A 245411-nucleotide genomic window follows, 5' to 3' on the forward strand; every position below is an offset into this window, starting at 1 on the left:
TTACCCTGAAAAATTATTTGTTTATTAACAACTTAAATTTAATTGGGTATCTTGTATTTTTATTTGTTAAATCTGACAACCCTACTTGATATAATAAAAAATTTTTAATAGTTTAACATAGTATAATATAGTGTATAGTACATATAGTTTAAAATGGTTAATGTAATTTAATAAGTTGAACTTGAATCTAATTAAGCCTTTAGAACCAACTTCCAATCTAAGGGAAACAAGATATAGAAGAATAAATTAAATGATACAATGAGTAAATAGATATCCAGAAGCTGAGAATTTGACCTGGTTTTTAAACATGTCAATGAAATGAACAAAATGAGGTGCGGGGAGATGGTGGAATTCTTTAGACCAACGATGCTCAAAGGAGGATGATTTTCCCCCAGGGGATATTGGGCAATATTTAGAGACATTTTTGGTTTTCTCCAATATAGTGGGGGCAAGGAGAGGATGCTTCTGGCATCTAGTAGGTACAGGCCAGGGATGCTGCTAAACATCTTGTAACACACGGTATGACCTCCCCTCTTCAACCCTTTCTCCACGTCCATACACACAACAAAGAATTATCAGCCCCAAAAGGTTAACAGTGCCACTGTTGAGAAACCCTGGTCTAGACTGAAAGAGGCTTTAAAGACTTAACAACCAAACGCAAATTCAAACAAACCATACTGTAATATAGAGCATTCCTTTTAAAGAAGGCAAGACAGCTATTTAAAAATAACAATGTAGAAAAATGTTTATTGATATGGGAAAGGTTTACAATACATTGCTAAGAGAAAAAACAAACTGGTATAAAGAAGTTTGTATAGCATGATTTCATATTATTAAAAATAGAAAAGCCTACAAAAATAATCATCATCCCATTTTTCCCACAAACATATGTGTGTACAGATACACATATATGAATGTGTGGAAAAAAATTAGAAAACGGGTCGCCAAACTGTTAATAGTGTTGATACTTCTAAGTTGGAAATCATAAGTGACTTACGTTATTTTTCCTTTTCTGTGATTTCTATAATAAGCATGTATTACTTTTTTTTAATCAGAGGGAAAATAGAATAATTTTAGAAAGAAAATTCTTAGTCTGGGTTGAAGATCCTTATGGCAATCCCTTTTACATGGTAGAGCTGAAACGGCTCCTCAAACATCTCCCATGGGTACAGAGACCATCCTGATGGAGAGGGCCGTGCTGAGCCAGAAACTAAACTTATTGGAGTAGAGATCTGCTGTTTCATTCTCTCTCCAGCAAGATCAGAGAATGAACCAAAAGGAACACACAGAATGGGCTTGACAGTATCTTCTGCCGTTTTCAAGCATAAGAGAGGGATCTCCCTAAATGGGAGATTTAGGCTGAGATGTTTGTCCAGTGAGACTTAAGGAAATTGGATATAGGCTGAAGCTGGACAAGAGAAGTCCTGGCCCCTATAACCTTCTGCTTGCCCTGATCTGATTTGAATAAGTTTCAGGAACCTGGCTGCTCTCCAACCCTGAGAAACTAAAATTTAGGGTTTTCTCTTTGTAAGTTTATTCAATATTCATATGGTTTACTTGATCAAAACTCAGTGTAGTATTAGTTTCTGAAACCCCAACGATCCCCAACAGTAAATAAACAAATGAAGCCATCTCCCTCATCTGCTACCCAAATTCCTAATGAAGCCCTTGAGACAGCTCTAGGAAGCTCAAGGGTTCTCTCTTCCCTACCTCTTATTACCCTGGAGGGATTTTCAACGGCGTGGTTCCAGGAGACTTGGGGCAGAGAGATTTACTCCTGTTGGGAAAAATAAATATCGAAGCCTCCTGAAATCTGGAGTTTAAGAGACTCCAGTTTTTCCCAGGCCACTTCCGAAGCCAAAGGAACCAAGGCCCCCAGCCTCAAGGAATATAGTGATAATTTGAGGTTCTCTCTAATACTAGAGAGAGTTGAATTTTCCTTGCTTTGTGGGTTTTAGCTTCCTTTGTAAATACCTCTTGAACACAAGGTGTTTTCATCTGCTTCCTCTGAATAGGCTTAGCCCCTTCAATGCCTTTTAAAGATCACTATCTGGAAAGTGACTCCTTCTCCTTCCTATTACCAAGGTCAGAAGCAGTGAGTGGCTGTTGGCAGAAGTAAATAAAAATGAAATGCCTTGTGTATTTTCCAAAATCTTACTATTTTCCTGCTGTGGTTTTCAGTATTTCTTTGGTTGTATTAATTCTCATGCCCATTAATATTGTATTTCTTTATGCTCATCTTGCTGTGGTAATGGATTCAAGGTCATGAAACTCAGCAGAGACATGATAATGATTTTCAACTGTTTTAAATACACTCAGGTTGAAAAGGAAATAGAAGATGGGATAATGTGGAGGATGGCAAGTTGCAGGGAGACAGATATTGAGTCAACGGAAAATAAATTTTTCTAAGAATTAAGGCTATTCAAAAATAGAATTGATGATGGTGTATCTATATGGATCTATATAATGGGATAGTATGCACCACTGGAAATGAAAAGAGTGAGCTAGCTCTACAGTACTGTTATGGAAAGTATTCAAGATATAATATTAAATGAAAAAGGCTAGCTGTGAATTGATATGTACAGTCTAATTCTATTTGTGTAAAATTGAAATGATGGAAATATGCATAATTGCACATAGAAAATTCCTAGACAGAAGTAAACAAATTAAAAAAAAAAACATGAATCATGTTTACCTCTGGACTAGAGAATGCAAAATAGATAATGAGAAAACTAACTTTTCCATTTATACCCTTCCGTACAAATGACTTTTTTTCCCCTTAAGCATTTTTATTACTTGAAAAGCCTAGTTTTTTTTTTTTTTTTTTTAAGTAAACTTAGTATCTTAAAACAGAAGAGGGGATGCTAACTTGTAAGATAATGAATGTCCAATGATTGGAAGCACTGAAGCAGAATTTGGGGGACTATTTGTGAGGAATGCTGTGCTTTTAAAATTACCTCCTAACTCTAAGGTCCTATGATTCAGTTATATTTAAAGGACTTAGAGCTACCAAGCACGTGAGTTTTACCAGCTTTCTTCTAGCTGGAAAGACTTGAATAATGAAATGGATAAGATTAACCTCTTGCTCAGGATTGTCAAGTCTTAGGCAGAAAATGATTTTTCTAGAAGAAATTTTTTTTACTTTCTTAGGGTGGAAAGATATTTTTGGCTAAAGATCCAGAATCTAAGGGAACAGAAAGTGTTGCTTTTCTCAATGACATAGATTCCACAGAAAGTGGAAGATACCCATTTCATAATTCCGAAGAAATTAGAAAAAGAATTCAGAGTCTAGTAGTGAGTCAGACTACTTGTGAAAATTCACGTCTAAGCCCAAGCTAGAAAACACACAGAAATACACACGTCCATGAGACCTAGTTAAGGAGCAACACTTAGAAATTGAACTACACTATGGAGGCCTTGGATTGCTAAATTATATTTAGCCCTGAGGAGAAGACTTTCTGAGTAAGAGGAGACTTGAGTTAAGTATTGAAGGAAGAGAGGAACATGTCTTGTTAAAAAACAATGGGACTAGCAGTCAGGTTTGAAGCTATTGAATATTTGTGGAAGGGTTCATGAACAGTGCAGACAAATGGAACAGGGAGAAAGCAAACACTGACATCTTGTCAGAGCGGAGAGCACTGTCTTGCTTGGCCATTTAGAAGGGATGATCTTTAAGAAGATGATCAAAATCGTGGCTTAAACAAAGTGGGAGAGGTTGGCAAATTTATTTTAGGTAAACAAAAATCTGAAATGGTAATCCATGAGAAAATTCTTTTCAAACTTAACTATGCATTTTCTATTTCTTTAACTTCAGTTTTCCTTTAACACCTATATTCTAACTCACCAGGAAACTTTTTCCAAACTTGCCCCCAACGTCCTTCCTTCTATCTTCTCCCACCCCTATTTATTCTTCTGTAGCTTTATACATAAATCTCCGCACATGAAATTGTTTCCTGATTGTGTTTTTCTATCTTTTACCTATAGGTGAACGGTAGTCCTCATTGACCTGGCATCCATCCAGGAGCAGATCTTTATTATCTCCTTGTCCTCGAGTTCTCCTGCTCAAAGCATTGGACACTGAGTTATTCTGACTGATTGGCCTGAGCCTCCGCCTTTGAGACCTGGAATTTATCAATGAAGAGAGAGAACCACACAGTGGTGGATGAGTTTGTCTTCCAGGGTTTCTCCAGCTTTCATGAACACAAGCTGACACTCTTTGTGGTATTTCTTACCTTGTACCTTTTAACCCTGGCTGGCAATGTCATCATTGTGACAATTATCAGCATTGATCGTCACCTTCATACCCCCATGTACTTCTTTCTTAGGATGCTTTCCACTTCAGAGATCGTGTACACATTGGTCATTGTACCACGGATGCTCTTCAGCCTTCTAGGTCTAAGCCAATCGATCTCCTTGGCTGGCTGTGCCACCCAGATGTTCTTTTTTACCACTTTGGCCATCAACAATTGCTTTCTGCTCACAGCAATGGGGTATGACCGCTATGTAGCTATCTGCAACCCCTTGAGGTACACGGTCATCATGAACAACAGGGTATGTACCCAGCTGGTATGGGTGGCCTGCAGCATTGGGCTGCTTGTGGCCATAATTCAGACTTCCTCTGTGTTCAGGCTGCCTTTTTGTCACAGAGAGGTGACTCATTATTTCTGTGACATCCGCCCAGTTATGAAACTCTCCTGTGCTGACACCACTCTCCATGACATTATTAATTTTATCGTCAGCTCACTCGTTATCATGGTGCCCATGGGTTTGGTCTTCATCTCCTACATCCTCATCATCTCCACCATCCTCAAGATCGCTTCTGCTGAGGGCCGGAAGAAGGCTTTTGCAACTTGTGCCTCCCACCTCACTGTGGTCATTGTCCATTATGGCTGTGCCTCCATTGCCTACCTCAAGCCTAAGTCGGAAAACATGAGGGATCAGGATCAGCTAATTTCAGTGACTTACACTGTTTTCACCCCTCTCCTTAATCCCGTGTTGTACACTCTGAGAAACAAGGAGGTCAAGGATGCCCTTCACCGTGCTATTGGCAAAAAACCTCTTGCTTAGGATCTTTCATAGTTTGACATATAGCCTATCATACTCTGGGTATTTTTATAATCTCAAAAAAATTTGATCCTATCTTTCATTTTCTACCCACAGAGAGTTGCAAAATTTGGTGGTAAGCCTGCATTAATGCATCAAGAGTTTCCCTGACTTGAATTTTGTTTTTACCGTCATTCTCCTATACCTTCTACTAATCTCATAGGTTACCACCAGGGGAATGGTTAGATGCTGCTCACAGGTGAAAAGCTGGTAGAAAATAATAAGAAAGAGGGTAGCTGGTTATTATCAGTTTGTCGATGGCAGAAAAGTGGGCTGCATAACACCTATTTGAAGTGATGGGTTGAAAGATCAACCTAAATGTCAGGTAGATATTGAGCTCTAAAACTTCAAAGAGAGCACGGTTGGTGTACAGGATGTGTCAAAAATACAGTCAAAACCACCTTTCCCACTTATCATCACTTTCTCCTTTGGGTAGTGGTAGGAGTAACAGACCCTGACATTCCAGAAGAAGTATTATCAGCTTTAAACATTCTCATTTGCCTTGGGGACCATGAAAATTTTTTCCAATTTTGTTGAAGCTCACCTTAGAACTGATTCCTTGGTGTCGTGTATTCACATGTTAGGGAGTAACTTGTCATATCCAGCAACTGAATTTCACTGCAGTTATATATGCTTTCTATGGGGCAATGCATATGCTATCCTGTATTCACACATGTAGGGATAGCTGAAGATGTTTTTTGAAATTAAATTTATTAATCCCACCTTCCAACTAACTCTGGCTGTCTCAGATCTGGAAATTATCCCATGATTTTCCTTCTTCTCTCTGCGGAGCCTGAGCTGATACCCAAGTCTTACCTTTACTCTCTCCATTTCTACATTATGAACTCATTTTCTGTGAACAGTTGGGTGCCAAGTTTAAACTCTAAGTTTAAACACATGTTTAAACAAGAGTCTGGGAGTCTTCCAATTCCTATAGTTTTTGCCTTCTAAAGGGGAAAATTGTATTGATTTGTGAGAAAGGTTTAAGACTTTAGGATTATTTGGCCTGGAGTAAAAAAGAGGCAGAATTTGTCAAATGTCTTTCAATCTATAAAGGGCTGATGTTAAAAAAAAAATAATAATAATCTTTATCTCCAAACCACCATACTTTTCCTACTTAGGGACAGTCCCAGTGTCCCCATTGAAGATGCATTGAAAGTGCGTGTCAAACAAAAGATTTGGGAATCCCTGATGGTAGAAGGGCCAAGAAGAGAAATCTTCATGTTTATGGAGCATTACCTGAAAGAATAAAAGCTTTCCCTCCTGAGAGCAGCTACCTCCAAGAGACAACATGAGAGTGAGTGTGAAGAGGGCAGTTTATCTTTGCCTTTATCTGGGTTCCCTGAGAACTCCTCTGAATCCTTTCTTGGCTATGTTTAAGGGAAACACTCTCACAACACTGCTTCTGAGAAAGCCCCATTTGAGATTCTCTCTTTGGGAGTCCTGCTCACTCTAGTAGCCCATTCCTGAAAGCCTCTCCCAGCAGTCATGCCATTTATATAAATTGCTTAATTTTTGCATATGGAACCACCATAGGACCTACCACAGCTGTATAGGACTCTATAAAATTGACACCCATACTAAAAGCAGTGTGTTCCCCTGAGTTCCTAAAGTTTGATACTGCAGAAAATTGTGGTGCAATTCACCCAAAGTGATGTTTGCAACAATAAAGAATGTATATTAAAGGCCTACCTATCCCTTGTATTTATTTATTTATTTATTTTTGTGAGGAAGATCGGCCCTGAACTAACATCTGCCAATCCTCCTCTTTTTGCTGAGGAAGACTGGCCCTGGGCTAACATCCATGCCCATCTTCTTCCACTTTATATGGGATGCCGCCGCAGCATGGCTTGCCAAGCAGTGTGTCGGTGCGTACTCAGGATCTGAACCGGCGAAACCCGGGCTGCCGCAATGGAGAGCATGCGCTTTAACCGCTTGCGCCACCGGGCTGGCCCCCCTTGTATTTTTTTAAATGTAGTTTACACCATCTTAACAGAGCCAGAAAAAAATTAAATTATTTTTTAATTTCAAAGAGAATGTGTGAGTGATTATCACTAATCACAAATCATAGCTGAAGAGAGTGAGGGTTACGCCCATACCTTGGGCTTAGTCACCACATAGCCATTACTTTCATAAGTCAGGGACTGCCAATTCAGGAGGTTGCCGCTGTAACATGAGGCACACATCTCCTTTCGGGAGAGCACGTGATCCCACAAGGACACATCCCATATCTCCCCAACCAAGGATTGTTTTGCATCAAAACGTCCCCCAAAGGAATCCTGCTCTTGTCCTAGGATAATCTTTGCCTCTGCCTCCACGGAGTACCCCTTTCTCACACCCTTCCTCCCCACGGGCTTCCCATCCACCCAGAGTTCAGCAATCCCAGAGTCAGACTCCCAGCTGGCACAGACATGGATTGGGGCAAAAGAAGACGGGGGGGCCTTGAAAGTGACCCCAGTGTTCCCAATGTACAGTATGTACTCTCCTACTTTCTTCACAAAGAGAAGCAGCTCATTGTCCTTGACCTTAGTGCTGTAGGAGAAGAGGCTGTAAGTGCGGGTGAGGTCTGTGAAGGCTTTCAGGCACAGTGTGAAGTTCCTCAGAGGCTTCCTCACCCTGGGGATCAGGGACACATAGGCTGTGGCTGATTCTTCAGGGAAAATAAACACGTTCCCTCTCATGTCTGTGGAGAAAAGACAATGTGACAAAAATGCTGTTCATTCTCTTGTTTAATTCACTCTCGTTATGGACCATAGGCTGCCTCCTGACAGAGTATGTAGCACACTGGAATTTACAAGGCGCCTGTAAGCGCATTATCTCACGGACTGTATAAACAACATGTTAGTGTTAAAGGGTAGGTTTTGGTTCAGCTGTCCTGTTAGAAAGAGCAATTAAAGATGTCCTATATCAGCTCCCACTCCCATCTTCTTTGCAGATTTCATCCAGATAGAACAGCAAACACCAGTCAGAAAATGAAACACAGCTGACTCATTGAGTGTAATAGATAAAGTATGTAGCACTCCATATTCTCCCACCACTGATCATATTCTGAGATGTCTCCAATGGGGCACTTGTGACTGGTGTTAGACGTAACTATAATGGCTTTTCTTGAACCACGGCTTGGCTATGCTAGACCAACACTCATAGTTAGTGCCAGGTCTGAGAAATGGAATAGTGTGCAAACCATACGGCCCTTTATAAGGTCCTCACCTTCCCCTCCACTCCCTTTTTGCAGCTCTTATGTGCCAGTTCAGAACCCCTTTCCCACTGCTTATTTCCCCATGGCTGCAACATCAGGATCATGGAATTACTTATCATTGACTTATTTCCTCTAAAGACCCACGAGAGAGGAGGACTTAATCATTACAAAATCAACTGTTTTTTTCTTGCTTGGGAAAGCAAATTTAACAAATATTATGGTCTGGAAATAAATTAGAGAATAATGGCTAACTGAATCAAGGGAGACATAGCCTAGATGCACTAAAAAGTCCTGAATTGAGTTAGTTTTGCTTTATAGCAGGAAATGGAAAAACAGCATGAATTCTTCTTTCCTTATATATAAGGGTTCCTTAGGAAATGATCATCCTGGACAAAGAATAGGAACAGAGCATTCGGGGAGCTAAGAAGATTACAGACTTCAATATTGAGAGAGAAAGAGAGAGAACTTCAGCCAGTACAACAGGAATTAGAAGGACGGGAAAGTAAACCATGAATTTATACCCTGTGATCTAATTATCTCCCTGTGTGTGATTCATGACTTCGTCAGTATACAAACCTGGAGCAAAACAGCATGATTAGCCAGAGTGGTGTTTTGAATAACTTATTGCTGATAGTCATATTATAGAGAAGTGGGTATCTCAAACTTGAGAAGATGAGGTTGTGTTTAGTGGCAGTAATAGAAAGGGAAAAAACAAAGTGTGCCAGAATGTTTACTGCTAGTAAAAGCTTTTTGTAACATTTACACATCACAAATTACATTTTGCTGTTAACTGATCTCACTCAATCTTCATCACAACTTTTTGCAAAATTGATGCCACTTTTATCCCCATTTCATAGATGAAGAAACTGAGGATCAGAGTTCAGCAACTTCACAAAGGCAATTCAATTACTTTGGGAGAAACTGGTTCTCTGACTTAAAGTCCAAGATCCTTCTAAGATTTCATATTCCCTCTCATGTGACCCAGACTAAAGGATTGAGAAAGATCAGAGAGCAAACACCCCAACCCCTGAAATAACCTCTTTTTCTAATAAAAGCTGCAACTTCCTTCTTATTCTCTCAGGTGATAAATATTGGTGTTCCCGTGTAGTACGCAAAGCCAGCTCTGCTTTCTCTAGCCCTGGAGCTTCCCTATGCCAGGCATACACTTACTCATCAGCATCTGTGGTGGTTTTAAAAATACATACAAAAATAATTCTCCTCTCCTTGATTGTAGGCTAATTTGCTGCTAATGAATAGAATACAGTGGAACTGAGGCGTGTGACTTCTAAGATTAGATTATGAAAAGACTGTGACTTTTGTGCTGGGCACTTTCTGTCTCTACCTGGATCACTCACTATTGGAGAAGCTAGCTGCCATGCTGTGGGCTGCTCTATAGAAAGACTCAAGTGGAAAGGAACTAAGAGAAGCCTCAGACCAATAGCCAATGAGGAACTGAGGTCCTCAACCCAACAGTCTGTAAAGAACTGAATCCTGATGATAATCATGTGAGTGAGTTTGGAAGCAGACCCTCCCCTAGTCAAGCCTTCAGGTGAGAGGACAGTCCTGGTTGATTGACTGCAACCTCGTAAGTTATCTCGAGTCAGAATCATCCAGCTAAGCTACACCCTGATTCCTGCCTCACAGAAAGAATGAGATAACAAATGTTTGTCGTTTTAAGTGGGTAAATTATGAGGTTATTTGTCTTAGAGCAATAGATAACTTATATACCATCCTGCATTCACATCTTCCTCAAAACAGCAGCAGCAACAATGACGACAAAAGTGCTGTCCCCAGTTCCACTGGGACTTGGAGAAAACTTTTTTCCAAGAAGGTTCAGTAACTACCTGACTGTGTCGCACCCTCTGAGAGAACGATGAGGAGCAGGGTACCCAGAAGAAGCTTCTCCATGGCGCTCTCCTTGGGTCTTCAGTAGTAGTGGGAGGGATAGCAGCAGGTGTAGCAATGGAGAGATGCTCACTGTTTGGCTTCTTATATTGTGCTTTTTGGGGCAAAGCCTTTGTTCCAGCTACAGAAGGCAAAGTTATAAATGGTAAACATTAACTGAACCAGGACATAATCTAGAAACAAATTTGTTTACTTTTTGGTGTATTGTTTCAGTGGTAGGGGCTTTCCCTTCTCTTTTAACTGTTCTATTTCCTGCTGAGCTGTCCTGTTCATGTCCTCCCACCAATTCCTCCTTTTTTGTTCATCACACATTATAAGACTTTACAATCCAAGAACATATGGGTCATATATATTTTTACCCATAGTTTAATCTTTAGCATCCATCACTGTGATTAATTTATCATATGAGCCCTAAAACTACTTATGGAATGAACTAATCTGAGTATGTCCAGGTTGAGGAGAAGAACCAAAGGAAGTTGTCAGGGTTAAGGTTCTCATTTGCAAACAACAAAAGCCACTGTGGTTAGTTGTGGCAGTCTATTTCTACTTAATTATTCTGTGCAACACACCACCTCAAAAGTCAGTTTTTAAAACAATAAACATTTATTTAGTTCATGAGTCTGTGGGTTGGTGATCTGGGCTTAGTGGTTCTTTTGGCCACAACTGGATGATTAACAGTAAGTCAGCAATTTGTTGGACAATAATATCATATGAGTCAGAAATGCATTGATGGGAATGAAAGCATTTCAAGATCCCAGTCTTATTTGTATGATTTTAGATTAGTCTACATCAATCTTAATTTCTCTCCCTCTTTTAATTCTAAAACTACATTCAAAGTAACTTATAACATAGAACATCAAGATTTCTCTAAGGACGTTTTAAAATCACTTTTTTCACAGTATATTTTTGCATAATACAAAATAAATAAGCTATTTTCCATAAAATACGTTACTTTAGATCAATACAGTATTACAAAGGTTACATTATAAGTTAATTTTATTAAAGTCTTTAATAATTGCCATAATATATATCTAAAAAAACAAATGTGACATTCACATTTAATAAGTGTTCCACATTATTGATTTAACTTTAAATTAACTTTGAAAGAGCATAATTTATGGAGAGATCAAAAATGATGTTTTCTATATCACATTTCATTCAGGGATAAAACATATGCAATTAAATGAAGATTGAAATTTAACTACTTTTTGCTATATCAGAAATATGCAAAAGTTTTTGATGATTTTGATGTGTCTTTCTGACATTTAGAGCCTAAAAAGAAAACAACTTCTTAAAAAAAAATATTTGTACTTAGTTTCCAATTACTTACTTTCCAAAAGTTTAATTAAGTGCTAAGGACATCTTGATGTGCTATAGAATATTTATTAGCTTAGGATCTTTTTGACAATCAATATAGATAAGTTTCAAAAATAGAATACATCTGTAAATTTAAAATAATGCCATGTATTTATTAATACAAACATGTACTGATGTATAAAAATGCAAAGGAATAATACACACACACTCAGTAGAGTGGTTACCTCTGAGGATAGAGGAAGTAAGGAAGGGGAAAGGATGGGGGTGAGTTTCTGATTGTATCTGTAAATGTTATTACCTTAAAAAAAGAGATAAGAAACTATTATGACAAATATGGCATGGCAAATATATAATATACATGATATTTGATATAAAATTTTATAACTTTTCTCTACTTTTTTGTGAATTAAAAATTTTCACCATTATTATTTCTTTTACTTTTATTATTTATTTATTTATTTTTGTGAGGAGATCAGTCCTGAGCTAACATCTGCCAATCCTCCTCTTTTTGCCGAGGAAGATTGGCCCTGGACTAACATCCGTGCCCATCTTCCTCCACTTTATATGGGACGCCGCCACAGCATGGCTTGACAAGTGGTGCATAGGTGCGTGCCCGGGATCCGAACCGGCGAATCCCGGGCCACCACAGCAGAGCACACGCACCTAACTGCTTGCGCCACCGGGCCCACCCCTATTTTTTATTTTTAAAGATAATCTTCAGGTGAATTTTCTGAGTGATCATTTTTATGCTCCTCATTAATATGTATATTTCAACATGAATATTCCCTATGATCCATAACTTTAACCAATGATGACTTATGGATATAAGTGAAACAAATGTATGACTAAGAAAAAAAACCATGCAAAATGGTATAACAGTCAAAACCACCAACCCATCTTGTAGTGATAAACTCTCAGAGTGGTTGAGTCATGAGCAGGCGCTTCTAATCTCCACTAACTGCCAGACCTGCTCCGTTGGTTTCCACTGGGAGGTCTTCAGTAGGTTCCATTTTAAAGGAACAAGGTCAAGAAATGGAGAACCTTCCCCCTGGCTTCCATTTCAAAGCCCACAGCTGATGTACATAGTGAACGATATCAGTTTTCTGATGAGAGACCAGTCTTTCATATTTCTACATTGTCCCAAGACCTGGAAACACAGACAATAAATGTTAGTGAGGCTGTACCCTCATGAAGACATTGAGCCTGTTTCCTTCTCTGACATGCTCAGGCTTCCTCAGGAGATACAAGAAATGGGAAGCTACAGGAGATGGGGCAATCACAACACCTGAAAGAAGTGATGAAGGAGAAAACATGCATTTCTCTTCATTTCTACTGATATTTATCATCTAAACTTAACCCCAGTCAGCTAGAAAAAAGACTTCGTCCTTGAAAGAAGGGTATAAGAAGCCAGGTGGTGAGTGTCTCCCCTTGCTAGGACTGCTGCAGTCTCTGAGTGTCCTCTCAGCTCTCAGTATTCACTTAGGAGGCAGGCACAGTCAGGTAGGTACTAAATCCGGTTGGGTGAAAGCTGTCAACCTAGAAAAACAAGGAGAGACCAGAAGGGTTTTTTATGCAGGGAAAGAGTTGGAGTGGAGCCAGGAAGAGGTTGCAGAAAAATGTGAGAAATGATTTTTTGAGCACCAGGGATCTCCAGGGCCAGAGAAAGGAGAGTTGGCTTGGCTCCTAGATGAGAGCACTGTTACCTTTAGTTCAAGAGAATGAGAAACAGTCTGGGGCCTATTTACCAGAAGGAGAGAAGAGGCTGCAGGGGAATCAGCCTTGACTCTCCTCAAGGCCCTGGTTTAGGTTACTCCCATGTGAAAAGCGCTACATCGTGGAAAGAACACCAGCTTTAGTTCAGAGTTCCAGTTCCCCTTCTTCGTGTGACCTTCAGGAAGTTGAACACTTCTTGTGCCTCAGTTTCTTCATTTATAAAATAGGAATTAAAAAAAAGAACAGCTCCCTCATACAGTTGTTGTGAAGATTGAATGAGATTAGTTACGTGATTAGACATTTAAAATGTTATAGAAATATTAGTACCTAAAAAAAATAAAAGCTTTCTCCTGTCTCATAGTAAGTTTTCCAAAACAACCAGGTTTTCTGGTTTCCCTTCAAATGTGAGTTCTGACTAGAGCACAAACTCTATAGAGAAACAATTGCTAACACAGAAGAATAATTAGGATATTCTGAAAATTCCCTTCATGATGATCTGGTCTTGGGAGATAGGGAAGAGGAGCTGGTTTCATCTTTATGTGAGGAATGTCCTTAAAAATCTTGTTATGATGATCTCATCTTAGGGAAGGGATAAGCAAAAATCTCACTGGATATGCTTTGTTTGAAAAGTAACATTTTGGTTTAGTAAATTGTAGATAAATGTATACTGTCATTCATGCCTGGCCGGAAGAAGGTTTATTCCTTATATTCCTCTACAAAAAAATAAAGCAGATAAGTGTATAATGACTAAACTCTCATCTCTGTCTTAAAAGGAGGTAAGTTCAGAAAACTCAAATCTCAGCATCTGAGACTGACAGCTTTATGGACATTGAACCAGTGGAGATCTGGCCCTTTTCTTATGAATAGGTGACTGGAGATTGGGAAGAATGTGACACAAAAAGTGATATTTACATCAATCAATTCAAGTTTTCTACTTCTTACCCAAAGAGTATGATAGAGACTCAGGGAAACCAAGTCATAGTCCAACAGAAATAATTAACACCACATTTATGTATCATCAGCTACATTCAACTCTACATGGAAAATTTTCTGACTGATGGTGAACCACCCAGAGACGAGGTATGAGAGAAAAAGGCGTAGGTAGGGTTCCACAATCTCTGTTCATTGTACCCAATAAATGAACCTTTTTTTCTATTTCTCTGGAATTGAGTTGACAGAACGAAATGAGTAAGTTAGGGGAAACAATACCTTGTAAGATCTTTAATTCCTCTATCAGATATAAATAGTACAACATGTATTTGCAAGTCCTATGTAAACTCCAATATGCAATAAGCTCTACGTGGAGAGAGAACATATGGTAAACATAAGTCAATATGAAGTTGGTAGGATAATTTTTATCTTATCTCTTATCTACAGACAATGCTTACTGATTCTAGTGAAATTCTACACACCCACCTCACCTGTGGCTAAAGCCTCTTGTTCTACAGCACCCAGACCAACGCAAAAAGCTTTTCCTATACCTACATAAAATTGAGAAGCACAGGCTATCTATTGGGCATAGAGAAGGCATTGTCAAGCCATTCTAAGACCATCTTGCCTCAATCCATTTGTGCCAACTGGAGTCAACTTCTGGCGTCATAGAACTCCCAGGTAGAAGAAAAGCCCTAGGTGAGAAAGACACGCTCAATTGGACAGAAGGAATGATCACTCTGGGGCAGGAGCAGGATTCCTTTGGGGGCAAATTTGATAGAACCAGTCCTTTGATAAGAAGATTTGGAATTAGTCCTATAGGATTGTGTGCTCTTCTCAAAGGAGATGTGTACCACCTGTTGTGATATCCTCCTAAACTGGGAGATTCTGAGGTTTTATTTTTATTCTTATAACTTTTTATTTTGACATAATTTTGGACTTATAAAAAAGTTGTAGAAATAGTACAAAAAATTTCCATATACTTAAAATATTTTTATTGTGATAAAATATACATAATATAAAATTTGCATTAACTATTTTTAAGTGTACATCAGTGGTATTAAGTATATTCACAATGTTGTCTAATCATCACCACTATGCGTTTCCAGAATTTTTTCATCATTCCAAACAGAAACTCTGTACCCATTAAACAATAACTCTTCATTTCCCCCTTCCCTCAGCCCTTAGTAACCTCTATTTACTTTCTATCTCTATAAATTTTCCTAGACTAGTTACCTCAGATAAGTGGAATCATATAATATTTGCCCTTTTGTGTCTGGCTTACTTTACTTAGCACAATGTTTTTAAGGTTTATCCATGTCGTAGCATGTATTGGAATTTCATTTCTTTTTTAAGGATGAATAATATTCCATTGTATGTATGTACCACATTTTGTTTATCCATTCATCTGTTGATCAACATTTGGATTGTTTCCACCTTTTGGCTATTGTGAATATGCTGTGAACATTTGTGTACAAGGATCTGTTTGTTTGAGGCCCTATTTTCAATTCTTTTGGGAATATGCCTAAGAGTAGAATTGCTGGATCATACAATAATTCTATGTTTAACTTTTTGAGAAACCACCAAATTGTTTTCTACAGTTGCCAGACTATTTTACATTCCCACCAGAAATAAACAAATGTTACAATTTCTCCATATCCTCATCAATACTTGTTACTTTCCATTTTTTTAAATACATAATAATCATACTAATGAGTGTGAACTTGTATCTCATTGTGGCTTTGATTTACGTTTCCCTGATGGCTAGCTAGTAATGTTGAATATCTTTTCATGTGCTTATGTTGGCCATTTGTTTATCTTCTTTGGAGAAATATCTGTTCAAATTATTTGCCCATTTTTGAATTGCCTTTCTTTTTAGTTGTAGTTCTTTTTATATTCTGGATATCAATACCCTATCAGATATAGCATTTACAAATATTTTCTGGGCTGTCTTTTCACACTTTTGGTAGTGTCCTTGGATGCACAAAAGTTTTTAATGTTGATGAAGTCCAATTTATCTATTTTCTCTTTTGTTGCCTGTGTTTATGGTGCACATCCAAGAAATCATTGCCAAATCCAATGTCATAAAGATTTTCTCTATGTCTTTTAAGAGGTTTATAGTTTTAGCTCTTACATTTAGGTCTTTAATTCATTTTGAGTTAACTTTTGCATATGGTGTAAAGTAAGGGTCTAACTTCATTCTTTTGTATGTGGATATAGAGTTTTGCCAACACAATTTGTTGAAAAGACTGTCTTTTCCCCATTGAATGATCTTGGCACCTTTATTGAAAATCAATTAACCATATGTGCAAGGGTTTATTTCTGGGCTCTCCATTCTATTCCAATGATCTGTATGTTGATCCTTATGCCCCATATATTTTTCACTTGGATTTCCCAAATGTTAACATTTTACCATGTTTGGTTTATAGTCCCCATCCATACACACACACACACACATGCATGCACACACATGCATATATGTACCCATATTTTTTACCTACATCTTTTTTTTGTTTTTTAACTGCTGAGAGTCAGTTGCAGACATGGTGCTCCTTTACCCCTAAACACTTTAGTGTGTATTTCTGAAAAGCAAGGATATTCTCTTACGTAATGTATTCTCAGTAGGGGTGATATCACCCTTGAGGGGGTAAAAATTGATTCTATGGGTGAAAAAATCTGAGATATTACAAATGACCTGTGGCCCTCCAAAGTTCAACCCTACCCAACAAAATCTTATTTCTCAGTATTTAATCTCTCTTATTAGGGAGAAATTAATTTAATATAAAAAACACAATTTAATTTTCTCCCTTGGGGGTACAGTAATAAAAAAAAAGTTGAGAAACATTAACCTACTTAATCACATAATTATCAAAATCAGCAAATTAACATTGATACAATAATCTAATCTACAGATTTTGTTTTGTTTTTACATTTTGCCAGTTAGTCTATTAATATCTCTTAAGGCAAAAGAAAATCCCAGATCATCCATTGCATGTCGCTGCCATGTCTCTTTAGTCATTTTTTTATTCAGAACAGTTCTTCAGTCTTTCCTTGTATTTCATGACATTGACATTTTGAAGAGTATAAGCCAATTATTTTGTAAAATGTCCCTGGGCTTAGGTTTATCTGGTGAGTCCTTATGATCAGATTCAGGTCGTGTCTTTTTGTCAAGAACAGCACAGAAGTGATATTGTGTTCTCTGCACACATTATGTTCTTTTCAGTCTTCCCTCTCTCAGAATGAAGCACTATTCTAGGCACTGAGAACACAACAGAGAACAAGATAAGATCTTTGCCCTCATGGTGCTGACCTTCCAGGGAGGAGTTTACAAAGCATTAAGAAAAGATTGCCGGTAGGAGAAAAGACTTAGCGGTAACGCCGGAAAAGGGCTAGCCTTGTTCTCTATAGCTGCATTTGTTTGAACAAAGTCTATTGGAAAACAGATTTAATCCCAATGTAAAGAATGCTCTCTCTCACACAGAGTGCTAGAGATGAAGTGGGTTTCTCAGGGAGATGCTGAGTTTCCTGTCACTCAAAGGACAGTGTTGTGTAATGGTCAACATTTGATCTCTGCCATAATGGAGCCTTTTGTTTGGGAATTGACCTAGTCTCTATGCCCTTGGAAAAGTAAAACCTCTATCAGCCTCAATATTCTTATCTGTAAAATGGAGAATACAAATAGTGCATACTTCAAAGAGTTATAAAGATTAAATGCAGTAATTCATGAAAAGCTTTTAGCTCAGCGACTAACATTTACTAAGAGCTTAATAATTATTGCTTATCATTATAACTTTTTTAAAAAAGACTATTTACTTAAGTTATTATTTTTCAAGAAGATTGTTCACTAAACAAGGCTTTTAAAAGCAAGGCCAGTATGGAGAAGAGGCTTGCGCTAACATTAATAAGTTGTATTTCAACTACGTCAATTTTCTATTTTTATTTTTAATTAATGGATGTCAAGGTTGCATACACAATAGTTTTCTATATGTACAATAGAGCATCTAGGTGCCCTGAGTTAAGCCAGTTTGGAGGAAGTCTTATTTCTATTATAGTTAAGTTTATGCACCTGGCTGAGCTCTAGATGAATGGGGAAAGGGGTATAGCATTAAGGTTCTGTTTAGGCTCAGAAGTGTATTTACTGAGAAACTAATGAAACTTAAGCTTCTCCCTCATTTGCACAAACCTCTTATAAGAAACCATCTTTTCTCATTCAAATAAATATTAATTTTCCTGTATTCAGAGCCTGAATCTTCTGCTTGTTAGATGCCTGTATAGAGAACTGAGGTCAAGTCCTGACCATTTGTTTTATCTGATGGGAAAAATCCTGGTTTTAGGATCTCATCTCAGACTCTTTTCTTAGAATTTCATGGTGTGACATATAGCAAATAAAACATAATAGCATTAAAAAAATGCCATTTAAAGTAATTTCTTTGTTCAGCCACGTGTCCCTTCTCTCTTGAGGGGAGTGTCTTTTTAATAACAAAATGCCTTTTGAGGCCACTTGTGTCACAATGTTGAGTTCCCACTTTCTCTTCGTTCCTGGACAACCCAGGTCATTGTTTGGTAAGGGACAAATAAGCAAAGAGATTTAAAGCTGCTATGCATAAGAAATGACCTGAATTTTGGTGGCCCTCTGGAAACAGAGAATAGAGGAGAAGATGTGGAGAAAGATTGAGCAATATGGCATAGATGATGACCTATAAAGAAATGTGGTACAGGGTCCAGCCAGGTGGTGCAAGTGGTTAAGTGTGCATACTCCGCTTCGGTGGCCCGGGGTTCACAGGTCCGGATCCTGGGTGCACACCAACACACTGCTTGTCAGGCCATGCTGTGGCAGCGTCTCATATAAAGTGGAGGAAATGGGCACGGATGTTAGCTCAGGGCCAATCTTCCTCACCAAAAAAAAAAAAAAAAAAAAAAAGAGTCCCTTTTGGGGACGGCCCTGTGGCGTAGCGGTTAAGTGCATACACTCCGCTGCTTGCGGCCCGGGTTCAGATCCCGGGCGTGCACCGAGGCACCGCTTGTCAGGCTATGCTGTGGCAGCGTCCCACATAAAGTGGAAGAAGATGGGCATGGATGTTAGCTCAGGGCCAGTCTTCCTCAGCAAAAGGGGAAGATTGGCATGGATGTTAGCTCAGGGCTGATCTTCCTCACAAAAAAACAAAAAAAAAAGAAATGTGGTACAATGAGAGATTGTAATAACTGGAGATTATTGAAGAATTTTGAGAAGAATTATCAGATATTAACATGGAAACAGTTTGGAGTGTGGTGCTATAATTTAACCTTTCTCCATCCCCTCCTGCTCTTAGTTCTGCTATAAAAACAAGCATCAGGCTGACTGCTACTTTGTGGTAAATAAGAGAAATGAGCTGGATTCCTCTTCTATGTTGGTGTGGGATCAAGAAAAGACAATAGCCACAGGAAGTAAGGGCAAGGGAGATCAAGAAATCAGAATTAGGAGCAAGCATAAAAATAAAAATGCTAGTGAATTTACAGAAATTACAAGAGGTTTTTGGACTTCCCATCAGACGAAGAATGGTAGATGTGAATCAATTTTAAGCAATTACATGTGTGTGTCAAAGGACAAGTTGACCCTAACTGACGTCCGGGATAACTATGTGTGGGAAAGCATCAGCAAACATTTGACAACCAGAATACATTTAGTAAATATTGAGATTATTTTACCTGGGGTACTAGGGGAGAACCAATGGCCATTTGAAGGAGGAAAAGTTTGTAATCCTTAATCCATGTGTGCCTCCAATTTGTTTTCCTTTTGGGAAAGACAGAAATAGACCTACGGCATGGGCAAATAGAATGGGCAGTGGAAGGAATGCTTAGAGCTGGGGGGACTTTTGTTCAAGTGCCGGCTCTTCAATGAATTCTCTGTGACTCTGGGCGAGCAGTTCACATTTTAGTTTCTTTACACACGAACCATTCAAACCACTATCTCTGAAATGCTGGCCAGCCCCTTAGGACTGAATTTTTCCATTTCTCTTTCTTATAGGATGCTTGTTTTCGTTTTGTTTTATTTTGCTTTGGGCAGGTGGTCTATTATCTCAGTCATCACCAGGTGCTTTTGATCATAGCTGTGGTTTACTGACTATGCATAATACACTGGTTTCCATTGTCATTCATGAAGTATTGCCTTTTTTTCTTCCCCTAAAGAATTCTCCTTGATTACCTTCAATATGACCTTCTCCTCTATTCAGACAGAATAATCACTCTTCAGGGTCTTCCTGATTCTTCATCCTAATTAAGTTCTAATCAATGATGCCTGTTGCCACCAACTCTCATTGGCAGAGAGGCAAACCTAACTTTAGAGATAACTACTTCTCTCAAAAATCCAGAAACTCCAACTCAATTTTTTGTTTCAAATGAATTCATTGGCTTTAGGGTGAGTGATAAGGATCAGGAACTATTCAAAAGGAGGTTGCTGTGGACTGGCAAACACGCTGATGATGGCTTCCCATCTGTTAGAACAAAATTCATAGGCATTGCCGATTAAACAAATATTTTCCCATTTGGGTTGGCAGTTAAGATGAAACGGCTCCAATTGCGTGAAGTGGCTGGTTTTATTTTAGTGGGAGTTCCCTTCTGTTTGTTTATATGGATAAGAAAAGTTAGATGTTAAGTGCTGGTAGTATAATAAATACAGCATGCTGATCAGAAGAACATAATATCGATAGCAAGCTTATCAGATTAGGATCTTAAATTTATTTCCTTTAGAAAGGGCCCTTTTTATTATTTCCTCCTGGAATTGTATATTTTTAAAGCTTTTGATTTCTTGCCAAATGAATTGTTTCTTAAATAACTCACATCCTCACTTTGAAAAAGGAAATCAAAGGCTTCTGAACAAACACTACCAAACTTAAGTGAAGTAATTCTAAGCAAAAGCAATGAAAGTTGACATGTGGTTAACCTATATTACCTTACAGAGGTAAAAACGCAATCTCTTTTAGGACATTTGAGATATAGCAAATAATGTATTGGTCTTCACCAGGCAAAACCTCTGGATACTAGGTTAGAGCCAGAACTTACAATGATTACTATAGTGGGTTGAATGGTGCTCACCCAAAAGATATATCACATCCATCCAGAACCTCAGAATGTGCCTTATGTGGAAATGAGAGTTTTTGTGGATATAATTAACGTAAGGATCTCAAAATGAGATTTATCTTGCATTAAGGTGGGCTCTAAATCTAAAGACAATTGTCCTTACAAGGGACAGGAAAAAAGATATAAACACAGGAGAAGAAGGCTATATGAAGACAAAAGTAGAGATTAGAGTTACGCTTTCACATATCAGGGAATATCGGGAGCCACCAGGAGCAGAGGCAAAGAAGGAGCCCAGAAGCCTCCAGAGCCTTCTGTGTGAATATGGTATTGAAAGCACCTTGATTTCAGATTTTTAGCCCCCACAACAGTGAAAGAATATATTTTTGTAGTTTTAAGCCACTAAGATTGTGATGATTTGTTACAACTGATTTAGGAAACTAATATAATTACCTTGCTGGAATATTCTAGCAAAAGCTTCACAGGGTAGGAAATGGAGAAAAATATGACTAATGGATTCAGAATTTCATTGATGAGCTGTAGTTGGCTGACAGTGATTCCAAACACAAAGGTTTAGGTGAGAGTTTCCTCTTGTTTATGGGATGCATATCAGGCTGGCAAGGTGGGCTGAGACAATTATTCTCTGGTCATGATTCTTCCCATACTTTTCTCAGCATAGTTGAGAGACACCAGCCAAACTTAAAGGGTTCCATGCAGAGATTTCTGAGAAAATCAGGGCCACAATATTAACAATTATGAGATTTTCTATGAGATAGATATTTCCAGAGAAACTTGCCTAAGATGGACCTCAAATAGCTTGATCTTATCCCCAGATTCAACTGCCTAGATTCTTGATTTTCCCACTTACCAACAAGAATGCCAAGCCCTGAACCCTGGTGACAACCAGAAATTTCTCAGTGATAGGCACACCATAAAGTTAATCCTATTGAATGAATATCACAGTGAATTTCACCCTAATGAACTCCAATATCCCAACGTCAAAGTCACCCTGGGTCTTCTTATTTTTTTTCAATAATTTAAAATTTTTAAAACAGTTTTACATTTACAGAAAAGTTGGAAAGATAGTACAAAGAGTTTCCATATACCCCAAACCCAGTTTCCTCTATTAATAGCAGCTTACCTTAATTTGGTACATTTGTCACAATTAATGAACCAATATTGATACACTATTATTAACAAAGGCCATACTTCATTCAGATTTCCTTGGTTTTCACCTGTCATTTTTCTTTTCCAGGATCCCATACAGGACACCTCATTATATTTAGTTGTTGTGTCTCCTTAGTCTCCTCTTGACTATGACATTTTCTCAGACGTTATTGCTTTTGATGACCTTGACTGTCATGAGGAGTATTGGTCAGGCATTTTGCAAACTGTCTCTCAATTTGGATTTGTCTGATGTTTTCTCATGTTTAGACTGGGGTTACGAGTTTTGGAGAGGAAGACCACAGAGGAAAAGTGCCATTCTCATCACATTATATCAAGGGTACCACCATTACTATTGATGTTGACCTTGATCACCTGGATGAGGTAGTGTTTGTCAAGTTTCTTCACTGTAAAGGTCCCTTTTCTCCTCTCTTTGCGTATTCTAGTCTTTGGAAGGAAGTCACCATGCATGCCTACACTTAAGGGGAAGGGGAGTTATGTTCCACATCCTTTGGTGAAGGATATGTTCAGATATTTTTTTCCATTTTGTAATTGGGGTGTTTGTTTTCTTGTTATTGAGTTTTAAGGATTGTTTTTGTATTTTGCATATAATTTCTTTATTAGATATGTGCTTCGAAATATATACCAGTATATGACTTTTCCCCCACATTCTCTTAATAATGTCTTTCAAATAGCAGTTTTTAATTTTAATAAAGTCCAACTTATCAATATTTTCTTTCAAGAATTGTGCTTTTGGTGTTATTTCTATAAACTCATCACCAAACCCAAGATCATGCTGATTTTCTCCTGTTTCCTTCTAGAAGTTTTATAGCTTTGCATTTTACATTTAGGTCATGATCCATTTTGAGTTAATTTTTGTGAAAGATGTAAGGTCTTGGTCTAGGTTCATTTTTTCATTATGAACATCTAATATCTCCAGCACCATTTGTTGAAAAGACTATCCTTGCTCCTTTGACTTGCCTTTGCCCCTTGGTCAAAGATCAGTTTGCTACCAAATAACTTGCTGGGATTTTGATTGGAGTTGAGATGAATCTATAGAGCAAGGTGGGAAGAATTGATATTTTACCAATATTGAAAGACAATCTCTGTCTTTTCATTGATGTGTTTAGACCACTCACAATTAAAGAAATTATTGATAAATTTGGGTTCATATCTACCATGTTTGTATCTGTTTTCTATTCATTGCATTTGTTTTATTTCTATTTTTTTCCCTATACTTATACCTTCTTTGGTTTTAATTGAGCGTTATATATGATTCCATTTTATCTCTTCTTTCAGTAGATTAGTTATGTTTCTTTCAAAAAATCTTTTAGTGGTTGCCAATAGTTTGCAATATCCATTTTTACTTACTCTAAGTCCACCAGCAAATAACACTATACTGCTTCATGTGTCATACAGTACTTTGTAACTGAGTATTCTTAATTTCTCATTCCCATCTCTTATGATTTTGGTTCATTTATTTCAGTTCTCCACATTCTATAATCACTCAATACATTGTTACTACTGTTACTTTAAACAAACAGTTATATTTTAGATAATTTAAAAATTAGAAAAATAAAATATTTTACCTTTACTTAGTCCTTCTCTGATGCTCTTCCTTTCTTTATGTAGATTCTAATTGCTGACCAATACCATTTTCCTCATGCCTGAAAATCTTCTCTTAAAATTCTTCCAAGGCCAATCTCTTGACGATGAATTCCTTCAGATTTCATTTGTTTGAAAAAATCTTTCTATTTCTCCTTAATCTTTGAAGTATATTTTTGCTGGATGAAGAATTCTAGGTAGGTGACTTTTTTCTCTCAAAGCTTTAAATACGGTCAGGTGTCACTTAATGATGGGGATACATTCTGAGAAATGCATCCTTAGGTGATTTTGTCATTGTGTGAACATCATAGAGTGTGGTGAACGGGAACAAAATTTGCCACCCCAAAATGTGTCTCTTTAACATGAGGATTATTTTAGGCTGATTATTTTTAAGAAACAAAAGACTCAGAAAGTTTTTCTTGTTACCTCCCCTTTAACTGCCTAAAAGAATTCAGATAAAAAAATCCATCTCAGGAAGAAAGCTATCACCTTAGCAGAACATGAACTAGGTGGTAGATAGGGAGGAACCTAGAAAAACCTGTTTGTTGGGCTCCCCTGTGTGTTCTGTTTCTGTGTAGCCAAACAAACACTTGTTTTCCGAATGTTTGCTCCTTTTCAGTTACCTGTGAATTGTTTTCCTTCCATCTGAAGTCCCTGACTCACCCCACCCCCAACATCCTCTTTTGTCTTTAGCTAAGGATGGTATTTAAGGTGACAGCTTCAGCTATTTTGGTGAGTGACTCAGTTTTCCTGGGTTTCTCCCATGTATACATGTTATTAAACTTTTGTTTGTTTTCCTCCTGTTAGTCTGTCTCATGTCAATTTATTTCTTAGACCAGCCAGACAAACCTAGAAGGGTAGAGGAAAATTTCTTCCTCCCTACAATACTTACACAAATCTAGATGATATAGCCTACAAACCACCTAGGCTATATGCTACTAATCTTTTGGGACCACTGTCTTATATGCGGTCTGTCATTAATCAAAATGTCGTTATGCCTCATATGACTACTTCACTCTTTTTGCTTGCATGGTTTCTAGTGAGAAGTCTGCTTTAATTCTTATCTGCGTTCCCCAATAGATAAGGTGTTTTTTTTCCTATCTGTCTAGCTTTGTTCAAGACTTTGTCTTTGGTTTTCTGGAGTTTGAATGATATGCCTGACTATAGATGTTTTGGTATTTATTATGTTTGATGTTTACTGAGCTTAATGAATCTGTGGTTTGTTGTCAGTCATGAATTTTGGAAAATTCTCTCCATTCCTACTTCACATATTTCTTCTGCTCTGTCTCTTTCTTATCCTTCTGGTATTCCAATTACACATATGTTACACTTTTGAATTGTTCCATAGTTCTTGGATGTTCTGTTCTGTTTTTCGGTTTTCCATTTTCATTCTTTTCTCTCTTTGCACTTGAGTTTAGGAAGTTACTACTGACCTATCTTCAAGCTCACTGATTCTTTCCTTACTTATGACTAGTCCACTGTTAAGACTATCAAAGGCATTCTGTATCTATGTTACAGAGTTTTTGATCTCTAGGATTTCCTATTGATTGTTTCCTAGAGTTTCCATCTCTGTTAACATTACTCATCTGTCTTGCATGTTATCTACTTTTTCCATTAAACCTTTTAACACATTAATTGTGGTTATTTTAAATTCTCTTTCAGATAAATCCAAAGACTGTGTCATATGTGAATCTCCTTGTGATTCTTGCTCTGTCTTTTCACACCGTTCTTTTTTCTTGCCTGTTAGCATACTTTGTATTTTTTGCTGAAAGCTGGACATGATGTATTAGAATAGAAACTGATGTGAATAGGCATTTAAGGTGAGGTTTTATGTTAATCTGACAAGGAGTTGGACTATGTTTATTGTTTACTGTATCTGTAGGTACCAGAGACATCAAATTCCTCTAGTGTTTTTGTTTTTGTCTCCTCTATTGACTTTGGGATTCTCTAAGTATTCTCCCCAGAGAGATTCTAAATCTTGTAACTCTTTTAACTGTAACTCACTGGTATTATACTGGAGCCCTGTTGATCCAGTGGTAAGGTATGGGGCAGGTGGAGCGTTCTGTAGTTTTAAGATTAAACCTCAGTCTTTTAATAGGCCTGAGTCCCTGGGATGTCACTTTCATGAGTGTACCTTATCTTCCTTCCCCACTCCGAGGTGAGATAGCTATGCTAGAGGGGGCCGGAGTGAGACAAATGCTCTTTCCCCAGGTGGGATAAGGCTCCGGTAAATCTTTACCCCTTGAGAGTAGGTCTTGTTATGGAAAATACTCACATTGTACTTCAGTTACTGTACATTGAACAACTGTTACTGTTCCCCTCTCTCTACCAGAGCTGTGAGGGTTTGTTTCTCAGTTCTTCACCACAAGAATCGTGTATGATGTCTGGAGGTGGAACTCACAAAAGTGTGAGGGAACCCTTCGACGACAGCCCACAGGAACTTCTCATTCTCAGGATAGTCCACACTCAGCCTATAGCAATTCATCAAAATCATTATTTAGGTGTTCCAGTCTATGGCTCCAGCAGCTTCTCCAGCAGTAAGCAGATCTGTCTCTGGCTCTCTGGATTTACCTGTGTTTCCAGCTTGGTGATGGCAGTTTTCCCTGCAACTTCAATTTTCTGATGCTTCCCTGAAAATTTATTGATTTTATTTGTTTACCTTTTTTTAATTGTTGTTGTAAGAAAGGGAGCAACAACTTCCATGTTCTTTACATGTTGGAACTGAAAAGCATATAAACTAATTTTAAAAACTAGATTTTTTTTTTTTACCATTTTTTAAAAAGGGGAAACCGTCTGCGGGTCAGTACAGCCTGGCTTATTCTCAGACTGATCTCCAAACTATCAGGTCTATACAGATAATGGAGTTATTTCACAGTTTCTCTTAATATCACTTCTTTCTTGAAACTTTCTTTGAAGCCTTTATCTTATACTGAGCTCACCTTCATCTGAGTCTCAGTCCTTTTTCTTTGGTCTTTTTTGTTAATTTGCACTTAATTGACTGCTACTTAGTAATACTTGATTTTGGATGGATAAACTGCCTCTTCAACTATTAGCTCTTTTATGGGAGGGACAATCTTTTATACAACTATTATATCCCTGATTATGCTGTCATAAGTGTATATTAGGCATATAGGAAATATTGAATTAAATGTTTAGGATAGTCCAGGGACTGCATTACTTTTCTTTGATTTTGTTGTTAGTGAGGCTCCATCAGACTTTCACAACAGAGATATGCTCAGGTCACCACAGTTAATAGAGGCTTATTGTAAGGATAGATGGAAAGGTAAGGAGAAGAGGATAAAGCAGCCAAACAGCCAGACCCTATAAATGGCTGGCACATCTTCATTACTAGTTCAAGATACAACAATAAATGCATTCATTTCTAAGCAGGTGCAATGAACCAACAGCAGTTCTGCAAGTCTTCCGTGTGGATGACTCAACTCCTGCATCTCTGCTTCTCCCCACTATACCTACTTTCTGTTTGACTACCCTTTCTCTTACTCTCTCCATATGTTTCATTGATTGATTGATTGAATGAAGATTTGCCTCTGTGTGCGAGGCACTCTGCAAGGCTTTGGAGATAAAAAGAAGAAAGATACAGTTCCTGTGCACAGAATTTACAACCCAGAAAGAAAGACAAGTAAATTGGTAATCACAGCATCATGTGATGAATGCTATGATGGGGGAAACTAAGGATATAATGGGAACACATAGAAGAACTATTTAATCCAGTCTAGGGGCTCATAGAAATCTTCTTGTAGGAAGTAACACCCAAAATGAAAAGTAAATGAAGAAGATGAATTTATCAACAGAGTGATTGTGGTGAGTCCTTGTAACAAGCAAAGGGGACAGTATGCATGAAGGCCTAGAGAGATACCATAGTGTTTGGGAAGCAGACAGTACTTAACTAGAGCATAGAGTATAGGATGGTGAGCAGGGAGAGGATGTGGTGAAAATATAAAGAGATAATGCCTTAAAGATAAGCAGGGTCCAGATTATTGAGACACTTTAATCATGTCAATAACTATGAACTTTATCCTAAATGCCCCTGGAGGGAAGACACTGGAAACTTTCAACTGTGAAAATGACATGATCCGATTGGCATTTTGGAAGTACCATTCTGTTGACAGAATTGGAGCAAGACTTGACACAAAGAGGCTAGTTATTGAGCTTTTCCAATAATCCAAATATGAAATGATGGGTGTGATGAGAAAGAAGTAAACAGAGGGAGGGAGAAATATTCAGAAAGTAGAACGGCTGGGCTCAGAAATTCTTGTATATGAAGTTTGACAGGTAACTGGCCAGCCTTTTGATGCTGCATTTGCATCAGCACCACCCTCCTTTCCCTTGCCCAATCAGTTGTGATCAGGGCAGTAGAGTCATGAGGCCCCAAACATAGTGGCATTCTGAGCTCTTGCATGGACTGCTGAATAGTCCCTGACTTCTGGTTCCTGAGGGTGGGAAAGAATCAGGAGATTGAATGAAAAAACATCTGCAGAAGCTTCTCCACCAAGAACAAGGGAGGATTTTAATACAAGGGCAAGTGCGAGTCCTATGAAGGATGGAAGGGGTAGCAGGAAGCTAAAGTAGCTTGCCTTTTCCAAAGATGTTATGGATGAGTGGGGAAGATCTTCTGTTTCCCAAGATGCTCTTGTCCGCCAGTAGGCAAGTGTTCCTTCATGGACAGCCACTTGGTAAACTGAGGCAATTAGCTTTCCCTTCACCCAAGTCCTAATCTCTAGCACTTCCCTGGGAGGAAATGAGAGTCACTCTACTCTCTCCAGACCAGGGCATCCTAGCACTTGAGTAAGCACCCCTCCTCTTGGTGGCTGTTCTCCATTTGGATTGGCCCATGAGAGTTGTTTTTCAGATCTGCAATAATACCTCCGTTTTAACTTTGTTCATTCTTCTGTGCAAGGAGGTTTCTCTTAAAGTAAAGCTATGCTATCAGTGTAATTATTGTGATTCTGAATGAATACAACACCCACCAGCAGCAGCATGCTGTTATGCTTATGTCCTGATGGGTTACAGGCCTATATTCTGGTGCTATTATGAAACTATTTCTGATGAAACTGAAAAAAAAATTACTGCTATCTAAAACAACAGCTCCCTTCTAAGGGGGAAGAGGATAGATTTTGTTAAAAATAATCTCAGGGACTCTGCTGGCCTTTTGTGCCACTAAAGTAGTAGATGTGCCAAACACCATAATAGGTTTTGGTATAGCCAATGTGAGTCTGGAACTAAGTTTAAGAGTAAAGATTAGAGAGAGCTTTGTTCTGCATTATAGTATAAAAAGAAGTCAGAGTTCATAGGAGGGGGAGGGTTGATATGGGAGAGAAATGGGTGAGGGAAAGATGGGAAGAAATATGGGAGGGAAAAAGAGTAAATAAGGTGGTGAGAAGCTTGTCAATCCATATAGGTGCCATGAACTAGAGCACATGTCATGGGAGTCTGACTAAAATAACTTTTAGGGCAGGGATGACCAACATTCACATGTGCATTTCTGCGATGACTTCTGTATGCTAGAGCCCTCCCCATCATCATGATCTTTTAGTAAGGTCTGATACACACCATATGTGAGAAGTCTTAATCAGAAGAAAAGAGGATTCCACACCAAGGTGAACGTATGAATGGGGCAGTATGTTTTAGATGTGAAGCCATCTATAAACTGAACTAATGCAGCAGGAACTAGAGGTAAGTAGAATACAAACCTCTAAGAATTCAAAGAAATCAGGGGGCAGGCATTGGACTTTCCATAAACTATGAAAAGCGGGTTCAGAAAACTTTCTTAGGGTCGGCGCCATGGCTTAGCGGTTAAGCGCGCGCGCTCGGCTGCTGGCAGCCCGGGTTCGGATCCCGCACCAACGCACCGCTTCTCCGACCATGCTGAGGCCGCATCCCACATACAGCAACTAGAAGGATGTGCAGCTATGACATACAACTATCTACTGGGGCTTTGGGGGAAAAATAAATAAATAAAATTAAAAAGAAAAAAAAGAAAGATTTCTTAAAGCAAGGGTTACTCCAGCTAACAACTTGGTTATGCTAGCCGTGACTGCTCCTAACATGTGTGAGTTGTGAAAAAAGACAAACGAAAGCCCACATATATCTAAATACACATATAGATAAAATATATATAATATATAAATATTAAATATAATATTTAGTAGTAAATATATATATAATAAAGTGAAAAAAATTGGTAAATAAATGTTTTAAAATCTTACCTAGACAAGTATATCTTCATACTGTCAAAAATAAAAAACATATATGAAGTTATGATTTTGACGTGACTAAAAGTTGGCAAAACATCAAAGATGCCTGAAGTTATCTATTGTTGCATATGTCTGGGTGTTCAATTTATGGACTAGCTATGTTTGGATAAGAAATGAAGTAGACACGGAATTCATAAAATATACATTTATTTCAGGAAATTTATTTTTCTTGCCTTCATTTCAGAAAAAATCACTAAGTATGCTCTTTTATTGATATTTTCATGTAATATTTGTCTTATTGAAAGCAATTTCAAATTTGATAATTTCCTTGAATTATTGTGGTTCTTAGATAGTTTTTATTAATTTCAATTTGTAGAAAATTTGCTTTTCTGAAGCAGTAGCAAGTGGAACTGACAAAAATGTTTAAAGCAATATTTAACTGGAAATGAACTGTAGATTTTACATATTATGTTCAAACATTGTAGTGGGGTCAAATATAATAACTTATCCTTATGACAGAGTATGTTACAAAATATTTAGATTTCATCATATAAATTACTTTCACTTAAATTATAATTTTTTGCTATCTTTTAAAGCAATATCTAGATCTGTACAGTATTACTTAAGTTCTTTTATACATTTCGATGATGGAATATTATAAAGAAAGCCAAAAATGGCAAAATGTAGTTATTTCTCTTCAATTGAGCCTATACCATTATTACTAATGGACTTAAAATAGTCTGTATAAAAATTAATTTTTTAATACATGTATCTTTTCCTTCAGAGTTACATAAATGCTTTTGTTCCTTTTTTCTAATTTCTTCTGTGTTGTTGACATATCACTTCTGTTGCACATTTCTCATGCAGTTTCTTTTGACTTAGAAAAAACATTTTCTCTAAAATTTTGAGAAATATTTCTTTACACTTTAAATTGTTTGATGTTGGTGGTAGTGTTTATAACCTTCTGCTAACATTATTAATAGCAAGCAACATTTCTTAACAAATAACTATGTATAAGACAAATTTAATTTAATTTTATTTTCTGCTGAAGATCATGATTCACTATTTTAGGATCTTCTCTAGTTTCATTTAATTCTTCTAGTACCTTACCTTGTTTAACCTAAATTTAATTGTTTTAATGACAATTAGTAACATTCCAATCATGTGTCCAACAGTGGTTGTAAGGTTAATTTGATAGGCATTTCATCAAGATATTTCATCTTTGGTAGATACAGAAAATATTGTATGTAATCTTTGATTTGTTCCAACTAATGTCATTTCTATTGGCATAGTTGAGGATATGTCTTTTAGTGACAAATTTAAACTATGCAATGTATATGTCACCAAAGAAATCTCCTGAATTTTTGGCTAAAATTCTATCATAAACACATTAACTTGAATTGAATTCTATTTTGCTTAAAATATTCATATGATGTCAAAAGGATGTGATGGCCATATTCTAAGATCTTCATCTAATAAAGTGCAAGAGGTTTCGTCTTCCTCAGCCATGAAATTTGCCAATTTCATGAATGTAATTTTCTTTATCTTCCAATAAGCAAGTCAAAATTACATTTGATATTTTCAAATTGTAAGTTTGATTTGAATAATTCTCTTTTTCATTCTTATTGTTTGTATTAGTAATTAGGTTTTTATTTAGTAAGGAATATGAAGGATGAAGGTGTAGGCATTTCATTTCATCTGTTCAAGGTGCAGTTTTGATGAGAATAGTTTTCTTGCTCATGTGCATTGTTTTCATAAATAATTAAATCTCTAATTAAAAAATTGTAATATCATAATCACAAATTTTATATTGGTCATTCATGTCAGAAAAGTATTCACTGCCATTGTTTACAGTTCTAAATAGTTCATCCTCTTTTTTTCCTTTTTAGCTTTTTTCTTTTATGAGCTCAAATTTCTTTTTTTCCCTCTACCTTTATTGAGATATAGACATGTATCACTGTGTAAGTTTAAGGCATTCAACATCTTGATCTGATACATTTATTTATTGCAAAATGATTACCACCATAGCATTAGCTAACACTTCCATCCTGTCACATAATTACCATTTTTTTGTGTGTTGTGGTGAGAACACTTAAAGTCTACTCTCTTAGCAACTTTCAAATATTTCAAATATTTCAAATAATGCAATGTTTAACATTGCAGTATTATTAGCTATAATCATTATGCTGTATGTTAGATTCCCAGAACTTATTCATCTTATAACTAGAAGTTTGTACTCTTTGACCAATATTTCTCCATTTTCCCCACCCCCAACCCCTGGCAACCACCAATCTGTTCTCTGTTTCTATAAGTTCGTTTTTTTTGTATTCCACATATAAGTGATATCACACAGTATTTGTCTTTCTCTGTCCGATTTATTCCACTTAGCATAATGCCCTCAAGTTTTAACTAAGTTGTTGCAAATGGCAAGATTCCCTTCTTTCTCATGGCTGAATAACATTCCATTGTGTGTGTGTGTGAGTGCATGTGTTAGTGAGTGTGTGGGTGTATGGATACAGAGGATGTGATATATAACCATTCATCCATGGACCAACACTTTCAAATGTCTTAATTTTTGTTTTCAAGTAAGTCATTTTTCTTCTAAAATATTTAAACGTTACAAAATTAAAAGGCAAATATGAATTATAATTAATCAATATAAAAAATTTAGTGAAAAATTACTTTTAGCTGAAAATTTAAATTAATATTTGAAACTTTATTTATCATTGAATATCTTTATAAAAATATAGATAAATAAAGATATTTACAATTCTAGAGTTTAACATGTTTACTTGCCAATGTAAAGAATCAGTGCCATGCTTTTTGAATATTATGCATATTATGATGGCTGTAAATATCTAAACTTAAAAGTAATGTGAATTGTTTAACATTGCAAAGTATTTCTTATCTGCCATGTGCAACCTGTGCTAGTCAGTGAGTCTCTGTGGAACTACAAATTGGAATGCAAAGAGAAGCAAGAAAATGGACAATGGGCACTACTGGGAAATGATAATCTTTTGTACAAGAACTTGCTGCATTCATGTTATCAGAGAGGACAAATTTGACAAGTTAATTAATTTGTTTTTTTCTGTCCTAAGCGTTTCTGCCATTCAAACCTCTTCTCATGCTAAGCAGTACCCATCGTATAGTGCTACAACCCACCAACTTAATGGTATTTGGACACAATTGCTTTTTCTTTTGAGGACAAAGGACAAGAGCTGTGGAGGAGCATTTCTCTGGGGGAGTGAAAGGTGTTAGTTATAAGAGCAGATGGTAGGGTCGTGTGTCCTTAGGCCATCACTGGACACTGATTCTCTAGGTCAGAAGCACCATTGTGTTTTTTAATAAATACATTTTTGGCTGTGTTTATGATATGAGTCCCTATAAAATGTGGGACCTAGGGCAGGATCCTCTTGCCAGAATCAAAAAGTGTTACTGACACTAGGGATTGTCTTAAATATTTAGTTTAGCTTATTAGCATGGGTGTAGGTGATGAGAAGCCATTTTTGCCTTTACCTCATCAACAGCCTTATTATATATCTTGAATTTTAATCTCCTTTCCAGTTTTTTTTTTTTTTTTTTAATCTCTTTCTCCTCCTTTGGTAATAAAATTTGGCTTTTCTTGGAACCACACCTCCCCAACTCTGGGCTGTGTTCAGGGGGATGGAATTTTCTGATTGGACAACCTGGATTATCTGCCCAAGGCAGTCTTCAGAGACATGGGATCCCACAACCGTAAGGGGCATGTGATCCACGTTGGTCCATCAGAGTTGCCTTCCCCATTGCAGACACGATTAGTTCAGAAATAGGCACATGGCCCTCACGGGGACAGGGTTTTTCAGAGACTGATACGATCTCTGAGATTTATCTGCTTCAAAATTGTAAGCACAAAGAACCATGTAAGCTGAGAGATGCCACCAGCTATTTTTGCTACAAGCTAGAGAATGCCTACTTGTGAAAAAACCAACACAGAAGAATAAAAGCCAAGAGATTAAGAGAAAGACACTTGACAATGTCATTTGAGCCCCTGGATCCAGCCTCACCTATTGTGGATTTTTGAGTTATGTGAACAATTACATTCTTTTATTCTTGTCTCTTTTTTTTCTTATCTAGTTCAGGTTAAATTTCTGTCATTTATAGCCAAAATATTTCAAATAATATACAACCTTCCTCCCACTTAGCTTCTGGTCTTGTTCTTTTATGTACTTCACTTTAGCATTTTCAACATGACTTCCCCAGTCAAGTCTCTGTGACATTGAATAAAAGAGTGAATGAAGCTAACAATGACTTACTGTTTTTTTTCCCCACACATGGAAGTATTTATCACATCCTCCATTGTTTAATTAACTCCTTTGAGATGTGTATTATTATCCTCATGATTACAAGTGAAGAAATATCTGCTCACTAAGTTTAAGTATCTTGCCCAAGATCACACAGCTAGTGGGTAACTGAAGCAGGATTCGGAGCCTGGAAGGACTGACTCCAAAACCTAAACTTTCCATCGTCTTCCATACAGCATTTGTTTGTTTTAGATGCCTTAGATCCAGTTATTTCTCAATCCCCTTTTTCTTCATGGTTCCATGATTCTCTTTGCCCACCATTTCTCACTATTTATTTCTCTCAAAGAGATCATTGATCTTTCCCTAGTATCTGAAAACCAGTTAGTTTAATAATTAATAGTTCTCAGGTTTGTCCTTCATACTTCTTAGTACTTTTAGGGTTCTTTTTAGTATCCCCAGAACCAAGCCTAGTCCCTGGCATGTGGTAGGTGCCCTTGTCTACAGGCCTGTGGACACAGGTTGGGGAGTTGTTTGAGCCGTTCGTTACTTGCTTCCCCATAAAATAGCTCCTTCATCATATAAAAATAACTACTATTTTCTCCTTGAGTCTTCTCTTTCCTAGAGTAACCTTCCTTAGTTTTTTCAGTTCTTGCTGATTAACATGTTCGGGTTGAGGAGGGGTTAGGCTATTTTAGTTTTATAAGTATGAAGATCAAGTTCCTTAGAAAGATTAATTTCGTATTCATTTATAGGATGGCTAAGAGGGGAAAGACGCAAAAAGACCAGGCAGGGTTCTGCTCTGCTTTTCACAGGGTTGCTAGGAGTCAGAACTGACTTGATGGCACTAACAGCAACAAAGAGGAGAAAGAGGTAGGAAACAAAAGGACCAGTGATGTTCTATCACAAGAACAAGTCGTGAGCGTATCATGACCATTATCGTATTATACGGCATGTATTCATTTGTTTATCTGCACAATTAGACTGTAAACTCCATGAAAGTGGAAATACTGTCTTGTTCATTAATTTTTTTAATGGCCAGAACAAAGCACATGACCTTGTACCTGGTATTAAGCACATACATATGCTTTAAAGTTAGACTACTGGGTTCAAATCCTGGGTAAACCACATACAGCCTCTATGACTTTGGCAAGCCACCTAATTTCCACAACTGTTGATTTTCTTATCTTGAAATGGAGATAATAGCCATTCCTATCTCATATAGTCACTGTGAAGATCAAATTAGACCTTCCATAGCAAGTGTTTATCATTGTGACTGGCATACATTAAGCACCTATACGGTTATAATTATAATTAATTATATGGTTCCAGACCCTCACTATTCCTGTCCCTTACTTCTCCATAAATATCAATTTCATAATGCTCCCTGTGTTTAACCAATATTTCAGACAAGATGTGACCGATGAAATGTCATGAAAATTGGCCGTGTCCCTTTTGCATGGTTATCTTTCTCATCTAAACAGGAGTTAACTCATATTGTGTTTGCCAGACCCCTTGAACTTTCTCAAACATGTGCCATTTATTAACTTTTCCAAGTTAATCCTGGGGTAGAAATGATGGACTCATTGGGTTGAAATCTAGCAGTTACAGTGATAGCTTTGGCTTCAAAATGAGGTGTGGACCTGAGGGCAGGATAGAAAGGACATTGTCTCCTCAGTGACCCAGGGAAGCAAAGACAATAACTCTGGAATTGGGATTGGATAGGGGGAGAGAACAAAAGTTAAAACTAGGAAGCAGGATGGAGATGACAATAAAGACTTGCTTTATGTGTCAGCAAATGCCAAGCTAAAGTAATAAAACTGTGCTTATAATTATTCACCCAGATATAGTTTGTATCCTGAGAGCTTTGCACATTGCAATAAAGTGTCTTTGCACTCTGAAACAGCTGTAGGGGAGGGGTACAGCAGGAGACGTGAAGGGGAAAGGATGTCGGTTCCGGGGCATGATTTTTGGAGGAGCGAATCCCTCTCGCCTTATATGGTGGCAGTGGAAATGTGCTTCGCAGCAAAAGCGGCCAGAGAGCCTGCTGTTTGGGTGCCGCCCTGGGTGCATGCTTTATCGCATGTACACAGAAGGTCATGTGCTTTCACCAGCCCAGATGGACGCCACATGTTTCTGTGCCAACATCCTGAACTTGCGGGCACTGAGCAGTAGCCAAAGGGTTATGTCCTGATGAAATTGTAGCTGTGAGCCTGAGCCTTGTGATTGGACTAAAAGCATTTCTCCATGCCCTTGATTCTACTCTGTGTGGTGAGGGGCCCACAGCCCAGGCACTCATGGGCAAAAACCAATACCTTCCTGCTCTGAGGTATATCTGGGCCTGAGCCATGACAGTCTCTGGTCTAGAAAAGGGGCTTGGTCTTCTTTTGAATAAATTCTTCCCAGAGCCTGGTATCTTGAAAATGCATATTAATATTTGTTTAAATAGTCGATTCATTGATTAACTAATTAACTAAAAAATTGCTTCTAAACTTAATTTTTGGCTTCTGTAAGAAAAACTTAGACCTAAGTTTACTCTGGCCCATTGAAAGATAAAGTTTTCTTGTCTCCCAAACTCAAAACTCCTTGAGAAAATAGAGTATACTAGGCATAAATCTTGGAGGCTTATGTGACCCAGTCTTATCTCAAGGTTGCATATAAAGACACTCTAAAAACAGAAAAAAATAATTCAAGTAAGTCTCATCTTTACTTCACTCTCTAAATGTTCTCCTAAAAGAACATTTAAGGAAATCCCAACCAGAATCCACATCTCTGGCACAGATCAAGCTTTCCATAAACAGCAGTTTTGCTTATATTTTTATTATTATTTTCATTTATCTTTGTTTTATTTTACAACTCCCTCCCCAGGTTCCCACCCCTACTGGGATTCTGTCCTGAACCCTAATTTCCTTTTGTGAAAGCTCTTGTTGAAGCACATATCTTATCTTAATCACACAGAAAGCCATTATCAGCCAGGAGCACAGCTTAATTTATCAGATTGGCTTCAACCAACTAACAGAGACCAAAGTAGCAGGACCTTGGAACCCAGTCAGTAAAAGAGAGGTTTCCTGGCCCCCAAAGTGAAGAGCATTCAAGGGGTGCTTGTCAGAGGCTGAAATTCCCTAGTTTCAAAAAAAGACAAATCCATTGAATGACTGTAGCAGAAACAACGACCCACTCATAAGAAGTTTCTTCTTAAACACTTCGAGGAAGTAGCCACCTTTAAATGTTGTGAACGTAAAAGAAGAGAAATTTGTAGATGTTCTATGTCATTAGGCAAGTGATATAATGTAAATAAAGCGATAACGTTCTACTTTAAGTTATCTTCTACAAGAAGCATTACATATGAAGAGTGTATGTCTCTAGCATTGACTTCCCGAAGCAGTTCAATTTTTCCATTATTGAGAAATATACCTTGACAGATCAATTTACAAATCAACAGAAACTTTATAACATTAGCTTTTAAGAACATCCCACTCTTTTATTTCTAAATTCGACAATCATGAAATAGTTTTGTTCTCTACTTTGCCAACTTTATGACTTTAGTCAAGTCACTTAAACTTCTGGGAATATCTTTAAATGTTCAATGAAAAGGCTGGGCTAGATAATCACGTGACTTTTAAGTGCTAAGAGTTTGTGTAAGTTAATATCATTTGTGATTTTATCTCCTAAGCAGAGCAATTCACAAATAAGCTAGTATAAGAGAACTAGGAGTCCCAATTCTTAAGATTTATGTAACATGCAGCTTTGCTTATTTCACTATGTTGCTACCTCTATTTATTTTTAGTCTGGACTAATTAGCCTACTTCATTAGCACAATATTATCATCCACATCGAATATCCTATTGCAATGTGCAAAGTGCTGTCATGCTAGAAGAGAGGCAACAGGGCAAAATGATCAAAGGGTGTAGACTCAGGAGCCATACTGCCTGGGTTTGATACCTTCTCCACTACTTCCTAGTTGCGTGAACTTAGGACAGTTACTGGTACCTCAGTGGTGTTAACCATGCAAAAGGGAATACAAGAGCACCTCCTTTGTAGGGTTACTGTAAGGATTAAATGAATTAATACATTAAAGTGCTTTGGACAGTTGCACAGCCCATAGCAAGCACTCAGTGTCCATTAGTTACAACGTTAATTACTATCATCATGTCCACTGAACTTCACAAGGCTGAACTGGCATTTCCAGTGACCTGTCAGATTAAGAAACTAGAGGATAAGACAAGTTGGACTGGTTGCCAAAGGTCACCCAATTCAGAAGTGTCTAGTGATGAGAGTGGACCCCAAGTATTCTATGTCCAGTCTAGTGATCTCTCTACACACTGGGCTTCCCCTGTGAAACCAAGGGCTGGAGTTTGGCCATTGGCTGGTCTGATGAGCTTCACTCCAGCAGAATCTGCTCCCTAGGTTGTTTGGCCCCAGTGCCCCACCAACCATCTCAAAGTTCTCAGCTTGAGAACCTGCAAGCAGGGCTAACAGCCATACCATTTCCTTGTGGGGCACAAATCAGTATAGTACCTCTCAAAGTTCCCAAAAGATAGCTCCCAAAGACAGCTGCCTTTACTCTCTTTTCACTGGAAGTAATTATTCTCTTCTTTTAATGACCACATCACTTTATCTGTACATCTTCCTTATAGCATCATTCACTTCCCAGCACACATTATGGAGTCTTGCACACCTATTTTGTCTGCTCTGCTATACTGCTCACTCCTTGAGTAAAGTGTTGCTGTCTTACTTTTTCTTCACTTGATTATGTACTCTATAAGTACTTGTTGATTAAATGGATGAATGAATTAATGAATGAATGAATAAATGCATACTTGAAGTATTGAAGTATCTGGGATCAGAATCAAGCCCCTGCAGAGAGACACAATTCAATTCAGCTCAAGTATATTTTGAGTGGTGAAAATGTACCTGGCACTGCACCAAATATTATACAGGATCCAAAACATATGTCATAGTCTCTTAAAAATTTTTGGACAGACAAGACTTATATTCATGAAGAAATTATACCTGAGGGGGAGAAAAGGAAATGATATAAGAGAGTACTGGCAGTCCTTAAATTAGAAGGCTCTTCCAAAAATTCATTTAAAGTTAGTTGTTTGAAATCTGGAATACATTTACCTATGGAAATATTGTCATAACTTATGGTCTGTTTCCAATATTGGTCCACAATATTTTGCCAGAAAAGTCAAAGACGGAAAAGATTTCAGAACTTATGTGGTCAAACCCTCTCATTTTATAGCACATAGAGTGTGACTTTCTCAAGATCACACAGTGAGTGAACTGAGAATAGAATCTGAATCTCTTGACTTCCCATGAAGTGGTCATTTTAGTAACACTCAGTACTAATGATAGAAAAAACAACCATCATGACAGTAAACTGTATTTATATAAATATTTATCAAATATCGATTATGTGGCAGACACTGTGCAAGTGCCTTTTCACCCTGGCTGCAGACCCAGGCGTCATCCTTGTCCACTCCGTCTTCTTCCTCTGCCCCCCTTCCTATCATGTCCTGCTGATTTTGCTATCTAAAGATTCCTCAGATCCATCCCTTTCTCCCCATCCCTACCATCACTTTCTTAGTTCAGGCCATCTTATCTCTTATTTGGCCGATTATAGCAGCTTCTTATACGACCCCCAAAGTGATTTATTTACAATATCTAAAAAACAAACCAGATTATCTCATTTCTCTGCTTAAAATCTTTCTATAACTCTACACTGCCTACTGGATAAAATGCATGGTCCCAGGGCCGGCTGGTGGCATAGCAGTTAAGTTTGCGTGTTCTGCTTCAGCGGCCTGGGGTTGGCAGGTTTGGATCCCCTGCACAGACCTACGCACCGCTTATCAAGCCATGCTGTGGTGGCATCCCATATAAAGTAGAGGAAGATGGGCATGGATGTTAACCCAGGGCCAATCTTCCTCAGCAAAAAGAGGAGGATTGGCAACAGATGTTAGCTCAGGAATAATCTTCCTCATAAAAATAAAATAAAATAAAATGCATGCTCCCTAACTTGTTCTACAAAGTTCTCCATGACCTAACTCCTCTCTACCTCTCCTGTCACTCCCTGTTTCCCATTTTGTGCTACAGCAATAGACACCTGCTCGTCCTTCTCTGCTTAGACCGAGATATCGTTCCTCCCAGTGCGGGCTCACATTCTCCCATCTGCCTGAGGTCCTCACCTCCCCTCTCCTCTCACCTTGCTAGTCCCTATGTGTTCTTTGGTAACAGAGGTATCTATTTCACTCTGTCTCCAGGTCACTTCAATCCATCCCCTGAGTACAAGTTCTTGAGCTCCTTATGCAATGGATGACAGAAGAAAATTCAAAACAATTCTTCCGCCACCTTGTTAGGTGACCAGAGAGTTTATAAAAATTTGAAGTGTCCACGGGCATAGATTGGGTGAGTCAAATCAGGGAATCCATGATATTGCTGGATCCATGGCATTGAGTGAAGGATTGTGGATGACATATCTGTGGCAGAGACCAGATTGTATGCAGTGATTCTGAGTCCACAGAGAACAAGAACAGTCAGGGTTCCAGATATGGACCAGCCAGCTTCCCTTCTGGGAGGATTGTTCCCAGCAGACATTGCTGGAATGGTCCTCTGGTATAGGCGCTACTCTTGGGCAGACAGCTGTCCTGTCTACCAACCCTGGCCGTTCCCGGCCCAGTATCCAGCTCTATAAACTGCTTTCTCAGGAACTCAGGACCCTGACACTTCTCTCTCCTGTGTCTCCAGGTTCTCTCACCTCTTCTCTCAGATCTTCTCCAGCAAGGGCTGATTCCACTCTCCTTACATAATAGGGATGTTGGCCTGTCAGGGCCCAGCCATTTCCCAAAAGCCTATTTAGGAGGTTATGGTCTGGACCATGCACAGCTGCATCCAAGACAGTTTCTGCTGTCCACTCTTCAAACCCAAAGATTGACCATTTTCCCAATTAGGGGAAGAAGGGGTTTATTTTGTGCCACAATGTTACTCTCTAATTAAAAAGAAATTGATGACCTTCATTTACAGCAGGGCATTATGCTAAGCTTTAGGACTTAGTTCAGCATCATCGTGGACCGGAAGCCACCCTGACGAGCAGTATTTCCCCCACACCCCTCTGGCTGTGCTGGGTGCCTCTCCACTGTGTCCTGTAATAGGCAGAGCAATATCTCTCCCACTGCACTCACCGCACTGTGTTGCAATAATCTGTTTATACGCCTAGCTCCACCATGCCTATGAGTTGCTGAGGGCAGGGGCTGCGTCTTATTCCTCTTTGTGTTCTTTAGCCCAACAACAGTACCCGACACATAGTAGATGCTCAATACATGATAGTTGTTGTCTTACTGCATTTCACTGACCCCCTGTGACATCTGGAGTAAATCAGAGAGAGGACTCCTGACCTCACGGAACTTATATCCACTTTAACTTCGATTATTACTAATATGAATAGCAATCTTTTCCTGATGTGAAGGATAGATGAGACATCAAGAATTACTCTGAAGATGGAAGACACATAGAAATATATTTAGAGAACCAACAACCAATAGCTCAGATCAGCTGAATGGCCAGCTGTGATGATACAGCATCAATCAGAGGCCTATGACAAGAAGGCTGCCGGATGCCCAGGTATTTTACATTCTCTCTGGGGTTCTGGATGAGATATACACTTTGTGGAGGGGTGGTAAGTACTCTGACCCACAGAGCACGGAGTCAGATACCAAAGGGGTGTTTAACAGATACTTCTTTCAAAGCAGCTCCATGTTGAATAAAAAATCCTAAAGTCTAGAAAAGAGTTGATATATAAAAAAAAAAATAAACCAGGGCAGGACCAGTGGCATAGCGCTTAAGTGTGCGCACTCTGCTTAGGTGGCCTGGGGTTCGCAGGTTCGGATCCCCGGCGTGGACGGATGCACCACTTGTCACGCCATGCTGTGGTGGCATCCCATATAAAGTAGAGGAAGATGGGCACAGATGTTAGCCAAGGGCCAACTTTCCTCAGCAAAAAGAGGAGGATTGCCATCGGATGTTAGCTCAGGGCTAATCTTCCTCACACAAAACAAATAAAAATAAAAAATAAACCTAGCAGAGTCTTAGTAATGCATGAAAGGTGTTTAGAATAGGGAGTATTCCAGGAACTTTCATTCTTACAGAGGAGATGAGGCAGGCACATATGCGATAGGCATATAGATATCTCTCTAATTTCTTTTCTCTGAATTGCAAAAATTGGCAGAGAGGCAAGATCTAGTGGTGATGAGGGACTTCAACTAGCAGGACATCTGCTGGAAGTCTCATGCAGAACATCTGATGAATTCTTGCCTTGCCTTGCTGATAACTTAATCTCTCAGTAGGTAGAAAAAGCAATGAAGGGGAACTGCTACTCAGGACTTAATTATGACCAGTAAGGAAGACCAGGATAATGATGTGTATGTTATAGGAAACTGAGAAAAAAGTGGCTATGGCATTTTGGAAACTAATAATAAATGAAAGGGTGGCCTCTTATTATAATAAAATATGACAATCATCTCAATTCCTTTTGGGAAACAGACAATGTATGAATAAATTCATTAAAATATTCCAATCAGTGTACCCCAGATACCAGGAGAGCAGATTTCTAAAAGTTCGGAGCAGAGGATTATGATCTTGTGATCTGTGATGCAAGATAGTAATGGAGCTCCACTCTTTAATGGGATGGGCACTTCTAAGAAATGAAATTCAACTAAAATAATTATGAGTCATACTGATAAAAAAAGAAGGTAGCTAACAAAACCCATGGGGCTTCATAAAGAGCTCTTTGATGAGCTCAGGTTGAATAAAGACCTGCACAAAAGGTACAAGGAGGAAAGCATAACTCATAACAAACCCAAAAGTCCACATGGTCTTATAGGGGCAGTAATAGTATTAATGCCCAATATCTACTGAATATTGACTGTGTGCCAGGTTCTGTTCTCAGCACTTTACATACATTAACTCATTGATTCCTCGGAAGAATGTTATGAAGCAGGTGTAACATTTATCTTGTTTTTACAGGTGAAGAATCTAAGAAACACGGTGATTAAGTTACCGACCCACGGTCAAGAAACCAAGAAGTAGCAGAGCTGGGATTTGAACCCAAGCAAGCTGGCTCCAGAGCACTTTTAATCTCCACACTCTGATTCCACCTACTTTACAACACATCAACACATTGCATGGCAGGTTAAAGAGCAGAATGCATAGGTTTTTGGCAAAATAACAATTCCATATGGCTTTTAAAGGGGATATTCCACGTAATAGGAAGAAGAAGGAAATAATGGGCTTAACAGAAACAGATGTCAAAAGAAAGGTGGTCCTGTTAAATGCTTATTTTGTTGCCATATTCTCCAAAGAAAAGATTTTTAAGCAGGAAGGGTAGAGTAAACATTGTTGTAATATTGAAGCCAGAAACAAAAGGAAAAGCTTCTAGTTGTTCCAAAATAATAGCTGTCTTAGGATTCTGGGGATTTTAGCTGGCCAGAAAGGAAATAAGACCCATTTGTGCTGTCATTGCAGCATAAAAGTGCCCAGGTCAGGAGGGATAAAGGAGTGATAGTCATGGAACTCAAGACCCTGAAAATCATCCAGGCTGGCTCTTTGTCTCATTTTACTCCATATAGTTGACTAGATGAGGCTCAGATCTGGGGGTAACATTTTGTGGGAAGCATTCCCCAGTGCTTCTATTCCATCCATGTCCAGAGGAGTAAAAGCTGCTGCTGAAGAGTGGACGCTGTGCTGTATGAAGATCTCCTGATGGAAACGGGGCTCTCCTGAGTTAAGAAGTGACATTTGCACGGCACTTCACCATTTACAAAGTGCTTTCACATGCATTATCTTCCTTGATCCCCACAATATTCTTCAGTATAGATGCTCCTAGCCTATTTAACAGAAGTTTAAAGGAGGAAGCCAACACGCTCACAGAACTGCAACTGAGTTTAAAGTGAAAGCTCTGCCCACTATACCAGCCTCCCTCATGGTTGATGTCTTCAATGATCTGAAGGGCAATTGTGTAGAAGAGGGCTTAGATGTGTTAGTTGGTTCTATCTGGGCTCTAAAGGGGAAGGAATTTCCCAGCAGAGACAGCACTCTGCCCCCGGAAGTGTCAAGAGGAGCTGAGAGATTGGTATGTAAGATTACTCCATTGGTTGGAGATTGGTCTGATAAAGCAGCCATCCTCAGACTTAAATTTCATGAACAAAACAACAACAACAATAGTAATAAATGGAAGGCTGACATAGGATTAACAATCTTACCATCTGCCTTTTATCAGCTCATTAAAAAAAGGAAACTGATCACCAAAGAAAGAATAGTCTACTGCTACATTGCCCTTGTGTTTTTATGTTTTGCTGCAGACTGGTAAAAAATTTTTCACAAACTGGTAAAGATCCACAGACCATTATTTGGGAAACGTTGGATTAGAGGATTTTTAAGGTTCTTGCTGATTCTGAAAATTATACAACTCTAAATCATTTTGGTACCTAATTATGCCTCTCTAGTATTTTAGCTAACATCTTGGAAGCTTACTCAGTGCCAAGCAATGTGTTAAGTTCTTCACATGTCAGCCAATTTAGGCCACGAAATAACTCTATGTAATAGGTACTTGCTGGTGCACTTTCAGTGGAAACTGAGACTCAGAGAATCTCTGTGACTTGTCCCAGGTCACGGAGCTAGGGATTCAACTTTGGTCTTGACTTCAATGACTTTTCTCTCAACAACTCTATGATTAAACACTAATCAAATATTTCAAGTATCTTTGTGGACTCAGTTCCTAGATGACAGAGTCTGTACGTTTTTAATTTCTGAATCCCACAATTGCAATTAGTACAGTTCTTCTACTACATTCAACAAAATGAGCATGTATTTTTTTTTTTTTTCTGAGGAAGATCAGCCCTCAGTTAACATCCATGCCAATCCTCCTCTTTTTGCTGAGGAAGACTGGCCCTGAGCTAACATCCGTGCTGATCTTCCTCCATTTTGTGTGGGACGCTGCCACAGCATGGCCTGACAAGCGGTGCCTCAATGTGCGCCCGGGATCCGCCCCGGCCGCCAGCAGCGGAGCACGCGCACTTAACCGCTATGCCAGGGGGCCGGCCCCCAGAGCAAGTATTTATTGAATGCCTACTATAGTTCAGCTAGTAAGCTGACAGCTTACTGAGGCACACAGAAGGTATTTGTTGATTAGTTGATCAGCAGAATCATATAGGAGAATGTTAAATCTATGAAATTAGTATACATTTAATTTATATGCTATCTGAGTATTCAAACTCACAGGGATCGTCAGCAAGGAGAGTCTTTTCTCTGACTTAACAACCCCAAAAAAGAAAAGTGCTGATGTTCTATTGCTTCTCAGACTCTCCTCTCAGTACAGGGAGAACAGTAAATACCCTGTCCTTTATTTCCTGTGTTCTCCAACCACTTTGCCATGCCTGCCAAATAGGCTCCCCTCTGGGTCTTTTTGAGCCACTGCACTATTAAAAGGCTGTTGGGAAGAACCCACTGTGAGCCAAATAGTAAGAAAAGCTGGTTCTATGAGAAAAGGTGAGAGGATTTGGAGTAATATGGTCAAGTGGAAAAGATTGTAAAGCAACTGAGAGCCTGGTGTTTGACTTCACAGTTTTTATTCACATAATGTTCATCGTGTGCCCACTGTCCTGTGTACAGAAGGGGTTTTATTGTATTGCACTGCCACCTTAGCAGTGAAAGAGTGTGTAACTTGCCAAGAACATCCAATCAGTGTAGTTGTTATCTTACGATGAGCACAGCAGATGTGTCCGAGCAGCCTCCACTGGCGTGTTTTGAGGAGAGGGGCTCAGCGAAGCCACTGGAGCTGCCCTTGCTGCCCCTCACTCTGCCACCGTGCCAGCCCTGGTGCTCCCGTACCCGTGTAGGCACTGCCCTTCCCACAACACTCCCACACACTCATCCAGTGTGGGGCTCAGGGACTGTGGGCGGGTGAGAAGGAAAGTGAGAAGAGCAAAGTCTATCCATGACAACCTGAAGGTGGCAATAATCACATTTGCTTGAAAATTGCCTGAGAATGAACTACATGTTCTTGTGTGGATATGCAAACATATGCAAATGTATGTAAATGTGTGACCCTCTTAATGATTTTCTCCATCTGGATGTGGCCCTTTGTGGTGAGGCCAGAAGGAGGTGGGCTCTAAGTGATGGATTCTGTCCAGTTCTCCCTTTGGGCTGAGGGGGTGGCTGGAGAAGCATATTTTTCCCTCCCAGGCCACCTTTCTCCCATAGCTGGGGTTTGGGGAGGGGGCTACAGCACCTGGGTAGGCTCCTGGTCAATAAATTTATATTGCTTTGATTTGGTTTGATCTGATCAAGAGAAGATGGACTTTCTGCTCCCTGTCCCCTTCCTCATCCCCAGCCCCTCCCATCCTACCTTGGCCCTGACCATGATGTGATACCATGACAAAATTACCTCGTTGCTCTGGGGATCACAATAAATGGGGAAGCTTCCACACCCCTGAGGCTCAGCCACCAGCTGGAAAATAAGAAAGATGAACTGATTCACTTTCAGGTCCCTCCCAGAAGGTCAGATCTGAATGTCTGGAATCTATGATGGAAAATATAGCAACAGGGCTGTGCTATCATGACTCACCACCAGTTGGATGTAAGAGAGGAAGGAGAAAGGTCTTTAAAGTTGTTCTAGAACACAGACCTGGGTTCAAATCTTAAATTTTTCTGGTTCCTAACAATTTATACTTAGACAAGTCACGTAATTTTTGATTGGAGCGCCCCATGTTTCCCATCTGTTAAAAGATTACATTAGCTCCCAAAGGTTTTGGTACTTAACCTCTGTCCTCCATATATGCATCGATATACACAACAGACATTTAAAGTGCATTCTTTGTGTCCAGCACTGGGCTAGGTTCTAGAAATTGAAAAATGAGGAAGCCATCGACTCTGTCCTTAAGACACCTAGCCTAGTGGGAGCAACACACAAAGACAGAGGTTAAATAACACAGGGTGATAACAATCATGTGCAAGATGCTTTGGGAGCACAGAGCAGGTGCACCTAACTCACCAACCCAGCCTGTGGGGATGCAGAGAATGATTGCAGTTATGGGGATATCTGAGCTGAGTCTTGAAGGACAAGTAGGCATTGGCCAGGCAAAGGGGAGGTGTGCAGAGTTTCCAGTCCACTGGAGAAGCCCTGTCCTAAGACACTGAGAGAAGGTGGCTTGCTTTTGGGGAGCAGTCTTACATCATGTTTGGATCTCAGCATGATTGGCGAGGCTGGAGAGGCAGGATTGGGGGAGGTTAGGGAGGACCGCAAGGGCCGTTCTAAGGCTTGGCTTTACTCTAGGACAATGGGAAGCCAGTGATACTGTGAGGCGTAATGTGGACAGACTGGCAAGTTTTCAGAATCTCTCTGGCTGCAGGTGGAGTTGTTTTGGGGATAGGCCAGGCTGGAGCCTTAAAGGCCCATCAGAAGGCTGGAAATGCTAGTTACTCCTCTTGCCCCAGGAAAGCTGGGACTGTACAAACTTAGCCAACATCCTGCAGTGTGGACCAGAGCTGCTCCTCGGCACAATTGTGAGGCAGGGAATATCTTTGGGCTCCCCCCTCTCTGCTCCTCCTTCCATTTTTCTCTTTGTTCCTCCTCAGCTGCCTGATTTTCCCTTGTTGCCCTTGACCCTCCTTGCAGCAACATTTCTGATAAATTAACTTGCACTTAGCGTCCGTTATTTAATTCATTGCCCCTCTTAGAGGAATTTCTATGTTAAAAGAGAAACATAGGGCGAGGGCAATGTTTACCAATGAGAGAGAGATCTCTAATAGCAGTCATTTCAGGAATCAGCGGAGTGTGGATGGGTAGCGGGGATTAGACCATGAGGGCTTCCCACCCCCCAACACAGATCACATGGTGGAGGCTGACTCCTGCTGCTCTGAGACAGCCTGCTGGGATTAGGTCTCTGCCACCAAATGCAGACAAGGTCTGGCCAGTGGGAATGGGACAGCCTGACCTCTGCCTAAAGGACGCGGTGCTCACTCACAAGGTCTAGAAGCAGGAGACTGTGTGTGGCTGTACACACATGCACGTGTAAGCATGCTTGCCTGCCTCTGTGTCTGGTGGTGAGAGACCCTGTGTACAGTGTGACCCTGTGTGGTCTCTCCGCTACCTGGAGGGAGTGATACTTTTTCATCCTGTGGCTTGTGGCCAGCTCCTCGACAACCCCTCGACACTCAGTCACTTCCAATCATGCTCTTATCTCACACCTGATTTATGACAGTTTCCCATAGTCACCCTTCCTAGAGAGCCCTCTCACCCAGAGCAAGAGAAGGAAAGAAAGGTAGAAAGGTTGTGTCCCCATTGCCTCATAACCCTCAGACCTGTGCCATTGGGGGAAGATTTGAGGAAGGCCTATACTTCTGGGGCAGAGGGAGCCTGGGAAGGAATGGGGATGTGGATTGTCCTCACTTTGACTAAAACATGGGAACTAAGCATCTGCAGGGCCTGTCCCCAATGCCTAGTAATTCCTGAATTTTGAAGTGGAGTCTGGAAGGCAGGGGGACTGGAGAAGTGAAAGGTTCAGAAAGCCAGGGCCTTCCATCTGCTGTGGGTGGGGTGAGTGAAGGGGGTCCCTGATGAACACAGAGCCCAGGCGGAATATCCCACAAAGTGTTGAGTGATTCTCAAGCTTCAGTGTGCAAGCGAAGCACCTGGGATCTTGTGACAACGCAGATTCTGATGCAGCAGCAGGTCTGGGGTGGGGCCTGAGAGTCTGCATTTCCTACAAGCTCCCACATCTTGCCAATATTGTGAGACACAGCCCGTACTTTGAGTGGCAAGGGTGTAGACTGTACGGCATTAATCTATTTTCAAAGATTTAGAGGATGCTCAGGGGCTGCTGAGCAGACAAGTTCTTCCCACTACTCCATCTTCCCACAACAAGGAACCTCCAAAGGATGCCATATTCCAAGGGATGGAAACCACAGGAGAGAACCTGTAAGAAGAGCTGGAAATGTGGTCATTTCCAAAGAGCAACGTTAGGTATAATCAACGGCATTGCAGAAGTACCACTACTTTTGGCAATCCAAGAACATTTTATGCTCTGCTTTAAATAATACTGGAATGCAGCAAAAGCCAGTCCAAATGCCAGCAAAATGCCTGCCAACAGATCCCATTATCATGACTACCATCACCCCCACCGGGTCGGCATCTCTTTTAAAGAAGCGTTTCCTGTGAGCTTCCTACTAAACTGTCTTGGGCAGATTCTGTTAGCCCTATGGTCATAGGGCTGTGGAGACACAAGGACAGAGGTGGAGGAGTAACTCCTAGCAGTTCAGCTCCTTCCAGTATGCTATTGCCTTTGTAAGAATTTACGTTTGGGTGGAATGGTCCAGAAGGCAATGGACATTTTCCCAATTGCTTGTAGGGCAAAGTTTTCTTTAACACTAACTGCAGTGTTTTTCCTCCCAGCTCTAACTCATTGTACAGCTTCCATATCTGTCAGCTCCTTTAATCTTTGTGCCAGATCTGTGAGCTGGGCAGGGCAGATGTCATTACCTGCTTTTTCTCAAGTGAGAAAACTAAAGCTCAGAAAGCTGGCGTCTCAGAATGCCATGACCGTGTCTCCCAACTCAACCCAATGCTTTGGCCAAACACCAGTTCTCACACATTTTGTATTTTCCCAGGGTGGAAATGACCCTTGGAATCCCAGACAGGCGGCCGGGTATCCTGGGTCATTGTCTATTCTGGTTTGTAAAAGTTATCTAAATCAAGATCATCCAAGACATGGAAGCAAGGGGGAAGGAAATTTGGCAGCAATCCCCAGTTCTACCATCTCTATTTATTAACGTTAATTCTAGCAAAGAACTTCATAAAATATGTATTTATGTTGCTCTGCTTTCTTTTCATAGGGTCCCTGCATTGTCTTAGAGCCAGTATCAGCAAAGAATTCCCTGGCCAAATCTGGGTCTGGAGAGCAGTGGAGCTGAAGTGACAACTTATGACCACTAGAGGGACCCCAGGCACCAGCTACAATTTTTTGGCAGCAATTGGTGTCTGGAATGGTACCCATCTCTTGGAAAAATTCAGGTCAGGTGCATATCTGGCTAAAAATCCCTTCATTGTTCTACAAAACAGGTTGAGAAGAGACCAAAGTATCCAAGCTCTGAACCAGAGGACTTGAATTTGAGAATCCCAGCAAAGAGATTAAAATCATCACAAGTGGGACCCAGGCACCAGAATCAAAGAATATGCATTTTAGCCTAGCTTTTTCATTTAACATGTTATAAGGTTTTCAGAGTCTTCTAGTCTAAACTATTCTGATTCAGAATATCCTGAATTGAGTCAAGGACTATTGGATATCTGTCCACAGGCGATTCTGATGCACTGCCAATTTGGGAAAAAGCTGCTGGACTGGTCCTGGCTCTATCCCAATGCATGGAATGTCCTTCTACTACATTCTGACGATTTATTACCATCCAGCCTCAGCTTGAGTCCTTTCTGTAACTATGAACTCACGGCTCAAATTAGTTCTATCCTCTCATGCTCCTTCCATGGCACCAGTTCTTTTCTCTTATAACAGCATTTGTAATTTATTGTGTTCAGTGTCTAATCTCTGCCTCTCATATTTGTCTCTAAACAAGGGCAACACTGTCATCTGACATGTTCACCACTGTAAAACAAGAACACAGAGCAGTGTAGAACCCGTAGTGTGTGTGTGTGTTTGCATTAACAGCAATGCTACAGCCCATCCCTGCCGTCTGTAATCTGATTGTGGGAAGCCTTTCCTAACATTGAGTCAAGATCAATCTGTTAATTCTTTCCATCTGGTGTTTCTAGTTCTAAAGCTACAGCTACCTACATGTCTAATGCTCCTTTCATAGGACAACTCTTCAGTTATATAAAGAGAGCTGTATATTTTCTACATTTTTCTAGCGTCAGTGTCTCACTTCCACTCCTGTAGCCCCTCCTTATAGAAGGAGCATGGTCTCTAGATTTTCATCATTTTGACCATCCTCTTCTAAGAGCTCTAATTTGTTAGTGGCCCTTTCAACTTGTGGCTCCCAGAGCTGAGCCCCCTATTCCAAAAATGGCCTGTCTAGGCAGGAGAGAGTGGTGTAGTGCCCTCCCTTGTCCTGTACACTGTGTCTCTTAATGCAGCTTGAGTCTGCATTAGCTTTTTGGCTGCCACACACACCACTGAATCATCTTTAGCCTGTGGCCAAGTGAAACCTCTAAGTCGTTTTTTTTTAATAAGAACTTCTGTTGAGCCAGGTCTCTTCCATCCTGTTTTTGTGCAATTGATTTTTTAAAACACAGGTTTTGCCTTAATCTCTATTAAAGTTTATTTAATTTCTGCATTTTTACTATCCCAGTGACCTTCCCTCCAATTTTCTCCTTTCACACTCCCAGAGCTTTCCATGGAGCTCCCTCTGTCAATCAACCAAGAATATGAAGTGAGCAGCCCTGTTTTGGGGCTTGAAGGAGGGGACGTGGAGGAGGAGAAACACAGTCATGTTTTTGGAAGCTTCCAGGCTGATGGCAGAGACAGGACACTTCTTCCTCACCTCTTTCTCGGGTCACAGACAGAAAGGGGCCAACTAATTTGTAAAGAGCTTTCTTCTCCAATGTTCCACACCCATTCCCTTTCCTCTGGGTAATTGGCCTTCAATGTATTTGCTTCCGGAATCCAACACACTGACCTTGTAAGAGTGTATAAGGGAAAATGCCCTTCATTCTTGTATCTTCTCTGCATTTGTACATAAAGAATATTCCTGGATGTGACAAGGAGGCAAGACCAGCCACTGACTAGTGGCTTTGTGATTCGCTGAGGAGCTTTAGCTGTGAAATAGAGGCCTGGACTGAGAAGTCTAGGTGATTGAAGGCCTTGTGGATTTTCTGTGTGTCCAGGGATCCAAATATGTTCAGGGTTATTCAGGAAATCCTGAGAACCAAGGAAGGAAGGGAACCAGATGGGTCCAGGGAGATGCTGATGTCTGGAATTGTGTCTGATTCATTTCTGTGTCTTCGGGTACTTCTCACAGTGTCTTGAACTTGGTAGGCACTCAATACATCCTTTAAATGAAATGAGTTATACACGTCTATGTCCCTTAAAGGGTTAACCTGACCAAATGCCCAGAACTACAAAGAGATAAATGCCTCTGTAGTGGGGCTACAGAGGCCAGAAAGTGAAAGAACGAAGCAGAGTTTAGAAGCTGGGAAGGGCTAAGGGGCACTAAATGGGACCTAAAGAAGGGGGGAGGGGAAACTGATGAGAAAAAATAATCAACAGGGAGACAGAAATGACTTTTAGGTCCAAGAAGGGTGTGGCTTTCTCCCTGAGTGTGATGAAATCTGTGGAGGTAGCTGGACTCCGAATTTGATTCTGAGCCGATGGAAGACTGTGTCCTAGAATTCTGGGCAAGTCTCCTGGGACTCACTTTTCCTCAAGCAAAGATGAAAAATGACAGCCCTTCCCAGCTCTCTCCTTCTGTCCAAAGCCCGCAGTGTCCCAGAGGAAAGAAAGCATTGCTCCTCCGATGGGCAGCTCACAAACTGAGCTGAAGGCCCCCAGCTCCAGTCGGCTAAAGGTTGAGCCAGAAAACAGGTTCACAGGCCAAAAATCATGTATTGACAGTCCTCCTGTCTCCTCAGCCCCTAGAGGACTGCATGGCGTGGGAGAGATACCCAGGAGGACTAAGGGAGAGAAGGTACATTCTCTGGAGGGTATTCTGCACTAATTCTTTGCTTACCTGTTACTCTTCCCCACGAGACTGTAAACCCTCCAAGGTGGGGCACCCACTTTATTCATACAAAATTAATTAATTCACATATTTAGCACATGTTTACTGAGCTCTGACTATGTTCCAGTCACAAAAGAGAAAAAGTTCCTGCTCTCTTGGCAATTTGTTTTCTAGTGGTGGGAAGAGGTTAGATGAGCAATGAACTGGTAAGCAAACAGATGAAGAAACAAGACAATGTTGGGGCAGGCCCCATGGCATAGAGGTTAAGTTTTGCCTGCTCCACTTTGGAGGTCCAGGTTCCTGGGTTTGGATCCCAGCTGTGGACTTACACCACTTGTCAGCTATGCTGTGGTGGGGACCCACATACAAAACACAGGAAGATTGGCACAGACTTTAGCTCAGAGTTAGTCTTCCTCAATCAAAAAAAAAAAAAAAAAAGAGGAAGATTGGCAACAGATGTTAGCTCAGGGCTAATCTTCCTCAGCAAAAAAAGAAAAAAGAAAAGAAATAAGACAATTGTCATTGTGTGATAAGTCCTACACTGGAGACATCCCAGGTGAATTGCTGGAGAATTATTTGGTGCATAGGGTGGCCGGGGGCTACATCCTCTTGCATGTCAGGGAAGGTCAGACTTGGAGGAGGTGATATTTGCATTGAGATCCCAAGTATGGGAAGAGCCAGTCATGGAAAGAGCATTCCAGTCAGAAGAGATGTCAAGGACGAAGACTCTTAGAGTGGAAATGGGATTTGCCCATTCAAAGAATGGAAAATTCTTTAGGCCACAGTGCCTCAAGCTTAGTGAGCAAGGGGCAGACAAAGCCACCATCTGATTGTAGAAGTCTTGTTAGGCAGAGTGAAAGCATTTAACTCCAAGTGCAGTCAGGAAGAACTAAATGCCAAAGTTGGAGTGTAATATTATATTTTCCTAAAGGGACACTTCATAACTTTCATCAGATTTTCCAGGAGATTTATGATCCCCACTACCCCAAAGGTTAACAATACCCGGTTTGGAGGGAGAAGACAGGGCCCAGGCCCAGGAGCCACACACAGTGTATTCTTCCAGGACACAGAGAACCACTCAGGAAAAATGTACAAACAATAATCCCTGAGAAGGAAGGGACATTATCTGCGAAATCTTAGGAAGGAGGCAACTTTAAGAGCCTCTCAAACGTGGTAGGAACATAAACAGAAAGGTGGGCAGAAATGTCACGATGGGGAAGTTGGGGTTCTCATGCTGGAAACCAAGTCGGCAAACAACCGGACGATGAATTAGAGATGTTTGAGAATAACAAGGGCTTCTTCCTTTCATTTACACAAGTGTGTCTAAGCAGTTTCCTAAATTTGTGTGAAATAAAGATGTCTGAAATCCCCTAAAGCTATGCCTCCAAATTCCCCTAAACCAATTTTTCAAGGGACTCTCTTTCCTGGAAATTCCTCCCTCCCTACACAATAGCTACAGGAAAGAAGAAAGATAACACGCATTTTTGCTGAACTGATTTCTAAATTCCCCGCACCTCCTGCCTACCCCACATCTCTCCTTCCCAATCCACCTAGAAGATATGTGGAGATGATTTGGAAGGACTTGGACTTGTTAATTAACCTAAACAGTCACATTCATCTGCAAGGTGCATTATTGTTAATTAAAACTGCTATTCTCCTTGTGCCCAGACGGCGGGCTGCTGTTGTCAGAATAATTAGATAGCATACGATGGTTTTCATGCAAATCCCTGGCAATTAGAGTTGGCGATGAACTGGGTTTGAAATCCCAGTGAAGTTCTCAATCAGAATTCCTCTGAGGGTGGCTTCTGGAGGAAGGTGATGATGGGGTAGGGGTGGGGAGATAGGGAAATAGGGTGGATAAAAGGGTCTGAGGACCAGGTATTTGTTTGCTAAGTCCTCTGGGAGAGGCCCCAGCCTGAAATAAATGAACCATGGACATCAATGTGATCTTCAATCTTCCCTTAAGATGTAAGTCTCTCTCCTTAAAGAAGCAATGCAGACTGACCTTCCCCAGGGTGTTCTGTGCTCCCTGGAGCTTGCCTCCCTGGCTCTCATCTTTCTGAGAGGATTTTTTCTTTAGCCAGGAGACCCAATAACTCATACACAGTAAAGTCCCTGCCAACCCTAGGATTAAATTCTTAAGGGTTCTAAGGAAACAAGATTTGTATTCCTGAAAGGTTGCAGAAAAGATGCTAGATTCAGATGAATTTTGGAGTGGATGGAGGCATGTAGTGGGTCAAATGGACTAGGGTAACAGGATCCCAAGGAAAGCCTTAAAGAAATGGCTGAGGTCAGGGTTAGACTTACAGAAGAACTTACAGATAACACGGGAAAGGCAGGCCATTGAAGGAACTGGGGCAAAGCGGCAAGGATGGAATGGGAGGAGATAACGGTGGGGAGGTGTCTCCAACCCACTCTGACCTCTTATCAGCTGCTGCCTCTGCCTTTCCTTTGTGAGAGATGTGCTAGCTGTGGAGATTTCTGGGGATCTCTCCAACTAGACTGAGCAAGGAGGGATTTCTATCTAGAGGCACACGTTGGGGGGTAGATAAGACAACCCCAGTAGTCTTAAATTAAGCCTTCCTTGCATCAGGTTGCCACTGGAAGATTCAGGAAGTGGAATACACCCTCTCATCCCCCACAACCAGGTCAGCCTCCGAATCCAGTACCTTGTAAGGGAGTTGGGTAATGCCTGGTCGGACTGAAAGAGTGGTCAGGGGCTGGAGCGGGAAGTATGAGAGGAGGCTGAAAAGAGAATAAGAGAAAAAGAAAACACTGGGACGCATTCATGAACTGTGTTTGGAGACCTTAGCATAATTTAGGTTCACAAATTGTCTCTTTTTTCTTCATTTTTTCTCCCTTCCTTTCTGTTTCACAATGTCTCCCGCATCTCAATCGGTCCCTAAATCCTGTCTTTCACTTTAGGATGCACCAATCAGCAGCTAACCTGGTGGTTGCTAGGAGACAAGAGGTGGGGGATTTCGAGGCTTTGTCACCGGGCCCACCCAGGAAAATTCCTGGAGACTTTCACACTGCCTGCCTAGGATGCTCTAACCCATCTCTGCTCCTCTCCTGCACTCTCCTATTTATCTCCAAGCCCAAAGAGTCAAGCAGAAACAGTATAGGGGAGAGACCAGGGAAAGCACATCTTTGAAGAATGGAAAGACCATATCTGGATTCAGGCAGGTGTAAAGTACCCTCTCAAGTTTCCCCAACTTTGGATTGAGTTGGACAGAGGAACTCACTTTTTTGTGTGTGGCATCTTGGGTAGAGGGTAAATTCGTTGGTGGCATAGAAGTTGTTCTCCTTATGAAGAGGGGCTTCTTCATTGTCCTTCCAATCATCACCTAAACTTGGATGTGCGGGGTTGAGAAAAAGCCTCCAAGATCATGATTAAGCAGCCAGAAAATCAGGGGGAAGAGGTACCCGGGGCATAGGGGTATAGCGTGGAAGGTGGAAGGAAAGATTTGTGTGGGAAAGAACGGTTTATTTCAAGAGCTGAAAGGGCTTTGAAAGGGAAAGTTGGGGGATTCTAAGCAGAAGATGAATCAGATCAGGCCCCTTCCTTTTAAGTTTCTCACACTTCACAACTTTTGATTTTTAGTTCTCTCTACACATCCTACACAGAAAAATCTAGGCACAAAGACTGGGGTAAAGAAAACTCATTCGGGTAAGGAGTGAGTCATAAATCCTGATTCCATATCCCCGAGAACAAGGATGGAGAGCAAAATGAAGTGGAGGGAGGGGCCTGAGAGAGGTCAGAGCACATGCACAGGTGTGTGCAGTTCAGACACTGACGGAGAGGCAAGCACACATAGACATATGTTATTATATGCTTGCGTCTAACGTGGATATGGTTCCAACAGATGGAGACAGACAGATGTACACGCGCATGCGCACTCACACACACACACACACACACACACACACACACACCCCCACAGGGATTAGGGTCATGCTCAGCAATAAACCTTGGAGAGATGACTCCTAGGAAGTGGCTTTTAGAATTATCTTGGTATGTTCCCTGGACTAAGTAAGTTCTCCCGGGATGCTTCTCTCCACCTTCCCCACTACCCTCCTGATCTCTAAACAGACCCAACAAGTGTCAGGGAGATAGAAGGCAGAGAAGAAGGCTGGACAGGCCCGACACGGAGGGGGAGTCATGCTCTGTGCTCATCTTCACTCTTCTCTGTTTTTCTCTCTCCAGTTTCTATTCGTATTTCATTTGCTCTCTGCAGCAGATTCTCGTCTTCTCTACCTGCTAAGCCATCTCTTCTAGTTTTTTTAGGCTTCGCTGCTCACCTCATACTCTGGTCTTCTTTCTTTTCTCCCTTGAGATGGCAGTAATCCCACACCTCAAGAGAACATCTGTGTGCCCTGAGGATGTTTGTAGGTCATTCACATTCTCCCCAGGCCAGCTAGAGAAACAGACGCTGGCAGGAAAGTCTGGTGTGAAATCTCTCTCTCTATTCCCCTTCCTCTCTTCTACATCCCTAGACAAAATAAGAAACCACCAGCTTCATAAAAGCAGTGTAGACTTTAATTCAGGTTGACAGGCGGGAGGAGAGCAAGGATTTGTCTCTAAGGTTGTCCGGATGAGAAGACTGTCTTGCCGAGAGAGGCAGGGAGGGTGAGGCAGTGCGAGTGGCCTGGTAGCAGAACAGGGCTAGGAGCAGGGGTGTGGCCACACAGTGTAATATTGCCAGGGCATCTGTCAGTTGCAGCAGCAGGTCCATGGCCTGCTGGGCCAGACATGTTGACAGTTTCAAGGACTTGGACCTCACCAGGAAGTCTAATCCCAGAAATAGCCCATGGGGCCACCAGAAAATGAACCAGACCCACAGGACATCAACCCAGGGACATGGTCCCCTGCCCAATGCCTTCTTCAGCCCCTTAGCTCCCAACAAACCCAGTGGCAACAAGAAGAAGATGGCAAAACAGGCTGCAGTGTGTATGGCCAGCAAAACCCCCTGGCCCCTGCTGAATGTCAGAGTGCAGAGTCCTTGGGGAAGTTCATGGTCTAGGACAGGCAGCCCCAATAGGACAGACACTCCCCAGACACCCACAGTGAGCCCCAGGGTGAGGCCTGGGACTTGGCCTGCACTCAGTTTGGGGCCCAGACAGGCACGGCACGCGATCAGCAGAGCCAGGGCAAAGGCTGAGCCATACCAGACCAAGTGGGCCAGGTGGCACAGGTGGATGCTGTAGACCCCTGTTAGCCCTGGTGCCACAATGGGCACCATGAGGCTGAAGAGGGCACTGCCCACAGCCAGCTGTACCAGGATAGGCCGGTCAGGGCAGAGCTGCCAGCGGAAGAGAGGTTTGAGAAGTGCGAAGAGGACAGCTGCACTGGTTAGGATGCCCAGGACACTGGCGAGGATGAAGAAGGGCAGCGAGGAGTCGTCGAGCAGGTTACAGGAGTGGCAGGGGGCTGCTGCTTCCATGTCGGTGCTGTTATAGTCCATATCATACGACTCATTAAACTCACTCCATAACTCGTCTCCCAAGTCCGACATACTAAAGTTCTCATCAGGCACCAGCTGGACACCCTGAGAGGGGCAATCAGAGCATCTAGTTACCCCATTGAAGAGTCTCCCGGGAACTGAGGGCAAGCAGCGGGGGAGAAGGACAGAGGGAAAGCGGGAGCTGGAGGAGTTGGATGCAGTGGGGATGGTGGAAAGGACAATGCAGGGAGACTCAGGGGCCTGTGGAGGAAGAAAGAGCCATGGAGAAGCAAGTGCAGGGGTAGTGGGGTAGTGGACAGGACTGGAGAGCAGGGAAAGTCCGGGGAGGTGACAAGGATATGGATGGAACTGACTGAAAGGCAAATGAGGAGGAAAATAATGGGGGACCTCAGAGACTGGGATAAGAGGGAGAGAAAGGAAAAACAAGGGAAAGGATGAGAGACGAGGAGAGAAGGAAAGGTGTCTAAAAACCCGAGGGGCAGACCGAGGGGCTAAAATGTTGGGGCTGTGGGCTCCGTCCCAGACTCACCCGGTGCACACAGTTCCCCATGGCACTGCTGGGCGCAGGGCAGGCAGAGAAGGGCAGGGACCGTTCTGTCAGTGGCTGTGGTTCCAAGATAAGTGCTGTGGACTAATGAAGGCCAACAATTCTGGGCAGGGCCAAGGGCAGGCGGTGGGGCCATTCAGGAAGCCTCTACCCTACGCCCACTGCCTGCCCAAGCCTCAGGCCCACAGGGGTCACTGGCAGGCTTCCTGTTTTGTTTGGATTCCTCTGGTGGGGACCTGCACTCGAAAAAGGAAGAAGGTGGCGACTAGATAGTGGGTATTTTCCCGAAGATGGAAAGGGAGTCTGAGAAACCAGAGGATTTCCCAGCAAGAAAGGATTCTTCAAGCACAAGGAAGGAAGAGGGGGCCAGGGGTGAAGTGTGAAACAGAGATAAGAGACATGCTAGGAAAGTGAAGGGAACGGGCAGCTGATGACTCTCGCTGCTGTTCCTCCATTACCTTGAACTTGATCCAAGGAAAGATGGTTCAAAAGTGATGTGTTTGTGGGATGGGGTGTCAGTGGTGGTCGTGGTTGGATCCAAGTGATAATGACAACCTGAGTCGTGTGTGTGTGGGCGGGGCTTTTTGTGTGTGGGTCTGTGTATACGAATGGACTTATCTGTGTTTGTGGCTGTGTTGTGTATCGTGTGCACATATCTGAGTGCTAGGCATTAGGCAGGTGTCTGGGTATGTGTCCTGCTAGCTCCAGTTCAGGGTGTTTCAGTGTGAGAGGAGGGAGGGTTGGGGGCCCGCTGTCAAGGCTGCGTAATGAAGCTCCTTCAGGGAGCGATTGGGCATTTGTCTAGCCACCTATGGGCGCAGTGAACGCAGCTTCCATACCAAGCAGAACACATGGTCTGACAAATTAAAGTAGGCTCTCAGGGACAATGCGACAGCATATTTTAAAATGGGACTGTTGTCTATGGAGTAATCCTTATTCATATTTCTGTTGGGGGACATAAAGGCTCCAGAACTGCTACATTGGCCTGGCATGTTAGCAATATGTAAAGTTTCGTATGAGGGGGAGAGCTTCTATTTCTCTCCATCCTGCAGAGAGAAGGGGCTTCTACCCTGCAGGCGGATCCCCCTAAGCCGACACCTCTGCTCTTCAGTAGCCCCTTCTCCACCCCACCCACCCCCACTGCTTTCGCATGATCTCTCCTGTTTCATCCCCACCCCTGCATCTTGTTTCCTCTGTTGGGGCAACAGCCTGGACATTGGGAGGAGTGAGTCATGGAGTGTCCAAGTCAGAATGATGAGATAGAGATGGCTGCTTAGGTGACACTATTTCATTTCTCCAAGAAAGCATGGGATGTTTTAACTCCAATTCTGCCAAGTAGCTCTTTCCCATCACACAGGGGCACCTGGAGGTAGAGCAGGAAGCAAAGATGCAAAAGGATGGGTACCTTACAGAGACTGTCTGCTTTTTTTTTCCAGGACACTAGCTCCAGTGTCAAGTTCAACATGAAGGGGGTTAGAAAGTGACTTTGGGGAGGGTCCTGTGAAGCTGTCCTGGAGTGGTGTTGGCTGTGTCTCCAGCTTCATCTGCATTCTCTCCAGCGCTGCCTGACAGAGGGCAGTGGGGAGTAATAAGATGTCCTCCCACCCCCAAACACTCTGGAAAGCAAGAACCCAGCCAAAGGGGGTGAACACACTTCTCTCCCTTTGAGAACTGTATTGTTTCCATACAGAGATGCCCTTGGGAGAGCGGCATGGCAAGGCACACATCGTCCCTGGAGGTACCAGGCACAGGGGAGACCAGCAGAGCAGCCCTTACACACACACGTCCCAACAGGAGCAAGAGCGGCAAGAAGGAGGCAGCCGAGCGACACGGATAATCCAGATATATTGAGGGTGGCCCCTCTGAGATTAGCACAGGAGAGTTAGAAAGATTATAAAGATACACGATCCCCTCCCTGCTCCCTTCCCTCCCCCACAGACAGACACACACAGCACAACAGGCCCTCTCCCCCCGCCCCCCGTACAAATATGGCTTCTGTGTAATATGGACAGAGTGGTTCAGCTCAAAGAGGAAAAGTCATTTTCCCAAAAGCGGGTGCTGGGAGATGGAGCTGACAGGCCTGAGGCCCTAGGCTGCCTTACTTTTATAAGAGGAGGGGGCCCTGGCTTAGGTGAGGGGCTGCCTGTGGTGCCCAGGGCCCTAACCATCGGCTGGAAGATTCAAAACGGTATTACCTGAACTGAAGGGGTGGGCAGACCTGCTGGATGCAGCTGCCCCCATTTTGCACGCCCCTGGGTTGTCAGAGCAGGAAGGACATGCTGGAGGAGGGGGAGAGCGGTGCCAAGGGGCATCTGGGTCTGAGGCAGGGCGGCCGGCTGGGACAGGGAGGGTGAGCAACCTCATCTCCACGGAAACCAGCTTGGCCATGAAGGAAGACAGAAAATCAAAAGCAGGAGTGGAGATGGGAAGGAGACTGGAGGTTTCACCCCCAGCTCTCAAAGCACTCGGTACAGACTATGGGAAAAAGAAGTGACAGTGGTCATTCCAGGGTCAGTGCCAGGGAGAGGCCTGAGGGGTGCATAGCAAAGGCTGTGGCACTGACTCCATGGCTCCGAGAAGGGAAATGGAAGCAGGGGTTGAATGCTCTGTGTTTTAGGGAGAGACAAGATGGACAACTGAACAAAAACACATCCTGGGACTGTTTTCTCCACGACAGATGGGTATTGTGGGGGGGGGCATGGAAAATACCAGGATGGAGCAAGATCCCAGGTGAGGTGCAAAGCCTGACCAGGAATCCTCCGCTCCCAAAGCCCTTCTTTACGTGTCCCACAGCCCACCCACCTGCCCAGGACCCCCTCTCTGTCTCTCACTCGCACACACATAGCCACACAGACACACAGACACACACACAGACACACACATCCACATGCTCACGGAGTTCACATTATTCCCTTCGTTTGGGCAGGAAACAGCTCAGTGCAGTGAAGCTCCTTTTAGTATTTTTGTTGTTATGTCTGCCTGGCTGCTGAGGGAGGGAGGAAGGACTAAGGCTTAGGGAACAGGAAGGGGCACAGGAGGGCACAAGACGAGGAGGGGTAGTTGCTGAGCAATGCCATAGGAGGAATGGTTGCCGTGCAACAGTCCAAGGTTTGGGCGAGAGTGAGCGGCCCCTCAGCAGGGGGAAGCAGATGCAGTTCAGGCCCCCCTGAGCAGCGCCTCTCCCACAGCTGCTGGAGCAAGGAGGGGCAGCCTTGCTCTGCTATCCCCCAAGGGCGGTTCCTGGAAAACAGCCTGGCTTCACTCATTGGGGTGGGGCAGGGGGTACACGGGGCCATCTCTGCCATCCTTCCTCTCCAAATCTACCCCTCCCTGCAGGGACCCGTGTCCTCCCCATGTTGCAGCCCCGGGGCCCTGCGTGGTGCACGCCATCTGCAGGTCACATCTCTTAGAGGACCCCCATTCACTCCTTTCCCATTGTGTGGAACAGAGGTGTCAGGGTGGCACTCGCTTCTCTGTCCATAGCTTGAGGTGTGTGACTAGCAGAGGAAAAGCCACCTCCAGCGCCTGCTCACAACCTCCCCATTCCTGGAGAAGTTGGGGAGCCCTCTGTTGTAGAGAATGGAGGGCTGGTGAGGGGCCCCCTACCAAACCAGCCCTGCTCCTTTCCTGTCTTCACCCCTCCACCTTCATCCTCCTCCCAACACTCCAGGTTTTTTGCTTTTCTCACCCCCGTGCCCCTGCCCCTCCAGCCTGGAGACAGATTTGATTTGGGATTGTTACAAAAATAATAGTAACCCAAACGTAGAGAAGCCACGGAAAGGGCTGAGGGCAACCCTCCCTCCCCCCCGCCCTCCTCCCTCCCCATTCCAAACCGAGTACAAAACCGCACCCAAAGCAGACATTCTGTACAGGGGGTGGGGGGGCTGGGGAGCAAGCAGGAGGGGCGGCCCTGGGGTCGCTCTGTACAAGTCCGGGTTGGTGATGGCCCCAGCAGTCCCCATGGGGCCCCTAGGGGGCGCAGGAGGTGAGTGGGCACCCCTAGATGAAATATTCCTTCTTGTCGTCCCCACCCGACTGCCCGCCTTCTGCATTGATGATGGCCGTGTCTGCGTCTGGGGCGTCATCAGAGCCTTTCGCCTCGTGCGTCAGGTAGGTTCCTGGGGAGAGATAGAGGCTGCTTCTTTCAGGAGCAGTTTCCAATCCTCTGAAGCCTCCTCTGCCCACTTTCTTACCCACCCCACCCACCCACATCTTGTTCCTGCAATTTTTCTCCTGCCTTGAGCCTTCTTCCTCCCCTCCTGACCTAATTTGTGTCTTGCTGCCAACATCCCTCACCTGACCACACCCCAATGAGTTAATGAATCTTGCCTTTAACCAGAATCTCATCTATAATACAGGCCAAAAAAATGGTGTGTGTGTATGGGTATGTATGTGTGTATGTATGCATGCATGTATCTGTATTGCTTACGTGTGTATGTACGTGTACGTGTATGTGTATTTATGTATGTATGTGTGTGTGTGTGCATGTGTGCGTGTAAGGCGGTGATAGGGAAACCGCTATGTCAGCTTCATGAGAGATGCATGAGCAAATGAAGATCTGGCTAGCATTTGATGGGTCCATGGGGTCTGGCTGCTGGCTAGAAGTAATAACAGAGGGGAGAGTCTGAGAGGCAGCAATGTGAGGAGAGGGTAGAGAGATGGCATGGATATGGGAGAGGAGAGAAAAGAAAAGAGATGGTGTGGGGACAAGGGGTGGATGAGGAGATCAAAGGACAAGGAAAATGCGGCTAAACAGAAAGGAAGAAAGTGCAGGAAGAAACGGGGGGGAGAAGCAGAGTTTGGGCAGTTACACCCTGGAGGCAGAGCAGCCTGGGAGCAGCAGCTGACTGAGTGGGAAGGTTTGCTTTTACTTAGATGATCACCAGCGATCAGGCTCCACTGCGGGGCTTGTGGTGCTCAGTTATCACAGGGTTGTCTGCATTCTTTCTTCTGCAAACGCACCAAGGGGCCGACTGAGTCTCTGGAGGCCCTTCCTGCAGCCGGCTCCTTCCTGCCTGCCCCTGATTGATCTCCCTACCCACTCCCAAGTTCTCCTGATGCTTTCCTCACGCCTCTGACCTTTGTGCCGGATCAAGTAGTGGCCGAGGAAGATGAGTAGGATGAGCAGCAGGAAGACGATGAAAGCCACGATCCCGCCAATGATGGCGTGGTAGGTGCTGGAGGATGAGGGTACCGGACTGGGGTCTGGAGGGGAATGGGGAATGCACAGTTAGATCTGGGAGGAACCCTGATCTTACAGCATTTCTGACCTGGCCATGGGTAATCTTACACAGCAGAGAACATGGACTAACATCAGGAGAATGGAATGGCATCATTCGGCAAAATAGTTATGCCTTATTTTGTACACTAGTTTCTTGTAAAGTGTCTGGAACACAGCAATTATTTAAAAAAAAATTGATGTAGGGGCCAGCCCTGGTGGTGCAAGCAGTTAAGTGCGTGCGCTCCGCTGCGGCGGCCCGAGGTTTGCCGGTTTGGATCCTGGCTGCGCACTGACACGCTGCTTCTCAAGCCATGCTGTGGCAGCGTTCCATATAAAGTGGAGGAAGATGGGCATGGGTGTTAGCCCAGGGCCACTCTTCCTCAGCAAAAAGAGGAGGATTGGCAGATGCTGGCTCAGGGCCGATCTTCCTCACCAAAAAAAATCAAAAACAAAAAAAACTGATGTATTCATGAAAAAATAGATAAATCTGCTCACACTCAACCCTTTAAGGTAAGTTAATGGCATTGAAGCTTGACCTCGGTCAAAGATCACGGCTTTAATGTCTAAGCTTCAAACGTCTATCTACCTGAGATCAGATAGAGAAGGAGCAGTGAAAAACCGATCGAGCGATGAATTAGGCACTTTGACAGCACCTTCTGAAAGATGAGAGGCTGTGACCCCCGTATAAGGAACAGTGTTCCGTCTTGGCAGGGAGTTTAGAGTCCCAGCAAAACCCCAATCCTCTAGCATGTGTCATCAGGGAGGTCTGGGACTCCGTCTTCACTTCCTCAAAAGGTTTGTGGGAACGACAAAGATTGAACTCCTTCCTCCCATGATGGCTGATGTCTCTGCCATGAGATACAGAGAATCTGTCCTCCACAGTAGCATTTACAGAGGATAGATACCCCTAGCAGACTGGGCGATGCATGCCAAGGATGGCACCAGCCATAGGCAGAGTCCCAAATATCTGAGGAGACAGTGCACCAGCCCAGGACACAGTTCTGATGTGTCCAAAATTACACTAGCCGCAGATACGACTCTCCCACCCATGGGAGAGCTACTGTTTTTCCACAGACTCAGTTTGAGTCTTGATGCCTCATTGACTCCTTATATATCTTGTCTTTCGTACCTTATGTCTCCTCAGGCTTGACTAGGCCAGCTTTTTAGTTCCTTGCCTGTCTATGCCTTATTTGAAAAGAAAACACTTATGCTCTGGTTTTTATGCTCTGCTTTGGATGGAGGGAGAGGATGGGGCCGGCGGCTCCATGATATGATGGGGTGGGTGCGATGGTGTAAGTTGGAGGAAGCAGAGTGAGTCTACCCCACTATCTTTCTCCCATGGAGTATGTGAGACACAGTCTACATTAAAAACCAATCCTGGATAATTATTCCAGAGGCTATGGAAATGGAAATTCCTTAGAAAAGCAGAGGTTTCCATAGCCAAAATGACCTCTGGGGTCATCAGTTACAGGTTCCTATCTCTAGGTAGAACTCCACTTAATTTCATTCCAGGCTGGTGGGGGTCAGGACTGCTGAGGATATTTCTGGAAGAAGATGCAGTAACTCATTCTACCACCAGGTGTCAGCACTGGAAGCAGATGCAGTCAAACAGGACTTGGCTTTCTAGCACAGGACAGGGGGGATCAGGAAGAGACCACCCACAAGGGCACAAGACCTTTCTCTCACTGCCAGTCATCATCAGAGTTGGTCTGGAGAGATCTGGGGGCAGACACGGGACTTCAGTGCATTGTCCTGGCTCCTGGCATCCTACAATAGCTTTGTTTGTTGTGCTGAGGCAGCTCCCACATGCTGAGGTCTGCCCTTGGAGTTGGAATCAGCCCATCCAGACACTCTGGTTCTAAGATCTCAGGTCTCTTATCCCTGAGAGGCCTGACTGCTATCCCCTCCCTGCTTTAATGGACTTTCCAAGTAAGGGAGCCTCTTATGTTCCCCTGACAATGCGTTTTCCTATTCTGAGGAAAGGCTTATACGACTTTCAGGCAGGACCCCACTGCTGTTGGGGTCTTCAAAATATCTCCTGCCAACTCTCCATAAAGGGGCCTCTGTGCCAGCCTGTCACTTATCCTGAAGCCGGGTTTTGTGGTCACAGCTTTGGGAAGAACTTCAGAGAAGGAACATCACCTTCTAGAAGATATGGCATCTGAGAAATGATTCTGACTGTCAGCATAGTGCAAGTGTATCTCTATTTTCTGCCTGGATCCAGTATAGTGTGTCCAAGGTCTGCAGAAAAGGAGATGATAGCAGTAGCATGCAAGCCATAGTAGTCACAGGAGAAGTAACTCTGAGAAGAGCCAGTTGCAAAGGGAAATGCCTCTACGGCCACACTTGAGAGGCTCTGGCCTCTGCACACAGAGCTATTATTCTTGTTTCCAGGTGAGTGCAGGGGTTGGGAGATGGTGTCACTTGGGTCACCACTACTAGACACAGGCAGATGAGAACCCACCATTCTCTTGATTTTTCCTTATTACACATTCCAGAGTGCACCTAGAGCCTAAGTCCTCAGGCCCTCCAATGGCGGGCTGCTGTCTCATTAGTCCACTCTCAGGTACAGTCTGGGATGCTCTTAGGAGATAGAAAGACGAGGGTATAAGATGGACAGAGAAGGGGAGCAGGGGGATGCTGGAGGAGGCCAGAGGAGGGCTCACCATGCACATTGAGAATGTAGTAGGCCTTGTAGCTGCCCATGTTGCTGGTGGCTGTGCAGCCATAGGTGCCGCTGTCACTCTTGTTGAGGAAGGGAAAGATCAGGGCACTCTCCTGGGTCATCTTTAGGGGTGGCACACTACCCTCCTTCTCCCATAGGTACTGCTGGGGGCTGTGGAGGCAGAGAAATCAGAAGTGTTCAGGAGAGAGTAGGTCAGGGAGCTAAAGGGAGACAAAAATAACTGGGAGCAGGGAAGTCAAAGAATGTTTGATGAAGGCTCGAGAAGTTATAGGGGCCAGAAACACTGAGCTGCTCAGAGATAGGGGGAGGGTGCTCTCTTGGGGATCGATCTGGGGATGAGGGAGATTTCCTAACTTGTATCTTACTGTAACTTGGTTCCTTATGGGAACCTCAGGTGCCCAGCCAGAGAGTGGCCCCTCCCCACTTCCATTGCTTTGCGGAGAAACCATCAGAGGATCGACGTTGTTAGACAGCGTCAGGGAAAATGAGAGGCTCGGACAGTAGAAAAGGAGATGGGAAGACTCTAGGTGAAGATCACAGTCTGAGAGTATGGAGGGGTTATCAGAGACCAGGAAATGGATCTTCTTACACGGGATTGCCACGGCCCTCACAGTGTAGCAACAGCTTCTGGCCCTCGCGGGGTTTCGGAGGGTCTGGCCTAATCTCCGCTGTCGGTGTGTCTGTGGAGAAGGAAATGGCATCGATGAAAACTCTCACACTGTTTAGGAGATTGTCTCAATCCCAAAACCAGCCAGCTACGCACTACAGCTTCTACCCCTAAATGCCTCAGAAGCCCAAGAGGCTGTGAACAAGACCTTCGTCCCCACCTTTGTGAGCAAAGATCGCTATTGCCACTGAATGTGTGATGGACTTGTTCTGCAACCTCGTGGAGGGAGGATTCCAGAAGTTCTGTCCTTGGTGGAGACCCAAAGGATGTCTTAGAGAGCTGAGAAGGGGGTCACTGGTTCCTCTGTGCCTAGCACACTGCCTAGCACATAAATGGGACTTCATACATATTTTTGACAGAACGGATAAACTTGAACTTGACCATTTATGAGCTCACAACCTCTCAATCCTCTCTGCTCTGCAAGGGAGTGTAAACTGGAAGCACTGCTTGATTGCAATGCTTTGGTGGTCAGACCAAAAATGAAGTGAGAGCTTTGAAACAGCAAGAGATGGGGGCCATATTTTGGCTGCAAAAAGGCACTGACACAATATAGATAGGCCCTGCGAAGGAAGAATGGCATCTGCCACTGACGCCAAAGGGCTGCTTAGGAGGCTGGGTCCAGATGGCCGGGTAGAACAATACAACCAGATGCTGGTTTAGAACAACAGATAAAGAGGCCAAGCTTCCCCTAAGGATAGAGCCAACCTTAACAACCAGTTAATGAACATGTTTCAGTCAAATCAAACAGGACAAAGAGAATCAGGCCAGGTGAGAGAATGGGTGTTCTGGGGCCCCACAGCCATAAAAACCTCTAGCACGGTGCCTGGAGAATAGCATTTGTTGACTGACTGCCGATCACAGTTGGGCCAAAAGGGCCCTGGAGAGTAATTGCCAGATGGTCTGGTACCTAACAGAGAAGTCTTTGAGACTCAGATGGGAGTGCCTTCTTTAGCTCTGGCCAGGGACCGGGCCCAGGGGAAGGAGCCCAGGCCAGGGCCTCACACTCGTAACTAATAATCAGAGAAACACCTTATAGCAATATAGAACTTTGAAGCTTACAAAGTTCTTTCATACATATTGTTTCATTTATCCTCACAAAAATTCAGTGAAGTAAGCAGGAGCCACTAAGAGACGGAATGCTTTGGTGAAAGTTAACATAGTCCGTAAGCAGCGGCACTTGAGCTGGAATTCAGGTTGTCTGCTTCCAGATGGAGAGTCTGCTAAATGGAAAGTGAAGCCACCCCAAACCTACCTCACGTTTAAGTTTCTGCGATGTGTCTAGCAATTGATTTAAATAGCACTGAGGTCAGGCCTGGATCTTCCGTAAGAAAGAGATTAAGTGTTTTAGTTATTTTAGAAGAACACCAGCCTGTAGATAAGTTAGGACAAGAAATGCATTATTTTATCACTCATTATCTTCTACCTTTGTACTTTATTTTCTTTTTCCCTTGGTTTCTCCACTCCGAAAAATTCTTTTTTGAAAATTTCCAAATTTCCTCAGGTGAGGAGGGAAGTTTCCTGTCCGTACTCAAGGCAGATTCCATAGAGGGACGAGGATCCTTGGAAAAGTTAGGAGTAGTGATCATGACAGTGACCATTTCAGGTTAGAATCTCAAGAAAAATCATAGGGCTGGGGCAGATAGGGGAGTACTGTAGAGAAGGATCTGGGAATAACGACGCCAGAGAGGTTGTGTTTTCCTACCACCTATTTTTTCTTGAAATCGCAGTATGTTAGACCCGGAAGAAGCCTTAGTGATCCCCATGTTCATCTTCTCATTTAGCAAATAATCAAGCTCAGTGGGATAAAGTAATTTTCTTAACAACACACAGCTAATAAGTGGTGGAGGGCAGACTAGAACCTGCATCTTCTGACTTCTGATTTGCTACAGTTACGACTACAATTTACAATCTAGGTGCAAAACACTGGCCTAGCCCAGGAGTTGGTACACTTACTTGCTGGGCTGAATCCTGCCAGCTACACGTTTCTGTAAATAAAGTTTTATCAGAACATGGCCATGTTCATTTGTTTACATATTGTCTATGGCTACTTTTCTGCAGCAACAGCAGAGTTAAGTAGTTGAGAGACCATAGGGTCCTCAAAGCCTAAAATGTTTGCTGTTGGACCCTTTACAGACAAAAATTGCTCACCCTGGGCCTAGTCCTGTCACCTCTTGTCTTGTTTTTTTAACCTATTCACTTATCTGTGCCTGTTGTTTCATATACAGTCACTGGCACTTTCCTTTTCCCCACTCCCCATCTCATACCTGATCCTTCTTCACCCACAAGCCCAGGACATACATAATACTTCGATGCGTTGAGAGGTGGATCTGTCAGCTCCCTTTAGAGATTCATGGTTCACAGAGCATATGATGTCTGCCCCGTCATCCTCCCGGGTAACCTGGAATGTCACTGAGCTGCTCACGGTGAAAGTTTTACCGTTGGGATCTTCCTGTATTCGGGTTGGTTCCCCTAGAGTGCAGAAACAGACACATGCACATACACATAGACACAGAGTGAGCTCTAACATACAGATATTGTGTGGGCCCCACTGTAGACATACAGATGGTGAGTCTCAACTTAGACAAACTTAGAAAGTTGTGAAATGGATATGTACACACAAGGAGAATGTAGGCCTTAACACAGATATACACACACACACGTAAGTGTACACAGAATATCTGTCATTTCCCCTTTCTCCTTTTACACCATGCCTTATGTGCATATACAAAGACGTATGGACACGTACCCCTCTGTCTCCCTCTCTCCTCCTTGACCCAGTACCACCTCCTCCCTTTACCCCAAGGTAGGAGGAACTTACCATGGAGGTCTTGGTCACCCTTCCTCCAGGTGAGCTGAGCTGCAGGTTTGCTCCCAGAAGACTGACAGTTCAGGGTGGTTGTCTCCTTTTCCCGTAATGATGACTTGTAGCCACTGATTACGGGTTTCTGTGGGATTCCTGCCATGGAAAGGGGATGGCCAGGATAGGAAGGAGAGGCACCATGAGGTCACACCTCAGCTCTCCCTGCTGAGATGACCTCTCTGGGGTGAGGATACCCAGTTTTATGATGGGTAGAAGACTAGGGAAATCATCTTTCTCTTGGGTCTCCTCCCTGAGGACCAGGAGGGAAGACCTGGGGAAAGGAGGTATGGTAGTGGGAGCTATACCCTACCTGAGACACTATACCCTACAGCACAAATGAGTGGCTACAGAAGTAGTGTGAGGCTCAGGGAAGCAAAAAAGGAAATTGAAATATAGGATCAAGATGAGAGCATGTAAGCAATTGGGATACTCATCTTGGAAATGGTAATCATACATTGCATGCACTTCTCATGTTTCCATCTTACAATCTTGGGAGGTAGGTGGAATAGACATTATCATCCTTCTGTCACAGGTTAGGAAATTCAGGCTCAAAGAGAGTAAGAGATTTGTCCCAGAGCAAACAGTAAGTAGAGAATAAAGGATTAGAATCCAGTATTCTTTGCATTTCATTCCATTACAAAGGAAATACAGGCTGAACTTTCCAAAATGTTTGGAGACTTGCCTGGCTTTAGGGTGCTTCAGGGGCCCACCTAGGGAGATTTGTTAGCAAGGAAGCATGCTGCGGAGACACTGGGGTTTGGGAGCCTCACCAAGCACAGTGACGAGGGACTTGGCTGTTCTCACGGGCATAGTGAAGATGGAGCAGGTGTACTCGCCCTCGTCCGCCAGGGCCACGTTGCTGATGCTGATGCTGAGCTCATGGGGAGTAGATTTAACCAGCTGAATTCGATTATCTCGAAGGGCTGGGGAAATCGGGAGAATCAGAAGCAAAGCTTTTACTGGAACCTTTCATGTTTTATCTTCCAATCCCAGGCCAACTTCTTTGGGAGAAGGGGTCTAGTGTGGTTTGGGGTGGGGGAAAAAACTGCTCCTGGGTTTGAGCAGTCTTTAGGTTATTCAGTCACTTTCCTGGGCCATTGGGCACAGTAGCCTCGGAGAAACTCGGAAAAGTAGGTTTTGGATCTTGTGGGCTTCCTTGTGAGATATATGAGGCAATGCTGACATCAGCTATCTCTTAGGGCTCCTTTGAGGTGAATCACTCCAGGACCCTATAAGACCATGTGTGGCCTAGGTCTTACTGAAGCCATGTAATACTGAAGTTTCTCTTGAATGAGTTGAGAAGCCCATGGCTTGTTGCTTCCTCAAATAGCATACCTTCACATATCTCAGCCTCTGGACTACAGGGACATTTCCCCTCAGGCTCTTCAGTCCCCTTCCTAAGCCCATGGTTCCTAAGGACAGAGATAACTCATGGAACACTACCTCTCTTCTCCCCAAAGTAGAGAGTCTGCTGGGCAGGGTTGGACCACTGCAGGGATGAGTCCTCATGGTCTTTCACTTGGCACTTGAGCACCACGGTGCCACCAGCCACCACTGTCTCGTCCGATGTCCAGGGCTGACTGTCTGCAGGAGTAGAACAGGGTTAATTTCCTGAGGAAGCCCTGGCTCCTCCACCCATTTCTGGGCCAAAGTCCACCTCACCTAATTCAGACCATCCAAGGCCCAAGTGTCTGTCTCGTGGGGGAAGGAATAGAGGTGGTGGAGGGGGAAGGGAAGGGGGGGGCAGACCTTATTTCCTCTTGCTTTGAAAACACAGAAAAACAGTCACTTGCTGAATGAACTGACAGGGCCACAAACATTTAGAGGAATAAAGGCACCCCAAATCTCCACAGACCACTCCACATGTATCTTTTCTGATGAGTTCTACCATTCAGCTTTGAAAACACACATACGCATCTGTGGTTCTAAGTTTCGCCTTCCTGACACCACCTGTGCAGAAGAGCAAGAACAGGAGAAGTGGTTGTGACTAATAATCCTGCAACTAAAAGTGAGGGAAAGGCTGAGTGAGCCCTCGGGTTGTACATTCATTTACACAAGAGGTAGCTATACAACTGCAAAACAAACAAAAAAGATAAAAAGTAAAACTTGAAACATTTTGACATAAACTTTTCAATTCCTCCAACAATAACTTCCCTTCAGTCATCAATTCCCTTAACATATTCCTTTTGGGATTAGTACTACCCGCCTCCCATCACCCAAACCCAAATCACCATCCTGATGTTATTTTAAAGAGTAAAGGATTAAAGTTTTCCCTTCAGTGTGATGGAAATATGTTTTCTAACTCCTCTCCCTAGTCAAGTTACACAAACAAACAAAAAGGAGTAATAAGGTGTCATATGGATGAGCCATTTGAATCCCAAATATGCCTTCCAGTTAGGCCTAGCTGTGAGCCCCTCAGACTGTGTCATTCTTGCTTCCTCCACCCTATATTGGTCCATGTTCCCACAGCATGGATTCTGATTCCCAGTATTGATTCCCTCATCTTCAGGACTGACTTTCTGTGACCCAATAGCACTTACTTCCACAGAACTAAAATAAACAACATCTTCCAGCTCTGAGTCTGAAACTTCCATAAATTTCTTCTATGGTGCTAAATTACTTAACCAGCATTGTTTATCTCTGAATAGGACACCAAGAAACTTATTTCTTACATTCCCTAACTGAGTAATTTAAAACAATCCCCATGCTCCCTACAGCACTGAACTTACCCCTGCCCTGTCTTCTTATTCTTTTCTTTCTTGGTCACCAGAGCTCCATTTTCAAGAAACATACAATGAGCGCTCCTAGCAGAGAAGGGGCCCGGAAGAGGGAAGGTAGTATGTGCTGGAGTTGACACCAAGCACCAGTGCTTCAGGATGGCTGCCTCTGAATTGGAGCACAAAGCCTGGCTGCTAGTTTTAGTGTTTAGAATCACAAAAATTAGACGTGAGGGGGATCTTAGCGATCATGGAATCCAATTCCCTCGATTTACAGATGTAGACAATGAGGCAATGGAGGTGAAGTGATTGCCTAAGATCATTCTACTAATCAGTGATTCTAGTTAGGACTAGAACTCCTTTCTTCTGACTCTCAATGAAGTGTCCTTCTCATTGGAATGCTCCTCAAGTAATCATCTAACTTGAGAATTGGAACTATGATTTTGAGATTAGTGAGCCAGAGACTAAGCTGGCTGAGTAAATTTGGAAGCGATATATTCTGTATATATCTCAACAAAAGACTCGGGAAACCTTTTATTTACTGCTAGGCACATACCAATTTTTGACTTGTAATCCCGTTGTCCCGGTTCCTTTTGAAGAATTCTACCTCGATTGTGTCTTTCCAGAACCTCTTTATTCTGAGTAATACACTCCTCCTGGAATCATTTTATTTTTGGAAAAAGATGTAGGGGATACAGAGGTCTGTGTACTGGAGTAAGGGAAGAAGAAGTAGGTGCCAGAGAAGTTTGTGTGGAACTAAGAACTACAACGTCGGATGGAAGGAGAAAGAGTGCGTGGTAATGAGGGGAGTGAGAACATGGGGTGGAGGTGACATGAGTGGGAGATGATGTGAGGATGGTTGAGGGAACTGAGGGACATTGAGATGAGGGGCCTGGATTCTCACCTTGACTGGCCAGCATGTCAGGGCTGCTCCAGACTGTGGAGCTGATGGCCTCGTCGAGTGGAGCCAGAGTTCCCAGCTCCAAATCCTGCTCCTGCCAGTAGCCTGGGGAGAGAATCTCCATCAAGGATGAGCCCTGCATACATGCTGCTTCAGTTTGGGATCTATACTTTCATTGTTGGGGATGGGGGAGAAGCTAGGCCCCTATGAAAAGCAGGCTCACCAGGATACCTGAGAGAAGGTGGGTTTCTCACAAAGGGGAGAGATTAACCATAGTCCTGAAAAAGGAAGTGAGCTCCTCCTCCGAAAGGGTGAATTAAAGGAGGATGCTAAGTTTATCAGTAGATCATATGTTAGAGCCAAAAGAGATCTTAGAGATCATCCGGTCCAGTTCTCCCACTTCACAGATGGGGACAGTGAAGCCCACAAAGGTTAAAAGTGACTTGATGAAAGTCACTACAGAAAAATGAAAGATAACCAGAATTTTCACTACTTATCCAGGATTCTTTCCGCTACACTGTATTATCTACTAAAATAACAACAGGTTTAATAATTAGAAATTTCACACTTAATCCTTTTAATAAACCTATTAAGTACGCTGGTATTATCACTTCCACTTTGCAGAGTGGAAACAGAATGAAGTGACTTGCCCAAAGTCATACAAAAAGAAGAGCACAGACTGGAAATTAAATGCCCGATTTCAATTCCAATGTTTTATTTATTTCAAGTTAAGACCCCTACCATTGAAGACACAGACAGCAGTTAGGGTTGAAAGTTGCCCCACGTCTTCCCAGATTGTTGCCTTCTATTGGGGGCTTAAATTCTCAAGTTTTCCTCTCCACCCTCAGTCCCACCGCCCACTTGATAGCACTGACTCTACCCCCTCCTCTGGCACAACAAACCCCCAATGCCTGAGTCACTGCCTCCTTCCTAGCAGGTAGCCCCTGAACTCTTTTGTGAATTGCTGGAGAGTGTCAATGGCCTATTTCTCCAACTCAACCTGAAGAGGCGGAGGGACAAAGAAACCGGCCCGCGAATCTTTTCAGGGTCTCCCGCCGTAAGCCCAGAAGTAGCCAATCACGTGCGCAAAACTCAGTGAGGTCATCGGCTGCTGAGCAGAGTCCGGAGCTGCTACACGTCCGCCCCAGAGTCCCGGCAGAACTTGGTCACTCGTCCCAGCGCGCTTGCTGGAGAGCCAGCGCGGATAGGCGAGTAGGAGAGGAAAGAACGAGCAGGGGGCGCTGGGACCGAGGGCCAGGGGAGGAGAGGGGTGCGAGACTAAAAAGAGAAGTGGGACATGGGTTTAGAGTCCGTGGAGAAGAACGGGGACAGGACGAGAGAGAATTACCAAATCAGAAGAAAAGGGGAGAAGGGAGAGGGGAGAGGGAAGGAGAGAGAGGGAGGAAGGAGGGGGAGTCAGAGAGCCCCAGCGTCGTCGGGATACGGCTCTAAGAGATAGCTTCAGAGGTTCACCGGCCTCCATGGAGACGCCTCTCCTCCCCTCTTCCTCATAGACAACTTCCAGGAGATTTGAGAAATTACTCTGTTCTCAAACAGGAGAAGCGCTAATGCCCAAAGGGGAGAGGGAGTAAAGCAGAGAAAACAGGAACTCTGTAACAGGTAAAGAGAAGTAGGCAGGAAAGGGGACAAGGAAAGTGTTGAAAAGAGGCTAGAAAGATCTGGATGGGAGAAGGAAAGGGGGCCAGGGAGAGGACAAGGGCTCTCAAATCCAGCAGAGACTCTCCCTGGGGGCCAGGCCCTCACCCTGCTGCCTTCTGTGGATGTCAAGGATGGAGGCAACCTGAAGTTGGTGAGTGTTTCCCATTATTTCCCAGGTTGTGTGTTTGTGGGTGCTTCAACACACAATAGCATGCCAGATTGGTTGTGCTAAAGCTTGGAAGGGTGGAGGGACAGGGAGAAGCCAGAGAGGGGTCAGTGCTCAGTCCCACAGTACTGGTACCCAGTGCACAAAGTAAGCTCTATAGGCCTTTGCTCAAATGAATGGAGAAATTAGCCATCTCATACCTTGCCATAGAACTCTCAGTTTGCAGAATGGATTTTCAACCTGACTTCATTTAATGTCAAAACAAGCCTGAGAGGTAGGCAGCCAGATGGAATCGCTTCCTAGAGACGAGGTTTAGAGGTTCCAGTGACTTTCCTAAAGGCACACAAATAGCACACCTCTCAAGAATCCTCTTTCTGTCTCTGGTGGTGCTCTCAAGGCTTTTTCAATGGCTCCTATTTCCTATAGCATTTCAGCCCATTTGTGTTGCAATTTATTTTGTTTAGTTATCAGTTTCCTCATCTAAACTTGGAGTTGGTTAAGAGCAGGGGTCTTACCTTATTCATCTTTGTATCTTTAGCACTTGGCCCATAGTGGGCTCTCAGTACATTTAATTGGCTCTGGCAATTCATTCAGTCACAATTGGCACTGTGCTATGTCTATTCTTAATCAGGCAGAGCAGGCATTCTGTCCAACAGGATGAATTCAGTCTTCACTCTCCTGCTCCTTCTTTCATCTGTGCTTTTCTCTGCATTCTCCTCAGTTGCTTTTCTCCTGGCTTATATTCCTTTCATCCCTCCCTTCCTCCTGCATTTTGCTGGCATTTTTTTTTTCTGTATAGGATGAATAAGTGAAATGATGATGTAGGTCATTCAAACCAAACTGAATTGTTCAGACAAGGGGGCTGATAAGTAAACAAATAATCTCCAATAAATGGCATATTTGGGATATACTTGATACATCGTCTCTGTCGGTTTACAGGGAACTCACTCTGGATTGTAGTGTTTTAAGAAACTGATGAAGAGGTAGCTGGGTTTTTTTTTTTTTTCCACTGGGGGTGACAGTTCTCCCTCTAATTCTGGAAAGTACTTATGATCTCATGTGCCCTCTTGAGAGCTATCTGTTAATATGCCTGAAAGTTTTCTTGCTGTTTTTACAAAATTGTACACCTGTAATGATAAATTCTGAATGGCTACTCCCCTGAGAGTGAATGAGTGATGATAATGCTATCCACAGAAATATGGATAAGTCGCAGAAATTAAAACCTGGGTGGTGAAAGGCTTGTGCCTTCTTTGGATTTAGATTGTGCCAATCATTTATGACGTCAGCATAAATCCCCTCAATGGATTCAGACTGGAAAATAAAACTTAAAGAGTTCTCAGAAAGGGTGGCTTGGACTCTGAAGTGGATGGAAATCTGGTAAACTTTGCTTAGGCAGGGTCTTTGGAGGGAAATGCAGACATTTGGACTACAAGACCATTAGTGAAGGGAGGCCCAGGCTGCTCACATAGAAAAACAGATGAAGAGAGCTCTGGCCATATGGGTCATATTGTTTCCCTGCTTAGAAACCTTCGCTGACTTCCCATTGTCTGCAGATAATATCCGGATTTGTTAGCCTGGCCTTCAGGATCCTGTACCGTCTGATGCTAATTTGCTTTGTCTTTTCTTTACTTCACTCACTCCATCTCCCAGATGCATGATGCTATTTTGGAATTCTTTCTATAAACCCTTTGCTTCCCTGCATACATTCCTTTTCCTACAATAACTCTGTTGATAACGTCCTTCACCCATCTTCACACATCTAAGCCCTATCCATCCATAAAGCCTATTTTTTGTGGCATCTCCTTCAAGAAGTCTTCCCTGATTGCCCCAAATGGAAAGAATTTCTCATTTCTCTGAGTTACAACACTTTATTTGCTTTTCTTAAATTACACATCACTCTGTACTTTGTACTGCAAGTTTGGCTTCCCTCCTAAATTATAAAGAGTCCTTGGTAAGGTTGATATCTGATTCATCTTTGTATCCAGTCTGGCCCTAATACAACATATTACACATACAAGGTGCTTAATAAATATTTATTTAATAAATGAATCAAAGATGCTGAGCATCTTCTATTGTGAGAACGAGGCCCAGCATCTGCCAGTGAAGAGGAAATAGCAAACTAAACAGGATAAGAAGATAGCCCAAGGAAGAGTGTAGACCAACCAGAGGCTGAAGCTCTATAAGTCTGCAAGATGGTGGGAATCGATATTTATCAATCACCGTCTGTGTGTCAAGAAGTTAGGTGCTCTATACTCATTATTCCAGAACTACCCCTTTAATAGGTATTATTATGCACACGTTAAGGATGAGTTAACTAAGACTCAGAGAAGTTAAGTAACTCGCCTGTATGATGGATCCAATAAGTGTTGGGATGAGACAGCCTTTAAATTTAGATATCCCTGACCACAAAGCCCAGACTTTCTGCATGTCCTCACTACACTGCCTTCTTCTGCAGAAGCGTGTTTTTCGTGTGTGGGGTGGTGGAGCAGGAGTTATAATGAGAAAGGTTTGCTTTTGCATTGCTGGCCAGAGGTGGTTCACCTAAACAATATTCACAACACTCATCTGCAATATGATAAAAGAAATAACAGTGTAGCAAGTTGGAAATGGGTGCTTGTGATAGTGATGGTGGTGGGATTTGTACCCACTGGATTACATTTTTAGTTGGATTTCTTAATATGTCTTCATCTGTACCTTTGGGGGCTATTTCACATACCCCTAAGAGCCTTACAATGTGAGACTCTTCAGTTAACCAAGCAACAGACATGTCCAGTTAAAACTAGTGGAATCCCCTCATGTTTTCACAGCACTCTAGCACTAGGCTAACAACTAAAAGATTATCTTCTTGTTTGCCCTCAACTGCCTCGGGGGTTTCTTAATTCTTGGTTTATTTACGCATAGGTTCCAGTATCTTTAGGATTCCCAGCATTTTAAAGGACAAAGTGGCCCTTTTACTCACTGATTTCCTTCTGATTGATTGTTCATATTAAGAGTAGCAGAGGTGGGAATTGGAGACTTCCTAATGTCCTCTATAAAGCATATGCTGGCACCTGTGATTCAGTTTTTCACTCATAGCACGGGACCTCACACATAGTAAGTGCTCAATAAATATTTATTGAATAAATAAACGAGTGACTCAAACTAATAAAAATGTATTACATCTCCAATTTAAGTGACACTAGTAGGGAAGTCTATAAGAATGTGCCAGTATAAGCCCTGATGGCTTGATTTATGTATCTTCCCTGCCTTGTCTGTTTTGGGAATCTACAATGCATTGGCCTTAGGGCCGTGAACAGGGTCACAGGTGCACATTTGGGATGGTGTCACAAGGGGACGGTGCTCTCCCGCATGACCGCTGCTGGCCTTGCCAGTGCTTGGGTCCAGAGCCCCACTTCCAAGACTACAGAGAAAATCAGCTCCCTGAGTAGGAGTCGATGGTGATGGTGATGGTGATGGTGATGATGATGATTCAGCATTTCTCTAACGCCAGAGTTAAAAATACTCTTCATCCCAGCCTACTTGTTATTCCTCACGACTACCATGACAGGTGGGTGGAGGAGTGTTATCTCCAAGGGAAAAACACTGGGGGCTGTGGCCCAGAATACTGAAGGGACCCACTTCTAGGATGGTTTACTCACACCCATTGCTAGGCCCCCTGGCCAGGTGATCTCCCTCTAATTCCTCCCTGACCTTGACTACATAGTGAATTCTGTGTGTATTGGGATCACACTCAGAAGAGAATGGCCATGGCAAAATCAGATTAGAACTTAGCCCCTGGAGCTTTTCTTTGCCCATAGCCCCATTTTTCTTTAACAGTGAATGTCTGATTCCGCATTTGGAGGAAAATGGACCAATCCCATCTGAGTCCTGATTTAGGCAAGATTTTGGGGAGTCACTTTGACCTGAGAGACTTAAGAGCACAACACCCTGATCAAAAAGGACTCTGTTTATACTAGACTCTCTACAGTTGCTCTTGGGCTGCCAGGAATTATGCTGTTTCTATTGAGGTCACTGTGTCATTTCCTAGTGTAAGACTTTAGGGCCTGAATGTCAAAATGTTCTCTTACTGGGGCCAGCCCAGGCGTAGTGCTTAAGTTCGCGTGCTCTGCTTCGGCAGCCTGGGGTTTGCAGATTTGGATTCCAGGCGTGGACCTACACACCACTCATCCAGCCATGTTGCGGAGGCATCCCACGTAGAAAATAGAGGAAGATTGGCACAGATGTTAGCCCAGCGACAATCTTCCCCAAGCAAAAAGAGAAAGGTTGGCAACAGATGTTAGCTCAGGGCCAACCTTCCTCACCAAAAACAAACAACAAAAAAAGTTCTCTTACTTTCTGCCCTCCAGTCTGCTCTAACTTTGTCCAGTCTCCCCTAAGTTCCCAATTCCCTAATAATCCTGATAGTACAGTGCAGCCAGACAAAAGCTGGAGCCATAAGAGGTGGTCATTATTCTGTCCTCTGGGACTGTCTGTCTTTTCAGGTGTGCTTCCGCTCTTCCTTTGCTCCTCAGGGAGAGGCCTCTGTTTCTCACAGGCAGCAGGATCTCCTAAAGGATCTCCTTGCTTAGGACAGATTGCTCTAGCTCACATTCACTTCAGAACTTCAGAGCTCAGTCACACTTCAGCTGCTGCCTCCCTGATCTAGGCCCTCTCTCCAGCTCGCTGACCCCTCCACCCTCTTTCTGGCAGGGCTGCTGAGACCTTGCTCCTCCTTGTTCCCTCCCTCCGTTATTTCTGTTGCTGTCTGATTTTTCTTCCTGGAGTCTTGTTTATCTACTTTCCTTCTGGCTCCCAGCAGCCTCTTGGGCCCAATGTCACTATTCTCCCGGCTTGGCTTTACTCTCCCAGGAGGCATCAGGATATAAATGAAAATAGATGGTAAATAGGGGTGGAGAACAGAACCTTCACTCTAAGAAGTGCTTGCTCTGCTGACTTGCCCTGTAGCTTGGTAAAGCGTGGCCAAGAAGCCCGGATTTATAGAACCAGGGATCCTGCACTGTCAGGGTTTAGGTTTGGAAGGGACTGTTCTGGGCTCAAACAGGTTTATTATTGTACGTCAGCAGACACCTTTTAGTTCCAGCCTAAGCAGGCTTTTGTTTCCTGGGCTTGGAATGGTGTGTGGCTAAGCTTTTCCAGGCTGAATGCGGAGGAGGGAATCTTTGGGGGAGTTGGCTAGTTTGCCTGTGGTGAGCGAGAGGGTGAGGTTAAAACAAAAAGCTTATCTCGGTGTTAACTCTCTTTTCACTGAAAAAAAAATCCACTTATTCCAAATGTTTTCTCATATCCAAATATTTTTAAAAAAATTATCAAACTTCAATATGTCATGAGTAAATATATTTTATACATTTTCTAACATCGTGCAATCAATTTGCATGTCTGGTCATTTTCTACTGACCTCTAATGGCCAGAGAAGGTTATTCCTCAGATCTTTTTGATTCTACCAGAGGATGGAACTGATGTCCTTTCTGACCCCTATTACCGAAGTTCAGTTATTCCTCTCCTCTTTCTGTTACATGTGATTCTTCCAAAAATATTTGCTCATCTATGATTCTTAGAAGCATAGACTTTTAGAGTTGACAAGAAGCCTAAGTAGCCTCTAGTGCAAACCTCTCATTTTTTAAAAAATTTTTTAATTAATTAATTTATTTTTCCCCCCAAAAGCCCCAGTAGATAGTTGTATGTCATAGCTGCACATCCTTCTAGTTGCTGCATATGGGACGCGGCCTCAGCATGGCCAGAGAAGCGGTGCGTCAGTGTGCGCCCAGGATCCGAACCCGGGCCGCCAGCAGTGAGCGCGTGCACTTAACCGGCAAGCCACGGGGCCGGCCCCAAACCTCTCATTTTAAAGATGAAAAACCAAGGCTCAGAGAGGTTCAGGAACTTGGACATGGTCACACAGGCAGCTAGTGGGAGCTGTAGTTATAATGCTGCCTCCTGTACTCATTGTCATTTGGTAGCGGCCCTGGGGACTACCTAATTCTGAGGTTAAGTTGCCATTTAGTGTGATGCTTCCTGCTCCCCATCTCCCTATGTATTGTAGTGAGGAACCCCAGGACCCTAGGCCTCAAGGGAATTAACTCCACTGCATGCTGGGCAGGTTAGAGAGTTGGGGTGAGATGAGGAGGTGGTCCCCGACGATAGGAAGAATGGCATCTTCACAATCCTCAGGGCTTTATTGGCATATTCCAGTTCTCAGAAAAGAGGAGGCCAAGGAGCAGAAGCCACTTCCATGCCCTTAGGAGTTAAAAAGGGTAATTATGAGGACAGGCCACATGTGTATGTGCACTAGCATCTGCATGGTGAAGCGCTGGGGAAATGCTAACCTGATTGTGAAGTGGGAGACAGACTAGAAGAGAGAAAAAAGCAGAGGAACATGTCCTATTCTTGAGCTAGAGGGGGAAAAAATCTGGAGGCAGAAGTGGGTTTGTGGTAGGCTGAGGGGGGGCCCTCAGAGACTTAGTTAAAATTCCGAGGAGCAGAGACTGGGAAGTGGGTGGCAGAGAAGGAGGTGGGGACAGCTGTTGCTTTGATTTGCTATTGAGTCAGTGTTCTCTGTGCATTAGCACTGGGAGGGAGCCCTGGGCTGGCCCCCAACAAAAACAAGCCCCTCTGTAGCCAATACTGCCTTGTAGCAAGAACTGCAATTGGGAGACAAAAAAGAAGGGGATCTGATTCCCAAAGAGGCCCGTCCTAGCCTTAGCTCCTTCCTTCTAGGACTGGGCTGTGTGCACTAGACAGGTGTCTAGGCTTCTGTACAAGGAGGCTGGGAGGGGGGATGAGACAGAGCCAGGGGGATGGCTCAGTAAGAGCTTCTGGGAGAACGGCTTCTGTGCAGGGGTCTGACTCTTATCAGTTGTTTCTCAGGTAAGCCCCTAAGGCCAGGCAAAAATCACTCCAGCTGATGACAGCCCTGAGACATTTTAGGAGTGTTCCTTTATCTCCATCTCCTCATTCCCTTCCCACCACGCTCACATACTCAGAAATCAGGATGGGTGCAACCTGTGTGGGATCTGCATTCCAATGCAGTAGAGAGTCAGGAGGCCAGACTTTGTCTGAACTCTTAGATGTCCCTTGAACCAAGTTCAGGAACTTTATACCCTTTCCTTAAATTTTTCTTGCTGTTTTCAAACGTATGCAGTAGAACTGGGAAAAAATCCCCCATCTTAGGAAAGTACTTGGGAAAAGAAACATAAAAGAGTCAGTGTGGAGTAAATGAAAGCAGAATTCAGTTTAGCTCATTGGAAAACATGTTTAGCTGTGAGAAACCAGGGACTGGGAATGGGCAAGAAAGCCCAGGGACATGGGGGAGAAAGAGAGAATAGATTCCCGGAGGATGAAAAATGTGAGCCCAAGTTCCAGAGCCTTGCTCCCGCACTCCAGAGCCTCAATACCTATTTGAGTGCAGGGACGAATTCCCTTCCTCAACAGGCTCTGTGTTATTCTCCTTTGCTCTTTATGTTGTACTTTAGATATTTCAGGCTGGTGGCTTAGTGTAATGCAATAACAATGCTGTGAAAAAGTTTAAGTTGATGGAAGTCAGGCAAGAAAGCATTCATCTCTGCTGGTTCTGATTTTACTGACTTGGTCAACTGTTTCCCTTCACTAGGTGACCAGAGTCAGGGTGTGGGTGACAGGCTCAGGGCAGAGGTTAGGAGCAGTACATGCAGAAAAATGTGTTCTGCTCCAGACACCCAACACTTCTCCAGCTTCCCCTCTCCCCAATCCTAACTGAGATCTAGTCTCTTCCCTTGTCTTTTCTCCCTTAAAAAATGTATTTGTCATAGAGTGGCACATTGTTCAATTAGCCTTACTTTGTGCCCTTCTGGGAATTTAATTCTTCTATGAAACAGACACATTCCTCTAAGTCTACAAACATCACAGTTCCCAAAATGGCAAATAATACTGTCCTATCCCAAAGATGTCCTCTTCTCTTCTTAAACCATCATTGAGGGTCTCTCCTGTGATGCAGGTGTACACTCGTTTTTTGTTTCCCAAGATGCGTATATATTCCAGCCTGGTTACCCTCTTTCTCTGCTTCAGCGTGTATCCCTCCACACAACCACACACACGACATACTACAGTTTTCACTATTCATTTGCCTGTTTTAATTTTTTCGGACATAAACGCATAGCTTTTGTTATGACCCAGATACAGAGCCCATTTCACAATTCCATTATTAATCAGAACTCCTTACTTCCAGAAAACCATATGGCTTAAATTCAGAGATTCTCCCCAAACCAGAATTCAGGCTCTCTCTTCTGCTCATACTCCCCAGGAGAGGGCCAGAATCCTCTCCTCCCCAGGGCTGAGGCTCAGTCCATCTGTCACTGCCATCGGACTCCAGGGCTTGGAAACCAGAAAAGAGTTGGCATAAAGCAGCAGTTGAGGATAAATGAGAATATGTGAGGCCCAGAGGCTTAGTGATGGTGGTTTTTATATTTGTTTGAGATTATAGAATAGAGATTCAGGGAGGAAACATATAATATGTGTTTTGAACGATTTAATCCCCAAGAACTAGAGTAAGAACAAGGAAAAATGAGTGAGTACAGTTGTCCCACTGTCATTTCTGCATTTGCTGGGGGACAAATGGTTAGCAGCAGATGGTAAAACTGGCCCCTCATTTTATAATAAGGAAAGAACTTGGCCCCGGTCTCTTCAAAGGCTGACTTAGGCTATGCTAAGTCTCAAGTTACTTGTCTTCGATGTATTTATTAGAGTCTTGCTGGATTTCCAAGAAGTGCCAGGTATTTAAGTCTGAGACTCCATAAACCAGTTCACCTTCTGGAGCTTTTTACCCTGTCTGAGGCTTTGGCTGGAATTCTAGAATCAGAATTGGAAGCAAAGAGCCAGGGCATAGAAGAAGAAAACTAAGCGTATGAAGCCAGGATCTGCAGATTCTCAGTGGAACCTGGAATTGGAAGTACTAGTTCTCCATTCTACCTTGCCAGTACCTGGGACTGTATGAAGAAAGGGGAGAGCTAAGTCATAGTTAGCTTAGACATGAATGGCTGAGATATCAGCCTTCATTTCTTTTTCTTTTTTTCCCTAGGGAAAGGTGATGCATCTGACCTTCCTGACCCTGAACTGAAAGTAAATGAGCCAAAGGTGCTTATAATTAGCAATCAATACACAATTAGTGTAGGTCTAACTAGGGCAAGGAGAAATAAATTCGTAGAGAGGACAACATTTTAGTTCTTTCTATTATTTAGCTTTCTTCTCATTCTCCTGGAGACCTCTAGGAGAAAGATGGAGAGAGATGAGATGGTTAAAGAATCCCAGAGGTAAGAGCTCACATAGAAGAATGATACACATAGTAAAAAAAAATGTTGGGATCTCTGCATTAGCATCCTTTCTGAAACATGTCTGCTCTTCATGAGAACAGGAGGTTCAAGGAGATGAATAGGTGGGAGATACTCCAGCTGTTACTGTAACCCTAATTCTGTCTTCCTGAAGGCTCGCTCATGGAGATAAATCACTTCCATTACCTGTCCTTGAGGAATGAAGTTTCTCCTTGTTTCAAATGAGGAAATGGAAGAGAGGTCCTCGACATTCATTCTGGAAGCCTGCCTCCCCAAATGGACTCTGCCATAGGTCATTCATAAGTGTTTACTATTATATGAACTATTACGCAGAAAGTGACATGGAGAAATCAGCATTTAGGGGAAGAGAAGCTTGTGTAGTTCTGATATGATGAGAGGAACAGGCTGTCTAGTCTCAGACTGGCAGGGGCTGAGCATTCTCAGCTCCTTGCCTCACTTGACATCATCAGTTTATTGGCAGATACCCCAAAAGAGTATCAGAGTCCAGTTTAAAGATGCATCTCCTGAGATCTGGCCAAGGACTTGGACTCTGGGATGGGATGATTATATGTAAGGTCATTTAGTTCTGTACAAGATGGTTTTAAAGATGGGGGACATGAATCAGGGTTTTGATATATTTCTCTATGCCTCTCATATATTGAATTCCTCCATTATCTATTCTTATAACCCATCACTATGTATTGTCTTTGCATTTACTGCTAACATTGAGGGGAAAGGGAAAATAAGCACAGGTCAATTAGTTGGTCATCAGGCTCAGAGTGGTGTTAAGAGTTGCATGCTTATAAACTGCGTAGGACTCATTTTGCATTCCACATTTATGTGTATATGAGGTCATCATATATGAGCAATACTTTCTCAATCTAAAACATGACAATTTGTAGTTCTGTTTTAAATCTGTAAATCCATATATGGCAAAACATCCAGTTCTTTTGAGGCCATTTGAGGTCACTCTAGGCCCTAGTCTCCTGAGCATTTCAAACAACACTTCTTTTCAACTTCAGAATTACTTGGTCTTTCTGTACTCTTCCTACAGTTGATTAGATGCTTGTGAGGACTCTCCAGATCTATATCTCAGGTTTTATTCCCTTCTTCCTGGTGGGGCAGGTTAGGGATCATAGCCAAGATCATGTATACCTTTGTGGTGGGGGGAGGGAGATTCCAACCCTGTTCTGAGGGCTGTGCTGTGGAGAGTAAAGAGATTATGAAGCGTGCAGGGAGAGCAGGACCATGGAGAGCAGCAAGAAGAGCCTGGAGTGTCACCATCAGGGGCTAGCACCATGGAGAGCTCAAAGCACAGGTAGTTGGTTCTACAAAGAACAGCAGAACCAGGATCATGGGTTAAGGCAGCCAGATCTCAAGCAATCAAACTGAAAGAACAGACATCAGGGTTTCTGTTAGGATCATGGTACACCCATCACTTGCTCTAAAAGGCCTTCTGAAGTACTTTGTTATAACCCATCACATACACACCCAAGAGTATATAAAAAGTGAGGACCACACCAGACTGAGCCTTGGTAATTATGACAATTACCTAAGTATTAGTGGTGGTGGAGGGGGGGTTTAATTTGCTACAACCAATTATGAATAAAATTACGATTATCTTCTAATGAGGGAAACAGTGCCACAGAGACACTAGGGCATGAGGAAGCCGAACTCTGTATTCCTGTCAGATGGAGTATGAGATGTATCAGAGTCACAGTGCTCTAAGGCACCTCAAATAGCTGTGAATAGTTCAGTCTTGATCAAACTTGGAAAAGAGGAATGGATGATGCCTCTTAAGAAGGGTCTTGTGCTCAGGACTTAGAAGTCTCTGCGTTAATTGGAACATTTGGTCACTCTCTTTAGGCTTGGGAAATTTGGGTAAAGAGACAAATAGTTCTGTCTTCAGTACTTGTTGCTTCAGTGAAGAATATGTAGCTTTACTGAGCTTCTATTTTTCAAAAATCTCAACAGCTTCCTGTGTTCAAGACTCTTGCCAGCTTGGCTTCCCAGTGCCAGAAGGGATGGATCTCCTTGTTATAACAGGATAGGATTGGGTTTTCCTTGGGTTATAGGAACCCTGAGTATCAGCTCGTTCTGACCTTGTAAAGAATCATCACTACTGCAGATCCTAGAGGAAGAGGCAGGTCTTTGGCCCCAGACTTGTTCTTCTCCATTTTTCAATTACATGGAGTGTTTATTCTTAATTTGACTGAGATCTTAAAGATCTGAATCTTTTTCTGATGGCTTGCTTCTCTAGGCTCTTTTTCTGATGGTTTGTTTCTCTGTATCTCTTATAAGCATTCCCATGGGGATTGCTATTCTCAGAGTTTATGGATGGCCTTCTAGGACATGACCTCATCCAGGAAACAAAATGTTCCAGTATATGGGCCTCTAGTCAATGGTTAAATATGAAATAGTAAATTTTAACATGAAAAATGAAAAGAGATATAATTCCCAAAACAATTTCTAATACCCTGGATTTTTCATTTAGTAGTCAGTAAGGAGCTGGTCCAGTCCACAGCTTGCTTTCATGGAGAATCTGGAACCAGCCTTAGGTGAAATTCCATTACCAAGAATTAGACGACAAAAAAGGGCTTGTTGAGCCAGTATACAGTTCTACTGGAATAGGAAACAACAAAAACTGTGACTAGTCATAGCCCCAGGGGTGTTAGCTCTCTGGTGATGACTGTGAAGATTTTTTTCCTAGCATGTGACTTAAGGACAAGCAGCTTTTGATTCCATTCTACATTATTATTTGGACTGCAAGTAAGTAGTAACAGCAAGGAATACCAAAATCAAAGCTAGAGGTTTACAAAGCAATGGCACAACTACCCAATCTGCTGTTTCAAAATGACCAGAACACCAAAAAGATGCCATCTGTGGAATTTTATGGCTGCAGAATTATGAGTCACTCTCCAAGTGAATAGTGAATGTCTCCAACAAGGCACTCTTGAAATGAGATTTGGACCTCCTTTCTTCCTCAGTTGGAAGAGGAAGGGGAGAGAGAGAGAGTCCAAAGGTAGTGAGCTGGCTCATTTACTGTCAGTGTGGGGCAGAGGATGTCAAACTGCATGTCGCAGAACCCCAGATTGTGCCTTAAGGATTGTGGGGTGTGTGGGGAAGCCGAGAAGAAGTGTGAAAGGGCTACAGGTCTTCTCTGTTTCAACAAGAGTACTTCTCCTTTGATCTGTTTTATTTATTTGATAAAGAAGTTTCACATCTTTAAAAGAAAGTGTGAAAGCCACTGCCCTAGAGGAAACCACTAAAACCAACAGTGCTGCCTAGCCCTAGAGAGAGCTTAGGATAGCATCTTTGCTATAACTCCTGGATAGGCAGTTAACATGCCGCAGCTTGAGCCCCACATCGGACAGACAGGTTCTGCATGGAATTAACTAAACTCTGCTATACCAGTGTCTCTCTGATGGTCTCAACTTCTCTGTGCCAGAAAGTGCACATGTCTGAAAGGAGAGCATATCCTTCCCAAGGGTTACAGCTGCAGCTAGGAAGAGAACAGGAACAGAAACAGAACAGCACAGTTACAGCTGCAACTAGGAACAGAAACTGGATGGAGTAGGTCTGCCAAGCAGATCCGTGGGCAGCTCTAGAGTGAATGCCTGCTGGACTTCTCCGGCACATTGGGCATGATCTCTACACTGGGCACCTGGCCAGGGGGCTGCAGAATGGACAGCAGTGGGCAGAAGGTCACTGGAAAGGGAAAGACATTCCTGTGTGGGTCAGTGCAATACAAGGTTAAATTGCTATAACATGGTATTAAGCAAAGCGTCTAGTTTCTATGCTAGATCAACTCACAGAGTGCTGGAAATAACTTGAGAAGGAAGAATCCAAGGAAGGCTGGTCGCAGGTTGAATGTCGAGCTGCTCATCAGAGAGATAACCACAGGGCACCTTAAGTTCACAGGGCTTGTATCCCCCAAACCTGGAATTTCCAACTTCTGCCAGTACTATTGGAGAAATGTGAAAAGGAAGGGGCAGATGGCACACTCTGAATGTCTAAACCATTCCTGGGTTTCTAGCTACAGCACTAGTGGCCAGGTTCAGGTATCACTTGGTTGTCCTTCTCCAGTCTCTTAATCCCTATTCAGCCTTATGAAGCCTAGAAAATGTATGCTGTACCCAGGGAGCTATGTACCCCAGCAGCACATGAAATTTGTTTTCCTTATTCTAAATGGAAATAGCTGCTCTACTACATACCCTTGATCACTCAAACATCAGTCTATTAGGGTATCTTGTCCTTAAAACTTTCACACACATCTCTCCTTGTGTTGGTCAAACATCACCAGGTAAGCTGTGCACTGCCTAGCTCCCTGCCCAGGGGCCCCAGGACAACTCAGGGGCACTAGACACACCTTCTGCAGGATCCTGGTCAGAATGGCCTTCAGGATCACCATCAATGAGCATTAAATCTATGCAGCTACCTCCCACTATCAGAGCTGGCTTTCTTAGATCCAGGAACTAAGAGGTAAAACTAATTTAAATAGAAGATCGTACGTGGTTGTGTTTCTAGTACATCAGTGCATCCTAAGACATTGCACCCCAGACATATGTCCACCATCTGGGAAGATGATGCTCTACAAGGAAAACGATGCTTGATTTGACTCTTCCTAGGGAACAGACCTCCCTCCCCATCCCCAACTTCCCAACTGCTCCTCTAGAAATTCTCCATTAAGAAGTTAGTTCCTTCCACTCTTTCCCTCAAGCCACTATTCTGAGACATGTTTATAAATATGAGGATAGAACATTTCTCTTCCTCTCAACCTTAAGCCTGAGTAGGGGCTGTGCCCTCAGGTTGAGGATCAAGAAAGAATAGTGAAGTTGGTGAAGAAAGACTTAGCTAGTACATAGATTTACTCTATTCTTGAGTGTTTACATCCTAGAGTTGAAGAGCTCACAGCTTTCTGGGATGACTTCTTTATGTTTAGGTCCCAGCCTGGTGCCATCAGTTCCCATGGCCAAACAGGTACAGTTTGGGTCACACTTGTCTCTCTTTAATGCAGCTAGCAGGATGGGAAGACCAGGGGCTGTAGTTGAAAGTCAAAGCCTAGTAGAGGGTTGTCATTGAGGCACAAACACTCAGCGCCTCTCCTTGCCTTGCACTTAGCCTGCCCTCCCTCAGGACCCTCCTCACCTCCTCAGTGAGTAGGGTCTTGAGTACAGTCCTCTAGGGAAGGGGGATTCCACATAGGGGAGAGGAGGGACTGCTGTCTCTGTGGTGACTCCAGCAGGAACTCCCTTTGGGGAGCGTTGATAGGTACTGAGTGGAAGGAGTCAGCCAGCCAGCTGTGGGGAGGGGATCCCCAGTGTCCCCATACCTGCAGAGGCTCTTTTATGATTATGGAGACAGGGCTGGGGAGGGAGGTCAGGTGAGATGGAGCGATTATTCCTCCAGCATCCTGCTCTTTGCCTGTTTTCTTCAAATGAAATTCTCTACATCATCTTCCCAGTTTCAACCCCTCCCCTCTCCACCCCCGCCCCGCCCTGTGCCCATCCCTGCTGGCCACTGGGTCCATCGCCCAGGAGCCGCCTCCCCTTTCTCCTCCCCTGCGGTTCTTTCTATTTTTCCTTGGCATCTGGCCGGGCATAGCCACCTCCCTCCCCCTCACTCTCCCCACATCCCTCTGCTCCGCAGAGGTCCTGTTTCCTCTCCCCACTTCCCCAGCCCAGCCCTCCTCTGACAGGGGCGGAGGAGACTGGAGGATGAATTCCTTTAGTCCCTTCGTAGCCCGCCCTCCCTCCTCCAGGGACCTGAGGCTCTGAGCTGTGGCTTCCTTCCTGGTCTCCCTGCAAACTGCCCCCTGCCACCCCATTAACCATCAGCAGCCTTTAAGAAAGCTTAGGTGCCCCTTACAGCGCTGACCTACATAGCCCGGTACAGGGCGGGAGGGGCTCTTCCCCAGTCCCCTCACCCCTGGCCCCGCCTCCTTTTTCCCCCTACTCTTCCTTCATCTCTCTACCGTTACAAACCAAAGAAGGTTTGAGTTCCAGACAGGTCTAGGCAAGCTACCCTACCCCAAATTTGGGAAAACCAGTGCTTAGCCCAGGAAAGCTTTGGGTTTTCCGTGCATCCTCCTCCCCAAATACCTTGATGCTTCCTTCTGCCCAGCCTCCCCCCACCTCCTCCACTCCTGTCTGGGTTTCTTTCCCCAGCTTCTGCCACCGCTAGGGATATTGCCATCCCGGGGCCCCCTCCGCCCTGTGTTGTTGTTTTGCTCCAAGGAGAAGCCCCCCCCGTTCCTTGCCCACGCCCCCCTCCACAGCCTCACCCAGGCCCCCTTCCCTGCCCACTCCGAGCCCCGCCGCGGGTCGGGAGACGGGCGGGGGAGCAGAAATGTTTGCATACAGCAGTTTGGGGGATTGCACTGGCTACCCAACCCCTCCAGACATACATACACAAACACTCGACACACGCCCTGACTGAAACAGCGACAAATCTCACTCCGCCCCCAACACACACCGACACAGACATACACACAGATACTGACACAGAAAAGCAGAACCAGACACCAACACAGACGCGCACACCCAGACACACACACACGGACATCAACACATCCAGATCCCGGGTTGCTTATAATAGACCCAAACAGCGGGTGCACACGCAGACACACTCGACAGTGTACAAGGAGGGTGCACACCCGGCACACCCCACGATCCACAGAGACACGGATGCTCAGAGACAGACACCGGGGTATTAGCAGCGCCTGACGACTTTAACCCCTGGTTCCAAACAAAGCCCACAGGCTCCCTCCGCCCCCAGTGCCCATCGGAACCCCCGCCCCGGTCACTCCCCACCTCCCCTGGCGCCGCCCCCTCCCTCACTCACCGTCCTGGGAGAGGTTGGCCGCGCCGGGCGCCCAGCAGCAGGCGAAAAGCAGGAGCAGGGGCAGGGCGGAAGGGGCCCCCATCGCGCTTCCCGGCCGGCTCCCTTGCTGGGCGCTGGCGAACCTGGGTCCCCAGGGGCTGGGGCTGGGGAGGGGATAGACTACGACGCGACGGAAAGGGCGCCCCTGAGCCGCTTCGGAGCCCGGGGCCGAGGCGGGGACCGGGAGGGAGCCGGCGCTGCTGCAGTCGCGGGGATTAAATAGGGCGCTCGGAGCAAACCATTTGGTTGGAGGTGGAGGGGAGGTGACGGGGGGCTGGGCTGGTCGCGGGGGGGCCAGGCTGCCGCATTCCCCACTCCCCCTGCCTCCCACACCCCCTCCGCGCCATCGTGGTGCCTTCCACCTTCTCCCTCGGGAGCTCCGCCAGCCGTGCTCGGGTGTGGAGCAGAGGGAGGGAGCTAGCTCAGCGGTGGGACACGGCGAGCACCCCTCTTAGGCTTTGGGTGGCGAGAGGGGAGTCGGACAGGGCCGTGGGCCAGCTGGCGAGAGCGGCCACTGCAGGCCTGGGCAAGGGCGTGCCCACTAGCCCGAGATCCTCCAGTCCCGCCCTCCCTCCTTTGGCAGTTGGGGATCCCCATGAGCCCTAGGGTCCCCCTATCAACAGTGTGCCCAGGGACATCTCCCCAGTGGATAACCAGTAATCCTGACCATTTTCCTAAACGCTAACTTGTTCCGTAGACCCAAGAGCCCCTAGTTATCAGTCCAGCAACAATTTGTGGCCCCAGGCAATTTCCCTTGAAAGGCATCTTCTAGCAAACCTCCAGGCCACTGGAGTCAACATTTCCCTTAACCCCTTGTCCAAGAAATTACTCCCCCTCTGAAAACAATGATTTCACTTAAGACTTTTGCCCAACCAAGCAGCGTACAGAGCAACTCTTAATCCTTATTCCCAGCCTTTACTCCCAGCCCTTCCCCCCAATAATTTTTCTTCTTTCTTACTCTTTTAGAAGATCTTGTTTTTGTTTCTCAAGTTTTAGGGAGTAGATACCTAGGTGAATGGTCTGATCTCCAGACCCTCAGGAAGCTGTCCTCTTAAGGACCAGTGAATATGTGACTAATGTGGTTCTTGTCCCTGAGGCCAGATAGAAGATGGATGAGAGAGGTAGGGTGTCTGTATTTGCTCTTGGCTCAAGAGTCCCAAGTCCCTGGGGTTTGCTGTTCTTTGTGATTGAGTATCTGGAAGAGTCTTGGTACATCTCAGAAAAGGATCCTTCTGAGTCAATTTGCTCAAACTTAGCTTTTCGGAATAAATTTCTAAATTTTAGAACCTTTGAATCAAAGAATTTTACATATATAAGGATTCTTAGAAGAGATATGGTCCAACTACTTATTATACAGGTGGAGTTGGGGTCTAAATGGTATTAACTGACCTACCCAAAGTTATTTTTGTTGTTAGTGGCCTCAAATCGATTCTGACTCCTAGCAACCCTGTGTACGGCACAGCAGAACCCTGCCTGGTCTTTTTGCGCCATCCTTTCACCTTGCAGTGCTCTATCAGACAGTGTTCCACTGCTATTCATAGGGTTTTCAAGGCCAATTTTTTTTAGAAGTGGGTGGCCAAGTTTTTCTTCCTAGTCTCTTTTAGTCTGGAAGCTCTGTTGAAACCCGTCCACCATGGGTGACCCTGCTGGTATTTGAAATACTGATGGCATAGCTTTCAGCATCATAGCAACATGCAGCTGCCACAGTAGGGCAACCAACAGACAGGTGGTGGGGCTCCCTGACTGGAAAAAGGACCTGGGCCACGACAGCGAGAGCACCGAATCTTCACCAGTAGACCACCAGAGCTATCCAAGGTTATAGTGACAGTTAATAGTAGAAAACGTAAGTGTTTGCTAGGACGTGGAACAACATGATTTTTAAACTGGCTTCCAATCCTGTGAGGCCATATTTTGCCCCTAGATGAGGGATTTGGGTGTATGTCTTCTAACTCGTGGACCAGTCCCCCCTCTGCCTCACTGTGCTAATCCTTAATGTTTGGAGAGTCTTTCCCCCTCTCAGATAGGCTTTTTCGGCTCTCTGTGATGGACTGAATGTCTCTGTCACCTAGTAACTCAAGGACAAGGACATGGAGAGTACTTTGTAATCAGTAAAGCTCTATGTAAATGTTAGTCACTGATGGAGAAGCCAAGAGAATATTGTCTGGGAAGATCCTTCAGGATGGTCAGAATGCTGCCCCATTGTTTTTCTCTCACTGTTTCTAGAGTTTATCTCTGGTTTCTGGGAGAAGAGCTCTGCCTGCCTCTTGAACATCTCCTGAGTGTCTGGGTAGTTATTAAGAATTATTTGCAGGACGGTTTTTGACCACTTTGGGTTGCCTGACTTGCCTGCCTTGACATATCTCAGTGACTGCAAACCATTCTGCTTCCCTGGGGTTCTCTGACATCTTGAAATCTCTGAGAGGCAAAGATGGAGGGAGTAGTGTGGTTGAAGGATGTGAAGACCTGGATGTGAGAGAGACGAGAGGCTGGACTTTGGGCTTGGAGAGGAGGGGAGATAAAGGGAAGATTGGACTTACTGACAGAGGTGAGAAAAGGCTGGCATGAGTTTAGTCATGCAGAGAAAAGGAAGGAGTGGGTGTGTTTTCAAAGAGAGAGTAGACCTTCAGACGGGAAGGATCAGGCTAGCCTAGTTAAGAGTCTTGATGGATAAAGAGTATTATCTTTGGAGCTGGGAGAAGCCTTAGAGATCATCTAAGTGGGCTTAAGAGTGGACAGGTTAGTGATGGGGGGGTGGGTGGGGAGTGGGAGTGGGCATGGGTGGGACAGGGACGGCAGGATATGGGATTAGGTCCCAAGCTCCTCTAAAGAATCCTCTTCCATCTGCTGCTCTGCAGTGATCCCCTTCTGCCTATCCTCTCTGAATTCCCTAGTGACTCTGCCCCACCCTCTACTGTAACTGTGTGGGACGAGAACCAAGGGTGGCAGGAGAGGAAGAGAGCTCTTTTGGAGAGAGTATTAAGAGCTAGCAAATGAGACTCTGGAATGCTCTTTTCCTACTGGCTCCTTTTCCCTTTTCTGTATCATCAGCATCAGTTTGGCAGCACTTTAGGCCGTGGGAATAGGAAGCAGTCATTGGCTTTTAAAATTATAGAATAGAAGTATATTAGAATTATAAGGGACCTTCAAGATGACCTAATTAATACCCCTTCTTGAACAGATGAGGAAAATGAAACTCAGAGAAGTTAAGTGCCTTTCTACGTTCACAGAGCTTTATAGTGAAAGGGTAAGCTGTTGGATAGGGGAGGTAGAGAGCACCCTTAGGGGCAGGAGGAATAAGGAGAATTATTCCCAATGCTCCTCAGCAGTGTCCAGTTTGAGGAACACCTCACTCCTGTGTATCTCAGAGTGAAAGGGTGGTTCCTCCTACAGATGTGGATGTCTCTATTTGGAATACCTCCTTGCCTATAATCATTCTAATGCCCTTTGTACATGTGCACCCAGCATCTTACAGGCACCCTATTCACTAGGAATGAGTTTTACAAAGAAAGATTGACCTACAAGGATTATCTCCATCATGAAAATAGGTAAAATAAAAGCATCCATGTTGGTTGTGATCTCTATGGTTACTTTCCACTTTGAAATGCTCTGACATACAATATGCGTTTCCCGGAGACTTGCACAAAGTGTGGAGTAGGTTGTCTGTGGGATTAAAGAACTGGTAGCTACAGTGAAAACTGGGGGGAGCAGAGAAGGGGAGAGGAGAGGAGAGAAGGCGGGTCTTGGCTCCTAGATGTCCCTGTCCACTCAGCAACAGCCTGGGTAGCTGGGGGTGTGGAATGTCGTGCTGGCACTGGTGCTGGGCTAGACGCAGCTGTGTGGGCCCTGGGCATTCCTTGCCCCACGCTGCTCCTCTTGGGAGAGGAGAAGGAGGGAACTCAGCCTGGGTGGGTGAATACTACATATTCATCTGGAAGGAAGATGACAGTACCTGTAGGAAAAATCTCAGAAGACTTGGCTCAGTTCTGCTTTGCACTCCTAACCCTTCTTCTCTGTATGGCTTTTTCTTTATCAGTAAATTCTACACAGGTTTCCACATTGTTTTCCTCTTCAATTTTCCACCCAACTAAACCAGTACTCCTTGTACTGCTTCTGACTTCTATTATCCAGTTTTATTTAACCCTATCCTTAATAATATTCTCTGTATGCATTTTAATTCTAACCTTAATTGAATTCTAATTTTAATCCTAACCCTAATCTGTTACAGACTCTAACCCCTAATCCTAATACCGACTCCAATTTTATTGTCAATCTTAACCAGCATCTTAATTCTAACCTGTTATAAGCCAGTAACCAGGACAGCAACCTGCATATAATAAAAATGATCAGAAGTACCATTTACTGAGAACCTATTTATGCCAGAATTTGTGCTGGGTACTTTACATACATATCTCATTTAAGTGCCCTAAGGCACCTAACTAGCTGCCTTACAAATATGAGGAAGCAAAGGCTTAATGAGATTATGTAATTTGTAAATAGTGGATTTGGATCCACTACTTAAGGTCTGCTTGACCTTGAAGCCTGTGATGATTGCTCTTTCTGCCAACAAATACTTTTGATTGACCTTTTCCTAAAGTCCTAACTAGTTCTTACTAGAATTACCGCTAACATACTGAATTTCTTGAAAGTATATTATTAGGCTATTTTTTTTTTAAATACATAGTAGTGCAAAATAGAAACTAAACAAACAAACCAACAAAAAAGCCCAGATCTCCCTGCCCAGAAACTCCATTGACTCTTTAAAACATTAATATTTTTATAAAGTTAAAATAATCAAACTACAGAAATAAACAAACTTAAAGGAAAAGCCTCCTTCTCCTTCCCAGACTCGCCATATTGTGCCACCCCTGGGGGCATCATTTGCATTGCAGTTCTGCAACACAGCAGCCTTGCCCCCCACAGCACATTAGAAAGGCAGATAAAGTCAAGGTAAATATCTACCAATGATATCACCCTATACATGTGTGTGGTGTAGGCATGAGAATCACTAGACAATTTGAATTTATGATTAACAATAACTATTAAAGGCCAATGATGTGCCAGGTTCGAGACTAAGTTCCTTACAATTATTATACCTTTTAATATTCATGAGCTCTCTTTGCAGTATGCATTACCCCTATTTTACAGAAGACCACAAGGCCTGGAGAAGTCAAATGACTGGTACAAGAGCACAAAGATGGTGAATGAGAGACCCAGGTTACAAAGAAAGATTTGTGTTACTCCAAAGCCTAAATTTTTAACCACTAGCTTTAGCCAGGAAGGCTTCTTAGAGAAGAGGTCATTTGAGCTTGATTCTGAAGCAGAGAAGGGGAGTTGCTTGTTATTAGAAAGGAGGATGACCTATAAGGCTGTGGATGGACTCAGATCGATGTGGGAGGAGACCATACAAGGGGAAAAGGAGCAAGATAACTAGAGTACAGAGGGAGAGGAGAAAAAGGTGGGAGAGTAATAGGGGAATAGAACAAATACGAGCAGAGACTGGGGAAATTTTTTGTGATAAATTCAGGCAAAAATAAAATCATGTAGTAAATATGTGTGCCACTTTTGCAAACAAGCTGATTGATGTATTTTGGAAAGACAGTAGGCGCACATAATCATCTGCAAACAGAAATACACATTTTCAGTTACAGGGGTATCTGTAGCCTCTCCAGCAAAGTATCTCTGCATTCCTCCCCCTGCATTCCGTGCTCCAGCAATATCAAATAGCTTGTAATTTCCCAAACATGCTATGTTGTTTCATGCCTCAGTGTCTTTGCACATACTATTGCCTATACCTGGATTGCCCATCTCATTAAGCCTGATGAAACTTGTACTTGTGTTTATCCATCCAAACTGTGATTAGGTGTTGCCGCCTCTGTGAAGCCTTCTACCCAGAAATAATCACTCCTTGCTAGCTGCTACTGCGATATTGTATAGATAGTTCCACTCTTACACAACTTTCACTGTGTTGTGATGGTTTGTCTACATGTTTTGCATCTCTGACTGTGAGCTCTTTGAGGGCAGGAATGATATCGTGAATCTCGTTATTCTCAGTGCTTAGCGTAGAAATAGAAAAATAGTAGATTCTTAGTTAATTCTACTGAATTAAGCTGAAATGATATGTTTATAATCACATAGGCTTGATAAACCGTTTATTTGCAGAAGTACATCCATGTATATAACCACATTTCATTAGCATACTCCCTACAGGTATGTACACATTCGTATAGATACAATGTGTCCAAAATAAGATGAATGAGTCTAATACACATGTACACATATTTTCATCCACTTATTCAAGATACATTTTGTAATTCTTGAAATTAACTTTAGATTTTGCCACATCCTTTTGCATGTATTCAATTGTGGAAAATTTTCATCCTTTGAGGTTGGCTTTTAATTTTGAAAATAGCCAAATGTCTTTGGGATCCAAGCCTTATGGATAAGTGGCAGTTCATATTGGGTAATATGAAAACAAGATTTGGCTGTAAAGTAATAGTAAATGGCTTATAGGCTGACTAATACATTGGTTCTTAAGGCAGTACCCAAAGGGGAGTTCTAGAAAATTTCTGAGCAGTGACATTCTGGTTTATTTCTTAATACAAATAAAAACAAACAAGAGTTTGTCATTTTATAGTCACACCTGGTGAATGTACATGCTTTCGTAAAAGAACACAAAAAATTGTATGTCTGGACTAGAACTCCCTGATCATTCATTCATTCATTCATTCATTCATTATAGTTTGTGGAGCTTTTATGTGCAATGCACAATGCTAGTGGAAATTGGATATTTTGACCCAGCTGTTCTATTTCAGTCTATTAAAAAAACCTATAAACCCCCAGTTTTTATTTTTTTTATTACAAAACAGAATGATCAGTGGATGCTCTTACTCCATCCCCAATTCCCATTTTTCAGCCTCATTTTATCTGTCAGGAATAATGCAAGGGTCAGGGAGAGAGTAATATTCAGAGTTGTGAAATACTTGATAATTAAGACCAATCTGACAGTAACAATAAGGTTTGCTTTTTAGAATCATAAAATAGGAGTGAATGTTAAAAAATGCTACAACAAAGTGTCAGTGTCTGGTGCTGGGGTCTTGAGAATACAAAGATGAGTAAGTCATGAAACTTACCTTCAAGGAACTCGTAGTCTGGTAGGGAAGATGGGCAAACACACAATTACTACACCGTGTGATAAATGATACAATGCAATTATATATAAAGCACTGTAGAATCAGAGAAGAGGCAGAGGTTAAATTTGTGGAAAACCTTAGGGAATGACTAGGAGTTGGCCAGGTGTAAAAAGGATGAAAGGCATTACAAAAGAGGGAACAGCATGTGCAAAAGCGGGAAAGCAGGAAACAATATAGTCAGTTGTGGCTGGATTGTGGAGGGAATTTATGCTAGAGATTGCTTTTTATTCTGCAGACAAGGAGTCATTGAAGGGTTTTAAGCAGGGAAATGTCAGGGCCAGATTTGCCTTTTAGAACGATAACTCTGGCAGTGGTGGATGGATGGACTGGAAGATACACATCTTTGATTCAGAAGCCTGACCCTTCTGGGGATCACAAATTGAGTACCATGAGATTGAATAGGACCCACTGAATGTGGTCTTGTCTGATCCTATGGGTAAGGTGACGATAACACCCAGAACACTGTTGTAGGACCCACCCACACCTAGACATAGTGTGGACAATGCTGTGGAGCACACAGGTGCAGACGGTGGTGCACAGCAACATAAAATTGTGTAGAGTAAGGGGTTAGGTACGATGACCAACTGTCCTGGCTTGCCGAGGACTGAGGCAGTTTCCAGGACTTTCAGTGCTAAAATTGAGAAAGTCCTGGACAAATTGGGGTGCTTGGTCACCTTGGACTGTTCTTGGAAGAAACAGCCTGCACTCAGTGGCACCTGTTACTCATCTCCCTGGCAACCAGCTGGGGGTCATCTTCAGGGCAGTGGGAGGGGGAGGAAAGCTGAGTGAGTTATTTCATGGTTTAGGGGAGGGTAGCAGTGGCAAGGGGTAGGGGGTCGTGGTGAGTCAGAATAGCTAGGCCAGTTGAATGGGAGGAGAGAGAAGAAGAAGCTTAAGTAGGAAACAGGGTGGAGCTTGGTTTCAGAAGGTCCGGGATCCTACCTCCACTCTCTGAGATCCTGGGCTCTCTGCTGGTGGTAAGGAATATTGCGGATTCAAAACAGCCAGCATTGCAAAGAGTGAGTGTATATATTTAGCTTTTCATTCATGCATAGGTTTCATATATTCATGCATATATTTATTCATTCAGCATTCATGGAGTGCCTACTATGTGCCTGGCACTTTGCGTCTGCTATATCATTTAGTCTTCACTCATGGCCCTGTGACTTGTAGGTAGTATTATTCCCATTCTACAGATGAGGAAAATGAGGCTTGGGAAATGTGGTAACTTCCTATAAGTCACACATTAACTGGTGGAGCTGAAATCCTAATTTAGGTGTGTCTCCAAAGTCCCTGGTCATTCCAGAAAACAGTATATCCGTCTGTGCCTGATCATAAGAGTTACATGAGGGCACCTATTAAAAACAATACAGGTACCCAGGATATTCTGGTTCTGTAGATTAATAATGATTCCCGGCCTTACTGTTAACAAGAGCTCCCAGATGCCGGCTCCCTGGCTTAGCGGTTAAGTGTGCGCGCTCTGATGCTGGCGGCCCGGGTTCGGATCCCGGGAGCGCCCCGAGGCACCACTTCTCCATCCAACGTGAGGCCGAGTCCCACGTACAGCAACTAGAAGGATGTGAACCTATGACATACAACTATCTACTGGGGCTTTGGGGGGAAAAAACTGAATAAATAAAATCTTTAAAAAAAAAAAAAAAAGAGCTCCCAGATGATTCCACGGCCCTGACAATCCTGAGAAACAACAGACCATAGCCTGCGTCTCCTCACGAAGAGCTCACTGACTCTTGAGAGAACCAAGTGTAAATAGTTCACTAGAACACAGTTGTGTGAAGTTTTAAAAACAAAAAATATCAATGAGCCTTTCAACAAATAGTTTTCTTGACTCTTTCTCTCCAGTGATTGCTAACCTTGTTTGTAAAACCCTACGCAATCTGGCCTCTCTCTGACCTCGTGTAACCTCATGGCCACACCATCCCTCCCACACTATCCCTCCTTTTGCGTCTCTAACACACCAAGCTCATGCCCACCCTAAACCTTTGCACTGGCTGGTCCTCCTGAACTGGAACCTTCCCTCTCTGCTCTATGCAAATTGCTCTTGCTTGCACATCTCAGCTTAAATGTAACCTCTTCAGAGAGGCCTTCCCATTCCCTTGCAATCACTTGTCATTTTCTGCTATTTTCTTAATAATTTATCTTTTCTATTTTTTTAAAATTGTTGTGTATACCACTTCTCCAAGTAGATGTAAACTTCCTGAGAAAAGAAACCTTGTCAATTTTGAGCAAAGTTGGGTTGCCAGAAACTGAAAGAATGTTGCACACAGCAATGCCTGGCACATAATATGAAATATTGTTTGAATGAATGCATGAAAGAGAACACTCTCACTCATCACATTTGGAGAAGAGTGTCCACATTCTGAGTTCACACTTTGATTTTACAATCGAGAACTTTTTTTCTTACGCCCTAAGTAAAGCCTCCCCCTGCCATTTAAGGCTTTTCCTCTGGTTCACGAAAGAAGACATCTCTTTCTCTTTACTAGCTTCTGTATCATGTCCCTCTAGAGGCTTTAAGACTGTTATTAAATTGCCCCTCAACCTCCTGTGTATCAGGTGAAGTGTCCTAATTCTTAACCTTCTGCTAGTTCTTTTATCATTTCAGAACCTCTTCTCTGCTCCTTTTCTCTTAGATAGTTGGGTTCAGAACAGGTCCTGCTAGGTGAGTAAGGCCATGGCTGATTTTTATGAGTTGAATGTGACATGTTATTCCAGGCTCTCTTGTATGTTTTTCTGTTGTTCTTGATTTTTAAACTGTCTTCTTTGGCTCACTCATGGTTGCTTGTGGTCCATTTTGGTCCTAAGATCTTTTTAAGCCCTAAAATTCCAGAGTTTGCTGCCGCTGGAGTAGTATTCCCTTGCCAGGTGACACCTGATGAGATTTGCCACAGACCTTCCAGTCCCAGGGCTTCTTTGTGGACTAGTGTCCCCCTGTACGCATACCTGTCAGGCTGGCCATTGTTGCTGCCGTTCCTGTGGCTAAGCCAGAAACAGAGGCAGACATATTTAGGATATTCTCGCTACATTCCTATGAAGCTGTGGCTACGGTTGGTGTGACTGTGAAGGTCCGGGAATGACTGTGTGTCCTGCTGTAAGAAAGTTAAACAGGTTCTGGGTCCGGCTGTGAGGAGTCATTTCTGATTCATGGAAGAGACAGCGCAGGAGAGTGAGAAAGCATGAATGTTGAAGTTGGACTCACCTGGGCTTGAATACCGCTGTGCCACTTCCTTTATTTCAGATTGGTCTTTTCACTTGCTAAACATTAGACATTCTTACTGTCTGTCTTGTAGACTTGTTGTGACCATTAACTGAGAACATTTATGCACATCTAGCTAAGAACTCAATACATGTTAGTTACCTTTCTCTGTGTCCCCTTCACCATGGAGCAGATGTGTGAGAGATCTTTCTCTCTTCTTCCTGGGTGCACCTTAGAATCATGCTTTGTGTCCATTGTCTGAATATAAAGTACTACTTGGATCTAGATTTTCAGTTCTAATTCCTTGTTCATCCTACTCAGGTCTCTCCTGTTTAGCTTGCTCTCTGCTACCCTCGTGTGGCCACCCTGACCCCTTGCCATTCCTGATCCTCTGCTCCCTCGGTGTGGTTGCTTTGCTGTAATGCAGCCTTGTCCCAGCTTCTTGGCCAAACTAGCTCCCGACTCCTGAGTTTGGAAAGTGTACACAAAACATTTTTCAGTTTAATTTCAGTCTTCTCTACTCAGGTAGTATTATCTCAGTTCTTCTGACTGTTCTTCATTCCTTTCTAATATTTCTCTCATCTGTACATTCTTTAGGAAATATATCCTCCATGTTGAGAGTTTGGATGCCAGTAAGGTCTCTTCAAGTTTCAAATCCCATTATCTGCTGCCCTGTTCAACACCAAGTTCTCTGTCTTATGAATGCGGAAAGAACAGTATGTTGCCATATATTATTTAATCATAGAAATCCCCTCTTTTTGCCATCGAATTCAGATCTCTTTAAGTCAGTAAGGGGAAATACACCTATTCTTACCTTGCCAATGGGCAATAGTGGGCCTTGGATAGACCCCGAATGCCAGTGCTTCAGAATGAAGATGTGTGGACAAAGGATATATCTGCTTTCTCCCTCTAATTGCATAGCATTTTTAGCAAGGAGAATGAAGGATTATTTAGTGTATAGCGAGAACATTAGTTTCTTCAGAAAACTTTCTGGATGAGAATAAAGGAAAGTGAATTTGGTGAGGTGGCTTTAAACCAAATTTGAGAGGGTAAGACTTGAAAACCCTCTACTGAAGAGTTTTATCTTTATGCTAGTGGGAAAATTTTTGTCGCGGGATGTTATGTGATTGAATTGGTATTTATAGATTGATCTTCAGATTCAGCGTGGTAAAAATGTTAATAATTCTTTCTTCCTGTTAATCTGTAAATTCAGTGCAATCCCGTGCTAAATCCCAACATTTTATTTTGCAGAACTTGACCAGTTGATTCTAACATTCTCTTGGAAAATAAAGTCAAGAACAGCCACGATTTTTTTTAAACACATAGGGTTGAGGGTGTGGGGAGAGGGTTTTCCAGCTATTCTAGGTTACTTTTAAATTATAGCAATGAAAACATTGAAATATTGCACAGGAATATACAAATAATTCCACGGAGCAGGAGAAAGAGCATAGTCACCAGCTGATTTTGGAATTTAGCGTATGAAGAATCCTACATCTGATACTGCACTTCTGCTTAGTGACTAAGGGTTGGACCGTTTATTGACTTGGTATTAGAATAATTGATTATCTGTCTGCCAATTGGAACGGGGTAGGTCGAGCCTTCCTCCATGCCATATACCAAAATAAATTTCAGATGGACTGAAGTGCTAAATTTTATAAACAAACAAAACTAACAGAAATTCTTAAACACTGTAGAAAAATATGTTTAATCTCAGAGTGGGAAAGACCATCCTAAGAAAGACACAAAACTCAGAATCCATAAAGGAAAGGACTGACAAGTTTTACTGCATGATTTTTTAAAATTAATATAATTGTAGACACCGTAGACAAAGTTTAAAAGTAAGTTACAGACTGGGAAAATTTTCTTTACAACATATAGAAGAAAGTATTAAATTGATAATATGCAAAATATCCAATAAATACACAAAAAAAGACAAAAAATCCAACAGAAAATTGGACAAAGGATATGTTTAGGAATTCTGAGACAGAATATAGTTGTCCAATAAACATCTAAAAAGATGATCAACTGCATTTGAATTTTGAGAAATACAAGTTAAAGGAACAAAGAGAGCCTAGATTGTTAAAAAGGATCGAAGAGACCCAACAGATTGTTAAAAATTAAAATGATGGATAGTATCCAGTATTGGCAAGCGTTTGGGGAAACAGGCACCTTCATTTATTGTTAGTGAGAATGAAAATCTCTGCAGCCATTTTGGAGGTATTTTGGCAGTATCTATCAAAATTAAAAATGGAAATACCAGCAGTGCTATTTACACAAATCTGTGCTATATATCTAGTCACACATGAGCGCTATGATTTATGAACATAGATGTGAATCACATCATTGTTTCCAGGAGTGAAAAATGGAGAACAACCTAAATATCCATCAGTAGTGAATTGGTTAAATAAATTATGTTATATCCATACTTTGTAATAACACATAACAGTTAAAAAGAATGAGGTAAATATATATATACCAACATGGAAAGGTAACCCAGATGTATTGAGTGAAAATACAAAGAAAATGCACGTACCATTATCCCCTTTGTGTAAAATAGGAAAAAAGCTCAAAACAATATATGTATGTTACATTTTACATACCCGTAAATGTGTGTTTAAGTAAATGAATAGCTACTTACTGGCTGTGTGACCTTGGGCAAGATGCTTAACCTCTCAGTATTTTCCTTGTATGGAAAATAAAGAAAATAATAGTATATATGCCCTAAGATTGTATAATGTGATGCTTAAATAAATTAATCTATTTCAAATGCTTTGAATAGTGCCTTGCGTATAGCAGGCACTTGAGTGCTCCTATTGTTCATATACATATTAAACTTGGAAAATTATTATTTCTGGTGTGGGAAAGCATAAGGGGGGGCTATGATTGTTTATATTATATACTTAATTTTTTTACAGTGATCATGTGCTTATGTGTTGAGTGACTACAAAATTAATTTTAAAAGCTTATTCTAAGGAGATCTGTTAAAAGATGGCTATCGAAATCCGGGAGCAAAGTGAAAGTGTCCTGAGCTAGGGTGGTGGCATCGGGAATGGCAAGGAGGCACCACATTCGGTGTTGGTTATGGGAAGCAGGAGAATGGGGGAAGACAGAGGCGGCTCTCAGTTTGGGGGTCTGTGATTGACTTGGAAAATGCTGAACCACAGAAAGAAACAGTGGAATCAGGAGAATCTTTTTGTGGGGTGTAGTATTTTGGGATGGAGGAAGATTAATTTTGTTTAAACTGTGTTGAGTTTAAACTTATGGGAACCCATCTTATAGGAAATATTCAGTAGACTGGATGTAAAAACTAGAGCTCTAGAGAAAGTTGAATGTTTCTGCTCTCACTTTGAGGCAGAGCAGCAGAAAATGTCTCCAGTTCTCAGGTCTCATTTTAAGAGTTCCCATCAGATATTTCCATTATAAAAATAAATAATCGTGGTATTCTGGAACAATCTCTGGGTTAGGGGGACAGAGACAATTCTAGTCAATTTGTTTCTTTATTCTTTTTTTTTTTTTCCAGAAATCATGTACTGAGCACATAGTAATGTGCCAGGCACTGCTCAGACTGACAAGGGTAGAAGGACTCAGGTTGCTCACCGTCTGGTAGGAGACAGACATGCGCAAAACTGATTGCGGTACAGTGTGCTCAGTGCTCCGGGAGCCAGATGCACAAGGCGCAGTCATGGTGTGAAAATGGGTGTGATCCAATCTGCTTAGGGTTGTGGTGGATGTCAGGGAAGATATTACAGAAAATGAGGTGACTGAGCTGAATCTTCAAGGAGGAGGAGCAGTCTTCCAGGCAGATGTGGGGGTGGGGAGAAGAGAAGGGCATTACAGAAAGAGGAAACATCGCACATCAAGGCATGTTAGTGTGCAACCATAACTTTTTAAATTTTTTTTTATCAGAGAACTGTCAGTACTTTGACATTGCACAACATAAGGCCAGGGGTGGGGATGGGGAATAATAGTAAAGGAAGTTGAAAAGAGGAACAGAAATCAGATCATAGATGGCCTTGAGGCTCTTCTCTAGGCAATAGAGAAAGATTGAGGGGTTTTGCCTTCCAGAAAAATCACAATTGCTCTGTTGGTGGTGTGGCAGATGGGTGGAAGGGGAGCAGGGATGGCTGCAGATGGACAAGTGAGGGGTTATTAAAATATTCAAAGAGTTTCAGGTCTTATATTCAAGTCTTTAATCCATTTTGAGTTAATTTTTGTGTATGGTGTAAGGTGATGATTGACTTTTTTTTTTTTTTTTTTTATTTTGTGAGGAGGATCAGCCCTGAGCTAACATCTGATGCCAATCCTCCTCTTTTTTTCTGAGGAGGATTGGCCCTGAGCTAACATCCGTGCCCATCTTCCTCTACTTTATATGGGACGCCGCCACAGCATGGCTCGACAAACGGTGCCTTGATGTGCGCACGGGATCCCAACGGGCGAACCCCCGGCTGCCGCAGCGGAGCGCATGCACTTAACCACTTGAGCCCCTGGGCCGGCCCCGACTTTAATTTTTTTTTGTATGTAGCTGTCCAGTTTTTCCAACACCATTTATCAAAGAGACTTTCCTTTCTCCATTGTATGTTAAATTCGAAATATTATGATGTACAACTGAAATTTATATAATATTATAAACCAGTGTTACTTCAATAAGAAAAAAAATTTTTTTAAATATTCAAGCAGCCCTCGTTACAAAGGATGAACAATCTGGACTAAGCCAAAAGCAACGAGAATGAACAGGGAAGGATAGATTTGAGAGCTAGTAAAGAGGCAGCATTGATAGAACTCAGTAGCTGATTAAATTTGGAGGATAAAAGTGAGGGAAGGAGTCTTGACAGACTCCAGGTTTCTAGATTTCTAGCTTAAGTGACTGGATGACCAGTTCTGTTTTCCCAATATTGTTTTTATCAAATTAATCTTCTCCTTTCAATTTCCTATTGTTTAGCCAGTTCTATTCCTGGGGTCCAGATCTCCCTTATAATTGACCTTGACGACTGCAGAAGCCCCCTCACTGTGTCCTCTTGAAATTACCCACCATACAGCAACCAGAATGATCTATCTAAAATGCAAGTCAAATCACAGTTCTCCTTTACTTAAAACCCTTGACTGCCTCTGCATCTCCTGCAGGGTTAAAATCGAAGGCCTTTAACACAACATATGAAGGTCTCCATGGTCTGGTCTTTCCAGCCACATTCTTTGTCACTCCCTGCCTGGAACTTTGGACCTCAGCATCCCCTCATTTCTTGTAGTTTCTTACACAGACAAAATGGTTTTTGGCTGTATCTTTGCTCATGCTGTCCCCACTTCTTAGAGTGCCTTTCTTCCTCAGTTTCCCCAACACACACACGCACGCACACACACACATGCACACCCTTTGCACCCTAACCTCTTTTTTGCTCAGGTTCACAACTGTTCTTCCTTTAAACCTCAGCTTAGGTCTGTAGCTCCAGAAAACCTCCTTAGACCCCCCCAGAGTGTGTTAGTTTGCCCATATTCTTTGATTCTGTAGCATGCTGGATGTATCTCTACAGTTGGGCAACTTTGTTTTATGATTCTGTTTATTTTCTGCTTCTGACTGTGACTTTATCGAGGGCAGATATGGCGTCTTCATTATCTTTGTGTCTCCAATGCCTAGCACATTTCTTGATATAGTGTGTGTTTATGGGTATGAGAAATAAATACATTAATAAATGAGTAGGTGGTTGGTGCTACTGTTAACTAAACTAGTGGATTACGAAGAGCGGAAGATTTATGGTGAAATGTAAGTTCAGATTTGTACATTTTACAATTGAGAGGCCTGTGAGTCATATAGGGATGGTTATCTAAAGGCATCTGAAATACCAAACTGGCTTTCAGGTGAGATGTCTAGTTTTAAGATATGGATATGGGAGTTTTCAGCTCATAGTTGGTAGTATGTGCTATGGTGCTATTTAAGATCCTTCAGGGAGAAAATATAAGAGAAGAGAGCCAAGCACAATTGAGAGCAATGTTTTTGACCACAACCCACAAAAGAAATTCATTAATTTTTTATTATGACCTAGAACACACATGTGCACACAAATATATGTACATGTAACTGAAAAAAAATTCATGAACCAACACATGGTCTAATTAGAGGGTGATGCCTTCTGCTATTTTCTTTTTTATCCTGTTCTGCAGTATCCTATCCCATCAGTTCTCTTCTCTTCTATTTAATAATATAAAAATGCTGCTAACATCGGACTGGCAGTCTGATAAATGCTGCTCTTTGGAACACTGTTATTTAAGAAGGAAGAGGAGGGGCTGGTGAAGGAGACTGAAAGGAGGGGCTGAGAAATAGGAGGCAAGTTAGAAGAGAGTCCTGTGTCACAGAAACCAGAGGAGTGAACGTTTTCAAGAACGAAGGTGTGGTCACTAGTGAAATGCTGCAGGAAAGTGAAGTGAGATATTGAATTTTATGATTGGGAGGCCGTTAGTGACTTTAGCGAGGACATTTTAGCATTAAGTAAGCTAAAGTCAGCTGAGGAATGAGGGGAGTAAGAGAAGACAGACTGAGCATAACCTATTCTCTGTGAAAAGAGAGACTGCCAGGCACTAGTCTACTAAGGATTTTCTCTTCCTTTATCTCATTTATTCCTTATAATGACCTTACAAGGTAGGCATTATTACTTGAGTGAATCTTTAAAATCAGATGAGTAATTTGAGCCTCAAAGATTCATGTAGGTGCCCTTAGGTGCCCATCATCACATGGTACGTTGTGGAGCTGGGATTCAAACCTTGGTCAATCCTGACTTTAAAGTCTGTAGTTTTCCAATTGGACCGTAATGGTTAGTCTATTTTTGTAATATTGGATAAGTAATTTAATTCCTATGGGCATGAGTTTACTAATCTGTGTAATTACAGATGGAGAGGGTTGACAAAAATTATAGACTACAGAAATATAGAAAATAAAGAGCAAACATTCACTCACTTAGCATTATCAACTTAATCTTCAAACTAATTTTTTAAAATTTCTAAAAGTAATAAAAGCATGTGGTAAAGATTCAACTGATGCACAAAGGTAAAAATGCGACAATTATCTTAAAATCATTTTCCATTTTGAGCAGTCACTGATTCCAGGAAGGGAAGAGTTATTTGATTCTTTTAATTTTCTGATTTGTCAGTTAAGACAGAATACTAAGCGTTTTGCTCTCTCCCTCCCTCTCCTTCCCCACACTCTGTGGAGAGACTATATTGGGGATTCAGGAGTGATTTGGCGATACTATGGTGGAGTAAAAGAGCACTAAAGTAGGAGTCAGAAAACCTGGAATTGAGTACCAGCTTTGTGAATGAGTAGCCGTCATTTTATTTGTCTGGACCTGTTTCTTATATTTTAACTTGAGGTAACTGAAAGAAGGAACCACTGAAGTGCAGACCATAGAGAGCTCCCTTACCAAATGCTGCTCTTTCTGTCTTCTAAAAACCATAGCTTTTTACTCCACCTGTGGCCCTTCCCATACCTGCCTGGCCCTCCTGTCCTATCCCTGGGGCACCACCCTACAATTGCAAAGGCAGAGAAGAGACTTGTGGGGAAAGGTCTTAGTATCTCACTTCCTGGGACAAATCTTAATGGGGATCCTGTGCCACTCAGCAGGAACCTTCCGTGGAGGCCTGCCTGGAGCGGTGACAGAGGTTAGAACACTGCACCAATGGCTCTCCTCCGCCCCCCTACTTCCGAGTTGAGTGACTGGGCAAGCCACTTAATGTCTTTGATCAAGGTTTTTCTTTGTAAAAGGAGGGTAATGATAATCATTCTTTCCACCATCTAGCATAGTTCTGATGATAAAATGAGATAAAGAATTCAAAATACTTTTATCATCATTATGACTACTGTTAATACTGTTTCTTAGAATCATAGACAGATAGTGTGAGGAAGGACCTTGGAAATTCAGCTACCAGCTTTTAAAGGAGGAGAATCTGAGCCTGCAGGAGATTAACTGGATTACTCAAGGTAAAGTGCTTCCCCTTGACCCTATTTTCAGTGTGGGGACTGAATGCTCTTTACGACAGGCTTTAGTAGGGCCAGTCCTGTTTAGGCAATGACCGACTATTGTGTAAGGATAAACTATGTATAGACCTTGCTATGATTTGTCAGACAGAAGGTCCCCGTGTAAGGACAACTTTAGTTCCTGTGATTGAAACTTTCATGGTCACTTTTTTGTTTAATTAAACTGTTGCATTGTAAAAGATAAACATCTTTCTTCTCTTGCCATTTTGGAGTCTGCTTTCCTATGTTCATCTCAAGGTTCCTGCCAGACTGAATGGGAAGTGGAGCTGAGGTAGGAGAAAGATGAAGAAAGCCCAGTTTACTCCTAATATTAGGCAAAACCAAGGTTCTTGAATCCCTTGGCCAATGACCATAGAATCATTGACCCTTTAAGGATCCATCTTCTAATTTTTTGGCCTCTGGCCTAGAGTATCTGGCCCTTTAAGGACCAGAGGCCCCGTGGACACTGTGAAGGTTAAGGAGCCTGGTTGCCAGCCCATCCCCATGGTAACTCAATGCCATGGGGATTAGCAGGGCCCTTTTCAGGGCCTCCCAGTTGTAAAGCCGGTGGTGCATAGAGTCCCAGGCAAAGAAGTAAAACAGACACAAGTGTATTGTAGAGCAGGATGTCTGGAGGTGAACATGGGGAAGAAGGGAAGGAGCAAGTCATTCTGGACAACCCTCAGGAATCTGGTGCCCTATGGACCGGGTGGAAGGAGATTCAGCAGAACAGGTACTATAGATTGAAGATTTAAGAAGGAGGAGAGATCTGGACTAAAAGGATGGGGGGAAAGTAAAGAGGTGTGGAGAATGAAATCTGGAGAAAGGAAAAAAAGGGCGTGAGGATGAAGGAATGACAATACCAAGACTCTGGAGCCAAATGACAGAGTATAATGATCGAGGGTGATGCTAGAGGAGCTTGGAGGCCTGGGAAACTCAGAGAGCCTTAAGGATGATGGCCAAGGGGGCCAGAGACAGAGAGGAGCAGTGGACTGAATCTAGGGGAGACCAGGAACAGTGAGTTTGGGCAATACTGTTTGGAATAGATAGATCCTAGATGAGAACAAATGGAGATATGGCTAAGAAATTGAGCATTGCAGAGGATAGGGACTGGATGGGAAAGGATTAGGGAATGCCAACTGCAGAACGTGGAGAGAAGTGAAATGAATGTGAATGAGGAGAGGTGCGCACAGAGGGAGAAGGGGCATTTTATTTTAGTTTATTTATTAATTTTTTTTTGTTAGGCGATCAGCCCTGTGCTAACATCTGCCAGTCCTCCTCTTTTTTTTGCTGAGGAAGACTGGCCCTGGGCTAACATCCGTGCCCATCTTCCTCCACTTTATATGGGACGCCGCCACAGCATGGCTTGCCAAGCAGTGCGTCGGTACGCACCCGGGATCCAAACTGGCAAACCCTGGGCCGCCGCAGCGGGAGAAGGAGCATTTTAAATCAGGACATGACTAAGGGTAATGTACCTGGAGGAAGAAGGAGTAATTGATAGAAATGACAAGAAGAAACAGTAACGAGACAGGACTGGGGAGTTAGTACTGAACACACAAGAGGGTGATGGCTTGGGGTTAGCACTGGAGGTCTAGAGAGCCCAGATTCTAAAGAGGGGAAAGGGAGTTGAACTAGAGAGGTAACATGAGAAATTAATTCATTTTTTTGAGAACCTAGGTGAAGCAGAGAAAATGTTTCCCTACAAATTCCCAGAAAGATCTGGTAGGACATGACGGCCCACTTCCTCTCCTTTTGTTAAACACTGCTAGCTTCCTCATCCTTCTTGACCAAACAGAGAAACCATATCCTTGGAGACACACTCTCTAGAATTCTCGAGACAGTTACTTAGAGAAAGCTGAGAGAGGTGGGAGATAGAGGCAGAAAGGAAAGGGAGAGTCTGTCTCCAGATTCTTCACCATTCCTAAGACTCCCTTAGGGGCTTGACCTCTGAATGGACTCCATTGTGACCTTGACTAGCCAATTGTTGAAATAGATTGGTTCTACATCTACTTGTGGGGAGGCTTGAGAGGCCTGGGTAACTCAGTTGGACTGGGCTAGACCTGGAATGGTTTCTGAAAGTTAGATGTGATGATTAAAGCAAAATTTGCTCTGTATTTGTCCTCCTTTGGCTTAATTCTCAGGCTCAATTGTTACCTGAATTATCTCAATTCTTCCTGCTTAAAGGATAGGAAAGAAGATGGGGAGGGAATAAGCAATCTGTAGTCTGGGTCATTGGCTAAGGAAGGAAGGAAACAGAGGCTTTAGGAACACAAATGCTTCATTATGATGGGTTAGAAAAATGCATGAGAGGAATAGAAAAATGAGCATGGGGCAAGACCCCACAAGGATGAAATATCTGGAAAAGAATTGAAGGGCCTTTGCCTTATAGGTGTGTTCATGTTGCCCTTCTTTAAGAGGTAGGGAGTTAAGAGCTGAACATCTATTAGTTTTGCAGAGTGGGTCTAGCACCATAGGCCTAACTTTGCAAAACATCTTTTTCAACCTCCCTGGGAGGTGCTGACAGGAGGAATGTGGTGGGCTGATTGCTAAGGGGTGAAATAGTAAGAAGGAGCTGATAATAATTAGGGACACTAGAAGACAGTCCATGGAAACCACTTCTAGAGGATATGTCCACAACAGATGTGAATTAATAAGGTTTAGGACATTGTAGGGACTGAGAGATGAAAGTATAGTGGATAAAGTCTGTGTTATCCAAATGACTATTTCACTGTCTTACTCCATCTAATATCCGTTAGCATTTAAAACATGGACTAGTTGGTAAAGATGCCTTTAGGGAAGCTAAAGATAAGTAGGACCTTAGTGAGTAGGACCACAGTAGGACGTGGAATTTATTGTATTTGTTTCTGGGACAATGGGGAAATTTTTTGGCGTTTATCATACATATCCCAGCAACGCTTTATGAATGAAATAATGTATGAGCATCACCAGTTTGACTGTGGGGTCAAAGAGTGGTATTCAATTAGAGGCATGAGTAATGTTTGAGTCACAAATCTTTGGAGAATTAGATCAGTACGGAAATTTTTTTAGAAGGGGAATGTACTTATCTTCTTAAGGGTTTACATAAACACGAATGACGTATATCTAGTTTAAAAGACAAAAATGATGTACTGTCTTCAATCTTTTTGAATGGCTCAACCTCATCTTTCCTGCCCTTTAAAACTGTCACTTTCTTTGACTGTTTCCCTCGTTATTTTTAAATTAAACACCTAGTGTAGAGATATTATTCACACTTATCAAGAAGCTTTACCTGATTTGTGGATAATAAAGTGAAATGGGAGATGTCAGAGAGACATCTCTGATTTGAAAAAAGCCCTTAGACAAAGTCCAGAGTATTTTTGTTGATATAGATTATAAGTGTAAGAGGTCCTGGAAAGACTCTTGTTGAGTGAGAGGTGTTTTCTGCTAGAATGGCAAGATTTCTGTGGGGGTGAGGGGAAGATAAAGGGAAGGTACTCAAGAGGAAGGAGGCCACCCAGGCAATAGAGTCAAGAAATGTGACTCATAAAACAGGGGAAGGAAGGGACAATGCCTTGCACCGTGAAGTCTCAGTTAATCTTTATCAAGAGCGTTTATCATTGCCCCCAGTTTATAATGAGGAAAAGGAGGATTGAGAAGTTAAGTAATTTTCTCAGGGTTTTGAAGAAAGTAAGCTGCATAGCTTGCTGTTGACTTTGTATTTTTCTGCTTCCAGCTTATGGTCTTTGCGTGAACTTGGAAAATGGACTGATTATTTGGTGGGCAATAAGATTGATTCCTTCTTGTCTTCCATATGTCTTATAGAGTAGTTCCTACACTGGAACTTGCCCACAGGATCCTTGAGGGTGGCACCGTGTCATTCTTGGTCTCTCATCTTTGTATCCCCAGTGCCAAGTGAGAACATTGCGGTGAACGAAGCTTCTGGAGGGAGTTGGAGAGCTGAGACTCTTCATTCAGATTGTGGAGAACCATGATCTCTTAAGAGGCAGAGAAGCTTTGGGCAAAACTTGGGTATAGGACAATATCCTTATGAAAAGCAGAGGGTATGCGTCTGTGTCTAAGAGCACATTGACTGAGCCTGGTGGGAAGTGTCCTGAGAACCTAGGCTCTTCTTTTCCTTATACCCAAGTGGTTCATGGCTGGCCTGTGGGGTTGAACTTCCCTTTACAGACACGTGGACCTCCTGACTAGTTCCTTGACTAGCACCTTGTTACCAGCCACTGAAAGTAAAACAGTCTCTGGCCAGCATCGAGTTCTCTGTGTCAGATTCTTGGAGTAGTCTAAGATAAATGTGTTAAGAAAGGCCTATGCTGTGCCCCCTTACTTTAGGTTTATTACATAAACCATCAGTTTCACTTTTCTGAGCTCCTAACGCTAGGTCCTAGAGGGCAGGCAAGCTTGGTTGGAGTGGCTGCTTTTGCCTAGGTGTTAGTCTTCTCCTTATATTCCAACCTGACTGAATCATCCTGGGCCCATTCTCTCCCACATCTCATTCTTGGGGCTATATGAAGGGTAGGGAAGTATGAGATATTGCAACTATCTCAGAGTTAGAAGGGCCCTTAAAGATCTTCCAGTCTAAGCACTTCATATTGTCATATTGCTCTTCACTTGGCCATCACCTGGTCTCACAGGTTGCAAAGAACTATCTTGAGTTATGATCGGAGTCAGTTGGTAGTGTCAAGAGCTGGGGGCTGTAGAAGCACATGCTGAGGGAGGAGGAGGGAGTCTGAGCCAGCTTTGCTTTTATTATAACCTTTTGAGTGGGAGTGGCCTGGTGAACGCTGAATCACAGTCTTTAAATCAATGGACTATCATTGGGAGCATAGAGGCCAATTGTCCCCTGATGTGTCTAGGAATCAAATGGGAGAAAATGAGCTGAAGGTGAGGTAGGAAGGACTTAGGTTAGACATTCAGAAGAACTGGCATAGTGGAAACTACAACTAACAGTGATTATGGAATTGTCTTCTCTAGGAGGCTTTTGAAAATAGGGGCTGTTTTCTTGGATCTTGGCTGGGTATGGAAGCCTTTATATATGGTTATGGAGGGCTGGTCAGTTTGCTTGTCCTAGGATGCCTCTAGCAAGCCCACACAGCTGAGAAATCCTCATGCTTTAAATTAGGCAGCCCTGGGAGGAAAGAATGGCAGAGATTTAGAGCTAGGGAAGGTCGGGGGAAGGGAAGCAGGTATTCACAAGGGCTGTCTGAGGACCATCTGTAATTCATTAGGGAGCTGACGTTCTCACTCTCCTCCCTATATGTACACACACACACTCTCTCTTTCTCTTTCTCACACACGCATGCACACACACACACACACACACACACACACACTCACCACTGCTCTATCTCCTCCCCCATCCTTAATTCTAGTGAAGATGCTGAAGGAACATCACATCAGACTCCCGGGATCTCTTTCCTAGGCTTGACAGATAACAGCTTTCAAAGCTGAGAGGTGGACCAGTCTCCCCGGAGCCCAGCTTCCCTCCGGGTCTCTGCCGCGGATCACACTGTTTTCTTACAGAAGCAGCTCCTTTGTCTCCGGGATCGAGGGTTTTCCTGAATCCTCAAGCTTTGCCCAGCCCCTGTCTGAGAATAGCGGGACTGGGATGAAACCACAGTAAGGGAGAGGGGGTGGAGGTAGAGATGGCTTCTGTTTTCTCTACTGGGCTGGGTGCACTCTGCTTAATTAGCATGAGAATGGAGAGAGAGACTTTTTCCGTATCCTCCCTTAGGGATAGAGAGGAAAGAAGAGCAAAGGCTCTAGCTCTGTCCTACTCCATAAGAGATTCTGGGACTAGGAAAATGACCACTGTCACATTCCTCCGGTCCTCTGAGGACCCCCGGACCCACAGTATTGAGAAAAGCTTTGATGGAGCCGGCTGGTGGATCTCCACTCCAGATTTTCCAGCTGTCCCTGTCCCCCCACCGCTCAGAGAGCAGGATGCTGAGATGGCTCGGTGATGCAGAAGGTATGTGCTTTTTCAGTTCTGGTGCTGATGCTGTGTGTGTGGTGAGGTCTCTGTGGCGCAATGGACGAGCGCGCTGGACTTCTAATCCAGAGGTTCCGGGTTCGAGTCCCGGCAGAGATGGTCACCTGGCAGGTGCCTCTTTTATTTTGTATGCTGTCATGCTAGGTTGATAATTATATTTATCCCTCCCTGGAGACTCTGGGGAAGAGAAATGAAACCTCTTTCCTTGGGAATCCCGGACCTCCTCTCCTTTTCCCTTCCCTCCCTCTTCAATCTTTCTCTGTTCCTCCCTTACTGATTTTCATTGTCTAGCAAAGGCTCAGATATCTGCTGCATCTCTCTGCTCAGCCCTACTGACACAGCCTTTGAATTCTTTGCTTCATAGGGAAATCATTGGCACATAGTGACCGAGATGCCGGGCCACAGGTTCTGGGACCACTGTGGTTCCCTCCTTTTACCTCTGAGAACACAAAAAGGCAGACTGTCCCATATGCTGATGAGGAAATGTCCAGTTGTCCTCCAAGGTAACACCCACCTTGACCAAGGTGGGTCAGGAGATGGAATGGGGCATGAGAGGGTGATTTCTTGCACTGTCTTTGTCAGCTATACTTTCACATTCCTGTCTGGGCTTTTTGTGTTAAAGCTCATCACTCACTTCCTCATCTACAAGGAGAGATGTAATCATTGCTCTTTGTCTCAGTAGAATAAACTACACAGCAGCATACTAACTACCAGTGGTGGATGAAACTTGTCCCCAGAAACTCAAAGTTCTTATACTTAAATGCTCTTTACTGTGAAAAATTTGTAGCCTTTCCTGCTTGCAGGACAAGGTTTCAGGGTTGTATCTGAATGATATATTGATAATTCCCAGTTTCCAGCAAGCTCTCTTCTTACCACCTCTCTCATCCTGCATTCGCTTCTGCTCTCTCTCCCTGTCTCATCTAATGGGCCACATTCAGTAAGATTGGGAGCTTGGTCCGATTGGGAGGTAGCTTGGGTTTCTATTTTGGGCTGGTCTGGCTCTGTCTCCCTTGCCTATTGCGGCCTCTGGCCTATTAGCTAGAGGGAGCCACCCATGCCAGGAACTGACCTCCACCTCAGGTGAACCCACGAAACCTGAGAAGACACACCTCTCCTCCGGCTGCTGGGGAGTCAGCATCTCTCCCAGGTGGGGCTCTGGAGGGGCGACCAGAGGACACAGCCAGCCATGCACTTGCTCTCTAAGGAAGCTGGTGTGTGGTGAGGGGAGAGAATCCACACAAGGTTTAACCAAACCGTGCCAAGAGGTGGGATTTGATAGGGCAAAAAGGAGGACTCTAGGGGGAGACTGATGTTTTTTGCCTTTAGGACATGTGCACATTTGTAGCAAATTGAAACTCTGGAAATTCTTTGAAGTAGTACAGTACTTTAAAGGGACTTAAAATTCTTGCAGTAAGAGACAACATAACCTTCGCTTTCTGAGTTACCTTGGTGGAACGTCAATTCAGATATTAACTATCCTCTGCCAGCCCCATGAATATGCTCTTTGGAGGATACTGGTGTGGACTAGAAATTCTTGAGCAGACCCTTCGGGAGCCTTTCTTTTATTGTTAGCTCAGCCTCTCCTAGATATTTTTGCTTTAGGCTCTGGCCTGAAAGGAAGAGTTGGTGCGTGTGTGTGGGGTGGGGAGGATGGTGGTTGTTTAGGGAAGGGGCATAACACAGTTTTCAAACGTATCCAGAATACTACATCTTTCTAGTTCCCCCTGCATCATTCTATTGCAGTGAGGCCATTCAGTAGTAACAGTTCTTAGAAGTAAGGAGGTTGTCCCTCTATCACTGTTAAAAGTCGGGGCAAGGGTATAGGTTCGTTATGCGCCCACTCTAAGGTTTGCTCAATTCTAGAAGCTTTCTAGGAATAAAGTCTTCATGAAGTTGTGGGGGCCGGGACTCTGGAGTGGGAACTGGGAGAGGATGTGTGCCCAAGTGGACATTGAACTGAGATTTGTTCAAATGTTCGATCAGGGTGCAATGTAGCCAGCTCCTTAGGTGAAATTCTATACCAGAGAATTAAAACACAAATAATCCCCCAAATCTGATTTTAGCCAGTCATTTCCATTTTCTAACTTGGAATCAGAAGACCTTGATTTACGTTGCAGTTTTGCCGAGTTGCTAAACCTCTCTGAACTTTAATTTATTTATTTATAAAAACCAGGTTGTATTATCTATCCTCCAAAAGTGAAAATGAATGAGAAAGTCCATTGTACAGTTCTGTACAAATATATAGGCTATGTTAGCATTTGAGTTGCTTTCGTCCATTTCCTCAGCATGTGGGAAAGGTGCCTGACAACAAAGTGGGGAAATGAAAGGTCTGAATGGTCAGCCCCTGTCTGGAACATCCAGGGTGGCCATACGCCATCGGCTGGGGCTGATGCTGGCTTGTGCTGCCCTAAGAAAGAGGATAGATTGGACTTTTCTAGCTGGTGGAGTCCTTCTGAGGTCTGTTGGTTCCTCTGTGCCTTAGCTGGGGGCTTCATCTCAGCCAGGTACCTCGAGGTCCTTGCTGGCTACACCACTTAAGGGAACTAGAAGCTTCCACTTATGCAAACATCACCCAGCCTTCAGCTCCCTCAGTGTCTGAGGGGTGGTGTTTTGGGGACTTGAAGAAGTTACATTACCAGGACTGGGGCAAGATTTTCCACATTGGTAAAAATTCCTCTATATGTGATAACAGCTTTCTTCTTAATATATGAGTGATAACTCCAATTTATGAATATCATAATTACTGCATTTTAAATATATGCAGAAAATAAAATCGAAATAGGTGGTGTTTTTATAATTCACTTCACTGTGGGGCTCAAATGTTTCAGAGGTGCTGGAGGTGATCATTAATTACACAGTATGGGGGCAGCATATGTCTTATTTATTATTGTGTTCTCAGTGCCTGAAATATGGTAGGCATTTGATAGATATATCTGAAAGAATTAATGCTGACTTAGAGTGGCTATAAATTATGTAGACAGGAAAGAGAAACATAGCTCCTGGGGATCAGGAACACAGGCAATATCTCCATGCATTAATTCATTCCCTTTACAAATATTCATCAAGTGCCCACTTTGTGCCACTTTCCATGTTCCAGGCACTGGGATCCAAAATAGCATTGCTCACCTCTGTCATGGAGTGCATATTCCCATGGCAGAGATAAAGCATAGATAGGTAAATAATAATTATAACAGAATTGTAGGTAGAGATATATACTGGAGGAACTTAACTGATGATAAGAGGCAGAGCAATGTGAAGCATGGTGGTCACAGAAGACTTTCTCAAGAGGTGACATTTGTGTGAAGAATGAATGAAGCAAGAGAGATCAATGAGATCTAGAAGATGGGCATTTCAAACAGAGAAATAGCAAGAGCAGAGACCCTGAGGTGGGCATGAGCTTGGTGGTTTTGAGGGAAAGTGCAAAGGTCACTGTGGTCAGAGTGGAAGGAGTGATGGAGACAGTTAGGTTCAGAGATTAATATAAGCATGTCATATAGGACAATGTTCTCAGCACTGTCGTTCAACTCTGCTTTGTGTAATGAGTCTAGTATTGTCTCACTTCTCCTTTACTATTCTTTAATGAAATTCATAGGTAATATAACCTTCCCACACACATGATTAAAGCAAATCAATATAATATCCTAGTTGTAATATGAGAGAAATAAAAGGAAATACAGTTGTAATAAATAATATACATTTTAATACATAATACTGGCAGTCTTATATCTATATGAAGAATCACCTTCAATGCAACAGCTGTGTATGCAGACCAATGTAGGTGTGCTGCATGGCTGACTTAAATATCATGAGGGATGTCATTTACCAGCAGTGTTGTGATTTTCCAAACTGGTGAACACTTCTTGATAAATTTATGGTTAAAATACATTAAATCTTCTTGCGAAGTATGCAGTATTTTGCATTCATGAAAATTTTAGGAAGTTGTATACCATGTAGAAAACTCTCTGTATTTATATGTAAAAACGAGTTAGACTCTTGGCTCAGATATCAACAACTAGGTTTTCCATAGGTCATTCAAGAGAAGCGCACAACAGGGGACAAGTCTTCTTTGTGTGAGATGCACCTACACTTTGCAGCACAAACGAATCTCAAGTACCCTTCCTCTCTGCAGCTTGTAATGGTCCCCAGTCATTATAAAAACAAAAATTACTCCATCAAATTTTCAAACCACTTCCTAGGGGCAATTCCAGACCCACTGGTAAGCGCTGACATAAGGCTCATAGGTCAGGCTTTCCTTCATGTTAATGAAAACCATTGGTGGGTTTGAGCAGAGGAGTGAAGGAATCTGATTTATGTATTAAAGGCTAATTTTGGCTATTGGTAGAGAATAGACAGGGATGAAGTCAGGGGCACATTTGCATGTCTGCTGGACCCAAAGCCGTTTAGAAGCAGCAGAGTGTGGCACTGTGGTTCCCACGTGATGGTGCTGGTACCACCAGAAGTGGAGGGTTTTATAACAATGTCCACCTACAAAAGTGGTTTATCATCTCTGGAGAGCTGACCTGGCATGGATGATTTATATTTTGTCTGGAAACTAGTTATTTTTACTTATTGTCATTACAGTGGTTGTCACCTACTATCGAAAATGTTCATTTTGTTTGTATTTAAATGCCATAGCAAATGAAACTTACTACCCCAAACGCTATTGCAGTGTTTATGTCCTTAGTAGTTTCTGTGATTATAATGGAACAGAATATCTTTAAACTTCTCTGGGTCCTCCATGGAAGTTGGATCATTTTGCTTCTGTAATGGTAGTGTTGTTCTGTGATAGTTCCATCCAGAGAATGGATGGTGAGACATGGAGTGTTATGATGAGAGAAGTTGAAAACATGAGCACAGTGGAGGAAGCAACTGCATGGGAATGACACAGAAGTCATTCCCATGACATGGAGATCATCCTGTGTTAGAATTGGCAGGCCTGCTGTTGACTTATTGTATGGTGTTGTGCATGCGCCAGGTCTCTTGAGCCTTGATTTCCTTATCTAGAAAATGAACCAAATACCTAGAATTAAATAAGGTAAAATGTAAACGTGTCTGGATAGTTAGATACATAGTAGGTGCAAAAGCAAATGCTAGCTTCCTTTGTTTATGGACAGTTTTTTCAACCAGTCTTCTTCAGACTGCTTGCATCAAGCTAGTTTCTTGGAGATCATGTGTGGGGATTGGAGACTTAGCCATGGACCACCTGTTTCTGTCCCTTAAAAATGCTTGGGCATAGTGAAGTGCCAGGGAAAGTAAGAAATGCATAATATATCTTCAATAGTAGTTACTCTCCAGGGGTACTTTCTCTCCCCTGTGGTCATTGTGGGAGCCCTGAATTTCTCTCTGGGGCTATGAGCATAGAAGCCTTGCAGGAATCTTTAGTCCAGTATTGGGAACAAGGTTGCACAGGCCCTGTGGAGAGGGTCATGTGAAACCTTTTCTGCTAGGAGCAATGCAGGGCTTTAAAACCCAGATGAGGGCAAGTGTGTCTATCTAGAGAAGGTGGGATGAGACTAAAGACAAGCTCCTGGGGAGCTTAGAGGAGAGAGGAGACCAGAGCTTGGCTTCTGTGTTCCTGGCCTGGGCCTTTTATGGGAGTATTCCCTGCAGTGGACCCAGCTCAGTCCTGCATCTCAGAGGAGCATCATCTGTGAATCACCAACAACCCGTAATCTTTTCTTCCTTTTGCTACATCTATAGGCCACTTTTGAAGAGGGAAATGATACCATCTAAAATAGCAGATAATTTAGAACCAGTTATGTTTATTTTGAAAGAATATGAAACTTTTTTCTTTTCTAATCATGCACAAATTTCTAACAGTGCTTTTTAATTTTTGTACTTAAGTGTGCCCCTAACAGCTGAGGAGAGTGGCTGCTTACCCCCAGGTGACAGGAAGCAGAGCTAAAGTGGCCTTTGCCAAATACAATATTTCTTTGAAGTCTTATACTTTATGCTACATTCTAGTACAAATTTGGGTTCTGTTTCATTATATCTGCATTTTTTAAGTACAAAAATAATTATCCACCCCAGATCGTATAGTAAAAGTGATGCCTGGCAAGCCCCACTTATGGGTGCCTGGCATAGCCTAGTTATAAAAGCACAAATATATATAAAAATGAATTTGTGACCACTGAGTATCCACTTAGAGATGAAGGGGGAGATAGTCTAGAGACAGCTTAAGTAGATAGAAACCTAACGGAGAATAAGCATTAATTCATTTACTCATTCAACAAGTGTTTATTTAGTACCCACTATGTGCTAAGCATTGAACTAGGTACTGGGGTACAGTGATGAGCAAAAAGAGACAGATTATCACACAACAACGTGTGAAATTGCAACTGTGAATGGAGGAGAGATCGATGGAGGAAAGAAAGTTTATGGCAGGGGGAGCTGACCTCTTCAGAAAGGCCAAGAAAGCTGCTTCCAGGAAGAGTCTCTTGACTTGAGTCTGTAAGAGCAGTAGGAAATAATGAAGCAAAGAATGAAAGAAAGAGCTTTCCAGACAGAGAAACAGGGGGCAGAAAGGTCTGCGGGAGAGAGAACAAAGGACTGAAAAGCGAATGTGGTTTGACCACAGAGAGCAAAGCCGAAGGTGGCGTGAAATGAAATTGGAGAGAAAATCAGGAGGCTGACCCCATAGGGCCTTGTAGTAACTGTAGGGGGCTTTGTCCTTATGTGAAAAACAAGAGGAAACCAGTGAAGGGTTTTAAGCCAGAGAATAACATGATTAGATTTGCATTTTAGAAAGATTACTCCAGCTGCTGCTCAGAGAACAGAGTGGAAGGGTGCCAGGGATAGAGGCTGGAGCTGAATTAGCAGTTACTACCCATAGTTGTTGTGAGAAGTGATGTTCACTTGGATAAGGGGGATGATGGTGGTGGTGGTGGTGGTAATGGTAGGGATAGAGAGAAGAAGATGGGTTTCAGAGATATCTGTAGGCTGAAATCTGCAGGATTTGGTGGTGGATTAGAAGTGGTTCAAAGAGGAAGGAGTTGTCAAGAGTGGCTCCAAGATTTCTGGCTTGCATACCATTGACCAAGATAGGAAACACTGGAAGAAGACCAGGTTCGAGGGAGAAAATTGTGAGTTCAGCTTTGAGCTTCTAATTTTGAGGTGATTTTGGGATTTCCAAGAGGAGACATCAAGTATGTCTGAAGTTGAGAGCTGGATAAGAGTCTGAACTGGTGGTTTGATTTTGGGAGTCATCTGCATGTTCATGGAATTTGAAATCAAAAGTATGAATGAGATCACCTAGGAGAAAGTGTAGAGTCAGAAGAGCCTAAGAATGAACTAAAGGAACTCCAACGTTTAATAGCACAATATATGTATAGAGAGAAGTAGTGGCAAGAGAGGAAGTAGGAAAATCAGAATATTACACTTCCGAAGCCAAGGGAAGGGAGTGTTCAAGAAGGGACTTGATGGAGCACCACATGCTTCTGAGAAGTCATGAACGATTATAATTAAAACTATCCTTTAGATTAAGTGACATCGAAGTCAATGGTGGGAGTTTTGGTTTCTATAGTGTATCAGGACAAGAAACCAGATTGGAGTGGACTGCAGAGGGAATGGGAGGTGAGGACATTGAGGGAATACATACAGGCAAATCTGACAAGTTTGGCTGAGAAGGGGTGAGGAGAGGGTGGTGAGCTGGAAGGCAGGAGGAGCCAAACAAGAAAATCTTTTTTGTTTTTCTTATTTTAAAACTTTTAACTATGGAAAATTTCAAACATAAATAAATTAGAATAGTATTATGAACCCTCATGTACCCAGCACTCAGTTTCAACAATGATCAACTCATGGCCAACTTGTTTCTATACCTCCACCATTTTATTTGTTTTTCAGTGGGAGAGACTTGACCTATTTGAAACCCTGTGGGAAGGAAATCATTGAGAAGAGGAGTTTGGATATTCAAGAGAGAGAGGGAAAAAGCATAAATGACTGCCAAGGTTTCTGAGAAGGTGGGAGGGAAATAGGATATAGAGTGCTGGTGAAGAGATTAACTTTGGGAAGCTGGAGGACCACTCCTCTATTGCTATAGGAGGGAAAGAGGGTGAGATGGTAGGATGTGTGCAGATGTAGATTTGCACGTTTGGCATCTGGAAGAAACGAAAATTTCATCTGATGGAGGTAGCACTTCTTCCTCTCCTCCCCACCCTCCTCCTCCTCCTTCTTTTCAATTAAGTTGTTATGTCATCTTCAGAGAATAACTGGGAAAAAGAGGATGTTGGATGTTTGAAAAGAGCATAGAAAGTTGGATTAGTTGTTGTGGAGAGAGAGAGAATGATAATATAGCAGAGAAATGTGGAATATTTACTAGACGGTGTTAAAGACCCATTTGGAGGAGACGGATTGGCCCTGAGAAACAGATTCAATTCACGTACATATGTATGTATATTTGTACACCGGCTTGTTAATGTGCACCTTTTTAATATAGTGTTGTTGCTCTATTCCCTAGTGGAGGAATGTGTCTATGTGCACGTACATGTGTATTTCACAGAGGCGTGGATTCCACAGTCTCCTGAGTGTGTGATTAGAATACATATATCTCAAAAGGGAGGTGATTTTAATTCTTAAAATGTAGATGTGGCTATTCTAGCAGTACTTTGTGGCTTGTGTTTCTCATTAATTGGTTCAGGGCGCCACCTGCTGGAAAACTTGCTCCACATCTCCAGCCAGGTTTTTCCAATGCAAAATCAAAAACCTTTCTTCTCTGAAAAGTCAGTGTTTTGCATACAGCATTTCCTCCGTGATATGTGAGTTTCATTTTTTAGATTCTCTTTTACTCTCTTTATTTGTGTATCAAATCAGGAACATTAAAATGTGCTCTTTTCTGACTTGATTTTGGTCAAAGACCACTATCTATCTCATTTTAATGCATTTGTTGTCTGTAAACCTCACCCACGATCCATATGCGAAAGAAAAGAATAAAATTTCAGATTTATCTGAAATGGCACGAATAAGAAATAGATTGTTGGTTAAAGACGTAGAACATATACATGATACAGAGACCAACTTTGTCCAAAGTAAGAGATGTCTTATTTAGCAATCCCTCAAATTTGGATTTTGTTGTCCACCCGCTTCCTATCCCAAATCCTTCTCCTTTAGATTCTTTGACTAAAACATGTGTTTCTTTATAGTTTCCAAGCTGACCCTTAAGGAAACTAGTCTGCTATAAATGATTTTTTTTTAATATAGTCTATCTTAACCTGAGGACAGTGTCCATTAAAACTTTTTCTCCAAGGTCTCTCAGTCACACCACTAAACTTCTCCCAGTTTCTAAGTTTTCATTAAATAACTCCTTTCCTCCAAATTAACTTACTCTTTGGGAGAGTTCAGGGATAAATCGCTCTAATTGCTTCCTCTCCTTTAATTCAGTCAATAACTCTTAATTATGGTCATTTCACATATACAAATTCAGTCATGATTCGTATGAAACTTAGAGAAATGCCAATTTAAAGTACTGAGTCGTTCACAAGAAAAGCAGCATTCTTCCCTTTACTCAACCAGTCTTCATTAAGTGCCTACTGTGTGTCAGGAGCTTTGAGAAGCCCTGGGCATATATGGAGAACAAGACGGGTGTGATTCTGGTTCTTACAGAGCTGGCCATGTAGTGTGGAAAACAGACATTGATTAGGTCATCCCAACAAGTTCTGGTGAGTTCTCTGCTAGGGGAAGTACACAGAACGTCAGGGAATATCTGGAAGCTAAGGAGTTGTGGAGGTCCTCCTGGAAGAAGTGGTATTAAGCCACGAAGAAAGGACAGAACAAAAAGACACCAGGCAAGATATGGGACAGAAGCCTAATGTTGAGAACCCGAATGTGCAGGGGCTGATAAACCTTTTTAAGGTGTTTGGGATTTTTTTTTTTTTTTTTTTTTTTACAATAAGTCTAGTTAACATCTGTCACCAGACATAGTTACAATTTTTATTTTCTTGTGATAAGAACTTTCAAGATACACTCTCTTAGCAACTTTCAAATATACAATACAGTATTATTAACTATAGTCACCATGCTGTACATTACATCCCCAGGACTTATTTATTTTATAACTGGAAGTTTGTGCCTTTGGACCACCTTTCCCCATTTTGCCCACCTCCTAACCCCCGCCTATGGATTTTATTGTAAGAACAAATACCAGCCAATGAAATATTCTAAGTGTGTGTATGTTGGGAGGAGAGGTGACTACACTTAGATTTACATTTTGGAAAGATTATTCTAGCTGAAATTTGGAGAAGGGCTGGAGGGAAGCCAGAATGGACATTAGTTTGAAGGTATGTGCATTGTGGCATTGGCTTATATTAGGGCAGTAGAGAAGGAGAGAAGTGAATGAATCTGAGAGATATGATGTTGAATGGATAAGACTTGTTGGAAATTGATTGTCAGAGGTAAAGGAGAGAGAAGACTCCAGGATGACTCCTAGCTTTCTGTCTTGAGCAAAGGGGTGAATTGAGGTGCCATTTAGTGAGACGGGGAATACTGGACAAGAAGTAGATTCTCATAATGGCCAGGGAAGATGAGTATTTCCCCTGTAGACATGCTGCATTTGAGATGTCTAAGATGTATAGGTAGATATGAATAGTGATCAGTTAGATATGTGAGCCTGGAACTCTGAAGAGAAATCTGGGCCAGAGATACAAGTCAGGAATGATCAGTTTGTTGGGAGTAAATTGATATTTTGGGAGTGGTTGGTGTCTTATAGAATGTGGAGTGAGAGAAGAAGAATGGCTAAGAAGGAGCCCTGAGGAACCCATCATTTATAGAATCGTTAGAGGGGGGAGAAGCCAGCAAATGAGACCAGTCAGAGAGGCAGGAAGAAAACCAGGAGAGCGGGTGCCAGAGCCAATGAAAAGAAGTTTCTCGAAAAGGGCACATATGCAACAGTGTCAAATGTTTCTGATAGGGAGTGATGTTGTCTTTATAATTTAATAAAATGTGGCCTTGTCAAGTGCAGCTCCAGTGGAGGGACACAGTCGATTTCAAGGAGTTCACAGGTGAGTAGGGGTGAGGAAGTGGAGGCAGTGAGTGCATAAAATTAGAATATTTGCTTTGAAATGGAGTTTAGGGATGGAGTGGGAGCTGGAGGGAGAGGTATGATTAAGGGATTGATATTGCTGTTTTATTTTTTGGAAAGGGAATGGTTGAGAATGTTTAAATGCTCATGGAAATTATTCCATAAGAAAGAAAGGCTGAAGGATCAAGAGAGGGAGTAGTCAACAGACAGTTTAATCCCTAAGAAGGCAGCCAGACATAATAGAAAAATAATAGTTTATTGTGCCCTGCTTTGTGCAGGAACTGTCCTAAGAGCATTATCTCATTTAACTCTTACACAGTCTCTCTGAGAGAGGTGCTATTGTTATCATCCCATTTTTTTGAAATGAAGAAACTGAAGCACAGATAGCTACTGTGAGTAACCAAGGCCACACAGTAAGTGGACGAGCTGGGATTCACACCCAGGCATCTGCTTTGTGACTTGTACCATTAATCACAAGGCCCTATTGTGAGATCCACAACGTAGCTGAAGGCTCAAATAGGAGGTGTCCGCCCTTGCTGCTGTAACTGAAGAGAAGTGGGTTGGGGAAGGTATGGATGCAGGTAAGTGTCAGCTTGGTTAGCGTTGTTAGTTTCCTAGGAATGCCATAACAAATTATCACAAATTGGGTGGGTTAAAAACAACAAAAATTTCTTTGACAGTTTTGGAAGCCATAAGTTTAAAATTAAGGTGTCATCAAGGTCTCACTCCCTCTGAAGGGGTTCCTTGGCTTGGGGATGCGTACCACCAATCTCTCCCTGTCTTCACATGGCTGGTTTCTCTGTGTCTCAGATATCTCTCTGCCTTGCTCTTATAAGGATACCTGCCCTTAGATTATGGCTCACCCTAAATCTAAGATGATCTCATCCTGAGATCCTTAACTTAATTACATCTGCGAAGATCCTTTTTCCAAATAAGCTCACATTCACAGGTTTTAAGACCTGGACATATCTTTTTGGGGCCACTGTTCAACCCACTGGTTAGAAAGTTGAAGGAGTTCCTGTCCAATGGATTCCATATCTTCTATAAAGCAGGAAAATGAATAGTTTTCTGAGAGTGAACTCAGATGTAGAGGGATCAAATATCTGAGGAGGATGAAGAAATCTTGAAGTAATTACCATTGAAATTTAGAGTCAGCCGAGTAGGAAACGTTGTATGTTTGTGGAGCAGTGTGGAGAATGCAGATAACGTCTATTATCATTGATTTATAGTTGTGTGATTTTCTTTAGCAACGATTAGCAGCCTGGGTACAAACATGGAGAAAGATGACAGTTGAAGTGACTGGAGTTACAGTCTGGGGGGAGGGGGCAGGGATGTAAAGGAAGGACAGAGGTTTAGGATACTGGCAAGTGGTGGTTTTCTATAGAAGGCCATAGAAGTGAAGCTAAAAATGCATGGAAGCGAAGTCAGAAGGGGGGCTAACGGATGGGTCAAAAAGCAGGCAAAACACTGGGAGTAATTTAGTGAACTAGCTGCAATGGTACAAGGTTATTCTTGGAGTGTGGAATGTTGGATTGTACTATTTTACTTGAAGAAGAGAATCTGGTTGCAGTAGAGACAAAGGGAAGATTAATGGAGATGGAAAAGTCAAAGAAAAGAGAAGACAGGATTCTAGACAGGCCTCCCATTTGGACACAGAGTCACACAGGAAAATGGCGGGATCTGGGTGGCAAATGCTGCTAATGGTGTGGTGTTTGAGCTGGAGCTCTAGGACTGTTAGCGTTGGAGGAGGCTGTGGGGGCAGGGTGCAGTGGTTCTCTTGGGGTGACGTTCAACACGTATTCGTTAAGATTCTCCAGAGAAACAGAACCAGTAGGGTGTGTGTGTGTGTGTATGTGTGTGTGTGCAGAGAAAGAGAGAAAGAGAGAGAGAAAGAAAGGTAAATATTTATTATAAGGAATTGGCTCACGCAATTATGGAGTCGGAAAAGTTCAGACCCAGGAGAGCTGATGCTATAGTTCCAGATTGAGTCCCAGGGTCTGAGAATCAGGAGAGTCGATAGTGTAAGTTCCAATCCAAGTCTAAATTTGAAAGGCAGGAAAAGACCATATCCCAGCTCAAAAACAGTCAGGCAGAGAGAAAGGATTCTTTCTTACTCAGCATTTTGTTCTCCTCAGGCCTTCAATGGATTGGATGAGGCCCACTCACATTGGGAGGGGTGTGATCTGTTTTATTCATTCTACCCATTCATATGTTAATCTCATCCAGAAATACCCTCTCGGACACACCTAGAATAGTGTTTGACTAAATATCTGGGCACCCTGTGGCCCAATCAAGCTGACACATAAAATTAACCATCACAAACACCTTGATTACATGTATGGTCTTGATATATTGGTCTTCAGTCTCCTCCATTATAAAATGAAGGATGAACAAGATTATTTCTTAAGGTCCTTCTAATTATAATTTTTGTGTTTTAAAGAAGAATTCCAAGTCCTTAGGGTGGAAAGAAACGTCGTATTAAAGTTCTTAACTGAGCATAACTCGGAAAACACACATGTAAATCCACAGGTCTGACACTTAGAAACTGATGATTATGCTCAGATTCTGGTTATTACTCTCTACTTACCTGCTTTTTTTTCCCCTAACCATAAAGGTTTTGATAGAACAACTTTAACAATACAGCCTCAGAACCTTCTCTGTCACTAATACACAGTTCCAAAATGTTCCTGGACAACAGGTCCTGGGTTGTTGAAGTTCTACCTTTGCTGAATGTGGAGTAAGTGGTATTGTGACACAGCAGCAATCATCTTTGAGGTGAGTTTCTCATTCAGGTTAATGTGGCAAACTTGTACTCAGAGAATGTATTCCAACTTATCACTTTTGCTTGAAATCTGTGCATTTTACAGGTGGATTGGATATGTCTTTTTAAGTAGGTGTGCCCGAGATAAAGATGGTATTTCCTGGAGGCAGAGAGTTGGGATGAGATGACATTTTGGAGTGTGGCACATGTGTCTAGTTTGGGGTTAAGGAAAGGAGAGAGTATCTAGAACAGCAAGTAGAGCCCTGGTTTAAACCCTTCCAGCTGGAGGAGTTCGATGGAGAAGAGTCAGGAAAGTCAGTGTCTTCTCAGATTGGTACACTTTCTCTTTACTCCACTTGGAATGCCCTTCCTCCATATCTTCACTTGATGACTTAAAACATCCTCTGAAATATCAAACTCCTCTGTGTAGCCTTTTGTAACTTACCTCCCCCCACTCTAGATCAGGTGCCCCACTTTGTCTGCCTGTCACATCCTGTGTGCACCTCTGTCTGGTGTTCACCATGCTGTATTTACTTGTCTTTTATTTCTGTCTCCACAACACAATGGCTGACACATAAGAGGCGATAAATTAATTTATTCTGGAGTCATTTTATTGTGGACTTTTAATGAATTTGTCATTATCTTGCTTCTGTCACCATATCTAGTAACTATTTTATGCCAGTCATTGTACCGGTAACTAGGAGAATAATGATAAACAAGACGTATGAGGTCCTGACCCTCGTGAAGCATGTATTCAAGTAGAAGAAACTGACAGAAAGGGAAGCAGCAGAAAAAAATAGATAAAGCAGCTACCATTTGTAATTAGTTTGTTACGAAGGGAATAAATAAGAGACTGAGATAGAGATTGATAGGCATAACTACTTTGGTTAAGATAAATAAGAAGTCTTTCTCAGTTGGTGACGTGGGAGAGAATTAGGGAGATGAATATTCCAGGCAGAGGAAATGGCAACATACAGGCTGTGAGTTAAATATGAGTGGAATAGAATGAGCTGAACAGTCTGGAGAGACACTCCACAGCCTGGAGAGAGGAATGAGATTATACAGAGATGTTGCCCATAGTTAGGAGTTCAGAAGAGAGAGCTGGGGAGACCAGTAAGGAGGCCCTGCAGTAACATCATGAGTGAAGGAGATATTATTGTCTTAGAGGGATAATGTAATGGCAGTAAAGACAGAAGAGTGTAGGTTTGAGATTATGTTTTAAAGATAAAAACTGATCAGATTTGTTGATGACTGGATGTGTATAATGAAGGAAAGAAAGGAATCAAGAATGTCTCTGTTTTAAGTAATTGATTGCCATGTACTGACTTGGGCAGATTTGGAAGTGGGAGAAAGAAACAGGCACAAGAGAAAGTTAAAAGCTTCATTTCCATTTGGGATATGTGTAAGTTATCCAAGAGTAGGTCCCAGCTGGTAAGTTTGATATGAGTTTTAAGCTCAGAGGAGCTCAGAGGCTTCACATATAAATTTAAGAGGCCTCCACATAAAGATGGTACACAGATCTATGGGAATCGATGAGGTCATTTAGGGAAAGAATGTAGGGAGAAGAGCAAAGAGAGCTCAGGACAAGCTCTTTGGATCTCTAAGGTTTGGAATTTTAGGTAAAAGAGGAGGAACCCTTAAGAAAACTGAGGAGAAACAGCCAGTAAGAGAGTGGTTTTGGTAAGAAAAAAAGAGGAGGGTTTCAAAGAAGAGGAAGTACTGTTGCTGAGTTTAGTAAGATGAGGACTGAGAAGTGTTCACTGAACTTTGCAGAGCATGGAGGCCAATGGGTGCTTTGTCAAGAACAGTTTCAGTGACTGGTGAAGTCAGAAGCTGAATTACAGTAGGATAGGAGTGAATGAGAGTTCAGGAAGTAGAGACAGCGTGTGTAAAGAGCCGTTTCAAGAAGTTTGGTTATAAGAGAGAGCAGAGAAGTGGACCAGTAGTTGTGGAGAGGTGTGGGTCAATGAATAATTACTGTTGGTGTTATATTCTTAAGGAGAGAGCAGATTATTTTTTTGTTTTTAATTTAATTTTTAAATTTTATTATTATTTTTATTGAGGTAACATTGGTTTATAACATTATATAGATTTCAGGTGTACATCATTATAATTTGACTTCTGTATACACTATTTCATGTTCACCATCAAAATTCTAGCTTCCATCCTTTACCATGCAAATGACCCCCTTTACTCATTTAGCCCCCCCGCCCCTTCCCCTCTGGTAACCACCACTCTGTTCTCTGTATCTATGTTTGTTTGTCGTTTATTATTATTTTTTTTAATCTGCCACATATGAGTGAAATCATACGATATTTGTCTTTTCCATCTGACTTATATCACTTAGCATAATACCCTCAAGGTCCATCCATGTTGTCGCAGATGGCAAGATTTCATCTCTTTTTTGGGCTGAATCGTATTCCATTGTATATTATACCACATCTTCTTTATCCATTGGTCCGTCGATGGCCATTTAGATTGTCTCCATGTCTTGGCCATTATAAATAATGCTGCAATGAACATAATAGTGCTGCATATATCTTTTTGAATTAGTGTTTTGATATTCTTTGGATAAATACCCAGAAGTGGAATAGCTGGATCATATGGTAGTTCTATTCTTAATTTATTGAGAAATCTCCATACTGTTTTCCATAGTGGCTGCACCAATTTACATTCCTACCAGCAGTGTATGAGGGTTCCCTCTTTTCCACATCTTCTCCAACACTTGTTATTTCTTGTTTTTTTACTAATAGCCATTCTGACGGGCATGAGGTGATATCTCATTGTGGTTTTGATTTGCATTTCACTAATAATTAGTAAGGTTGAACATCTTTTCATGTGCCTATTGGCCATCTATATATCTTCTTTGGACAAATGTCTGTTCAGATCCTTTGCGCATTTTTTAATCAGGTTATTTGCTTTTTTGTTGTTGAGTTGTGTGAGTTCTTTATGTATTTTGGATATTAACCCCTTATCAGATGTATGATTTGCAAATACCTTCTCCCAATCATTAGGTTGTCTTTTCATTTTGTTCATGGTTTCCTTTGCTGTGCAGAAGCTTTTTAATTTCACATAGTCCCATCTGTGTATTTTTGCTTTTGTTTCCCTTGCCTGAGGAGACATATTCAAAATGATATTGCTAAGGCTGATGTCAAAGTGTGAATTGCCTATGTTTTCTTCTAGGAGTTTCATGGTTTCAGGTCTTACATTCAAGTCTTTAATCCATTCTGAGTTAATTTTTGCATATGGTGTAATATAATGGTCTACTTTCATTTTTTGCATGTGGCTGTCCAGTTTTCCCAGCACCATTTATTGAAGAGACTTTCCTTTCTCCATTGTATGTTCTTGTCTCTTTTGTTGAAGATTAGCTGTCCATATATGTGTGGGTATATTTCTGGGCTCTCAATTCTGTCCCATTGATCTGTGTGTCTCTTTTTCTGCCAATACCATCCTGTTTTGATTACTATAGCTTTGTAGTATATTTTGAAATCACGAGTATGATACCCCCAGCCTTGTTTTGCTCAGGATTGCTTTGGCTATTTGGGGTCTTTTGTTGTTTCAGACAAACTTTAGGATTCTTTGTTCTATTTCCATGAAAAATGTCATTGGTATTTTGATAGGGATTATATTGAATCTGTAGATTGCTTTAGGTAATATGGACATTTTAATTGTTAATTCTTCCAATTAATGAGCACAGGGTATCTTTTCATTTCTTTGTGTCTTCTTCAATTTCTTTCAGCTATGTCTTAGGGTTTTCCATGTACAGATCTTTCACTTCTTGGTTAAATTTATTCATAGGTGTTTTATTCCTTTTGTTGTAAATGAGATTGTTTTCTTTATTTCTCTTTTTGCTAGTTTGTTCTTAGTGTACAGAAATGCAACTGATTTTTATATGTTGATTTTTTACCCTGCAACTTTACTGTGTTTGTTTATTATTTATAATAGTTTTTTGCTGGATTCTTTAGGGTTCTCTATATATAATATTATAATATGATGTCATCTGCAAATAGAGACAGTTTTACTTCTTCCTTTCCAATTTGGATGCCTTTTATTTCTTTTTCTTGTCTAATTGCTCTGGCCAGGACTTCCAATACTATGTTGAATAAGAGTAGTGAGAGTGGGCATCCTTGTCTTGTTCCTATTCTTAGAGGGATAGCTTTCAGATTTTCTTCATTGAGTATGATGTTAGCTGTGGGTTTGTCTTATATGGACTTTATTGTATTGAGGTACTTTCCTTCTATAGCCATTTTTATTGAGAGTTTTTTTAATCATAAATGGATTCTTAGTCTTGTCAAATGCTTCTATTGAGGATGATCACATGATTTTTATTCTTCATTTTGTTAATGTGGTGTATCATGTTGATTGATTGATGGATGTTGAACCATCCTTTCATCCCTGAAATAAATCTCACTTGATCATGGTGTATGATGCTTTTAATTTGTTGTTGTATTTGCATTGCTAATATTTTGTTGAGGATTTTTGCATCTATGTTCATCAGCGATATTGGCCTGTAATTTTCTTTTTTTGTGTTGTCCTTGTCTTGTTTTGGTATCAGGGTAATGTCGGACTCATAAAATGAGTTAAGAAGCATCCCCTTCTCTTCAATTTGTTACATGAGGACTTAGTACTGCCATTTTATCTTTTGTTTTCTGGTTGCTCTATATTTCCATTGTTGCTTTTTCCGTGTGTCTCTGTCTGCCGTTTCACTTTGGTTGTTTTCTGTGATGTTTTTCTCAGTTTCTTCTTTTTTCATGTTTCATATCTTTGCTGTGAATTTCTGTTTTGTGGTTACCATGAGATTTGTATAAAAGGTCTCATAGATAAGATAGTCCTTTTCCTGTTGATAGTATCTTTTCTGATTTGCCTATCTGATTCCATCCTTTTCCTCTTCCCTTTCTATTTTTTTGGTTATTGCAAATTATCCCTTTTCGTGTTGAGTTCATTACCAAATTGAGTTGGTTATAGTTTTTTTAATGCTTCCTTTCCCTTTAACCTTTATGTTATAATTGTTAACCAATCTATTCTAATATAGAGTTGCAATTTTCTGATTCTGTCTATTTATCACCTTGCTCAAATTTTGTGTACCTTTGCCTTTTTGTTTCAGGTGGGAGAGCTCCTTTCAACAGTTTTTGTAAGGCAAGTCTAGTGATGATGAACTCCCTCAGCTTTTGTTTGGGACAGCCATTATTTCTCCTTCATATCTGATGAATATCTTTACTGGATATTCTTGGCTGGCAGTTTTTATCTTTCAATGTCTTGAATATATCATTCACTGTCTCCTGGCCTGCAGAGTTTCTGCTGAAAATCTACTGATAGCCTAATTCCTAGTTCCTTGTAGATTATTGTTCTTTTTTCCTGGCTGCCTTTAATATTCTTTCTTTATCATTGACTTTTGACAGTTTTGTTATAACTTGTCTAGAGAACGTCTTTTTGTGCTAAGATAGTTGGATATTCTAGCTTCATGGATTTTTATATCCAGTTCCTACCACAGGTTTGGGAAGTTCTCAGCTTTTATTTCTTTAAATAAACTCTCTTCTCCCTTCTTTCTCTCTTCTCCTTCTGGGGTACCCATTATCCTTTATGCTGTCCTTTCTAATGGAGTTGGATAATTCTCATAGAATTTCTACATTTTTTAAAATCTTAGTTCTCTCTCTTCTTCTACCTGCATCAGTCTAGATTTCTATCTTTGAGCTTGCTAATTCTCTATTTCATATGGTCTGCTCTATTTCCAATGCTTTCTAATGCATTCTTCATCTCATTTATTGAGTTCTTCAGCTCCAGAATTTCTGTTTGGTTCTTTTTTAGAGTTTCAATCTCTTTGGTAAAATATTCCTTCTGTTCATTAATTTTACTTCTGTACATTAATTCAAGCTCATTGAACTGCCTTTCTGAGTTTTCTTGTATCTCACTGCCTTTCTTCATGACAGCTGTTTTGAATTATTTGTCAGTTAAATCACAGTCTTCCATGACTTTATGTTTAGTTTCTTGAGAATTGTTGTTTTCTTTTTGTGATGCAGTGTTACTGTGGCTTTTTGTGGTACGTGATGAGTTATTCCTCTGCCGGCGTATTTGTTGTTCAAACCCTTTTCTTATTTAGGCATAACTTTGTTTGTTTTGATTCTATTGAACTGGTTCACTTTTAGAGGCCTTTCTTTTGTTTTTCAGTAGGCGGCGCTAGAGTACCAGTTTTTGCTTTCTCTTACTTGAGCTGCCTCTGGATATAGTGGGGACTGGCACTTTCCACCTTCCACTGCCTCTACTAGGGGCATCACTGAGACCCTTGTCATCACCACCTGTGCCTCCAGGGGTCACCGATGTCTTGCTGTTGCTGGTGTTGCTGTGGTCACTGGCTTCACTGCTGGGGGCATAGGGATGGTGGATGCCTCCACTGCATCTGGGATCACCTGGCTAGCAAGCATTGCTGCCTGGTGGGAGGAGGGGCAGGAGGAGAATGGTGAGGGAACCAGGTTCTCAGGGCCCTGCCTCCACTGTTTCCTGATTCCTTGTGGCTGCAGGTGCTGTTGCACTAGGAAAGCCACAGTTGTGTACACGCCTCCACTGCTGCTACCAGGTTCTGAGCCTCCACCAGGGGGTTGGGATCACAGGGCTCCACCTCCACCATTGCCTGGCTCCCTGTGGCCACAGGTGCCGCTGTGGTCAGGAATCCGGAGTCATGTGCATGCCTCCACTGCTCCTACTGGGCTCTGAGCCATGGCCCGGGGTTGGGATCACAGGGCTCCATCTCCGTTGTTGCTCTGTTCCCTGTGGCTGCAGATGCGGCTTTGGCTGTGAGGCCAGAGTTGTGTGCACACCTTTGCTGCTGCTACTGGGTTCTCTGGGACTGAGGGTGGCCGGCTTACTTGCAGTGGCTGGGGGCCAGGATTGAGGGTACCACCTCTGCTGTTACCCTGTTTCACCTTTTCTGTATGCTCCAGCCCACCCATCTTCATGTGTACTGATGTGTGGATCTCTCCAGCATCCTGGGGTGTTGGCCAGTGTAGCCTTGGTTGAGTTATGGATATTTTACTTGCTGTAGATTGAAGAGGAGAGACCAAGGAAGCACCTCATGCCACCATGATCATGACATCGCTCTCCTGGAAAAAGGGAGAAGCTGGAGGTTCAGAAGAGGAAAAGGGATAATGTAAGGCTTGAGGTCCTCTAGAATTTAAGAAAAGATGGAGTCCAGAACCCAAGGGAAAGGAGGAGCTTTGATGGGAGGAGTTACCCCTTCCCTGTTGTAACAGAGAGAAGAAGGATATGATGAGGGAACATGAGTAGGGGGGTTTGTAGGTAAGAAGATCTGGGGCTTCACATCCAGTGGCTTCTATTTTCTCACTGAAAAGTGAGATGAAGCCATTAACTAAGAATGAGTGAACAAGTCATTGCACCTATTCTGCTCCTAATGACAGTGAAGCTAATTTTGCTCATTACTGAGATAGGCAACACGTCTCTCATTTGTCAGTACTCCTTGGATTTTTATTCCTTTTTGGCACAGATGGATTCCTATTCATCTGTTTTTTTTTTTTTTTTTCTGAAAGTAGTTTGTTATGGTAGTCAGTAGTTTTTTGATGAGATTCAAAATTCTGTATGAATAAATGCCTTCAAATCATGCGTTGGGGACAAGAGCTGACCAGGTTGGTTGACTGCGTGAGGTGGGAAGAATTGATAGTTGTAGTTTATAGAGCAGCTTCTTAAAGATTTCGGAGGAGACAGATATATGGGAAAGAGCATTTGTAAAGCAATGTAGAAAAAAAGAAAGAATGGAGATGATTAAAGGGAAAGTTTTAGTTTTGCCGTGTGCTGCACAATATATAACACTCATTTCCATCTTCGGCAAAACTTTTAATAAAATTTATGTTCCTAGTCAAGGCTGACACTGGTGCTCTGACTGGGCTCAAGATAGTGTAGAGTGATGCAGAGGCTACCCAAAGGGCCCTGTGCATATTTGGGTTACATTAATGTTTTTATTGTGAAATAAATTATTCACACCCAAGGGTGTGTGTAATATATATGAACAGTTTAAAAAGCATAATTGTAATCATAAAATAAGCACTCAAGTTCCAACCAGCCAGCTTAAAACGAGAATGTTGCCAGTTCCTTTGAAGACTCTTGGGTGAACTTCCTCAATTGCAACCCCCTCCGAGCCCCCAGAGGTAACCAATCATCCCTTTGGCTTTCTTTATAGTTTTATCTCACATATAGCTGTCTCTAAATAATGTTACCTAATTTTGCCTGTTTTTAAACTTTATATAAATAGAAACATATTCTCTTGTGTTTCTTTTGTTTCCTCATCATATTTTTTGAGATTTATCCATGTTCTTAGATGTACAGCAGTTCATTTATGTTCATTGATGTATAGTGCTCCATGGTGTGAATATGCCACAGTTTATTAATACATCCTGCCCTTGATTGACATGTGGTTTGTTTCTAGTGTTTTTTTTTTTCTGTTATAAACAACGTTGCTAGAATATTCTTGTATATCATAGTGCAACAATTTTCAGATTATGTACGTGGGAGTAAGATTGCTAAATCATAGATTATATGCCTATTCAACTTCACCAGGGTATACCATATTCTTTCTAAAGTGATTCTACCAATTTTAGGTTATGTTTTCATTACTGATAATACCAGAGACTTTGCAAACTTGGAGGCAGAGATATTACCTGGTCACCTTTATAGAGATAGCCACAGTGCAGGAAATGGGTGGTGACTTTCAGGCCAGTGCAATTTTGGTTGTGCATTTCCTCTTTGGTTCATTTCTTCTTTCCTTGGCCCCCATTCTCAGACAAGAATATCTCTTACCACGTGAATGTGTTGAGAAGGCTCCAGGAGGCTGAGAATGTCAGAAAAGAAGAGATTCAAAGTTAGAGGCAGAAAAGGAAGGGGACATTGCTTCACGCACACAGTTTTGAGGGTCTAGAATGCCCATCGAGCAATAGAGGGGAGAGGGTTGACTTGCAAATGTTTTGCTCAGAATTCCTGGCCCCAGAGTTGAAATGCTTTTTGTAGCTAGGAATTCCCATAGTCACTGGAGGACTGATTGTAAGAACTATGTTTTCTAATCTTTTATCCTCAAGGGACGTGGAAATGTGGATATAACTGCCTGAAATTCTGGTGTCCTGATGCTCAGGCCTCTGTGCCCCTGTGCTTCCTGTAATGAGAGTGCCTGGTACCTACACACCTTCCCTTCTCTGTGTCTTCCTTTCCTCTAGAGGGTCAGCCATGAGCCAATCACATTAGAAAAATAACCTCTAATCCTCAGAAGATCCCTGAGAAGTAGATATTGTTCCAACTTTAGAGTTGAGAAAATTGAGGCTCAGAGAGTTGAATAACTTGCCCCAAACTAGACAGCTGCCAGGAGGCAGATTTGAGAATCAGAGTCACAGATGTTTACTTTTATCTCTGGTATCTCTCCTTGTGCTTCTGTTCTTTGTCTTGTCCTTGATAACCATGTGACCCTGAACAAGTGTCTTCTCCTGTCGGAGCTTTAGATTGTAAAGTAACAGTTCACATAGGCTTAATAAACATTTATTAAAAAATGAAAATCACTATATGGACTTCTTACATTCTAGGAGTAATGACGTTCCGGGCCAGCAAAAGGTCTTTCTCCCTTGACATTATTATTGTTGTTGTTGTTTTTATATTTGTCTCCTAAATCTACTCTCACAGCCTTTGGCTAAACATGTGAATTTAGCCTGTTCTACAGCTAGTAGGTGCCTACACTTAAGTAGGTCTTGGCTATAAAGCTTGCTTTGGTGTATTGTTGGTAATCTGTTATTCTGCTTTCATCCCATTTTGCTGGCAGAGAGCATATTTCCCCTCATGACGGTCAGGATTTTTAGTGGAGGCTTTCCCAGGATGTGCTGTTACAAACTCACACACACCCTGGCTCTGATATTTGTCTCAGAGAAGCAGCCAGGCATGGCAGCACACCAGCATGCCATTATCCTGGTCTCTGGGGACAGTGCTATTGTGGCCTCCCAGGCTCTTTACTTCTCCAGTCACACCTCACTCTGCCAGTAGGGGCGTCCGAAGCAGAGTGAGAAGGCCTCATTCAAATGTGTCATTCAAATATTAAAATCTGTCTCTGTCTTGGTGTGGCTTCAGGAGATTCAGTTGCCACCACCTGGGATTCACAGGGAGGATAAATTATTCAGACCTTTCTCCTGCATAACCTTCCTGCTTCCTCTCATGCCAGTGCCACCTCACCTATTTCTCTCTTACTTTCCTGGGCTGGAGAGAAGGGCGTATTGGTTCTCCAGTGGGTCCCCTGATTCATTGGGAATGTGAAGGCCATGATCTGAGTTGTTCTCTATGACCAAAAATACTCTACCCCCAAAACAAGAAATTGAAATAAAAAGAAATCCTAAACTCTTCTCATAATGGTCATGCCACATAAAGAAAAAGATAAGGGCCTTCAGTTCTAGTGCCTTTTTGCAGCTGGTTGTCCTGTAATCCTGTATTCTCTGCTTTAAACTGGGGAGAGAATCTCAAAGAATAACAAAGATGACTGAGGATGGCAATAGGCAAGAGACCAGAAGTTTTTTATAGTCTGGAACAGATGCTGGCAAACTTTTTCTGTAAACGGACAGACAGTAAATATTTTAGGCTTTGTGGGCCCTTCTGTCTCTGTGGAACCTTTATTTCAATTTACAATCCTTTAAAAATGTAAAAACCCTTCTTAGTTTGGGATCCTTACAAAGATGGACCACAGGTGGAATTTGGCCTGTAGTTTGCCAACTCCAGTTCTATAAATTCATCCTCAATTTTAGAGCAACAAACTATCATAGAAAGAACTTCTAGAGACATGATATGGTAAATTTTGAGAGGAAGCAATAAGCAGGAACGTCAGGATCAAGCATGAATATTAGGAAAGAATTTCTGGAAAACAAAATGAGCAAAGACAATGAAAGGAAAGGAAGGACAGAGATTGCGAGAAAATTATTTAAGGGAGTTAGAGATGTGAGAAAGAGGCAGGGAGATGGGATGAGGATTGAACAGAGTATCTGGAACAAAGTAGAGAATCTGAGAAAATGGAGTAAATGAGGTATATTTTCTCCTAAGTATTGTTATTGGCAAATACACGCAAGCCCTGCTGTGTGACAGACCAGATTTGCGTGGGCATTTGGGAAGGAAGTAACTCCCATCTTGTGGTTTTAACTACAGTCTGCTTTTAACCGTATGTGTCAGGTTAGAGGCCCTTACTTGCTTTCCTGTCACGTTGCAATGCTCTTGGTTTACTGCATGTTCAATCAGCTTTCGTGATTTAAAAAAAAAGGAGGGAAAGAATGAATCACTGCCCTGGGGTGCAAGTTGGCAAGGGTGAGTGGGAAGCAAAGCAATAATTGTCAAAAGCTTTCTATGGATTGAGAAATAAATGCAGTGATATCAGTGATGTAACTCTAATCAAAATATGAACGTTTCTTCCCCCAGATAATTGACCATCCGAAAATATTCAAGATGGAGAAAAAGGAAAATCAGAACATGAACTGAGAGCTAATACATGTGTCAAAGAGAAAATAAGGAAATGAATCTTAAATGTAAGACCGGGTTGGAAACCAGTTAAACCAGGCTACTTTTTTACTAGAAGATAATTTGGAAGACAGAGACTTCTAAAAGCCCTAGAAATACTGGACATCACAGGAAAGGGCCCATTTTCCCAGAATTATGAAAGAGCACTAAACGAGGAGTCAAACTATCTTGGCTTTAGTCTTTAGTCTGTTCCTTTCTAGCCTTGTGACTTCAGGAAAGTAACTTAGCTTATCTAAGTCTCAGTTTCCTCATTAGTAAAGTGGAGATAATATGTTTTTCCTATTTAATACTGTTGATTTGATTTGTACATGGATATTAAAGGGCTTTGTAAAGTATTAAGAACCATGGTAACGACAGAGATATTATTAGTTTGGTATTTTATTATTATTTATTAGTATTTTATTAGTGGGTTGACTTTACTTGTACATGGAAGGTTGTGTGCTATGATTGAGGGATTTCTAAAGGACGAGCTGCCTATCAAATTTCTCCTAAATTGGACTGTGGTAACATGATTAAATCATTCCATGAGATTCTATGTTTCTACAGTCCCTAGGTTATAAAAATCAGAAATATTAAAGTGCAAATGTATCAAAGACAAGACCCAATTCAGCTGTGGCCATCTTAGCTCTTGATCAGCTGGTCACCTAGTAATGTCTTGGGAGAACAGAGCAGAATTGCCACTAGAGGTGTCCAAAGAGCTTGGAGTCACCATGAAAGCACTAAATGCCTGTCAATAGAACTCCAGAGGGGAGCAAGGCATTAAGAAAGAGAGCAAAGGTCTTCTGCAAATGGCTTCACAATTGTGACCTAGGCCAATTTGTTCTGCCTGGAGCTAGGGTTTTTGAGAGATGGCAGCCTGTGACTTTTTTTCTTTGAATTGCTTCCCAGTGCCTTTTTTACCTAAACAAGTATTCTCACGACAGGATTCTGACAAACCCTCCTGGAGCTATTATGACTTTCCACCAAAAAGTCATGCTTCCCACCAGGAAACCATCTTTCCAGACTGGTTTGTATCCGGATGGGGCATGTGAGTGGATGTGATGTGTGCACAGGCCGAGGTGGTTAACAAGCAAATACACTTTCTCCACTCTCTTTTTTCTTGTCTTCTCACAGGATATTGATGCCAGTGGCGATGCTGGAAACCAAGTCTTGAAGATGGAACGGCCACAAAAAGGAAGGATCTGAACCCAGGCCACCAGTAGCAGAGCGCGCGCACTTAACCGCTAAGCCCTGGGGCCGGCCGGAGCGAGTTTATTTTTTACTTTCACTACCTGTCAGTCTTGGGTTAGCAGGTGTTCTGCTAACTCACTTGCTATCCTCACTTAGGAATGCAAAGTGATGGTGACTCAATAATTTAGAATTTCGCTGGTCTCTGTGGCAGTGGAAAGGAGGTGCTGGAAAATACACCACGTGTCTGCTCATATTTCACTGACCCAAGCAAATTATATGGCCATGTCCAAATTTAGGAGGATGGAAAGTTCAATCCAGCTATGGCAGATTGTGTAGTTGTTTTAGGAAATAATTTTCTCTTGTTCTCTGCCCCAGGAACAGAGTAAACTTTCCGCCATCCTGATTTTGTAACTTGCTTTGGCTGATGCAATGTGGGCGGAAGTGATAGCATCCTGTTCCCAGGCAGAGGCTATAAAAGGAGTCTCATGTTTTCACCCTCTCTTTTGCACTCTACCATACAGCAATGGAAGGGCAGGCTCCCAGGATCCATTAGTTCTTCGTTCAGGCTCCCGGTTTGAGAGACGTGTGACGCTGATCTAGAGCCTGGAGCAAAGCCCAGCGGAACCACTGCTGAGCCAAGACAAATCACAGAACGGTGAGCAAGAAATGTTTGTTGTTATAAGCTGCTAAGATTTCAGATTGTTTGTAACTGGAGCAAAAGCTAATACGCTCCATCATGTACTCAGAAGGAAGAAAAAGCCAGAATATTGGTGACTATTCCAGATGACTACCATCTTGCCTTTTAACTGTTGTGAATATTGCAGAAGATAGCCAGCTAATAAATATAGAAGGAGCGATACTGCTAGAAATCACTATTTTCTTATCCTGAACTAATTGATTCACGCAAAAATTATCAATGAATTTTGAAACCATTAGGTGAAAGTTTGTTTGTTAGGAAATAGAATATTTGGATGAGGCCTAAGTATCACCCGACAGATTACTTGCTCTTTGCAAAAGATTAAATGCACCTTTAAAATAGACAGAACTGTTCTCATCAAACCCTGCCTCACTGATAGTGGACAGCTTGACATGTGTGCCTCCTGGTGTAATACAATATGAAGTAGCAGCACTGCCTTTGAAATACCCTTGCCTAAAATGTTTCATCTGTGTTTAATCAAGACTTCTCTAGTCTAGAGTTCCAGTGTATAGGGAATACAGGACACATAGAAGCATGGTAAATACTCTAGGAGAAATAACTCATCGGGAATGTGGTAATTTTATAAGGTGATCATTTTAGACTCTTCAAAATGCTGATGTCATGGGGATAACAAAGCATTGCGTGTGTGTGTATGTGTGTGTGTGGCTGTTCTGGTTTAAAAGTAACAAAAGATATAAAACAAAGGTAGTGCATAAGCCATGATTAGATTCTAGTTTGAAAGAACTAACTTAACTATAAAAGCATCTGTTGGGCTGGCCCCATGGCTTAGTGGTTAAGTGCGCGTGCTCTGCTACTGGCGGCCCAGGTTCGGATCCCTGGCGCGCACTGACGCACTGCTTCTCTGGCCATGCTGAGGCCGCGTCCCACATACAGCAACTAGAAGGATGTGCAACTATGACATAGAACTATCTGCTGGGGCTTTGGGGGAAAAAAGGAGGAGGATTGGCAATAGATGTTAGCTCAGAGCCGGTCTTTCTCAGCAAAAGGAGGATTAGCATGGATGTTAGCTTAGGGCTGATCTTCCTCGCAAAAAAATAAACTGAAATAAAAAAAATAAAAGCATCTGTTGTTTGCTTTGGGAAATTTGACTGTGGCTTGGATATGGGATAACAGGTTTTTTTTTTTTTTTTTTTTTTTTAAGCTGAGGAAGATTCACTCTGAGCTAACATCTGTTGCCAATCTTCCTCTTTTTTTTTGGCTTGAGCAGGATTTGCCCTGAGCTAACATCTGTGCAAATCTTCCTCCATTTTGCATGTGGGTCGCCACCACAGCATGGCTGCTGATGAGTGGTGTAGGTCCGTGTCTGGGAACCAGACCTGTGCCGCTGAAGTGGAGCGTGCTGAACCCAGCCACTAGGCCACAGGGCCAGTCCCAATAACAGGCTATTTTTGATAATATTCTGAGGTGTGATAAAGGTATTGAGGCTGTTTCGATTTTTTTTTCTTATTATAGGAGATGTATGCTGAAGTATTTTTTTTTTTTTTTAAAGATTTTATTTATTTTATTTTTTCCCCCCAAAGCCCCAGTGGATAGTTGTATGTCGTAGCTGCACATCCTTCTAGTTGCTGTATGTGGGACTCGGCCCCAGGATGAACGGAGAAGTGGTGCCTCGATGCGCACCCGGGATCCGAACCCGGGCCACCAGCATCGCAGCGCGCGCACTTAACCACCAAGCCACAGGGCCGGCCCTATGCTGAAGTATTTAGTGGCTAAATATCATAGTATCTAACCTAGTTTCAAATGGTTCAGCAATAAATTTGTATAGATAAACACATACCCTTATAATATTTGTAATTCAGGCAAAATGTTAACATTTCTTGAATCTAAGTGATGGGTATGCAAGTGTTCATTATCTTATGCTTTCAAATTTATATTTGAATTTTTTCATAATAAAAATTCTGGAAACAAAACAAAGCAAGGCATTGGGAGTAAAATTCAAATTTGTACTCAAAATTTGTACTTTTGTCATCCTGATCCAGAGGTCTAGCAAGGTAAATGTGGCCTCAATTTTCTTTTCTTTTCCTTGTTTCTGAGCCATTTTATTTCAGGGATTCTGAGCCTGAATGGTTGCTCTTATCTCCTGCATCCTCCATCTTTTTCCCTTATACAAAGAACCATCCATTAATTTAGGGAAGGAGATCAATAATTACAGTTTACTTGACTTACAGCCCACCTGGAGAAACCATATCTTACTGGATAGCCTGGTGTGTCTCAGTTTTAGGAGGAACTTTATATATCAAAATGCATGTGCTTGAACTTGCTGTGTTATTATTTTTCCTATATTGCCACCTCTTCTGCCTCATAAGATGAGGCATTTCTCTTCTTCTTTAAGAAGAGCAATTAAGAAATTAACCTTCTTTAAGGTTAATTTCACCTTTGCTCCAGAGCACATCCTTTCCTGAGGCCTTCAGGATCCTGATCTGATCTTCTGTTACCCTCACTCTTCACATAATGTTTTTTGACTTTTGGCCTTCAGCTTCACACACACACACACACACACACACTCTCACACACATCTGTCACCTCCATTTAAAAAATAATTCATTTTTCTGCCACGTAACAAGCCTTCCAGGATGTATTGACCTATCTCTGTTCTTCCTTGACTGCAGAATGTCTAACTACAATCTATATGAGCTATTACCATTTTCTAGCCACTTATACAATATTATCATTTATTTCTGCAACAACTCTTGCTAAAGTCACGAAAAAAGCAGCTTGATAGTCAAATCCAATTTTCTATTTTCTGTACTCATCTATATTTCTCTTTCTGCAGCTTTAAAAAGAAATATTCAGTACCTCTTCTATTTTAAGTTTTTTTCTGTAGTGTCCAGAGGGCCTTACTATTGTTTCAGAAGAACAGTTATTGCCAAATGACTATAGAAGACCTGAGGTGCACAGACCTTTTCAGAGCAAGACTGGTCACTTTATTGGACCCTTTCCTACCAAACCCAAGGCCACAGGGGTTCTATTAACTCAGACTACTGTCTTCTTCCAGGCTCAATTTCCCTCTCTCCACTTTAAACCCTTTGTGCTCCTCTGTGTTTTTCTCTTGTCTCCGTTCTGTGGCCTTATACCTGGACTCCTTCTCAGCATGGTCTTTCATACTGACTCTCTGTTTGGGATGTTCTTTTATCTTTGACTGGAGTTCCTCACATTGTACTGTCTCTTGGATCTCTGTCTCAGATTCATGCACAGCATCCTGAGGTCCATAGGTGTTTCACCCTTGCATTGTATTCAGGTTCCCAGGACACTGCACCTCTGACAGGACCAAGTATAATGGACACCACCATCATACACAACAGTGGTTTTGCCTAATAAATGTAGTTCTTAGGGCTTCTGTGCCTTGCCCGTGGCCTCTATGGCTAAGACAGAGGTCAAGCATAGAGTTGCTTATCTTGTGCCTGCAGGCCCAACTTCTACAATTCTATGGAGAGGGCATGACTCCTAATTCAGCTTTGAACGTCAATGAAGATACAGGCTCTGACATTTTGAGGAGAGGTTTAAAAGCGGCATTTATTTTGCCCTACCTGAAAGATGAGACTGAAAAGTACGTTATACCCTGCACCAGAAGCTAGATAAAAAAGGCAAACTATGCAGAATCCCTGGCTGCCTCATGTGGACTTTATGAAGCCACTTTCCCAGTCAGAGCAAAACCTCTCTCTCTCAGGGTCCACTGGAAGAGAATGATCAAGCATCTGGTGTGGCATAGTTTTTTTTGTCTGTTCTAAGATTTGATATTAAATTATGTTTCCCCTCAAAAAAATCTGAAAAAATAGGGTCAGGAGCCATGCAGATCAAATATTGTAAGCTGTGAAGATCATCTTTGTCCCATCCACCTAGATTCATGATAATCTTCAAGGCCACACTTCCCAGCTCCCAGACAATTTCACCTGGGCCCCTGCCAGGGACAACTACAGAGGAAGGGAACAGGGAATCATTGCAAGTTGTGGAAAAGTGGAGAAGGAATTTCCCTTGGAAACTAGTAGCCTCAGTCCTAGAGTCTGTGCCCCTGGAGAGCCATAAAGCACATTCCAAGTAAGAAACACTCTGCCCGTGAGAAGTAATGAGATAAATGGTCATATTCAGACATATGCATCCCTCCTTCCCAACCTTCCTAAGACCATGGGTTTTAGATACTAGTTCTTAACTACAGATCTGTGTAAAGTTGGATTTCAAGCCATTGGAAACACTATATATCTGGCTTGTTCAGTGGACCCAGACATCTACTGAGCCCATGCAAACCCTACAGGGATCATCTTTATGAGATCACATCTGTGACACTCTGTGGGGATGAGCTTTTGCCTACCATATGGCTTCCTACTGCACTTAGTCATTCTGACGGAATTCTTTGCTGCAATAATCCCCTAGCATACCATGATCCTTCGCTTCACCTAATTATACCCTCACCAGTGCTACCTACTTTTTTCACCTGTATCTGGGTGTTAATAAATTATATGGTCCATTAGGGCAAGGTCTTCTCACAACAGGATGTAGTGTTACCCTCACATTGGAATGTGACTATGCCTTTCATTATGCACACTATTTATACTTGGAACCAGAAGAACAGCTCCTCTGGGACTATATAGATAAAATTTTCCATCTAAATAAAAGTTTGTTTGCCTCAAACTATCCTGTTTAGATCTTTGCTGTCCTCATGTAGAAGGATGGAAATTTAAACTGTGACTGTATAGTTATGACAATATGTGCCTAATATCCATTCTCACTCATCATTAAGTTGTATTCAGCTGTGAGGCTGAAGTATTCATGAAACTCAACCTTGTGGGGAAAAACAACCAATCAAAAGCAGGAGACTGGTGAGTAGGTAAAGCCTTGCAGACATTCTTAGGAAAACTGAAATATTAAGTAATGCTTTTCTTTTCGGAATATAACTTTAGTATCTCAGCGGTTAATAAGTGTGATTCTTCATAATCCAGTGGGCTGAGAGTGACTGCTATCCAGAAAATCTATCAAAAACTCACCATCCTGTATGTCACTTCACACAGTCCTTGGTTTGTTGGGGGCTGGGCTAATTAGGGCAGCACTAAATCTACACAAATCCTGGTGAATACATGTATGAGAGCTCAGAAGTCTAATTTGTGGGTGATATGTTCTCCAAACAGGGTTATTTGCATGAGGTGAGACAAGAAAGTAAGCCCCAAAGACTGAAAGTAATATAACCATTTTTGGGTTTGAGGGCACTATTGGAAGATCATACTCCGTTAACCACTTCATTGTCCATTGACTAATCTCCTTAAGAAAGATCAACTTTACCTGAAACTTGGCTATAGCATCAGCTTTATTTTGTCCCCCAAGAAATCTTCTTTTGCCCAGATCTTAGCCTATCCCTGATTCCAGAGTTGGTGTAGGGGGAGTTCCTAGGAGAACCAAGCTATTAACTTTATTTGCTCCCAGCCCTGGAACTGGGAAATTATCTAGATTTCCTAGTAGACCTGCCCATGCCTGCTCTAAGGGTCTCATTGTGGTCCTAATGTGATCATATTTTTTACCAATATCTCTTCTAGCCACTTCCACTGCCATGTTTTTTCTGGCAGGATTTCCCAGCTCACTCGCCTGAACCTCATCCAAGGCTACAGGAATTTGTTGACTCACATGGCAGACAGTTAGACAGGAATGCTCTGAACTATGGTTTTCAAACTTCACTATACATCAGAATCACCCTGGAGAGCTTGTTAAAACAGCTTGCTGGTGCCATTCCCATAGGTTTGGATTTATTAGGTCTAGGGTAGGGCCCAATAATTTGCATTTCTTTTTTTTTTTTTCCCCAAGGCCCCAGTAGATAGTTGTATGTCATAGTTGCACATCCTTCTAGTTGCTGTATAATTTGCATTTCTAACAAGCTTCCTGGGGATGTTGATGTTGCTAGTCCAGGGGCCACACTTTGAAAAACACTAAGTGTAAACACCCTTGAAATTTGACAAACAAAATAAAGGAAGAGTTCTTTGCTTTCATTTCCCTATTGCTAAAATATCTTTGACTTAGTTCTCAAGTTAAAAGGAGAAAAACTGTTCAGCCTTGCGTGAAAATGGAAACAGAAAGCTAAGAACTTTGATGGGAGGAGCCTTAAAATCCTCTGTTAATTTTACCCCTTTCCTTCCCAAAATTTAGCAGCCAGTTGAACAGCAAGAGCTAGTCAAGTGTCCAAGTGACACTAGCCAGTGACACTCTTTCCTTATTATCTTTCAAAACCTCTTCTGTCCCATCATTAATAAATGAAGAGCTTTACCTGATATATTTTTCCACCTTCACAAGACAAATAGTCAACCTTGAAGCTTTGACTCAAGGAGTAGTCTGCTGTGGAAAGATTTCAGTGAGGTAAGACCTGTGGGAAGTTTTCTAGAAAAGCTCTGGGGAACCAGTTGCTAATCAGAAAATTAGTTATGGGTTTCTGTGGTGAGAAAAAGGTCTAGTATTGACTATATTCCAGAAGAGGAAAAGCCATCGGTTATCTGATTCTAAACCATCAGTTGACTGAGGGAATAGAAGTCACCTCTTATTTCACCACAACTGAGACCTTAACAAAAGGAAATGCATTTGGCTGCGGCAGGAGTTAGAATATATTGTCCAAGGGTTTGACCCAGACTGAGTCTAAAAAGAATTCTGATTTTCTGGGTGTAATGGTCTGCAGGCGTCTTATTGACATGAGTTTATATTTGGAGGCTTTTGATTTCTGGCTGAAGGAGGGAGAAATTTAAGGGCTGGGCTGCAGTTCCTAGGAAAAAGATGACAACAATGGCATGACAAAATGTCTATGATGTAATATTAGGTTAAAAACATCAGAGTCCAAAACTATATTATACATTATTCTTACAGTTGAAAAAATACCTAGCAGCTAAACTCTCACTCCACAAACTCAGAAAGGCAAGAAGTATGGCTTTTTAAAATTTTTCTGTTACACCTTTTAATTTCTATTTCTTATAGTCTATTCAACAGCAGAAAATTTATTTCAGTTCATTTAAGATTGGACCCCATTTTTCCTACAGTCACAGCTAAATTCCTAGAGTTTGAGGAACCAATTAGGTTCTATTCTAGTGATAACTATTCTATAAAATTTGTTGAGAGAGCTTTCATAGCCCTATTAAATATATAATAAATATTTCTAAAGGTTCCATCAAATGAAAGCTGCTAATTGTGTTATTCAACTCTTCTATATTTTTGCTGAATTTTTTTGGCTGCCTGAACAATAATAATAATTGAAAGGAATGTAATCTCCCACTATCATGGTGATTTGTCAATTTATTCCTGCAGGTCTATCAATTTTTGTTTATATCTATTGAGTCTATTTAATAATATGCATACATGTTTAGAATTATTGTATTGCTTTGGTGACTTTAACCTTTAATCATTGTATAGAAACTCTGTCCTTAATGGTGCTATTTGTCTTAAAGTCTTCTTTGACTGATATTGATATAGCTATACTGGCTGTCTTTTGGTTAATATTCAGCTGATGTATCTCTTCCCATTCTTTCCTTTTGAACGTTTCAGTATTTTCATGCTTTAGGTATGTCTTTTGTAAATAGCATGGGAGCTGGATCGTGTTGTAATCCACTCAGACATTCTCTTTTAAGTGTCAGGTTTAATTTATATGTATTGGGATAATTGATGTATTTGGATTTGATGTTATCTTATTTTCATATTATACTTCTTTTTCTGTGTTTGCTTTCTCTTTTTAAAAAATCTTTTTTAGGATCAGTGTTTATATATTTCCCTTGATCCTTGTTTCATAAGTCTTATGTCATGAATTCTGTGGGGATGAGTCACTTTCTTAAAGTCCAAGTAAGCTGCTTCCAGATGTAGCCTTTATGTCTAAATATTTAGCAGAAAGGTCTCTTTCTCTTTTTTTAATTGGGGTGAAATTCACATAACATAAAATGAAGTGTTTAAAAATGAACAATTCTGCAGCATTTAGTACATTCATAATGTTGGACAAGCACCATCTCTGTCTAGTTCCAAAATATAACAAGGTCTCTTCTGCTTTGTTCTGTAATGTATTTTATTAGGCCTCATGCCAGATTGTTTTAATTTTCTTGACAAAAGAGAGCTCTACACATACCCAGCATCTTCCAAAGGAGATGTGGCCTGCCCTTGGCCTCATTCCTTGTCCACTTTGCAATTAGAATAATCACCAGTCTAATCTGAGGTCAAAGAATGGATGAAGATGCCTAGTCCTACCTGACCTCGCTGCGGTTGCTGTTGCGAGCTAGTGTTTAGTGTGGCTTCTTCTAACTGAGATGAGTCTTGTCCTATGGGTGGATTATGTTTTTTTGCCTTTTTAAATTGAGATATAATTGACATATAACATTATATTAGTTTCAGGTGTACTGACTGTTTCTTGTAGATGCTGAACGCTAGATTACAAGAAAACCACAGTCCCCAGTAAAGGTTGAGCTCTACCTGACTCTACCTCACATTCTAGTGAGGATGTATAATTCCCTGACTGCTAATCGAATGGAATGTTGCTAGGATCCAGCACCCTCACCTCAAACTTTTCCCTGATGCTTTCTAAACAATGTAATTTCTGAATGTATGTGGAAAGAACAAGAGTGTGAACAGATGACACTTTGGGCACTAAAATATCCATATGCATGCAGTGAAAAGTTTGATCTCAGTTTTCTGCTGACAGAAACGGCGCAGACCCCGTTTCTCTAATCTAGAGGGACAGGAATTGGGGGAGGAACAAAATGTCTTCCAAACTTTTCGATTTTAGGAGGACAAGTTTTGGGTAGTAAAGTATATTAAGGTTACTGATTTCTCTTATCAAGTCATTTCCATCAGCTGCTCACACTCTGGCAATAGGTTGACTGATGGTGTAAGATTTTTTTTGCAAATCTGTGTGTTTGTCTTTGCCTTCATAGATAATTTGCTGGAAAGTTAGGAACAGAAATTATGCACCAGGACATCTGCATAGATTTTTTTTCAATGACATTTTGGGGTCCGTAGACCATGGTACACCAAGTGCACAGTGAGAGGATCTGAAGGAACATAGAATTTGGGCCTTTTGTGCATAAATGGTGCCCAGAAGTTTGTTAACAGCTCAGATTCTTGTTCTCAGAGCCTCCATTGAATAAGATGTGGTAGGATGACTCCTGAGGCAGGTTTTATGTGGAATTAGGGCCATGTTCTTGGTCTCAGTCACCTGCCCAGAGATCAGGGCGGAGGCTGAAGGGAGAACCCCAGTCACTGCCTCGGCCTCTGTCCTGTGGTCTAGTCACTGAACAGCTATCTCCATGGCTCAGCAAAGTCACCTGCCCTCCTGGGAGGACAGACGCCTTGGAGTCCTGAAATTATCTCTTCTTCACAGCTTCTGCACTACAGTTTCCTTCCTTTTTCTCCATGGGGGAATTTAGAGTATCAGATCTCTGTGAATTTCCTGGATCTTTGGAGATCTATTTGAGGCAAGTCGGTAAAGCACTGAGAAGAGCATTGGTTCAAATGACCTGAGTTTAATTTCTGTCTCCATCATTTAGAAGCTCAGTCATTTTACTTTACTTCATTTATGTTTTTATTGATCTGATCACCACCTGACACATATTTTTGTTTATCCCACTGTAATATTGGCCCCATTCAGGCATGGGATTTGTTTGCGTTTTATGAACTGTATCTGAACAGTTCATAACTGTTCAGTTATGAGCAGTTAACTGAACTGCCCAGTACATAGCCTGGCACGTTGTCATTAGTATTTATTGCATTAGGTTTGCTTCCTTTTTATACTTTATTTTTATTATTCTAAGTCACTCTGAAGTGAACACCTTCAGGTTCTCATTATACATAACTCTGATGTGGACATCTTCTTTTGAGTTATTTCGTAAGATACATCACGTGAGTGCAATTGTTAGGTCAAAGGTGTAACTATTTTTTGACTGCTAATATGTATTAACAAATTGCTTTCCAGAATGTCCTGAAGGTTGTCAGAGTCTCCATAAATGTATTTGTGGTTTTTACTTTGCTGATTTAATAGTCATAACATGATAGCAATAAATTAATTTCAATTTCTTTGATAATATTTTAATAGTTCCTCTATGTACCCTTAATCTATCATGGAGGAGGAAGAATAGCTTTACTTCCATTTCTCTATACTTAATTACTCCATAAGTATTAAGTATTATGAGCCTTTATATCTAGAAGATATTTGGCTGTTAGAGAAAAATTGTTCACGGGCATCAAAGGGAAAAAATAAAATGGGAACCAATTAATGCCATTTCTCATTTTTCTGTGTTATCGTTCATGTATATCATCTTTATTCTGAAGGCTAAATGAAATTACCACTCAGGTCTGAGTGTGAAGAAAATTTTGCTGTTTTTTCTTTTCACCATAAAAATCATACCTCTCTTTAGGTTCCTAACTAGTTGTAGAGGACTTAAATTTTTCCAGAAAGAAAAGGGCTGAGGTTTGGAGGTAAAGCAGCTATGCATACTGGTGTGTGTATGCATGTGGGGGTGAGGGTGGGGATGCTGGTGAGAAGCTAGGCTGAAGGGAACCTGAGGCAGTTATGATTTGTATTCAATTTAAAGTAACAGAGACTGGAATGCACAAAAACAAAAAATGTTGGCTTAAACAGACATTTAATGAAATGTTTTATTTTTTTAATATCTGTTATAAACTACCCGGGACTGGTATAGCAGCTTTGCAAAGCCACCTGGGACCCAGGATACTTCTTTGCACTTAGTCATACTTAGGGTGTGCTTGTCACCTCATGGTTACTACATGGCAGTCTCAATTCCATCTTAGTGTCCTATCTGAGGCAGTAGAAGTGGGAGGGCAGAGGGCAAAGGGCCAAAGGCTTGTCTTTACCTCCACTCTCACCCGTTCACAAGCTCCTCTGTAAGGCCCTTCTCACAACTTTTGCTTGGTTAGCACTGTGTCACATGGCTCTCCCTATGTATCAGGAAGTCTGGGAAAGGTAGGAGCTGTTTTGTTGTGTTTTTCTCTCTTTCCTTGCTTGTAAACTGGGCACGTTGAGACCATGCAGGATGCTTTTAGAAAGGAAGAGTGAAGATTTAACATTGAGTAGTGTTCAGTAACATTGAGCTGCCACAGAAGAGTGAGTTTGTCAGTCACATTGTCTTCATCACCCTGGAGGTTTGAGTGAGAGGTAAGGCAGGGATTAGAATAAACATTAAAAAGCAACAAGAGTTCAAGATGATAAAAAAGTTTTGAGTTGATATCATTGTGAGTGTATTTAATGCCACTGAATTATAGACTTAGAAATAGCTAAAATGATAAATGTTATGTTATACATATTTTACCACAATAAGAAAAGAAAGCAACAGGAGTGATAGGCATTAGACTGAGGGAGAATTCTAAACTTCTCTGGGAAGAACGGAAGTGGAGGAGCTAAAACGTAATGAGATGGTTCTGAGGTGGATTGTCTGAGGTGGATTAACTGTAGCAGTAGTGATAGAACTCTTTGACGGAGCTTAAACAAACGTTTCCTATGTCTATCCATTGTCCCCCTCCTGTTCCTCTTCTAAAGGATTGAAGAGTATGTCTTCTTAGATGCTGACTGTAGCCTGCAGGGTCACCCCTCCTGCTCTGATGATCCATCTTGCTAAATGTGTCAAGCAGAGTCTTCCCCACCCACATCTCAAGGAAACCTGACTCATTTGTGCTTTGTATTGGAAGGAAAAGTAGAGGCTTTTGGAGTTGGGATTGGCTGAAGCATTAAGTTTTTAAACACTTTTAAGAAAAATCTAAATTCTACCCAGTTTCAACCCCTGGGCACATTGCTTTCTTGCATATACTGCTTTCTTGAGGACTTTTCTGTCTGACCACTTGGTACAGTTTCTGAATACAGGTTGAAATTGCTCTAGATGTGACTTCCCATTTGCTTCAGAGTAAGGCCAGAGGCTGGACTATGGCTTATCAGTAGGGCCACGAAACGTCATGATTTGCCTGGTTTATGACTATTGTCCCAGTGTAATTCTTAGTAACACCTCTTTTACTCTTAAATGGGTTCCAGTTTGGAATAAATTATATGGCCCTTCTACCTCTAAGGCCCTACATGATCTGTCCACCCCCCTCCCAAGGTACTTCTCTGACCTCATCTCCTATTATTCCCCTCCTTCTTGCTCTGCTGTGACCACACGGCTCCCCACTGTTCCTTGAACTCATGGGTGTGCTCCTGTCCTAGAGCCTTCACATGAGTTGTTTTCTCTTTCTAGAATGCTCTTTCCCAGATATCTGCATAATCAACTGCTTCAAGTCTTTGCTTAAATTTTACCTACCCGATGAGACATAGACTGACTACCCAATTTAAAATTGCATCACTCAATCCCCCTGCATCCCTGATCCCCCTTATCCTGTTCCAGTGTTTCCTATTTCAGTAACATACTATATCACTTACCTATATATCATGTTTGTTGTTCCTCTCCAGCTAGAATATGAGCTTCTCGGGGGCAGAGACTTTGTCTTTTTTGTTCCTCAATGTAGCGGAAGTGCCCAAATGCCTCACACGTAGTAGGCACTCAGTATATATTTGTTGAATGAATGAGTCAAAGAATGAGTGGAAACATATAGGATCTATGGCCCATTTCTTCAAAGACTTGCCCAATAACTGGCTAGCTGTAAAGAGCCACGGTGTTAATAGCTGATGGTGACTTACTAGTTTATCCCTAAACTGGATATCTTTTGCATTTTTATTTCCCAAAGGAGTATTGGAACTTTTACAGCATAAGTTTTGACCATTTTATCACAGATGAGTTTTGGGGAAATTTGGAAGATAGCTAGGTCTTCAGGATCTCTAGAAATAATCCCACAGAGGCAGCTGTCTATTTGATCTAAGAGAAAGGCTAATCCTGCAATAATGGTTCTAAAAGTATTGGCACAATACTATGTAGTTTATAGAGCTCTCTCAATTCCACTATCTTATTTAATCCTCACAACAGCGTTTTTTATTATCCCTATTTAATTTATGAGGAAACAGAGCCCAGAGAAACTAATGACTTTCTGAAAGATGTATCATTAGTTAAGTGACAGAGTGGTTAAGTGGCATGGCACCTTCACACTCCTGTGTCAGCACCACATTTTTCTTAATATCCATTTCTAAATTATATCAGGACATGCTTTCATTAATTGCGTCTTTTGCAGTCTTGTGGGAAAGTATGCAAGAAACAGGGAATGTTCTGACCCACAGCATGTGAGAGGATGTCATTGGGGTCTAGTAGGCAACTGGACACTGTGGGAGCAAGGCCAAGGGCATTTTTCACCCAGATCCAAATGACATTTTATACAACGCTTTCACAAGAAAGAGAAAAAAATCTTTCTTTCTTTATGACATTTCACAGTCCCCTCCAGTTTCCTTCTGCTCTCGCAACCGTGACAACTGTAAGCATAATAATAGTAGTAATAATTATGATATATTAAGCTCAAATGTGCCTCATGAACTATTCAAAGTGCATTATATGTATTAATTCACTTATATCCCACGTCAATTCTATGTAGTAGGTACTGTTATTGGCCCATTTATCATAAAAAGTCCAGAAAGTGCATTTGATCACATTTCAAAGCATAGAAATGGGATTTGAACCCATGTAGTCCATTCCAGAAAAGTGTCGTTCAATAGAAATATGAGCCTCATGTGAATTTTAAATTTTCTAGCAGTTAAATCAAAAAAGTAAATAGAGGGACTGGCCTGGTGGAGTAGTGGTTAAGTTTGCACGCTCCGCTTCGGTGGCCTGGGGTTCGCATGTTCGGATCCTGGGCGCGGACCTACACACCGCTCATCAGGCCGTGCTGTGGTGGCATCCCACATACAAAATAGAGGAAGATTGCCACAGATGTTGGCTCAGAGCCAATCATCCTCAGCAAAAAGAGGAAAATTGGCAACAGATGTTAGCTCAGGGCCAATCTTCCTCACCAGAAAAAAAAAAAGATAAAAAGAAACAAATGAAGTCAATTTTAATAATGTGCTTGGTTTAACCTAATATATTAAAAATAGTAATACTTCAACATACTTTGACTATAAAAATTATTAATATGATATTTTACATTTTCGATACTAAATCTTCTAAATATGGTGTGTAATTTACTCTTATAGCACATCTCAACTTGGGTGCTAAATTTTAATCAGAAATACTTAATCTGTCTTGAGATTTCATAAAATTTATAGTTGAAAAAGTAGATTTACATATCCAAGTTATTTCAATTGTACTTAAGTCTTCCAATAACTGAACTGAATCTGAGTTTTTAAATGAAAATTAAATACAACGTAAAATTCCGTTCCTCTGTTGCACATTTTGAATGCTCCATAGCCACCTGTGGCTTGTGGCTGCTGTTTTGGTCAGAGTGGCTCTAAAGTCCATGCTCATAACCACAACGTCACATTGCTTCGATTGCCAGGGGAGAAGCCCTCCTGTCACTGTGGCTCTGCCCCAATTGCCCCATCCCTGAGTAGTCTCTTTCCATCTTCTCCTGGTGAGCTTTTCAGATCCTCTCACATTAGCCCATAATCTTCATCTTCATATTCAGCATTAACATTCAAATGCCCTGAATTACACAGATCCTACATCCTACTTGGGGGAAGGTGAAAAACTGTGAAACAAAAAGAACATGTAGGTTTTCCCTGTTAGCTCTGCTTAATATATAAGAAAATTCAGGATGCAATAGGGCTATGTTGTACCAATCCTGGGGGAAAATAATAGCCAGAATAGATTTCATGTCAGACCCATTGCTTAGTGAGGTTCCAAAATAGCTCCTTCAATTATGATTGAAACCCCCTTCACATCCTCTTTGTGTTGGTGTGGGCAAATTTGGGAGAGGGAGATGATTTGTAAGGAATTGAAAAGTGAAATAAATGTTTCAGATTTCATCATCAAGGAGGAAGTTCTTGCTCCTCTCTAGCCAAGAGGATGTTGAAGTGAAAAGAAGAAAGGAGAGATCTATAAGACGACTGAAAGGGGGAGCGTTCAGGACTGAGTTCATCTTCGCTTGCATTTCAGTCAGTGGTAAGCGCTGACTTAAAATTCTAGGAAATGATTAGTTCGGTCACTGTACTCATGCATGCTGGGCCCAGAACCACAAAGTAATGAATTGAGGACTAAGAAAACCTGCCTCCATCTTCTCCCCTCCAACTGCTCCCTTGGTGAGGTGGAGAGAGGAGATGACTCTCTCTGAAGACTGACCTAGAGGAAGCTTGGCTGCTGTGACTGATGGTCTCCCTGAGATGAACACTAAGCTGAGGATTATTGTAAGGCCAGGCTGACGTAATAGACTAAGAAAATAAAGCATGGTAATTGTGAAAACTATGAGTGTATGTGATATCATCCAACTAATGTAGGATGAAAACAAGTATATTCCCTGTCCTGTGTGTAGGCGGGACAGCCTACGACAGCTAGAGTACACCTCGGCCTGGGGGAGGGTAGACCTGGAAGCCAAGTGGAGATTGATCCACTGCCAGTAATCTCAGCCATGTGTGGTGCCCTTTGGATTTTACAAACATTTTCACTTCAGGTACCTCATTTGAGCCTCCAAAAAAGGCCATAGAGAAGATATTATTAGCCTGGCGTTACAGATGAGGACTCTGAGATTCAGAAGGATTAGGGAGCCATTTAGGGCCACACAGCCAAGAACCAGGTCCTCGACTTCAGCCTCTTCTCCACTGAGGCCCGCTGCCTCCTCTATGGGTAAGACGTATGACAAAGAGCGTATGTATCCTGACTCGTTGTAGAGGAACACTGTGGACTCTCTAGGGCTTAGAGATAAATACAAACTTAGGTTCACGAAGGGTTTTATAGTCACATTTCTTCTTATTTCTGCTTCCCCCTTTGTAATAGGAATGTCTAGGATTTCATCTAGTTCTCTCTAGCCTGACCCATTGGCGCTCTCCTTCTTAATTCATGTGGTCCTTCTTTCCTTCCTCTCTCTTTCCCTTTTCTTCTTTCCTCCCTCAGACATTCATTAAGTGTATTCTATGTATTGAGCATTACAACGAACATCAGGCAAACAAAGATGAATAAAAGATTGTCTTTGTTTCAAGAAATGCATAGTTTATAAGGGAGACAGATTAAAAAACAAGTTGCAGTAGAGACAGACAGTGGTGGCCCAGAGAGAGCATTTTATGGGCAAGGTGGAGGAAGGTTGGGAAAGCCTTCAGTAACACGGAGGGTCAGATGTCTGGAGGGGATGACTAGGAGTATGTCAGACATTGTAAGGTAGAGAAAAGACACTCTATGTTCTGCGAAGAGTCTACCTATAGTGATGCATGCTGAGTTTTGCTAGGTTTTATCTACCAGTTCACTTTTTACCTATTGTGGGCATGCTGTAAGGGTACCTAGTTTGATTGCAGACCGTGGAGCCCTGGCTGAATCATAAGCAATTTCCATGGTAGAAGCTAAAATGAAAGGTTAGGACTAGGAGTAAGAATTACATTCTGCTCTCAGTTTTTAAGCCCCAAGAAGGCAATTATTAAGGCCAATGTGCGAGTGTAAACACTGATGGGAAGATAACTTGAGGCCAGGGTGCTTCCTTGTTGCTGCTTCAATCAGTTTCCCTTGGTTCAACGTGATCTTGTTTCTAGAGTTGGGCTTCCCTGCTGCCAGATTAGAATTCTACATTCAGCATAGGCAGGCCTGAAGGCTGAGATGAAGTGATACTCTGGCTTTTCTGGGGAATGTGGGAGGAGCCCAGAGCTGTAAGAAGCCCTTTGCCAACGAAAGTCAGTGTAGCACGTTCCAGGGAGGAAATGTGGGTGCTTGGTTGCTAATCTGAGCAGACAGCAGCGTACCAGGCAGGTGTGGTTGTGCTCCTGCTCTCGATTCAAGCAGGTGATTTGAAAAGAGACAAGTGGTTCCCAGAATCAGACACAGAGTAACATGATATGTGGAATAGTCTTTGAGAGGAAAAGAAATACAGCAGGTCTAGACAACCCTGTGGATTGTGGTCCTGAGTTATACATGATAGAGATGAGTCAGAGTCTCAGATCCTAAGTATTTCACCTACATCACCTTTCACCTCTAGTCCATGGTATCCACCTGGTCCTGTGGCCAGTCTCAGGAAGTTTTTTTCTCTGAACAATAAAATTTAAACATTTTCCTCTCTGACCATACATATCTTATCTGTTTCTCTGACTATCCTTCCAATTCTGTCATCCCATTCTCCCTGGACGTTGTCTCCTTCTGCCTCACCCACATCTGCAGTTTCTGACCTGTTTTCTCAGAGTGTGTTTTCCCCACCTTCTTCCCTGCTTTTTCTATTAAACTTGGATTCCGTGGTCCAGAACTTCAATAACTCTTCCCGTTATCCTTAATTCTATTGTTCAACCATCCTTTTGGTGCAAGACCCCAACTGTCTGCCTTTTTTGAACTTACTCTGGGGTACTGAGCACTGATGGAAAAAATCACACAACCGTGAAGCTGGTGCCACTATATATTTAAGATTCTCAAACTCAGCTGGGTCCTCACTTGCCAGCATCATGAAATGTCCTCTCCTCATCATCCTGTTTTTTTTTTTCCTGCATAACATTTGTCACAAACAGAAATGATCTTGGGAGTGTGTCTGGTTATTGATCATCTTCCTCCACTGAGGTTCCGTGAGGAACAGCCTCTGTTTATAGTACTGTCGCCTCCATCCCCAGCACATGGTACATGGTAGATGTTTGTTAATCAAATAGACAAGTCTCAGTTAGATGTCACTATATCTAGGAAGAGTTCTGGAATCCTGTCTCCTATCAAGTCTGAGTTAGGGATTTTTTCTTAGCATCCTGGGTTTATCCATCACGGCATTTTTCACACATTATTCTCATTACCTATTTATTTACTATTATCTTTTTCTAGATCAGCACCGTCAGATAGAACTTTTCACAAAGCTGGAAATATTCTATATCTATGCTGTCCAATACAGGAGCCACTAGGCACATGTGACTGCCAAACACTTGAAATGTGGCTAGTGTGAGTGAGGGAAAGACATTTTTACTTTTATTTAATTTTAATTAATTTTAAATTTAGATAGCCATATATGGTTAGTGGCAACCATATTGGAGAGCACACACAACTCTAGATTTTAAGCTCTATGAGGTAAGGGGCTGTTTCTGTCTAGTTTTCTATTGTATGTCGCAGGGCCAGCACAGTGCCTGGCATACCATAGGCATCCAGTAAAAAGAAAGTTGGGCATATAATCTGTAGATTGGGTGTCTCTTAGAGGTTGATCCTCTCTGTGGTGAGATGGAGGTTGAATGTGAGAAAATTCTATTTCAAAAGGACTTGGATATCTGTGCCGATGAGTTTAAGAAATTTAAGTTATTATCGTGTGTGTGGAAGATCTGCAAATGTGAGCTAGCAATAGCCGCTAGGCTTAAGGTAGCTGAAGTTCTGATAGAAAATTCTTATTCTGCCTCAGCTCTGAACTATACCATAGAGAGTTTTGAAGTATATTTTCATAAATTGTCTGAAGACCTACAAAATAAGAAAAATGAAGGAGGTACCTCTTGGGAATGAAACATTACCTCAGAATGGAGTGGGTATCTCTTTTATTTCTATTTCGTGGCTGAGTGGTTGTAGTGCCTGCAATTCTTGAGTTACAAAATTGATTTTCCAATTTAGTGATGTGAGGTAACACTTAGAGTTCGTGCCATATAACAAGCACTAATCTAAGTGCTTTATATGCATTAATTTCTGTGATCCTCAAGTACTACTGTTATCTCTATTTTGCAGATAAGTGACTTGCCCAATGTTATTCAGCTAAGTGGGGAAACAAGGATTTGAACCCAGGCATTCTGGTTCCAAAGTCCACTCTCCCTTGTGTTGCCTCTTGTGTAATCAATTGAGCTGTCTCTCTATACTTATCATAACTCTAAACAGGTTTGCTGTGGCTGTGAAGTTGTGTGTGTATATGTGTGGTGAGAGTTTCCTTATGATGGTGGTTCTGCATTGCAGCCGAGAAGGTGAGGGGACTGGAATGAATAAGGAGTGGGATGATGTAACTATGGTCCAGTGGAAAAGAATTCACCTTGGAATTAGAAGCCTCTGTTTTCTCACTTAGGGAGTTTTGGAAAATATTACTTACCTCATTTGGTTATTAAAATTACATAAAGTATGTATGTGAAAGGGTTTATAAAGTATAAAGGGCTTCATTAGGATGGGTGCCTGAGAATCTAAACTACTGGCACAGTAGCCCTTAAGGAATGCCAGGTCTCAGAGGTTACACAGTTACAGGACTTAGGGTTGGCCTAAGATCTGGGGAGAATTCTGACTTTTCTGTATCCTGCAGTTCAAGGATTCATTCTCTTGTAGAGTGAAAGAGATGCCTAAGGGCTTTCTTGCAATTCCAGATTTTCTGTGTCTTGGAGTTGCCTCAATCCCAGAGCAACCCAATGTCTAGGAAATCACCCAAATTACAAGCAGAAAAGAGATTTAAGGATGAAGGGAGCACCTTTTTTTTTTTTTTTTTGTCACTAAAGGTCAATGCAGTCCCTCACAGCCCCTCCAGAAGACGAAAGTCACTTGTAAGCTTTGAAGCAGCCAGTTTACATATACCTCTGCTCTGATGGCTGCTAACACCTACGAATAGTTACATGCGTCTTCTTGGCTGGTTCCAGCTCTGACTCTGTAGTGAGCAGCACTCTGTCACCATGGTGGGTCTGCCTGAGAGTACCGCTTGCTGTTCTGGCTGTGATCATACTTCATGGGAGAGCTAGTAGGCCACAGAAATTATGAAAAGTTGGGAGCATTACAAAGTTATTGCTGCCTTATGAAGCAATTATTTTATTATTATTATTTTTTTTGGTGAGGAAGTTCAGCCCTGAGCTAATGTCCCATGCCGATCCTCCTCTTTTTTGCCGAGGAAGATTGGCCCTGAGCTAGCATCCGTGCCCATCTTCCTCTACTTTGTATGGGATGCTGCCACAGCATGGCGTTATAAGCAGTGCATCGGTGCGTGCCTGAGATCCGAACCTGCAAACCCTGGGCCGCTGAAGCAGAGCGTGCGCACTTAACCGCTTGCACCACCGGGCCAGCCCGAAGCAATTGTTTTAGAATGTCTCGTAAAGCTGGGAAAAGAGATTGTGGGATAAGTACCATCAAAATCCATAAAAAATTTTTAAGTGAAAATAAATGGCAATTTATTTATTAAATCCTGGATTATGATTCCCTTGGTATACATGGGACAACCAACATTTATTAAGCTCATACTGTGAGCTACCCACTGTGCTAGGCGATATTGACACATCATCCTATGTCTCCTCACAGCATTCCTGCAAAGTAGACATTGTATCTTTATTTTACAGATGAGACTCATAGAGGCTAAGTAACATGTCCAAGGCTAATAGCTGGTGAATGCAAGAACCAGGATTTGAAGATGTGTTAAGAAAAAGTCCCTGCCCTTTCCAGTACACTAGGTTGCCTCTCTTAAAGCTCAAACGAGAAGGCCTGGGTAACTAGTTAAAGGAGGATCTTTTCAGCGCGCAGTAACATTGTGGTTGGATAGCATCCGAGTTATACATTAGATTCAAAAGAAAACTTATAGTGTATCAGGAACCAGCATCCTTTCCTTTGGTAGCAGAGCCTTTTTAGAGTCCAGACCTACTCTACCAAGACAAATTACAATCTGGTTTATGGTAACGGGAGATTTTATAAAACGGACAGGTGTGATGTGATGTCTCAAGTGTTATTGAAATTTAACATATGAGACCCTAGTGCAATTCCATACTCTCTGCAATTTCTTCTAAATTTGGTCCCCTTCTATCACCATGATAGCCTTGACTTGAAAATGAACATCTGTAGTCATCCGTATAAAGTATAAATCGAGGCTGCGATGTTTTTCTTTTCAACTTTCTTACCTCCTTCTCAGGGAATTCTTGATGGTATATGCTGTACAATATTTCCAATTAAGTTATTAAAATTTTAGATGCTTCTAGCCGTTACAGATTTCCAGGCATCTATTATGCTATTTTAAGGGTAGGTCTTTCCACTTCAAGGCAAGTGTGGTACCTTAATGATCTCAAGTTACATACACTTTCGATATCAGACAGAATAAATGAAGTACCTTTCAACACAGGCCATAAAGGAGGAAGACAAAAACAGGTGCAGAATATAATAAACACCGTTCAGAGCACTTGGCTGGGACAATAGAGATAACACAGGGTGCTCATGTGAACAGAGGCCCTGTAGGGTGAAGTGGCAGATGCTGGACCTGAGGGCTCTTACCCTGCCTCCCTCTTCCTGAGCCCTGGGCACATGCAGAATTCACAGCTGAGCTGAATTCTCACAAAATGTCTGGAAACAGAGCTCATGCAGCCACCACCAACTGACTGGTGTTGACATAATGAAAACTCTTCTCCATCCAAGCTCTATTTTTTTGTTCCTGCCTTGGGGAGACTATTGAATTATTTAAAAAATCCCTTAGGCACAGAGGAAAAGAGAAAGACGGCAGATTCAGAGTTTCTTGCTCTTTGACTTAGATTGACTAAGTAAATTATGGTAGATTATAAAACATATATAACAAGATAACAACTCTTTCCGTAATTATATTACCATAGAGCCAGCAACGAAAATGGTCTGAAGGATTTTCACAGAAATGTCGGGAATGCTTGTCTCTCTGGGTGGTAGGGTTAGGAGTGTTGCTTTTTTTCTACTTTTGTTTGGCGACATTTTCTGATTTTTCAGTGATGATTTAAATTGCTTTTGTAACAACGAGGAAAAGAACTGAGCTTGATGAAAGAAATAATAAAATATATATTTTTTGATATTCAGGTTGCTTTACCTTTTTTGCCAGCATAAGCAGCCTAGAACAAGAATAACCGGCTGAAAATAAATTAGACATACAAAGCAAAACGGTAGAACAGAATCCTCAGTTTGGGAAAAATTATTTTAAAAATGTAAACCTTTAGAAATAGTTGTAAAAGAACACCACAGTGTGCCAAGTTACCAGTACTTAAAAAAAAAACTCACTGAGAACATGTGATTTCTTAAAATTGTTTAATACTACATAGATAAAATAATATTTATAAGCACATGTTTAAGATGCAGAGGCATGACAGCACAACAGATACCTATGTGCATAAGACAAAATTTATGAAATAGGATATTATCATTATTTCTGAAGCCCTGGTGTGCCCCGCCAGTCCTATCCACTTCCCACTCCCCTGAAGAAGCTAGTATCCTGAATTTTGTAGGTTTTTATCCCTCTGCTTTTCTTTTGTTTTGTATCAATAAACAATATATTATTTAATTTGCACATTTTATATTTTAAATAAATGGAATCATATCATGTATATTCTTCTGCAACTTGCTAAGATTCATTCATGTTATTCTTGTAACTGTGGTTCATTTTCACAGTTGTATAATATTCCACTACGTGAATATACCATAATTTATTTGTCCATTTTACAATTGATCACTTTTTTTTTTTTGCTTTAATAAACAGTGCTGCTAAAAAGTTTCTCTAGGAAAAGGAGTACTGTGTCATAGGATATGTGTATCTTCAAAATTAACAGATAATGCCACATTATGTTCCAAACAAGTTGTACCTCCTCATACTTCTGCCAGCAGTGAATAAGATTTTCTATTTATGCACATCTTCACCAATATTTGGATTTGTCATACTTTAATATTTGCTTCTCTAGGATTGTGAAATGACATCTAATTGTGGTTTAAAATTTCATTCCTTGATTACCACTGATGAGTTTAAGCAGCTTTTAATATATTAGTTTGCCATTTGTGTTTTTTCATGTGTAAAGTACTGCTCAAGTCTTTCGCTCATTTATCTGTTGGGTCGTTTGTCTTTTTCTTATAGATTTATAGGACTTCTTTGAATATTCTGGATACTAATCCTTTGCCAGTTGTATGGGCCTACATATGTCTTCTCCAAATTTTTGGCTTGATCTTTCTACTTTCTCTGATATTTTTTAATCAACCCGAAGGTCACAATTTTAATGTAATTTGATTTATCAATATTTTCTGTCACGATTTTCATTCTGTATCCTTCACTACTCCACTATCGTGAAACTGTTGCTGTATGTTTCCTTCTAAAAGTTTTATGGTTTTGTCTGATTTAAGTTTTCAATCCACTTGAAACTGATTTATTATTTCTTTTTTATTTCATATGGAAATATGAGAATTACTATTAATATAGTTGTTCCCTGTCAAACATGCACTTCCACATTTGATGTTTTATTTCTATGTTCTATAACTTGATTTTATGAAAATTAACTTTACAAATTTTTGGTGCATATTTTTTCTGGTCCTTTTAGTTATTTGAGATATCTATTATGCCCACCAATATATAAAAGCTTTCCATTCCATCTTTGTGTTTTCAACCAATCTTGTAAGTGTTTTCTATGCCTCTATCTGAGTGAATGATAAAAAGCTTGTTCAGAACAGAATCCTGTGGCACGCCTCTCCAGATTGTTCTTCCAAGCCGAATTCTATTCACACATCAAAGCTCTAGAGGTGCACCTTTTAAAGCAGCTACAAATCCACTTATCAATATTATCAACTTACATATTTCTAGGTAATCTGCAGCAAATATTAAATTCAGTTTTTTTCCCCCCAGAATCTAATGTGTCTGGCTATGTCATTCCACTGACTCTCAGGAAATTCAGATGCCTTTTAATATTATATAGCCAGGGAGGGGAATTGAAATAACATGCTAGACTTTGTGGAATTATATATACCATCACTAATATTTTTTTCCATTTGTAAATGTCATGGAGGGATGCCTGTGTGTGTGTGTGTGTGTGTGTGTAAATGACTTTCTAGTATTTTATTTATGCAAAAGCAGATTGGTATTTGGTTAAGATTTTAGGCTCTGGAGAAAAATTACCTGGGATCAAATTCCAACTCCTCACTATATTTTTGTAACCTTGGTTAGGTTACCTATCCTCTTCGCACCTAGTTTCTCAATCTGAACATGGATTCCATAATTGTTCCTATATTTAGGGTTGTGGTTGGGCCTGGAGAATACTGGGATATGAGGATTCATCCTCTCCCTCTCAGGTTCTTGGCGGTGCTCCCCACCCCTCCTGACCCTTCACCATGTTCTCCTCCTTCCCCAGAAGACTGGACCTTCAGCCTGCTTCAGTCTGATAGTGTGAAGTGGGCAGAGAATGGGAGCCAGTCTCTAATCTGTGTAATTGTGGGGCATGTTTTCTGAGTTTAACCTATGCCTAGTTAGGGGTAAAACTGTAATCTGCTGTTACAAACTCCTGCTGGATATATATTTATGAAATTTAGGACTTGAATGTATTATGTAGGAACTTACTGTTTTCAGATAATGCAATATGGTGAACCATGTCCTGTGTCATATTCTTCTTCAATACCAGTTTGGTGGCTAGTCTCTTAGTTTTGCATGTTCAGATAATATTTTCATATTTTACTGTTAAAATTGTGTTAGGATGAATAGCCATCTATTTAAACTGAGTTCACATCTTTGTTTCCTAATGTAAACGTCGGGAAGTGGATCGCTGGGTTATAATTGTTTGCTCTCTTTTTTCAAGAATCTTTAATTCACTATTAGATCCAGACTAACCAAAGAATTTCACTTTAATCATTTCCTTCATTAGTTTGAACACTAGAAATAGGGCTATCTTTAGGGTGTGTGTGTCTTTATACAGATCACCCTCTTTTGCTGCCTCTGCCTCTGTTACATTGCATAATTTCAGGGACACCATTCACTTTCTATTCTGTGTGTCCTCTGTGCCCTTGAAGCCCCTTCATGATAGAGCGTTTTTATAGGTGACATAGGTCCTACAGAGGACCTTTACAGTGGGAGGGGGCACAAAGCCACTTCTTTTGCTTTGGCAATCATTGACATTTTGATGAACACACACACACTCACACACATACACACACGCACACATCATTTGCTAGCACCTCCTTTACATTTCAGCCTCCTAAGTTACTTTTCAAATAACCAGCTGGTTGCCTTGATTCATGCTCTCTTACAGATTGCTCAAAATACAAAGATAATGAAGATACATGTAATGATTGCATTTTATGAGTGTGTGATTTAATCATTGTCATCAGTGACACGTCCACCCTCAAGCATATATGATGGTCTTATAACTTGTGGATCTGTAGGGATACCAGGCATTCCTCCTCCCCTTCCTCTATGGGAGTAGTGGAAAGGGATCCAGCCTATAATACGAAAAAGGAAAGACAGAGCCCACCAGGGCACACCATGACAAGTGTGTCACTGTGGACTGACTCTGCCCTGCTTTTTTCAGGGGTCATAAAGCCACACATGGTATGAATCTGATTGAAGGAAAGCTTTTCTGATCTCCATACTTGTGAGATCAAGAATGGCTGAATATAGAAAATTTATCCTTTATCTCATCATTCTTTTTTCTAGCTGTATTATTTAAGTTACTTTATCATTTATTAATTATTTCTTGCCACCTTGCTAATTTCAACCTTTCCTTAAGACCACACAAGCCAAGTTCTGTAAGTTTCACATTGGGGTTGAGGTTTCTCATTTAACAGGGATTCATCTTTCCAGCTGACAGCCTGTGTCTTTATTCATTCTCATGTTTCCATTTGAAGAAGAAACCAAAAGGGACAAGTCACTAGGAAGTTAGCTAAGACAAGGGATCCCAGGAGCCATTTGAGTTTGAGTCTTTGAGACCGAGACACTTCATGCCTATGTGGTTAATTAGAGTAAGTTTTTTAAGCATCAACTTAAAAGAGAATTTTACCCTAAAGAGGGATCAAAAATTACTGTCCCAGTGGTTTCCTAGGATTGAACCGTGCCTTTCTCACATGTCTGATGCTGACACTGACAAGAAGACTGTGTCCCTAATCACCATGTCAGAGCAGTAGATGAACAGCTCAGAGTAAAAACAAACAAATAACCTTCAACCACAACCTTGTAGAAAAGATAGTAAGAATTTTCACTATAGGGATTTAAGGGAAAGTTTTGGACTTGGTGTAAAGTGGCCATAGAAAACATCTAATTAAACTCTTTTATTTAGAGATTTAAAAAGCTGAAGGGCAAGGAATTTAAGTGGCATGATGGCAATTGCAACGTTATGAAATGTGAAGTGAACACATACTTCTAGCAGCATGTGAAGACTGATTCATAGACTTCCAGTTCATGTAATATTTTTACCTTCTGGTATGTTTCGGAAATTAATATCCATGTGCTTTTCTGGTATATGTCTTTACATTGCACTCCTGCACTTTATTTAAAGTGACGGTATTTGTGAACAGGACTGAAGTTAAGAGTCGAGCATTGCCTCAGGTTGGTTCCCCAAGAAACAGACTCTGAGCTTTGCCTGTGGGAGGTTTACTGGAGGGTGCTCTCTGGAACGCTTGAAAGTAGAGAGGGAAGCAGTTTGGGCAGAGGGAGAAGTTGAACTGCAGTGCAGTTGTAATGGGGGCCACAGCCAGTCGCGCTGGGTACTCTAGAGCTGTGGTGGCCTCCATTTGTCCCTAACTGAGGTGAAGGGCTGGGACTTGAACCTCTCTGCAGAGTGATGTAACCTTGGGCAACGCAGCATCCTTCAGCCTTGAGCTATCCCAGGAGACAAACTCAGCTGTCAGCAGCCAATGTCCTGGGAGCTGGGGGAGTGAGGGCTTTGGTTGTGGGGTTGGGGGATCTGGGTAGTGCTTTGCAACCTCCAGTCCAGTTATAGTGGTGACCTTGTGATTATGGGGCTCGGAGGACATGTCCTTGAGTGGCTGTTTTTGCTTGGGCTGCCACATAATTTAATGAACTAAGCAGAGTGGCCCTGTGTTCTGTTTTGCATTCAGCTATCCTGAGAGTAAAAGAAGGAAATTAGGAAAAGAACTTCTTAAAGAAGAGCCAGATAGCGAGACTGAGTAGGGAAGGCTGTAGGTAGCGGAGTTGGACAAACAGCCCAAAATAGGGGCCTCTTTAGCAAGACACATGCTCTATATTTACCTCCTGTGCTTCTGTTTGCTGATCTATGTTGGTTTTTATCCTGTTGGGTACAGAATTGTACTTCTTCATGTTGCCACCAGGGGGCAGTGTTTTGTAATCTTTAAGAGCTTATGCTCTGGCTTCACAGGGCTGAGTTCAAACCCTATTTCTACCACTCATTAGCTGTGCGATCTTGCGCAATTCACATAATACCTCTAAGCCTGTATTTCCTCATCCATAAAATGAAGATAATAATAGTACTTACTTTGCCTGGTTGTCAGGAATATTAATTGAAATAACACTTGTAAGCACCCAGGTCAGTGGCTCAGAGATGGCTGGTCACCCAGGCCAGAAGTTGCTATGAAAACCTTGTCAGTCTCATATGTATGACAGTCATTAGCCAGATTTTCTTAAGAAGGATACTGTGTTTTCTTTAAATAAAGGACAAAGGAGGGAAGCTAAATGTAGTGGGTTTGACGATAGACTAAAATCAAGCATGGGAATGGAGATAAATACAGCTGCTCTTAGCAATCAATACATAGGAAAAAAAGCTACAGCTGATATTTGGACACCACAGTTTTATTGAAGTTGCGGCTTGGTGGAGGGGCATCATTTGCCTCCTTGGAGGCATATGTTTTGAGATTTAATTGAAAACCAGAGTGAAGCTGTATGTCATTCCCTTGACGTTATGAACCAACAAACATCAGACCCAACTGACTTATGAGGCTCCTGGTTCGTGGGGCACCTTCATCCTGTGATGATAGGGCATGTTCCTTTATGGAAAAAACATCCTGGCCACATGGTGTCAGAAACACAACTTTTATGTCTCACATACACACACATCACTCCATTTCCCAGAGCCAATTCAATCACCCCTGAACCTCAGCTAAGCCTGATAATATCAAAATAATCCTCTGCCTTTTCTATCCCTCCTCCCCCTCTTCCTGCCCACCTGATGTCCCAGCTACGGCCACTCTTCCGGCTTACCGCCAGCTGCCTTAACTCTTTCCATTATTTTGTAGTTTTCTTTCATCTACTTTGGTAAACGAGAAATAGAGAAGGAACAAGAGTAAATTGGAAAGTTTCTGATTATACAGAAAACCTTAGAAATCAAAGGACCATTTGGTGCTGCAGAAATCTACCCAACTGTGCTACTTGTCACTATTAAATTCAAAAATAGACTCTCCAGAATGAAGGAAAAGCCTGGAGTTCCTTTTCATAACCAGCAAATGGTAAGATAGATTATTATCATTAAAAATTCATTAATAAATTATTAATATAAATGTTGGGATATAAATACCAAAATCATCATTCTGATCCCTCTGTTCTTGTCTTGAGGCACCCTTCTGCAATTTAGCACAAGGATAATCCCTTCAGACAGGCTTCCCATTGATGTTTAAAGGTTAATTTAGTGTCATGTATGCTGATCTTTTTTTTTTTTTTTGGTAATCATTTTTATTTTTTTATCACAACCTCACCTGACTGCCATCATCCCTGCCATCACCCCTGACTCAGCTTTGTCACTTGTATTGTCAGTATGAATGACATTGACTAGATGTAGAGGTCAAGGAAGAGGGAAGAATTGGAGAAGACTGTGAGATTTGGAGCCTAGGTCATTGGGAGAATTGTGGTTCCATTAACAGTAAAAGGGGAGTCAGGATGAGAAGGTACTTAAAGGCCTAAGATAATCACTGGTTTAGGATATGTTGAGTTTGAATTTTTCATTATACATCTAGATAGACATGTTTAGCATGAATGTTTATCTGATTTTTAGGGTGGTGGGGTGGTGGAGGGTCTTGGTGATTTGGGTTTGGAATTATTTTTTACATGTGGTACATGAGAATCACATATTTAACAAATGTGTGTTGAAATCTTACTATATTCCAGTCCCTGCAGTGATTTTTTTCTTTTGTTTTTAAACAAGATAGTTTCAATTTCTGCCCCTACAGAGTTTATATTCCTGTGAATAAGGCAGATAAGACATTAGGCCTCATGAAACAATATGATAGTGATAATGCGGTTGAGATTGATAATAACGGATAGTGTTGGCTGAGTGCTTTCTATCTTTCAGTTACTTTGCTTAGTGCTTTAAATGCGTAAACTCTTTATTTTCACACCACCCACATAGAGTGGGTACTATTGGCCTTCAGGAAGTTAAGAGACTTGTCCAAGGTCACACAAGTTGGTGGGGTGGGGATTTTAGCTTGTGTGGGGTGCCAGAGCCAGTGCACTTCTTTGCATAGTGTTGCTGTATGGGAAGTCCTGGGTGTGATGGGAATGAGCAGTAGGAGCATGTAACCAGGACTTGGGCTGGGGGATTTGAAAATAATTTTGGAGAAAGTGAGAGAGAGACCTGGAGGTGAATAAGAATTAACAAAATGAAGGAGGAGGATGAAGTGGAGGGCCAGGTATGTTCAGGGTAGCCTGGAGCTGAGCGCATGGAGTCAGAGGCATGTGGGGAAAGGCCTGACCACAGGGCGCTCTAGATGAGATGGCTAGTAGGAGAACAGAAAGACAACCCCACACCACAAACAATGGACCCTTGTTAGTAAGGCAGAAAGAGGAAGAGGCACTGAGAATGTAGGCAACAGTGTATGATTCAGAAGCTGGAAAAGCCTTAAAATCTGTATTCAGGCTTTATCATTGCCTCATCCATGTTGCCATTTTACCTACTCTCTGTTTCGTTCATTGTGACTCAACATAAGCAGAGCAAACTATGCTAAAAATCATGGAATGAGGGGTAAAATTTGGAGGAAATGAATAATTACCTAGCAGGATTTGCTAGGTCTGAACTCCATCCTTCTTGAAACTCTCTGTCCTGCCTTCCAGGACCCCCCCAGCTCTTGCTGCTTTTCCCTTCTGCTCTGGCATTTCTTTGCAAGTCTCCTTCACTGACTCTTCCTCTTCTGCCCCACTACTTACTGTCTGAACTCCACATAGCTCCAAGACTCACCCTCTTCTCACTCAGTGAGCCCCGTCCTGACAGTCTCATCCTGTTCTACAGCATCAGTTCTGACGCGGTACACATTATTATCTGGAGTTCTGACCTTTCATCTAAGGTCCAGGCTCGTATATTCAATTGAACATCTCCATTCACATACCTTGTAGGCACCTCAAACTCATTGCTTTATGCACTAAAGCCACACTCTCTTTATCTACCCTCACGTACTCCTTCTCCAGTGCTCCCTTTCTCTTTAGATGACCTCGTCATTCACCTACTTTCCTAAGCCGGAAATCTAGGAGTAATTCTTGACTCATCTCTTTTGAATGGGTTTATGGTAGACATATGTCATATTCGTGGGTGCCCAACATCTTCTAAATAATTCACATGTAACAATGCCCACCTCCCCAAATCAGAAGTCAAACTCTCAGTTTCTCTTGCAGCCCAGATGGACATGTGTGCGTAGGCTTGCCCTGTCACGTGCTTCTGGGTGAGCTTGATTTGGAAATCATCAACACGAGAACCAGGTCTACATGGGGCTTCCATCTTGCTGATATAGCCGGCTTCAGAGGTGTCTGGGTTTTAGGTGACAGCAGTAATTGCAAGGTTGAATTCCTGATATGGAAGTGGCATTAATACTGTAGATTTTGCGATTAAAGTGAACTCAGGTCTTGTTATCTTGTGTGTGTTACAGAGCACTAAGCTTACTTATTCGGAGCAGTTTTACTGCCTGGTTTGCAGTGTGTGCGTGTGGGTGGGGGAAGGGTGTTTGGAAAGTCTGATGGTGTTTTTTTTTCTGTGAGCCTAGACTTGACTTTACTCCTTCAGCCTTCACAATAATCAGATAGGTTAATATTCTTTAATAAAGCCCCTTTGTATATGCTTATTAAATCATGTACACTTAAAAAAATCACACTGTACAAAAATTTTTTTAAAAATAAAATTAAAAAATAACCAGTAGATTCTGTTGTTTGCAGTAAGAATCTTGAGATTGTTTGAGAATTCAAGATTGTTGCTCCTTCGCTGGTAGAAAGTTTAGCTGTGTGTTGATCTGTGTAAGAGGTGCAGGGAAGGATGCGGTGAGAAAGAACCAGAAATGGGTGGAGTTCGGGGCATGCAAAACTTGCCCCTGTGGGTTTGTTTATTTGATCTGTCTGTACTCCTAATAAGGGTTTCTGTATATTAGTATATCAAGTATATAATTTATGTCCAAGTATTCCAAGAAGGCAGGGCAGAGTAATGGAAAGAGAATGGGCATTTTAGCAGAAAACAATTGAGTTTAAATTCTGTTTCTGCTACATACCAGCTGGGTATCCTTGAGCAAGTGACTTAACTCTCTCAATTTCAGTTCCCTCATCTATGAGGTGTGGTTAATATATTTACCACACGGACTTTGCTGTGAGGTTACGTGAGATAAGCTGTGGAAAGGATCTAGCACGTAGTGGCTGAGTGATAAAGGTTAGCTGTCTGCGCCAGAGGCAATCAGGAACCTTAGGGAACAGACGAAGTATTGACTCTTAAGTGGACAGTCCGTGAAGTATTGACTATTCCATTCTGTTGGCCTGGGATTCCACTTTTTGTGTTCCCACTTATTAAAATCTGGTTCTTTCTGACAGGACCAGCCCAAGTGCTTTTTATTCCTAATGGATCCTTCTCAAATTCTCTCAGCTGGAAGTAATTAATTCTACTTCTGAAATACTATTATATTTTATGGTAGGTTATATTTGGAATTTTATGTAAAATATAGATCCTTAGATGACCAAGTGGGAAGGTACTTTAGTGAGCATCTTGTAGAGCCCCTTATGTTTTAAATTTAATCTTTGTTGTCATCAAATTCATATATTACTATAGATCAAGATTCAAACAGTATTGCAAGGATGATAAAAAGGAGCCCCCTCACCCTTGCCCACTCCCTTCTCACTCACCACAGACAACTACTTTTAGCCTCTTCTAATAATTTGTTTTATTCCTAGTTTTCAGTTTTAGCCATTCCGTTATCTGTTGATTTTCTGCAATAGAAGATGAAAATTTAGTTTTCTCACACTCTTTTTGTACATCGTGAGAGCCCCACATGTCACAAATACATGTGATTCCCTCCTCCCATTTTCCCAATACAGTCATTTCACAATTTTTGGCTAAATCAATGTTTGGTGTTTGATGTGGCTATGACTATGTAAATAAAACTCACAGTTAAGCCATGTAGTGTATTACGTTTTCACTTCCTTTCTGATGCATCTTTAAATTTTTTTTTCTGAGGTCAATGACACTTCAATAGTTTGTTCAATATTTATGTCCTTTTCACTAATTCTTTCTAAACTGCCAAAATTGTAAAATTATCCTCAAAATAAATTCAGATACTTTATCAATAACCACTTACCACTGCCAGCACACACACATGTACCACACGCGCTCTTTCCTTTGGGACTAGTCCTTCCTGAATTTTCTGTCCTCTGGCTTCAGTCTGGACAAACTGTTCTCTGGCCATGCATAGGTCAAGGTTCAGGGACTTCTCTTCACCCTCATCCTGGGGATTCCCTGAATAATGTTCTTCCTTCCTTACACCAACATGAAATTAATTATCAGCTGGGTATAGAAGACCAGGCTGAAAATTGTTTTCCTTTCAGTGTTAAAGGAATTGCTCCACTGTCTTCTAGCTTTTGGTGCTGCTGTCAAGAAGGCCAATGCCATTTTTCCTCCTAACCTTTGGATGTGATCTATTTTTTCACTGGAAACATTTAAGATCTCCTCTCTCCTTGGTATTTTGTAGTTTCAAAATGATGTACTTTTGGATACATTGTCCCCCATTGATCAAACGAGATATTATTTCTTTGATAACCACCTTTCCTCCATTTTCTTTGTTTGCTCTTGCTCGAGCACTTACTAGCTGGTTATTATCCATCCTGGCATAAACCTCTAAATTTGTTCTCTTTTCTCTCCTTTTTTCCCATTTCATTATCTTCTAGATACACTTTTAAAAAGAATTTTTCAACTTTATCCTCCACCACTCTATTAACTTTAAATTTTTTCTGCTATCACATTTAGGAAATACATCTCTAAAAACTCTTCTGTTGTTCATTTTACACATTTGTTACTATTATCTTTTGGTTCATTGATGCAATGCCTTCTCTTATCTCTCTGATGATATATATATATATTTTTTTTTTCCTTCTGCCCCCAGCTTTGTCTCTGTTTAAGTTCCTTTTTCTGTGTGTTTTGTTTTCTTCTTTTAGGTTAGAGGTTTTCCTGGATGTAATTCATGTCTGTTTACTCATATTTAAGAATGAAAGAGCACACACACACACAAACTGATTGGAATTCTTTGTGTGTGGACCAGGTTTATTTATAGATTGGTTTCGTTATAGGATTAATTGGAAAAGGCCTAGATCTTTGTGTTGGGGGACCCAAAATGTCAGTAACTATAGGGATTTTTCTCTTCTTGAGTCAGTTAATATTATGGGATGCTCCAGTCTTCTGCCTGTCACATAAACCTGGCTGTCAGTACTCCAAGAATCAAGGAGGAAAGGGCTTGGCAATCCCACTTCTGTCTGTGTAGACTTTTACTTAAACTTTGTTTTTCAGCATGTTGTCTCCACCCCATCTTCTGTTCCTGGTGTTGTGCCATCTGGTAATGCTCTGATTTCATTTCTTGGGAAACTAAAGCTGGAGGATGAGTACTCACCTGGCTGCTCAGGATGCAGGAGTGTGCCTGTTCCTCATGTGACCTTCAATAAATGTGCTTGTTCCCACCTTCACCCCTCAACCCACTTTTCATGGAACCTGAAGGCTCAAATCACTAAGCCTCTCCGGGATGGTGTGGTATGAACATAATCGGTTCTTTTTTTTTTTTTTTTTTTTTTTATGTGTGAGTAAGATCAGCCCTAAGCTACCATCCGATGCCAAGTCTCCTCTTTTTGCTGAGGAAGATTGGCCCTGGGCTAACATCCGTGCCCATCTTCCTCTACTTTATATGGGATGCTGCCACAGCATGGCTTGACAAGCGGTGCGTCGGTGCGCACCCGGGATCCGAACCTGTGAACCCCGGGCCACCGAAGTGGAGCGCACGCACTTAACTGCTGTGCCACCAGTCTGGCCCCACATAATCGGATCTTATTGGGGTATCCCTCAATAGAGAGCTTTCTCCCATTAACCAAGTCGGTTATCCCACATCTATCCACTTTCCACCTTCCCAAAATGTGTTATTAATTCTGGTATGTTGTTGTCTTCTCTTTGGTACTCTTTAGCCTTTGTGGGTTTCACTCATTCATTCATTCAACAGACATTTTTGAGTACCTTCTACATGCCTGGCACTGTTTAAGGTGCAGTGGGTACAGTAAGCAGGTAGCAGAAATCCCTGCCCTCACAGGGCTTACACTTTTGGAGTGGGAGTCAGAGAACAAACAAACAAGTGAAATGTATAGTATGTCAGATGTTGGTCAGTGCTATGTGTCAGGAAAAATAATATGAGGAAGGGGTAGCCAACATGCTGGTAAGAGAGGATCTCACTGATAAGGTGTTATTTGAGCTGACGTCGGGAGGGAGTGTGGGAATGAGCCATGCAGCAGAAGATGAAGGAGGTTCTGCAGCTCTTGGCTGATTACCCAAGTTTAGTGTTCTTCCTCCCATAGCACCTTGAGCATGCTTTAATTATAACACTCATCATCATGCAGTGTTCTAATTATTAAAATACATGTCTATTTCCATAACTTGGCAAAGCCACTCAGCATCTGGGACCTTGTCTTATTAATTTTTGTATTCCCAGAGTCTAATAAATCATATTAGGTATTCAGTAAATATTTTTTTCCAGCTGTATTGAGGTAGAATTGACAAATAAAATTGTAATGTATTTAAAGTGTTCAACGTGATGATTTGATGTATGTATACATTGTGAAATAATTACCTCAATCAAGTTAATTAACTCATCTATCACCTTACAAGGTTGTGTTTTTTTTGTGTGTCTGTGAAAATGCTTAAAATATACTTTCTTAGCAAATTTCAAGTATACAATACAGTCATGTGCCACATAACGATGTTTCAGTCAACAACAGACTGCATATACTGTGGTCATCCCATAAAATTAGTATCACATAGCCTAGGTGTCTAGCAGTCTATACCATCTAGGTTTGTATAAGTACACTCTATGATGTTCGTGTAAAGATTAAATTGTCTAATGACACATTTATCAGAATGTATCCATATCATTAAGCAATGCACGACTGTACAGTATTATTAACTATAGTCATCATGATGTACATTAGATGCTCAGAACTTGTTTATCTTATAACTGAAAGTTTGTACCCTTTGGCCACCATTACCACATTTCTCCCACCCTCCTGCCCCTGGCAACCACTATTCTACTCTATATTTCTGTGAGTTTGACTTTTAAAAATTTTTCTAGATTTTACATGTAAGTGACACCATGCAGTATTTGTCCTTCTCTTTCTGGCTTATTTCCCTCAGCCTAGTGCCCTCCAGGTTTATCCATGTTGTTGCAAATGTCAGGATTTCCTTCTTGTTTTATGGCTGAATAATATTCCATTGTATATATACCACAACTTCTTTATCCATTCACCTGTTGAAAGACATTTAGGTTGTTTCCATGTCTTGGCTATTGTGAATAATGCTCCAGTGAACATGAGAGTACAGGGATCTTTTTGAGATAGTGATTTCATTTCCTTTGAATGTATATCCAGAAGTGGGATTGCTGGATCACATGGTAATTCTATTTTTAACTTTTTGAAGAACCTTCATACTGTTCTCCGTGATGGCCATACCAGTTTACATTCCCACCAACAGTGTACGAGGGTTATGTTTTCTCCAAATCCTCTCCAGCCTTTGTTACTGCTTGTATTTTTTGATAATAGACATCCTAACAGGTGTGAAGTGACATCTCATTGTGATTTTGATGTGCATTTCCCTGAGATTAGTGATATTGAGCATCTTTTCATATACCTATTGGCCGTTCATATGTCTTTTTTTGAAAAATATCTATTCAGGTTCTTTACCCATTTTTTAAATTGGGTTATTTGTTTTTTGTTTTTGTTTTTTTCTTGCCTATTGAGTTGTAAGAGTTCCTTATATATTTTGGATATTAATTCTTTGCTGAATATATAGTTTGCAAATATTTTCTCCCATTCTGTAGGTTGTCTTTTCATTTTGGTAAATTTTTTTCTTTTGCTGTGCAGAAGCTTTTTAGTTTGATGTAGTGCAACTTATTTATTTTTCACTTTTGTTGCCTGTACTTTTGGTGTTAGATCAAAAAAATCATTGCCGAGACCAATGTCAAGGAGCTGTTCCTATGTTTCCTTCTGGGAGTTTTATAATTTCAGGTCTTACGTCTAAGTCTTTAATCCATTTTGAGTTGATTTTTGTGTACAGTGTAACATAAGGGTCTAATTGCATTCTTTTGCGTATGGCTGTCCAGTTTTCCCATTACCATTTATTGAAGAGACTGTCCTTTCCCCATTGTGTATTCTTGACATCTTTGTCAAAAATTAGTTGACTATTTATGCATGGGTTTATTTCTGGGCTTTCTGTTCTGTTTCATTGATCTATGTCTGTTTTTATGCCAGTACCGTACTGTTTTGATTACTATAGCTTTGTGATGTAGTTTGAATCAGGAAGCGTGATGGTTTACTCTTCTTGCTCAAGATTGCTTTAGCTATTCAAGGTCTCTTGTGGTTCCGTACAAATTTTAGGGTTGTTTTTTCTATTTCTGTGAAAAATGCCATTGGAATTTTGAAAGAGATTGTGTTGAATCTGTTGATTGCTTTCGGTATTATGAACATATTAACAATATTAAATCTTCTAATCCATGAACACAGAATATCTTTCTATTTTATTTGTGTCTTCTCCAATCTCATTCATCAAAGTAATAGTTTTTAGTGTATAGATCTCTCACCTCCTTGGTTAAATATATTCCTGAGTATTTTATACTTTTTGATGCTATTTTAAATAGGAGTGTTTTCTTATTTTTTTCCTTAGAGAGTTCATTGTTATTGTATAGAAATCAACTGATATTTGTGTGTTGGCTTAGTATCCTGCAACTTTACAGAATTCGTTTATTAGTTTTAATGGGTCTTTTTGTGGAATCTTTAGGGTTTTCTATATGTAAGATCGTGTCATCTGCAAGCAGAAACAGTTTTACTTCTTCCTTTTCGATTTGGATGTCTTTTTTTTTTTCCTTTTCTTGCCTAATAGCTCTGGTTAGGACTTCCAGCACTATATTGAATAGGAGTGGTAGGAGTGGGCAACCTTGTCTTGTTCCTGATCTTAGAGGGAAAGCTTTCAGCTTTTCACCATTGACTATGATGTTAACTGGGAGTTTGTCATCTATGGCCTTTTTTGTGTTGAGGTACGTTCCTTCTCTACCCACTTTATTAAGAGTTGTCAAATACTTTTTCAGTATCTATGGAGATGTTCATATGATTTTTATCCTTCCTTTTATTAATGTGGTGTATCACATTTATTGACTAGTGTGTGTTAAACCATTGTTGCATCTCAGGGATAAATCCCACCTGATCACAGTGTATGATCCTGTTAATGTACTGTTGAATTCAGTTTGCTAATATTTTGTTAAGGCTTTTTTTTGCATCTATGTTTATCAGGGATATTGGTCTATAATTTTCTTTTCTAGTAATGTCCTTATCTGATTTTGGTATCAGGAAAATGCTCGCCTCATAAAATGTTTGGAAGTGTTCCCTCCTCTTCAATTTTTTGGAAGTGTTTGAGAAGGACTGGAATTAATTTTTTAAATGCTTGGTAGAATTCACCAGTGAAGCCATCTGGTGCTGGACTTTTCTTTGTTGGCAGATTTTTGCTGGCAATTCAATCTCCTTATGCATTTTTGGTCTGTTCAAATTTTCTATTTCTTCATGATTTAGTCTTGGTAGTTTTATGTTTCTGGGTATTTACCCATTTCTTCTAGATTTTTCATTTTGTTAGCATATAATTGCTCATAGTAGTCTCTTAGAATCCTTTGTATTTCCATGGTATTAGTTGTAATGTCTCCTTTTCCGTTTATAATTTTATTTATTTGAGTCTTCTCTCGTTTTGCCTAAGTTAGTATAGCTAAAGGTTTGTCAATTTTATTTTTTCAAAAAACCAACTCTTAGTTTCGTTGATCTTTTCTATTGTTTTTCTAGTATCTATTTCATATATTTCAGCTCTGATCTTTGTTATTTCCTTTCTTTTACTAACTTTGGGCTTAGTTTATAATTTTTTTGTTTTTCCTTGACATGTAAATTTAGATTGGTTATTTGAGGTCTTTCTTTTTTCTTAATGTAGGTGTCTATCACTATAAACTTCCTCTTAGAGCTGCTTTTGCTGCATCCCATAGGTTTTGAAGATTTTATTTTATTTTATTTTTCCCCCCAAAGCCCCAGTGGTTAGTTGTGTGTCGTAGCTGCACATCCTTCTAGTTGCTGTATGTGGGACTCGGCCTCAGGATGAACGGAGAAGTGGTGCCTTGATGCGCACCCGGGATCCGAACCCGGGCCACCAGCATCGCAGCGCGCGCACTTAACCACCAAGCCACAGGGCCGGCCCTCCCATAGGTTTTGGTATGTTGTGTTTCTATTTTCATTTCTTCTGGGATACTTTTTGATTTCCCTTTTGATTTCTTCTTTGATCCATTGGTTGTTCAGAAGCATGATGGTTAATCTCCACATATTTGTGACTTTTCCAGTTTTCTTTCTGTTACTGATTTGTAGTTTCATACCACTGTGGTCAGAAAAGATCTTTAGTATAATTTCAGTCTTCTTAAATTTGTTAAGACCTGTTTTGTAGCCTAGCATGTAATTTATCCTGGAGAATGTTCCATGCATGTTTGAGAAAAATATGTATTCTATTGCTGTTGGATGGAAATGGTCTGTATAGGTTTGTTAGGTCCATTTGGTCTAATGTGTAGTTCAAGTATAATGTTTCCTTATTGAGTTTCTGTCTGGATCATCTATCTATTGTTGAAAACCCCTACTATTATTATATTGCTGTCTATTTCTTCCTTCAGATCTGTTAACATTTGCTTTATATATTTAGGTGCTCTGATATTGGGTGCATAAATATTTACAATTGTTATATACTCTTGATAAATTAACCCCTTTAATATAACATAATGAGCTTTTTTTGTCTCTTGTTACAGGCTTTGACTTAAAGTCTATTTTTTTCCTGATAAAGTATAGCAACTCTTGTTCTGTTTGGTTACCATTTTCATGGAATATCTTTCCTCTTCCTTTCACTTTCAGTCTATATGTGTGCTTAAACTGAAGCTAGTCGGTTGTAGTCAGCATGTAGTTCTGTCTTCTTGGTTTTTTTTGTAATCAGTTCAGACACTGTATGTTTTTGATTGGAGAATTTAGTTCATTTACACTGAATGTAATTACTGGTACATAAGGGCTTAAAATTGCCATTTCATTCATTGTTTTCTGGGTGTTTGTAGATCCTTTGTTCCTTTCTTTCTCTCTTTCTGTCTTCCTTTGTGATTTGATGATTTTCTGCTTTGATCCTTTATCTTTTGTGTATCTACTATAGGTTTTTGCTTTGTAGTTACCATGAGGCTTACATTAATCATCTTATAGTTATAGCAGTCTATTTTAAGCTGATAACAACTTAACTTTGATTGCATACAAAAGCTCTACACTTTTATTTCCCAATCCCATATTTAATAGTTTTGATGTCACAATTTACATCTTTTTATATTGTGCATCAATTAACAAATTATTGTAGCCATACTTGTATTTAAAACTTTTGTCTTTTAACCTTTATGTTAGAGTTATAAGTGGTTTACACACCACCATTGAAAGATTAGAATATTCTGAATTTTACTATATGTTTACCTTTACCAGTGAGTTTTATACCTTGGTATGTTTTCATGTTACTAATCAGCATCCTTTTATTTTAGCCTGAAGAATTCCCTTTAGCATTTCTTGTAAGGCCAATCCAGTTGTGATGAACTCCTTCAGTTTTGTTTTTCTGGGAATATCTTTATCTTTACTTCATTTTTGAAGGACAGCTTTGCTGTGTAAAGTATTCTTTTTTGGCAGTTTTTTTTTTTTTTTTTTTTCCTACAGCACTTTGAATATATCTTCCCACTCCCTCTGGTCTGCAAGATTTCTCCTGGAAAATCTGCTGATAGTCTTTTGAGGGTTCCCTTGTATGTAACAAGTTGCTTGACTTGATGGTGTTCCACTTGATGATGTTCCATAAGTCCCTTAAGTTCTCTTCACTTTTTTCAATGTTATTTCTTTCTGCTCCTCTGATTGGCTGATTTACACTGACCTGTCTTCAAGTTCACTGATCCTTTCTTTTGCTTGATCTTTCTGATGTTGAACTCCTCTACTGAGTTTTTTAATTCAGTTGTTGTTTTCTTCAGCTCTATGACTTCTGTTGGTACTTTTTTTATATGTTCTCTTTGTTGAAATTTTCACTTTGTTCATCATTACTTTCTTTACCTCACTGATCATCTTTATGACCATTATTTTGAATTCTCTATCAGGTCAATTACTTATCTTCATTTCATCAGTTTCTAGAGATTTATCTAGTTCTTTTGTTTGGAATATATTTCCTTGTTTCTCATTTTCCTTGACTCTCTGTGTTGGCTTCTGTGCATTTGATAAAACAGCCACCTCTCCCAATCTGGAGATACTGGCCTGGTGTAGGAAATGATCCTCACCAATAAGCCTGGGCTGAGCTATTGGTTGTTCATCAAACCTTTGTACTTGTCCAAACTGTTGTCTTTTCTCTCATTGGCTTGCAGGAGATTAGGGTGTGCCTAGTTCCATCAGTTCCCCAAAGGTGGGGCAAATGCCCACATGTCTGTTCAGGATCCCAGAGGAGTACGTATTGCCTGCCCTTTTAGCTTCCAGAAGCAGGCCAATTGGAAACCCAACTTTTGGGCAGCAGCTGGGAAAGTCAGTACACTACATATGCAGTCTACCCCCTATCAGGGAGAAACTGAGTGCTAGGTATCTTTGTCTACTCACTCTGTGCTGAGCCAGGGGGATAGCTTCTAGGAGTGCTTATGCACCCATATAGAACTGCCTCTTTGTCTCTGTGACCCCAAGGGACTCATGAATTCCAAGCTCCATCAGCTTCCAGAGCTAGAAGATTTAGGAGCCAGTCCTTTGAGTGGCAGTTGTAGAAGTCTGGGTGCTAGATGTGTGGATATACTCCTTTCAAGGAGAAGATGGAGGCTTGGTTTTATTGCTGGGTGACCCTGTAGGAGATGTAGGAAGTTTCCATATGCCCGTTCAGGCTCCCGGAGGACTACTAATGATGTGCCCTGTCAGCTTGCAGAAACAGGCTAATTAGAAGCCTGAACTTTGGGAAGGAGTTGGGAAACAATGCAATCAAATCCCTTCCAGAATCCTATTGGCTTTCCAAGGTAGGTGATTTGTGAGCCAGTCCATTGTGTGGCAGCCATAAAAGATGGGGCACTAGATGTGTAGTCCAAACTCTCTACTCCTCAGGAAGAAAGGAGTTGGGAGTTAGGGAGTTAGGGATTCCCTCCCAACTGTAAGGCACTGTATCGGGGGTGGAGAATATGGGACATGTATGTCTCAGCTTTTCTTACCTGTTTCAATGTTGGTATTTTCTCAGTTGACAGATATGTAGGAGTCACTCAACTAATTTCTGGATTTCTCTCAGAGGGAACTGATCCATATGTAGCTGTATATTTGGTGTTCCCATGGGAGGAGAGAAATTCAGGAGTCTCCTATTCTGCTATCTTGCTGGTGTTCCAATCCCAATAAATAATTATTGATTTAATAAATAAGAGATGATATACTCAAATCAATTGCTGGCTAGAATCAAGCCCTCAAGCTCTGAATTTGGCTAGGATTCTAGAATAGGAATGAGGACTGTATGTGTTCTTTTAGATGCCCTCTGTGATTAGTGTGTCTGTTAATACCCGAAAAAGATCATACCCCAAGTCCTTTAGTTATAAAGTATATTAATAAGTCATCTGCTGTCATTTCACAGCTTCTTGGTCACTTCCTTCTTTGATTCAGTGTAACTGTGTGGCATGAATCAGCTACAAGCTGCTACAGGAATTTTCTTCTGTGGTTGTAAAAGGGAAACAAAACCAACTCACCCAGTTCTAGCTTGAGTTGTCACTTCTCCTAGCTTTTGGTCTCAGATTCTCAATTGGGCCTCAGGGTGAAGGGGAGGTGTTAATCAGAAGAATATGTGAGGCTTTCTGGATGTTCCAGAGTCTATGTAACTTTACAAGTCATCCAGGTTACTCCCCTACGCATCCCTACTAGTTTAAAATCTCTGAAGAGAAGGCAGCAGGCACGAGTTTGTTGATCACCCCAGTGGTCAAGAGCTAAGCACCGTTTTAGAGCTGGATTAGAGAGGCGAGACTGAACGGTTTCTGCATAGGAAGAGAAGACTGAGGAAAGACACAAACATGCCTCTCACCCCTAAATGTCTTGAACCTGAGCCAATGGGCAGAAGGTGTGAAAGGATGGATTCACTTGTGTTTTACTGTCACTTTAAGCCACATCCCCTGGTGTCTCTGAACCTGTCTTGTTCCTCTTAAGCTTCAGCCTCCCTGGTGGTTTCTCTAACACCCCATTTGTAAGACTGATCTTTATGCCACAGTTCCCCTGGTGGGGTCCTCAAGTTACCTTTCAGGGCAGTGACCCATTTTACTTGACTTAAGCCCCTACATAGCACTTGGGAATCTCCCAAGAAAGAATGCCTCTCCTGGGCCGGCCCCGTGGCTTAGCGGTTAAGTACGTGCGCTCCACTACTGGTGGCCCGGGTTCGGATCCTGGGCGCACACCGACACACTGCTTCTCTGGCCATGCTGAGGCTGCGTCCCACATACAGCAACTAGAAGCATGTGCAACTATGACATACAACTATCTACTGGGGCTTTGGGGAGAAAAAAGGAGGAGGATTGGCAACAGATGTTAGCGCAGAGCCCATCTTCCTCAGCAAAAAGAGGAGGATTAGCATGGATGTTAGCTCAGGGCTGATCTTCCTAACAAAAAAAAGAAAAAAAGAAAAGAATGCCTCTCCTTACACAGTGCAGGGCCTCGTATTCCTGACCCCAGACCCAACTGTGAAGCCTTAGATCTTGTCCTAGTGGGCTTTTCTGGTATGATTTCAAGATCATGCCATTTCTTTATCATCCATTACCCGAGAACTCTCATTCTAGCCAGGAAAGCCTCTCCTTTCCAACCTTGTACCTCCACCTTCCCCATACTCCTCTTAAAGTCTCCATCCTTAGGTAAAACATTTTTAAAAAGACATCCACCCACATTCTCTTTTCAGTCCCAAATCCAGCATACCACTTCCCGTCCCAGGTAAAACTACTATTTCTCACAAAATATTACTACTATGTATCTACTTCTATCATTTTTTATACTGATAGCAAACTTTGAATGATTGCTCTTTGCAAGGCTCTATTACAAGTTCTTGACTGACTTTCATGGAATCATCTTATTCTAACAGTAATCCTTCAGTGTAGATGATAAAATTTTTCCCATTTTGCAGTTGAGGTTATGGACACTTTTAGGAAGGTTGTAATTTTCCAGATGTCCCATAGCTAGTAAATGGCAGTATTTGAGTCTGTGTCTGACTATATAGCTGTGTCTGACTATATAGCTGCCTTAGGCAGCAAGTTAACATGGTTTGAAATCCTTGGGGGATTCAGAAATCCTGGAGTGAGGAAGGTGGGCACCATTCTTTCATAGCAGATGCCGCACAGGGCTTCCTTTGTTTCAAAGGGTATGTCTCAAAGAGTAATCATTCTAAAGTATCACTTCTTAAGCGATTTTCTTCTTGTTCTTCTGCATCACCAGTTTTCACTCACTACTAGATCATTCTCATCAGCATGAAAATTCTGTAATTTCTCCCATGTTATAAAAGCAAGCAAACCAACAGAAGGAACCTCTCCCAACCCCACATGTCGCTTCAGCTTCCACCACATCTCTCTGGCGCCTTTACAGCAAAAGGATTGGTTTTTACTTGTATTCTCCCTTTTCTCCAGCACTACGTCTAAACTGCTCTTGTCAATGCCACCAGTGATGCCACACTGCTAATTCTATGTCATTTCTGCAGTCCTCAGTTATCTGGCACATCAGAAACGTGTGACCCGGTTGATCCCTTTATCTCCCTAAGAATTATCTTCTTTTAACCCTCTTTACCTGGTTTTCATCCTCCTTTGCCAGCCACTTCCTTACAGTCTCTGTGGCTGGGCAACCTTCATCCCTCATACTCTAAACATTGAAGTGGCCCCATTCTTAGCATGGATTTCCCCTTTCTCTCCACCCTCCCTCCCCTAGTGAAGTCCTTCATCCTTCTGGCTTTAACAACTACTACCTGTGTGCTAATGACTCCCCAGTTTACCTCTCCTGAACTCTACCTGCATGCCTGAAATCTGCTTTTGAAGCTCTAATAGGCATCTCAGACTTAACATGTTCAAACCCAAATTCCTGAACTTGCCCCTAACACACTCCATATCTGCTCCTCTGACATCCTTACCCTTCTCAGTACCAATAGCAAATTGATTCTTCCAGGTGCTCAGTCCAAAAATCTAGGTGTTTTTCTTAACTCTCTTTGACACTCTAAATCCAATCTACCAGTGAATCCCATTTGCTATAAATCAAGTATATATTTTTCTTCTTCTATCTCTACTCCTACTCTCCTAGACCAGGGCACCTTCACCTCTCACCTGCATTATAACATTAGCCTCCTAACTGGTCTTGCTTCCATCCTTGCTGCTCTTCAATATATTTTCATTCAGGTAGCCAGAGTGATGTGCTAAAAATGTAAGTCATATATATGCTGCACTACTTTGCTCAAAACCCTCTAATTTCACTCACAGCAAGTTGCCTACTAGGCTGGACATGATCTGGTTAAGTCTTCCTCTCTGATTTTATCTCCATATACCCCTCCCCTTTGTCCCTCCTCTTCAGCCACACTGATTTAACATTCCTTAAATGTTCCAGAAACACTCTTGTCTCAGCCCCAGCACTTTCTGTTCTCTCTTCTTAGAGCCTCATTTGCTCTAGTAGCTGCTGGTTTGCTTCCTGTCCTCCTCAGTCATCTGCTTAAATTTTACATTTCACTTTCTGGTCTCTACCTTTCCTGACGACTCTCTTTAGGTTAGCAACTCCACCCCCATTGCTGCACACTCTTCTCTGCTTTATTTTCCTCCATAGCACTTATCATCATCTAAAGTATTTTTATATACTTGTTTATTTATTGATTTTTATGTTTCTCCTACTACCAAAAGAAGCTCTCTGGGAGCAGAGATTCTTTTTTGTCTCTTTTGCTTATTTGTTTATTCACAGTGCCCAGAACCATATAGATACATGTAAGGTATTTCTTAAATATTTGTTGAATTAAAAAAAATAGACAAAAAAATCTTTCTTCCAAGCTTGCATAAACAAGAGAGTGATTGGATGTATGTGCATGTTTGTGTGTGTGTGTGTGTGTTTGAGGAATAAAAGCCAAACCTAAAGTTTGGAGAGAATATTATTCACCTAAATTGTCAAAGCCAAAGAATGATGTTAACCTGCAAACTGGAGTCCTTTGGTTGTAGTCATTTCCTCTAATGCTGAACCCCACCAGATTTTTACGCCAGTTGTGCCCATGGCATGGAGTAACCATGGGTTAGCTCACTCACCAGAGGAGTGTAGAATTTGTCATTTTTTCTTGCTGTCGTAGATCCAGTAAGACACATGCTAACCGTGCTGACATTTTCTCCTCCCTTCCTATCCCTCCTCCCCAGCTGAGTTTGACTTGGTTACAACCAAGTGCCTGCCTCTGTTTCCGTGCTATACGTTTCATCCTCCTGAGAATGAAATTCTGTAAACCTTAACTTGCTTGGCAAAGTCTTTGATTCTGACCCCCTTTACTCACAACCTGGATTCTCCTATACCTGCTGCTAAGTAAGATCCTTCCATGAAAGGTCAGATGGCTTGAAGAATGACCCAGATTTCCACCTGACTCCGAGTTCTATGTCCTGCCTAGACTCTTGGTTTAAATTCTCATCACTTCCTGCCACATTGGATTGTCTCAGTTACTGGTATATCCTGAACCAAACTTCTTTTTGCCATGTCTCTTTGGACACAGTGCCCTGGAATGCCGACTGCCTCCAGAAGAATGAGCCCTCCTACTGAGTCAGTGGCCCTAACTTCAACTTCACCTCAGCTTGCCTCTCCCTGCTCCTCCCTCTGCTTCAGTCTGCGTTCTTCAGAATCTTAAGCCCGCTGAATTTATGACAGCCAAGTTGTTAGGAAGCTGAATCAGAACTAATGACAGTGAATTAGGGAAACGGGAAAATAGAGAACCAGGGGAACAGGACAGGTAATCAAAATGAGGAGCACCTTACCTGGGAAGGGTCATAATGAGTTGGATCATGAACCAAATGGTACTTGGATATCTCAACCCTCAAGTCCTAAGGGCATCTCAACGCAGTGTATCAAAACTTCTCCCATGCACACCTCTTAGTCCGTGGTAAATTTATTTCTCCTCCCTTATTTTCATTTACCACTTAATTTTTCAAACTAGAAACCTAAAATAATTCATTCTTTCTCCATCTCTCTCTGTCTCTTTCACCTTCAATTATTATTCAGTTGCCTGTGGATCAATGTCCCTGACTTCCAACCTCTCCTCTTTCACACTGTCATTTCTGTTTGCAGTTCCTTAAGGCCCTCATATATATCCTGCAAACTCAAGATCCAAAATAAAAGTATGTCACATTGAGAAAAATTTATATCCACCGTGGGGAATATGGTTCTTTGGCCAGAAGGGAACTTGAGAGGGCACAAAATCCACGCATCTGCATCTGTGTTGGACCACACACAAACCAGGAACCTTTTTCTTCTTAAAGGCAGCATGCCATGGTAGAAAGAGCATGGCTTTTGTAATCAAAGAGATGTGAATTAATCCAGTCTCTGCCACTTAACTGTCTGTGTATTCTTGGACAAGTTATGTAGTTTCTCTGATCTGTAATTTCCTGGTTTGTAAAATGGAGATGATAATATCTGCGTTGGGGCATTGTTGTGTAGATTAAATTAGTTAATTAATTTATACTAAAGTAATCACTAATACTATGATCTGTGCCAGTCACTGTTCTAGATGCTGGGAGTACAGCAGGAAACGAAATAGACAAAGATCCTTACCTTTAAGGAGCTTACATTCTAGTGGGTGGAGACAAATAAAGAAAATGAGTAAAATGCATAGAATATATAGTAGACAGTAAGTGATAAGCTGAATTTTTAGACAGAGAATTTCTAGAGAGTTAATTCAATAAATATTTATTCAACAAATGTCTTTTGAATACCTAATTGTGTGCCAGATACTATTCTAGGACGTAGGAATGCAGCAATGAACAGCAAAAGTTCCTGCCCACACAGAAGCTCCATTATGGTGGAGGCTGAGGACTAAAAATTAAACAAACAGCAACAGAGTATATACTACAATGTCAAGTAGATGAGTGCTATGAAGGAAACCTAACAGTGTGAGGTAATAGAGAGTAAGAGCCACGTACTGTTTTACAAAATGTGCCCAGGAAAGGTTGAGCTTAGAACTTAGAATGGGACAGTTGAGCAGAAATCTAAATAGAGTGGGGGAGCAAGCTGTGTAGATATTCTGGGTGAAGAGAAGTAAAATATTTAGGCAAAGAAAATAATAGCTAGTATTGGAATTATAAGAGGGCTAGATATTTGGAAGATAGGTAGCTTCCAACTCACAGCCTTTTTTTTTTTTTCAAACAGGGACTCATTCCACACTCTGCACAGTAAGAAGGCAATTGGCAATAGAAAGAGCAGAGGGTCTGGATTCAGAAGTCTTGAGTTCAGACCTTCTTACATGCTTTTAGTATCTGTGTGGCCTTAGCTGAGTTATTCCACTTCAGATACCTGATTTAATCTATAATAATTGGGAGATTATCATAAATGAAAACTGATGCATGTCAGGCACACCACGCTGAGTATTTACACCCTCTGTCCTCCAAGCAACCCTGAAAGGTAGGAATTAACATCTTCATTTCAGAGGTAAATAGGTGCTCCCTGAGTGTTTCCTTTCTTTTCCATCTTGCAGGCTCTATGTAGCTCTTTGTAAACTGTAAGGTGCTATCCGGTGATTAGTTATTATGCGTGGTACAATATCATGCTTCTCATACTACAGAGTGTGTGTACTCCAGGGGTCATGAGGCTACTAAATAGATCTGAATGCATTTTCTTTGGGTAAAAATTTTACCATATGACAAATACTGTAAAATATTTTTTAAGTTAGCAGATATAATGGGATAAAATGCAAATTCAACATTTATAAGATAAAAACAAAACTTCAGAGAAATAACTGAGCCTTAATTTTCTCCTATATGAACTGTATTAACATGTGATTATGTTATTATACGAAAAAGTTATACGAAGACAAAATTCTTATAGAGAAGTGGGAAACATGCTGAATTGACTCTTTAGCATATTGTAGATACTCAACAAATATCCATTTCCCCCCTTCCTTTCATCAGTAGGACTGAGACTTTTGGGTGGCTTTATCATTCCAAGTATGTCAAATGTATTCCTTATATTGATAATAGTTTTAGTTTTCACTTATGAACTCTACACGTGTAAGTAGAGTTTTTCCAGTCGTTATCAGCCTATAGGAGCAAAATAATAAGGCCATATTGACCGTAATAATTTAGGATGTATTAACATTGACTCTACTGTTGGGAGTATTCAAACTCCCCTAAAAGGCATAATCAGTTATTTTCAGCTCATAAGCATTCTTTCTTGTTCTTTAGCTTATGTCTTCCACCCCATATGTTGTTGCTCTGGAAGTCACTAATTACTAGTGATATGAAACACCATTTTTTATGTTTATTAGACATTTGAATAAATTACTTATTTGTATATTTTGCCCACTTTTCAGATAATTTATCTTTTTCTTATTGATAGGTAGTTCTCCATATATTTTGAATGTAAAACATCTATTAGTTATATAGATTGCAGATATCTTCCCAGTCTGTGGCTTGTATTTTTACTTGATTTACTGTGTTGTTTGATTTTTTTCTTTCCACAAGGAAATTTAAAATGTGCATGCAATTAAATTTAACAAAGTTTTGGGGCTGGCCTGGTGGTGTAGTGGTTAAGTTTGTGCGTTCTGCTTGGGCAGCCCAGGGTTCGCAGGTTCAAATCCCTGGCGTGGAGTGACACACTGCTTGTCAAGCCATGCTGTGGCAGCATCCCATATAAAGTACAGGAAGATGGGCATGGATGTTAGCCCAGGGCCATTCTTCCTCAGCAAAAAGAGGAAGATTGCCATTGGATGTTAGCTCAGGCCGAATTTCCTCACACACACACACACAAAATTGACAAAATTTTCCTTTCTGGCTTGTCCTTTTTGTACTTTAAGAAACTTTCCTCTACCTCAGTGTAAAGAGAGATTCTCCTTTGTTTTCTTCATCAGCGTTACTGTTCCTATTTAGATATTTAATCCACCTATATATATATTTTGTGTATGATGTGAGATAAGGATCCAATATTATCGTTTTCCATATGGATTGTCATTTGTCCCTACACTTTTTGTAGTTGCCCATACTTTCCTTGTGATCTATAATGCCACATCGATTATATACCATGTTTTCCGTGTATGTGTGGTTCTTTTTCCACATTCTCTATTTCTTAGTTGATTTTTCTCTTTGCCACTATCATATTGCTTTAATTATTAAATATTTATGGTAAATGTTGGTATCTAGTAGGGATAGTGCTTCCTAATAAACATCTTAAACTTTTTTGGGGTATTTTTGTCTTTACTCTTTCATGTAAGATCATCCTGATATGTTCTGCAGGAAGCCCTTTGAGATTTTGCATGAAATTTGTGGGTTAATTTGGCAAGAGTTGTCATTTTCATTTTATTGAATCTTCCCATTCAAAATATTACATATATCTTCATTTATTCAGATCTTTTTATAAATCTTTCAATAAAGTTTTATAATTTTCTCTTTAACGGTCTTACATATCTTTTGTTAAATGTTAAGTACTTTGTAGTTTTGTTGTTATTGGAAATTGTGCTTTTTTATTCAAAATTTTTTTCTATTGGAGTGTTGCTGAAATAAAAGAATGCAATTTTTCTATATTAATCTTATATCTAAAAACATTGCTGACTTATTATTTCTAAAATTTTGTGTATAATTTTGGATATTGCACATAGTAAAATTACTACAATGTGCTATTGGCAACAAGATAGAGAAATCGATAGAACAGAATAAAGATTCCAGAAATCAACTCACTTATATATGGACAACTTATTCTCAACAAAGGTGCAAAAGCAAGTCAGTGGAGAAAGGATAATCTTTTCAACATATAATTCTGAGAAAATTCATACCCATATGCAAAAAAAAAAATGAACTTTGAATCATACTTTGCACCATATACAAAATAATTCAAAATAATAGACCTAAGTGTAATAACTTAATAGACCTGCGTGTAAAAACCCTGAACTATAAAATTTCTAGAGGAAAACCTTGGAGAGAATCTTCTGATAGTGAATTAGGCAAATATTTCTTAGATATGATATCAAAAGCACCATGCATGAAAGAATAAAGTGATAGATTGGATTTCATCAAGTGTACAAAATTTATCAAATTGTGTACTTCCAATATATGCACTTTGTTGTATGTCAGTTATGCTTCAAAAATCTGTTTAAAAAATAAAAGTGGAATGTGTCATGATCTCTAAGAATCCCAGAGGTACTGCATAACCTTGGAATTTCATAACCATGGAATTTCATGGTGGCAGCGACCTTCTTGCTTAAGAAGTTCTTGCTTATATTTTATCTAAATCTCCTTTGCCGTACAGTAAACGTTTTGATTATTTTCCATTTGAAAATATATTAACAGGGGCTGGCCCAGTGGCATAGTGGTTAAGTTTGCGCGCTCCGCTCCGGCAGCCCGAGGTTTGCAGGTTCGGATCCCAGGTGTGGACCTACACATCACTCATCAAACCATGCTGTGACGGTGTCCCATATACAAAAGATAGAGGAAGATTGGCACAGATGTTAGCTCAGGGATAATCTTCCTCAAGCAAAAAGAGGAGAATTGGCAACAGGTGTTAGCTCAGGACCAATCTTCCTTACCAAAAAAAAATGTGTATATATAAACAACTCATCATGTTTCATTTTGAATGTGGAATTCACTTTTGTGGTGTAATGTTAAATGTTTTGAATTTCTTACAGGCTGATCCCAAAGTTGTGAGATGGAGAGTAAATACAAGGAAATCCTGTTATTGACTGGCCTGGATAATGTCACTGATGAGGAACTGGGTCGATTTAAGTTCTTACTTCCAGATGAGTTTAAAATCCCCACAGCAGAACTAAAAAATGCCAATAGGACGGAGTTAGCGAACTTGATGATTCAAAACGTTGGTGTAGTCTCTGCGATGAAGACGACCATATGTATTTTCCAGAAGCTGAAATATATGCAGCTGGCAAAAACTCTTCAGGAAGAGAAGGAGAAAGGTAATGTGGGAGTATGCTCACCTTCCCGGTCCCTTTCTCTGTCTAGTCCGGGCTTTTCCTTTCATGACATCAGTGGTATAGGCCCCTGGTGTGTGTTGTTGGAATGTTTTTCCTAATTTACCACACTGCCCTTTTGCCCCCTTTTACTGAGAATCACTAGGAAGTGTTTGTTACAAATCCCACATATTATTCCTGCATGTGTTTGTCATCCCTTTTTCCACTTAGCATTTCATAATCTTTTCACTTTGTCTGTCCTTGCCTGCATTCTAGTTTACAATGGACGTGGACACAGGACTTCAATGTTAAGTTTTTGAAATACTGTTTACACAAGTATGTAATGCTCTCAGATTTCACTGAAGGCTTGAAGATAACATAAATAAATTATAGCACTGAAACATCATAAAGTGGGACATTAGACGCATTTGCTCCTCCATATAGTCAGTCCATTCCTCTCCTTGCCCCTAGCCTGTTAGGGTCTGAGTTAATCCTCTTTTCTTCAGGGGGAATCTTCTATACACAGATCCTCTCCTCCTAATTCAGGGATTCCCTCTTCTCTCTAGCTCCTCCCACTGATGACAATATAAATTTCCCACAGCAAAGACTGTTTTTTTAATATTATTCAATAAATCGCTGAACATCTCCATCTGAAGTAACTGTATTTGGTTTATATTCCTGATATTATATTCCTAAGAAGAGCCAACAAAGGAGCATCTCACCCAAGGACTTTTCCACGAGAGTCTCCAAATACAACAATTTTGGGATTCTACGTACAACTCTAACAGCAAAAATCATGGCAGCTTTTATGTAGTATTTGTGTGTGAGTACAGCATGGATAACATGGTTTCTCACGCCTGATTTCTGTGGTGGATAAATGATGATGTGTAAGTGATGACATAAGCGTGTAGTGCTATACAGATATAAACTGTTATGCAGTATGTAAGGCCCTTTGCAGAAGGGACTGATTATGTTACACATTTTATTTTCCTCTGCTGCAGTTAGAGGGTGTAACTCTTAAAGATGCCCTCAAGGTGGCAGTAACTACACGTAATTGCTCCAAGTAACCAACAGCCCTGTGTTTTTCTGATTCTGGGACAAGAGACAGGAATCTAAAAGTGTTGGCAAACATAGGCTGAAGATATTTAAGACTGTCTTTTATTTTTTCCCCCAAATCAAGAATTCATTCTTCTGTCTGTCCAGCAGAGCACCAAACTTCCCCTACTGTAATCTTTCCTCTATTTTGCTGTTGTAATGATCCTAAGATTTTATTGTCCCCACCAGGTAAAAATAATCCAGTTTGGGACCAGATTAGAAACTCAGTAATAACTGGTAGCTCTGTACCCTGTGCAAGAAGTCAGTTAACTTCCTGTTTTACAGCTCTGAGATTCCATCCTAGATCATTCTGAGACCCACTTTGGATGTAGAAATTTATTGTGTCCCATGCTGTTCTTAACTATTCTGCTAGGAAACTAGTTTTTGTTTTGTTTTCTCTAGGTTTCATCTTTCATTCTTTATTGAATGTTCTGTCTGTATAACCGTTGTTTATCAGCATACCAAGTGCTATATGCTGTTCTACTCATGACACCATCTGATGGCAGGTAAAGGAGATCTGGTGAAATCTTGAATGGAGACAGAGTCAGTAGTCAGTAGATGGGACAGGCTTTTGTAGAAGGAGAGAGAAAAAATATGAGGACACTTAAGCCTGGAAAAAGAAGCTGAAAGAGAATGTGCTCAATGTCAATAAAAGTTTTGTAAGATTAAAATAGAAGGCTGAAAATGATAAATGAAATAATAAATAAAGATCTGCACATGAATATTAAGGAAAATGAGAGATATATGGTGGGCTGATATGCTCTTCCACAAGTATTTCCTTGGTACCACTATGTGGGAGATGAAAAATGGCTGATGTGATGTGGTAGAATGGTATGTGATTCCCTTGGCCTCTCTTGAGTCTGTTTCCCCTCCTACACCGTCAACACAGAAGGGAAATTTTATCTGCATACCTCTCTGAAACACCTGCATCATGGAACTAACTGACCATTGGAAGGTTAGAGCAGAGAACTATCTAATATCCCTGACTGACAGTCAATCACTTTGTGTTCTTTGAAAGGTAGTGATAGATAACCCACTACCCCGTAAGACAGCTCATTCTACTCTTAAACAGCTTTAATCATTAAATCATTCTTCTTTCTAGTAAATTCAAAAGTGATTGCGTTATTACTTTAGCCCAGAACTGCTCAAGTTCTATCAGAAACAACATCTGATAATTTCTTACCCCTCTTCTGCCTGAAAGTGTCTTAAGTAATTGAATGTGGCCATCTTGATACATGGTCTTTTTAAAATCAGGCCTGAAAATTGGCTTTTTATGATGAAAAGTAACTTTGCCGTTGACCTGGGGGACCTGAGCCAGATTATACGGCCGCATTATGGTGGCATTGGTGAGGAGCCAGCATGTCATCTATCCGTCCATCTGTTTACGCATTCAGTAAATGTCCATTGAGTTACTAATAGGTTTAGATTCTGGTGATAAAACAGGGAGTTAAAAACAAATCCAAATTTTATAGAGCGTATACTCTAAATCAGGAGGTAGATATTTTTCTTAAAAGCAAATGAATGAATCTAATAAACTCAGGTAAGTGCTTTGAAAGAATAGAAGATGATCCCTCAAGGGCGTGTGTCAAGGGAACCTAACAAAAGCCAGGAGTTGGAGTAGGAGTTGAACAGATGAGGCTTCTCTCGAGGAGTGACGCTTGAGCTAAACTCTGAGAAATGAATAGGAGTGAAAGGTGTCTTCAGTCAGAGGGAACTCCATGTGAAAAAGGCCTTGTGGCAGAAAGTGTTGACTTACTTAAGGACATGAAAGAAAGCCAGTGTGGCTAGAGTACAAAGAATCTCCAGACAGTGGTATGAGATGCCCTTGCAAAGCCTTGTAGAACGTGATTAGAATTCTGTCTTTGTTTCAAAAGAAATCAGAAGTGATCAAAAGGTTTCAAGCAGGGACGTGGTACCAGATTTGCGTTTCGAAGTGCTCCCTGTGGATTTGCGCGGAAAAAAAATTTTAGGGACTAGTTTGACGTTGGGGAGAACAACTATTGCCATAGGTCAGAAAGAAGTAATAGTTTTGATTAGGTTATGAAATGGAAATAGAAGGAAACATATTGAATTGAGAGAGATTTGAGAAGTATTAAGAGTTGGTGATAGATTGGAAATGAAAGGTTAATGAGTCGGCATTGTCAGGGAAATTCTTCAGTTACCTTCAAATAGTTAAGATTAGCAGGGTGAAATAGACGTATATAAACATATGCACACATTATATGTATAAACATATATTTATGTTTACGTATGTATTACTTTTTATTGTAGTATATCACAAATACAGAAAGTATACAATCTTAATAACACAGGTAAATAAATTATCAAAAAGTAAATAAAAGGAGATAGTTTTCTTAACCCCCTGAATCTGGGCATAAGCATGTGACTTGCATTAGCCAATGGGACATTAGTAAACATGATGAAAGCAGAGGCTTGAAAAGTGCTTGTACCTTGCAGCTTGCCTTGTCTAGTTCCTGGGAACCCTTCTGCCCTCCTGTCAACTAACCGTGCTTAGCCTTTAGAGGGTAAGCCACCACAAGGAGTGAGGCCCGAGTCATCACAGTCTTCCCAGGCATCTCAGCCAGGTCCCAGGCATGTGTGTGAAGCCATCTGATCACTCAGCTTCACCTGAGCCAGCCAAGATCAGAAGAACTGCTCAGACAATCTACAGAATTATAAGAAATAATAAATTTTTGTTGTTTTAAGCCGCTAAGTTTTTCAGTGATTTATTAGGCAGCAAAAGTTTACTGGTACACCTCCCTCCAGTGTTTTATGCTGTTATTATTATTATATATTTTACTTCTATGTGTTATAAACTACATAAGACGTCATCATTATTGTCATTGTCTTTATCATTATTGTGGTATTAAACTGTCAATATTCTTTTATATTTACCCATATATTTGCCTTTCTTTAATATTCTTCATTATTTCATGAAGTTCTTGCTTCCTTATAGCATTTCTTTCTTTCAGCTTAAAAAGTTTACGTTATTATTTCTTGCAGTAGATTTCTGATTATAATATATTCTCCTAGATCTTATCTGAAAATATCTATATTTGGCCTTCATTTTTGAAGATATTTTCTCTGGGCATAAAATTTGAGATTTTCAGCATTATTCTTTCAGTACTTTAAAGATGTCCTTGTAATATCTTCTGGCTTTCATAATTTCTATTGAAAAGTCAGCTATTGCTCTTATTTTGTTTCTTTTTTTTTTTTTTTCTGTTTTTGGTGAAGATGATTAGACCTGAGCTAACATCCGTTGCCAATCCTCCTCTTTTTGCTGAGGAAGATTGGCCCTGGGCTAGCATCTGTGCCCATCTCCCTCTACTTTATATGTGAGACGACTGCCACAGCATGGCTCGATGAGCGGTGTGTCAGTCTGCACCCTGGATCCTAACCTGTCAACCCCAGGCTGCTGAAGCAGAGCACGCAAACTTAGCCACTACGCCACCGGACTGGCCCCATTATTGCATTTCTTTTTAATGTAATGTGTGTTTTTCCCTCACTGCTTTTAAGATTTTCCCTTTGTTTTTGTTTTTCGGCAGTTTTACCGTGATGTACTGAGTGGTGTTCTTTGTATATTTTCTGCTTGTGGTTTACTAAGCTTCCGAAATCTGTGTGTTGATGCCTTTCATTGGTGTTGGCAAACTCTCAGTCATTATCTCCTCAAATATTGCTTCTGCACCATTCTCTCTCTATTCTCCTTAGGGAATTCCAACCACAAACAAGACATGTTGGACATGACCTGCATATTTCTTATGCTCTCTTCTATTGTTCCATTCTGGTTTTTTTTCTTTAGATTCTGTTTATATAATTTCCATTGACCTGTTTTCTAATTAACTAATCCTGTCTTCTGCTATATTCAGTCTTCAATCCATGCAATCTATTATTAACATGAGATATTGCATTTCTTTTACAGTTGACTCTTCTTTTACAGATGGCAATTGCACGTTGAAATGATTCATTTTTCTCACTGTTTTGTGCATCATTTCCTTTACTTTCTTTAGCATGATGAGCATAATGATTTTAAACTCCATGTCCACTAATTCCATAATCTTGTCATATGTGGGTTTGCTTATATTGCCTACTCCTTTTTTTTTAGACCATTACTCTTCTCTTTAGGAGCTTGGCTTATTGATTTTTTTCCTTTCTTAGTGTTTTCCTGCTGCTTGTGAATAGTATTCTTATAAATAAAATTTTTCCATGTTTTATATTTGTTTTTGATGGCAGAGTTTGTTCCTAATAAGGAAGCCTACAATTGTCAAAAGCAGAATCTCTTCATGTATCGTTACATTCCTGTTTCTATATCTCTAAAGGTATTTACCCTACCGCCACAATAGGGTAATGCACCTGCAATTGTGTGAGTGTGTGTGTGTAGGTAAAGCTCCAAAACAGGATTGACTCAAGATCATTTTATTTCATTGTAGGTAGAAAATGATATGTAAATTTTCTCAGCTGCCTATGCTCATCTCTTCTTGCTTACTGTGTATTTATTTATTTTTAATCAGTCGATAAGAAATACAACGAGAAAAAAGAAACAAAGCTAGTGAAAAAGAAAAGTCAAACTGAAATGAGCCCTGGTGCCTCTGCAGCTCCCAGAAATAGTGGCATGGAGCAACACACTGGTCAGGTATGATGAGCAAGTACAGTGGCTTGGTCTTTGTAAGAGCATCCTCTGGTCACTATTCTTGCCATTTTCCACATTGGAGCCCTCTGTTCTTTATCTGATAGCTTGCAAGTAAAGACAGCGAGGCTATTCTATGAAAAGTATATCTGGGTAACAAAAAGAGAAATAGCTTCAGATTCATCAGATTAAACACCTATTGATAGCTCCTAATCTCTGTCTGGCCCTGGTCACTTTAACGCTTTGTTACAGGTTGGATTCTGTAAGAAGAAAACTCTGAGATAGACAGTTGTTTTCAGGAAGTATATTTTAGAGTGCCCTCAGGATTATTACCTGTGTCAGGGGGAAATAGAAGAGGAGTAAAAATTTCCACTCCAATGCAGTTGCAGCAAAGACCTCAGCCAATCCCACAGGGAGCTCAGGAGCTGGGAGTGCCTTTCAGAGTTGTCATGATTTGGATGGAATGGGGAAGACCTTTATACACCTTCATTGACTAAGGTGTGGCAGCCCTCTTCAGACAAGAGTAATGCCTGGAGAAGGTCTTGGCCTCTGTAAGAAAGAATACTTTGGTCCTGAATTGGAGCAACAGGCAATATATGAGAGACTCACCATGAAATTCACTAGACACATGCAATTTCATATCCTGTGAGGCAGGTATCATAGCATTTTATAGATGTATGAACTAGGAAAGCTGATTATATTTACTACCATCTGTTTGTCCAGAGCAGCCACTCTCTCTGGGCTTGGCCCAGAACCCTCTGAAGTTGTCAGAGAGATAAGATTCAAGTATTGCTGCCTTCCAGTCATCAGTAATGAAAATATGCATTATCCTACTATGGATACGTGATACCAAAGAGAAGAAATCTTAGAGTAGGCCTAAGTGAAGCTGACATTTTCCTGAATTGTTTCAAATAGATTCTGTTGCCTTGTCCATCAGGGTCCCTTTATGGATAGGCATTTTCCCACACTCCAGGTCCCATTAGAGATCCCTCTCAGAAACTCCTACACTTGGCCTTATATGCCTTTGTTTCCTGTATTCTTCTTTGACTCTAGACAGCAAGTTGGTTTTTAAAAGTAGCATTTGCTTCTATAACAGACCCTCAAAATCTCTTATCTCTGTTAATTTGAAAAAGCTATGAAGAAAAGAGCTATAATCCTATCACCTAGAGAAAGCTGTATTTGATATTGGTGAATACCTCTCTAGTGTGTGTATGTGTGTATTTTAATTGTTTATTTATCTCACAGGAAACACGTTATTTATTCTATTTGGGAACTTTCCCTTTTTTGAGTCAGTTATAACAGTTTATCATATTATCCATCTAACGCAGTTTTAATACGTATAGTATAGTATTCTGTTATCTGAATTTACCATATTTTATTTATTTAAATTCCCATTTTTGGATATTTAAATTATTTCAATTTTTTATGATTACAAGTGACAAGATATAATTCTTTTGTGTAAACTTGAGTGCATAGTTCATTATTTCTAAGGGTAAATTCTTAAAAGTAGAATTGATTCTCCTATTTAATTTTCCCTTTGACTTACTTGTTGGATCTCTGACCTAGATCACTCCCTTTACTTACATTTAACTTAATCGGTAATTATCTTATGCACAGGACCATCTCTAGGAATTTGGGGAGCCCTGTGCAGGCCATTGAGCTCCTTTACTTTATACCAAAGTAAAATGAGTATTCAAGACAGTATTCGGTGGAGGAACAAGGACGTCTTGTGCTCTCTAATGGTGTCAATAGAAGAAGATAGAATCAGATTCACCCGTTTGCCTTAGCAATGCTAGAGATGTGATGGGCTTTTTACATATAGCAGAAAAACAAAGATTCAGATCAGGGAGCCTGCCTCCAAAACCTGTTATACTGTCTCATCTGAACACAAGACTTGAAATCTTCCCTCTGTATTCTCTTTCTACCTAGGTAATTATAGATCTCAATCTTTTCCTTTGATTCCAACTATCTTTGGCTGGCTGACTGAGGTTTAACATTGTGAGTGAAGTGAGAGTCCCTCAATAGTACCTTCTTTACTCAAGCTGTTGTCTTTCTTCTGTTGTCTTCAACCTGAGCAGAAACAGATCGTGGCCCAGCAGGAATCTGTCAGGGAAGAAGGGTTGCAGAAAGGCCCTATGACCATCATGGTGCTGAAAGCAATGAAGCTGTTCAAATTTGAGACCCGAGAAGGGGAGCAAGAGATGTTTCATGCTACGGTGGCTACTGAGAGTGAATTCTTTTTTGTAAAAGTTTTCAACAAAGAGCTAAAAGATAAATTCATTCCAAAGAAAATAATTATAATATCCAAATATTATTGGCGCACTCATTTCCTGGAAGTGACTAGTGCCTCACTTGTGGTTGATGCCAGATCTGACCAACAGATCAGTGTCCCACAGCACATTATCAAAAAAGCTGGTAAAACCCCAGCCATCAATGAGCTTCAAACTCAGCCCCTTGGAACAATTGTGAATGGGCTGTTTGTAGTCCAGAAGGTAAGTTTCTATATATAATTTTATAGTGATTAGCAAAAATAGCTTGTTCTCCACTATGAGCTTGAAGAGACTTCAGAGAGTATTCATTTCAAAGTCTATTTATATAGCAAAAAACTGAAAGAAAACTCAAAACACTAAAGTGCCACAGAGTGATTGTGCCAAAACTGAAATACATTAAAAGTGTTTTTATTCTCAAAAAGCGGTCACATTCCTATTTAAGCTTCCTTTTAACCTCATAGATTCTGAAAAAGAGATTACTTCATGCACAAATAATGTTTGCCCTCTGCGTTATTTTTGTATTTTATATATATGATCTTTAGTTTAAGTGGCTATTGTTGTGAATACAAAATTACTGTAGTTGAGTGATAAACCAGATTAATTGACCTGGAAGACCAATAACTAGGGCAAGATTAAAGAACTGAGATTAAAAGAAGAAAACAGAAGAAAGAGTTAGTATGAGAAAACTTATTAGAAGTGAGATATAGCTCTTAATTTTTTTTAGAGTCAAATTAATAGACAAGAATAATGTTTTTAAGACTTTAAGAGAAAATAATGTTAAGAATCATGAAAAATGTATTCAATCTTTTCCTAAAATGCAATTCTTTCAGTTTAAAGTATTAAAAATTATTTTCTAGAATAAATAAAGCAAAAAAGAAGTGAAAAATAGTAATATATTTTGACTCTTAGCCTCAGGGGAACTAGCCTTGTGTGACTAATTCCTCTGGCCTAGGATAGAACTGGAAGAATCCAGATAGGGAACCTGCTGACCTTTCCTCCAGGAGCCTTAACATAAGCTCTCCTGTCTTGGGGTTAGTTGCAGGGGAACTGATAAGGAGAATCTGTCCTCCTGGAAAATTCAAGCCCAAAATGACATGGGATAAGAAGGTCATGTTCTTCATCCTAGGTATGAGCCTTCATCTAGCCAACCAATCACAAATATATATTCATTTAGCCCACTAAATTAAATCTAAAATACTATCAATCTTCTAGAGAACTGATCAACACCCTGCTCCCTTTTGACTTGGACTTGATTATGAATTATTTCTTGTCCTCAATTCCTGTAGGGGAGGAAAACTTTTCCTTTCTTCTCTTCTAGGTTTTCTGGCTGGTCTAATAATTAAATGGATGTAAGACAGATTAACAGGAGAAAAACAAATTTAATTTTGTACAAATAGGAGTCTCATTAAAAATATGAGACTCAAAGACAGCCAGGCAATTGAGGCTTATATACCATCCTGAGCTGAGAAGAAGGGGGTGGGGGTCTGGGGCTTCAAAGGGGAAGAAGACAAAACACAGGAAGATGAGGAGAGCAGGTGTTTGGTAAACAGATATTTGCTCTGCCATGCAGATCAAGTTTTTCTTATGTAAAAAGTTGTCTCTGGTAATAGCTTTCTTCTTGTCACAGGCCCCCTATCTAAATTCTTTTAGGCAGTTAGGGAGAGGTAAAAAGTTGGCTGGGTCTTAATTGCTTACAGCTCAAAACAATCCACATGTCTATGTTGCACATTTTGAGGTGACTTATTCTGCTCCCCCTCATTCTTAACTCTTATTTATACTCTTTACTAGGTTTTATATCATTTGCTCATGTCTTTCCTGGATTTGTTGCCATAAGTGACTCTCTTGTGTCAGGGTGGAAGAAATTTCCCCCTTATCTCTCGAGTTCTTGTGACTGGACTAATAATAAAATTTAACACAAGACAGATTAACAAGAGAAAAAACAATTTAATTTTGTGCACATGGGATATCATAAAAATGATGCTCAGAGAGTGACCAAAAGGCAGTCACTTTATATCTTTTTATACAAAGAAACAATAAGTTTGTGAGGATTTGAAAGGACAAAGAAACTTAGGTTTGGATGCTTAATTAGAAAGGAATTTAAGCAGAGTCTGGATTTGGGTTAGTAAATTAATAAAAGAGTAACAAGGTTTATTTATACAGGCTTCCTGACCTGGGGTGGAGAAGTACCTTTCACATGGGAGATTTATTTACTGCTTTCTGGGGGGAACAAAGACAGGAGGGTCAGAGTGCCCTTTAAGCACTTGCTCAAGTAACTTTAATTCAAAATAATCAGTATTTCACTTTGGCACCTCTTAGAGTGGCCTACTCTGAACTCCAACAACTCCAACTCCGGGTTCTTCTTTCCCATGCCTGCATCATCTCCATCTACCAGTTATTGGTACTCACAGTTATTCTGGCCTCCTGAAGGAAGGGAGCTTGGGACTGGACAGATGGACACAGGAGGCAATATTTTCTAAGTAAACATAACTGTCTCCTCTACCTGAATTTACTAATATCTATTAGATATATGTCAACCAGTTTCAAAGCTGGATTTTTTTCCGCATATTTCTTTCTGAAGACTGTGGCTGGCACTTCTGTTGTCTGATGGATGGTGGCACTGCTCAATCAAATTATGAAAAATTAGGTGTTGATTTCATTTTGCAGAAAACAGAACGGAAGACTCGTATATTATTGGAAGTAAACGACAAGACAGGGAGGATGGAAGTATTGGTGCTTGGAAAACAGAATAAAATCGAATGTGAAGAAGGGGATAAACTTCGCCTTACGTTCTTTGAGATATCAAAAACTGGAGAAAAACTACAGGTGAAATCTGGAATTCACAGTTCCTTTAAGGTAGGAAGTGCATGGAGGAAAGTCAACACTCCAAGGGGATGATATGAAGTGTTTGCTTTCAGAAAGCTGGACAGGTGCTATTGGACAGGATATGGTGTGGAAGACCCTGATATGTAGTACACCTCCGTCTCACAAAACTTAGGAACATCCCTTTCTGGAAATACACATTCTAGATATACAGTTAGGAGGATATGGGCTTCACAAGGCATAGACACACACTGTGGTACCCACTCAGCCCCCAAAACAGTTCATTGGCAACACTGTAAATCTAATGCAGACAGTTTGCCCAAAGTTGGGCAAATTGTTCTGACAGATGTATTTAAAAGTAGACACAGACCATGTACACCTTAAGGTCACATTTCACAGAGTCAGTCCAGCCATCTCTGCACCTACCATGGACCAGTGCAGACCCCTCTTCCTGCTCTTCCAGCTCTCCTTCATACCCATCCCACTGCCACCACTTGGTCCTCTTCCTTATGTCTCAGCATTGTTCGCACTGACAGCTGTCTCCCTTTGTAAGAGTGGGGGTGAGGACTATGTGCTCTTGTTAAGGAGGAGTGTGTATCTCAGGCCAGATATTATCTTCAGGAGAATGATCCAAGAGTAAAAAATGTACTAGGAGGGAGGGAAGGAGATAATTTTATGAGAAGAAAAGAAAGGTGCCCTTTAGGAGGACAGAGTCACTGTGAGCAGAGGAAGGTAACTGATCAGCTGCATCTCAGACTGTATATATGTTTTCTCCATCCAGGTTATTAAGGCAAAAAAACTGAAATGAAAAGGATCGATTCAGGTCAACTGGTCTAAACAACGTTTAATTGAAGAATACCTGACAAAGTCTCTTCAACCAGATTGTGAGCTACCTGAGAGCATCAGTACACAGGCTCTGCGCCCGCCCCTCCAAATTATTCAAGATGGGATAATTGCTGGATGAACAATTCCAAAGATTCCACATATTAGCACAATAAAAGTTCATTTCTCATTCATTGCAGTCAAGTTTAGTTTGGCGTAAGGATAGGGCTTTGCTCTATGTAGATATTCAAGGATATTATAGTTGTTCCATCTCTGTTGAATAAATAAAATGATTCATGGAAAATATGTACTATATGTAGTTACACAAGTCAATATACACTAAGGATATAAATAACCAAATTCACAGGAGAAAAAATATGAAAAGCTAGTAACATGAAAAGATTGTCAATCTCACTAATAATCTGAGACACAGTTAAACAATGAATAAGACTCTGCTTCCACTTAGAATGCAGAAAGTGAGAAAGAGTCTTGCTCCCATGCTTACAGCAACAAAAGAAAGCCAGATTATCTTGCAAAATCACAATGTTTTTGAACCCATCTGAGAACAGAGGCTGCAGAGTGAGCATCTAATAAAAAAATCTAAGGAAAGAGAGACACCTCCAAGGAGAGAAAAGGTGCAAGCACTTGTTCACTTGGGGGGAGATGATAGACACTAGATACCCCACAAGATAGAATAATTCATCTAAAATTTTTATTGCATTACTCCAGCTTGACCTTGGGCCAGCATGAAAATATAGAACCACTGGAAGCCTCAACCACAAGGAAAATTTGCAACCACTTACAGGCACTTCTGAGTGGATCTCATTGGATGATTGTAAGAAAGATTAAGGATAGGCCTGGGGGAGGGAAAGGTTAGCTATTGTGGGAAAGACATGACGCCCTGGCTGAATCCTTCCCTACAGAACAGAAAGACCTCTGGGGGAAGAGAAGCAAATTCTGGCATCTCTAGGGCACAAATGAAGCCCCATTGAACCAGAGTAAAGAAAAATTGTTCTACTCCTAGAGAAAGGGAAGAAATAGGTTCTGGGTGCAGAATAAAGAGTTCTCCTACAGTCGGGAGAGGAACAGGATCAGGGGTGAAAGTCCCACCCCTAAGACTCAGGGACACAGTGCCTGCCAAAGACTGAGGCTGAACCAGGACAATAGGGAACTCCCCCACCACACTCCCTGCAACTTGCTGCTTACCACCAGGCTAAAAAAGCACCAAATAGCAAGTCACAGCATTTAACTGTTAGGGGACGGTCAAGAACATGTACAAAAACATTTTTTTAGATTCAGGTGTAAAGGGAAGAAAAGCTGATGATGTACCACTAGAGGAATTTGAAGCATGTGGTGCACTGAGAGTAAATAGAAACAACAAATGTCAAACCCAGCTCTACTCCCGACCAAATGGATTCAACCACCATGGTAAATCATAGCAAAAAGAATCCATGTCCATTTCCAGGCATAAATACTATTCACCTCAATCTCTATTGTCACAGATGGCTTTCAATAAAAATTGCAAGGCACACAAAGAAGCAGAAAAAAAATCTGTGAAGAGACAAATCAATCAAAAGAACCAAAGTCAAATATGATATAGATGTTGGAGCTTTCAGGTAGTTTTAAAATAAATGGACAACATGCATCATCAGATGGATAATTTCAGTAGTAAATTGGAAATAAGAGAAAGAATGAAATGGAAATGCTAGAAATGAAAAACATCATTACAGAGCCAAAGAATGCCTTTAACCAGATCACCAGTAGACTTGACACAGCACATGAAGGAATGAATGAACTACAGATAAATTAATAAAAATTATTTAAATGGAAATACAAAGAGAAAAAAATGAAAAGAAAAAGTCAGATTAGAGTATCTAAGAGATAAGGGACAATATCAGGCAGTTTCAAATATCTGTAATTGGAATCCCAGAAAGAGAACAAAGAGAGAATGAGGCACTAGGAATATTCAAAGAGAGATAAAGGCAAAGAATTTCTCCAAACTAATAATAGATTCCAAATTACCACAGATCCAAGAATCTCAGAGAACATCAAGCAGAATAAATAGTAATAATGAAATAATAATAAACCACACACACACTTAGATATATCATATTCACACTTCCAAAAGGTAAAAGATAAAGCGAGAATCTTGAAGGCAGCCAGAGAGAAAAGAGACACATACACACGTGTACAGACATAAGAATTACAGCAGACTTCTTGTCAGAAACTACTTGAGCTGGAAGACTATGGACTGACATCTTTAAAGTTTTGAAAGAAGACAATTGTCAAACCAGAATTCTAAACCCAGTAAAAATGGTCAAACATGGAAGAGAAATAGACATTTTCCAACCAAGGGAAACTGAAATAGTTTTTGCATATTGGAACTGAAGTAAAATAAATGTTAAAGGAAGTGTTTTAGGTAAAGCAAGATAATACAATACAGAAATTTAAGTCTATACAAAGGAAAAAAGTACACTAAAGCTGAAGGTAATGTAACACTTATTTTTTCTTATTTTTAAGTGATCTGGATGATAAGCAATCTTCAAAAAGAGAGGTTGGCAAAATCTTTCTGTAAAGGACCAAATAGTATGTATTTTAAACTGTATGGGCCATATGGTCTCTGTTACCCATGCTGACCTTTGCACTGGCTGCAAAAGCAGCCATAGACAGTCCATAAATGAATGAGCGTGTTCACGTTCCAATAAAAAAGTATTATGAACACTGAAATTTGAATTTTATGTATTTTTTATGTGTCACACAATATTCTTCTTCTGATTTTTTTCCCCCAAATGTTAAATCGACGTAAAAACCATTGTTAGCTTGTGGGCTATACAAAAACAGATGGTATGCTATACAAAAATAGGCAAAGGGGTGGACTTGCCCCATGCATGGGCCATAATTTGCCAATTCCTTGTCTGAAGAAAAAATATTAACCATTTTTTTTATGTTTATAGAATAAATAAAAGTAAAATATTTGGTAACAATAGCATAAAATATGAAAGGGAGGAATTAGGATTACAGTGTTGGAAAGTCCTTACACAACATGTCAAGCAGCAAGATGATATTTGAAGGTAGATTCTGATTAATTAAAGATGTATATTCTAAACTCTAAGGCAATGAAAGCACAGGCATATAGACTGATGAATAAATGAAAAACAATAAGAAAAGTATATATTGAGGCATATGAGAAACCCATTGGTTTAAAACTAATTCAGCCTGACCTTGTTTTTCCAGAAAGGCCTGATGTGGCCTGTCAGTCATGCATTGTACATCTGCTTTAAACATTTACAAAGCAAAGAATGATGTCTTTAAAGATAGGGATGTATGCCTCCCCCATTTCAGCATTTCTTTTAGCGTAAGCATTCTCTCCCGGAAACTAAGGGTCAAACTGACCTACTGTGTACATCTTGTTATCTCTTGTGATCATCTTGTGACCACTGACCTACTTTGCTAGTAAAACATCTTGTGACTGTAGTAAAAAAAGATATTCCTGTTGTATTTGATGTATGTTCCTTGTGCCAAGATGGTATATAACCACACTTGAAGAAGCTCGCTTCTTCAGAGAGCTTCCTCTCTTGGTGAAGGTATTCCTTCAGGCTATATGGTCCTGAGAAAGGCTCATGTAATAAACTCACCCCAGTTTTGATTTATAGATTGATTATTTGCATTGACAAGACCCAATGGAAGACAATAGAGTAGCCAAGAATAGGCCAGATATATGCAATTTATTGATTTTCTACAAAAGTACAAGCACAATTCAATAAAGAATAGTATTGGAACAAATAGTATTGGAACAATTGGATATTCATATTAATAAAATAATGAACTTGATCGATACCTCACTATCTATACAAAAACTAACTCAAATGGATCATTGACTTAAATGTAAAAACCTAAAACTACAAAACTTCTAGAAACACTCCTTTAGAGAAAAACATGATTTTTATAATTTTTTCCAAATCATAAAAATTACAGATGTAAAATATGGCATTAAGATAGTACAGAAAAATATAAAAAAGAAAATGAAAACACCTGTAACACCCCATTTCCAAGAATTAATAGAAATATATATTTCTGTATTTAACCATATATATTTTTTTTTCTGTACTTAGATCTTATCTCCATTAGCATCACTTTTAATGGCATCCAGGTTTTTAGAACGATTCCGTTGAGGTTTTCATACATGAATCAGGATTGTTTCTTGCTTTTCCTGGCCTTGATGACTTTGAAGAAGAAAGAGATAAAGATAGACCACTTGAGATGCACCTGATCATACATTTCTTCCTTCACACACACTGTGTCTCCTTGCCATGGGCAGCAGCCCTTTCTCTCACTCTCACCTATCTCCTTTAAGGACGTCCTGTTTATTGAGTCACCACCCCCTCCTCTTGGTTGGGACCCGGAAATGAGATATTCACTCACACCCAGCATGAGTACACGTGGACAGGCGGGAGGTGTGGGGAACAATAGGAGAGAGGGAGGAGCAGGTAGTCACGCCTCATCTCGGTTATAGAAAAATATGTGTAATGTGATCCAATCTGCGACAAAATGATATTCTTTGTATATACATAGTAAAAGGTAAAATCAGAAAGACTACTTACCAAAATGTAACATTTGATAGGGCAGAGATTTCAAATAGTGAAAATTTAATTATTTTGTCTATGCGTCTACATTTCCTAAACTTTCTAAGATGATGTTATTTACGAAATGAAAAATGAAAGAGAAAGAATTGGTGATAGTACTTTGGTTGGCTCTGCATTTTTCCACCCTATTCCACCCTAAGCTGTGTCTTTTACTGTGTATTGACAGAAATACGAAAATAAAATTAAATAAAGAAATGATTAATTATACCCAGTAGAGCATAGGGATGATTAGGTACCCACTGAGTCATAGATTATCCTAATGCAGACGGTGGTGCATAATAAGAGTTGGAGTTTACATTTAAGTAGGATCTCATCTCAAAATATACATTTGATAAAAAAATGTGTGATTTAATTAAAGAAAGTATTGTATATAGTAAGGGATTAGTGAGAAGCTCCTTCATGGTTCTACTGAAACCTGTCAATATATTGTGGGGAGGGGAGATATTGAAAACAGGAAGCTGGTACCTTGGCTAAGGAATTGCTGGATGGGGTTGGTGGTGGCATCTGAGGTGGTAGAAAATCCTGCCAGGCTATAATGGAAGCAAGGCTCATAACAACATCGGCTACACTTACGGACGTTTTATTAACTATGTGCTTTATTACCTTGTATTTTACCAAACAAGCAAATCAGTTTCAATCATCTGCTCTTCAGACCCAGGAAATCAGGTCTCCACCTATTCAATGCTTTGTTTATCACCATACTGGAGAAAGTCCCTCAAATTCATAATTGTAGAGGCAAGAGTCTGCTCTCTATGTAGTCTGCATCAGGCAACCAAATACTTCAGAGTTCTCAACCAAACACAGACCCATTCAAGATTTCACCCAGGACATTCCCAGTATCTGGATTTTTATAATTGTTTAAGCAAGGGCAGGAAGTATCTTTAAAATAATTTATCTTGACTACCTTTGATTTCACTAATGAAAGCCCATTTCTAAAGTTCTGCATCAAATATAAATTTGTCACAGTTCTTACCTCTTCTATTATTCATTTATCTAATTCATATAGTGTCACTTGTTGATAAAGTTGTAGATGATGGAGCTGCTTGAAATCCCTCCTTCTGGCATGCGGCTTCCTGATTAGGACACCCTCTGACCACCCTGGCACCTCATTCCTCATTAGAAGGCTTACAGAGCCTGGGCTATGGAAATGAACCTGAGACATAACACTGTCTAATTATAAATTTTTAAAAATAAATTACAGATACTGTAACATCTGTACTCTAACTCTAAAATTAATATATGCCATTAAATGCTCAAGTTGTAGAGTTCAATAAGGATGATTTGAATCCTGGCTCTAGTATTCATTATCCGTGTGATCCTGAAGATTTTTTTTAAAAAGTGGAGAGGCTGAGACTCGAACCCCATCCTCTAGTCCTCGATAAAGTATGCTCCAGCACCACTAAATTCTCCATACATAGAAATATCAATATTGTTATTATTATTTCAAAGTCAACACAAGGATTTTTATTTCTCCTCTGATCCATAGATGTGTAGGGGAGCAGAATTTGCTACCCAAAAATGTGTCTCTTTGGCTTGATTATTTTTAAGAACAAAAGACTCAGGAAGAAACTTAGACCTTCCATCTAACTGCCTAAAAGAATTTAAGATAGAAGGCCAGTTTCAGAAGGAGCTAATACTATAGATAACTATAGTGGTAGTGGAGAGGAACCTAGCAAGACCCATTTGATCAAAGTCCTCTCCCTATCTCATTGTCTTTGCAAGGCATGGCAAACATTTGTTTACCAAACATTTGCTTTGCATTTCTGTGTAAATTGCCTTCTTCCCCTTTGAAGTCGAAAACCATTACCCACAATGTCCTCTTTTGTCTTGAGCTGAATATGGTATTTAAGGTGGTGGCTTTGGCCATTTTGGTGTGTTACTCAGTTTTCCTTGGTTTCTCCCATGTATACCTGTTACTAAACTTGCTTGATTTTCTCCTTTTATTCTGTCTCATGCCAATTTAATGCTTAGATCAGCCAGAAGAACCTAGAAGGTTAGAGGAATATTTCTTCCTCCCCTACAGATGATTTTTGCATTATGTTGACCCTCTTAATGGAAAGCCTGGGTAGAGGTGGTATGGGAAGTACTTTATTAAAGAAGCTTCTCTGTTCATTTCTGCCACGTAGTAATTTAGTCTCATTGACAAAAGCATCTTGAGCATCTTTCAAAATCAGTTAAGCTTCCATCATAAAGGTAGGATTTAGATGCCTAAGATATACTATTTCATTGGATAATATTTAAAAATAATAATTGATTTCTTTCCTTCAGATTATTTCCTTCACCACTGCCCCCTGTTCTTGAACATGCCATTCTGTGCTCTTTGCTTTGTGGGAGACATAGTAGCAGGAGTCAAAGATAATGTTGATCTGCTTCTGGTTTTGAATCCCAAAAGCAAACAAAGCCCATATTATAGAGAAAATTGTTGAGAGAGTCCATGATGAATTAGAGCAAGGCTTTCCTGCTCATTTAATGAATCATAGAATGGTCAGACACCATTTTGCAGGCCTGCTATGGATGTGGCTGGACTCCAAAGAAGAAATGACTATATGGTATGTTTAGGTGTATGAGGCTGAGGACGCAGATGAGCCTCCCGGAGATTCCTGTGCATGAAGGAGGTTCCAAAGAAGCACAATGATTTTTATGGGAGTAGAAATGACTGTGTCACGTATTTAGGCAGATGGGGCCTTAGAAAGTGTCACTTCCAAGCCTGTAAGCATAGAAAAAAATAGAGTTGTTTTGACATGTCCACATATGTCATTGTCATAGCAGAGAGACAGTAGGCTTGAAGTTTCAATGTCTAGACAATGGCCCTGGGGGTGGAGGCAAAAAGCACAGATTTCTATCTCTATCCCACAAATAAAAACTGGAGAGACTATAGAAGGAATTATGAATAATTGAATCTAACAATGATAACAGCAATAGCAAAACAAAACTTGAGAATCTTGCCTATAAGAAGACTGTCTTCAACTGCTAGGTGTAGGGTGGTGTTGGGGGCTTCAGCCTGGGTCAGAGAGCAGCTCAGGGCTTGGGTGCCAAACTATATTAGAGAATAATGATTTAAATGCTGCTTTTGCCTATTCCTCAGGTTGCCTGCCTATTCGCTGCAGAAATAGGCATTGTACCCCTGTGTGCAGGTAACCACAGTGGTCATATCAGCAGAACAAAAGGTAGACTAGGATAGAAGTTGATGCATGCATGTATGCACTCACTTATGCACCTCGGTCTTGTCTTTCCCAGGGAAAGGGTACCTATAATCTGAGGTTATTTTCTAGTAAGGTCGAAAAACATACATTTATTACAGTTGTGATAATGCTAAAAAGGAAAAATAAAGGGACCAATGAAAGCAAACAATGGAAATATCTAACATATTCTGGGAGGTGGGTATTAATGTGGACTTGCCTGAGGAAGAGCTTCAGGTTTGCACCTGAAGGTTGAAGACACTTGAACCAGTGGTCAACCAGGACAAATGATTCCATACAAGAAAAAGGAGCATTTGTCACAACATCTGACATGGGAAGGAACATGAAATTTTGAAAATAAACCCTGTAGTATGGTCAGTGAGCAAAGGGGAAGAGGAAGAAAGGAAACTGGACTGTACGGGACGAACACATTCATCTCTGCTTGCCTGGTCACCTTCACCCTCTCTTTCTACTCCCCCCAAGAGAATAACGCTCTTAAAATCAGAGATTATTTCATAAACATGTGCCTCGTAAGTAGCAAAGGAGTTGGAAGCTAGTAGAATCTCAAATTATACACTGATGAATGAGTGATCATATTAAATAATTAAATTGTATATTGTGGGAGGTTAGATGGGAAGCTCTTCCAAGGTTATGATGATCCTTATACTTTGTTGTATGGAAGTACAAGGAATGGGAACAAGAAGCTGATACCTTGGTTCAGGAACTGCTAGATGGGGCTGGGAGTCTGTGGATGGCTCTCGGGCATGAACTCGTTGCTGAAGTTTCTGGAAGCTGATTCTGTTCTTGGGATAGCATCTTCTTTTTTGAGTTATTAGTTTTGGTGGTGATGTCGTGCCTTTTTGGAGAAAAATAGATTTTTTCCTTATTTCTGTATAATGATTTTCAAAATCAAACAGAACACAACATGTTATTCTTTTCTTTGTTTTTTAAACAGGATGTTATCTTTTCAATTTTCTTTGGGAAGATAGCACATATTCAGACACCAGTACTACCTACTCTCTCCCACGTCACCAGGATTACAGATTTCACTCTGCAAATATTAAAAGATCAGATGAAATGTCATTGGTTTGGGATGAAATCCAGATTCTATATCTGTGGTACACTGGCCTAAGCCAACTTGGTCATGCATAACTCTAAGGGTTATTGTTTCAGTAGGTAACATTCCCAGGTTATAAGGGAAGCAAATCTCAGCACAACTTTGACTGCACTTATGGATGGTTATTAACTATGACTTTCTCATCAAGCAAATATACAAATAGGTTCCTGACGTCTGGTCTTCAGACTCCTAGAAACCCATCTCTCTGATCTTTTGGGAGATATTGTCTGTAGAAATATGGATTCTTGGAACAAACAACACCAAGAAAACAGAACCAAAAATTGAGAGTCCCTTTATAATGGATGTCTCTCTTCAAGTGGTATGTGTGGGATGGTGGTGGGGATGTACCCTGAGTGAGAGGGCAGCTTGGATTTGGGGTGATAAACTATAGTAGGGAATAAAGATTTAAACTCTGCTCGTGCCTACCCTTAAGTTGTCTTGGGGCAATCCTTCCTTGCCCATTAACCTCAGATACAGGCTTCATTGTCCCGTGTTGCGTGTAACCACAGGGCAAAACAAAAGACAGGCTGGGATAGGAGTTGAAGCATGTAGATATGTGCTCACTTTCCCACCCCGTCCTGTCTTCCCCTGGGAAAGGGTACCTAAAATCTGAGCTTATTTTCTTGTAGAGAAGAAAGATGTAGATTTATCACAGTTGTGATAAGTACTATAAAGGAATAGTAAAGGGTCCTGTGAAGGCAAACAATGAGAATATCTGATCTCTTTTTGGGAGTGGAAGTATCCGTGAGGACTTGCCTGAGGAAGAGATTCAGGCTGGCACCTGAAGGTTAAATGTATTTGGGCCAGTGAAGAGACAGGAATAATGAATTCCAAATCATGGAAATAGCATACGCCAAACAGCTGACATGTGAAGGAGCATAGAATGCTGAAAATTAATCCAGAAGTATGGGTAAGAAGAAAGAGTGAAAGGAAATTAGAATGTAGGGGATAAATATACTCTGTTATTCATCTGTAGTTGTCTGGCCACCCTCCATCCCCTATTTCTGGACCAACAGAAGTCAGTAACCCTCTAGAGATCAAGAGTTATTTCATAAATGCACACCTTGCAGAAGAAATGGACTTAACAATACACTGCGATCTCAATATCTATATTGATAAATTAAAGAGTCGTTTTACTATATAAAGAAATTGTATATAGTAGGGGATTACTGAGAAGCTCTTTCAAGGTCATCATGGTCTCTGTAATATGTTGTAGGGAGGAGCAAATATTGGGAACAGGAAGATGGTACCTTGGTTGATGAACTGCTGGACGGGGCTGGTGGAGGCATCTGAGGAGTCTGGAGAAGGCTCTCAGCTGACTGTCTGCTGGTTACTTAAGGTTCTGAAAGCTGACTCTGTTCCTGGGGTAGCTGCAACTTAGATTCATCAGTTTTTGTGGTTTTGTTTTTCTATTTCTGAAAGTGTTTTTTCCTGGTTAATGCTTTTCAATATTAGATGGAACACACCTTTACCACTAAACATATCAGCTTTTCATTACTATCTTCTAAAATATTAAAATTTATGTCTTTGGGAATTCCAGGGAGCTACACACAGTCTGTCTTCTGAAGACATAGCCATGAGGTAAGCCGTGCACATATATGATTGCTTCATACAAATGGTGGGGAAGATTTTATACCTGTCACTGCTTTACTAACCTCTGTGGTGATGACAGGAGCAGTGAACTTGGATTTAGAAAATCTAAGTTTGAATTTAGCCTCTCTGAGTAGCCTTTGGCAAGCTGTTTCCCTAATCTGATTGCCATTTTAGTTCATATCTAAAAGAGGGGTCATGATTTCATATTTCATCATAGGGAATTATATTACATACAGTAAAGTGCAGAGTAGTTCTGAAACATAATGGGTGACAAGTAACTATTAATTTACTGACTCTGAACCTCATTTTCACTCTGCCCCTGGAATCCCTTTTTCTCTGATTCTTCTATTTGCATGTTGAGAAAGGAATAAACAACTAAGTGTTCATAGGAAGGTACTAAACGGAAGAGCCATAGAAGATGCTTCTTCAGCGGGACCTTAGCTATCCTACCTTCAACACAGGCTTATCATTGATTGATTCAGGTCCAAAAACTTTATTTGTGGTGGATGTAGATTCATCAGTACTGGGTGTATCGCGCTTGCTTTTTTTCACTGGGGTTGTTCCTCTTGCTTTCCATCTCCTTAGAACTGATGAAGTAAAAGAGAGAACAATAAATCCAAAAAAGCTGGTCTAAGACAGCTGAAGCCCTTTCAATACTATTTCCTCTCAGCTCCTGTTTGTGGGCCTAGGCATCCTTGTGTCTGCCTCTACTGCATTAGCCAGGCTGGGCACATTTGGCCAGCAAAGGTAACACAGGTGCAAGCACTGTCTCATGCTTCCTCAATGGTTCCTTTCTCATCCCATGTGCAATGAGCATATCCTTCCTGTGCTCTGGACTCCTATGTACCTCAGTCAAACCCTTTTCCAACCACTTATCCTATACTTTCCTTTTAAGAATCTAAAGTTTTCATGCGGCTGATGGTGAGTCATCTTCTGTAAAAGATCTGTTTCAATTGCTGAAACCAGAGAAAGAAAATATGATGTAATTAGTCAGGTGACTAAGTAGTGATACTGGACTTGGACTTTTTAAATATGTTTTTATAATTCAGTGGTTATATAAGAGACAAGTTCTTCACATATCTGAGAAGTAGGTTTTTGTTTAGGTACTGCATCATATTTGTTACTAACAATGATGGAGTAAATATTTTAATAGAGCATGTATTTTAGTTGATGTAAATATTTTTAAAATTCACATTTATTAAAATTTTCTTTTGTCATTTTCTAAACTTTCTAACATACTGAAAGCCTCAGCCTTTCTCATCAACTCCTTCTGCTTTTTTTCTCTACCCTCACCCCCAAAATATATCCTCTGAAATACATTAAACCTCTTCGTAGGAAAGGGGAGGCCCTAAGTTGTCAACTTGGCCTCTGCAGGACTAACATTGTCCTGACTACTGAGTCCTAAATTGGGAAAGGGATGTGTAAGCTATGACAAGTCAGGGTGCTAGTCAAGGTTGAGGACGGTGCAGTGAGAGTGATAGTGTGGGATTTTCACACATTACCTTTTAACTTTTCCTTTTGAAGGGTTTCAGCACAGTCTTTAAGATCTTCCATGTCTTTGTACAGTTCTATTAGTTTGTCAATAGCGGTGGCTCCTTGGAACTTTTCTAGAATTAATTTAGCAATCTGAATTCTATTATGTTCTTTTTCAGTTGTTCTAGTCAGTTTTAAATCACTGGCCAATAAAGACTTAACCATGCTAAATTGATATTCAGTGATGGGCTATAATCCCTTCAGCAGAACAATTCTCCTGACTTCATTCTCCATCTCTCAAGTTGTGGATGACCTACAAGAGAAAAATAACACACAGTGTTACACATTTACACAGACAATTCAAAAGACTGTCAATATCTATGTGAGCGAGTGATCCATGTGAAAGTCTTGTCCATGGGTGTGTGTGACAAAGAGGGACTTAATTACCAGATATCATCGTGGAAAATGGGTTGAGAACTGCCGAATTTGGAACTTCTAAGAAATTCTTCCCTTTTCATGATGACAGTTGAGTTGGGTTAGTGGTGGGTGTGTAGAAGATGGTCTGGAAACAGGCAATTGTGTAGAGTATGGACTGTATAGTGTCCAAGTCCCTGGTTCCTCCTCCCATCCTTTTATGGGGCTACGGTCTATCCCTGAAAGTCTGCCTGTTGGTTCCTGACTTTTCCTACACCCACTAAGACTGAAGTGACCTTTGTGTAAAATGGAAAGTGGGCTGCAGCCTCTCACCTTATGTGAGTATCCTTCTGCCACAGCACTACAGTTCCATGCTGGGTACCTGCCCTAGTCCACTTGGCTCTTCCCTAGTCAGTTCCCATTAGCATACTCTCTCCCTGGGTCTTGGACCATGTTCTCTGTTTTCTATGTCCACACATCGCTGTGCCTTTCTTGGACTCCTACCTGCTCCCTAGTTTAGGATCACAGCATTTATTGACTGGAATTATTTCTATAATTGCTTGATTTTTCTCCTTCAAAGTTTAATTTTTTTAATCAGTTCTCTTCATAGAGCCAGATATGTCTCTATAAAGCCACAATTCTATCTCACTTCTAATCCTTCAATAATTACCCATTTTCCTTTTGAAAAATGTCTTGCTTCTTAGCCTGGCTTAGGATGCCTTGAATAATCTGCATCTTTTTTACTTCTGATACTTTTGTATTTCTTATGTCCTATGCTTCAAAATATATAACGCACCTCTCCTTTTCATGTTTCATAACATTGCTAATTCCCTTCTTGCTGCCTAGAAAGGCTTTCCACCTCTCTTCCTCTGATTACCTCTTTATAGCTTTCAATGCTCAACTGAGGCTTTTCCTGAAAGCTACCAGAATCCCCATTTCGAACTGAGTTTCAGTCCTCTGGACCTCTTAGCACCTTCTGCACTCTCTTGATGGCACTCAGTGTATGATATGGATCCCAATTTTCTGTTTAAATTCAGGAATTCTTTTAGTTTAGGGACCATGTGTTTGTGTACTTTTCTATAATTGGGATGTTCAAATTCCTGGGGCTGTGAATTGTTCCTTCTTGAGAGAACATGAGTGTCTTCAGGTTGGTCAGGCCAGTAGATTGAAGGATGAATCCACACAGAGGCACATTATAGTGACACTGAAGAATATTAAAAACAAAGTGAAAATTCTGAAAGCTTGCAGAAATAAAGCGCAGATCACCTATAAGGATTCAGGGATCAAACTGAAACTAATTTTCAACAGCAAAACTGCCACAGCAGGACAATGGAGTAATTTTTCTATAGTACTGGACCACAATTCCATATCTATTTCAAAACTGAAAATCTTTTTAAATAAAAGTTATGTGTTTTTTTTTGTGAGTGTGACAACACAATTTATTTGCAAAATAAAACAGATGTGTGGTGGTAGGAGACTATACATAATCTTTATTCATTATACTTAAATGTTAACGTTCATATGTGTTGTGGCCAAAATATTAGTGCATTTGATTTTAGAGCAATGATCCACATCCTACCAGGGCTTCTAGTAATATAGCATTTTAAGTAGATGTATTAAAGCCTTCCTGGAGCCTCCAGAAGCTGAATTTCAAAACATATCTGGCCCAAGGCTATCAGAAGAGGTACTATCAACCTATCTTCAGGGAAAAAGTAATTTTGAAAGTAGAATTTTTAATCTAGCCAAAATGCTATTTAAATATGAGGACCTCAAAAAGTATTCTCTGATATTTGAGGCCTCAGTAGTTTTGCAAGACAAAGACCCACACAGAAACATCTATTGGAAGTAATATTCAATAAGAAAATAACACAAAGTCAAGAAATACTGCAAGTCAAAGGTAAGAGTGAAAAGCCAACTTGATTGGGTGTCCCCATGTCTTAAAGATAAACAAAGCCTGATTGAAGAGAAGAGAACCAGGAAGTACATCAACATGGTGGAGGGAGGGAACAAAAAGAACATGACAGTTCACCAATGTACTTGTCTTAAAGGGTAAGATAGAGGTATATGTAAATATATATATAAGAAAGGAGAACATAGAAGTGTCATAAATTTAAATGAAGATAACAGACACAAGACAAAAAATTAATTATCAGCACATACATAAAAGACCTAAGCAGTTAAGCAACAACTTTAGCCAAATTGGATTTAAGAAATCTGCCGATATATTGTTAACAAAAAATCACTTAAAGGTGGAAATACAAAAGAAAAATATTTTATCATGCAAAAAGTAAGTAAAAGAAAATCAGTTTATTTATATTAGTGCAGCTTTAAATATACCTGAAGACAAAAAGTATCAGAGCACAACACAATGATAGTAGGTTCAACTCCAAGGGAGATAAAACAGTTTTGATTGTGTATTTAACTACAAATAGTAAATCTATATTATTTTGATTACTCGATATTCCTTCATAATGCTATAAATATTATGTATTATATTTTATAACATAATTTACACAATGCAACATTATATTTTTAGCATTGTGTAGTATATTTCTTTTCATACACATGCTCATATACACATATATCTATATATGTATGCATTTACATATACACACATATATAAAATATACATTATATATGTGTATGTATATAAATAAACACATTGACAGATTTCTTAAATCAAATTAGGCTAAAGTTGTTGCTTAACTGGTTAGGCCCTTTATGTATATGTTGATAATTAAGATGTTTTGTCTAATTTCTGCTATCTTCATTTCTATTTCTGACACTTCTATATTCTCCTTATGTATATGTAAATTTGAGAGATCTACAATTTGAGAGATCTCACAATTTTATGGTGTGACATTTCACTATATCTCTCAATTGCTAAATGAATGAGGTAAAAAAAATTAATAAAGTTTAGAAAATTTGATCACCACAGTTAATCAGCTTAATGAACAAGGTTTATCTAGCATACGTAAAATTCTGAACATGAAGCAGTTCACATTCTAGTCAAGCACATATGAAATATGATTGTACTGGGCCATACATAAAGTCTTTAAACAATTTTAAAAGTAGGCAACAGAAATCCATTTGTATTTAACTCTTCCTGTCTTTCCCCTACACCTTGCCACCAGAAAAAAAAAATGAATAATTTTCAGGAAAGCAGAAAGTAATCCTAAAAGAAACTTAAATAACAACTCTGACAGCTGGTGTAGAATGGAGAATAAAATAAAAATTAAGCTGTCTCACAGAGAGGTAAAGAAACAGTGTTTTTCTTTAATTGTGTTTGTGGAACTGAAATTATTTCTTCTCTGTGCGTGTGGGGTGTGTGCATGTGTAAAATTAGGATAACGCCATACAATACAATTTCAAATCCAGATGTATTTTTTACTTAGTATTATTTTATGATACTTTTGTCATTCCCCTAACTTGACTTTTACCCAGGCCCCCGTCACAGCCTACAAGTTTCCTGTGTACCTTCCAGGGGAAAATAACCCAAACCCTTTCTCTAAATATAACTCATGCCAATAGATGCCCAGGGAATATGTTTTAATATCTTCTGTAGTCAAAATGCATCTCCCTCAGTTGTGGTGGGAAAAAAAATGTCTATTTGCCTAGTTAGTAAAGGATTAGAATCAAGCTACTGCTGTTTTCACTTTTCTGAATATAGTTGAAATTAGCCCTTTTCCCCCCAATTCTTCATAACTTAAGCTCCCCTTCTCATCTTTTAGTTATCAATCAGGTACCCACTGCTTCCTATGGAGATCCCCACAGGTCTCACCTCAATGGAAATTTCTCCCAAAGTAGTCCAGATCTTGAGGTCTTCAGAGATGCAGAAATCACTTCTTGTTTTGTTTGAGTAGGACGGTAAATCAGTAAACTCTCAGAGACTGCACTGCAGGATGTTATAGTCTCCTGAAGGGCAGAAGAAAAAGAAGTATTTTGAAAGGTAACAAGAATGAAAGGGACTGATTAGAGTCACTAGAAAACTTGAAGTGCTGGCTCCCTCGTCCTGTGCTATTCCCCGAGAGACAGAAGTTATGAAACAATTTTGAGACTCCTCACATCAGTGTTCTTAGCTTTTGATTTCATTAGTCAGAGAAAAGGAACAGTTTCCTTCCTGAAAATGTTGTTCAGTCCCTGGGCAAGTCACTCCCAAATATCCCAAAATAGAATATTGATTATTTTGAATTAAAATTCCCTGAGAGGCAAAAGGGGCATTCTGACCCTCCTGTCTCTGTCCTCCCTGAAAGCAGGAAATGAACCTCCCATGTGGAAGGTGCTCTCCCTGCATCCTTATCACCAGAGATAGGGAAGTCAGGGCCAAGAAGCCTGCATAAGCAAACTTTGCAAATATACTACAAGTCTAAACTCTGCTTAAATTCCTCACTAATTCTGTGTCTCAAATTTAAGTTTCTTTATCCTGTCATTCCTCACAAATTTCTGTTTCTTTTTGTAAAAGATGTATATACTGTATGTTTTGTTCACTCTCCAATCATCATTTCTCTATGATCTCTAATACATATGTATTAAAGTGGTATTTTCTCCTGTTAATCTGGTCGTGTGTCAATTTTTTTATTTGTCCAGCCTTAAGAACACAAGGATGGTGGAAATGGGATTTTCCCCCACCCTGACAATACCTTAATCAAATTAAAAATTATAGCAAAGTTATACTTAAATTTTTGTTGTTGTTGTTACAAATGTCAGTAGATGAAGTTCCAATATTAGAACATTTTATCCAGCAGACTTACATGTGGGACATTAGACTCATAACCCTTGAATGAAGCTGAAATAAAGGAGGAGTAAGGTGAGTCACCGGGCCACTTATCTCTCCTTTCCTGTTCTTAGAAGCGCTGTCGTAGGGGGAGATCTTAGACAACGCATCTATCTCTAATAGGTTTAATTTTTAAATATTTCAAAAGTATTATTTACATTTATTTTCATGAGAGACATTGGCCTTTAGTTTGCTTTTTGTGTGATCTTTATCGGATTTTGGTATAGCAATAATATTGGCATTTCTAAAAGAATGTATTTAACATTGTTGATATTTCCTCCTTAGATGTTTGATAGAATTCATCAAGTTTCTATTCCTAGAGCTTCATTGTGGAAAGATTTTTGGTTATGAATTGATTTCTTTCACATATCTAGGGATATTCAGATGTTCTATTTCTTTATGCGAGAGTTTTGGTATGTTGTGATTACAGGAATTTTATCCATTGGGTCTAAGTAACCAAACTAACTGGTATAAAGTTGTTCAAAATATTCTTTTATTGTCCTTCAAATATCTGTAACGGTCTGTAGTGTCACATCTTTACATTCTTCATATCGGTCAGCTATGTTGTCTCTATTCTTCCCTATCAGTCTTTCTGGACAGATAGCGTCTTAGGGAAGGCAAAAGACAAGACGGCAGACAGAAAACCATGGGAATTGGAGCCCCTGGCACCGACAGCTAGAACGAATATGAAACACAATCCAACACTGAGCCACATTAACATGCAATCTTATACTAAATGTGTATTTACTTCAGTTCCTATTATCTCATAAAACATGTCCAGATTTTAACAAAGTACAAGACATGTCAAAAGATGATGGAAAAGAGAGCCTAAAGATGCAAAACAAACATCAGAACCAGATTCAGATGTGACACAGATGTTGTAATTATGGAACAGGGCATCTATGATGACTATAATTGATACATTAAGGGCTGGTATCCTCTTGCTATGGAAGCTATGACAAAATGCCACACACTGGGTGAGTTAAATAATGGACCTATATTTTCTCCCAGTTCTGGAGGCTTGAAGTTCAAGGTCCAGGTGTTGGCAGGTTTGCTTTCTGTTGAGCCTCTCTCCTTGGCTTGCATACGGCCACCTTCTTGCTGCCTCTTCACATGGTCATTGTTCTGTGCATGTGCACTCCTGATGTCTCTCTTTATGTGTCCCAATTTCCTCTATCTATAAGGAAACCGGTCAGATTGGATTAGGGCCTACCTATTTGACCTCACTTAACCTTAATCACCTATTTAAAGGCTCTATCAGCAAATACTGTCACATTCTAAATACTGCCTGTTAGGGCACCAAAATATGACATTTGAGAGGACATAATTCAGTCCATAGCAGGACTCCAACAGAAAAAGTAAATAGCACACAAACACAGATGGGTAAAGTAAGCAGAGAGATGGAAACTCTAAGAAAGAATCAAAGGGAAATTCAACAAATCAAAAATACTGTAACAGAAAAGAGGAATATTCAGTAGGCTGGATAAAACTAATGAAGGAATCAGTGTGTTTGAGGGTAGGTCAATTGAAACGCAAAGTGAAAAAAGAGCTAAAAGACAAACCATCCAATATCTGTGGCACAATATCATAAGATATAGCATATGCATAATTGCAAAGCCAGTAGATGAAGAAAGAGATACGGGAGCAAAAAAAATTTTGAAAGAATAATAGTCAAGAAATCTCCAAAATTAATGACTGACAGAAAATCACAGATACAGGAAGCTCAAATCACATCAAGCATATTAACTACCAAAAATACTTATATCTAGGCATGTCATATTTGAAGTCTAGAAAACAAAAGAGAAAGAGAAAATCTTGAAAAAAAAAATCTCTTGAAAAGAAAAAAAAAAAAAGAGGAAAATAAAACACCTTACCTCTACAGGAACAAAGATAAGAATACTGTGGACTTAGAAATGTTGAAAGCAAGAAGGTAGGTATAAAATATTTAAAATGTTAAAGAAAAAAATCACACCAATCTAGAATTCTGTATCTGGCAACATTATCCTTCAAAATGAAGGAGAAATAAAGACCTTCTTAGCCAAACAAAAACTGAAGGAATTCATAGTCAGCAGACCTGCCCTGAAAAAAGTGTTACAAGTTCTCCAGGGAGAACAGAGATGGTATGGGTCAGAAACTCAGATCTTCATGAAGAAAGGAAGCCCATCAGAGAGGAAAAAAGGAAGATAAAATAGAATATTTTCCTTTTTTTATTCTTAATTGATCTAAAAGATAACTGTTTAAAGTAATAATGGTAACAATGTATTTGGTGATTACAGCATATAGATAAGTAAATGAATGACAAGTATTATAAAGGATGAGATGGAAGAATTGAGAATGCTCTGTAACAAGGTGACTGTATTATATATGAAACAATATAGTGCTATTTGAAGGTAGATTTAGATTATTTAATAATATATTTTAGAAACTTGTAAACAACTACTAAAATTTTTAAAAGAAGTACAATTCATAGGCTAAGAAAGGAGGAAAAGGGAAGTCATATAAAATGCTCTATTAAAACCAGAGTAGACAGCAAAAAATGGGACAAAGAACAAATGCAACAAATAGAAAAGAGTACAAACATGGTAGTTATCAATATAACATTATGAATAATCACTTTAAATGTCAATGGTATATCAATTAAATGAGATGGGTAAACATAGCAAGACCCAATTCTATATTTTCTACAAGAAATCCACTTTAAATATAAAGACTCAGAAAGGTTAAAAGTAAAGGAGTGGAGATAGATTTACACTGCTAACACTAATAAAAACAAAAAAACTGGAGTAGCTATGTTAATTTCAAATGAAGTGGACTTCAGAACAAGGAAAATGTGGCGGTTAAAGACAGTCACATAATGATAAAGGGGCCAATTATCCATGAAGACATAACAATCCTAATGTGTGTGCACCTAACACAACTTCAAAATACAGAAGGCAGAAACTGATATATGCATGTGTGTGTGTGTGTGTATACAGTCATGCCTTGCTTAACAATGGAGATACCTTCCAAGAAATGTGTCGTTAGATGATTTCCCATTGTGCGAACATCATAGAGTGTACTTACACAAACCTGGGTGGTATAGCCTACTACACACCTAGGCTATATGGTAGTAATCTTATGGGAACACTGTTGTATATGCGATCTGTTGTCGGCCAGAACATGATTATGCAGCACCTGACTATATATCTGTGGGTATTCACATATGTGTATATATATATATATACATACACACATACACACACACACATAAATATATATAACATGGAGCCAACATTACAGTATTATACAGAATATTTTCACTACCTTAAAAATCCCCCATGCTCCGCCTGTTTAGTTCATCCTCCCTCCCTCCTCCCCTCTGGCAACCACTGACCCTTTTCTGTCTCCAATTGTTTTGTCTTTTGCAAAGTGTCATATAGTAGGGCTTATACGGCTTGTAGCCTTTTCAGATTGCCTCCTCTTCCTTAGCAAGATATATTTGACTTTGCTTCATGCCTTTTCATGGCTTCATAGTTTGTTTATTTTTATTGCTAAATACCATTCCATTGTCTGGATGCACCAGTTTGTTTATCCATTCACCTATTAAAGGATGTCTTGGTTGCTTCCAAGTTTTGGCAATTATGAATAAACCTACCATAAACATTCGTGTGCAAGTTTTTGTGTGGACGTAAATTTTCAACTCATTTGGTTAAATACCAAGAATCGTGATTTCTGGATCATATAGTAGGAGTATGTTTTGTAAGAAACTGCCCAACTGTCTTCTACAGTGGCTGTACCCTTTTGCATTCCCACCAGCAGTGAAGGAGAGTTCTCATTGCTCCACATCCTTGCCAGTTGAGATTGAACAGCAGTGGTGAAAGGGGATATTCTGCCTTGCTCCTGATCTTAGCAGGAAATCATCTGGTTTCTCACCACTAGTTATGATGTTAACTTTAAGTTGTTTGTAGATGTTGTTTATCAAGTTGAAGAAGATCCCCTCTATTCCTAGCTTTCTGAGAGTTTTTATCATGAATGACTGTTGTATTTTTCAAATGCTTCTGCATCTATTGGTATGACCATGTGATTTTTCTTCTTTAGCCTGCTGATGTGATGCGTTACATCATTTGATCGTTGAATGTTGAACCAGCTTTGCATACCTGGAATAAATCCTACTTGGGTTTGGTGTATAATTATTTTTATACATTGTTAGTTTGATCTGCTAAATTTTGTTGAGGAGTTTCTCATTTATGTACATGAGAGAAATTGGTCTGCAGTTTTCCTTTCTTGTAAACTCTTTGTCTGATTTTCATATTAAGGTAATGCTTAGCACATCGACAGAGTTAGAAAGTATTGCTTCTGTCTCAATTTTCTTGAAGAGATTGTAGAGAATTAGAATAATTTCTTCCTTAAGTGTTTGGTAGAATTCTCCATGGAAACCATCTAGACTTGGTGTTTTCTGTTTTGGAAGGTTATTGATTACTAATTCAATTTCTTTAAGCAAAATAAGCCTATTCAGATGACCTATTCCTTCTTGCATGAGTTTTTGGGGATTGTGTCCTAACCAATTAGTCTGTTTCATCTAGGTAATACAATTTGTGGACACAGAATTTCTCATATTATTCCGTATTAGCTTTTTAATGTCACTGAGATCAGTAGTTTGGCCCCTCTGTCCCTTCTGGTATTGGTAGTTTGTGTCTTCTCTCATTTTTTCTTAGTTAACCCAGCTAGTGATTTATCAGTTTTATTGACCTTTTCAAAGAACCAGCATTTGATTCTTTGATTTTATGTTTTCAACTTTATTTATGTCTACTCTAATTTTTGTTTCCTTCTTCTGTTTTGTTTGGATTCAATTTCCTTTTCTTTTTGTAGTTTCCTAAGGTAGAATCTTAGATTAGCTCTGACTAGCATTATTAATAATCCCAGAGAGGACCTTTGTGTGTGTGTGTGCCTGTGTGTGCATGTGTATGTGTTCTTATGTACATGAGACTGAGAGTGTGATGCCATGAAATTCCAACCACATCTTTATCACGTGTGCAAGCATGTGTATTTTAATAAAGATAGGTACATTTTGTTCTAAAATGTAGTTATTCCCACCTCAGGGACCCCTTGTTCATTTGTGTTGGGTATGAACTCTGTTAAGTCTCCACCTCACTAAACTCTTTCTCTTTGATGCTTGTTATGTATCATTTCTGGTTTTCCTTTGATTCTCTGTTCAACTCTTCTCATTCTCACTGTATTATCTGCAACTTTGGTTCACACATTTTTATTCCCTGAAACATTTTATTCTCTTGCATTCTCAGTTCTAGTGGATGATAGCACCATTTATCTAGTTGCCTATGTTAGCAACCTGGGAATTTCTCATCTTTCTCACCACTATCTCTTAGTTTGTCACAAACACTTGAGGATCTACCTTAAAAAACTATATATATATATAGTTTAATATATATATATATTAACATCATGCCAAGTCTCCTTCTCTTTCCCCTTCTTATCTGGATTTCTGAATTTGCCTGCTGTGCTGTGCTGGTAGACGAATTCTTTAAGTTTTAGTAGCATGCCGATTTCCATGGTATAAATACTACTACCTAGGTTGATTTCATGATGCCCAATGTTTAACCACCCATGTGCAAAATTCCTGAATATTTAACAATTAGCTCTTCATAGCAGTGGAATGAGTAGGTTCCAGCACACTGCTGCTTCTAGTTCATCTCCCTGCCTCCAAACATGGCCTCACCCTAATGCACTCCCCAGGATAATTGTCAGAATATTTTTTTACTAAAATCTAAAAATGTTCAAGCATTCTTCTACATAAGACCTCTCAACTATTTACCTACGTTTTGCAATGAAGATTCAATTTCTCTGTCTCTGACATACAGCAGCTTACTCTCAAACCCCTTGTTACCTCTCCAGCCTAATCTTCCCATACACTTTTACATATATCGGAGTTTTAGTTGTACAAAACTATTTACATTGTTGCACTCTTTTGAGTATTTACATATGATGTTTCCTCTACCTATGAGTATTTCCAATTTCTTTTCTTCTTTTTTTTTTTCTTTTGTGAGGAAGATAGCCCTGAGCTAACATCCACGCCAATCCTCCTCTTTTTGCTGAGGAAGACTGGCCCTGGGCTAACATCCATGCCCATCTTCCTCTACTTTATATGGGATGCCGCCACAGCATGGCTTGACAAGCGATGCATCGGTGGGCACCTGAGATCCGAAGCCAGGCCGCCAGCAGCAGAGCAGGTGCACTTAACCGTTATGCTGCGGGTCTGGCCCCTATTTCCAATTTCTTTACCTTACTAAGAACAATATTACCTACTGCATATGGATTTCTCTTGATCTACCAGGAACTGTGGTAAGTAATGTATGTGTATTATCTCACTTAACTTTCAAATCAGCCTATGAGATGGAGACTTTCTCCATTTTAGACAAGACTTTCTAAGGTATTTCTCCAATGATGTGCAACTAGTGAATGATGGAGCCAGATTCAAACCGGGTCTATCTTCCTCCAAAACCCTTGTTATGGACCACTGAGCAAAGGGACTTCCCTACACTGCTCATTTCTACAAATCTTTTATGATTTAGCATAAGTTGCATATCCTTTCGAAGCCTATATGACTGTCGTTTCCTTAATATCTCTTAACAAAATTCCTCATTTAAAACAGTGGTACATTGTTTGCATTCTCATGCCTCGTGCTCTCGCTGGACTTTATGTAAAACCAGAGGAACATAGCCTTTCCAAAGCCTGAACAGAAATTTTTGCCTCTTTGGAAAAATAATGTTTTTCTATCCAACTCCCACCTGTAGGAAACTGAATTTCAGATATAAAAGATATCTGAAAATATTCAGACCTCTGGTCTGTTTTTCTGAGTTGAAAGCAGAAGAGTCGGTGCTTGTCATCTTCCTCACATGGATATTATGCCAACTTCCTTCCCCATGTCACCTTATCTTTTCTGTATTATTTTGTATTTCATAGATCGTGTTCTTCTTATGCATGTATGGAAGGTGAATGTATTGTTATATAATAGGGTTATAGGAAGGTTAAATTCTATAGACGGGTGGGGATGAGGGGAAGTCGGGGCACTAACACCAAGTGAGAACTCAGTTGAATTACAAAGTGGCGTTCTTTCCTCTCCAACTGGAATTCTTCTCCCACCTAGTTCTTCTTCTCTGGCATTTGCAATATGTGTCTCAGTTTTCTCTTCTTTTAATTTTACTTTTGCCTCCAAACGATACCATAAAATCCAGACAATTCTAGTGGTGGAAAGGGCATCTGTAGCTCTAAGGATGATCTCTCCACTCTGAGTGGAAGAAAGATGAGACTCAGTGTTGAGACAGGAGAGGAGAGTGAATCCCTATGAAAACATCAGGGATGATGTAGATTAGCTCTGTCCCATGTACACGCCTAGAACTGGCTCCATGTATCTCATCTTCATAGCGTGGCACAGGGAAAGTATATGAACAAATGGAATTTCTGGTTCATCCAAGCTACTGTTCTCTCACCTTCACTGTAATGGACAAGACATACTTTCCCACCTCTCTGCCTTTATCTCTGCTATTTCCATCCTCTATTTGATCCTTTCATCTAAGATAGACCATTCTCCAGAAAGGCTTCTCTGACCATCCTTGTTAGAACGAGAATGCCTTTACTCTGCTTTATTTCAGGACTTCCTCATTTTTGCTCTCGAGGCCTTTTCTGTTATTATTTTATGCTAAAATAGGATATGAGATTGTTTACCATTGCAAATAGTGAACTTCCAACCCATCCTAAATATCTGATTTTTGTGATTCTTACCACACATTACTGAAATCTATAGTTGCTCAGATTTACTCAGCAATAAGGACAAAATGAATTGGAACTTTTATTTCTCAGTATTTTTGGCTTGGTTTTGGATGTTGACATATAGAAAAGAGGGAAATAATTTACAAGTGATGGAGAGGTGGTGTTTGAATTCAGAATTTCCTTTCCTTTTACTTTTAGATTTGGACTTAAGAATCTGGCCTAAGAGAAGAAGCTTCTATGTAGTCAAATAAATGTTCCTATATTCTTGAAATGTTTGATGTCACCTCACGAGAATTAGAAGAAAAAGAAAAAAAAAAGGAATTATTGATATGCAACATAGCAGAAAATTAGTGGAAGAAATACCTACTAGAATGGTCTTTCTTTTTCTACAGCTAATGACAATGTAACAGTTTTAATATTTTGAGTTCAACTCTAAATTAGCGCAAAAATTGTGACAGCTTTTGTATATTACTGTGTGTGTGTGTGTCTGTGTGTGTGTGCATGGCAAGAATAACATAGCTTCTCCCACATGTTTTCTAAAAGCTAGATGAGACCATGTAAATGATGATATAAGCATATAGTGCTCTACAGGTATACAGATACGTTTATGTGTTATCTAAGGCACTTTAGAGAAGGGACTGATAGTGTCTTGCATTATATTTTTCTCAGCTCTCTGAAGTTAGAAGGTGTAGCTCTTAGAGATGGCCTCAAGGTGGCAGTAATTACACGTAATTGCAAGAAGTAACCCACAGTCCTGTACAAGAAGTCAGTTACATTCCTTTACAGTAGCTCTAAAATTCCACCCTAGGTCGTTCTTGGGCCTGCTTTGGAAGGAAAAATTGTATCTGTGCTCCATGCTGCCCTTAACTGTTATACTAGGAAGCTAGTGTTTGCTTTGCTTCCTGTAGGTTTCATCCTCTTTGTTGAAAGTTCTTTCTGTGTAACCGTTGCATGACTGCACACAGAGTGCTTATCTGATGTTCTCTTCACAAACTCACCTCCTGTGAAGTAGAGGAGATCTGCAAAATCTCGAACGGAGACAGAGGTAATAATCAGTAGATGGGACAGGCTTTTATAGAAAGAGAGAGAAAAAAAATATGAGGACACTTAAAGCCTGGAAAAAGGAAGCTGAAAGAGAATGTGCTCAATGTGCATAAAAGCCCTGAAAGATTAAAAGAGGAGGTTGAAAATGATAAAAGAATTAACAATGTGCATTCTAATATTAAGGAAAATGAAAGCTTTTTGGTGGGCAGATGTGCACTTCGGTGAGAATTTCCTTGCTACTACTAAGTGTAAGATGAAAAATAGCTGATGTGATGTGATAGAATGGTATGTGATTCCCTTGGCCTCTCTTGAATCTATTTCCTCTCCTATACTGTCAACACAGAAGGGAGACTTTATCTGCATACCTCTCTGAAACAACTGCATCGTGGAACTAACTGACCATTGGAAGGTTAATTTCACTTCTTCCTAGAGCAAAGATCTCTCTAATATCCCTGCCGGAGTCAATTACTTTCTGTTTTTGAAAAGTAGTGACAGAGAACCCATTACCTCGCAAGACAGCTCATTGTATGCTTAAACAACTTTGATCATTAAATCCTTCTTCTTTTTAGTAAATTCAAAGTGATTGCCTTGTTACTTTAGCCCAGAACTTCTCATTTCTATCAGAAACAACATCTGATAATTTCTCACCTCCTCTTCTGCCTGAGAGTGTCTTAAATAATTGAACATGGCCATCTTGATACATGGTCTTTTTAAAATTAGGCCTGGAAGTTAGCTTTTCATGATGAAAAGTAACTTTACCATTGGCCTGGGGGACCCAGGCCAGATTATACGGCTGCATTATGGTGGCACTGGTAAGGAGCCAGCATGTCATCCACCCATCCACCCATTTATGCATTCAGTAAATGTCCGTTGAGTTCCTAATTGGTAACAGGAACTCTTGCAGGTTTTGGTGATAAAACAGGGAGTTAAAAACAAATCCAATCTTTATAGAGCTTATACTCTAACTCATGAGGTAGATATTTTTCTTAAAAGCAAATGAATGAATCTAATAAACTCAGGTAAGTGCTTTGAAAGAATAGAAGATGATCCCTCAAGGGCGTGTGTCAAGGGAACCTAACAAAAGCCAGGAGTTGGAGTTGGAGTTGAACAGATGAGGCTTCTCTCGAGGAGTGACGCTTGAGCTAAACTCTGAGAAATGAATAGGAGTGAAAGGTGTCTTCAGTCAGAGGGAACTCCATGTGAAAAAGGCCTTGTGGCAGAAAGTGTTGACTTACTTAAGGACATGAAAGAAACCCAATGTGGCTGAAGTACAAAGAATCTCCAGAGGATAGTATGAGATACCTTTTGAGAGAGATAATGCAAAGCCTTCTAGAACATGATTAGAATTCTGTCTTTATTTCAAGAGAAATCACAAGTGATCAAAAGGGTTTAAGCAGGGGCGTGGTATGAGATTTGCATTTTGTTGTGCTCCCTGTCAATCTGTGTGGGGAAAAATAAGATTTAGGCACCAGTTTGACTTTGGGGAAAACACCTATTGCCATAGGTCTGGAAAAGGTAATAGTAGTTTTGATTAGATTATCAAAAGGAAATAGAGGGGGAATATAGTGAATTGACTGAGATTTGAGAAGTATTAAGAGTTGGTGATAGATTGCAAATGAAAGGTTAATGAGTCAGGATCACCATGGAAGATGCTTTGGTTTCATTCAAATAATTAAGATTATCAGGGTGAAATATACATTTATAAACATGTATATGTATACATATATATGTATATACATTATATATATCTAAATATACACGTATATATTACTTTTGTTATAGTATATAACAAACACAGAAAGTACACAAATCTTAATAACACAGAGAAATAAATTATCAAAAAGTAAATAGAAGATAATATATCACCATCCTGGTAAATAGATGGAATTTTATTAACATCTCTAAAGTCCCTTTTGTGTCCCCTCTAAGACTCACACTCACTGATAGCCATTATCTTGAATTCCAAAACCACAGATTAGTTTTACCTGTTTTTAAATATAAAAGGAATTATACAATACAAACTATTTTGTGCCTGTATTCTTTTTTTTTCAAATCGTGTTAGTAAAATTCTAACCATGTTTTAGTTTGTAACAGTGGTTTATTCATTTTACTTGCTGTATAATATTTCATTTTTAGCTTATGTATACATATATAAGCTATATAAATATTTAGCTCATATACATATATGAGTGACAGTCTACTGTTGATTGTTATTTGGGGCCACTATGAATAGTGCCGCTGTCAAATTTATATCCATTTTGAACATTTATATCCACTGTGAACATTTATATCCATTATAAATAGTTGGTAGATCATATACATGTCTTTTTATATACATACTATATATAGTATACTAAACATATACTATATACAGGTCCCAGACATGTATGGGAAGCCATCTGATTATCCAGCTTCACCTGAACCAGCCATGATCCGATGATCAGATGAACTGCTCAGACAATCTACAGAATTATAAGAAATAATAAATTTTCATTGTTTTAAGCCACTAAGTTTTTCAGTGACTGATTATGCAGCAAAAGTTAACTGGTGCACCTCCCTCCAGCCTTTGTGCTATTATTATTATTACATATTTTACTTCTATATGTTATAAACTACATAAGACATCATCACGGTCATCGTTGTCATCATCATTACTTTGGCATTAAACTGTCAATATTCTTTGATATTTACCCATATATTTGCCTTTCTTGAATGTTCTTCATTCTTTTATGAAGTTCTTGCTTCCTTATAGCATTGGTTTCTTTCAGCCTAAAAAGTTTACTTTATTATTTCTTGTGGTATGTTTCTGATTATAATGTATTCTCTTAGATCTTGTCTGAAAATATCTATATTTGGCTTTCATTTTTGAAGATATTTTCACTCGGTATAAAATTTGAGATTTGTAGTATTATTCTTTCAGTGCTTTAAAGATGTTCTTATAATATCTTCTGGCTTTCATAATTTTTATTAAAATGTCAGCTATTGGTCTTATTGCAGTTCCTGTTAATGTAATCTGCCTTTCCCTCACTGCTTTTAAGATTTTCTCTTTGTTTTTGTTATTTGGCAGTTTGACAATGATGTACTGAGTTGTTTTCTTTGTATATTTTCTGCTTGTCATTTATTAAGCTTCTGAAATCTGTGTGTTGACGTCTTTCATCAGTGTTGGCAAGCTCTCAGTCATTATCTCCTCAAAGATTGCTTCTGCACCATTCTCCCTCTATCCTCCTGAGGGAATTCCAATCACAAACAAGACATGTTGGACACGTCCTACATATTTCTTATGCTCTCTTCTGCTTTTCCATTCTGTTGTTTTTTTACCTTATGATTCTGTTTATATAATTTCCATTGACCTGTTTTCTAATTAACTAATCCTTCTTCTGCTATATTCAGTCATCCCTTCAATCTATGCAATATATTATTAATATGAGATATTGCATTTTCATCTCTATAACATACAGTTGGTTATTCTTTTACAGATGGCTATTGTATGTTGAAATCATTCGTTTCTCAACGTTTTTCATAACATTTCCTTCACTTTCTTTAGCATCACAATCATAGCTATTTTAAGTCCATGACCACTAATCCATAACCTTGTCATATGTGGGTTTCCTTATATTTCCTACATTTTTGTGTTTTTTGAAAATTATTCTTCTCTTTAGGAGCTAGTCTCATTGAGTTTTTTCCTTCCTTGGTGTTTTCCCACTGCTTCTGAATAGTATTCTTATAAACTTTTTCCATATTTTGTACTTGTTTTTCATGGCAGAGTTTGTTCCTAATAAGCAAGCCCACAATTGTTGAAGCAGAATCTCTTCATGTATCATTATATTCTTGTTTTTATCTCTCTGAAGGTATTTACGCTACCGCCACAGTAGGCTAATGCAGTTGCAATTGTGTGTGTGTGTGTGTGTAGATAAAGCTTCAAAACAGGTTTTGACTCAAGATCATTTTATTTCATTCCTGAGAGAAAATGATATTTAAATTTTTTCAGCTGCCTATGCTCATCTCTTCTTGCTTACTGTGTATTTATTTATTTTTAATCAGTCAATAAGAAATACAACTGGCAAAAAGAAACAAAGCTAGTGAAAAAGAAAAGTCAAACTGAAATGAGCCCTGGTGCCTCTGCAGCTCCCAGAAATAGTGGCATGGAGCAACACACTGTTCAGGCATGATGAGCAAGTACAGTGGCTTGGTCTTTGTAAGAGCATCCTCTAGTCATTATTCTTGCCATTTTCCACATTGCAGCCCTCTGTTCTTTATCTCATAGCATCCAAGTAAAGACAGCGAAGTTATAATATAAAAAGTGTATCTGGGTAACAAAAAGAAATTGCTTCACATTCATCAAATTAAACACCTATTGATAGCTCCTAAGCTCTGCCAGGCCCTGGTTGCTTAACACATTGTTACAGGTTGGATTCTGTAAGAAAAAACTCTGAGATAGACAGCTGTTTTCAGGAAGTATATTTTAGAGTGCCCTCAGGACTAATATCTGGGTGGGGAGCGAAGTAGGAGAAGAGGGAGAATTTCAACTCCAATGCAGTTGCAGCAAAGACCTCAGCCAATCCCACAGGGAGCTCAGGAGCTGGGAACGCCTTTCAGAGTTGTCATGATTTGGATGGAGGGGAAAAGACCTTTATACATCTTCATTTACTAAGGTGTGGCAGCCCTCTTCAGACAAGAGTAATACCAGCAGAGGGTCTCGGCCTCTGTAAGAAAGAATAGTTTGGTCCTGAAGTGGAGCAGCAGGCAATATGTGAGAGACTCACCACGTAATTCACCAGACACATGCAATTTCATATCCTTTGAGGCAGGTATCATAGCATTTTATAGATGTCTGAAGTAAGAAAACTGATTATATTTACTACCTTCTCTTTGTCTAGAGCAGCCACTCTCTCTGGGCTTGGCCCAGAACCCTCTGGAGTTGTGAGGGAGATGAGATGCAGGTATAAGTGGTGCCTTCCAGTCATCAGTAATGAAAGTATGCATTATCCTACTATGGATACATGATACCAAAGAGAAGAAATCTTGGAGTAGGTCTAAGTGAACCTGACATTTTCCTGAGCTAGTTCAAATAGAGTCTGTTGCATTGTCCACCAGGGTCTCCTTATGGATAGGCATTTTCCCACACGCCAGGTCCCATTAGAGATCCCACTCAGAAACTCCTACACTTGGCCTTGTATGCCTCTGTTTTTTCTCTATTCCCCTTTGAGTCTGGACAGCAAGTTGCTTTTAAAGTAGCATTTGCTTCTAAAACAGACTCCCCAAATTCTCTTATCTCAGTTAATTTGGAAAAGCTACAAAGAAAAGAGTTACCTATAATCCTATCACCTACAGAAAACTATATTTGATACTGCTAAATATCTCTGTAGTGTGTTTATGTGTGTGATTTAATTGTTTATTTATCCAAGATGAAACACGTTATATATTCTGTTTGGGACCTTTCTCTTTTTTTGAGTCCATTATAACAGTTTGTCATATTATTCCTATAAAGCAGTTTTAATATACATAGTACTCTGTTATCTGACTATACCATATTTTATTAACTAAATTCCTCTGTTTCAATATTTACATTATTTCAATTTTTTATGGTTACAAATAACAAGATATAATTCTATTGTGTAAACCTTAGTGTATAGTTTACTATTTCTAAGGGCATATACATAAACATAGAATTGATTCTCCTTTTTAATCTTCCCTTTGACTCACTTATAGGATCTATGACTGAGGTCATGCCCTTTACTCACATTTAACAAATTCTGCAATTTCATTACACACAGGACCATCTCTAGGAATTTGGGGAGCTCTGTGCAGGCCACTGAGCTCCTTTACTTTTATACCAGAGTAAAATGAGTACTCAAGACAGTATTGGGTGGAGGAACAAGGATATCTTGTGCCCTATTGGAGTTGATAGAAGAAGACAGAATCAGATTTACCCGTCTGCCTCAGTTAGCAATGCTTCAGAGATACGAGGGGCTTTTTACATGTAGTAGAAAAGCCAAGATTCAGATCAGGGAGTCTGCCTCCAAAACCTGTTACACTGTCTCAGCTGAACACAAGACTTGAAATCTTCCCTCTGCATTCTCTTTCTATCTAAATAATTCTAAATCTCAAATTTCTTCCTAAACCCTTTATGTGTCTTTTCTTTTGATTCCATATATCCATGGCTGGCTTTCTGAGGTTTAACATTGTGAGTGAAGTGAGGTTCCCTCAATAGTACCTTCTTTACTCATGCTGTTGTCTTTCTTCTGTTGTTTTCAGCCTGAGGAGAAACAGTCCAGCAGGAATCTATCAGGGAAGAAGGGTTACAGAAAGGCCCTGTGACAGTCATAGTGTTGATATCAATGAAGCCATTCAAATTTGAGACCCAAGAAGGGAAGTAAGAGATATTTTGTGCTAGGGTGGCTACTGAGAGTGAATTCTTTTTTGTAAAAGTTTTCAACAAAGACCTAAAAGATAACTTCACTCCCAAGAAAATAATTATAACATCAAAATATTATTGGCACACTCGTTTCCTGGAATTGAATAGTGCCTCACTTGTGTTTGATGTCAGATATGACCAACAGATCAGTGTCCCAAAGCACTTTATCAAAAAAGCTGGTGAGAGGCCGGCCTGGTGGCACAGTGGTTAAGTTGGCACATTCTGCTTCACCGGCCCAGAGTTTGCCGGTTTGGATCCTGGGCACCGACCTACTCACCACTTGTCAAGCCATGCTGAGGTGGCGTCCCGCACAGAAGAACTAGAACGACCTACAACTAGGGTATACAACTATGTACTGGGGCTCTGGGGAGAAAAAAAGAAAAAGAGGAAGATTGAGAGAAGATGTTAGCTCAGGGCCAATCTTCCTCAAAAAAAACAAAAACATAAATAAATAAATAAAAATAAAAGCTGGTGAAACCCCAAAGATCAATAAGCTTCAAACTCAGCCCCTTGGAACAATTGTGAATGGGCTGTTTGTACTCCAGAAGGTAAGTTTCTATATATAATTTTATAGCAATTAGCAAAAATAGCTTATTCACCACTATGAGCTTGAAGAAACTTTAGAAATTAGTCTTTTCGAAGTCTACTTATGTAGGAAAAAATGAAACAAACCCCCCAAAACTAAAGAGCCACAGAGTTATTGTGGCAAAACTGAAATACATTAAAAGTGTTTTTATTCTCAAGAAGTGGTCACATTCCTACTTTGGCTTCTTTTTATCCCCGTAGCTTCCAAAAAAGAGATTACTTCATACACAAATAATGTTTGCCCTCTGCGTTATTTTTGTATTTTATATATATGATCTTTAGTTTAAGTGCCTATTGTTGTGAATACAAAATTACTGTAGTTGAGTGATAAACCAGAATAATTGACTTTGAAGTCCAGTAGGTAGGGCAACATTAAAGAACTGTGTTTAAAAGAAGAAAGCAGAAGACAGAGTTACTATGAGGAAATTTATTAGAAGTGAGATATAGCACTTAATTTTTGTTTAAAGTCAAATTGATAGACAAAAATTGTGCTTTTAAAACTTTAAGGGGAAAAATGTTGAAAATCATGAAAAATGTATTCCATGTTTTCCTAAAGTGCAGTTCTTTCAGTTTGAGATATTAAACATTTTCTAGAACAAAAAAAAGAAGTGAGAAATAGAAAGTATTTCGACTCTGAGCCTCTGGGGAACTAGCTTGTATGATTACTTCTTTGGGTCAAGAAAAGACCAGAGGAACCACAGAGAGGGAACCTGCTGACCTTTCCTCCAAGAGCCTTAACAGAAGCTCTCTGGTCTGGTGTTAGTTGCAGGGGAACTGATAAGGAGAATCTGTCCTCCTGGAAAATTCAAGCCCAAAATGACCTTGGATAAGAAGGGCATGTTCTTTACCCTAGTTATGAGCCTTCAATATGGCTAACCATCCACAAATATATACTCATTAGCCTATTAAATTAAACTTAAAATACTATCAATCTCCTAGAGAACTGATCAACACTCAGTCTCTTTTGACTTAGAGTTGATTGTGAATTATTTCTTGCCCTTTATTCTGGTAGGGGTAGACAATTTTCCCTCGTTCTCTTCTAGGTTCTTAGGCTGGTCTAATAACTAAACTGACATTAGACACATTAACAGTAGAAAATACATAATTTTGTACATATAGGAGCCCCATTAAAAATATGAGACTCAAAGGCAGCCAGGCAATTGAGGTTTATATAACATCCTGAGCTAAAAATAAAGGGGTAGGGGTCTGGGGCTTCAAAGGGGAGGAAGACAATTCACAAGAAGATGAGGACAGCAGATGTTTGGGAAACAGATGTTTGCCTTGCGATGCAGATACAGTTTTTCTTATATAAAAAGTTGTCTCTGGTAATAGCTCTCCTCCTTGTACAGGCCCCCTGTCTAAATTCTTTCAGGCAGCTAAGGGAAAGGTAAAAAGCTTTTCCTGAGATGGCTGGGTCTTAATTGCTTTCAGCTCAAAACAATCCACACGTCTAAGTGGCACATTTGCGGGAGACTTATTCTGCTCCCCCTCATTCCTAACTCTTATTTAGATTCTTCACCAGGTTTTGTATCATTTGCTCATGTCTCTCCTGGATTTGTTGCTTTAAGTGACTCTTCTCTGTCAGGGAGGAGGAAATTTCATCATTACCTCTCCTGAGTTTCTGTAGCTGGACTAATAATAAAATTTAACACAAAACAGATTAACAGGAGAAAAAACAGTTTAATTTTGTGCATACGGTAGATAATAAAAATGATGCTCAGAGAGTGACCAAAATGCAGGCACCTTTATATCTTTTTACACAAAGAAACAGTAAGTATTTGAAGACTTGACAGGTCAAAGAAACTTAGGTTTGGATGCTTAACTAGTAAGGAATTTAAGCAGAGTTTGGATTTGGGGTATTAAATTAGTAAAAAAGTAACAAGGTTTATTTCCATAGGCTTCTCATCCTAGTGCAGGGAGGGTATCTTTCATATGGGAGGTTTATTTCCTGCTTTCAGCGGGGAAGCAGAGATTGGAGGGTCAGAGTGCCCTTTTTGCACTTGCTCAACTAACTTTAATTCAAAATAATGAATATGCCACTGTGGCACATCTTGGAGTGGCCTGCTCTGAACCCTAATACCTCCAGTTCCACGATTTTCTTTCCCCTGCCCCTTCTGGGTACTGGCCCTGGAGAAGCTCCATCTTCTACATCTACCAGCTATTGGCTCTCAAGATCATCCAGGCTTCCTGAAGGAAGGGAGCTTGGGACTGGTCAGATGGACACAGGAGGCGATATGTTCTAAGTAAAACCTAACTGTTTCCTCTGCCTGGATTTGTTAGCAACTATTAGATATATACCAGCAAATTTCAAAAGGGATTTTTTTCCCTTATATTTCTTTCTGGAGGCTGTCACTGACACTTCTGATGTCTGATGGATGGTGGCATTCCTTAATCAAATTATCAAAGGTTAGTTGTTAATTTTATTTTGCAGAAAAGAGGACAGAGGAATCACATATTATTTGACCTAAGACACAACACAGTCAGGATGGAAGTATTGGTGCTTGGAAAACAGAACAAAATCAAATGTGAGGAAGAGGATAAACTTCGACTTACGTTCTTTGAGCTATCAAAAGCTGGAGAAATATTGCAGCTTAAATCTGGAGTTCACAATTTCATTAAGCTGGAAACAGCATGGAGGAAAGTCAGCTCTCCAAGGGGCTGATATGTTGTGTTTGCTTTCAGAAAGCTGGACAGGTGCTATTGGACAGGACATGGTGTGGAAGACTCTGATATGTAGTACACTTGCATCTCACAAAACTTAGGAACTTCTCTTTCAGGAAATACACATCCTAGACATACAGTTAAGAGTATATGGGCTTCACAAGACAGAAACACACACTGTGGTATCCACACTTCCCCACAAAGAGTTCATCAGTAAAACTCTATGTCTCATGCAGACAGTTTGCTGAAAGTTGGCAATTATTCTGACGGAAGTATTTAAAAGCAGACACAGATCATGTACACCTTGAGGACACATTTTGCAGAGTCAATCCAGCCATCTCTGCACCTACCATAGCCCAGTGCAGACCCCTCTTCCTGCTCTTCCAGCTCTCCTTCATACCCATCCCACTACTTGGTCCTTTTCCTCATGTCTCAGCATTGTTCGCACTGACAGCTGTCTCCCTTAGTAAGAGTAGGGGTGGGAGACTATGTGCTTTTGTTAAGGAGAAGTGTGTATCTCAGGCCAGATATTATCTTCAGGAGAATGATCCAAGAGGAAAAATGTACTAGGAGGAAGGGAAGGAGATAATTTTCTGAGAAGAAAAGAAAGGTGCCCTTTAGGAGGAGAGAGTCACTGTGAGCAGAGGAGGGGTAACTGATAAGCTGCATCTCAGACTATATATATGTTTTCTCCATCTATGTTATTAAGGCAAAAACACTGAAATGAAAAGGATCGATTCAGGTCAACTGGTCTAAACAACATTTAATTGATGAATACCTGAGGCAGTCTCTTCAACCAGATTGTGAGCTACCTGAGAACAGATGTACACAGGCTCTGTGAACGCCCCCCAAAATAAGTCAAGATGAGATGATTGCTGGATAAACAATTCAGAAGATTCCAAATATTATCACAATAAAAGTTTATTTCTCATTCATTGTGGTCAGGTTTAGTTTGGTGTAAGGATAGGGCTCTGTTCTGTGTAGATATTCAAGGCTATTAGAGTTGTGCAATCTCTGTTGAGTGAATAAAATGATTTATGGAAAATATGTACTATATGTAGTTATACAAGTCAATATACACTAAGGAAATAAATAACCAAATTCACAGGAGAACAAATGTGAAAGGCTTGTAACATGAAAAGATAGTCAACATCACTAGTAATCTGAGTCAAAATTCAACAATGAATAAGAATCTACCACAACTGAGAATGTAGAAAGTCAGAAAGAATCTTGCTCTTGTGCTTATAACAACAAAAGAAAGCCACGTGATCTGCAAAATCACAACTTTTTCTGAATCCATCTGAAAACAGAGGCTGCAGAGTGAGGATCTAATCAAAAAATCTAAGGAAAGAGAGACACCGCCAAGGAGAGAAAGGGGGCAAGCACTAGTTCACTTGGGGGGAGATGATAGACACTAGATACCCCACAAGATAGAATAATTCAGCTAAAATATTTAATGAATTACTCAAGGTTGGCCTTGGGCCAGCATGAAAATATAGAAGCACTGGAAGCCTCAACCACAAAGAGAATTTGCAACTACTTGCAGACACTTCCCAGTGAATCTCATTGGACGGTCATCAGAAAGATTAGGGACAGGCCTGGGGGAGGAAAAGATTAGCCACTGTGGGAAAGACATGAGGCCCTGTCTGAATCCTTCCCTACAGAACAAATAGACCTCTGGGGGAAGAGAAGCAAAATCTGCCACATTTAGGGCACAGATGAAGACCCATTGAAGCAGAAGGAAGAAAAAGTTGTTCTACTCCTAGAAAAAGTGAAGAAATAGGTTCTGGGTGCAGAATATAAAAGGTTCTCCTACATTGTGGGGAGGAACAGGATCAGGGGTGAAAGTCCCACCCCTAAGACTCAGGGACACAGTTCCTGCAAAAGACTGAAGCTGAACTAGGACAATAGGGAGCTCCCCCATTACTCTTCCTGCAAGCTGCTGCTTACCACCAGGCTAAACAAGCACCCAATAGCAAGTCACAGCATTTAACTGTTAGGGGATGATCAAGAGCATGTACAAAAATGTTTTCTTAGGTTCAGGTGTAAAGGGAAGCAAAGCTGATGGTGTAACACTAGAGGAATTTGAAGCATGTGGTGCACTGAGAGCAAATAGAAACAACAAAATCAAGCCCAGCTCTACTCCTAATCAAATGAATTCAACCACCGTGGTAATGTCATAACACAAAACAATCCATGTCCATTTCCAGGCATAAGTACTATTCATCCAATCTCTATTGTCACAGATTGCTTACAATAAAAGTTGGAGGCACACAAAGAAGCTGAAAAAAATCTAAGAGACAAATCAACCAAAAGAACCCAAGTCACATAAGATATAGAAGTTGGAACTCTCAGAGTATTTAAAATAGATGGACACCATACATTATGTGATGCACAATTTCAGTAGAGAATTGAAAACTAAGAGAAAGAATGAAATGGAAATACTACTAATGAAAAATATCGTTACAGAGATCAAGAATGCTTTTAACCAGATCATCAGTAGACTTTACACAGCACACAAAAGAATGAACTATAAATAGGTCAATAAAAATTACTCAAATGGAAACACAGCGAGAAATAATGAAAAGAAAAAAACAGATTAGAGTATCTAAGAGATAAGGGACAATATCAAGCAGTTAAAAATATCTGTAAATGGTGGGCCGGCCCTGTGGCTTAGCGGTTAAGTGTGCTCACTCCGCTGCTGGCAGCCCGGGTTCAGATCCCGGGCGCGCACCGACGCACCGCTTCTCTGGCCATGCTGAGGCCGTGTCCCACATACAGCAACTAGAGGGATGTGCAGCTATGACATACAACTATCTACTGGGGCTTTGGGGGGAAAAATAAATAAACAAAATCTTTAAAAAATATATATATATATCTGTTATGGAATCTCAGAAAGAGAACAGAGAGAGAATGAGGCATAGGGGATATTTGAAAAGAGATGAAGGCAAAGACTTTCTGAAAATGAATAACAGACACCAAATCACCACAGATCCAAGAATCTCAGAGACCATCAAGCAGAATAAACAATAATAAT

General features: G+C 40.7%; 5 protein-coding genes, 1 non-coding gene and 1 pseudogene across 7 annotated transcripts; 4 read left to right on the top strand and 3 right to left on the bottom strand.

Moving 5' to 3' along the window:
• Nucleotides 1-4134: 4134 nt before the first annotated feature.
• Nucleotides 4135-5067, top strand: LOC101406614 (olfactory receptor 10J1-like). The gene has a single exon (XM_004442760.1). It carries the CDS (start codon nt 4135-4137, stop codon nt 5065-5067), a length of 933 nt encoding a protein of 310 aa, XP_004442817.1.
• A 2123-nt stretch (nt 5068-7190) lies between these two features.
• On the bottom strand, nt 7191-10210 carry LOC101401897 (mucosal pentraxin-like). The gene is made up of 2 exons (XM_004442820.2): nt 10147-10210; nt 7191-7786 (listed from the first exon to the last, which is right to left on the bottom strand). The coding sequence occupies exons 1-2, from the start codon at nt 10208-10210 to the stop codon at nt 7191-7193; spliced, it is 660 nt and encodes a 219-aa protein (XP_004442877.1).
• A 47526-nt stretch (nt 10211-57736) lies between these two features.
• Nucleotides 57737-60281, bottom strand: ACKR1 (atypical chemokine receptor 1 (Duffy blood group)). The gene is made up of 2 exons (XM_004442819.3): nt 59193-60281; nt 57737-58747 (listed from the first exon to the last, which is right to left on the bottom strand). The coding sequence occupies exons 1-2, from the start codon at nt 59211-59213 to the stop codon at nt 57743-57745; spliced, it is 1026 nt and encodes a 341-aa protein (XP_004442876.3). The 5' UTR covers nt 59214-60281; the 3' UTR covers nt 57737-57742.
• A 2753-nt stretch (nt 60282-63034) lies between these two features.
• Nucleotides 63035-92438, bottom strand: CADM3 (cell adhesion molecule 3). 2 transcript variants are annotated; one of them, XM_004442758.2, is made up of 10 exons: nt 92230-92438; nt 74266-74367; nt 72088-72228; nt 71415-71567; nt 70603-70740; nt 70083-70253; nt 67707-67797; nt 67098-67267; nt 64290-64415; nt 63035-63328 (listed from the first exon to the last, which is right to left on the bottom strand). In XM_004442758.2, the coding sequence occupies exons 1-10, from the start codon at nt 92309-92311 to the stop codon at nt 63210-63212; spliced, it is 1293 nt and encodes a 430-aa protein (XP_004442815.1). In that variant the 5' UTR covers nt 92312-92438; the 3' UTR covers nt 63035-63209. The 2 variants fall into 2 exon arrangements, with proteins under 2 accessions (XP_004442815.1, XP_004442816.1); XM_004442759.3 differs by lacking the exon at nt 74266-74367 and having other exon boundaries at nt 92230-92437.
• On the top strand, nt 75444-206906 carry AIM2 (absent in melanoma 2). Its single transcript, XM_087441069.1, is given in 10 exon segments — nt 75444-76072; nt 141860-141966; nt 143072-143783; nt 194806-194966; nt 194969-195022; nt 195024-195087; nt 200685-200806; nt 202879-203292; nt 205735-205923; nt 206672-206906. Coding segments are annotated over 7 exon segments (1011 nt in total). The 5' UTR covers nt 75444-76072; nt 141860-141966; nt 143072-143783; nt 194806-194825; the 3' UTR covers nt 206699-206906.
• Nucleotides 116680-116753, top strand: TRNAR-UCU (transfer RNA arginine (anticodon UCU)). Its single transcript has one exon. It is a non-coding gene; the product is annotated as a tRNA-Arg (tRNA).
• Nucleotides 206907-236881: 29975 nt separating the features above from the next.
• On the top strand, nt 236882-242375 carry LOC101401117 (interferon-inducible protein AIM2-like; annotated as a pseudogene).
• Nucleotides 242376-245411: the final 3036 nt, after the last annotated feature.

The sequence above is a fragment of the Ceratotherium simum genome, chromosome 2, assembly GCF_057802395.1.
Source record: "Ceratotherium simum simum isolate JZ-2026a chromosome 2, ASM5780239v1, whole genome shotgun sequence".
In the NCBI taxonomy this organism is placed as follows: Eukaryota; Metazoa; Chordata; class Mammalia; order Perissodactyla; family Rhinocerotidae; genus Ceratotherium; species Ceratotherium simum.

Excerpts from the sequence above, each read along its gene's own strand:
- LOC101406614 (XM_004442760.1), top strand. The coding sequence starts at position 4,135 with ATGAAGAGAGAGAACCACACAGTGGTGGATGAGTTTGTCTTCCAGGGT.
- LOC101401897 (XM_004442820.2), bottom strand. The coding sequence starts at position 10,210 with ATGGAGAAGCTTCTTCTGGGTACCCTGCTCCTCATCGTTCTCTCAGAG. Across the intron at positions 7,787-10,146 it reads AGAGGGTGCGACACAGTCAG|ACATGAGAGGGAACGTGTTT; the intron begins GTAGTTACTGAA and ends TTTTCTCCACAG.
- ACKR1 (XM_004442819.3), bottom strand. The coding sequence starts at position 59,213 with ATGGGGAACTGTGTGCACCGG. Across the intron at positions 58,748-59,192 it reads TGGGGAACTGTGTGCACCGG|GGTGTCCAGCTGGTGCCTGA; the intron begins GTGAGTCTGGGA and ends TGCCCCTCTCAG.
- CADM3 (XM_004442758.2), bottom strand. The coding sequence starts at position 92,311 with ATGGGGGCCCCTTCCGCCCTGCCCCTGCTCCTGCTTTTCGCCTGCTGC. Across the intron at positions 70,254-70,602 it reads GGGTGACCAAGACCTCCATG|GGGAACCAACCCGAATACAG; the intron begins GTAAGTTCCTCC and ends TCTGCACTCTAG. Across the intron at positions 67,268-67,706 it reads GAGGGCCGTGGCAATCCCGT|CCCCCAGCAGTACCTATGGG; the intron begins GTAAGAAGATCC and ends CTGCCTCCACAG.